Source organism: Mustela erminea, chromosome 20 (assembly GCF_009829155.1).
Source record: "Mustela erminea isolate mMusErm1 chromosome 20, mMusErm1.Pri, whole genome shotgun sequence".
NCBI lineage: Eukaryota > Metazoa > Chordata > Mammalia > Carnivora > Mustelidae > Mustela > Mustela erminea.
This window is the reverse complement of record NC_045633.1, coordinates 35261448-35549805: the sequence shown is the minus strand read 5'-3', so window position 1 is coordinate 35549805 and position 288358 is coordinate 35261448.

Sequence of the window (288358 nt, the reverse complement as noted above, 5' to 3'; positions counted from 1 at the left end):
AGGTGGCGTGGGTCACCTGTGTGAAGAGCTCTGGACAAGGTGGGATCTTGTTCGACTCCCATGTCCGCAGCTGTGAGTTTGGACACATCGCTTTCCCGCTGCCTCTCCGGATCTTCTTGAGTTGATCTTCCTGGGAGATGGGAGCAGAGGCTTCCAGGTGTCCCAGTAACTCTGGGGAAGGGAAAAGGAATCCTAAGGATATTTGCTGGGCCAGGACCAAGGATGCTAATGGTCTGGCAATAGGAAATGAAAGTCTGTCCTGTCCCAAATGCTCATGGCATCCAGGTTAAAAAACAAAAACAAAACAAAACAAAACCCTCGACTGTCTGTCCCTGAGGATCTCCATTCCAGATAAACAAATGCCTCTGTGTTCTCTGTTCAAAGGCTGGAGCAGAGGAGACTTGGGCAGGAGACAGCAGAGAAGCCAACCAGGCTCACAGTGTCCCGGTACAAGTGTCCCCGCGCTGTCTATCAGGCTCCTCCCACCTGTGCCCTCCAGATCTGGTCCCTCACACTGGTCCTGATCTGGCTTCTGCTGGAGGCTCCCAGCGCCAGGCACACCCCACCCAGACTGGCTCCTTCTCTTTCTGGACAAGGACTGTATGGTCCATGGAGCATGAGCTTTCTTTGAAATTCCCTAATTATGTGAATTTTCTAAATGTGGTTCCCATAAGAGTCTGTGCCCCTAGTGGTAAAATGAGGATGACAAGATGTTCGAGTCATACTCAGAGGGGTAAGGGGAGGTCCCTCCCCGTGGCACTTCCACATGGGAACATAAAAGCCTTTCTCCCTTCCCATCATAATGCATCAGGTGTGGAAGTTAAAACTTGAGGACAAAGGGGGTAGGGTTGGACTACCATGCTAAGTCCCTATTATTAGTGGTTGATGCAGGGAGCACCATGGTGAAAAGGGGGCCCTGAGGTCACAGATACAGGCAGGGAAAGAAAACATTAATGTGATGGTTCATGGAACACGTGTTTGCCATTCCCGTGCTAGGGGGTCAATCCTTTCTAACCTCACAAGTGAGGTCCAACCCAAAGCAGGAAGAAAGTCACAGAGCATCCAGCCAATCAAGGATGACAGGGCACCCCTCATCTGGAGAGGGCGAGGGTGAAGGGGTCCCACACAGACAGGGTCATCTGCCTCCAGGACAAGCAAGCTGCCAGCGGGCTACTCAAGTCAAGGTTCTCACTGACAAGACCCTACTTTGTTCTGGTATAAAATGCTGCCTGAGAATGGACACTGGGGCTCACGAGGTCAAGGCTGGAGGCTCTGTGGCCAGGAGCCATCCACCTGGCATTCTAGAACACTCTAGAACATTCTAGAACAGATCCTGCTACCTACAAACCACTCTTCTGCGGCAGGCCAGGGACCCCAATCCTGAGCCCTCTTCAGCTGCCTCTGAATGCCAGACATCTTTTCCCTCCCCACCACGAATCAATTCTGCAAAAAGCCTCCTCCTTCAGGTCACCGCCTGCTCAAGTTCTTGGGCGGTCGCCTCTGGTCTGCGTCACAGTGCCCTAGTTGTGGGGGAGCCTAGGAAAAAAAAAAAAGAAATCCTGGCTTCTGTCTTGGGAGGCCAGGCTCAAAAGTTTGGAAAGATCCTGACATAAGGATGTTCAAGAGATGCCGGGGCAGCCCAGGGTGCACTTCTAGCCCTGGGACTCACGTGGATGTCAGGGGCCAGGTCAGGTGGCTTCCATCTCTTTATTCAGCTGTCCCTGCCCAACGCCATGGCCATTTTAAGCAGACTAGTTTCTGGGGCTCCCCGTCACTTCCCCCTGGCCCCACACGCTTCAGAGGAAGCACAGCCCCAATCTGCTTGACCACTCTCCTCGACGGCAATTCTTACCTTCCAAGGACAGACACCGGCCATCTTCTTAGGCTGAAATGGAGGTGAAAATCACATCTGAGAAAACAAACCCCTTTGAGGTGTGTGATTCATTGATCTGTAACACATTCACCTTGTGGTGCAGCCATTATCCCCAAAGAAGACCCCAGATCACTCACTTGTCACTCTGCCCCCTCCCCCACCTTCACCTGGCCTCCGGTAACCACTAACTAAGCAGCTCTCTGTCTCTGTGGGTTTAGTTACCCGGCACAGCTCTTGTAAATGGAATCACACACTAAGTAACCTTTAGCACTGAGACTCTATCACTTAGCATCCTGCTTTCCAGGCCCATCTGTGTTTCCCATCATGTTTTCCCAGCCATTTGTGTGTTGATACATTGTATCAGCTTGCCCGGGGGCCTTAAAAAAAAAAAAAAAAAAAACTGGGAACATTGGATGGTGGGGAGTCTCCAGCAGCGGAAATGCATTGTTTCACAGCTCTGGAAAGCCGCAAGCCAAATGGGGCGGTTCCTTCCGAGGGTCAGGTGGAGAATCTGACCCAGGCCTCTCTCCCTGCTTTGAGAATGGCCATCCTCTCCCTGGGTCTTCACATCAGCTCCCTCTCTCTGTGTCTCTCTCTGCGTCCAAACCTCCCCTCTTTATAAGGACGCCAGTCACACTGGATTAGCCCCCATCTTAATGACCTCCTTTTAACTTGGTTCCCCTTTTAAAGACCCTGTGTCCAAACATAGTCACATTCTAAGTGCTGGAGGTTAGGACTCAAATAAATGAATTTTGGGAGGACATCATTCAACCCGTGACACATTTTTTCACTGAAGATTAGGGGAAACAAACAGACTCTTCAAAATTCTGTTAGCACAGAGCAGTCTGGTAGATTTGCATCCTTTTGTGGCTTGATCTTGGTTCTTGGTGGTTACCAGAAGTCTTCGTTGTCCCGCGTTTTTGACGTTGGTCTCCTGTCCCTGTCTTGAGGTTCCTTTTCAGATCACAGCAGGGGAACAGAGTTCTCCATGAACGGCTCATTCTTCTGGCTCCTGCGTGCCTCTTGCACACAAAGAAAACACTTTTATATTTCAAGGGTCTTCAGACATCTGCTGGGCCAGCATGCCCACTTAAGCCCCCACCAACCCCAGGACCCTTGCATATGCCCCAACTCTTGACTTTCCCTCCTTTTTTCCAATCTTCAGGGACATATCTACCACCAAGGCATAATGGGGGTTAACAAATATAATTAACTCAACTAATCTTTGATGTGGGTGGCCCTTTCAAGAGAACTGGAGGTCTTTCCCCAGATAAAATGTTCATAAGGAACACGGTAATGCCAGGGATCCTGAGGCCTGGAGGTAGGTGCAGCATCAAGTCCTAACAGCTGGTCCCCCTCTGCCCTGCCCCATGCCAGGATAACGTGATGTGCATGTCTCTTTCTTTTCCTTTCTCTTCTGTGAACACTGGAGTCCAACTGGCTGAATGATAATGGACCTCAGTCCAGTGGAAGAGACCAGGGACCCCTCCTTGTAAGACATGACTTACAGTTAAATCATTAACCCTTGTATATTTTAACTTGCTTACCTAAGATTAGAAATTTGGAACACGACGTAGTTTAAAATCGGTATAGGGTACCAGGTGGTGGGTATTATAGAGGCCACAGATTGCATGGAGCATTGGGTGTGGTGCAAAAATAATGAATACTGTTATGCTGAAAATAAATAAAAAATTAATTAAAAAATTAATAAAAAATAAATTTTAAAAAATCGGTATACGGGCATTTTGCTTTTTGATGTACTCTGATATGAGGGTATCTGAAATGTTTTACCAAAATAAATCTTCAAATCATTCTTTTAAAAAAATGGCGTGTGAGCAGCCAGCCATGTTCCACTCCCTGGCCTCAGTCTACCCATTTCCCGAATGGGGCTAATTCCACCCATCCTACTCATCATACCAGGCATTTAGGGTAACAAATGAGAAATCACGCAAAACATAAAAGGCAATGCAAACAGGAAGGCTTTTATGCTCCCTACTGTTGATTCATTTAGCACTGCAAAAAAAAAAAAGAAAAGAAAAGAAAAAGAAAAAAAGAAAAAAAAAAAGTCCAGTAGAGCTCCACACAGGGGTGGGGCCTCGGAGAATGTTCCCTGAGCTTGCCCAGCCTTTTTTGACCTCATCCAAACAATTTTTCCTGCTTACATGGAAGAAAATCCAACGCTTCGTCGCGTGAATTAACCTCAGATGTTAGCAGTGATTTCTTCATAGCTATAAGCAGGCTGTCCAGGTTATGTCAAAGTACAACTCAGCAAAGGAGGCCAGAAGCCAATCTATCGGAAAAGCAATCTGGATTTATCTGAAAACGAGATTTATCCTCCCAAGAGCAGGGAACAGAGCAGGGGATGGGTGAGAGCTCCCCAATCACTTCTCTCTTAACCTTTGAGCCGGGAGTCTGTGTTACGTCGCTCCAGGTTCAGAGGGGTTGAACCCACTTCCATGCAAAACAGTCATGGTCTCGGGTACAGTAAAACAGACGAATGGGAGGAAGGTGTTCACCGGCGCGGCAGCGGGCAGCTGCCTGCGTTCACGAGACAGGCCAGCCCTGTTTCCACACGCTTCCGTATGCGCCATTAACTCTGCCTCCAACTGAGGTTTTTGCTCGGACGCGAAATAATTGTTCTTCTAACAACATGTGGCAACGGGGATATGCCCGGTATTAATAGTGACACGTCGTAATCCATCCTAATGCGTAAAGTGAGTGATCCCTACGTGTCGTGTGATATCTCAAAGGCGCCACCCCTCCCCATTCCGAAGCCCCACTTAATCTGTGTTCCAAATTAGTGCTCTGATGCTGGAGAGATCATTCACGCTTCTCCGGGCGCGGGCGCCTTGAGCGCTTCCGACCACCCGATCTTCATGCTGATGACACAGGATTGCGAAGGTGCTCGAGTGGTTGCAGGGGAAGCAAACCGCTCTGGCTGTTGTCCCCTTACAACTTCCTCCTGCAAACTTTCCATCTGGTTAGACTGGCGCGTAGCCCACTTGCTGTTTTTCGAAACACGCTTTGCCAGCGGACGGTACTCTGGAGAGCTCATCTGCAGTCTGGTCGAGATTTGGGGAAGCTCTTGGCCCAAGCGTGGATGTTTGAATTCATCTGTGGAGAGTGAATAGTTTCAAGATGTCTTACAGTGTGCAAGGGTGGGGGAGATTCCCACTCCTGCCCTCTGACAACCGTGTGATGCAGATCTGGTCCTAGCCTGAGCGAACAGCAAACACCAGGTTCCAGCCTGGCCTCCAAAGGACCAGTGGCCCCCGTTTCCCAGGCCCTGCGCTCCGATGTTCTGCTCTGGGTGGGACCTAGGAGAATGCATTTGTGGCAAGTTCCCAGGCCACTGCTGTGGGGTGACAAGCTCTCACAGGGATTACTGTTTCTATTTTATGCAGGAAGGGAGGGAAGCCCAACACCCCATGACTAGCCTGATCATCAGCCTCTCCTGCTCCGTGCCCCAGAGGATGTGGCTTCTCCTCTGCTGGTTTTCCTTGGCAGTCCAAAATTTCTCTTCTAGAGGGAGGAAGCAGAAATCAAGCGGGGACTGAGACATCTGCCTCTCTCCCATCCATCTTTAGCACCAAGGCCGAGCAGGTGGGGGCCCCGCCCAACTTTGAGTCTTCGTCTGCTCTGATGATCATCTAAAAACCCCCTCTTGTGTTTTTCTCTGCTTCTCTGGCCGCTGCTGATACGTGAGGCTTTGGCTTCCCTGACATTTTTCCTGCAGATGCATCCTGGCCCACGTACCCTCATTTCCCTCTTCTGGACGTGCTGGTTTTATGCCTGAGCGCAACAGACAGTTTTCTTAGGAAGGTTCTCCCTCTGCTCTCATCAGGACTTTGGGAAATTGTGCATTCAGGGCTCAGGCACCTTGCTGAAACCATTCAACCTCTCCTAAGGGTACCTATGACTTTTCTGAGCCTTGTGATACCCAGTAGAGCCCATGCTATTTCCCTCCTCACCTTGGTTGCCACAAACACACGGTATCCCCTTTGACCTCAGGACTCTCCACATCATCCCACCTACCAAGACTACGCTGTTGGTTGGGGTCTAGCCCAAAAGAGCAGATTCCTCTTGTCTTTTCCAGCCTCTGCGAAGGTCGTGACATATTTTGGCAGGTCTGCCAAAGCCTTTGGGTTTTATCTGAGGGACCTCCCGGTTGATGTCAGCATGGGCTGGATATTTATTTGGTTTCTCCTGCATTTTCACACTGGGCCAACTGGGCCAATTGGGGCATGTCCTACTCGTGCAGGCCTTCCCCTGAGGCCAGTGCCTCTGATCTCCTCTCTGAAGGGCCTCCCCGAATGCTTCCACCCACACAGAGAGAGGTGACCTGGGTGCACAGAGCCACTCCAACTTTCCCAGATAGAGTTAACGTCTTTCTATTTAAAAAATCATGGGAGAAGGGGAGTGCCTGGTGGCTCCGTCAGTTAAGCCTCTGCCTTTGGCTCAGGTCATGATCTCAGGATCCTAAGATCGAACCCAGCATCAGGCTCTGGACTCAGCATGGAATCTGCTTGTCCCTCTGCCCCTGCCCCCACTTGTGCTCTCTGTCTCTCTCTCTGGTCCCCCACCCCCACTCAAAAAGATAAAATCTTTTTTCAAAAGTCACTTGGTGATAAATTTTTAATTCTGAGAAATTAAATATAATAGGTATTCCTCTAGAGCATACCAGGTCATAGAGTTTTCCCTGGTAAGTCTTGTAAGACACCACCTCCCACTGGACACCCTTGAGCCATTTTCCCTTCCAAGACTTGGTTGTCTACCTAACAGTATCTACTCCGTGATGCTCAGAACCACAAGGTTTTAAGTTATCGTTTTTTCCCCCTAATCAAGTGAAGTTGGGTTTTGAAGACTCTTGGAAAGACTGCTGAGACACAGATGTCAGCTCTTAATAGGTCTCTGCTCTTCTGTAGGCCCGTACTGGAATGGTGGGTACCACTGGGGTGGACAGGAGATCAAGCCATCCATACATTCTGGGGCATGCTCTGGTCCACTCTGGCTGCCTCTGAGACACTCTCAGTCCAAATACACATGGTATTGCCCAGGCTGGAACACAGAGACCCCAAGCCTCAAAGAAAACCCAAGTATTGGGCTTCACAAGTCCTTCTTTTGAGTGCCCATGACCTCGGTGTTTGAGATCATTCCCTAAGCCTCTCTGTGCTACAGCTTTGAAGCTCCTTCCCGCCCTGAGAGGTCACATGGCAACACACCTTCTACATCCTCCAGTGATCTCAGAAACCACTCTGCTCCTGACTTCAGATATCCCCACTCTTCAGGCTCCATTTTTGTCACAATCCAGCTGTGTTCCTCTACAAGCCAAAAAAATAGAAGACTCTTGTCTCATCCTTGGAGTAAGCCCAGAGCATCAAGTCACAAAGCTCAACTTGCCCTCTTAAGAAGGAAGGGGAGAGCCTTCTACTCCTTCATCCATCTAGCGCTGGTTGAGGGCATGCGTATTAATGCACCAACCCTGGGACACAGGTCTTTCCCACTACTCCCTTCCAGCATTCCACCTCGGGGAGTCTTTCCCCTCACACCACTCCCCCTCAACCCAAGGCAACCATCTGTGGGGCTAAGGGAGTGATGAAGACCTATTCTTACTGATCCAACCCACACCCAGATTCTTTACCTTCCCCTTAGCACAGCCAAGCAACATTCCAGACCTGCAGTTGATTCCAGTTCCCTTTGGTTGTGGAATTATTTGTATTAACCTCTTATATTTGTGAAAATTAATAAAAGGAAATCACATTTCAAACGGAGTTGGGAGGCCAGCAGGGCAAGCTCCCATGAAATAACCCTCAAGGTCAACCACAGAGCCAACAGGAGAAGACTATTTATTTGCAAGATGAGGCTACTTCACTAGCCCAGCAGGAGGAAGGAAGGGTTTCCTCCTCCCCCAGCAACAGCCTAACCAATGAGAGATTGTCACCACTCGGCCAATGAGAAGCCACTACACTCGGAGGTCCCTGTTTCCTCCAACAGACTGGTTTACAACAGCCTTCCCAATGATCCCCTCTTCTTCCATAAAAAAGTGGACCTCTCCTTTGTTGGATGGACTTGCCTGTGGTTTTTGCCATAGCTTGTTTGTTTCTGATTGCAATTCTTGGCTATTCCCAAATAAACCCGTTTTTGCTGGTAATCTAGCTGAGAGTTTTATTTTTCAGGTTAACCATGCTGTGTGAATATCCATGGAGTCGTGCCCTCTCTGACTCCAGAACTTCCATTCCTTAGGAGGGGATGGGACCAGCTCTTCCTTCATCCGTTGTGCCCTACGCAGGCACACACAGAAGATGTGTAGAAGACAAGTGATAACTATTTTGATTTTCATCTATTATCTGACAATAATCCAAGTTTGTGCCTTTCAAGGTCCTACATAAAATGCCTTCCAGAACAAAGACCGTCCCCTCTGAGGTTGTGCCGCACCTTCCGTGTTCTGAGTCTCTCTTCTTTCCTCCTCCTCAGGTCAACGCTTTAGCACTTTCCTCACCCGCCCCTGAAAGAACCTGAATGAGTGCCTCAGGCCCCCATGGAAGAGTGTCTCACAATTAGAACTCACCAGGGGCGTGGAGAGAAGAGAATTAGAGCAAAAGCTGCAGGTTCTGGGGAGTTACTGTTGAATGGGCACGGAGTTTCCATTTTGCAAGAAGAAAAGACATCTAGAGATGGATGGTGGTCGTTTCCCAACAGTGTGAGTGCACTCGAGACTGTGTGCTTAAAACGGTTAACTTGGTGAATTTTATGTTACGTCTATTTTACCCCCAATAAAATTAATAAATAAGGCCCTGGGAAGATTCCTCAGTGCAACAACCCAGCCCCGCCCCCAGACATGGGGGCTGGGAACAAGAGATGCTCAATCGTGACACGTTTTAATAAAGTATGCTAAATTATATGCTGCTGGCATTAATAGCAATCAGGCTCATAGAACATGGGATCTAATGGCTCATAAATGAGATGCAAGTTCATTTTTCCAGACCCACTATAATAAACTAATTATTTTGGAACTCTCCAATTATGCATTTTTCAAAAAGCCCAATTGCATTAAAAACATGTCGTGTTTTATAGATCTTGTCTGTAGGGAGAGGAGATCTGTCTGCTCCACAGGTGCCCTGAGGAGAGGGACACAGACAGAGAGAGAGAAACAGGGAGTCACAGGCAACGGATGAAGGAGAAGCCAGCTGTCACATAACAAATGTAGTGAAGGAAGACAAAGAGCTGTCCGTTTCCTCATCAATTACAGCCGGCCGCCAACCCACGAGAGAGCAAATTGCCGCAGCCATCAGAGGTGGCTCTGTTAGAATTATGGAGTTTGAGATCTCCACTGATTTATTCAGCGCCTGCGGTACAGAAGGGTGTCTGTTGCTTTGGAATTAAGATTTCCCTGCTCAAAGCCATCCAGAAGCTCAGGGGTATCCTGTCGATGTTAGAAACACTCGAGCTCGGCGTCCCTAGGAAGGAGCAGGCATGTGACTCCCCAGAGGCTGCTGACATGTCCCCAAGGCCCAGGGTGGAGCTCCGGAGAGGGGGCTGACACGCCGTGTACTCCCAGACCATGGAAGGGAGGACCTCTAAGGGATGAAACGTTTGCAAGCATTTTGGAGAGGTTCAGATGCCCCGCTGGTTACCCACGTGGCCAGTTGGGTTTGAATCCCGGCTCTGCTGCCCTGATTCCATGGGACCACCTCCCAAAGTGCTTCACTATTGGGGTGAGAAGTGGGGTGACTTGAGGTTTATTCTTTTTTATTTTAATTTTTTATTTTTTTATTAACTTATAATGTATTATTAACCCCCGGGGGTACAGGTCTGTGAATCGCCAGGTTTACACACTTCACAGCACTCACCATAGCACACACCCTCCCCAGTGTCCATAACCCAAATGCCCTCTCCTTAACCCCTCCCCCTCAGTTTGTTTTGTGAGATTAAGAGTCTCTTGTGGTTTGTCTCCCTCCCGACCCCATCTTGTTTCATTTATTCTTTTCCTACCTCCCAACCACCCCCACTCTGCCTCTCAACTTCCTCATATCAGGGAGATCATATGATAGTTGTCTTTCTCTGATTGACTTATTTCGCTCAGCATAATACCCTCTAGTTCCATCCCCATTGTCACAAATGGCAAGATTTCTTTTCTTTTGATGGCTGCATAGTATTCCATTGTGTATATATACCACATCTTCTTGATCCATTCATCTGTTGATGAACATCTAGGCTCTTTCCATAGTTTGGCTATTGTGGACATTGCTGCTATAAACATTCGGGTGCACATGCCCCTTCAGATCACAACATTTGTATCTTTAGGGTAAATGCCCAGTAGTGCAATTGCTGGGTCGTAGGGTAGCTCTATTTTCAACTTTTTGAGGAACCTCCATGCTGTTTTCCAGAGTGGCTGCACCAGCTTGCATTCCCAGGTTTACCCTTTTTATAAGAAATATTCTATGCTCTTTGTAGAATAACAGAATGACCACTTCACAACCAAAGGATGTGGAAGGTTGATCCCATAGCTTTTGTTTGTTTTCCAAGGAGTAACTGAGCCTCTTCACGTTTAACTGGCAAGCCACCTCCTTTTTCCTCTTGAGGTTTCTCTCCTCCCTAAATTGTCCAGAATGGGAGAATCTGATTTCTGCACTCAGGAGGAATGGGTACCAGAGACTCTGCCTTGTGTCCTTCTCTCCTTGCACATATCCCTGGGTTGGGGCTGGTGGCCCCACGTGGTCCTGATTGGGGGCAGAAGCTGCTATAAAAGTTGTTGAGTAACCATTTCCATTTCACCAGGAAGAAGGTTCTTTCCATGGCCAAGAGCCCTGAATGCGGACACCAAGGGGCACAGAGCCCACTGCTCCCTTCTCCAGTTCCCACGCACCAATGACTCTCAGGACTCATCTTCCTCCTCCCTTGAAACCAGTGCTGGATTCCCTAGTGTTTCTCAGGAAGAAGTCTGGGTCATGGAGTCAAAGGCTATCTTTCTAAAGGAGGATCCTTCAGTGAAGCCAAGGGGCCCACAGAATCTTCTGGAAAACAGGACATCACACTCTAGGGGAGAGAAAAACCCCATGACTTTTGTGTCTGTTGGACTGAGAACATCCGCCCCACCCACAGATCACCAACATTCCGCCAAACATCCTTCTTTGCTTTTTCTCTGTCCCTTGTGTAGAGCGTGTGCCAAAACCGCGTTTCTCCGACTCCAAAATACACATTTTTCTGCTTTCATAAGATGTTAACATTTCTAAAATTCAGATGTGTGTGTTTCATCGATCCATGCGGACGTTCTCTAAAATTATTATCACATCCATATGTTGTTATCATGGGAGGATTTGGGGAATAAATCGAATAAATATTTTGGAACACACGAGTAAACATTTACTTCACCTCACCAAATTGGGACCCTAACAGTCATACATAGTTTGCATACCATTTTTCTTTACTTGTCACTATACCATGAGCATATTTCTTATCATTAAATATTCTTCAAACTCATGATATCAGGACTTTTCCTCAAAACAAACTGTTATATGGATAGGTCTCCCATTTAGTGGCCCACTTGTCTGTTGTTGGACACTGAAATTGATTTTTTTCAGAATCTATGTTATGACTATTCTTATATTTAATTCCCTGCCTGCATCTTCAACTCTCTCCTGTGCCTAAGTTTCTAGAAACATCATTACAGTCAAATAATATGGACATGTTGAAGACTCTGGGAAAGTATTATCAAAATACAGCCCAGAGACCTTCAATTGGTATTCAGGCACACGACATTACCTCTTTCTCCACATCTCTGCTAGCTTTGTGTATTATCATTTTAAAAAATAATTGTGATAATTTAATAGCCTAGAACTTCCTGATTTCTGTTTGCATGTCAGTCATTATAAGGATGTTTGCAGATTTTTTTTAATTTAAATTCAATTAACTAATATATAGTGTATTATGAGTTTCAGGGGTAGAGTTTCATGATTCATCAGTTGCATACCCAGTGCTCATTACATTAGACTGTTTTCTAACCCAATGTAGCTCCTCCTTTGTAAGCTGCTGGGTCTTGGCCTTTGTCCATGGATCTCTTCATATCCCAGCGCTTTTTTTAATACAGGTGCAAATATGGGACACTTGGGTGGCTCGGTTGGTTAAGAGACTGCCTTCGGCTCAGGTCATGATCCCAGGCTCCCAGGATCGAGTCCCGCATCGGGCTCCCAACTCCGTGGGGAGTCTGCTTCTCCCTCTGACCTTCTCCTCACTCACACTCTTTCTCACTGTCTCTCAAATAAATAAATAAAATCTTTTTTTAAAAAAAATGCAGGTGCGAGTATGTACAGAGAATCCCACTTGATGTACCACCAGCATAGATGAGGGTGAGGAATTCTATCTTCCACAGCAGGACGGCCCCTAGCATGCGAAGATTTGGTCCTTGTATCTCCAGCAGCCCCATAAATGTGCAATGAATTAATTAATCACAAGTACTGACACGGATCCTCTGATGCCGTATCTACGGCAAGTGTTCTCCAGTTTATTTGCCTTCAAATATGTTTTACCTGCATGCTCATAGGCTCTTTCTCACCTCCCCTTCTGAGGTTCCTTGTGCTACTTCTACACCATGGACGTCTTGCCCATCCGTGGCTGTGTTCCGTGGTCCGTTTCATTTTCTCTTCACTTTCCCGCTGTTCGCTGTTTTAACGTTTAATTTTCTTTCTCGTGTTCTGAACGGAAGCCAAGCCGCCGGACCGGCCCTGGTGAGGGCTCTTTTGAACCAAACGCTTAGGTAAACAGTCCCCTGCACCAGGAAGGGCACCCAAGGAGGTGGCTTTTATTGAGCTGCGTGTTTTCCTGCATCTGCTGCCAGCTGGACTTGGAGAGAGAATAATTTCTAACAGCAGGCTGAGCTCCCTCTGCCCGGAAGGATGTCATCAACACCAGTCCTCAGTTGCGGTATGGGGCTTCCCGTGAAATCAGTTCGCTTCTCTCCCCGCATCTGAGAAGCAGACCAAACAGGGGCTTTATTTACAAAGGTTAAACATTCCTTTAATTGGATTGCTGGCATTTAAGCCCGGAGCCCCCTCCCCTGCCTCTCAGTCCCTCTCATCCGTACCTGGAGAAGTGCCTAACAGAAATGCCAAGGGAAAATTTCATTTTAATGAAGAAGAGATGAGACGGGTCCCTTTGGAGACTTCCATTACAGCTTGAAGCCACCACGAACTAATGAATTGAGTCACAGAAGGGTCCCCAGCCACCTGGTTGTGGAGCAGGAGAAACGTGAGAACTCTCTAAATGGGGGAGGGCAGGATTTGGAACATACAGGTCCTGCGCCCCACGAAGTGGTTTCGTGTACTGAGAACAAGATTGTTTTCCAATGTACATGCATCATCTTGACCATCTGAAAGCAGTCACAAGGTCTTGTGTAGCTGTAGAGAAAACCTACAAAACACAGAACCAAGGGGCACCTGGGTGGCTCAGTCGGGAGGTGTCTGCCTTACGCTCAGGTCACGATCCCTGGGTCCTGGAATCAAGCCCTGAATTGGGCTCCCTGCTTGATGGAAAGCCAGCTTCTCCCTCTCCCACTCCCCTGGCTTGTGTTCCCTCTCTCCCTGTCATCTCTCTGTTAAATAAATAAATGAAATCTTAAAAAAAAAAAAAAAAAGAGGACCAAATTTCAGTCCATGCTTGGCCTCTGGCTAGCTAGTAACAGGAAGCCTACCACACCCTCAGCAGACCTCAGGTGACTCAGTCTATGCAAGTAAGTCCTATGTTCCCGCCCATCTCTGACACTCTGTCCCCTACGTCTGCCTATCTCAATCATGCTGATGGTTTCCAACGAGGTCAGGGATGATGTAGGCTGAGAAAGGCCACAGGATAAATCCAGAGATGTGCATAGTCACGTATGTCCTCTATGAGACTATCATGTCCACTCAAAAAGTCAAGAGCCTAAATCCCTGTGTCCATCCTAACAGTAAGGGGTATAATTCTTTCACAATGGGATCAGCTGTTGATTCCCTAAGACGAAGGAAGAGGAACAAAGCATAAAGAAACTTTGCTTCAGAAGAAAATTAAAGCAAAACACACAGGGGCACTTGGGTAGCTCAGTCGGTTAGGCAGCTTTTTTTTTTTAAGCATTTTTTTAAAAATTGTATTTAATTTTTTTTTCAGTGTTCCAAAATTCATTGTTTATGCACCACACCCAGTGCTCCATGCAATACATGCCCTCCTTAATACCCACCGCCAGGCTCACCCAATCCCCCACCCCCCTCCCCTCCAAAACCCTCAGTTTGTGTCTCAAAGCCCACAGTCTCTCATGGTTCATCTCCCCCTCCAGTTTCCCCCAACTCACTTCTCCTCTCCATCTCCCCTTGTCCTCCATGTTATTCCTTATGCTCCACAAGTAAGTGAAACCATATGAGAATTGACTCTCTCTGCTTGACTTATTTCACTCAGCATAATCTCCTCCAGTCCCATCCATGTTGATACAAAAGTTGGGTATTTATCCTTTCTGATAGAGTCATGATACTCCATATTTATATATGGACCACATCTTTCTTATGCATTCGTCCATTGAAGGGCATCTTGGCTCTTTCCACAGTTTGGCAACTGTGGCCATTGCCGCTATGAACATTGGGGTACAGATGGCCCTTCTTTTCACTACATCTGTATCTTTGGGGTAAATACACAGGAGTGCAATTGCAGGGTCATAGGGAAGTTCTATTTTTGATTTCTGAAGGAACCTCCACACTGCTTTCCAAAGTGGCTGCACCAACTTGCATTCCCACCAACAGTGTAAGAGGGTTCTCCTTTCTCCACATCCTCTCCAACACTTGCTGTTCACTGTCTTGTTGATTTTGGCCATTCTAACTGGTGGAAGGTGGTATCTCAATGTGGTTTTGATTTGAATCTCCCTAATGGCTGGTGATAATGAATACCTTTTCATGTGTCTGTTAGCCATTTATACGTCTTCTTTGGAGAAGTGTCTGTTCATGTCTTCTGCCCATTTTTTTGATGTGATTATCTGTTTCATGTGTGTTGAGTTTGAGGAGTTCTTTATAGATCTTGGATATCAGCCCTTTGTCTGTTGTGTCATTTGGCAACCAACTCTTGACTTTGGCTCAGGTCATGATCTCAAGGTCATGAGATCGAGCTCAGTCTCGGGCTCCACACTCAGTGGGGAGTATGCTTGGGATTCTCTCTCTCCCTCTCCCTCAAGTCCTTCCTCCCTTACTCTCTTAATTAATTAATTAACCAAACACAGAAAGAATACATGCTTGTTAAGCACTGGTTTGGGTCAGGCATGTACATACACATAAGACTGCCCATATTCTATAGCCGAAGAAACTATAGTCCCCCTCCTTCTTGATGGACTGTATGCTTCATGGAGGCTAGATCTCTCCTGCCATTGAGTTAAAACACACTCCCTTTATCTGTCAGGATCCTGACAGTGACAGAAGGTTAGATCTGCTGGGGTTTTGAAGAGACTTTAATGAAGAGCCTCTATGTAGAGGTGTAGGCAGTGTTAGGACACCAGCTGGGGATGCTGGGGCAACACCACTGGGCCTAAAGAAGCAAGAAGAAGAAGATCATTGTGTGAGGTTAGCTAAGATCTCAAATCAGTCACCAAAGAGAAGCCAGAGACAAGAACAGAGCAGGGTAGAAAAAGGAGGAAGAACGCCTGTGCATCTCACCACCCATGATCCCCTTCCCTGTCGTGTCTTCCATTCACCGGATACAACCAGCAACCCCAGGACCCAGAAGACCCAGTGAGAGATCAGCGTTCCCAGGGGATCAGCATTTGGGGACAGAGCTGAGCAGAGATAGGCAGTGGGAAAACCCAGAGGCAAAGTGAGAACCATCAACACACATCAATCTTTTCACTACATGCCTCAGTTGTAACCCCACCATGTACTCCAGAGGCCACTTAAGAGCAGCAAGGGCAATGCAAGATGGTAGACCAGAACTGACCACCCCAGAACTGGCTTCACTTCTCATTCAAAGAGTCTCAGTTAGACCCAACTATTTTAAGAGTGGTCTCAAAACCTTATTGCTTAGGAGCTCATCAACCATATGTCACAGGGCTGACTTTAAAATATATAAAATCTAACCTAAAAGAACTGCCACATTTATTGCCCATCTGCAGATTTTCTAACATCTTCACTTTGCTCCTCTCCCTGTCCTCCCAGATTTTCAATGGCCTCACAGAAACTTGGCTGGCTGGATCCCATCCCCAAAGGCATGTCATGGACAAACACCATGAAATAGCCTCCTTGTGGCCGGCCATATTTGTGTATCTTTCTACTCTCCCTTCAAGTCAATTGGCCCAAAGTCCACCATTCTACTTTACCTTTCTCCATCACCTCCAGCTCATCACCCCACTCCGTCCTCTTTTCTCAGTATAGATCTTGAATGTTATGGAGAAGGCAATCCAACTCACATCAGGGACTCAGAGCTGTGAAAAATGCAAAAGACCATCTTGTCTAACTGCCCATCTGAAACGTGGGTCTCCCATGCAAGACTCATCTCATGCTTGAGCTCCGGAGTTCTGCACCATGATTTCTCCATTGCAGTTTGTCAGAAGTACCACATGCCATCCCTATATGCCCCAGATAATTAGAATAGCAGGTGTTGGCAAGGTTATAAGGTCCAAGTGTCCAAACATTACGTCTAGACCTGATGCAGAGCCTTCTCCTCCTTGGGGCCCCACTTAAAACTAGCAATCAATTGGGCTACCCAGTGAATGGGTCAGAGCAGCATCCCCAAATGTGTCATAGATAACCTCCAAAAGTCAAAAAGTCCCATTAAGTGTGAATATCCTGGTGAGCAACATAACATGCAACAAGTTACCTCTCCCTTGAAAAAGCATATGGAACAACCACTCCCGGACCACTTGAAACCTAGAAACTTTATGTGGCAGATCCTTGAATTTTCATGGGATTTATCTTCCATCCTCTGGCATGTGGGTGTTGTCCTAAGGCAGTGGTGATAAAATCTTAGGTGATAAAATCACAAACCCAGATGGCCTCATCTACTCCAAGAGTTTTGGATCAAATAGTTCTGAAATGTAGTCTGATAACTGGCTTTTTTAGCAAGTTCCCCAGTGCTGCTGCTGGCCAGGGACCACACTTCTGAGAGTCCGTACACTAACCCATCAAAAGTGCTGTTGATTCTTTGTCACCAGGTCCGTTTAGCCCAATCTCATCAATGCTTGATGTGATGTTCTGTGGTGTGTCAAAGACAATCAAGATTCCTCCCAACGGCTAGGTCAGTGAACAGACGCATCAACAGGGGTCTGAGGTCAAAGCGTGAAGGTTCGCTGTTACCCCCAACATGTGAAGGCAATTGACTTATTTTTACTGACAAGGCTAGAAAAATAAGGCTTTTGTAATTCAGTAGCTGTGTACCAGGTGCAGGGTGGAAGAGAAGGGGAGATATATTGATTTGCTCCAACAAAGCCACTGTATCTGAAATACCCACTTTGATTGGAATTTCCACCTTGTTGTGCTCATGATAAACCCCTGTCAGTCTCCCACATCCACACACCTTCTGCACAGACCAAAGACGAATTAAATGAAGACATGCACCTGTCAAGGGTTTTATGAGGGCAGTCCAGTGTTACAATGTTATATACACTCAGCAATATGTAACATTATCACACCATGCATTCTATAGATGTTATGTAAAGTAACATATACTATACATTATATCAACATACATTATGCATTACATATATATTTGCATATATATTAAATTATATATTACAACGATTATTGGTGTATTTGTGTGTGTGTGTGTATATATATTACCGATGAGAATAGGTTCTTCTGTGCCTGGCTCCTGGCTTCTTTTGGTCAATCTGTTGGTAATATTGATCCAATAGTTACATATCTATATTATATATAGTTATATAGGCAAATATATAATACTATATATAACTATCACATAAAGTTATATATAACCATACATATATACATATATATATACATATATATAATTCATTCATTTTTATTGCTGAATAATATATGAATAAACTACTATTACTATAACTATTTTCCTATAGATGAACTTTTGGGTTATTATAAATTTTGGCTATTGTAAAACTGGGACCATGAATATTCTTGAATTTCATATATATACATATATATATATGTATATATATATATATATGAAGTTGGCAAAATTAAGCTATGGTGATAAAAATTAGAGCAGCGGCCACCTCTGGAATTTGGGGATTGATGGTCAGGAGGCATAAGAATCTCTCCCATAGGTGATAATATGAAATTCATTAAGCTGTATCTTCAGTATTTATGCATGTCATTGTATATAAATCTTACTTGAATTTTTAAAAATATAAACATAAAAAGGATTCAAAATGGGATAAGGACAAGGCCACTACTTTCTTATTTGTGTCATTTGCATGAGTTAGGTGAAGGGTTCCCTCTGGGAAGATGTAAGCCTGTGGGCATAGGGCTTAGCTATGAGTGAACAGGGCCTTTGTGCAAATTAGCAGAAAAGATCTCTTCCTTCAGGTAATGGCTGAGCGTGGCATGGTTTTCAGTTCCTGCTCACTCCCTCAGCCAGATGCCCTTAGGTAGGACATGACCTACACACCTGTATACAGCAGCCCTAGGTAAGAGAGTGGAAACTGCATGTGCCTGGTGACCCATAATTTCTCTCATGAGAGCATCAATGCCAGGGCTCGAATACCTACTCAACTCACAGGGGTCAGCCCGTTGTGTGACCAGAGACCTGGCTGGAGAGGATGAGAACCCCTCTGTCATCCTCTCTTAAAGCCCAATTCGGGTGCCCTGAAGTTATGGATAATATGAGCATAGAGCTAATACGTCGACATCATTTGGCCCCAATTTATAGCAACTAAGAAGAGAAGGATAGACCTTTTGATTGGTCTCTGTCTCTTCTTATCCTAGAATTTATCATTTCTATTTAAAAAGGAAAAAAAAAAAAAGAGTGTTAGTCCACAGTCTAGCTCAACAAGGAGAGGCAGCCCATCACTTGGTACATGCTAATATTTACAACACGTATTTCGACCCACAAAAAAAATCAGATGTTTTGCTTTATTTTATGGGGCCAAAATTCTCTCCTTAACTTGACCCAATGTATTTATCTCACAAATCACACCAAAACCTCCAAAGTGCTACCTCTGGGCCCGGAAAGAGTAGGGTGGACTTTTTAAACATTTGCTGGAGGGACAACACATAATTCGACGTTTTCCCCACATACTATTATAGTGATCTAAAGAGCAGCTCATATTAGCAGAATTACAGTCAACCAATCATTTGCAGAAGATAAAGTGGCCGGTTGGAAAATAGTCAAGCACTTCCATATTATGTGGCCAACCTAATTGCATGTTAACCAAATTGAGTATCTATGTAATTACTCCGTCACATGTTTGCCTCCCACTTTGGGGCTTCCCTTGTAACAGAAGGTAGAACAGGCTTGTTGAACAGTCACTCGGTGACTGTGGTCATATCCAGGCAGCCCACCTAGTGCTTCCAGTGACTGCCTCATCCCTGAAACTTACACCAACTCTTTCCCAGGTGTTACTGATCTTGTTGCTATCGGTAACAAATGAACTGCTTTTGGGTAGGGCACTTCTAAATTTCCCCCTTTACTCCGTGTTTTAGGGGCTCCTCGTTTGACTCCACTGCCTTGGTGTGGGACAGCTGGTTGGGTTGGAGGGATCTGGCTCATGGACTGAGCCTGAATGGGGATGACAAGTTTGGTTCTAGCAAGGGGCATTTAGCATCTGTGCTCCGGGTTGTTCAGAGTGACCAGGAAGGAAAATTCTTCAAGATGGAAACCCTAAACATAAGACAGACATCAAGACAGATGGCCTAGGGTGTTATGGCAGGACAAGTAGACAGTTCATGAATCAGGAGCCTCGTGTCCACTTCCGGCCCACCCACTGTTCAAGCGCCCGCCTTGGGGTCTTCTCACGTGAATTACCCAATTTCCAGGAAAATTAAATCCAATGAATCCACACATTGGCAAGTATCTTGCCTCAGTGGGCCTGAACTTTATCAAGTGGAACCCTCACTGCTTCCTCTTTAAAAAAAATTTTAAAAAGATTTCATTTATTTATTTGACAGAGAGGGAATACAAGCAGGGGGAGTGGGAGAGGGAGAAGCAGGCCTACCCCTGAGGGAGAGCCTGATGCGAGCCCCATCTCAGCCTGGGATTATGACCCGAGCTGAAGGCAGACATTTCAAGAGTGAGCCACCCAGGTGCCTCTCACTACTTCCTTTCTGACAAATTTCAGTGAATCAAACATTTCTCTCTCACACCCAATCTTGAATAGACTCAATTCTTATTTACAAAACATATTCATTTCAAATCTATAATCAACACATGCTCACTTTAGGGGGAAAAAAAAAGGAAAATCAAGGAAAAAAAATAAGCAAAAATTTTAAATCATCCACTACCCCCAATTAGCTACTGTTAATCATTGTGTACAGTTTTGTTTTTTTTTTTCAGGTACTTAAAACCATTTTTATTGATTCCTTCTATGAATATTGTTTTGATACCTTTCAATTCCAAATTAATATATTCTGAATATTTGTTGTCTAGAAGTGTTTCCTAAATCATTATTTAGTTACATTGTCCGTTCATAGAAGTAGAACTTATTTAATCAGTCTGAATTATGGAATATTCATTTGCTTCAATTTTTTTGGAAATATAAATAAAATTAAACTGTATACGCTTATAATAAAGGTTTTTCATATAGCTTTCATTATTTCCTTAAAACAATAATTTAGAAATGGAATTCTAGATCTGTATCTGAGGATATTTTTTAAAGCTTTTTAAATATCCTATCAATGGGGCACCCGGGTGCCTCAGTGGGTTAAAGCCTCTGCCTTCAACTCAGGTCATGATCTCAGGGTCCTGGGATCGAGCCCCACATCGGGCTCTCTGCTCGGCGGGGAGCCTGCTTCCTCCTCTCTCTCTGCCTGCCTCTCTGCCTACTTGTGATCTCTGTCTGTCAAATAAATAAATAAAATCTTTAAAAAAAATAAATATCCTATCAAGTTACCATCTAGAAAGCACTGTGTTGAACTGCCCAGATACATCTAGTCTCACAATGTTAGGGTGTGACCATGTGAATTTTTAAATCTTTGCCAAATCAATAAAAAGAAAATAGCATCTCACTGCTTTATTTTGCAACCCTTTGATTATAAATAATGTTGGGCATTTTTTTCATATGTTGATTTGAGAGCTTTGTTCTCAATTTAAGAATAATTTCATTGCATTATTCTCTATTTTGCTTTATTCTCCTTCTTAATAAACAGTTCTATTCCCCAAGCTGCTATAAACACCTTTTTTTCCCCTTTGTAATAAGTGTTTTATTTTCATATCCTTAATTAAAGAAGAGCCAGAAACAAGACATGAATCAGTGTAGTCCTCACAGGCAAACAGGGCCAACCGTGAGTGGTCTAGCTCCTTGGGAGTCAAGCTGCTAGAAGGCTGGCGGGCTCTGGGAAGGAGCGCTTGCCCACGGACCTTCCCAGGCAATCCCAATTCCTCAACTTCCCCACAACTGCTCTTCCAGAAGCCCCCAGTGACCTCTTAATTGTCAGATCCCAAATCTCCTTCCCTAGCTTCTTAGACCCTCTGCAGAAATTGCTCTCCAATGTTTTCCATCAGCCTTCCTACCCTTGGCTTCTCTGAGGTTGATCACCTCTGTTTTTCCAGACATTGCCTTAATCCTTCCTTCTCCACCTTCTCCCCAACGCCACACTTTACTCCTCCTACCTGTATGCATTTCCTAGAGCTGCTGGGACGAAGTACCATGAGCCAGGTGGCAGTCTCAGTTCTTGGAGGCTATAAGTTCAAAGTCAAGGGGTTGGCATGGCCATGCCCCATCTGATGGCCCTAAGGAAGATTCCTTCCGTGCCTAGTCTAGATTCTGGTGTCTGAGGCATTCCTTAGTATTCACTGCCTTGTAGCTTCATCCCTACAGTCACATGACCACTTGCCCATGTCAAGTCACATGGTACTCCCCATGTGTGTCTCTCTGTGTCCAAATTTTCCCCTTTTCTAATAACATATTGGATTTGAGATAAGTAAGTGCTTATGTAAATACAGTAATTCCTAAAACTCTGGAAGGAGAGAAACTAACCCAAATGCTTGCCAATTTAGAATTTGGGTAAATCCTTGAAAAATAAGAGTCATGTGATATCATTGGTTTTAGTAAAACTGCTGTGTCTTCTGAGTTACATGCGTGTGGCCAATGTGGGGAATAAGTTTTAAGAATGGAATTTTCAACAATAATTCTTTTATAAAATTGGTCATAGAACAGTTTCCAAAATCTTTTTGATAAATTGCAACCAAGTTGAAGAAAGTCTATGAATGGGGCACCTGGGTGGCTCAGTGGGTTAAGCCGCTGCCTTTGGCTCAGGTCATGATCTCAGGGTCCAGGGATCAAGCCCTGCATCCGGCTTTCTGCTCAGCGGGGAGCCTGCTTCCCCCTCTCTCTCTCTCTGCCTCTCTGCCCACTTGTGATCTCTCTCTGTCAAATAAATAAATAAAATTTAAAAAAGAAAAAGAAAAATAAAGTCTATGAAAAATCATGAAAAAGAAATCTTATCTCATAAGGTCCACCGAGCTATGATTGGATGGATTTATCTATAAGGTTTTTTTCTATGAGCTTTAGTGTCAATACTGATGTAAAACTAGAGTTTGGTTTTGTATCTATTAAAACAACTAAGTTTTCCTGAACTATTGGTCTGCTCTTAGTAAGAGATTGTGGGAGGTTTTCCATTACCTTTTGTGCAATCTACTTTGAAAATAAAAATTCTGTGTCTCATCAGAATAATCTCCTATGCTCATGCTGACTTTATCATGTCTTTGAGTATATAAAAAGAACAGTCTTCTCACTTCTAAAAAAGTTTCTTTTTTTTTTTAATTACCATGTTACCTGCTATATATAGTATATTGGAAAACCTTGTATTGTTACTTCGGTGAACTAAGTAGCTATGTATCATTTCACAGTGACCTATGGTTCTATTTAGCAAAGAGCTCAAACCTTTTGGCATTTCCAACAACTTTGCCAAAATCCAATCCTAAATGAAACCTTTTTGCCCTCTGGCTGAGTGTGATATTTCCCAGAGGGTCCCTGGAAAATCTAAAAAGGCTTTCTTCCTGCACCTCATAAAATGAGAAATGTTAAAAATATAATTAGGTTTATTTAATATGTTCAATTGCAGGGCAAACATTGTCAAGTAAGAACTGTTTATCCTTCCCCAGGTTATATTTATATGGGTAAATACTATTAATATAAGCATTTCAGAAATTGTATCAAGTTCCTAAAATTTTGTCAGTGTCCTTGTTCTCTGTTTATCCTGATGGTGCTTTGCCTGGTATTGGACAAAAATAAACATAATACCATTAATTGTGAATCTGGTTATTATTTTAAACCACGGCATGTCACAGAAATAACCAAACTTCCTTGTCAGTTGTGTCATTTTTATCAGGATCTTTAAGCATGGACGTTTTAAGGCTTTTGGCATCCTCAGAGAGTTTCGTGTTTTATTCTGATTATTCTTCAATAACATCTGCAATCAGCTGTAGGTCAGAGTGCGTCACCCTCATCAAAAAGAAAGCCACTCAGAGACCCATGGAAAGGACTGTGAGATACTCTGGGCTCCAGACATTGCTGGGATAACGGAGATTCAATACTACTGGACTGAGTAAGGATTTCCAGAACTCTGGTGGGCCGGCAGAAGTGGTTCACAAAAATGGCTAACCTGCGATCAAGCAGAAAAAGAATGAATTACATGGGATTGAAAGCCCTGATAAAGCTTTCTTCAAGATGAAGATTTCTTTCCTGGCTTTTGGTTGCTTCGTTTTGTTCCTGCAGTGTTCTGTTTTGTGAATAGAAGAAACTCCTTTCCCTCTTCTCAGGAACCATCTAAAATTCACAGACGTAGCTGATTCTTGTTTTGTAAACAGAAATGAAACATTTATCCTTTTCTCCTTGTCCAATCCCTTCAGAACTCTGAAACTCTTATCGTGTGTTCTTATTTTCATGGCAATACAATTATGTATATGAGTTCAATAAGAATCTGTCTTCCTTATAACTGAACATGACTAGAAACATTGGTTTTGTAACCAAGGCTTTGACTGCAATGTGATATTGGAGAAGGATGTGTATAGAATCAGATGAGACCAGACAGTTTAAAAGAACTAAGATTGACTTTGAAAATTCAGCCAATGCTTACAAAGCTCTTCTGGGGAAACTGGCCAAGTACCAAGCTTACAGTGTTCCCAACCTCACAGGTGAGCAAGGAAGGTCACTTCTTGGCCAGCATAGGAAATTTAGGGTATTTTAAGACCTTGACAAAATAAATGAACCCAAATCCATACGTTCTACGGGTGAGGTCTTGGTGGTGAGTTCTTGGCTTGGCCTCCTAACGTCAAGAGGCTTCTACAAGTCTAATCTGAAATTTCTTATGGAAAATCCCAGCAAACCAGACCTTAAAATTTCCTGGTCAATTACCACTCTTGTTGCACTTATGTAAATCATCAGGCCAAATTTAATGAGCCCAGACTAGGGGGTGCGGGGTTAGGAGAGAGTGGTTGGGTTATGGACACTGGGGAGGGTATGTGCTGTGGTGAGTGTTATGAAGTGTGTAAACCTAGTGAGTCACAGACCTGTCCCCCTGGGGCAAGTAATACATTATATGTTAATAAAAATAATTTTTTAAAAAAGAAGGATGACAGTAAAATAAAATTTAGCATTTCAGTGGAAAATCATAGCACATCGTTGTGCGTTCTTAGAATCCGGGTCTCCACTTCTGATGACTGGCCCCTCATGGCAGCAGCAGGTGAGCTGCAAAGGTCCGTTGTCTCTGCCCTCTCCACCATGCAGTGAGAGCTCATTGAAGAAAGTGTCAACCTTAGCCCTTTTCAGAATCTGGACCCATCTTGATCTTGTCCATGTCATTCTCCTCCTATTTCTCTGATCGTTTATTTACCGAGTCCCAGATTCTGGATGTATGCCCTGTTCCCAGGCCAATACTTGTCTCTTGACAGGATGAAAACTTGACATCTTTTGACACACTCCCATACGCACTCAGGGAGGCCTAACCTGCTTCTATGACTTCTCTTATTTATCTATGTATTTTTAAAAAATGTAAAGTCACTGGATTTTTCCAAAAGAGACAGACAGAAAGGATGTGTTTGTGGGCTCATCAGAAACTCACTTCATCTGAGATGACATTTAGCAGAGATGCTGGAGTATGTTCAATTCATTCAGGATGTTGTACGGAATCACCCAGATGACACAGGCTTTTTGGTGAATGTTTTGTTCCCTTCTAAAAATAGATGTTGGCTTTGGAGAAGCCCCGAAGTCCTTGGCTCCAACCCCGCACTTTCTACCTGCCTGCTGCGTTACCTTTAGGCATGGAGGGAAGGAAGGAAAGAAGGAAGGAAAAGAAAAAAAGAAAGAAAAGAGGAAGAGGAAGGAAGAAAGAAAAAAGAGGAAGGAAGAAACCTAAAGCATAATGACTAATTCCTTGTTGCCGTCAATCTTAACCTTTTAGAGATTAAGTGTTTCGTATACGTTCTCAAGGGCCAGAGCTTTTGTAAGCATCATTGGAAAGATTCGAGAAGGTATATATTAATTTTAGGCATAAACAACTTTGGGGGGGTGAAAAAAAGATCTTTCCAATGTTATCATACATTTGTCCACCCCCAGAATTTTGTGACTGGGAAAAATTACCTCTTCTACGTTGTCATGGTACGTGTTATGGAATATTTCTTCTAGTGGATGATACCCCACCCCGTCCTGCATGTTCTCACTCCAGAGAGAATGGAAATGGTGCCCACCCTCAGTTGTAGGAATGGATAATTTCATGCACTGGTTTCAGATTAGGCGGCATACATACACAGGACTCAAGAAACTCCGTGTGGAAGCATGCTGTTCAAAAACCTTGCCTTAGTGACTCCCGTCAGGTTCTAGACTAGATGTTACCCCTGCTACAAGGCTAACAGGGTTGAAATGGGGAGCTGTCTAGGAGCCATGAGCAGACCAGAGGGAGCCAAGATGTAAGGAGACTCAAGGAGTGGTTCACATACTCATCGAGGCATTGGCCAGAGATGGGCAAAGCCAAACAGGTGAGCTCATTTGTTGCCCAATCCTATAACCAGCTAGAAGGAAATGGGCATAATAGTCAAGGCACGATGTCCAAGGGGCTACAGGGACTGGTGGGAAGGAGCCAATTTGGAAAGATCTTAAGTTTTCCGAGAAGACCGAAATGAATTACCCAAATTATTCTTGGTAAAACCAGGCCAACAAGGAACCCAATGGACAGAAAATGCCATCAGGATGGAGCCGCCACTCATCAGAGGTTCACAAGGAGGGATTTCAGTCAACCAAGAAGCTCCCATGCTCTTGTCAAGTGGTATCTTGCAAGCAAAGAAGACTGAGACTCTAACTCAGCCCCAGTGTCTAATGAACAGAGAAGCCAGGGGCTCTAGCTCAGCCTCTTCTTGTCTGGGATTCAAATCCAGCTTCTAGGATATCTCAGAATCTTAAGAATCAAAATCTGAGCCCTGGATTGGGTCAGGAGTCAGACTCATGAATGGATCCCTGATCTGTCAGGGGGTAGTGAAGATGAAGCTCTAAGGTGCACATTGGAGGTCCCAGACAAGAGGTCAGGGGGTCCAATAATGAATCTAATCCTGTCCAAGTCACAGGCACCATAACTGTTAAATAAGAAATTATTCAGGGGTGCCTGAGTGGCTCAGTCGTTGAGTTGAGTGTCATGATCCAGACTCAGGTCATGATCCCAGGGTCCTGGGATCGAGTCCCCCACATCGGGCTCCCTGCCTGGTGGGGAGACTGCTTCTCCCTCTCCCACTCCCCCCCCCCCGCTTGGGTTTCCTCTCTCGCTGTCCTCCTCTGTCAAATAAATAAATAAAATCTTTTTTATTTTTTAAAAGAAATCATTCCAACATTTGTTGAAACAGGATGACTTTATTCAAGACTATGACAATAGTATGGAGAGAACTCTGACCTCGGAGGATTCTTTTCTCTTTTTTCCTTTTTTTTATTTTTTTAATTTTAGATTTTATTTATTTGGGGGCACCTGGGTGGCTCAGTCATTGAGTGTCAACCTTCAGCTCAGGTCATCATCCCAAGGGGCTGGGGTCGAGCCCTACATCAGGCTCCCTGCTCAGTGGGAGGCCTGCTTCTCCCTCTCCTTCTCCCTCTTCTGCTTCTGTTTCCTCTCTCACTCTACCTCTCTCTGTCACATCAATAAAAAAAAATCTTAAAAATATATATTTTATTTATTTATTTGAGAGAAAGAGCTCAGAGGGAGTGGAAGAGGGAGAAACAGACTCTCTGCGGAGCAAGGAGCCCAATGTGAGACTCAATCCCAGGACCCTGAGATCATGACCTGAGCCGAAGGCAGAGGCTCAACCGACTGAGCCACCCAGGCACCCTGACCACAAAGGATTCTAAGCAGTGTTTGGTCCAAGAGAGACTTTATAGCTTCTAAGCAGTGTTTGGTCCAAGAGAGACTTTGTAGTTATAACAAAATACCATAAACTTGGCAGCTTAAAGTAACAGAAATTTATTTCCTCACAGTTCTGGAGGCTGGAATTTTAAAATCAAAGGGTCGGCAGGGACATTTTCCATCCAAAGAATCTAGTGGGAAATGTATTGCTTGCCTCTTCCAGCTTCTGGTGGCTGCCAGCAACCTTGCTTTCTAGACCCTTTTTCGGTCCTCACACACTCCCCTCTGTATGGGTGGTTTGGGATCTCTCTCTGCCTCTCTCTGCTGTGGGCAGTTGTGATGGTCTTTTCTGGTCTTTGCTGGTTTAGGATCCTTCTGGAGAGTCCACAGTTAATCTCTTCATCTCAAGAATCTTAATTCAATTACATCACCAAAGACTCTCTCTTTCAAATAAAGTGATATTCTCAAGTTTCAGAGATTTGATGTGGATTTCCTTTGGGGAGGGGGATGTATTTTTTAGTTCAGTAAGTTGGAAACATACTGGATGACATTAAAATGCAGAAACCTGGAAGAAAGGTTTTTAATCTCCTTTTGTTTCCTATTGTAAAAGAAAGGTTGCTTTGGACCTATTAAACACACAAGGAAGACTTCATTCAGGACTATTGCAATAGGGGAGAGAGGCTGAACTCCACTCTGAAAACAGCAGGGACAGCTGAGGGATTCTAGCCAATAGGCAGGATGGGAGAAAGGATGAAAAGTTACCAACAGAAACTGGGATCGAGTTGGAGGGCGGGGAGGAGAGGGAGAGACTGAACACCATGGGTGGGGAGATGGGGCGCTTAGCTGGGTATCGAGGTTCGTAGAACTCTTGCTAAAATTGTCCTCAGCAGACCAAGAACTGAGCCTAGTCCGGAACAGAGCTCAGAGGAACCTGACCAGTGTTAAGTCAAGGAGGGAGCCCTTAGCCATATAAACCATAATACCAAGTACTATCCAGCTGCACATACAAAGCCTCTCCTTATACCTACAGGTGAGAGTTAATTATCTGAATGGTCTGAGGCACGAGGCTGAACTTTAGGAGAGAATAACAGGGACATGTCTATCATGGGCACTAATTGCTGATTTTGTAGGCACTAAATTCAAGATAGAGACTCCCCCCAGGGAAGAAGGAAGGGGGACAATGTGTTCCAGGAGCTTTTTTTTCATGCTTTAATTTTTCATCTTCATGGTGGAGCCATGAATGCATATTAAGTATTCTCTCTACCTCGTATGTTTGGCATATCTCATCATCTTAAAAACTGGGATAACACAATGTTGTGTAAGGGTGATTGTAAGGGGTAGGCACAAGACGAAGTCAATAAAATAGGCCTGGAAACGGGAAAATACTATGGAGAAGTGATGGTGATCTGTTTGGAGCTGGATGGATACTTCAGAGTTAGTAAACTCTGAAAAGAAAGGACAAGAAGATGTCCCGCCACGTGAATGGCCAGAGTAGGCATGAAACAAAGTACACAAAGAACCCAGAAATAGCAGGAGAAGCTCTCCTTCTTCTTCACAACCTTCTGAAATAGAACTGTATACTTTTAGAGGAAAGGGACCGTGTTTTACGTCTTCATATCCACAGCACCTAGCCCAACGTCCATTAGTCAATATCCGGGGAGTAGAATTGATTGTAGAATTTAGCATGGGGCTAAGTACACAGTAGCTGCTCAAGAAATCGATCCATTGATTCAAAGCAATACCAAACAATGGGAATCTAGGATAGAACCTGAAAACCACAGAGCCAGACACCATAAGACACGGAGGCCATCTTGCCAAATCCCTCCTTTCCCAGATAGAAAACAGGAAGCCCTCTGAGGTGAAGTGGCCCACCTCCAGCTGGAGACCACAGCGGAGGCACAGACGGGCCGAGACTAAGACTACGGATTCACTTCATAGGCTGTTGTCCCCAAACCACCAGCTCTGGTCTCCCTTGACATCATGTGACCAAGACAGAGTCAGTAAACAGTTTTGTCCCAAAGGCTCGCACAGGAAATGCTGACTCCCAGAAGATTCCGTGAACCTGAATTGTCCTTCCCAATGTGAAGGAAGTCAGCAAGGGGACCCTGTTGTCGAGGAGACCTGTTTGGAGCTCCGTGGGAGGGTGCGGGAGGATCTGTTGTCCCTTCTGGGAACATCACAGTATCTTCTCTGGTTCTGGTTCGGTGCCCTTGAGCCTGTCTCTCCCATTCTCGTTGCTCTGTTTTTGTAATACCAAAAAATTACCATGTACCAGATTCCATCAACTGTTTACCAGATTCCTGTAAAAGTATATAACATGGTTAAAGCCATTGTTTTTAAAAAGCTACTTTAAAACATGACATTTATTAGCCTTTATATTAAGATAAACTATAAAGTTATCCCCTAAATAGATGTTCCCCTTTGATTTAGATTCCAGCTTGAATAAACTAGGCAAGGAACATTAAAAGCAGAGCAGCTTTTAGGACCCACGGGGTAATGCTAGAATTTGTGGCACGCTAAACACCAGCAGAGCATATGCGAGCCGGTCCCGGTTAATCACATTTGGGGCCCTGTTAAACCTTTCCAGCCTTGATCCAGTTCCCACTCCAGCCCCGGTGAAGGGAGCACAGCAGATGAAATTGTCATCAGCAGAAGGAACTTTCAGCTGGGGCTGGTGAGGTCCGGTTCGCTGCTCATTAACCACGCTCTTTGCAGACCCTGAAGGACCAGCAAGAACCAAGCCAGAGTGAAGCCCACGATAGGAGACTCAAGAATGCAACAGATGCTCTGGGTTCTGTCTTCCTCCAAACCAGAACTTCACTCCTTCTGAGCAAGGGGCAAGGGTCCTAGTACCTAGAAGGGCAGACAAGCTCTATGGGTCCACAAGTTGGATAAGGAATAACTTGAGTCTTTTATAGGGAACCATGTCATCCTTCTCTGATCTTCCTTAAGTTCAGCTGCCACCATACCACAGAGGTGTGGGAATCTGTGCTGTCTTCTCAGCAGATGAATGGATAAAGAAGATACGGTGTGCACACACACTAACACACACACACACACATTCACACATGGGGACATTACTCAGCCACGAAAAAGAATGACGTCTTGTCATTCGCAACAGCATGGATGGATCTGGAAGGCGTGACGCTGAGTGAAATAAGCCAGTTCGAGAACGACAAATACCGCATGATCTCACTCATACGTGGACTTTAGGAGACAGAGCAAACACGCCAGACGACAAATGCAAAGGCAGACCTAAAATACGGAGAGAAAGCGTGATTGCTGGAGGGAAGGGGACACCAAGAAATGGGGGAAGGGAGCAAGAGTACGTTTACCGTAGTGAGCCCCAAAAAACATACGGAATGGTTGAATGGCTACATTGTTGATCAGAAACTAATATAACGTTGGATGTTAATTATACTTGAATAAAATTTTTAATTAAAGAAATATGTTTTTTACATTTTTTAAAAAGTCTGTAGTACCTTTTTCTTTCAAATTTATTGAGAAGGACATCCATAATATTGACCTTGGTCTCCTTTGGAGAAGCTATCTGAGGTTCCCGATCTCAAAGAGTCTGGGAAAGAATTACTTAATGTTTTTTCCCTTGGAGGAAGGGATCCCTTTGGTCAAGCTGATGTACCTTTAAGGTGTTTGGGTTAATAAAAAAGAGACAAGGGGATGTCTGCAGAAGTGCTGGAGGAAAGATCCATCAGGTATGCTCTCTACTCTGCCCATGAACTAAAAGCTAAGAAAGAAACAGAGCACACGCAGATAAATAGGTAATCTTGGGTAGTGAAAACTTCTAGAGAGAAATACATATGGCGGCATGATGGGCCACAACCGAGGGAGGGTTGACCCTCTTCACGGGGGACGTCGGAGAAAGCCACATTGAGGAAGGAACTCTGGAGTGGAGAATTAAGGCACAACAAGGGAACAGTCATGTAAAAAGTGAAGGTCAGGAGCCCAGGCACAGACAGCCACAGGTTCAGATCTGGACGTGTGGGCGAGTGTGATGGGAACATGCACGGGAGGCCAGGTTTCTGGAGCAAAATAAGCAAGGGCAAGGGTCAGAGGAGCCGGGGCCAGAAGCCTGACCCCTCAGGGCAGGTGCTTCTGAGCTGGGCAGGGCGCAGTGTGCGACTCCCCTGCAAGTGCGGGGAAAAGCCAGGGCACGATTTTAGGCAGAGCGCTGATGTGACTCAGTTTCGGTTCTGAGAGCCTCATTCCCTGTGAACAGGGGGTGGGGCAGGGGCGAGATTCGAGACTGCAAAGCCAATTGGGAGGTCACTGTGTAAAGGATCTCAGACCTGGTGGGGTTCAGGCCAGCGTGATGGCAGCCAAGTGGGAGGTGAGCTGGTGCAGGAGAAACGGGTGAGGGAAGCACAGAATGGGTACGGATGAGGGAAGGAGGGATTGGGGCAGTTTGAGTCACATCTGCTGAGATGGGGTCACCAGGCGAGTCACCCTCAGATGTAGGCATCCGTGGGGTGCAGACAGGGGGCACGTGCGGGTGGGGGGTGGGGGTTTCATTTAGACAGGTTGAGTTTGAGACGTCCTAGGCACGCCGCTGAAATATCAAGCAGGCGGCTGGCTGTCCCTCCGGAGCTGGGGGAGACAACGAGCTTCACTCCCAGCGTCTGCACTCCTGCTCTGCTGGCCTCCCTCAAAGGAAACGGAAAGGTGTCACAGACAGGATCTCAGCCTGGCAACAAAGAGATGGGGATTTGACTCTCCTTTGGGCCAGGGATTTCCTCCCTCTGAAGTCCTCCTGTTTTGGAGATCCAGAAGGTGAATCCCTAACAGGCGCACGACACACATTAGCTTGTTTCTCCTCCTTGGTTCTTACCATGCCCCAACGCCCACCCCTAGTAACGTCCTCCAGTTACTAGCTCAGGTCTGGGGGCTTCCTAGTTCCAAAGAGCTTCTAAACGAGGCTGGCGTTTTGTCCTTAAATAAGGAATCATTTTACCAGATCTTAATGCTCATGGAAACTGCTTTCAAATGCCCCAAAACTTTAGCTTAGAGCCACGTACTGGTTGGAGGAAGTCCCCTGCAGATATCCACACGCTTCTAGGCTTTGAGGCTACAGCTGAGTCCAGAGCCCCTGACCCACCCAAATGGGTGTGTCTCCTGAGAGGTCTGGTCCCTTCCTTACTCTGCCCTGTATTCTTGGCCTGAACCATCTTGCCTTCCTTATTGCTCTTGAGAGACCGCAGGAAGTAGCTAGCCCAGCGCCCTGTCTGTGCTCTCCACCGGATCCCCCTGCCGTGAAACAGAGCCCCATCTACGGCTTCCTTGCACTGAACCATCTGAGGGCTCTGTCCTGCTCGCAAAAATAAACACAGGGTCACCCTGGCATCTTAAGCAATGTGTGATGGCCCCTGGCTTACCTTTCTGAAAGTCTCTTGGTCCCCCTCCTCTATATAGATATCCAATTTTTGTTGTGAAATTCCCAAGCTTTCTGCCCTAGGACCCCCTTGTATTTTTAACTGTTATTGGGGACCCCAAGATGCTTTTGTTTATGTGAGCTGTAACTTTAATTTGACTACATTCTCGACTAAAACCGAGAAATGATGTATGAATCAACTCAGTGACAATGAGTTCCTCGTGTGCTGACGCAAATGATAGATTTTTACAAAACCTGCTCTATTTTTCAACTAGTGCAACCAGTGACATCGGGATTTTTTAAAAGAATTATTTATTTATTTATTTATTTATTTATTTATTTGGGAGAAAGGAAGGTGGGGTCCCCAGCAGAGGGAGAGAGAGAATCCCAAACGTACTCCCAGCTAAGCACGAAACTGAACGCAGGACTCCATCCCAGGGCCCCGACACCATGACCTGAGCTGAAATCAAGAGTCAGATGCTTCCAGTGTCTGGCTGGCTCAGTCAGTTAAGCGTCTGCCTTTAGCTCAGGTCATGATTCCAGGGTCCTGGGATGGAGCCCCAAGTTGGGCTCCCTGCTCCATGGGAGCCTTCTCCCTCTGCTTCTCCCCCTGCTTGTTCTCTCTCTCTCACTGTCAAATAAATATATAAAATTAAAAAAAAAAAGTAAGATGCTCAATGGACTGAGCCACCAGGTCCCCCGATATTGGAATTTTTGCAAATTTCTAGTGTCTGGCTTAATGAAAGACTACAGGAGATCCATATCTGCTTCTTCATTCCAGTGTTATTTTGGTTAAATTACATGTAGAAAACCCAGCCTCCCACAAACATGCAGCTGGAAAAAGAGGGGCCCTCAGAGACCTCCAGGAAGGGTCTTGGAGACCCACAGGGGGCAGTGGACCCACCTTGAGAGCCAGGGTTCCTGGTAAAGCGGGCTCTTCCTGAATTTTCTGAATAACCCCCTGAATTTCCTACTTCCATGCTGGGATCACACCCGGGATTTCTCCTCTTCCTTGTCAACCTGTCAAAAGCTTAGTCCAGACCCAGGCCAGATGTTTTACAACTGACTGAAGAAGCCACAAGACCCACGAGGAGCCAGCAGAGTCATGGCAGGTAGATATGGACACTTGGGACAATGCCCTCGGAGCGTTCCGCTGGAGGGCTGACATTCTCTCTGCAACCCAGCCCGCCAGCTCCCCGTGCCAGCGCAGGTGGTGTGGGCAGCTGTCTCTGAGGGCTTCTAGGAAATTATTTTAGTCTGCTAATTCTGCTTAGGGCTGCCGTAACAAAATGTCACAGATTGGGTCACTTAAAGAACAGATGTTTATTTCCTCATGGTCCTGAAGGCTGGAAATCTGAGGTCAAGGTGTGGGCAGCGTTGTTTTCTTCTGATGCTCATCTCCTTGGTTTGCAGGTGTCGACCTTCTTGCTGTGTCCTCAAATGGCCTTTTCTCTGTGTGTGCACCCCTGGTGTCTCTCCCTCTTCTTATAAGGACAGCAGTCTTATTGGATTAGGTACCCCTCGCTTATGACCTCGTGTAACCTGATTGCGTCTTTAAAAGCCCCATCTCCAAACACAGGCTCCCTGGGGATTAGGGTTTCCGCCTATGAGCTTGGGGCAGGAGACATAATCCAGGCTGCCATCTTTCACCATCGCCCTCCTCTGTGTCTCAAAATTATTTCCAGCCATAATTTAAAAAACTGAATAAGGTCTGGAAAAAAAAAATTCTGAGAATAAAAATTTTCTTTTCGTGAACACTGTCCACCAAAACAGTAGAAAATATAATACATACCACAATATGAAAAGGAGAAAGAGGAATGTAGTGATCTGCCTTCACTATATTAACCTAGTTTTTTATTAATGAGTTGGGGGGAAACCTGTACATTTCCCCCAAAAGAGTCATTTCTCTAAATCCAGAGACTGGCTTGTACCTGGAATGAAGGACTGAAGTAAGAAATTTGGTTTCTTCATCTTTGTAATCACCACAGTACATTCTATTTCAAATCCTTCAATTTAAATAACTGTCTTTTGTTTTAATGCCAGTGTAGTTAATACAATGTAATACTAGCTTCGGGCGTGCACTATAATGATTCAACATTTCTACGCATCACCCAATGCTCATCGTGACAAGGATACAGCTTAATCCCCATCACCTGTTTCAACCATCCCGTGACCCATCTCCTCCCAGGTAACCATCCGTGTGTCCTCTGTAGTTAAGAGTCTATTTCTTGGTTTTCCTCTCTTTCTCTTTTTTTCCCCTGTTGCTCATTGGTTTTGTCTCTTGAATTTCACATATGAGCGGGGTCCTATGGTATTTGTCTTTCTCTGATCTGACTTACTTTCCTTAGCCCGGTACTCGCCAGCTCCAGCCACATGATAGCAAAGGGCAAGATTCTGTTCTTTCTTTATGGCTGACTAATCCATAATTCTTGTTTCAAATAGCTTTTACTTAAATCCTTATACTGAAGTGATTTAAGCAATCCCTGTTGAAATGCAGAAATATGTAATACGGAGGTCTGAACCACTGGAAGCAAGTTTAAATGATTGCCAAGCCCTTGAGAAAGTCCCCCTCAGGAGCGACGTGGACAGGTGAGTTTGCATGTCTTGAGACCAACTGTGACACTGGCCACTCTCTGAAGTGACTTCCATTTGGAGATAATCTTCAAGAGAAGAAACAATAGATACTAATATGCCAGCTTGCAGCTTACTGTATTATGTATTACATTGTTACAGCTTAGACGTTGCTGAAACAATTGGTTCGAACTTAGTCGCTACAAAAGATCTTCAGGGAGGGTCATTTTGTCACTGATACTACTTAGACTTGCTGGTGCATGGCGATACTAAGAAGCTGACCCACTTTTAGTCTGTTTCATCGCTGCTGTTAAATTACCAACTTTTTGCCCATTTTATTACTGTTGTTAAATTCTCTATGGACAATAAGTTTCCTTATTGCTTTCACTCAAGGTGGACATCCCATTGCCCTGCCCTTGGTGCGCCACCGGCTGTAAGCCTCTGTCTGACCCTTAGTTCATCACAAGTGTAAGCAGAGATCCACCTGTCCCCCAAAGGGGCCTCAGTCAGGGGCGCATCTGGGTGCACGTAGGAGGTTGTGGGGTCTGGCAGAATGTAAGTGTCTCTTCATGCGGACTGGCATTGTGGAAGGGGTGCAGAGGGTGTTATCCATTCTTCCTGGCCAGATCCATAGGCTAACGCTTGAGCCCAATGCAGAGGGACTGTGGACAGAAGCTTAAGAGCCTATTCTGCGGGGGACTTGGCCAACCACAAAAAGTTCAATGCTGTTGTTACTGAGGTCCCAGGTGAAGTGTGGAACCCAGGGAGGAGTCTGAGCTCCCCCACGGAGCACAGAACCCCTCGCTGCTCTAGCTCTTCGAGGTGTCTTTGGCAGTGCCCAGAAGCAGCATCCTCTGTGCAGAAAGGCTGTCTCCTAGGGAATGCCAGCATCTGTAGCAACGACAAGATTCCTTCTGTTGAGTTCATGGGTGGAGGACATTCGCACGCGCTCCTTCCAGACTCCCGTGTTAGGTTTTGCTGGGAACCAAGGACACTCAAGAGAGATGCGTGTTTGGCCCCATTTCTGTACTAGGTGTAGTTCTTGGCTTTCGCCAGAGTCAGCTTCAAGTGTTTCCTCCAAAGGCACCTGCTTGATACATGGGACAAGACAGGCAGTGTGTCTTTACAATGGAGGAAGACCACGCCTCGCCCCAGAACACAAACACTTAAGGTCACAGAGCCCCGGTAGAGACAGCAAGGTCTCCAGAGCTGCCCAGACCACCAGGGCCAGCCTCATCCCTCCCCACAATGCCACCCATATGCCCCTTCCACCTCCAGACCCCTCCTTGTCGGGAGAAGGAACTGCCCGCCTTCACTCCTGCTCTGGACGCCCTGCTCCGCTGCCTTTGGGACCACCCTGCCCACACCCCCCAGCTTTGCTGCTGCTCTCACTCTCATTTTGTGTCCAGCTCATTTCCACCCCAACCCTGCCTCTCAACCCTGCTAGAAACCAATAATCCCTCCCCTTCTGATGCACCAAGTCAAGGCTGCCAGCACCCTGAACTTCACTAACTGGGATGACCTAACCAGAAAAGCTCCAGAGAGAAAAGCTTTCTCTAGGAGCTTCCCCAAACTGCCTCTGGGTCCTCTGGCTCCTTTCCTTTGGCTCTGCCCAATTCCTGTAGCAATGCTGAAAAAGCATGGGGGCTCGGAGGGGACAGAGCTGGCATATTCCACTTCCTGAGTAGCCTTCAGCAAGCTGGCAAACCTGTGGGTCCCTTGGTTTCCTCCAGTTTCTAACTCTGATAACCCTCTCCTCCCCACATGTCTGCTAGGAGTCTGGACAAGACCGTGCACGACCAGGGCCCAGGGTGGGGCTGCTGTGCACAGGCCCGGTTCCAAGACACGCGCCCCGTGGGCTCACACTCACTGACAGGGGGCCACGCTGGCCCTAGCTTTCCCTTCTGTCGGCCAGGGCTCCTCTGGGCTCCTACATCAGGCACACACGTGGATCTCGGACTCCTGTCATCATCATTCCCTTATTGGCTCAGGAGACATTGGCTTGGCCCTGGCCAGGTGTCCCAGCATGCATTTGGACACAAGTGTCCCCGCAGTGAGTGACACAGGGTCCTCACTCCCAGAATCCTTACCCTCCGACAGCAGGAGACAGATGTGGAAGTAGAGCAAGGGACTTTAACGGAAGCCCCCGTCCCCCATAGCGTCCCTTCTGGGTCTAACCCCGCTCTGCTCCTCTCCAGTCCCAGGCATGCACCATCACCTCCCAAGTCTCTGTTTACCCCTATTTAAAGTGGGGGTGCTGGGACGCCTGGGTGGCTCAGTTGGTTAAGCAGCTGCCTTTGGCTCAAGTCATGATCCCAGAGTCCTGGGATCGAGTCCCACATCGGGCTCCTTGCTCGACAGGGAGCCTGCTTCTCCCTCTGCCTCTGCCTGCCATTCTGTCTGCCTCTGCTCGCTCTCTCTCCCTCTCTCTCTCTGACAAATAAATAAAATCTTAAAAAATAAAATAAAATAATAAAAAAAAAAATAAAGTGCGGGTGCTCTCAGTTTACAAAATCACGCACGTTCCTACCAGCAGCCCTCAGTGAGGGTTGACTCTAGCTCTAATTTGTTCCGAAGCAAGCCCCGAAGGGTTTCTCAGCTCCAAGCTGATCGGTTAAAATATTCGAAAGAACCGTTTTTTTTTTGTTTTGTTTTTTGTTTTTTTTCCCCTAAAACAAAACAGAACAAAACAAAACACGGGAGCCCCCCTGGAAAGCCCTGTTAGCATTTGCTGGGGTGGCTTGCTGGAGGCTCTCTCAGTGACCCCGGCCTGCTCCCTCCCTCCCTGGCGGTGCTGGGAGGAGGGGCTGTTCCTTTGTAGACCCAGCTCTCCCCAGCCAGGCACTCAGGGCTAAGTGCTTGGAACAAATTGTTCTGTTTGAAGCTGGTGACTCCGCCTAAGCATCCTGACTCTATGAGCTCCCAAAGCTTTCTGCTGGTTCTGGGCAGGGAGCAGGGAGGAGGTTGTAGGAATAAAATCACCTCTAATAGGGGATTACAGATTCCCAGGGCTTCTTAAGCTGGTGGCTTCAAAACACAAAGGAAAGACTGCTGGGTATGTCCACCCCGAGAAGGGGGGAAATGGCCATGTCCCCGCTGAGCAAGGCAAGGAAAGGGACACTTGGTTCTTCTCCAGAAGTGGGAAATTTTAAGGCGGGGAAGAAGGGGTCACTTCCCCGAGTGCCTTCTACATTCTGGGCAGCCAAGCCCTTCCAACTCCCCTCATTTAAAACTCACAGTATCCCAGAAGGCAAGTCTTACGCCCTCTACTTACTATGCGGGTTGTCCCAAGTCCCATCGACAGAAGTGAAGGAACCGGGATTCCAAAGCCAAAGCCTTCATTTTCACCCTAGTTCCCGCTGTCTCCTGATGAAGTCTCGGAAGGAGAAGCTAGGGGGACATCTCATGACGCACTGGGGTCACAGACTGCTGGCTACCCTGGGATAGCCCCTCAAACCCCCCAAGTGGCTGTAGGGGACCTTTCATTTAAGTTGGCAAGGCCACCCACCCAGCACATCCGACCTTGGGGTCATCACCTTTGGTCCCCTCCGTTTACAAAAGGAAGCACCACCTCTGTTGACCAGAAACTGCCCATCACCGCCCCTCCCCCAGCCTACGTGTCACCTCTTCCCTGTGCTTTGAAGTAATCAGATGTATTTATTAATTAGTCATCATTATTGACTTGACATCCTGCTGTCATTTAAATAAACTCCGTGAAATTAATGAGGCCTCTAATAATAGGCCGTCTTCTCGCGCTAATTATTTTTTTGGTGAACAAATTCATTGTTAATATAAATAGCGATATTAATCAGCCCCAAGATCAATATTTGTGCAGACTGTGAGCTCCGGAGCCCACGAGAAAGGACTCTCCAGCACGTGGATGTTGGGAGAAGTCCTGGGACCGGCAGGAGGAGAAGGTCCTGGCCAAGGGAGAGACGGATGATGGGACGGGGTGAGGCCAATGGTCCCCACGTGCAGGAGGGACCGTGTGCAGGACCCGGAGGTGACAGTCACCGTGGCTCTCTCACGTGCTTCTGTGGTCAAAGTAATAATGCGAATTCGGAGACCCTGAAGAGCCTGCATTGTCTTTGCTGTCACCCGTCCCCCACTCCTGCCTATACTGACCCTCCCGTCCCCATGGACCCCACCATCCAGTAAAACCGTCTCAGTGAGCACCTTCTCTCCACATGCTCCCCCCACACTCTGCTCACGGCTGGGCTTGTGTTGACGCTTCCACCATCCCGAGGACGCCGTCCCCATCCAGTCCCAGCCCCTCCAGTCCAGCCTCCACACTGGAGTCCAGACCGTCATTCTCCCACGAAGGCGCTTTCCAGGGGCTCCCACCGCCTAGAGTACAGCCCAAGTTCTAGAAGTTTCTAGAATGCAGGCGCCTTTCATGGAGGTCAAGCTTTCCAAATCGTAATTGGAAACCCTGTCTCACAGGCTCAACATGGTAGGACCTCTGTCTCCACCTAGCATTTCAGCTACTGCCCACTCCCTGGGGGACCCTTCCCACACCCCTGTGCAGAGCCCCTCCTCGGCTCCCTGACTCCTGGCTTCCTGCTTTACGGTTCCATCATACTGATCGTAATTTTCAGTTTCTGTGTCTTCTTAGTCCCCGGACTCAACGTCTTGGGGCATGGCAATTGTCTGATTCACTTCAGCCTCCACAAAGCCCAGTGGCCCATAAATGTTTGATGAAGGAGGAGAGGTGTGAGGTAGGAGAGACTAAGGAATCAGCAGACAGGATCCCAGTTACAAATCGAAAGCTGGGGTGAGGGGCGGGGGGCACGTGATGCTGCCTGCAAGGGTCTCGGAGGCAGTTTACTTTTTTCAGTAAGTGGACTGACTGTAGACCAAGGATGTGGCAAAGAAGAGGTCAAAAGAAACAAAAGTGGACACCCCTGCTTCCAGTTCAGCAAGTGTTATTTTGTTGTTGTTGTTAAAAGATTTTATTTGTTTATTTGAGATAAAGCAAGCACAAGCAGGGGGGAGTGGGAGAGGGAGAGAGAAAAGCAGACCCCCTGACACACACTAAGCAGGGAGCCTGACATGGCACTCCATCCCGGGACCCTGAGACCATGACCTGAGCTGAAGGCAGACTCTCAACGGACTGAGCCACCCAGGCGCCTCCCAGCAAGTAGGATTTGATGCGGCCTTGGGATAGGGCTTGAGGGCATATGGAAAAATCACCAGCTGCCTTTGACTCAAGTTTTCAGGCTCTTCATGAAAGGGAAATCCAAAGGGTAAAACTAAGCAAACCTGAGCTCTGTCCAGAAGGCATATTTCCGGAGGTCCCAATGGGCGAGTAATGGCAATTGTCATTAAGCGAAGGAGAGCCAGGTTCCCTGCAATCCCCCAGGGGAACCTTGCTGAAAGGTTAGCCTCTTCTGTTCTGAGGGATGTTGGGACGCTCGTGGAGGGGGACTGTTTTCTGCTGAGCAAACTATGTGTGCGTGAAATGTCATGTCTCCCAGGAAATGTGTAGGTCTTCCCGTGTACACTGGGAGATTCTAGACTCCAAACACAGAAGAACAGTGGAGATGCTTAAGGTGCCCCCCTAGGATGCACAGAGGAGGGAGATCCCATTGTCCAGCACTGAGCAAGTTCTGAAAAACCACATACACATCAGTACTTCTCAGACATTCAAGGGGAAGGTGCCTGGCCTGCTAACTATGGGGTACTATTCCTTCAACATCCAAAGACAGACTGTTGAGACCTTGCCATGTCGCAGGCACTGAACTGAGGGCTGCCTTGGAAAGCCCTTCCTACTTTGATGAGTTTTTTTAAAAATATTTTATTTATTTATTTGTCAGAGAGAAAGAGAGAGAGAGAGAGAGCACACAAGCAGGGGGAGCAGCAGGCAGAGGGAGAAGCAGGCTCCCCGCTGAGCAGGGAACCTGACATGGGACTCGATCCCAGGACCCTGGGATCATGACCTGAGCCGAGGGCAGGTGCTTAACCGACTGAGCCACCGGGCATCCCCTCTGATGAGTTTCTAAAATGTATCAGTTCTCCTTTGATGAGATCTCAGGAAACATGACCTGAGAAAGAGACAAAAAGAGCTGTTGTGCCAATCTGGAATGTTCTCTCTTGAAGAACTCACGGCCTCTCTTCTCCTTCACAGGAAACAGGCTAATATGAGACCATGGGTTCTTTTCCAGCATACAAAGGGAAGTTGTTTTGTTTTGTTTTGTTTTGTTTTGGGTAAAGCTCATACAAAATGAGCTTTATTTGAGTTAAGAATCCAAAATCCCTCCCCCAAGTTGAGAAAGTCCAGTATGTCAAGGCTTAATGCCCCAGGGAAATAAAATTGCATTAATATTCCAAGATGGCACAGTATTTCCCCAAGTTCCACATCCAGTATTAAAGTAAGCTGTAACATGCAACCAGTGTAATTAGCAAGAGGCACATGATAGACAATAATGGAGTAGATGTTCATCTCCTACTGCAATTGATGACAAAAAAGGACTTTCACAAATAGAGGCGTGAACTCCCCCATTCATCACATGGATCCTTCCTCAGGACCTAGATTGGCAAGTTGCTGTTCTTGCCTGGCATAACACCACACCTTCATTCCCCCGATACCTGATATGAAGTGAAATTTTTTGGTAAGTTGGGAAATACTAAGAAATACCAAGACATGGTATTTCTGGTCCAAGATGATGGTCTTATGTGATGGAGTACACCTTGGGGAGCATGTGTAATGTGTAACATAAATCCTTCGAGTAAAATATCATTGAACCAGAATTCTTAAGGGCGCTATCCATCTTACTTGGGTCATGATGAATCTTCTCAAGACTAGAGTATCTTAAAAATTATGAGGGGTGCGAGACTTGCCACTCATCTCCACCAGCTTCTAACTGGTAGAAAGGAGACACAGAGAGTGGAGAATGAGAAGCAAACAATCAGCTTTCGCAAAGTGACCCATACTGCCAAAATCCAAAGCAAAGTTGAACTGAGACACAGCTGAGATGGGTTAGGGCATCCTATCACCACCTATCTCAGCAGGGTTGGTGAAGGAAAAGTCATATATGGGTGCATCATTGAGGTCACTGCTAGGTTCCTCTGGGGCTCGCCTCAGGACACCTACTGAGGAGTGTGTAGAAGGCCGCTTGGAATTATCCACCCAAGGTCAACCTAGAAGCATGTATCTTTTGGCTTCTAGACTCATTGGTTGGGAGTTGCCTCACCCCTGGTTTGGGCATATATGCTTGATGAGTGAGGTCCTACCAACATCACATATGTCAGAGAAACACCAGACATCAAAATGCAAAACTACCCTGGGCACTTTTGGTAAATTGCCATCAGTTCCAGGTTGAAACCCAGTCAGGAACTTTCCACCGCACCTGTGGCTAAAACTGAGTGAGAGGACAAGAGGGTGTGAATGGAGACACTAGAGGTTTGTGACACACTCCAGAGGGAAACTGTTGAACCCACCAGCTGGGTCCATTTTTGTAGCCCCATCAACACACCAGATTCTAAATGAATAATGAGAAACCATGGAGTCCAGGACTGGAAGGGACAGTGGATGTCTCATGGCTTGGCCCCATCTGAGAGGGAGACGTGATTTGCAACAGGAGCTCATGGGACAGAAACACAGAGGTCACCAAATTCAAAGTGTGCTTTCCAACGTACCTTGTTTCTTGGCTGAGGGAATAAATGTTGAATGGGCAAATGGCTTGCTTGCTGCATACCATTTATTCTAAGCAAACTGCAGACAGCTTTCCTCTACCTAGATGTAACATTTCCAGCAAGGAGATTCAACCTTCGGTTGAACTTCTTTAGAAGATCTAACCTTCTTTAGATCCAAATAATGATTGTAATAGCAAGGGTGTTTGTTTGCAAGGGCTGCCATAACTGAGTGGCTTAAACAGAAATTTATTGTCTCATAGTTCTGGAGGCCAAAAGTCTGAGATCAAGGCATTGTGGCAGGGCCTCACTTACCTCTCCCTCCAGGCTTAGGGAAAGATCTCTTCCAGGCCTCTCTCCGAGTTTCTGGTAGTCTCAGACATTCCACGGCTTGTGTTGACATCATCTTCTGTTCACGTGTCTTTCTTCCTGTGTGTGTGACCTGCTTGAGGATCCCCCCCCGCTTCCATTAGGACCCTGGTTGCATTATTCAGGGGCCCACCCAACTCCAATATAACTTAATCTCCACTAAGTACGTCTTTGATGACCCTGTTTCCAAACTAGGTCACTTTTTTTAGGACTCAACATAGGCTTTGGCATAGGGGAGGAACACAACGCAACCCATAACGAGGAGTGGGTTCACACGCAAGTAATTATTCAACAAGTGTGTAAGGAATTCAAAGGGATGGAAAACATTTCCCCTGCATGGGAAAGGTTCACAATCTACTTGAAGACGCAGATTGGAGTACGTTCAAAAGTACAGAAAGCAGTTGAGTCCTGACCATGTGGATAGCAGCCCTTCATTTTCACCTTTATGATTTCTCTGTGAGGATGATTTTGTAGCCCAGTGCTACAAAGGGGGAAACTGATGCTCAGAGAATCAAGAGGTTCACAGAGTTGGTGGGAGCCTCCAGTTCAAACCCTCATCTGTCAGACCTGAGCCCAGTACCCTTTTCCTTTTGCCCCAGTGATGTTCCATCAGTGTGGAAAAGGAAAATCAAGAGTTATATCCTTAACCTTTACCATTAACATTCAGAAAAAGTCCCAGAGGTGACAGCATCCCATATCGGTTGCTAGGCCACAAAATTCTCCTAAAATGCTAAATCAAGAGACAGAATATGAGGTAAATTAGTCCACCAGGGCTGCCACAAAGAAATTCCACAGACTGGGACGCTTACACTATGGAAAATTATTTTCTCATGCATTTCTCATAATCTGTTTTCTTGGTTTTAAGGACTGGAAATCTGAGCTCAAGATGTCAGCAGGGTTGTTTCCTTCTGAGGCCTCTCTCTCTATAGTGTGCCGGCAGCTGCCTTCTCCCTGTGTCCTCACATGGCCTTCCTCTGTGAGCACACATCCCTGGCATCCCTTTGAGCATCCCAATTTCCTTTTCTTATAAGGACAGCAGCCAGATTGGATTAGAGCCCACTCTAAGGATCTCACTTTAAATGAGTAACCTTTTAAATGCCCTGTCTCCAAATATGGTCAAATTCTGAGGAGCTAAGGGTTAAGACTCCAACATATAAATTTTGAGGGGGCACAATTCAGCCCCAAAATGATGGGGAGTGGCTGGAATTCTCTACCTCATTCAACAAGGTATCAAGCAATTCTAATGGAAAAAGCGCTGGGCTTAGCATCTGCCTTGGGGCTCAGTCACAGTCAAGATGTGAAATAAGTGCTCAGTGCTCCCTGAATCACTAGGCTCCCTTCCTCTCCTGGAAGCCTCCCAAGGTAGAGCTGCCACTCTTCTACAGGCCCTCATCAGGACACAACCTGGGAGTAATCCATCACTCTGGGTTAACCCATAGTCAATGGCATCACATGTAAGAACTAGAGTCTCCTTCTGTTCCTGACATACAATCTCAACCAGACTCATCACTTTGGTCATTCATTCAACATTTACTGAGCACTTACTGTATTCCAGGTCCTGTGGAATAACTGTAGAGGAAAGTTGTACCTAATGCCAGGCACAATTCTAAGAACTTGACATACACAATCTCATGTTATCTTCACAATGGACTTGAAAGGTAGGCACTGTTCTTGTCCCCAGGGTATACTTTAGAAAATAGAGGCACAGAGAGAATAAACAGCTTGCCTAAGTCATGCAATTAGTAAGAGGTTAATAAGTGAAGCGAGGTATAATTGGTCAAGTTCCAAAAGAATTCTAGAAGTTGAGACAATTGGTGTGACTGGTCTTTTATAAGCTTCCTGGACACAGGATGGGGGGGGGGGCAAGCTCCATTTGAAGGCAAAGAGAAGTCAACTCACTTCTCTGAATATGCCTTTCAATATTAGAAAATACCACTCATAATTCTGGTCAGACCTTGGACCTTGGACTCCAGCGAGGTCCTCGGACTCCCAAGAGCCATGATGTCAGAGCTCAGGTTGGGAAACCACCTGCACAGGTGACCTGATGTACCTTTCAAGATTTCAGGTGTTGGAGCCAACGTCTATTTTCTTGGTTCAGAGAGATCTCAAGGGTAGGCTCTCCCTCTCTGGGTTCCCATTAAAACCCCCATTAAAATGGGGAGTTATTGGTTTGCTGATGCACATTCTAGATTTGAGGCAAGAATCTCTCTGGTTAGGAATCCTCATGACTTCTGAAGTCAAATGTGAAGGTTAAGCCCTATTTCTAAAGACAGTTGCTTCATTCTCCTTACTGTTTTCTTCTGGGTTGTGTTTTAGACAAAACATTTTCTTCAGTTAGGTAACTGTAACTGAATCCTATTTCCTTTACCATTAATCTTTTATAAACTGTGAAATTAACAAGCCTCCCCATGACCAGCCTGAGAAACCCTCCATTTCTCACTACCTTTTACTGAAAGTCTTTGCTTGGACATGCTCTGTTGATCGCACTTGAGCAATTTTGATGAATGTTTCTCCCTTGTTCATTACAAGAATGCTAATCTTCTGATATCTCTCTCTGTGTACATTCATTAAAGGACTCCAAGCTCTCCACACTGTGGTGGAGGTGAAATTCAGCCCTGTGTTTGCCGATGGTTCGCTGGTGTCCTCGCACGGCATTATCTGATGATGTGGTATTAAAGAATTAGGTCAAATAATCTGGATAAACCTTCGGGATTAAAGGATCTGTGGTTGTCTCGCTGACCAATATTTTGAAAATCTAGTTATAATCAGGTACCCACAATGTGCTCATTGTTCATTCATTCCACAAATCGTAACGTGCATTTGCTAAGTGCTCGGGAACTCTTCTAGGCACTGAAGGAACAGAGACCTGGCTTTCCAAGAACTGGTGTGGGGGGAGGGAGATAAGGAGCAAAACACACTAATCTCATGGCAGTATCATGGGATAAGTGATGTGGAAGCCGGAGGAGGGAGTGACAAGCTGTGCCCCCAGCCAGAATGGATTTCACAAACAAGAGAACATTTTTGAGCTCACCTTGAAAGATGAGAAGAGAGCTCACTGGGTGCAGTATGGTATGGGTCTAAGAAGTCCTTCCATGTAAAGGAAAGAGCATGAACAAAAAGGAAGAACATGGTGTGCTTAGAGAAGATGTATGCACCTGAAACAGAGTGTGCACGGCCAAAGCTGTGCTAGAGAGGCCCCCAGGGGACCGACTCTGCTTGACATGAATACCAGGGTGAAGACTTGGTCTTGACATGTAGACCAGTAGCTTCACACCATGTTTCATGAAGCCAAAGCCCCTTTAGCCACTTCAAGGAGTAAGGACTTGCCAAGAGAGAAGTAAGTAGAGTCAGAGTTCTTCAACCTGACTTCAGCCAAAGCAGTTTGTCTCCAGTGAGGATGGTGGATGTGGTCATGGGGATCGGAAACAAAGCAGATTGAAGAAGCATTTGCAAAGTAGATGCACAAGTCAAGATTTCCCAGAGAAACAGAACCACCAGGATCTATACATAAAGGATTTTATGATAAGGAATTAAAGGGATTGGTTTCTATAATTATGGAAGCTGAGAGGTTCCAAGATCTGCAGTTGGCTAGTTGGGGACCCAAGAAAGTTGATGTCGTAGTGCCAGTCTGAAAGCTGGCTGACTCAAGATCCAAGAGTTCCCAGTCCCAAGGCAGGAAGAGATCAATGTCTCAGTTCAAGCAGTCAAGCAAGAGGAGTTTCCTCTGACTTGAAAGAGGGTCAGCCTTTGGGTTCTTTGTAGGCCTTGAGTAGATTGGCCGAAGTCCACCCACATCAGGGAAAACAACCTGCTTTATTCAGTCTATGCATGAAATGTTCATCTCATCCAAAAACCTCCTCACAGATGCACCCAGAATAATGTCTGACCAACTATCTGGAAATCCCATGACCCGGTCAAGTTGACACATAAAATTAACCCTCACGGTAGAATTAACGAGACTTGGAATCAAAAGTAAATTTTGGCGATCAGAGATCATGAGTTGACACAACCTGCAATAATACAAAAAATCAGAAAGCTAAAGGGAGCAGCCCTCCCCTCTCACTCTTTTTAGGACCAAGGCTGGTTCCCATAGGTCTTACCAATACCCTCTACAACCCACTTTTGAAGGAAGTTCAGGAAATGTCCTTTTTTTTTTCCCCCCTTCTTTCAAGCAAAAGAACCTGGCCAAAAACCAGCCTGGCTCCACCCACCAAGAGAACCAGAAACCTGCTTAATAAGGTTCCCTCCTCATGTGTTGACTGACACAAACACCTAAGACACCTGTGAGCCCACTCTGGGACTGGAGCCACTGTGTGTGCCCATCAGAGAATCAAAGAGCCTCGTGAAGCCCACTGACTGCCTTGGACTGGGTACCTGAACCCCTTCTCTTCCTGCCAAAGATGTCTGTGGAGTGGGACACCATCTGCCCATCTCCCCGCATGTCAAGCACACCGGCTTGTCTCCTGGCTAAGGTTGTGGTGCCTTTTACTGTGGGACAGTACTCAGTAGGTAAGGACAACTCTCTTGGCAAGTCCTTCAACAAGCATGTTGAATTGAGAAGCTTTTTCAAGTGTGTAGAGGGCTTCCAGTCACTCCCCCTGGTTCACAGTCTCCCCTTTCTGGAATGTCCCCAGAATCTCCAGGGCTCTCAGTGCTCCTATCTCAAAGTGGATCTCTCAAAGTGGATCTCAGCAAGCTTCCCAGCCCCTCAGACCACTGCCATTCTCTGGACACCCTGAGGGTCCATCTTCCAACCCCAAGATGTCTTATTCAGGCCCAGGGCAGAGAGGCAGGCATGTGTGAACTAGCAGCCATGGGGAGGAGGAGGGGGACCCTTTCCAAGAAGAGCATTTGCTCTTCATTCTGGGCTTCTGCCCTGCACAAGAATGTGCAGAGGAAGATAGGCTCTTCATCCCCATGCCTGAATGTTTCTGGGGTTTGCATGACCGGAATCAAAATGCTGCTCTCCCCATCAGTAACTGACACCTCCTTATCTCCCAGTTCTGCACAATTTACTTAGGATGAAATCTGGTGCTCCAAATCCATGCTGCATTGTTTTCTTTCTTTTGTCTCACAGTGAATTTGTTCAGCAAGAAATCACTCTGTAAGATGTGTTGATATCTCTCCCCTGCCCTCTGATTCTAGAGTGGGAGTCTACAGAAGTCCTGGAGGCTGGAGCTTTCCTCTCGGGTCCAAAGGTGGCCACCGCAACAGAGCATCCGCCAGGAACGCTTGAAGGCTTGTCGACCTCCTCCTTCGGGCACCATTCAGTACAAAGAGAATTGCCCCAGGAGTTAGCAAACCCTCAGCCATCGACTCATGTGACAAATATTTATTAAGTGTTAACCGTGTGTCTTGGCACGGTCCACAGTGTTGGGCGTTCATTCCTGAACAAGACAAGTATCCTTCCGGCCATTACGGAACATACATTAAAGTTCCTTTAGGGTCTTCTAGCTGTGTGACCTTGACCAACATACTTGATTTCTCTGAGCCTGATTTCCTCTTCTGGTGCAGAAGGGTAAGGATGCCAGCTTCCTGGAGTGCTGAACTCAGTAATCCATGGGATGATTCAAGAGACAGTGTCTAGGACAGTCTAGGCATTCAAAAGCCATTTCACTGACAAGGAGAGAGTTTCCATTTTGACCTCAAATTTCCGGGAACACCCTCGGGGTTGATGGGAACCGGCTTCTGGCACAATTGAGCTCAAACTGGAGGTTTGTGATCCAGCCCGAAAACATTCAGAGTATAAAAATTCACAAACTATGTCAGAAAAGCAAATATAAACCTCTTTATGTGGTTCCCTGCTTAATTTATTTCCAACTTGGTCTTAAGTGATATTTCTCGCCCATGTATATGAAATGGAAAATATCTAGCTAGAGTTAAAATTCCCGGTGAATGCTTCAGATTCATCAGTGCCCCTGGGAGCTCTGGAAAAGGTTTGTGGTATGCTACTGCCCCCGTGTGTAACAAGCGTGGCTAGCAAGGACCTGGGAACTGAGCAGACGTTTGGATGGAGGGTTTTTGGCTGATATATATATATATATATATATATATATATATATATATATATATGTGTGTGTGTGTGTGTGTGTGTGTGTGTGTGTGTTAAGAACACTTAAGAAAGACAAAATGGACTCTCAAAAAAATCCTCTTTATTCAAGATCAAATAGAATAAAACCCAATTAAGTCAGTGCACCTGTCAGCTGTTTAAGCAACTTCAACGATACATCCTTCTCCATTCCCCCGCCTAGGCTCTTTCCCCCTCCCCCGCCTCCTGACATGCATTGGACACCAGGCTCCATTTACAGGGAATAGATCCACGGACTCCAGAGATAAGAGAAAAATCCTCTGGTAACATGCAGGGCTCACACATGCCCCGAGTAGCAAGCTGGAATGGTGAGTCCTCTGGGATTTGTAGTCTCCCCAGCAGAATCTCTGGGCACAGCTGTTTAGATGGTCTGTGTTCTCTTCTCTGCACACAAGGCACCTCTCACATCCACCTGCCACAAGCCAGCCCAATGGATCTCTGTGCTTTTTATTTCAAGAGACATTTACTGAACAATGGTTTCTAACCCTGCTAGAACCCCCACGATCTTTGGAGCATATCACCTAAACAGAGAAACTGAGGGGCAAACACATAGCGCGTGGGAACTGGATAGAAGGCATCACAGCTACCACAGGGACCACCCCCAGTGCAAGCGGGAAATGCCCCCAGGAAGATGGCGAAGCTGTACCTTCTAAGAGGAAATCAATTGGCCAGGGACGAAGTAGGAAAATGGGCTTGCAGGCAGAACGTGCGTTTTACACGCAGTGTCCAGGTGTGGAAGAGCGTAGCGTGCTGGGGAGACTGAATGTGGTTCAGCCTGATTGGAACGTGGGCAGCACTGGGGCAAATGGGAATGTTACAGGGGTGATCACAGAGCCACGGCATGCCAGACTAAAGACATGGACAAGAAGGATGGACCACGAAGGGTTAACAGAGGAGAGCAGGGAAGTCGGACTCTCCCCAGGGCTACCAGGGACAGGTCAATGGAAGAAGGAGGTCAGGAAGTAGAAGCAGCCCTCCGGAAGCCTGTGACAATTGTCTAGACAAAAACAAGCAGACAAACAAAAACCCCAAGTTTAAATTAAAGACCAGAAGACATGATCAGAGAATTATCACTAAGAAAATCTGTAGGTCTTAGGGATTGCATAGCCAACCCCCACTGTCTTTCCTAATAGTTTTGATTGGCACAAATGAGGGACCAACCCCTTGTTTCACTCTGGTCTTGTCTGGTTCCCAGTCACCAACAAGAACTGTCCCTGGGTTGCCTCGTTCCATTTCTCACGTCCCAGTCCAGGTCACCAAGGCCACCATTGTCTGTCCCTTTGGTCACTTACACACCTGCCAGGAAGATGCTATGGGGAAGACTCCACCAGCTTGGGATCTGCTGAATAGCTCAAAAGAGGGAATTATGATTCTGAGGGTTGTGAAGACTCCAGCATGTCAGCAGCTAGCTTAACCTGGGCTGGGGTCCAGATGCCTTCCTCTTCTCTGGGTTTTATCAGCTGATCAGTCTATTGAACACGGAAGCTTCCTACTTGGAGGGTGTTTATCAGCTTTTACATGGGTTTTTATCAGTTCTGGGTTATCAGATGGGGTGACAGATGAGTTCAACACTCCAGGAAGCTGGCATCATTATCCTTCTGCACCAGAAGAGGAAATCAGGCTCAGAGTGATCAAGTATGTTGGTAAGGTCACACAGCTAAAAGACCTTAAAGGAACTTTAACATATGTTCCATAATGGCCGGAAGGATGCTTGTCTTGTTCAGGAATGAATGCCTAACACTCTGGACAATGCCAAGACACACGGTTAATAATAAATATTTGTCACATGAGTTGATGGCTGAGGTATCAGCTCTGGGGTATCAGATGGGGTGCTCAAAGTCATCATCTACAGAGAGACAAAATGAGGAGGTAGGAAGAGTTAAGTCCTAGTGCTCTGGGCAATCTGGACAAGCCACTTGATCTCTTAGAGCCTGAGTCCTAGCCATCTGTTCAATGGGATGAAAACCAATTTTTTTCCCATGGGACAACTGTGGGGAAATAATGAGGTCATATAAGCAGGAGTACAAAGCACTGAACAGGTAGTTAGGAAGGTTCCCATCTAAGTAGAATTATGTGGCGACCAAGACATAGAGTTTGTACAACCAAGAAAATAGTAGCTTTCAGATATTCAAGTGCATATAGGCACTAAAGAATATTATCCACTGGGCACCTGGGTGGCTCAGTGGGCTAAAGCCTCTGCCTTCGGCTCAGGTCATGATCTCAGGGTCCTGGGATCGAGCCCTACATCAGGGTCTCTGCTCAGCAGGGAGCCTGCTTCCTCCTCTCTCTCTGCCTGCCTCTCTGCCTACTTGTGATTTCTCTTTCTGTCAAATAAATAAATAAAATCTTTTTTAAAAAAAGAATATTATCCACTGAGTATCATAGAGCAATAAAAATCAAGTGATTTTGTTCTCAAAGTTTTGAAAATTTCACTGTCCAAGGGACGAAAAAATTGAGCCATTTACAATTAGTCTCAATAACGTGGATAGATACCATGTGCGTGAGTCTGGCTGAAAGAAGGTGGATATCAGATACATATCTATGGTTCTAATAGGTACGTGTGGTTCCGGTAAGATAAAGCACTAACACAGACCAAAGTAGTCTATGCTCTTGGGCATCAGGAGAGTGGTGACCCTGGGAATAGGGTAAAAACTGAAAGGGCAGGGGTGCCTGGGTGGCTCAGTGGGTTAAGCTTCTGCCTTCAGCTCAGGTCATGATCTCAGGGTCCTGGGATCGAGTCCGTCATCAGGCTCTCTGCTCAGTGGGGAGCCTGCTTCCTCGTCTGTCTCTGCCTGCTGCTCTGCCTACTTGTGATCTCTCTCTCTCTCTCTCTCTCTCTCTCTGTCAAATTAAAAAAAAAACTGAAAGGGCAGATGAAAGGAGTTTATGGCAGATGGGGGTATTGGGACTGTTCCTTCTCTGGTACTAATGAAGTGGGTATGTTCACTTGTGAAAATATATAAAACTATACACTTACATATACTGTGTACATGTATTTACTTCACACATATTGTACTTCAGTAGGGAGGTTTGGGGGTTTCTATGAACATTCTTACCTATGGTAGGGAAAAAAAAAATCTTTGCCTACTATTGCCATCCTAAGTCAACAGCAAGGGTCTCCAAATGATAGTGCTGACATTTTATCACTTTGTCTCTACGAGTATCCCTTTGCCCAACCTCTGATAGCAGAACTCTGTGTGACTTCCTGTTCACTAAAGAGTAAATCAAAGGTAGCAGAAAGGGTACCTGGGTTGCTCAGTTGTTAAGCAACTGCCTTTGGCTCAGGTCAAGATCCCAGGGTCCTGGGATGGAGTCCCGAGTCAGGTTCCCATCTTGTCAGAGAGCCTGCTTCTCCCTCTCCTGCTGCTGCTCCCCCTGACTGCACTCATTCTCTCTCTCTCTCTCTCTCTCTCTCTCTCTCTGCCAAATAAATAAAATCTTCTTAAAAAGGAGCAGTAAAATGTCCATATAAGTAGCAGTCCTCCCAAAAAAGCCATACTTCATTGGAGAGGCCCCAAGTGCTGCTTAGGATGGATCCAACAGATACCCTTCCTTGGGACTGGTGTTTGATTCCAAGGGTCTTAGTGGGAGTTGTTGTAGGCCTCTCTTCTGCATCAAATCTCCTTTGACCCGTACTCAGAGGGATTGTCCCAAGGGATGTTTCTAAAATGTGTTCTTAATGTACGGGTCATGCCCTAAGGGCTCTGGTAGCCCAGTGAGAGGGTCAGCCACATGGCAGGTCTGGGAAGGAAGACAGGATCAGAGATGCAGGAACTGGAGTGGGCTTGGAGAAGGGTCAACCTTGAGCAGGTCCAAGCATCCCAGCTGGAGGAAGAGAGGAACCATGGTATACGGAGAGGTCAAGGCTATAGGCATAAAGTCAGGGCTAAACCTAGAGGCTCAGGGAAAGGGCAAAGCCAAAACCAGGGGAGTCAAGGTCAAAATCAGAAGTCAGGAGGATAGAGGATAGTGGGCAGAAGATGTCGATGCCAGCAGTGGAGGTATGGGCAGTTCAGAATCAAGTCTGAATAGGAGAGCAGGAGACTCACTCTCTTAAGTGATGCCTCATGCGGCAGTGGGTTAATTTAAAAATTAAAAAAAAAAAAAAAAGGAATAGGACATTGAGAGAGCTGGTCACCTAGATTTATAATTCTGAAAATAAGTATCCCAAGCAAATGTTTCCACCAAGTGTTATTTTTTTCCCTCTGTTCCTCTGAACCAAATCAACCCCCAAGTAATTTGGGGGTCACCAATGACAAACCGGGTTTTGTAGGATATGGAGGAGTGGGACCCGTACCGGTCCTCACTGAGAGAAGATCATTCTGAGAAACACTACAAGCATCATGGGACACAAGAAAAGGGTGCCCATTTAGGGGAGGCTTCCAGTAGTCTGGGGAACTTGAACTTATCCATGAACTGGGGACTCCAGTGGTCCTACTCAGATGGGCACAATGCCAGCCCAAGTTTACGAACCTTAGCTGTACCTGGGACCATATACTGCCATTAGCTCTGTAACGTGTTTCAAGAAGCACTTGGATGGCTTCTCAAATACAAGTCACGTATTTCCTGGAAGATGGTATCTCTTGAGTGATTTATTCAAGGGCAATACCTGAATGCAATTAACCATAAAGGCCAGAGACAGGGGACATATTCAGATCACTCACCCAACAGAGCAAACAATGGCCCAATCAGAATGGATGTCCATATCCATGTACATTACATAAATATGTATACATACACAATACATATAAATGCATATATGTATATGTAAGAAGAGAGCAGTGATAGAATTCTAGAACATCAGAGCTGGAAACTATTACAGAGACCTTCTCACCTTTTCACCCAAATCTCCCCGGTCAGGGGCTCTCCTTTTCCCAGAGTTTGCTCTGTCATAAGCATTGGGTTTGCCCAGAAACTCAGCTCACCAGGTTTCCTTCGGTACAACTGGGGGATTTTTGTGTTTTGCCTACAGGCGGCAAGTAATATAATTAGGAAACATAATTATACAGAAGCATCTTGGTTTAAATTCTATTTATTGAAAGCAAGCTGATCTGCATCTCCTTCCAAGGAGAAATCATGGTGCCAGACACGGACACTTATCATATTCCGGTGGGATGGGAAGGCTGGCCTAGCGTTGTGTGCCTGGGACCTAAGGTTCTGCAGAGGACCATCTCCAGAGAGTCCCCAAGGTCCCTGTGCTGGAGCTAGGGGTTGAAAGTCCACGATTCCATGAAAACACTTCCTCTAACAAGATCATCTAATATTAAGCTGGCTGGAAAATCAGAGCGGGAAAAATCACAAGAGGAATAGGGAATGAATTCTGAACTTGGAAAGTTGTCACTACCCCCAGCCTGCCATGAAGACCAGCACCATGAGGGGAGAAGCCACAACGGACAGCACAGCCCAAATTCCCGCCACAGATGAAGCATGAATCCCGCTCTGGCTTCAGATACTGAAAGCGAAAGACACATGGAACAGGATCCTAGGCCTCAAGCCCAGGGACCTGCGTATCTCAGGGTAAGGCTCTGCAGCGGTCCCCAGAGAACAGGCTTGGGGTCATGGTTCCTTGCTGTGAAAGGTCAAGATTCTGCCCTCTGTCTTTGTCTCGTCTGCCTGGCAATGGCCAAGGCTCCAAGCTGGTCTGACCACACACCAAAGATGTTCATGCAAAGCCTCCTGCTGCCCATTCAAAGATGAAGTGGGTTCTGATGCCCTTTGCCCCTGAACCCACCACTTTGTGTAGAACACTGAAGGCCATCAAGATGGCCCACAGTGCAGTCAGGGTAAGAGAACGTGCAACAGTGTCATGGGACAAGGCCAGGCTGGGAAGAAGCTGCAGAGTGCAGGGAGGTTGAGAGAGACCCACAGATCTGACTGGCAGCATCATTACCCCTATGTTTTGGTATTGATTGATGACATGGCGGGAGGGGGGGTCCTATAGCTCGTCAGAGAGGAAACATAGTAACAGAAGAATCCAAAGCATAAAGGTTTGAGAGTAGAAAGTCCTGAATCTGATCATGGCCCTTTGCCCTCCTAACTATATGACCGTAGGCAAATCACTTCCCATCTCCAACCTTCTGCCCCATCAGGTACATTAGACAAAATACCCCCCCATCTCCTGGATCCACCCCTGTCCCCCACCATGATGTTTAAATGAGATCACGGATCCAAAGGACCTAGCACCATTCCTCGAAAATACACTCAACCATTCCTGGGAAAATATACTCAACCAATACTCGCCCTTGACAATCTGATTTGCCCACAGAGAAAGGCCACCTGAGCAAACAACCACTTTTCAGAATTAAAACATTAAAAAGAGTTGCGAAAGGACCAAATGGGACAAACCCCAGACTGAGCCTGGATAAGCTGATTTACCTGGTGATTTGATACTGATTCACACCAAAAAGCTGAAATAATACCCCTTGCCCCAGTCAGACACTAAATGAATACAAAAGTGCTACCCATCACACCTGAGCCAAAGCCAGACTATCCGCACTAATGCCAGATTAACGTTGGCTCTGGTGGCGTTCCTGGAATTCAGGTCAGTGGAGACGCAAACATCATGGCAGCATGGTGAAGCCCCGGGCAGAGCTCTTTGATCCTGAAGCTGCTTCGAGCGCAGGAACCTGATTTTCTCCCATGTGGGAGAAGTGTAAGAATCTCACTCCCTGTCTCGCACCAGCAGGGAACTTCCTAAATAGTTCCTTTCTGAATGCAGCACGCTCTTTCAAAGGACCTTCTCTGAAGCCCAGATTTTGAATGGGCTGGGAGGGTTCCAGGCTTCACTTTCAGAGACCGTATTAGCTCTTGATAATAGCAGGGTTTTTAATGAATAGTCGAGGGCTTTTCTTTGAAGAAGAGGTGGCTGGTGAGTATTTTGTCTCTCTGTATTGCCTTAAACGACACCCACATTTGGGGTGACCTGTATATTTTACCGTAGAAACTGGGAGAGGTGAGCGTAAGAGGGGCCCTGTTGGTAATTCAGGTAGGGGCACCCCCAACACTCACATGATCACCCTATAATTTGGTCATGGTGTATCTTCTGTGGTTATCCGTTCATTTATCTGAGACATGGCAGAGAAGCGTCTACACCCCTCCCCAAACTTTCCTATTGACTACATCCAGCCTTGTTTGAGAGCCATATTTTTAACATCTTGTCTACAAGGACACTCTCTCAAATATTCAATTCCCTTCTCATAGACACACTTTCTTTCTTTCTTATGTTCATAGTACATCCCTTTATGTCATAACCAGATTATGTGGTCACAATGGCAAGCGCAAGTGGTATACACACACGAAACTCTTCTTTTTTTCAAGATTTTACTCATTTATTTGAGTGCAGGGAGGGCAGAAGAAAGGGAAGGAACAGAGGGGGAAGCAGGCTCTGCACTGAGCACAGAGCCAGGCACGGGACTCGATCCCAGGACCCTAGGATCACGAGCTGAGCCAGAGGCAGACGCTCAACCAACTGAACCACCCAGGCGCCCCGAAACGACTCTAGATGGACATTCAACTGTGGAGGGCAGCTTGCAGCTGAGTAGCTACAAGAGGTCATGTTGTGTTTCCCGGGGTGAGAGGCAGTAAGCCGGTGCCTGAGTCCAAGTCCCAGGTTGCCACTTATTAGCTGTACAAACTTGGGCAAGATCTTTAAAAAAAAAAAAAATCCCTGTGCCTCAGTTTCCCCATCTACAAGACAGGGTTACAATAGCATCTACCTCATATCATTGCTGTGAGGAGAAGTAAAGTATCTAGAATGTGTCTGGAATGTAGCGAGTGCGGTCTCTGCTACTATCATTTCGTTGGTCAAGTCGTTGAAGGAGTTTTGCTCTATGTGGCAAAAAATAAATAAAAATTCTGAAAAGTCTATATTGTCTGGGAATATATAGAGAAAGAATACAGGACGCAGCCTTGAATTCAGAGGTAAGTCGTTCTGTCAACAGAGACATCCAAATCCATCACCTCTGGGAAGAGGTTAGAACATCTAGAAATGGCACTTGGATGGGTGACTCCATGAAGAATGTGGGGACTATCTAAAGAAGGGGACTCTAGCTCCAGGGCTCAGCTCACACACTAAGGCAGAGTGACTCTAGAGATCATGCCCTCTTCCAAAATGGTGGCATTTATGGGAGGAAAGCCTCCGGAGCAGCTCTGATAACGGGCAGAGAATTCGGCGGGGATGGGGTAGGGGGATGTCCTATTTAGCAAGGTGGGCAGGTCCCAGCCATACAAGCATTCAGCATAGAAGTCAACAAAACTACCCCAATCCAAAACCCAAGTAACACATTTGAATCCAAGTACACAAGAACAGCTAGGTCTCCGTGCAAGCTGTCCATCACATCTGGCTGTTAGCATTTTTACAGCGGGATGTAAACTGATGTTCAATTACCCACGGAACTTTATCATTAAAACAGAACTTTAAAATATGCATGTAGAATTTTTTTAAAAAAATAGCTTGCACTAACGAAACCAATTCTTAAAAGTCTGAAACAGGGCTTTGCCAGGTTTTCAAAGCCATCTGTTTTCAAAGCCTACCTTCCACCTTGTTTACCACAGTCTGTCTGCTGTTTTAACAACCTCCAGTGGGATTTTACACGCCTCATTATGCAAAATCACTGCTTATGCATTCATTCTGCCACTTGCCTAACTAATCTCAACTCATAACACCTTTCTGAGGAAGATTCCCCAGTCTGGAGTTCTCCTACAGGGCCGGAGATCAAGAACAGTGGTGAAGCAAGACAAAATGTATCCTCCTGTGTATTACTGTTAGGAGACAGGTTTGATCTGAGACCCTATTTGGGTGAAAAGAAAAAAAAAAAACTAATGATTATAACATAAATTTGAATCTCTCTATTCAGAATAAAAACCCAACAGCAACAAGGTGAGGGGTATCTTACAGCGGGTACCAGTTAAAAAGGCAAGTATGATTCACTTCTCATCTACCACTCCCCGCCTATAAATTACCTACTCACCTATTTTTCCCTTCGTCCTCTGCATAGGCTTTGGGGCTGTCATCTCTTGGTTGGAAACAGCCAGGAGCCTAGGTTCAAAGCTAGCTCTTCAGTTTCCCAGCTGGGTGACCGTAGGCGAGACACACAGAATGACCGAGAACCATTCGGCCATTGTCTAAATGGTGAACCAGGAAGATGAGCGCCCGTGGTAGAACCAGTCATGTTAAATGGTCACCAGAGCAAAGCCTGCATTTCCCAGGGATGGGTCAGAGGGTCCACGCACCTTCAGAGGTCTAACCCGGGCTAGGCTCCCACACCAGAGCCACACGGTGTGATGACTACGTGAAGGACGTCGGTTCTCGGTCTAATAGAAGATCTGGAACAGCACCAGCCTTCCGATAGCTTGCATCCTATACTTCACCGACCCTAGATCCCCATCCCTCAGGGGACCACTAAGCGGACTTCCAACCCAACGGTATTGGCCGCTGTCAAACTACATAGAGATGGAACCGCACAGTCTATTTTCTTCATTATGAATCGTGTTGCAATGAACCTTACCATACGGGTCGCCCCAAGCCCTTGCAGATGCGGATTTCCTGGAGGGATGGAACCAGGACTGGAATTGCTGGGTCATAGCATGTACGTAGGTCCATCTCCAGTAGTAAATGACAGTTTTCCGAAGGAATTAAACTAGTTCCCTTCCCAAAAGCGGTGCATGACAATCTAGCCACTCTGCCTCCTCCTGGTCTTAGAATGTGGGTGTCGAGTGGTACCGTATTTTGAGTTTAACTTGCATTTTCCCGGTGACATATGTGGAACACACGGCGTATGCTTACTGGCATTTGGATACACTCTCTTGTGAAGTGCCTCTTTGCCCAACTTTTAAGTGGGGGAGGGGGGGCTCAGTCAATTAAGCGTCTGCCTTCAATTCAGGTCATGATCTCAAGGTTTGGGGATCGACCCCCACATTGAGCTCCTTGCTCATCAGGGAGACTGCTTCTCCCTCTCCTTCTGCCCCCACTCCTGTGCACGCACTCTCTCAAATAAATAAAATCTTTCTAAAAATTGGGGTACAAGTGTCTTTGAATAGATTTATCATTCAATAAATATTCATTGTGTGAGTCTTTGGGGATATATTTATAACATGTGTCTCTCCTCACTCTCTGGTTGGCCTTTTTGCTTCCTTCATTCATGTCTCTTGAGGACCAGAACCTCTTAATTTTAGTGAACCCTAATTCATACATCCTTTTCTTTGTGGCAAGTGTTTTTGGGGACTTACCTCGTTTTTGCCTACCCCAAAGCCACAAAGATGCTCCGTATGACCGTCCATAAGCGATGAGTTTCTCCTCTCTTTATATCTCCTATATTTAACTCTATGATCCAGCTAGAATGGATTTGGAGATGTAGTTCAAGGCAAGGGTCAAGGTTCATTTTTCTGAGACACCTCACGGACCCACTTTTTGACCCACTTTTCAACCCACTTTCTGAAAAGGACCACCTTGTCCAGTCCCTTACGTGGCAATTCATATTTCAACATTCATGGTGGGAAAGCTGATCTTAGCATTCTTTCAAGGGGCAGATTTACTGCTCTAGATCATGGAAAAGTCAGAAGTCCTCAAGTGTGAAGCAAAACCGCCCCTAGATGTAGGCTTCTGGAAAAACTGCCAATATCTTTGAATGTAAGTTTAGGGAATATTGACACTTCATGGCTGAGTTGAGAAATCAGATTATCCACAAAATGAAGCAGCAGCAACACCCAGAAATGGCTGGGCTCAGAGCCCGGCCCTGACTCTTTCTGGATTCTTCTCCAAGGGTCCATAAGAAAATGATGACCACAGCGGTGCCTGGGTTGCTCAGTGGGGTGAAGCCTCTGCCTTCAACTCAGGTCATGATCCCAGGGTCCTGGGATCGAGCCCTACATCGGGCTCTCTGCTCAGCGGGGAGCCTGCTTCTCCCTCTCTCTCTGCCTGCCTCTCTGCCTACTTGTGATCTCAATCTGTCAAATAAATAAATAAAATCCTTAAAAAAAAAAAATGATGACCATAGCACCCATTCCAGCCCCAGGGGGTGCTCAATGGTGAAGCGGGAGAATGCTTTTTTTTACTGCCCCCAGGAACGGTGAGGCAGCCCAGCAAAAAGAGAAGGGCATGTGTCCCAACCCATGAGTCTTGTTTCTCCTGATCATTGGTTATTAGGAGCTCAATGAGACAAGAACTGCTCTTCTTGCCCAGGAAAGAAAACCAAGAGCTGGGCAGGTTGAAGAGTTTACCCAAAGTCACCAGCAACCTGGACACGAGCCAGAGTCAGAGTGGGTCACAGGGAAACCAAGGTCCCAAAGGTGGCCGTGTCTCCAAGCCTTCAGAACAAAGCTCCATTCTTGGAGGAACAACTTTCCTTCCCAAGGCTCACTGGAGAGACTTTAGTAATTAATTACTAGTTGTAAACTGGTAAATTGGAGTTAATTATCTGGACAGATCTAATTGCAGCTCCAACTTTGTTGAAATTAAATAAAATCACCACTTTAAAGTGCACAAAGCCTTTTAAAGGCTCTACTTGAGGGGCATCTGAGCAGAGACTGGGAGTTCGCTGGGACGCTGAGGTCAAAGAATTGGTCTATACCACACCTGTCCTTGGTACCCACCCCTGACTCACCCACCCGCCGAGAAGGAAGGAGCCACTCCTCCTTTCTGCCTCAGTCCGATTCAAGTCCAAAGGGCTGTTACACTCTGGGGGGTTCTTCCCGGCTTCTCCCGTTTCCACCCCCACCGCCAATCTTGTGCTGGGCCATTGGCTCTCACTCCAACAGAGGCTCTTCAGGAGGGCACCTACTTGAACAGCCTCAACAACTGAGGGACACAGAGCTTCTAGGGGGGCACACTGGGTCTGGCTGAGGGCTGGGGGAAGAGCAGGAGTGAGCCGGATGAAGGGTCTAGGATATAAAGTCACGCTACACAGAGGAAAGGAGATGTGCAAAGCAGAAGGCAAAGTCTGGAGCACAGGAGAATCATGGCTCATTCAGTGTGGCTACAGTGAACCAGCTGTGCCTGCCCTGAGGCTGGAGGGTTTGCTTGGGAAGAGGGAGAAACATGTAGACCGTCATGCAGGCTTGAGACCCCAAAGAACGTTCTGACTTTAAGAATGTATTGAAACGGGGCAACATTGGAGGACCTCTCGCTGGAAGAGAAAGGTGTATAGTTGTAGATGCTCTTGGTTGGGAATCAGAACATTTAGTTCTTGTTCCCTGTTGGCCAAAGGCCAGCTGTATGATTTCTCTACTTTCTCATCCCCTCATCTGTAAAATGGGAATGAAGGCTCATCTGACTTCCCTCCCAGGAGAGCACTAGGGAACACTGATACTCTTCCTGGCTGAGTTGAGAGAACCAGACATCTCAGTTGAATGGCAGTACCAAACCCCAAGAACAGTGACTGAGCCTGGAGCCTGGCCCTGATGGTCCCCAGATTCCTCTCTAAGGGCCCATAAGAGAATGGCAGCCATGGCAGCAGCTCCCGGCCTTGGAGCTGTTCAGTGGCAAAGCAGGGGAATGTTTTCCAACAGCATCCAGAAATAGGGTCTCAGAGGAGGTCAGATACATATGCCTGGAATGCCCCCCAACACTTCAACCCAGACGTCTAAGGCTTGGAAAAGCTTGTCCCATCAGGTCCCACCGTCCCTACCACAATTGGGAATTGCCATGGCCATAACCCCCCAGCCCCCCAGCCCAAAGTCCATCCTAGCAAAGTGTGGAGGCCATCACTGGCCTCACCTTCTGTCAAGTGTGGAGTCACCGTGCTGATGGATCTATCCAGATAATGGACAGGATCCAGGCCTACCCAACTTTCTCCCTGCTGCCACTCCCAGTGGGTTGGCCCACACCAGGAAACTGGTCCCTGGGTTCCATTTCTGTTTAAAACTCTGACTTATCACTGAGGCTGTGGCCCACTGAAACTCAGCCCACTTGTCTGGCATCATCTCTATCTGTGCCTGTCCCAACTCTTGAGAAGGAACTCAAACTCGCCATCAAAGGCCAAGCCAATGACATTGTCGATGGAGCCAGATCTGACCTCTGCCCAGGGACCAGAGCCCTGCAAGGGCCAGTCCAGCCTAGGGGCATGTGCCAGACTCAGATGGGCAGTGAGGTAGAGAGGTGGGGGTGTAGGAGAGGAGACCCCAGTATGAGGAACAGGATTCCTTATCCAATTGCTGTGTGACTTTGAGCAAGACACTTAACATGACTGAGCTCCTATTTCTTGACCTTCTAAGACATCTTGGTTCACTTAAAATTCCCTGAACACAATTAATCATTTGGCGCCATTCACTCAAAGAGCACAAAGATGTGGAACAGAGCAGAGAGAATCCCTAGGGTCCAGACTCCCCTCTTATGGCTCGGCAGTAAGGGTATCTTGGAGGGACAGACAGCAGCAGTGACCAGGCAGCCTCAGGGCCGACAAAGTCAGGGAGACACCCTGCTGACGCCTACCTCCCAAAGGTGGTGAGGTCCCCACCATCTGAACACCTCATGTCCAGAATGCCAGGAGTGGGTGGGAAAAACAACCACCACTCTGGTCTGGACCCCAGCATGCCTGGGCTCTGCTCCCCCCACCCCGTCTTTGTGATCTTGTACAACTCTTCCCTTCCACGAATGTCGGTTTCCTTCACTGCAGACATAGGGATCTGAGCTAGATCCAGCTCTCAAATGCTATGAACTGATGCCACAATGAAAAACAAAGAACCACATTCATAATTATAACAGCAAACTTGAAGGGTTTATCCTGTTTCACATGCTGAACATGTTACACACATACCTTATTCAGTCCTACGGGACCCATAGAGGCAGACACCGTGTTTACACCATTCTAGAGATAAGAAAATGCCAAGTCCCCACAGCAATGGGTACAGGTGTCTCTGCTTGAGCCTCACCCACCATCCCACACTGCCCTAGGTCTTGGTTCCAAAAGCTCCTTTCCCTTGAGGCTGTCCCAGTGTGTGGTTTCCCGAGTCCTGGCATCAGCGGAGGGTCTACCCTATTCAAACAACCCCAGCTGGAAGTTCATTGTGGTCTTGAAATGTGATAGGCTTCAGAGAGACCCTTTAGACCAGGAAAAAAACACCCCTGTAAGAACCCTGCTTGTGTTTAGCAAGAAGTCAGAAAGCTGGATTTGCAAGTCCCAAGCAGCCCTTCGGGACTGGGGTAAGAATTGGAGAGAAACAAACCCAGCACTGGAACATAATAAGACCCAGAAGGGGAAGCTTAGCCAAGAGCAAAATCTGCCCCCTTTTGTCTGTGAGCCACTGGGGAGGGCCTGGAGGAGGCCCTGCCTGGCCAGTGGGTCCCTTCCATCCTGCTGACACCGGCCAGGCGCCAGCTAGCCATTGTCCCACACCAGGCACTGTGGAAGCATCAGGCAGGGTCTCTGCTCCCGGGGAGCCAAGGGTCTGCCAGGCGAAGGTTGGACCAGGTAGTTCCGCCCAAAGCACAGGGAGAAAAATCAATGCTGACCAGTGCCGGACACTGGTAACGCCCCCAGAAGGACAAACCATTCCGCCCTCTAAGGTCGGAAAAGCAACAGAGAGAAAGTGATTTTTGAGCCAAGAATAGGATTTCAGGAGGCAAGAAGGGACATTTCAAGCAGAAGAGAAAAGAACGTTGCAGAGGTGTGAAGTAGTGGGCGTTGGGGAAGGGGGTGGCCTGGCTGGCCATGCACGGGAGGGTACAGGACGGGAGGCTGGCCATGCACGGGAGGGTACAGGGCGGGGAGGCTCGGAATACCAGAAAGGAGGCAGCAAGTCACATGCAGGAGTGAGTGCAGACATTCCCTCCACCTCCAAAGGTCAGAAGCAGGAGAGGCATTGAGAACAGCCAACCGGACGGCCCAGAGCAGAGCGGAGTGTGGGCTGGGGCAGCAGGGTCTCCAGGAACAGAGACCCCCGGCCAGGACAGGCGTGGAGAGGAAGCCACAGATCCGAAAGGCAACTCAGAGCTGAGCTGTCTGGTCTGGTTGGTGGAATCAGGTGGGGGACAGAAGAGCTGAACTCAGAGGCTTTTATGCCCCAGTCCTGCACCCAGAGATCCCCCTGTGGGGGACGACACAGAGCCAGCCTGGGGCCGACTCAGGGGTGGGGCGGCTGTTCACTTAGCTTCTCCATAGGCCGCTGGAGGCAGCTCAAACTGGCCGTCGGAGATCTGGCAGCTCTCTGCCCAGCAACCTGGCTCCCTGACCCCAAACCCACCCCACACGGGCACACAGTCACCCCCACACGCTGCACACGTGTACAGCCACACACTCATCCATCCACACATACACGTGTGCACACTCGCACCGTGCACTGGCACATGGGTCTACACTGTTGCACGCCCGCGAGTGCACACACACGCACGTGTGCACACCGTCCGCAGGCTTGCACGCACACATGCATATATGTACACGTGCACGGTCACGCACATAGCCCATGGGCATGCGTGCACACACACACACACACACACACACAGGCCATTAGAGGCAAGCTCCTCGCCGCCTTTTGCCCACCCAGGATGCTTCCCTCACGCTTCCTGCAAAGCCCCCACCCTGCTCGGCTCTGCCCCAAGCTCCCTTCTCCAGGAAGCCCTTCCTGACTACGCCATGCAAAGCCCCGTAGCTGCTGGGGCCTCGTGACGTCTTTGTCCCAGGACCTCTTGCAATGTCATTTTCGACAGCTATAATATGAGCAATGAAGGTGAGTAAGCGGTGAAGGGCCCCACAGGGGAAACTAAATGCTGATGGGGACTGGGGCATCTCTGGGGGAGGAGGTGCTAGTCTCTCCCATTCCCTGGGCTTTGGACACAAAGCTGATGACCAGGCGCTTACAGTAGCCCAAGCCCCAGGCCCTGGGCTCAGGGCTGCACAGCCTGGCAGGAGGGACAGAGACACAGACAGGGATGAGGGTCTGAAGTAGGGCAGGGGGCCCTGGGAGCTTGGGGGCAGGGGAGAGGTGGGAGGAAGTCCTCCAAAAGCAGAGGAAAAGGATGAAATCCCTAGCCCAGCACTTTGGGGTCCTGCCTAGATTCCCAGAACCAGCTGAGAAGCACACTCCAGCCAATGATCTAGGCTCAGCAGGAAGCAGGGCAGCCCCAGGCAGCACGCCCCTGGGGACCGGGGGGAGACCACATTCCCCGCTCAAGTTTGGGATATGGGGGTGGCATGGGGCACCTGAACAGAGAGAGAAGTGTAGGTGCCCTGATGCCCAGGGCTCAGGGGAGAATCCAGTGGCCACCACAGAGGGGGCCACACAGGGTGACCACCTGGGGACTCCACCGGTCGTAGAAGGGGCTTGTGGAGGAGACACAGGCTCTGGGATGAAGCTGGTAGGCCTGGAGGCAGGAGATCTTGCATGCCTTCTACATGACCCAACCCCTGGAATGCATCCATTCTTCCTCTTCTGCCGCTGAGCCCCTGGTGTGCCTGCTCCCCTGCCCCCCAGGCCCAGCCTCTGCCCAGACCACTGACAAGCACCACAAAACCGAGACTGTAGCAGGCTGTTGCAAAGCCAAGAGCAAATTTGAGGGCTTGCATTCTGAGGCATCCTGGATTAAAGACAGGGGGATCTTGTCGCATCCATTCTCCCCAGTGCTGGGGTAACTGGAATCAGCCCAGGTGGACCAGAGCTCCCTGTGAGGGTAGCCGATTCCCACATCCCTGAGCCCCTGCCATTTCCCGGGGACTAATAGGCTGCTCCGGGAGCTCTTCCCTGAGAGACCAATCAGCCCACATTCTAACAGGTCAGGGGTTCCTAGGAAGACAGCCTCCTCTTCTCTTTGTTGCTCAAAGGTGGCTTGTGGTTTACTGGTAATGAGGAATCAGACAGATTCCTTCATCCCAGCTCTGTGCCTTCCTGCCTGTGCAACCTTGGGCAGGCTGCATAATCTCTCTGTACCCGTGTGTCTTCGTCAGCAAAATAGCACTAAACGTAAAAGGTCGTCAGTAAAAAAAGTGATACCGATGTGAGGTGCTCAGGCCTGTGCCCAACACGTGGCAGGCATTCCCAAAAAATTACTCCTCTTCCTTCTTTATTGTGTTCCCACGGCCACTGGCCCAGGGGTGGGGAGGTGTGAAGGAACAAGCCCAGGCTTTCAAGCTGTGTTTCTTCCTGAGTTCAACCCCAGCTCTACCACATGTAAATCACCGTGACTTTCAGAGCCTCAGTTTTGGAAATGGGAAAATGGGAGCAATAATACAGAAACCACCAGGCCAAGGGAAGAAGTCCATGTAAGGGACCTAGCCCTGGACCTGGAGTACAGCAATGTTCAGCCAGGCACACTCTTCCCCTTGCTGGATGGAGATGACAATGGCCATCAGAGTGGGCTCTTCCCACTCTGGTCGGGAACAACAGGATTTCTTTGTTGCAACACCCCAAACAGGTCTTCCCAGGAGCTCTTTCCATCCTGAACTCAGAATAACCCAGAAACCTGTCCCACTTCTGCCATGAGTGTCTTGATCCAAATTCCCCTGCTCCTTTACAGATTTTCCAGCAAAAGTATAACCACAGGCAATGGCCAGTGTTAACAATGCAATGATTAAGATACGAGGCTCCTAATGGACAGCTTTGAAATGCTTCCACTAAAAGGCTGCAGACAAGATTAATCCTTGCAATTTGCCATCTGTGAAATATCTCTACTAGCCTCCGTTTCTGGGCTCCTTCCACCAGATACCATGTGAGGCAGATTGGTTGCAAACATTGCTGCTCTTTGCAATGCGATTTTGCGCGTCTCCTACCAAGAGGTGGGATCTATTCCTCCACCTCTTGAAGGACTTGCTTTGGCCAACAGAATGTGGCAGAAGTGACATGACGCCAGTTACTAAAGCCAGGCATGCCTCTCCTGCTTTTTTTGGGCACCTGCCATGTAAACAAGCCCAAGCTAGCTTGCTGGTGGCATCCAATAACTCCAGCTGCCCACCAGCCACCCGCCAGACATGTCAATGAGGCGATCTGAGACGGCCAGCCCTCAGCCCATTCACCAGTTCAACACAGACACATGAGCCAAGCCAGGCAAGATCAGCCGTGCCTGGTGCAAAGAGCAGAATTCTCATGCGCTGACTTGTGAGCAACAATAAATGCCTTTTTTTTTTTTAAAGCACCTGAGTTTGGGGTACTTTGTTACTAAGCAATAGCTTGCTGATACGCCATGCTAAGTCATTTGATGATCTCCCTTCTTCTTTATTATCATAACTCTGTGAGCTAGGCATTGCTATCCCGATGGTGCAGTAGAGGAAAGTGGGCTTTATGAGGCTTTAGCAAACTTGTAAGAACTGGGTTAGAAATTGGTAGAGCCATGAATAAACCTCTCCTTTGCTTGACTTAATAGGCTATGTTCTTTTAACTAGGGCAACTTCTCTCTTTCCCCCTATGAAGAGTAACAGATGGTTACTTACAAGGAGGACTAGAGAGATCCAAGCGACAGTGATTGGTTTCATGATGGAGCAACTCATACAGAATAGCTAATTTTCCTGGCCCTTGTTAAAAGCTCTCACGGAACTTGGGGGCAGGTGTTTTTTTATCTCTAAGTGTGACTTTCCATCAAGAATCTCGGACCTTTCCAGCATGTCTAAGAGCTAGCTTTGACCCTCTCTTGCTTGTTAATTAGGGTGTTGGAGGGAAAACAAAGAGACCACGTGTCAGGGCAGAAGGAGAGCTTTCAGAAATAAGCGCTCCTTAGGACCACTCGACTGAAAAATTTCATTAATTCATTAATTAAGATATACAGCATGAGGATTCCAGGGAAAACAACAAATACCATCTGTACTGTGTAGGGGCCAAATTTCTCTTGTAGCCTCTAAGACCCAGTAATGAGCACATGCTCTGAATTATTCTCCAAATTAACTGCTTTGTGGGAGAAGCGTGGTATTGGCAATCTAATTACGTGTCAAAGAGTGTTCAGAAAGCTGCATGTGTGAAGCTTAGGAGTGATCGTCTTGGACCAAAGTTGTAGGGAGATGGGTTATATGCAGCCGAACATAAGAGGCCTCCCTCCAAAACTCAGAAGTGTCTTGGGATAGGATGGGCTGCCTCATGAGGTGGTGAGCCCACCGGCACCAGGGGTATGAAAGCCGAGCCTGAGTATGGCTGTGGGAATCGTGAGTTTCTGCGGGAAAGGAGAAGCCGGGCGTTAGATGAAATGCTGACTCTGGCCACGTCCAAGTGTGAGGTTCCATTTCATGATTTCTGAAAGGTGAGCCCTTTACCTGCAGAGGATTGTTTGCTTATCTAGGTCATTAGAATGTAAGTGGGAACACAGTGTCCGAACTTCCTCGGTGGTCAGAGCAGCACACTGGTAGCAGACACTGTAGATGACTTTCTAGCAGGATGGCCAGGTTCAATGAATCATTAAAATTCGAGGCTTTTTCCCACTTGGTTTAAAATTTCCAGCTTGGAGAGCTCAAATTGGGGGCCTCGCAAGGAGGCATTTCAAAAGCAAATTGTGACTGATGAGGTTATTTTGGCCTCCGTTGGACTGGCACTTTGGGTGCCCGTGAGGCATCGGGCGAGAAACCTCTTTTGACACCTTACAAAATGTTTAGATTAATCAAATTTTAAGGCCGGCTCCTGGGTGGGGAGGATGGAGTCTGCAGGAGGGGCTGGAATGTTCGAGCCTATCTGGGCGGATGACAAAGTGGGATACATCTGCTTCTCTAGCAATTACAAACATTGAGTCAGACAAGGGCTGCCTCCGTATGTTTAATTGGTAAAAAGACTCTAATTAGATTTTTAATAGATGACTTCTGACAGCAGAAACAACAAAGATGATTGATTCTCCTCGTGAAATCTTTGGAGGGAAAAAATCCCCTACTTTCAAATTTGTTTAGAAGCCATTGCTCCGAAGCCCCTTCGGTTAACATTTGGGCTCTCGCAAGGCTCTCAAGTGAAGAGTGTGTTTCAAATATTAATGGGGGTCTAAATCTGTGTTCTTTCTCCGCTCAACCTTTTGCGCTCAAAATTCATGAGTGTATATTGATTTAGGCAGGCTTCCCAGGACCCTTGCACCACTGGGCTCTTTTGTTCAATGTTAATATGCCCCAACTTATCAATTATTCACTTGCTAAGTGAAAGCAATATAAATCTAGCATTCTGAGCAAAAAGGAACGGTTCTTTCTGTTCCCTAAAAATACGATGGCAGCAGAAAAGCTGGCGACTTCGCCAAACTAACTGATTTAGTGGGAAACAACGCCTGTGGGTCCTACTGAGTTTTCCTCTCTTCCGTCGGAGGTGCAAGAGAGGTAGAATGAAATTAGCAAACACACCCTCCCCCCCGGAACAAGTTTTCCACGTTATACTTTGAGGAGGAAAAGGAAAGAACAGGAAAAGAAGATTCACATCAGGGATTTCACTAAAGGAAAAATCGGGGGAAATCACCCTAAAATGGAGGTCTCTTTGCTGTATCTTTAACATTGTCCACCTCTGCTCCTTTAACATGACCGTGACCCTGGGTCAGGCTGATGATGGTCATTGCAGCTGTGGTTCATGCAGGAGCCACCTCCGTGCCCACCCCTCCCCACCCGCGCAACTCTACAAGAAAGGTAGTGACACAGTTTGTGGATGAAGAAGTTGAGACGTAAAGAAGAAAACTGGTCACAGAGCCCAGTTAAAAGGAGTAGGAACTTGAATCTAGTTTGATTTACTCAGACTGAGTGTATGTAATTACCTTGATCTGCTACCCCTCAGCTCCATTCAGTCAAGGTCAGGTCAGTCAGGATCACATAGCTAGCTGGGATAAGGACCGGGGTTTACATGCGAGGCTCATGGATTCCAAAACCTCCACTTGACCTGCTTCTACCCTTGATATCCCACTGATATTCTCAGACCCCTCTGAGACTCATTCATGTTCTCAATCAGGAAAGCAACACTTAGTAACAATGAATCAATTCAGTGATGTATCAACTGGATTAGTCATGTTGGTTCCATTCCATAGTTACAAGGATTAAAGCAGGTAACAGTTTGTATATAAGTGACTAACCACGTAATGGACCTTCCATATTAGTTCCATTCCCCTTCTCTGTTGACTCCTTCCCTTTCCCAACCCTGGTAGGACAGAGAACTTCGAGAGGCTGGAATGTGTGCAGCATGACTTAGAACTACAAAGGGTTTCTGGTTAATTAACTCTCAGTTAATCAGATAATTCAATTAACCACAGCACTGCCATTCCCCTGAGCAATTGGTTAATTGAAGTTTTGTTGTATATAAAGCATTACAGAGTGTCATCCAGTAACACTACTTCTAGAAAAAACAGAGGCAAATGAAGATATGATCGTTGAGTCAGCCTCCAACTCAACCATCTCTTCACCCTCCAACCCCTACCTGTCCTGGGACCCTGGTTCAATTCATCTGCTGGACACTATGGCCAACAGCACCAGAGCTCCTGCCCCATTCAAGATGAACGGCAGCGGGGTGTTCATCCCACCAGCGCCCCACCCCCACCATCCTGTGCACACACTGTAGGGCAATGCAGTGGGTAGGGAGGGGAGTCTGATCTTTATTTACTGTATGAATCAGTGTTCTCAGAACAGACCCAGAACCAATAGGATATAGCTATATTGAAAGAGAAGTAGCATAAGCAATTGGCTAATGAGGTCTTAGAGGCTGAGATGTCCCATCTGCTGTCCAAAAGCTGGAGGTCCAGGAAGGCTGGTGGTGTGGTTCTGGTCCAAACCCAAAGGCTTGAGAACCAGGGGAGCCAATGGTAGAAGTCCCAGTCCAAGTTCAAAGGCGTGAGAACCGGGAGCACTACTGTCCAAGGGCAGAAGATAGATGAGGCAGCCAAAGCAGACACCAAATTCACCCTTCCTCTGCCTTTTCTCTTTCATTGAGGCCCTCAGTGAACTAGTTGATGGCCCCCCCACATTGAGTGAGGGTGACTGCTCACCCGGGATACCATACAAATGCGAATCCTCTTGAAACACCCTCACAGACACACCCAGAAACGTTTTACCAGCTACCTGGGCACCCCTTAACCCGGCCAAGGGACACATAGAATTGACCATCACCCTCCCCTCTCCTTCTTCTTCACTCACTATCCAACATGGCTCTTCTACATTTCCTCTCTCCTAAAACTTCCTCTCTTTTAAGGGACCTCTTGGAGAAGGAGAACGCGTCCAACAGAAGCAACCCTACCATTGACTTGCCGTTCACCCGGTCCATCCAGAATAGTCTTGACGTACAACCGTGGTCCTGGCAGAATTAATATTACGGCTCCCCCACTCTCACTGTCCAAGGGTTCAGAGAAAGTTCTCCGTTCCTTAAAGTTGCCTTCTCTACCTGTTCTCAAAACCCTAACCATCCTATCCTATCTTTGTCTGTTCTTCCTCAACTATTTCCTTTTCAACATCTTGAAAAGGACACATTTTCTGAGAACATTTGAGCCTTAGATAAGTCAACAAGGACCTTCCTTTCAAGGACCTCTTTCTTCTTTCAAATATGATCAATTCTGCCACTTTCAAGGCATTAATTAAGACCTACTCATGCCAGGCATGGTAAAAGAGGCTTACATACACATTATTTCATGTGGACTTCCAAAAAAATCACCTTTCTCTTGACTCTTTCCATTTGAGGTTCTTAGCCAATCACCTTCCTTATTCATCAAAAAATACTTCAGACATGTTGTCTATTTCTTCGCCTTTGGCTTCTCTCTACTTCCTAATTTCCAATAACAGCAAGCCTTCCACCCAAACACTGTTGAAATGCTCTTTTCAAGGCAACTGAGGACCCCTTGCAAAATCTAGTCAACCTTACTAGTTCTGAACCTATCAGGCCTCCACAACATTTGACCCTTTGAGCATTTGCTCCTATCTACTTAATCACTAGGAATGTTACTTGAGTTTTCTCATGCTCAAAAGTCCCCAGAAAATGTGTCCTCTCCGAAGAGGAAGGACAATGAGGAAGGATCCAGTAAAGTGGTACATCGGAAAGACTTCAGCCCGTGTGAAGTACATGCAGATGCCCCACACCTGTTACCTACTGACATTGCTAATGGCAGCCATCCCAGGTGAGGCCGCAGGTGCCTGCAGAGGGGTATGTGCAATCCTCATTTCAGAAAGCAGACCAATCACGCTCTCAAAAAGAAAAGTCGAGCTTAAAATGGATCCCTGAAAGATTCTTCAAAACAAAACAAAACAAAACAAAACCCAGCTCTGTGGGAACTTCGAAAGCAAGGAAAAACTGATGAACACAGGGGAAGGGAAGGAAAATTAAAATAAGAGGAAAACAGAGAAGGAGGCAACCCATAAGAGACACTCAGCTCTAGGAAACAGACTGACGGTTGCTGGATGGGAGGTGGGTGGGTGTGTGGGATAACGCGGTGACGGGCATTGAGGAAGACACGGGATATATGAGCCCTTTGTGTTGTATGCAACTGACAAGCCACTGAATTCCACCTCTGAAACTAATAATACAGGTGATGTTAATTAAACTGAACTCTCTAGAAGAAGCAAGCAACGATCTTAGGGAAAAGAGGAGACTCTTCCCAAACGGATCGTGTTGAATTCTCTGCCTTTCCCTTGTAACTACATTACCAAACCAGCTAATGAGGGAAATGCTGTAGCAAAGAGCCTTGACTGGAGGAAGTTTTGGACAATGGCTCTCATAATTGTGTTGTTAATGATTTGGGCAAGAGGAAGCATTCCTGTGACTTTGCCATAAAGCTTTAAAGCACTCAGCGTTTGAAGGAGTGAATGGTGGCATGGCTAAGACATGCATCTATGTTTGCCGAAGCCGCGAAAAGAAGAGATCCAGGATGACGTCGGCGGACTGGACCTAGGAAGGTCTGAAGAGGCTGGAAATAGAAATAAATCATAGGGGGCATCTGGGTGGCTCAGTGGTTTAAAACCTCTACCTTTGGCTCAGGTCGTGATCTCAGGGTCCTGGGATCGAGTCCCGCATCGGGCTCTCTGCTCAGCGGGGAGCCTGCTTCCTCCTCTCTCTCTCTCTGCCTGCCTCTCTGCCTGCTTGTGATCTCTGTCTGTCAAATGAATAAATAAAATCTTTAAAAAAAGAAAGAAAGAAATCATAATGTGATGAAGTTGAGAGGGAATAAATGTTAACTTCTGTATCAGAGTCCAAAACCCAACATCGCAAATATAGATCACACATGCCATGGCACAGAAGCGATGTGTGTGGAAAAGTCCTGGATTGTAGCTTAAAGATCTAGCCGCCCAGAACTGCCAGGACATCTTTACCACCAAGCAAGGAGACTTCACCTGGAATTCACGCAGCAAGGTCATGATGAGGGAGAGGTCCAATGCAGCGGGAGAGGGAATCAGCTGTGCCTGAAGCAGACACAGTCCCCAGTCCTTTAAAGAAGCCAATACGTTTCTTTATTTTTTTTTCTCAAAGTATTATGAGTGGGGTCTCTGAAAAACTTGCCACTGGAAGAGCCCTGATTAAAATAATAGTGAACATTCATTGGCTGTTTATCTGCGCTTCCTCACCTTCTAGCTTTGTTAGCGCAGGCAATCAGGTCTTTCCAGCCTCAGTTCTGCATCTATAAAATGGGAACATACTCATTCCCATACTCATCCCATAATTAATTATGGACACTTAGCAGGTTCAGACAGGACTTGTAATCAGCTTGTGGTCCTGCAGGTTCAGGACCATAAATTAATGCACACTTAGCAGGTTCAGACAGGACTTGTAATCAGCTTGTGGTCCTGCAGGTCGGAAGTCCAGGCACAGCGTGGTCAGACTCTCTGCTCAGTGTTCAACAAATTCAAAATCAAGGGGTCAGGGATTGCATTCTCATCCAGAGCTCAAGGTTCAGTGCCAGGCTCTTGCATGTGGTTGGCAAATCCAGGTCCTTACAACTCTGGGACGGAGGATCCCATGTTCCTCCCAGCTCCCAGCCAAGGGTTGCTCTCAGCCACCAAAGAACCTGCTCAGATTCTTGCCGCAAGGTTCCTCCATCTTCAAACTAGCAAAAGTGCTTTCCTCACACTTCCTCCCCTCCTGCTCCGTATCTCTAAATTCCTCTGCCTCTGACCTCTAGAGCCAGATTTTTTTAAATGTTTAAGAAGCTCATGCAATTAAATCCGTCCCATCCTGATCATCTCCTCTTCTTAAAGCCTACTGTGCCAGATAATGTGTCTCATCATGGGAATGAAATCCATCGCAGTCACAGACCTGGGGATTATGCAAGGTGTCCACACCAGGGATATGCATCTTGGGGGACCCTCTGAGAGCTCTGCCTCCCACCAGGAGTCATAATAACACTTAGTCTGCAAGATTATCATGAGAACTGAGATAAGGCGTGCTGAGCTCTGAGCACAGTGCCAACCGCGTAGCAACCATTCAAGGTCCTCAGTGTCACTTTTCTTGGCAGACGTATGAGTCCAAGATGTCCTGATCCCTGGAATTTTTTTTCAGAGACAACCTTTGTTGGCTCCTCCAGCTGAAATCCACCCTCTCTCCATATCAGAGCTTTCCACCCACCACCCCATTCCGCCGTGTTCCAGTCACAGATGCCCAGGGAGCTCCACGGCATCAAACCCCCACTCTGGAAGCCCATGAGGATGTTTCCCCTGGAATGTCAAGACAGCAATTCCTGCTGGTCTCCCCTGAACTCAGCACAAGGCTCTCTGCGGGGATTTCGTGACTAGATCAGTATGTCCCCCGAATGCCTTCAGAAACACAATGTGGAAACTAGATCTGCCTATATTAATAACACACTACAATCCTGTCCTTCAAAAAAAAAAGCGAGGGGTGGCTTCTGAAAGCAGATAAAGACAATCTAATGGAAAACGTCATGTGCAATCCTAAGTAAGAGCTATAGCGTCAATATTTAGTAACAAAATTTCGTTTTGTTTTATATTCCTCCCCCTAAATTATTTATAGGAAAAACATCAACATGCGTGCCGCTTCCAGCCTGATGAGGTTTTCTTGATAAACCCTGGACTGGGGACTCGGGGATGGTATTTCCATCCTGGATGATATTTCCAGCTTTGCAGCCAACTCTCAGAGTGACCTCAAGCAGCAATCTTGCTCTCTGGACTTCAAGTTCTTCCTCTGTGGGGGAAAGACACAGATCAGTGATCCCTGAGCCTCCTTAAGCCCTAGACTCACACAAAATAATCCTGGAATACTGTCTCCACCCTTCCCTCTCTGGGTAACTTTAGTGCCTACAGCTCACAGCATAGCGTACCATTGTCCTATGACCATGTCTCCCCGAATGTGTGATGCGCCTCCTGGAGGTGTCCCTGGATGCATGATGTCTCTCCAGGTGGACTCTCCAGTGGTCCTGCAGGCCACTGGCTGTTGTACATTTAGTTCATTTCCCTCCTGGATATTCACTATGTGCCAACCCTGGGTCATAGACTGTGCTGGACCCAGAGGATACCGTGAGGGATGAGACCCGGTCTCCTCCCACAAGGACGTCACAGTCCAATAAAAATCTGGCTGTCACATGTGATTGCAGTCTAGTTCAGGACACGAGTTTTAGAGCACAATGCCGGGCACAGGGCTCCAGGACAAGGTGTGGAGGACAGTACAAGGGAGGAGGAGCTGACGCAGCATCTTGAGGGACAGAGAGAAGGTGGCAAGCATACAGGGCAGGGGAGAACATTCCAGGCTGTTGGTGTCTGAAGGTGCGAAGCCCTGGGGGCCATTGAGGGACAGAGCTCGGAGAAGCGGGCAGGGTAGCAGATGACAGAGAGGCGGGCGGCAGCCAGGTCTGGAGGGCTTCGTATAACAAGCCAAAACTCTCAGGTTGGGTCTTGCAGACACCGGGGAGCCCTTTGTAAAGACCTCAGATGGAGGACTCACAAGGGAAGATTGACATTTTTTAGAGAAATTGGTCTGGCAGACAATACCCACTGCATTGCATGACCCCAGACAGCACCTTTCCCATCGTATCCTGGGTCAGTGGGGAGTCAAGGAGCTTTGCAGCTCTGCAGACAGCAGGGACGGGGGTGACCTGGAGGGGACACGACTGAAGCAGAGAGAAGTCAGGGGACGGTGGCCATGGCCTAAGAGAGAAAGAGAAGAAATTCAGAACCGAAGCAGCAATATCACGCTACTCCCTCTACAACCCAAAGCACATGACTCGGTAATCAATGCTCAATTGGAGTAACCAAGTGGCTTAAAAACAAAGCATTAATACCCCCCAGGTTATGCACTCAGCAGAAAAGGCACCAGCTCGATGGTTAGACGTGTAGCTGGTCTCTGCACTGCAGACCCTGTGCCCGGACAAAGGGCCTCTGGGCTGGTTTGGAAGCTCTCACGGGGCCTGCAGCCCAGAGCACGCAGGACTGAAGTCAGATCTCCCTGATCCTGGAATACTCCCTCCTTCCGCTGAGCTCCCAGCCGCGGGAGCCACACACACGACGCTGGGAAGAAGGAAGGGCGCCTGCAGATCCAGCCACGGGAGGGAGCCCCGGCAGGCCGCACGGTGGGGGCCGGCCCTGCCCAAGCACCCTCGCCCGGGTTTGCTGAGCTCCACAAGCCCCGCTCACCCTCAAAGCCCGGGGTTTGGATGGAGGAGGGGCCAGAGTCACAGGCCTGGCCCGACCATAAATCAGAACCAGGTTTCCTTTGAAGTTCATTTACTCCCCAAGGAGGTAAATCAAGAGGAATGGCAGTGCTTGGAAGGATAGTTGACAACATTGCACACACACACACACACACACACACACACACACACACACATTCAATCAGGAAACCAGCCCAGAAAGTCTCATCTTTAAAGATTGCTCCAATAAGCATCATGCCTGTTTCCCATTATGACCCGGCCCTACAAGGTAATTGAAAAGATGCCCATGACACAGATGACGGTAAAGCACCGACCCTTCTCTCCTGGTAATTATATGATCCAATTATGAAGGCCTCTGGGCCAACATCTCAGCTTTGGAAGACCCATTGTTCCCTACTGGAGGGACCCTGGCAAGTACCTCTCCCTACCATTGGGAAGGGAGCCCCTTCTCCTTTCTCTACATTCCCTTTGAATGATCAGAGGCCGACGATTCTCTGCGGCATGTCGGGTGCGGGCATTTTCCAGGTCTGCACGGCCAGTTGTTTTGCCACAGCCTTGCAGAAATGAACCCTTGCAGGGGAAAAACAACACGGGGAGAATCTTGAGGTTCAGATTGTTACCTTCATGTAATCAACATGTGTAATAGAGAAGCTGTCCGGTCCTGGGGTGATTTCTTCCGCACCCACGGATATGTTCGGATCTCCAAAATCTGTGAATGCAAGTGGAGGCCAGGTTTCCATTAACGTCCGAAAAAGAACGATGTGGAGCTCTACCTACCTATGCAGGCTTTCAGAGTCCCTCATGTGTGTCCACCCTGAGTGTTTGGGGGAGACCCGGGGTGTGACCCTGGAGAAGCAGGGAACCCAGGTTTCCACTGAGACGAACCCAGTAAGGAGAAGGAGCACAGCCTCTTTACTGTCACATCTAGGACCCCCTTGGGGACAATCAGACGACCAACAAGCATTTTGATGCAAAAGCAGAACTATTGTCTAATAAGGAGGTAAGAGATAGCGTTTGATTTAAAAAACAAATATGGGAGCACCTAGGCGGCTCAGTCATGAAGCCTCTGCCTTCTGCTCAGGTCACGGTCCCAGGGTCCTGGGTTCGAGCGCTGCATTGGGATCCCTGCTCCGTGGGAAGCCTGATTCTCCCTCTCCCGCTCCCCTTGCCTGTGTTCCCTCTCTCGCTGTGTGTCTCTCTCTCTCTGTGAAATACATAAATAAAATCTTGAATGAATAAATAAATACCAAATATGAGAGGCTGCCCTCTGGGTTCGTCCCATCCTCCAAAGAGAATGTGTGCAAGCAGGCCTCTACGTCGTGAAGGTCAGGTGGCCCACCAGAGGCAATCAAGCTCTTTTGTTTGATAAAGAACCCGAGATGAGCCTCTTCGTGTTCAGGGGAGTCTGAGGAAGGAAAGTGGTTCTCAGGGAGAGAAGATGGCGGACAGGGCGGGTTAAGGTGCCGGGTCCTGCCTGGCGTTGTCTGTCAGTGGCCTAGGAAAACCTGGAGCCTAAATCTGTAAGAGAAATTATTATGGTAAGCAGTATCATGCTTACGCCCAGAAGAGAAGTCAGAACCCGAGAGCCAACCCAATGCCATGCTCACGGACATGGCTCGTGTGGGAGGGCACGCACGCGTCCATCGGGGTTAGAAGGAGGCGGCCCGGTTAGCTCTGTGGCCACCACGTGAGTCAGCATTTCAGCCAGTTGTGCAGCGGGAGTGCGGTTGGACCCAATGTGTCTCCAAAGGGCACATTTCCCCGGTTGATCCTTGCGTCGGGCGCTGAGCCTCAAGCTGTGTGCCCTTAGAATGTTCTAGAATACGCTGGTAAACCCGGCCAGAAGACAGACGCATGAACGTGATCTAACAAGCCTTTTCACTCCATATCCCATCGCTGCTTCCCAGCCAGATCTACTGCTCCCACTCCAATGGCCCCAGCCACACTCCCAGGCAACCCCACGCACCCACGCTGCGCCTCCCTCTGCTCCCAAGGTCCTTTCCCCTCTCCAGGGAGGGATATTCGATTCCTCCTCCAGGACCCCGCTTAGATGCCGCCTCCTCTGTGGCATCTCCCAGACAGACTGGGCGAAGCCAGGGAACACTGGCCAGATGTGCTCATTTACAGGAAAGAAACTGTCGGAAGACTCCGGGGGCAGGACAGCGACGGAGAGGTGTGCCGGCTTAGGCAGGAGAGAAGGAACCAGCACGGAGGTACAGTCATAGGCTCCTTGGAAGAATCCTTTTAAGGACTTTTCTAGAGAGATTGCCCCAAGCACAACACTTTGCTAACTCCCTGTTCCTGGAAGATTCAGCATGATATCAAGGGGTGCCCTCAAATCACGGCGCCCAATGCAGGTCAGTGCTTTCTGAGCCTCCCCTCTCCCCACCTGGATGGAGCAGGCTCTGCCCTGGACCTTCCCACTAAAGGAACGCATCCGCTTCTGGCCCAGCGTGACCCTCCACGGGCCGCCCTTTGCCATCCTGTCACTGTTGGGCGAGAGTCCATCTCACCTTGACCTTTAAGACTGCGTGCATCCTTTCCTTGTACCGTGACTTGCCTTCCAGCTACAGTCTTGTTGTTTTAGGTCAGTTTGGTTCTTTTCTCTCTTCTTTGGCTCAAAATGTATGTACATAGCTTTTTATTATTTCTTTTTTCGTTGTGGAAGAATGCACAAAGCATAAACTCGCCATTTTAATCACCTCAACGTGTACAATTCGGCAGCGCTCAGGACATCGGCAGGATTATGCAACTCTCACTGCTTCTGGTTCCAGAACTTGCTCGTCACCTCAGAAGGAAACCTCGGGCGCATCAAGGCAATAACTCCCCTCCCCCTCTGCCCCCGCCTCAGCTCCTGGCGAACCCTAACTTGCTGTCTCTGTGGATTAGCATTTCGTATTAATGGAATAACAAAATAGGTGAGGCTTTGCGACTGGCTTCTTTCACTTCCCATAACATTTCCAAGGCTCATCCAGGCTGGGGCATGGCTGAGTTCTCTGTTCCTTTTCATGGCGGGGCCGTCTTCCATCGTGTGGCCAGATCACATTTTGTTTATCCGTTCATTCATGGTTGGACTCTTGGGCTGTCTCCCTCTTTCTGGCGAGTGTGGACATCGAGAGGGCCACTCTGAACATCTACGGGCGTTTGTTTGAATGTCTGTTTTCCATTCTTTGAGGCATGTATTTGACAGCAGAATTGCTGGGGCACATGGCAACTTTGTGTTTAATTCATTGAGGAGCCACCAAACTGTTTTTGTGGATAACTGGCGAGTCACGTCTCCCCCACGCCGTCTACTCCCGAGGATGCTCCTTCCGTGCGTTGGCTCGAGGGCAGCAGCTAGAATTTGGAGAACAAACCAAGATTTGTTCTGACTTATTGGAGAATGCCTCAGGCTTCCCCCAGTCTTTCCACCTCTGGGCAGGAGGGACCGGGTCCTGCCGAATCGGCTTGCGGTTCCGGGTTCTCCACGGCAGAGGCCCAGAGAGGGCTGGAGGGCTGCCAGTCACTTGCTGTCACGGGGCAAGCTCAGTGGAACATTCTTGACCCCTTCTGGAATCCGATGTGACCAGAACTCAATCACGTTCTCTCGATCTACCCCCAGAGAAGAAGAGAAAGTGTTCTCTTCCTGCATAGTGGGGACGAGGAAAAGGAATCAGGGTTTGATGAAGATGGTCAGGTTCTTCCAGAAAGGCTGGAGGGCATTCACAGTAGGAGCCGTGGCGTGTTGTGGAGAAGCAGCCGGGGGCCTGGAAGGAAGGTCAGCAGAACGGATGCAGGTGGGTAAGAGGGTTAGACAATGAATGGGAATAGCAGTCACCCCTGGTGACCAGGGGGCAGGAGAGGGGCTCACACCGAGCCCCGGAGCACCCCTTCCAAGACGGGTCCAAGCCCAGAGGGGTTTCACAGGGTTGCAGAGGAGGGAAGAGCCAGAAGCCTCCTCTTAATCCAGTCCTGCCATTTTACCGAAGAGGAAATCGAGGCACCGAGTGAGAAAGGGACTTGACCCCATGAAGGGCCAGGCAATGTTGCTCTTTGGTCAATCATCTTGTGGAGCAGAATTTCATTTCCCCCAGGAGCAAGCTAATAATGTTCCTCGAGAGAGAGAGAGAGAGAGAGAGTCACGTTCAGAGCAGGAGCCACCTCTGCTGGAACAGAGACATACTCCTGACACCTGAGGGACATGCAAGGCCACCAATCACGCTCTGGTCCCTGGAAGCCTGGGCAGCATTTGAAACTCTGGGTCAGTCTGTCCCGGGAGACCATGCCCCTATGTACCCTGCTTCGACTCCTGACTGTTCCCGTTCACTCCAATCCTGGTGACAACCTGTCTCTGAGGCACCACCCCCCCCCCCCACTGCATTCCGGGGCAAAAGGCATCAAGTTCAAGAAAAACGGACATGACAGGTCAAAGCAAAACAAGAGGAATGGAACAACTGCCAAAGCCCCGTGAGTATTTTAAACGGGTTCAGTCATGCAAAATGGTCTTCTTAATAACAAGAGGCCGTAGCGTGTGACTACTCCAGCACGACAAAACCAACTGTCAGGGTCGCGGGGGGGGGGGGGGGGGTGCTGCCAGCACCGACAGAGGCCAGAAGCCCTCGATCCCCGAGAGGGCCTGACTCGCCGATGGCAACTGCCTCCCCTTTCTCATGAGGTGGGAGTTGTAGCTGCTCTGCCTTTTGGCTCTGACAGGAACCTGAATGGGGTGAATTAATGGGACGTTTTCCAAGTCCCCCTGTAATTTTTTTTGATTGCCGTTATAAAACACACCGTCGTAACCTCTCTTGCTTTTGTAATTGCCGGTTCGTGAGATTCCAATCATTCCCTCTTGATGAACGATCACCTTTAAAGGAAGTTTCCCTGGTCATTGTTAGGTTGGATAACAGAAATTATAAACCGCCACAGCCCACTATTACAGGCCATAAAATCCGCGTCACGTAACGTTGCGTGTAATTACATCCTGTCTTACATTGCCCACCTCTCCATTGTCAGCCTGCGCTGTGATGATCTGTTTATACGTCTGTTTCCTCCCCTAGATTCTGGAACGTTCCAGGGCAGGCACCTGCCCTACGAAATTCATCTCTGAGCCCCTCAGCGTCGAGCACAGGTCGGCCCCCAGCCCCCAGACGCTTATTTCTTGAGTAGATGTGTGGCTGGATGGGAATCAGACACAGCACCCGGAACGATTCACTTCTTTCAATCAGAAAACGCTTCCTCCCTCAAACCATTTTTCTATGCATAGTACTGGTTTGTGGGATTCCTTTATCTTATGTTAAAAATCCTGATCTCTGAACAGCAAGACAAAGAGTAGGTCGTATTTCCTTCTTCATACGGTCTCGTGTTTTCCAAATTCTCTCCAATGGGTAGAGAGTTCGTTCCTATCTGGACATACTTAGTGAAGGTAGTGATGGTAGCCTCTAAGTGCTGATTCAACAAATGGGACAGGCGCAGCGAGTGGAGCCTCGTGCAGACCGCCCTGCACGTGGGAGGGGACCCTCCCATAACCAAAGTCACTCGAGTTGCTAACTGCCTGGACCGCCTTGAAACAGACATGCCAGGGCTCCGACCCTGTTTCCTCGTCTCCAGAATTAGAGTGGTCATTCCCAGAACATCTGAAGTTCTCTCCTGATCCCCAGTTTCATACCATAACTAATTTTCTGTAAGGAGTGATCCACATCGGGGTGCCTGGGTGGCTCAGTGGGTGAAGCCTCTGCCTTCTGCTCAGGTCATGATCCCAGGGTCCTGGGATCAAGCCCCGCATCGGGCTCTCTGCTCAGCGGGGAGCCTGCTTCCTCCTCTCTCTCTGCCTGCCTCTCTGCCTACTTGTCATCTCTGTCTGTCAAATAAATAAATAAAATCTTTTTTTAAAAAAAGTGATTCACGTCATTCGTGAAACACAGATAAAATCATCTGAGAATGTCAAAGACAGTGACATTACCTCTAGCCGGGAGCCCAGGACGAGTACCATGCGGGAAAGCGAGCCTAGCTGGATTTGGAAGCGAGGCTGGGATGTTACGGTGCACTGAACACAGCAGAAGGGCTTCGAGGACAAGCTGCAGAAGCAGAGACAGAGGAGGCGTCCTCTGCAAGGGGCAGAAGGGAAAAGTGCATGGAGAGAAGTCTGGGGCATGAGGCTGACAAGGGAGTAACCCGCGAGCGTCGAGTTGACCCTCAAACACCGAACGCGGGTATGAACCACAGGGGCCCGCCTGTACCGAGGTTGTTTACCATACAGCGAAGCTCGTGTCCCTTCCTCGTGGCTTGACAACATGTTCTTCTCTCAAGCTCACTTTATTGAGAGAACGCAGGGTAAAGTACATACAAGGGACAAAATACTGTCCATCAACCGTTTCTATGATGGCTTCCAGTCAACGCTGAGCTATTGGTCCCGAAGTTCTAGGGACTGAGAACTTACACATGGATTTTCTGCTGCACGAGAGGTCCACGCTCCTAACCCCCCACACTGTCAAGGGTCAACAGTTTATGACTGAATCTTTGCCTGAAATAAAGTCATAGCATGGCTGCAATGACTGTGCCTTGGGTCACAGTAGAAGCCACTCAGCTCCCCAAGATGCGGACAGATGTCCCAGCATCCCCGCAAAGGGGGTAAAGTATATTCCCAACGGAAGATAGAAACACACCTGTATTACCATATTTTAACTTAAAACCGTACAAACAGGCATCCCTTCCTTGGAACCTGAGTTCCAAATCGCCATCTTATTTACTAGAAGCACAGCAAGAACTTTAGAGACACTTTCAAGGAACAGGAACCCAGAACCCTTCCCAATTTACACACTCTTCCCCCAAAATTTTACAGTTGCTTTGCCTGCACTCAGTTTGATAGCAGTTTTTTTTTTTTAAAGCAATTTGCTGTTATTAAGTGTTTCCCAGACATTGGACTTAATTTCCATGGCAATGACAACTCTATTACTTTCCTACTCACATTCTATCAGTACTGCAATATTTACCTAATTCTGTAATTGCTATAACAAATATATTTTGCATGAACAGGTTCGGGACAAGCGTAATTGATTCCCGGTAAGCAGGCAATTTCCCCGGCGAGAAGAGCTGTGAGCCTCGGGGGCGCGAGGGTGCTGGGCGGTGGGTGTTGCAGAGAGGAGGAAGAGTGCTGGCTAGCACAGCAAGACGGGTCCGTCGAGGTCAGTTGGGAACACGGTGAGCTGATAAATGGGTAGCACCCGGCTCTGGGAGGGGAGCTGAACTGGGCTGTTTGCAGGTTTCTGTGCTGTCAGTCCTCTCAGGGTAACGTCCCTGAATGTGGAGTTGAGAAGAGGTATGTACAATCAGCCCTCGTGACCTGGAAACACCAGCTCCAGGACACACGGGTGAAGAGCATACCTTTGGCCAAGGCAATGCCACATCTCTTGAAGTGGACCACAAAGCAAGCACACACGCTCCAGAATTTCCAGGGGAATGGCTTTCCCATAGGTTACATTCTTCCCTAGCTCTTGGCGGGCACTCACTTAGGGTGGCTTACTCTGTAGGATGGAGCCCCGAGCTGCTGACCTCCAGTACAGGATAATGACTTTGACAAATCCTAGAGAGGAAATGTCAGCTATCTCCGAGGGACTGACCACATGAGGCTTGGGGGCTGCTGGGACGGGCATGGGGTGGGGGACCCAAGCACCCGGCTCCTGGGCTTGGTGGCAGAGGCTTCATGGCTCCTCTCTTCCTAGGCATTAGACTCCTTCAAGCTCCTATAGCAAGAGGATCATAATCTGGGTGGCTTAAGCAGCAGAATTTTCATGAAATATTTTCACAAAATAGCCTTTCAGCAAAGACTGCGCTGGGTTTCTCCTCTGTTGTGCTTGTGTCTTGCTCTGCTTGCTGTCCCTGTGCTAACACCAGCAACCCACCTTCAGGATGGAAAGCCTCCCGAGTCACCCGCATGGGTCATGGGACCCCAGACTCAGAACAGATCCCCAGGAGGCGGAGGACAGGAGATGCTGTGATGGACCCGTACAGGGACAAGCTGGACCTCATCCTGATGTGCCAAGGTGGGCAGCTGGAGAAGAAGACCTATCTGAGAAGGAAGGGAATGAGGTCTAATAGAGACTAATGGTGGCATTTCCTGCCAATGCATATGTAAAAACTAACCACCCCCTCCCCCCAGAATGGAATAGTTCCTAATAGGAATTAGGCCATGAGGGGGGAACCCTCATAAATGAGATTAGTGCCCTTATAAGGAAGAGCTGAGAACTCCTTCATCCCTCCCACCACATGAGGACACAGAGAGAAGACGGCCGTGCCTGAACCAGGAAGCAGGCTCTGACCAGACACCAAATCCAAGAGCTAGGCGTTCCTGGGACAAAGACTCGCCCAGCTCTGCAACCGCTGCCTGCTCAAGTGGCAAGTAAGCAGATTACAATTCTCCAGTGATACTCAACGTCTCCCAAGTTATACGCAACCTACTACTCCATCAAAGAGCCTGGGTCTCCAATCAAGTGAAACCCCAAACCCACATTTTTCTGAGGAGGAAATTAATGTGTTTACAGATATTCTATGGTGGCTGTCATTCACAGAGCTAAGGACTCCAACGGCACGGGACTTTCTGTTGGTGTTTTACAGCACAAGTGAACAAAGCAGCAATTCCTTTAGTAATCAGTGATTGTTGCAAATCTGGTGAGCATAAATATTATTATGGCAATTATTGTAAAATGTGTGCGCTGAAAAGAAATGGTCATAGATGAGGAGGTAGAGACTGTTGAGGGTATGAGAATTCTTAGAAATCCTTATTGTAAAATGTGTGCGCTGAAAAGAAATGGTCGTAGTTGTGGAGGTAGAGACCGTTGAGGGTATGAGAATTCTTAGAGATCCTAGGGTCTGCTGCCCACCTGCTACTTCTGTGAACACACACCAGGTTGATAACCACCAAGGACTGGATGCTCTCAAGGAACCTTCTCGTGCCTCTTGGCCATGTCTGCAGATTCTGATTCTCTAGAACTTGACCCTCTCTAGCATGTCACCAGCTTCCTTCAGCAGTTAAGTTCCCCCACCCCATTCCCTCCTCAGGAGATCTCCCTGCACAGGAGGGTGGCTGAGCAGGTCTTCGTCCATAAACGGGGTGGCACTTGTCCTACCACAGACCTCTCCCTGGGGAAGCTGGCACTGGCATGACCACAGCCCTGTCTAGTCCTAGGCTCCAAAGCAGATCCTCTTCCCATTCTCAGAGCCCCACTGGGACCCAGACAGCTGAGGCTGGAGCCCCTTTCCAGCCCTGAACCCCTTCCCTTTGGTCTCAGGTTGTCTCATGCTCTTTCATTTCCCTAAAGAGGTCCAGGAAATTAGACTCCTTTGGTCCCTCTGACTCAGATCTCCCTCCTGCACAAAGCATGGGGGTCAGCACCTCCGGATGCCGTGGGAGGTCTAATAGGAGAAGGACCAAGGGGCTCGAGGAACTATGACACTGGGGGAAACAGCACTTACTACTTCCAAAATGTGATGCCACCACACTTTGAGATGCCACTGGGGTGGGAGTGGGTGATAAGACCCGCAAAACATGCTCAAATGGGCCATCAGCCACCTACGAAGGAGAGGGGTCTGGGCGGCCCTCCCCTCCCCCTCTTTCCATCTCAATAGGGAGAGAGCATCAGCCGCAGGACGCAAACCTCAAAGAAACCTCTCACAGGACTCTCCTCCTCAGGCTCCAGACTTCAGAAACCAGCCCAGACACCTTTCTGTTTTGAGAACAATACCAGTTAATCTTCTCAGCAGGGAAAGTGCCGTCTAGTTCCAGCCTGAGAAGAAAGAGACTCTACGCCCCTATAGGAAGAGCTAGAGGAAGAAAGCAGGAGCGCTCATCACAGACCCATGAGGTTCCAAGATGGGGAAGACAGTGGGGATGACGGGGAGCACCTGGCCTAGTGCCTCGGCTGCCTGAGGGCCTGGCCTGGCTCCCCGAAATCCCCGTGATCTCCCGCATTCTGCCTCCCTCCCTCCCTTCATGCTGCCGTAATGAAATACCACCCTGGGAGGCTAATGAAAATCAGACACTGATTTCTCACAGGTCTGGAGACTGTGAGTCTGAGATCAGAGTGACAGCATGGCCAGGGACAGACTTCTCGCTGCGTCCTCACGTGGTGGAAGGGGGAGAGAGGGAGTTCTGTAGGGTCTTTGTTATAAGGGCACTAACCCCATTCATGGGGCTTCCACCGTCATGACCTCATCCCCTTCCAAAGGCTCTGCCTCCGAATGCCATCCCATATGGGGGTTAGGAGTTCAACATGAATTCGGGGGCAAACATTCAGACCATAACCTCCCACCCCTTGTCCCCCCCCAAACCCATGTCCTTCTCACATGCAAGATGCATTCCTTTTATTCCAACAGCCTCAAAAGTCTTAACTCGTCCAGCATCAACTTCGAAGTCCAGAGCCCAAAGTCTCATTAAATATCATCAAGTCGGGTGTCCATGAGACTGCGTTATGATTTCAATCTGAGGCAAATTGCCCTCCTGCCGGGAACCTGTGAAATCAAATGCATTTGATGTTTCCAAGTATAGTCAGTGGAGCAGGCATAAGACTGACCTTGTTGTTCCAAAAGAAATAGGAGAGAAGGAAGGGGTGATAAGTCCCAAGCGAGTCCAGAATCCAAAGTGATCAACAACATTCCTTCATCATTACTTATTTATTTATTTGAGAAAGAGAGTGTGTGTGAGTATGTGAGTGTGTGTGTGTGTGTGTGTGTGTGTGAGCAGGAGGAACAGAAGGAGAGAAATCCCCAAGCAGACTCCCAGCAGAGCATGGAACCCTACTTAGGGCTCCATCTCACAACCCTGAGATCATGACCTGAGTCAAAATCAAGAGTCAGAGGCCCAGCCGACTGAGCCACCCAAGTACCCCATGAGCCTCCTTCTTTTCCTGCAGATGTCTCCTCCCATGTTGGGGGAAGATGGCTCCTTGCCACCAAAGAGTCACATCCTTCTAACCCAGTGGTCCTAAGGGCCAAAGGCATGTCTACCAACTACACCTCCCAGAAAAATCCAAGAAAAAACTCTGACTGGAACAACTAGAATCACATGTTCATACCTGAGCCCAACCCCACGGCCAGGGGAATGGAGGCTTCCAAGGAGCCAGACCCAGTCAGATGCCCCGTCCTCAAGCAAGGAATGAGACCTCAGCTGGTTCTGCAGTTGACAACCCCTCCAGAGCCATTTGGAATTGCGGCATGGGAGGCAGTTTCTGGAAGGAAAGGGAATGCCCCATAACCCTAACCAGCATCTATCTCTGACAAATCCTAACTGCTCTCCCTACCTGTGTCCACCTCCCCCGTCACCACGTCAGCCCCCTACTTTGATACAGGAATCATGTCCGTCTTCTGCACATTCCATCTTTCCCGAGTTTCCATCACGGGCCTGTTAATTAGGCCTGTTCCTGCTTCGGTGCCTCTGGTTCTGTGACACAGGGCTATAGGGAAAAGCAGCTAAAGAGGGCTAATTAAGACTCGGAGTGCTTTCAATAACGTACATGGAAATGAACAAATTAACAGACGATGCCAAAAAGGCAATATTGCCCCAGTGGGGATTCCGCATATGGAGATAACGTTAAGAAGTGCGATAGTCATTGAGAGGAAACTATGAATTATGAGTAGTGTTCAGTCCCATTACCTCTGAGGTGTCAGATTATAGCAGGAAAATGTCATAAGATGTTAGGAGACAAAACAAACTGAGATTCGGAAAGCCCTAGTGGGGGACGCCGAGCGAAGGAAACAATGAAAGGTTGAGTTGGGATGGCTTTGCTTACTGTCAGGGGACAGGTCCCAGTGAAAGTGGCCTCTTCTTGCTGACTAGTCTTTGCAAGTATGTGACACCCTGCTTGGTGGATGAGGACTCCTTTTCTGTCTGCCTGGCTTGGATAAGACTGAGGAACACAGCTCTACATGCTCACGGGGAACCCAGTGGGGTCCAGTAGGGGTTTGTTTAAGACCGTGGATTTCAAAATGGCGTTCCAGGACCATGGGTGTTCATATTGTTTGGAAATTCCTTAGGAAGGCAAATTCTCAAGGCCCGCTCCAAACCTGCTTTGGGGTGGGGACCCAGCTAGGTGATTCTGATTTAGGCTCAAGTTCAAGAAACCCTGATCTCAGAATTAGGAGCCAGGAGAGGGGTGGGGGTGTTGGGGGGGTGGTTCTGATCCAAGCTGTGCCCGTTACAGACCGATCTGATCCCTTTTGATGTTTCCATTGGCAAATCCTTCCCCAGGTTCCCATGAGAATCCTGTGAGATCACTGAAGCATTGAAAACACAAATACGACCCGTTAGCATGATTATTTCAGATACAGATAGTTCAACTAAGCCTGAGAAGCCTGATTTGGAGGTGCCAGGGAGAGACGGTGCAAAAGTAAATAAAGGGTGTGACATGGAACTTGGGTTTCTGGAAAACATTGCAATTTTTACTTCCCAAGCAAAGGGTCTTAAAAAAAGGTTTTCTAGCTCTCAAACCCCTTTCCCTAGACAGCTCTCTGATGAGTTAAGTGTAAAGGTATCAGAAGCAGCTGGTTCCCATTTCCCTTTAAATTCACAGGAGCGTAAAGATGAGAAGCACTGGGGTTAGAGACCAGTGACTCGCCAAAGCCCCTCCACAACCAAAATGGCTTCAGGTGCTCAGCCCCAGGAACATGTGGTTGGATTGTTCATCCAGGCGAAGGCCGCATGCCAAGGGAGCCGACCACAGCAAAAGATGTGGCCATCCTGAGCCTGCCAAGATGGCGGCCCTGGGACTCCTGGAGAAAGGAGAGGCGGGGTCCGGGTGGATGTAAACTATGTGCTCTTCCGCACCTCAGGAGGACTGACTAGTGAGAGGGGAAGTGAATATTTTAAAAAATACATAAAAGGAGAGGAAAAAAGCCCAAGAGTAGATGTGCAGGTTGGTGGCAGAACGCGAGAAGGCATAGGCTGGACCTCACGTTCCTTGGATGTTGATGTGTAACTTTCGAGGAGTCCTAATTGAAACTCTCCCCACAGGATGTTAGAGCCTAAGAGTATTCTGGGACCTCCAAACCCACCATCTCCCTTCCTTTCAGATGAGAGACTGACTCTACAAAGAAAGGTTAGGCTCAGATGCTAGTCCTGGTAGCTCCAAGGATTTGAACTCGGGTTTTGAAGCCTCCTGGCAGAACGATCTGGATAAGTACCCCAAAAGCAAGGGTCTAAGGCATTTTCTGCTTCCTCTTTCTCTAGGGGTCAGCGCTGATATGGGAAGAGTGCAAAGCAATACTTGTGGGCAAATGCCAAGCATCTTGTGAGTCATATGGCCAAGAGCAAAGGATCCTGATTTCACTGTAGTGTCATATTCCAGATCAATATCTCTGAGATTTATTGAGGGCATGTCCAGCGTGGAAGCATAACAGAGGGTCCTGGGGGGAACTTGCACAAACCTTATGGCTCCCTCACTTCATACTCAGATGTTCCGGTTATTAATAAAAGTAGCTTTCAGATGTATTTGGGTGGGGAAACCTGGGAAACCAGAAGAGCCAACGTATTGAGAGGTTTCACTGGCAGCACTAACTCTTAGTTGCCCCGCATCGGTATGTCATCACTTTGGGAAATAAATATTTAGATAAAATTTCAAAGCAAGAAGTGCTTTTCCCTTCCCCGTTAAGACATGACCAGATCTCAGTCTCTCCACACCCCACCCCCTGCCAAACGTCTGCTCACCTTACATTTCCAATATGCTGCTCCTGCTGAGGGGCGGACAGCTTGCAACAGTCCTGCCCTGGAACAAGACCGAGAGCAGGTAAGGAGAGGGGCTGGCATTTCCAAGTCCAAGGGCTGTGCTTGAGATATGGTGACAAGCTACCCAGACCTGCGTGGGATCGCCAGCATGCAAAAAAGATGACCCCAGAGGCCACCTTGGATGAGGAAAGAGATTTGTTTGAACACCCTGCCCCAGAAAGCCCTGTGATTGTCAAGTGATTTACCAAGGCTGAATGTGTGTAAACGAATTTCTGGCTGCCTTTGTTTGAAGGAGGTGATTAGTTTTCCAGACTAATTGCCAGTCTCTGCTCTGTCACACAAACATATACACACATACCGAGTGGTGTCTTAACAAAAGCTTGGCCCATCCATCAGAGCCGAGCCTGTTCTTGGAGGGCTAATTGACCGTGCATAAATTTCCTATTGAAAATTACAGCAAAATTTTTTTAAAATGTATAAGGGAAAAAGATAGTGTTTGAGATGAATAATGAAACCAAAGGATGCTTCTTCAAGGGACGGTAGAGGATGAAAGGCTACTCGTCAGACTTCCAGTCTTTGTGAGACATAAATGCAGAGATACGGATTCAGAAATGTTCCAGACTGGCATTCAAGGCCCTCCCAAATACTGCCCCATTACGGCTTCCCAACATGAGGTGAAGCCTATGATCCAGCCAAACAAGGTGTGTTCTAGTCCTAGAACATACTTCCTTCCTCTCTGCCTTCAAGTACACTGCACCTTGGATTTCCCTGTCGACATTACTTCTGTTTGCTGAAACACACCCAGCTTTTCAATGCGTGAGACTTTCCATCAGCCATCTCCTTCTGGATACAACCCTTTCCTCCTTTATGCTCCTGTAACACCTTGTTTTAATGTCTCTTGGGAGCTTGAATTTTATCTTTCATTGTGGTCAAAGCGTATATCCCCCTCCACATTTGACTCTAACCCACCAGAAGATGGAAACAGTAAATGGTGTCTTATTCTGCATCTTCACGCCCAGTCTTCTCCATGAGGACTCCACAAATGGTCATCTACTTTCTCTAAATGTCTATAGCATTTTCCTATACTTGATTAAATTCAGTTGCGTAAACTGGATCAATGAACCCTGGCTCTTCTAAGTTGCTGGTTCACTCTTTCGCTTACTCAAAAAATTTTCATCAGATGCTGAATCTCTTCCTGGCCCCATGCTCAGCACTGGGAAGTGAATATGATATGTATATTAGTCTTCTAGTGTTGCCGTAACAAAGCAACACAGACTAGGTGGCTTAAGCCATAGAAATGGATAGACTCACAGTTCTGGAGACTGGGTGTCCAAAATCAGTGTGTCTCAGGGTTGGTTCCTTTTGAGAGCCATGAGAGAAGGATCTATCCCACACGTCTCTTATTGGCTTGTAGATGGCCATTCTCTTCTTGAACCTTCACATCTTCCCCATTATGTCTGTGTCTAATTTTCCTCTTATAATGAGGATACCAGCCATGTTGAAATAGAACCCACTGAAACAACCTCATTTTAATTCAATTACCTTTTTAAAGACCCTGATACCAAAAATGGTTACATTCTGGGGTCCTGGGGATTATGACTTGAACATATGAGTCTTTGAGGGGGACACAATTCAGCCTGTAACAGTATGATTATTACCTTGACAGAACTTAGAGTCTGTAGGAGGATAGAGATGAGGAAAGAGGCAGTTACAATGTAGTGTGATCCATGCACAGCAACAGAAGACATAAAGGAGAGTATAAATGGGTAGATGTCTAATCCAGACATGGGGTGGGATGGGGAAATTTACCCAGAGGAAGCAATGTCTGAGCTGAGACCACTGGCCTCTGAAGAAGTTATAGAAAGTAGTTTCAGTTGCTGAGTGGATGTCATGGAAGTTCCCCTGAGTTCAAATCTAGGTGGTGTCCACCCCACCTCTTCATCCCTAAAACAGGAGCAAGAAACACTGGAGGAGGCCAATGCCTGCTCCAAGGACTCTAGCTTTCATGCTCAGAACAATGAGCGGCACTAACATGTTGTAGCAAAGCCTTGCCCACAGTGGAGAATGTTAAGCCGGAAGTGATACAGGCAGATAAAGCCTGCTGCAGTCTTATAGGGAAAAAAAGATGGTGCCATGCATGAGAAACAATGGAGATGAAGAAAACAAGCAGATTTGAGAGATAATTAGGAGCTCAAGGAGACAGAAACTTGGCAATTGATTGGATGTGGACCAAAGGGGGAAGGAACGGTGAGGAAGACACCTTGTTTCTGGCATCCAAGTGGGAAGCACATGGTTGGTTTTTCCATTTCTTGTGAATGCTTTGGAAAAGAATATGGCGAGGTCAGCTTTGAATAGAATGGATATAAGTACATATACAAAAGATCTGTGCTGCTGGTACTTAGGTATGTAGATTCGAAGCTGAGGAGAGAGATCTGGGGCAAGACATGGGAATGATCAATGTACAGATGGTTTGTGGGGTAAGCAAGCAGGAACAGCATGCAGCACTGGACATTAGGACCAGACCCCATTATTTAAGGACACAGCAGCAAAAGAGAAGAACACAAAGAAAGTAATAAGAGAAAATAGCTATTTAGCGTGTATTTTGTGCCAGGTGCTGTTCCAAGTGTTCTGTGTGTTTTAACTAATTAAATTCTCATGACAGTCCTCCAAACTAGAGGCACAGAGAGTCTGTGGAACTTGTACAAAAGCACTCTGCTCGTAAAGGCTAAATCCAGGACCAGAACACAAGCAGGCCTGCTATAAAGCCTGTGCTCTTCACTATGACATTACTGTGGCCATCAACCTAAAACATGCAAAATGGTTATTTCAGGTAAGACGGAGTAGTCAGAACAGTGCCAAGTGCTCCTGAGAACTCTAGAAGGAAAAGATTGAGGAGGGTTCCTTGGATTTAGCAGGAAGCCAGCCCTCAGCGATGTTCCCTACTACAGTTTCCCAAGGCGAATTTATTCAAGAAGAAAGGAACAAGGATGCGTGAGTACAAACAGTTCTCTCAAGAATTTTGGCAATGAAAAGAAAGAAGTATGGGAAATAGAGCAGGAAACTGAAATGGGATCAAAGAAATTGCTTTATGTTTGTTATGGGAGAGACTTGGGCCTGTTTCATTGATGTTGGGAAGTGGAGAAGGAGAGAAGAAGAGAGAAGGTTCTGCATCAGCAAGGTAGGTGGAAGAGATGGCCTCCAGGGTACAGGTAGAGATGTGAATCTTGGCCTGGAAGAGGGACAACCTTTTCAATGAACATGAAGAAGTGAGAAGAAGAAAAGTTCAGATGGAGATGAGATCTAAGCTTGCAGGGTGGGAATTTGAAAACATTTGTGTTGGATTATTTGTATTTCCTCTCTGAAATACCAAGTGAGAACACCTGCTGTGCAGATGCGTGGAGGTGTTGGGTACCAGTGTTTGAAGAATGGCTGAGTGTTTCGTCTTCCTGAAGGGAGAAAACACGGATGATCTGTATTCCTAATGCCTAGCATGATCATGAGACGGAGTGAATGCTCAGTAAGGGTTTGTGAATTGCTTGTTGCCCTCGTTGGGTTGGGATTCCTGAGAATCTCAAGGTAAGATCCTGACAAGAGGAGTTGGATAAGTCTACAATAGTCCATCCTTGTCACAGCCAAGTTTTCCCTAGGAGTAAAATTGATCACGGACAGCTGAAAAGCATAAACCCTACAAGGTGCCCAAAGCATCTCCTTCCAGCAGATATCCAAGGGCAAGATGAGGGAGATGAATCCCTCTCACGGTAACTGGGTAGGAGGTAGCTAGATAAGGGCCACCCAACATAAGGCAGGAGAGCTGGAGTAATTCTTTCAAGGGTGAACAAGAGCTGCTAGCATGCCCAGGATTCATGTCCTCCTACCAAACTGGGGACTTCACTGTGGAAAGTCACGCAAAACCCAGCCAATCCTCTGCAACATTCTTGCTCAAGCATCTAGTTAATTGTTAAAGTATAGTCCCTTAGCATAACCCAATGGAAATGTATACTGTCTTCAAAAATGAAATGCACAACCCCCACAAAATTAATAATACATGGTCTTATGGGGTCCCTCCTCTGTATGGGGTCCACCCAACAAATCACGAGACAGACCCTCAGCCCAACTCTTTCATCAGGAGCAAATCCTAGGTGAAACAGTGTATTACTGATCGTTGCTCCATGCTATTTCCACTTGTTCACAAGTTGGCTAAGAAAATTACAAGATTGGAGCGCAATTCTCACAAACAAAATAAATCCATCGTGTCATGCAACCCGCATTGTGTTTCACGAACCAGAGTATGCAGACTCTACAGAGCTCTAGTATTATCACTGTCTTGCTAGGTGTCAACCACAGCATCACCACTAGAATCCAGTCGGGTGGAATGGAGCCTTGGTAAGAAATGAAGAGCGGTCCTGGGCTCTCTTTTGGACTCAGATACAAATACGTGATTTAGCTTCAGTGACGGTGATACGTGCTCTCTCGACAGAGCAGGAAGGATATACACTTCCTTGCCTATGTAAGTGCATTGCTTTATCACTGCAGACACATGGGCCATCGAGAAACAACGAAAATCAGAAAATTGGCATCTGCAGCACAGCTAATGGGAACTCTACAAAGCAAAATTGATTGGCCTAAAATAACTCTGCCCAACAAGCCAATTCACTTGGTTATCGGAGAATACGATACAGTGTGCAACTCAACCATTCTCGGGTCCCAACCAGAAGACCAGCTTGCACAAAACTGCACAGTTGGCAGAAACCAGTGTTCTTTTGTGGCACAGGAGACTGACACCTGCTCTGAGATGCGCCAGGCCAAGACCATTCTGCAGAACTCTCAGATGTCAGCGATATACTTGTCCAGGCCCTACAACTTACACAAACTTCTTTGAGAGGAAAAATAAATAGATCCACCACCATTCCCAAGCAGTGAGATGGCGGCCCTCAGGATGAGAGCAGACTCAGGCTGCTCCCATAAATAAGCAGGCATTATGCGGTCTTCATGTCCAATATTACTGTAGCATTGTTGGATCTAATTTGATCCATCTAAAAATTCAGGGAAAAAAGTCCATGAACCAAAACTCCCCGTCCCTCCAAATGCACGTTAAGCACACAGACTTAAAATTTTCTTTCTAAGAGATTTATGAGCTCCCTGAAGCTCTTCTATGAACCCCCAGGATCGCTTCACCAGGGGGGGAAGCTATATATGCTTTCTTGTTAAGAAAGCATATAAATTTTGCTTTGATGAACAGATCATATCCACACAGCTCACATTTTGCAGAAAATGCAATCCATGAGAAAAGCAGTCCTAGGTATTAGTCAGCTTTTGCTAGGTTGCTGTAGTAACAAGCAACCCCACAGTGGCTCTTGTATATGTAACACATATTCCTCCTGGCTCTTCTCCTTGTGCTTTGTGAGTCAGCTCTGCCCTGCTCCTGCCTTTTTCCATCCCAGACCCCAGGCTGAGAGCGCAATCCTGCTCTGGACACACTGATCTTATTATAGAGGGAAAAGAATGGTGATTGGACCTTGTAATGCTCTTTAAAGCCTCTGCTTGAATGCAGATACACCCCTTCTGTTCATATCCCATTACCCTTAGTAGGTAACGTGGTCAGGCCTGCTGTTGATGGGGTGGGAGACAGTCTTCTCTCACAGAGCATGGGGACAGGGGGTGCCATGGAATGTAATCCAGTGGGACTGGTCCCAGTAGAGTGGGACAACAGATATGGTGATGCAGTCATCTAGGCTACCATATATGGAGACATGCCGATCTGTCTCACAAGCTCCAGCTTTAATTCAGGGCAAGAAACAGGAAGAAAGCAAATCCTACTTCCTTAACTGACACCCATTCAGGGAAAGGAAAGTTGATGTCATGGCCTTTGGGTCTGAGAATCAATGCCAAGGATGGGAAGAAATTTGACTATTGAAGACACGGTTAGCGAGTGGGTGTCCCAGAGTAAGTGACCTCTTGGCCTGAAAATTTCTTCTTATACTTTATAGTTTGTGGCTGAGATAAAACCAGGTGCTTCCTAGAAAACTGATTTGCTCCTTTCTATTCGGCAACAAGATCACAGAAGTGGTTCAAATTTTCATCCAGCCTCACTCACCGAAAGGCTTAAGACTTAAACCTGTAGCTTCATGGTTCTGGCTGGATTACGTCCTCTCATTTTCTATACGGATTCTTCCTGCTCTCTACAACTTCATGAAAAGTTTTGTTTTAAACATCATTTATTCCAAATAAGTTAAAATAAAAACTATTCATTAGTTATTTATCTAAATGATTTCCTTAGCTCTCAGTATTTTTGAAGTTTTCTTCTAGTTGGAAAGTGAGCATACTTAATACAGAAATTCAGGAAAACAACAGAAAGCAAGAAGAAGAATTATTTATAACATCCCCTCTCCCCTTGCACAAAAAATGACCCCCATAACACTTCAATATATTCCTTCCAATATTATATTTGTATCTACTTACATATTTACATACATATTATATTTGTATCTATTTACATACATATTTATTATTTATTATTTTTACATTTAAATATGCATTTAACAAAGAGACTAAAATCACCTCCATTTCTCTTCCCCCCCCCCCCAATTCTTCAAAAGAGATTGGGGGCCATTATAGTCCTCCAGGATCCAGATATAATTGAATTTTTTCCAAACAGCAGTTTTAAAGCCCACACTGGCTGTTTGTGTGGTTGAGAAATAGCCACTCAGAGCTGAGGTGAAGCTGCTTTTTATGTGCTTTTGTATTATTCATCTTGACATAGTGTTTTATAATATTAAAGTCTCACTTTATGCAGAACACTATAAATAATACTAGCGCACCAAACTGGAAAAACAAACAAACAAACAAACAAAACATGTCATGTAGAATTGCCCAAGTTCAAAGCTGGTGGGCCAGAAAGAGTGTGACTGTGTGCACCTGTTGCTTGGAGGTCATGGGCCGGAAAACAGTGACATGCCCCGCCCCCGCTCCCACCAGTCTGTAGGGCTGGGTACCCTGCCACTCTTTGTGTGCATGGGAACTTCTGGTAGTCTTGGCCTGAATGGCTCTCATACTATTATCCCAACATTTAGTAGTGTTGTGATTTAAAATGCCTTTTATATCCTGTCACAACATCACTCAAGCATTCATAAGTCAGCATACAAGTACCACGCAAAAATACACATCCCAGAATCAATAACTCAGCAGGGGAAGTTAAAGGTAATAAAGCAGCATGGGGCGTTCAGCTGTTGATTTAGGAGACGCTCAGCCGACATGCAGACACATGCGAACCACAAGACGGGGACAGCAGTGCGGCAACCCCCCTCATGCTGTTTGTAAAAACCAAACATCGTACAGCGCCCAGATGTTCATCAACAGTGGGCTGGTAACTAAATAATGGAGTGTTCCCACAAGGGAGCGCTGTGCAGCAACAGGGCAGAAGGACCCCAGCTGTGTGCATCTGCACAAGCGAAGAAACAAAAATACACAGTGGAAAAAAGACAGTCTCTTCAATAAATAGTGCTGGGGAAATTGGACAACTATGTGTAGAAGAATGAAATTCAACTGTTCTCTTACACCATACACAAAGATAAACTTGAAATGGATAAAAGACCTCAAGTGAGGCAAGAATCCTTCAGAATCCTAGAGGAGAAGATAGGCAGTAACCTCTTCGACATCGGCAACTTCTTTCAAGATATGCCTCCAAAGGCAAAGGAAACAAAAGCGAAAAAGAACTTTTGGGACTTCATCAAGATCAAAGCTTCTGCACAGCAAAGGAAACAGTCAACAAAACAAAAAGGCAACCCACAGAATGGGAGAAGATATTCGCCAATGACACTACAGACAAAAGGCTGGTATCCAGGATCTATAAAAAAAAAACTCCTCAAACTCAACACACACAAAACAGATAATCAATGTCAAAAAAATGGGCAGAAGACATGAACAGACACTTCTCCAAAGAAGACATACAAATGGCTAACATACACATGAAAAAATGTTCATCATCACTAGCCATCAGGGAGATTCAAATCAAAACCACATTGAGATACCACTTACACCAGTTAGAATGGCCAAAATTAACAAGACAGGAAACAACGAGTGTTGAAGAGAGTGTGGAGAAAGGGGAACCCTCTTACACTGTTGGTGGGAATGCAAGTTGTTGGTGCAGCCACTTTGGAAAACAGTGTGGAGATTTTTTCAGAAATTAAAAATAGAGCTTCCCTATGACCCTGCAATTGCACTACTGGGTATTTACGCCAAAGATACAGATGTAGTGAAAAGAAGGGCCATCTGTACCCCAATGTTCACAGCAGCAATGGCCACAATTGCCAAACTGTGGAAAGAACCAAGATGCCCTTCAACAGACAAATGGATAAAGAAGATATGGTCCATATATACAATGGTGTATTACGCTTCCATCAGAAAGGATGAATACCCAACTTTTGTATCAGCATGGATGGGACTGGAGGAGATTATGCTGAGTGAAATGAGTCAAGCAGAGAGAGTCAATTATCATATGGTTTCACTTACTTGTGGAGCATAAGGAATAACATGGAGGACATGGGGAGATGGAGAGGAGAAGGGAGTTGGGGAAAGTGGAGGGGGAGACGAACCATGGGAGATTGTGGACTCTGAGAAACAATCTGAGGGTTTTGGAGGGGAGGGGAGTGGGGGTTTGGGTGAGCCTGGGTGGTGGGTATTATGGAGGGCACATATTGCATGGAACACTGGGTGTGGTGCATAAACAATGAATTCTGGAGCACTGTAAAGAAATTTAAAAAATAAAAATTTTTTTAAATCTGTTGTAAAATTAAAAAAATATATATTCTACAACTTCCCTTATGTAAAGTTCAAGAAAAGGGACAAGATCAAACCAGAGCGCTTGGGGATACATGTTTTGGTGGTGAAAATATCCAGAAAAGCAAGCGATTCCTAATTTTAAAAAAAAAAATCAGGGTGGTGTTTCTGTGAGGGTAGAGGGTGTGGTGGTTCCAGGATGGGTACAAAAGTTCTGGTTACCCTGGTGTCTACCTTGGGAGGAACATTAAGTTGTATAACTTTGCGCATCGTGTTGCGCCTGTGTTATAGCCTACCATGTAGAAGGTTCTGGAAACCAGCATGGCAGAGTTATATCCCCATTTGCCAATGTACTTCCTCCCTGTGAATATCCTTCTCTCACTCTGACCCTGGGGGGCATCTTCCACAGCCCACTGTAAAGCTAGAATATAGATTCAAGGTGCAGAGGAAGGAGATGGATTTTAAGACCAGTTTCTCCCCTGCCAGAGACTAGATAAATTTGGAGCTGGGGTGAAGGTGGGGAAGAAGTATCTGGGAATAGGGTTGACCTGCAAGAAGGGTCATCCTTAGCAGAGGTCTGAGAGGCAGAATAGAAGGATCCAGACAGCACTGAAGAGCGGTCTTCACTACACACACAACTCACACACAAACCCAGCACCCACACAAGACATCCTACTGACAATGGTCCAGGTTTTTGTAGGAAGACCTAGCACACTCCCCTCAACCGAAGGGCAGATACCTATAAACCCCAAACGGAGATAGGGACAAAAGGGAGATTGTCTAAGGTGGACTCAAATGGAAATAGTGGGAAAGTCCCCATCAAAAGGAGTCATGGAGAACCACCTACCTCACTGTTACACTTAGCTCCATGAGCGTCAAAAATGGTACCACTCTGTACCAGTGGTATTAGCCCAGCATCCCCACCTCATTGTTTTTATGGACATGGTTTGAAACTTTTGACCTAGCTTATTTGTAACACTGTCTCCTTCCCAGGGCACCTGGGTGGCTCCGACGGTTAAGCTGGTTAAGCTGCCAACTCTTGGCTCTTGATCTCAGCTCAAGTCATGATCTCAAGGTCGTGAGATCAAGTCTTGGGTTGGGCTCTGGGCTCAAGGTAAAGTCTGCTCCTCCCCCTCTTCCTTGCTCCTCCCCCTGCTTATGCCCACACTCTCCCTCTCTGAAATAAATAAATAGATCTTGGAAAAACAAAACAAAACAAAAAAAATTGTCTCTTTCCAAAACTAATGATGGTATTTGCATTCTGCTTTCAAAATATATTTACAACAGTTATTGACACTTCGTTCTGTATTTAAATGACTTTTGGGCTGGCTGTCATTTTCCTGGTGCCCACTTTGGTAATTTGTGGATTCTTGATCATCATACATGCTCTGTACGGCTGGCACACATCTTTGGTAGCTTTCTGACCATATGCTGGTGGGTGGTGGTATCCTTGAGTCATTGCCCATCTGGGGATGCCTCCCTCATGACTTCACACATGAGCGTAATTGCAACCATGACTCCTCTTTCCATCACAACTATGTCATGATTTGCCCTTGTTGTCTCCTATTTAATGCTGCAAACGTCAGCTTAACTTTTTATTCTTTTGTGGTCAGCTCACTCTTTCCTGAGAATGCACTGGTGATTATTTGCCCTCGAAGTCCAAGAATCTCACCAGATTGTTTCTAAGTGTTAGGATGCTTTCATTCTTTCTGCCTGGGGCTTCGTGGTGTTTTGATCTGCCGATAAGGTGTTTCTCCAGCTCAGAAATGTTTTATCCTGTTTCTTCTTTGGATGCCGCTTCTATTCCTGTGCTCTGATCTCTCTCATGGTGACATGGGTTTTCAGAATGTGGAGACCCCACTGTCTGTCCCCCGAGCTGTCCTCACCTCGGTGAGCTATATATTTTCCTCTGCACATTTTTGTCAGAGGGAAATCCCAGCTGCCCAACACAACAGAAGGGGAGAGGTGTTCTTGGCACGACACAAGGGGAGAGGTGCTACTTTCTGCCCCAAGGACAGACTGTTAGAATATGAGCAATTCATGAATCAGCATGGTTAGGCAGATGGTTAGAGACCCCTGAGGAGCCCCTCTTCTAGAATTCTTGCACAGGCATTCTACTTCTGGCATCTGACCTCCAAAGCACAGTCCAGAAAAAAATCAGAAGCTTGTTCTCTGCTGGAAAATATCATCCAGATGCCCCATTTCTGATGCTGGCAATTACTCCTAGCTCCTTGGTAGGGGGCGTCAAGATCAGGAAGGCCCTGACTACTTACTCGTTGCCCATCCAAGCGAGTGATGCCTACAACGGCTCCTCCAAATCCTGCAAACAAGAAAAGAGTGTAAAAGTCAGTTTGAGCTGGATTTTAGGATTGATCTCCAAATCATGGGGATTAGAATCATTCCAGGGAATTGAAATCATGTTTATCACTCCAAAAACTGGAGAGGTTTAGGGGCAAATACCTTCTTAATTTTGATCATTTTCCAAGATACCCTACAATTAGTTGTCTCTTATCTATCTCTGTCCCCTGGTTGCCAAGTTCCAGTCATTAGGAAGCTCTATCACCCAAAGCCTTTAGCATAGCAAATGCTGGGCTTCAGATGTGGCAGCATTGGTTGTAAGTTTCTGAAGTATCAGTGATTTTTTAACTGTCCTCTTTATGCATAAAAGCATCTCATATCCTCTCTGGGAAGGGATATGGTACAAATTATACAGATCTCTGCAACATAAATGCCTTCATTTCATGAGCTTGTCAATACACGTGTCTTCACATTAATGTCAGCACTTAAACTTTAGTACTTAAATCTTGATAGAGTTAAGTTCTCACCGACTCATGTGGAAAAGCCAGTCTCTGGATGAATCAGGCAGGAGTTTTAGCCTGTGTTCTCCCTAAAGGCAGAGCCTGAGGCAAGGGTTTATGTGCAGATATTTTATCTTAGGTAGTAATTCCAAGGAATAGGAGTATAATCCAGAGGGAGTGAAATTGAGGGGATGACTGGGATTCTAAACTGGCTAATAGCTGCAAGAGACTGGAACTTTGACCTCTAGAGCTCAGTCACGTAGAACGCATCTCAGAACCATTGTTCCAGGATGTAAAAGGGTAGCATATTTTTTTAAGATTTATTTATTTATTTTAGAGAGACAGAGACACAGAGAGAGAGAGAGCAGAAATGGGAAGGGCAGAGTGACAGAGAGGGAGAGTCCCAAGCAGACTCTATGCTGAGCACAGAGCCCGATGCGGGACTCGATCCCATAACCCAGAGATCATGACTTGAGCCAAAATCAAAAAGTCAGACACTTAAACAACTGTGCCACCCAGGCACCTCAAGGGTAGCATTTATATGCCAGCTCCTATGCACCACTCAAGTGTAGTCCCATGGGTGTTGGTTCCCTCACACTTCGAGGATTACCCAGGTGCACATTTTAGAATGGCTACGTGACTCCTCTGGGCTTCCCGAGAGAGGAGCTTTGGGGAAGAAGGCAAAAGATGCCTGGTACAGCCAAGGAGAGGTGCTGCCAAGTTACACCTGCAGACAGATAGTTCCCATGGCAACAGCCAGACTAAAATGCAGGCAGAGAGGGTGTGAATTAAAGCACAAGACAGGTCCTCCTCCCTGGGCATCTGCAAGGCGTGGGTCCTCCTTGGGGTCCTTTCAGGGTTTATTCTTGCACCTAGCAGAGACTGAGCTATGTAGCCACTGGCCACAGAGAGGACCCACCCCCCTGTATGTTGGAAAGGAGGTAGAGATGAAAGAGATAGAAAGAGAGATAGAGGGCCACCTGGGTGGCTCATTCGGTTGGGCGTTGGGCTCTCGGTTTCAGCTGGGGCTGCAATCTCAGGGTTATGGGGTCTCACCCCATGTCAAGCTGTGACCTTGGCACTGAGTCCCCTTGGTATTCTCTCCCTCTTCTTCTCCCTCCCCTACTGTTCCTCCCCCTACACATGTGTGTATGTGCGCTCTCTCTCTCATTAGAGAATTAACTCATTAAAAGATAGAGATGGAGAGAGGTAATCTAGTTAATAAAATGAGATGAAGGGAACATTTTCAAAATAAATATAAATTTCGTAAAAATCTAAAAGTACTCTTCTGGGCACTTTTACACTTACAAGCTCTTCTAATGCTTCCTGAAAACATGGGAAGTCGGTATCATCCCCATTCTACAGATTAGGAAGGCAAATTTCAGAGAAATGATGCCCTCAGGATTGACCACTGGTGAACAGCCAAGCTAAGGCTCAGATTCAAGAACATCCAGTACTAAACCAGCTGCATCATATAGTGCTCCAAATGTTCAGTATTTTGGATTTTAACGTTCATCCAATCTATCAACTTCATTATTTTAACCAACAAATGGGCTTGAGTATGTGTGTGTGTGTGTGTGTGTTTGGTTGGTTGTATTTTAACTTTTGTGAAGGCTTCAGGCTTTCCTTCCATTGAGTGGGTGATGGATGCTACCTTGCCAAGATGCAAATGAATATTTAAGCATGGGAGGGGTGGCTAAGCTGCTACAAGCTAAGCCCATTCTTGCCAAAAACAGGAATTGGCATACAATGTGAGTATAAAAATGTAATGCCAAGGTGGGTTCAAAACGAAACTTCAACTGCCAAACCGAATGGGAAAAAATTATGACTAGGAAGGAAAGCCAAGCTGACTCCACGGAGAACCACTTGGTTTCCTCCCCAGATGATAGGTCCCAGTGGCTTGGGTTCTATTTCCTACCTAGGGGCAGGGAACACCTGTTCAGGCTTGAGAGAAGTGGGGAATGAAAACCAAAGCCTGTGCATAAAGTCCAGAGGTTCAGGAAACTGGGAAATAGATGAATTCCATCTACCTTCCTAGGAAGGCTATCGGGAGTCGAATGTCTGTCGAAGATTTTGGCAAGCCTTTGGGAAGATCGCGGAAAGAAAATATCCAAATCTCAGACAAGTTCCTCATAACACTGTGAAATTAAATTATATTATTTGTGGGCACCTGGGTGGCTCAGTGGGTTAAAGCCTCTGCCTTCGGCTCAGGTCATGATCTCAGGGTCCTGGGATCGAGTCCCGCATCGGGCTCTCTGCTCAGCAGGGAGCCTGCTTCCCCCTCTCTCTCTCTGCCTGCCTCTCTGCCTGCTTGTGATCTCTGTCTGTCAAATAGACAAATAAAATCTTTAAAAAAAAATAAGTTTAAAAAAAATTATATTATTTGAGAAATAGAGGAACAACAAGCCGAATGTTTTTTTTTTTCCAGCATAACAGTATTCATTATTTTTGCACCACACCCCATGCTCCATGCAATCCATGCCCTCTATAATACCCACCACCTGGTACCCCAACCTCCCACCCCCCGTCCCTTCAAAACCCTCAGATTGTTTTTCAGAGTCCATAGTCTCTCATGGTTCACCTCCCCTTCCAATTTCCCCCACCTCCCTTCTCCACTCTAAGTCCCCATGTCCTCCATGCTATTTGTTATGCTCCACAAATAAGTGAAAAGCCGAATGTTTAATGGACAAACTCTTGCCAGTCAGGGGACCCCCTGAATGGCACCAACAGAAAAAAAAAAAAAAATATATATATATATATATATATATATATATATATATATATATATATATATATATTTGGGACGCCTGGGTGGCTCAGTGGGTTATATATATGGGACGCCTGGGTGGCTCAGTGGGTTAAGCCACTGCCTTCGGCTCAGGTCATGATCCCAGGATCCTGGGATCAAGTCCCACATCGGGCTCCTTGCTATGTGGGGAGCCTTCTCTCTCTGCCTCTGCCTGCCACTTTGCCTGCTTGTTCTCTCTCTCTCTTTCTCTCTGACAAATAAATAAATAAAATCTTTAAAATACGTGTGTGTGTGTGTGTGTGTGTGTAATATATATAATCTCTCCAGGAGGAAAATTTGCAACCCACAGCGCAAAGACTTCCTACAGAAATAAGTCGTCCCTGATTGATATAAACTAACAATACGGAATTGCCAAAACAGGAAAAAAATGAACCACCCTGAAGATGAGTCAGGAGATCTGTCTTTAGGGAAATCTAGCTCCCAGGAACGGCGTAGAATGAAAGAAGAAAGAGGATGTGGAATCAGTAAACTTAAAATGACAGAAGAGTTCATAGTTTCAAAACAAAGTACGATGAAGAACAGATTAGTATGAAAAACAAAAAGAGGCAAATTTGGAAAGGAGCAAATAGAACTTCTAGAAAACTCATAAATAGTTAAATCTTGGTGGATATAGTTCAGTAGAATTGGGGGGGGAACCATAGTGATAGTTGGTGAGCTGGAAATTAGATTTGAAGAAATCACCAGAAATGCACTAAAAAACAGAGGGATGGAAAACCTGAAAGGTAGATTAAGAAACACAGAGGATGACATACAAGAATTAACAATGAACAAACATGGCTTCAGAGTTCCACAAGACAAGAATCAGGGGTTGGGGAGAGACAATACTCCAAGAATTGGCTATTGAAAACTTTCTAGCACTAATGTGAGTTTTTAGCTTGAAGTCCAACATCCAGATAGACTTTTCAAAAGAGAAAAACCTGTACAAAATCAGAAAAAAAGGAAAACTATCTAAGTCCGGTTAAGAAACCATACAGTCTTCTCATTGACAATAGCAGATATAAGAAGACCATAGAGTCATTGTTTAAAAGGCTGATGGAAAACAATGGTTAGCGTAGGATTCTATGTCTAGATGAGCTATTTTTAAGAATGAAAGGAATAAAACTCTAAAAGTGTGAAAACTAAGAAGGAAGGGTGTAGAAAAACATTTGCAGATAAGGTCAGAGAAATACATTCATTCATATACCTTCTTCAAAAGAACTCTTGAAAATGTACATTAGTAAAAATGAATTTGACCCCAGAAGGAAGATACAGGGTCCAAGAATCAATCAATAATTAACAACCCCCCCAAAAAGGGTAGACATGTCAATATCTAATAAACATTTATACAATAAAATAACAGTACAATTTTAATTGGGGAATGAGTTAAAGCAACATGGACCTAAAACACTTAATAATAATTCAATAGAAATTAGGAGGAGGGAGATTGGAGCTAAAACATTCTAAAACCTGTGTGCTTTTCAGAAGAAAATTAAAATAATTACTAACTTGAAACTTCATCAAACATGCATGTTGACTTGTTTCACTCAGCATAATCTCTTACAGTCCCGTCCATGTTGCTACAAAAGTTGGGGATTCATCCTTTCTGATGGAGGCATCATACTCCATAGTGTATATGGACCACATCTTCCTTATCCATTCATCCGTTGAAGGGCATCTTGGTTCTTTCCACAGTTTGGCGACCATGGCCATTGCTTCTATAAACATTGGGGTACAGATGGCCCTTCTTTTCACTACATCTGTATCTTTGGGGTAAATACCCAGTAGTGCAATTGCAGGGTCATAGGGAAGCTCTATTTTTAATTTCTTGAGGAATCTCCACACTGTTCTCCAAAGAGATTATGCTGAGTGAAATAAGTCAAGCAGAGAGAGTCAATTATCATATGGTTTCACTTATTTGTAGAGCATAACAAATAGCATGAAGGACAAGGGGAGATGAAGAGGAGAAGGGAGTTGGGGGAAATTGGAAGGGAAGGTGAACCATGAGAGACTATGGACTCTGAAAAACAACCTGAGGGTTTTGAAGGGGCGGGGGGTTGGAGGTTGGGGGAACCAGGTGGTGGGTATTAGGGAGGGCATGTATTGCATGGAGCACTGGGTGTGGTGTAAAAACAATGAATACTGTTACGCTGAAAAGAAATTTTTAAAAATGCAAGGTGAACCATGAGAGACTATGGACTCTGAAAAACAATCTGAGGGGTTTGAAGTGGTGGGGGGGGGGTGGGAGGTTGGGGGAACCAGGTGGTGGGTATTAGAGAGGGCACAGATTGCATGGAGCACTGGGTGTGGTGCAAAAATAATGAATACTGTTATGCTGAAAATAAATAAAAAATAATTTTTTAGGGGAACCTGGGTGGCTCAGTGGGTTAAAGCCTCTGCCTTCAGCTCAGGTCATGATCCCAGGGTCCTGGGATCGAGCCCCACATCGGGCTCTCTGCTCAGCGGGGAGCCTGCTTCCTCCTCTCTCTCTCTCTCTCTCTCTCTCTCTCTCTGCCTGCCTCTCTGCCTACTTGTGATCTCTGTCTGTCAAATAAATAAATAAAACCTTTAAAAAAAATAATAATTTTTTTAAAAAATGCATGTTGAAAAGTTTTGGAGTAAATCCTTACAGATCAGGAAAAAAGTACAATTTCCAAAGCAGGAGCAGGGGAAGAGGTGCCTCATGTATATTAATAGACATAATAATATCGAACTGAGGTGAGAGACAAGAGGATAAGTTCCTCAGCCAGCAGCTAGGATGTGATCGGGCAGCTTGCAAGTATGTGTGGAGAGAAGAGGAAAGAGATGCCAAGAGGGATGCCTGGGCTCTGGGGCTCTGAAGCAGGAAGCAGTTGGGCAAAGGAATGGTGTCCTGCCCTGCTCTGGAAACCGAGGAGGAGGAATCAGTGAGGTAGGAAACTAGGAGGGTTGCTTCTCCCTGGAATCAAGAGAGGCAGTGACCCAGTGTGGAACATACTCCCAACAGATCCCGATGAGCACAATGAGAACTGACCACTAGATCTAGTAACACAGATCAGATGTTCATCCAAAATACTGAACTATGTTTTAAGAAGTATTATATGGATATTAAGAAGAGCACTTGCTCTAATGAGCACTGGGTGTGACACACATCTCATGAATTGTTGAACACGACATCAAAAACTAATGATGTACTATATGTTGGCTAACTGAACATAATAAAAAAAAAAGAAGGATTTATCCAGACACACATAAAACATCAATGTGTGAATGGGCAACTAGAAAGCTCACAAGCACAGCCCTGCATGGAAGGGACCCTGGTATAGGACACAGTCTGCCTTATGAAGAAAGGGAGGAAACTAGAAGTAGTGGCAGGAACTGTAAGCAGATCCCAAAATTTTAAGTCCTTCCTGTGGCTTATATTGAAAAACAGCTTTCCATTTCACAGATGTTCATTTTTATGTAAATATGCAGCCTACTTTCTAGATTCTACTCTTTGAAGAGAGTTTCTGTAATAGACGCAAGTAAGTGGTCAACCAAAATCGTGGATGTTTTCCAGGGGTTCTAAGTAAGTCCGTATGCTATTAGAAAATTTGTTTGCCATCCAAACCAAGTCTGTGCTGCAAAGCTTCTAATATGCATGTGTTCCACATTACTCTAAGATGTAGAGGTCTAAAGCAATGACGCTTATTTGGCTCATAACTCTGTAACCAAGCAGGACTAATGGAATAGCTTGTCTCTGCCCCACTGAGTGTCAGCCAGTGGCTGGAAGACAAGGGGTTGGAGTCAACGGAAGGTTCATTCATTCATGTCAAGTGGATGAGATAGCCATTGACTAAGACTTCAGCAGAGGCTTTGGGCTGAAACATTTACATACAGCCTCCCCTTGTTGCATGGGCTTCCTCGTAACATGGTGGCTGGGTCCAATGACCAGAATCTCAGGAGATCCAGGTCCATATTTCCTTTTCTGGCCTAGTTTTTCAAGTCCCATAACATCCTTTCCCTACATTGTATTGATCAAGGCAATCACAAAGTTCAAAGGACCAGAAATATTGCAATGTCCATTTTTAGAAAATACAGCATGAACAGAAATACAGAGTACAGTCATACAACCCTCCCCAACTTAAGAGTTTTGTGAAAAGTCACCTGTGAATGTGTGTGTGTGTGTGTGTCCTCAGTGCTGTCCTGAGTTAACCATGGTTTCCTATTGCTGTGATGTTTTCTGTTTAATTTTAAATTAAAATTTTACAGCTAGTCCATAATTATCAATTTAGTTTCTATAGGTTATTTACCCCACCTACATTAATCATGCTTTTTTATATCAATGTTTTAGTATGTGGTTTTATAATAATTAGAAATTAAGGTTTATAATAATTAGAATTTTTTAATAATTAGAAATTCTAAATTAATTAGAAATAAGTATAAAGTAAATGTATAAGCTCATCCTGAAACTTATTTATTAAGCTCTTTGTATAATTATCAGAATGAATTATTTTCTTATTTGAAAGTGGGAATGGGAAGGAGTTAGGACAACAGTATCCCTCCTGCCCAAGGAGTGAACAAGGCCCCCTGAACTACTGTGAAGTTGTATAACTCATTCATTCATCCACTCATTTAGTCATTCAAGACAGCCACGTGTTGAAGTAGGTGAAAGAGACAGGGGGACAAAGGATGACCTCAAGGTTTCAGGCTTGGGCAGCTGAGTGAACAGTGGTGCTTTTCCTAAGATAGGAAGACAGCAGGAGGGGCAGGAATTAATGTCTCCAGGACTCTGACTTCATGTGTATAATGGGAATTACCTATGGGTCCCACCGATCCTCTTGGCAGGGTCTTAGTCTGCACTGAAGAAGTGCTAACACTTATAATTTAGATGAATCTATCTCTCTACACTGGCCTTATGTTATCAACAGCGAAGGGACTCGCTTCACCAATCAGCGGTATGACCAGGGAACCATAAAGAAGCATGGAGAACACCACAGATTCCTCACTGAATCCAACAAGAATAAAAAATTAAAAAAAAACACACATATACATGACAGCGTGTACTACTGCTAGATTCCGTGAATAAGACTTGCGATCTGACTTCATTTTGCAGTAGTAAGAATGGGCTACACTAATTCAACCTCTTGTCCACCAATTCAACAGAAGGATCAAATATTATAAAACAGAGAAAGAAAGGGAAGGGTTGATGGCTTGACAGCTTGATAGCTCTGGACCTGGGTCCTTAGGCTAAAGTGTATTGACTTGACTTAAACCTGTAAAAGAAACCATGAAGAAAAGAGTTCAAATTCCTATACGAACATGTGCATTCCTGACCACCACCTTCCGCCTGCTTATCTTAGGACCCCACTCCAACAATTCTATTAATTCCATAAAATTCATTGATTCTCCCATTTTTTTTTGTTGTTGTTATCCATCACCTTTCTCAAGGCCATGTTTTGCTTTTTGCACAGTTTAGGTTCTGGATGTACCTTGTTCTAACGGCCCCTTTACATATACCTCCTCACTGCAAGATACTCAACTGGCTGACCCATCCCTCATTGAAGCCAACCACTCACCACCCTGTGTCCCCACTCAGGAAGTTGAACTCCACTGGAAGAGAAACCCCACAATCATGCTAACTGGTCTCCCTTTAAATCTGTGCCCACAGCTCTCAAACCAGTGCTCAAAATGGCCAAGAACCATGCCCTATACCCTAATAATCTCACTTTCTCACTTTCTCAGATGCTATCCCAACTTCTCTATTGTCAAACCTCCAAGACGTCTCCCCTCCAGCTGGGCTGACAGCATCATGTGGTGCTTCTTTGAGAAAACAGGAATGATCAGAGGAGAATGATTTCCCTCTCCCGTTATCAAATTCAGCTGTCTCCTGGCATTCATGCCCAAATACTCTGTCTTTTATCCAGTTACAGGGTATGAGTTGTCCCTGTGTCTGTCAAAGCCACTTGAGCTCTGCGTTCTCTCCACTTTCACCTGTCCAGGGTCTTTATTACTATAATTATCCCCTATCTTTCTATAACTTCAATGGATTCTTCCATTCCTAATCAAAGAAATGTGTCCTGTTATCTTCCATTTTAAAGGGACCCTATCCAGATGCCACCTTGCCCTCTCATTCTTAGAGGACTCATTCCCAGCTCCCCTTTGTGGTTAAATTGATCAAAAAATTTTCTAAACATACAGGATCTTCTTCCTCATCTCTCATTCTCCCTTAAGTCCATGAAAAGAATCTTCATGTAACTTGGTCCCAACCCAGTTTTTAGGTGAAGAAACTGAGACCCATTCATACTTCCCTCTGTAGGAGTCCCACACCTCCTCCACAGTCAAGTCAAGACCAGAACTCTTATCTCTGAACTTCCATTCCTTCCAGAATGTTCTCCGTCCCCCCCACACACACCTTCGACTCACAAGTTAGCCTATTGACTTTACTTCAGTCCAACTGACCTCCGAAGAGCTGTCCAGCTCACATTTCCCTGAAACAGACCCAGGAAAGTGAGTCACTCATGTCTTCTGCTCTCCCTCTCTCCATGCCCAAGTGCCCATGCCCATCACCTCTGCAAGGACTAAACAGGGATCTGCGCACTTGAGAGAGGCAGAAGTGTGAGTCTGCCAATCACATTATCTTCAATATCCCTTGTTTCCCCAAACTCAAATTGAGTAAATCATATCAGCAATTTAACTCTTAATCAAGAGGCCCTTGAGTCTGACTTCGGAGACTTACTTTTATGGCTCCTCATGTGTCAGGTATGAAAATGAAGAATGTCTTACTTGCTCCACAGTGATGCTCACGTGCAGTAAATCACAGAGGCTTGGCAGGGAAATGAGACTATATTTCAGGAAGCCAAATGCGAAGGGAGGGATGTGGCGTAGCCAAGGCAGGGATGGAGGAGGGAGCAGGAGGCAAAGCCCAGAAGCTCGAGTGTTGGGGACGCACGTATTCTGGAATCCAGGCTGACACTAAGCACGGAGGAGGTGCTCCACTCTAGTTCTTGCACAGTCCCAGCCCTCAAGAAATGGAAACAGCGCTCACAAACCTACTGAAGAAGAGAGGCTTCAATTCCACAAACCAGAGGATGGAATCCACCCCATTCCTCCCGGCTCCGTCTTCTAGGTCTCTATTTACCCTGCTGCTCTTCATACACTTGCGATTACCTTGCCCAGTGAAGCACCTGTTCCAGATGTCCCTGAAGATGATGTCCTCTGACACTTCCATGCTTTGCCCTCTTCGTCCCTCTGCTTTCAGCTTCCAGTCCTAGTTGGCATTAACAACCCCTGGCCTCATTTTATTTTCATTGCCAGGATAAGTAACCTTCTTTCTGGTAATTGGCTTCATGCCCAACCCTGAAAGCCCTTCTGATCTTCTTGATCAACCCCCCAAAAATCCTCTGTCTTTTCTAGTTCTTCTGGCCTTCCGTGACTTTGTCAGAATTGGTGAGGAGTGGGAGGGAGAGAGGAGTTCTTACAGAAGAGGGGATCCAGGCAGCTTAGTCTTACAGAACAGCAAACGTTTTCTGTTAAGGACCAGGTAGTCATTATTTCAGGCTTTGTGAGCCACGTCATCTCTGTCTCAGCTGCTCGACTCTGTCACTGTAGCACCAAGGCAGCCATAGACAATCTGTAAATGAACGGGCATGGCTATGTTCCAATAAAACTTTATTTATCAAATTAGATTTGTTCCACAGACCCGAGTTCACTCACCCCTGATGTAAGTGCTTACTTAATACATTACCCAGCCCAGAGTAGAAAACTATTATCTGTCTGTATCTTTCTGCCTCTGTAGCCCCGTCTTTACCCAAATGACAGTATCGGCATGTAATCCTGAGACACGTGTCCTGAAGGCTCAAGTGACTATTGATTTCCATCCTCCCTGGATCACATGCTCACTAGAAACTTCCATGCAAAGTGACCACATGGAAACCACACACAGCTGATCCGTGTGAAATTTAATAAAAGTCATTAAAAAAAGATACAGCTGAGTATTTCATACAGATAGACCAAGAGCGCCAAAAATTTAAAAATTGGAAAAATTTAACTTTCATTCAGGAAGAGTTCATAATACAAAGGTAAAAAGGTAGAACAGTTAAAATACAAGAGGCATAGTGGGCAGGAGGATATTGATCATCTCATGGTGACAGAGACAGGGAAGAAATAAAGGAGAGCCCTTCTCTAACAGGGCGCTCAGAAAAGACCAGCAGGTACCAGATCTGGCCCCGAGCCCTCCGGCCAAGCAGATCTTGTGGAACAATGCTGAAAAGAGGTGGAGCCCGGAGGAAGATACAGTCACAACTGCGTGGATTTTCCAGTGTGGTTCAGGTGAGTCCCCAGGACACTTGAGTGACCTGCAAGACAAAAGACCCAGGAAGGTGTGGCCACTCTCTGCTCCGTTTTGTCAGAACCTTCTCCATCATGGGACTCAGCTCACCGAACTACAGTTGTCCTCTACACACCCAGTCTCAGTACACATGTCTCTGATCCTTGAATCCTCAAGGGTCTTCTGGCCTTAGGACCCTGCTCTACCTGAAAATGTCCAACGAGGCTCAACAGCTACCTTTTTCTTCTGTTTTCAGACTCTCACAAAGATACTACCTCCGAAAAACCTTCACTGTCTATCTACCTCCAGGAGCCTCCAACCTGTTCCTGATTTATTTTCATCAAATTACTCACTTCCAGCTAATATTTTCCTGTCATTTTGTCAGTTGCTTGACTGATTTGCTTCTCTAATTAGAAATAGAACTCTTAGAAGAGCAGAGATGACCTAAGCTTCATTTACGGGCACCTAGCACTGTGTTTGGCACTTTGCAGACGCTCAATAAATATTTGTTGAATGAAAGGGCAGCGAAGTGTGTCAAGTCAAGGACCATATTTCAACCACTTCAAGAAAGGAAGAAGGAGAAAGAACAAAAGGAAAGACGGAAACTACTAGAACATTTCCGTTTATGTCTCATTAGTCAGACTGTGTCATATCTCCACACTTAACTGCTAAGGAAGCTGAGAAATTGTGCCTGATCTGGAACAATGCCATTCTGAACAGTTGGGGTTCATTATCAGTAGTCAACATCTAAAAAATTCATGACTGGCCATTAGTCTGAATGTCAGTAGCAGTGGAAAGAAAAGAATGTAGGGCCGTAGAGGCTTGAGAAGGAAAAGGGAATGGAGAGAAAGCCTGTCTCTCCTAGACTCTGCACTCATTCTCAGCATCTCAAAAGCTCCCAGTCCCTTCGTCATGGCCCTTTACTCCAGTACCCAACCCTGGTCCTGACCAGCCTCCTACTACCCACTGTAACCACACAATCCCTTGCTATCTGTGCTGCAGACAACCCCTCTAAGATTTCTGGACATAGTTGCCTTCCCAATACTGCTGCCATTATCATCCCTGGGACCTCAGGAGTGGGAACGTGGCCTCTTCCACTTTGCCACCTCCTCCGGTCCCAGGGAGAGGCTCTTGCCATATTTCCTATAGTACATACTTTCTCCCTCAAATCTCAGGTCTGTGATTGAAGGTGGGACCATCCAGTCCCTTCAAAGGAAGCTCAACCTCCATCCACAGGAGAATGGTCAGACCCCAAGACTCTGCGAAGACAAATACACCACAGTGCTGGGTCAATTGAGTTCCCAAAGTCTGGGTCATTCATTCCAAGTGTGGGGAGCAACAGGAAGCTCCATCTTCTTCCTTTTCAAGTTATTTTCAAAGGTTACTTCAAGTTATTTCAAAGGGCTCAGAAAGTCTAAGGGCTCCTCCGGTCTTGCCCAGTTTATCCCCTTATCCCATGCTCCCTGATCTCAGTTTTCAGACCCCATCCACTTGCCCAATATATTTTAGTCCAGATCCCCATGACTTCAATGGTTTCGAACCTCTGACCCTACCAAAAGTTTTCACTCTGCCCTGTGACAGCCAGGACACAGATATACTTGTGATCTGTAAATGTTTAATGTGCAGCTTCTGTGAACAAGATGATTCAAAATGAAGGTAAAGAATCAACCAAAAGTATTGTGTATGAGGGAAAATGTGAGTCACCAAAGAGGAAGAGAGGGAAGGGACGGTTAGTAAATGTAGCATCTCCTGGGTTCCAGGCAGCAACTGCCTGTAAGTCTAAAGTTCCAACTCACCAAGAGACAACAGGGAGGCAAAAGTAGACATAGCACTCTGTCTTCCAGCAACCACACTGCTGACTGCAGGGCTCACCCTAAAAGACTGCCAGAATTCCCTGTTGCTGAAGCAAAACTGAGTTTATTAACCTATTGCAATCAGAGATAACATCACCTTGACAGAGCCTCAGAAGCAAGCAAAAGGAAGAAATTAGAGGCAGATATTTATAAGGTTTGGGGGCCTCGTTCAAGTGACTCGAGGTGGGTATTTCAACACAGGGATCTGACTGGCACTGTGCAAAATTCATGCTGTCACCGAGTGATGGACACAGCAAAGTGAGGGTCTTGAAGCAAGTCTGGATAAGTATACAGTTATTTGATCATTGAGCTGTTGCCCAGATGAGCAAACTACTGCCCAAAGAAATTGATTCTGAGAAACTTCCTGCAGTGAAGTTATTTATTGGTTTACGTCTTATCTTTCTGGGTAGGAGTTTCCTGGAACCATTTAATAAAGTCCTCTGGACACACAGGTGGACTCAGTTCTCGGTCCTGATAGTTCAGTTCTGTGTATACAGGTAATCTCCATCCTCAACAAGGAACCAGAGCACAGTCCTGCCCCCATGATGGCTAGGAATCCACATGTGTCCTAGGAACATAGGTCTGGTTGTTATCACCTTTATGTTCACCAGGCTTTGAACAAACTGAGCCTATAGACTTATAGACAATACAGTGAAGTTTTCTCAAGAAAAACCATCTTCCATTTGGCTAAGATGTAGATCCTGCATCCTGAAGACAAGTGAATGCCCTTGAGCACCTTGCAACACCCCCAGCCTTGATCCAGGACATGCAGAATATTTCCATAAACACATGAAAGGCAGCCTGTGTTAAGTTCTTTAAAGATACATACCTTCAGACACCATTGTGAAGAGAAGGCTGGTAATCCTGTGCCACAGAACTCTTGTAGGCACTAAGACTTGGCGCTAAAGTAGGTGGAGCCTTGGGATTTCCATTCACTGTTTCCTTTTGGTGGCCTCTGGTCCCAGCTACTAAAAGGAAATGCCTGAATATAAAATCTTAACCATGAATGTGTTTGGAAAACCTCCAGATAAGTATGAATAGTTTCTTAAGAGTCAATAAGATAATAAATCATAACTCTGCCGCTTATCTTTACATTGGCTCTCATTGGTCTCTTTACATTGGTCTTGTTATAACTTCCTCGTGCCTTATTCTCCCTCTGAAAGGTCAACAGATGGAAGCAGGATGAGTGGAGAAGGAAGACCAGACCTATCTAAGCCTGCATTGAGGGCAAGCTAAGGTGCTCTTGACACCTCAAACTCTGAATGCATTTTTCTTCCAAAAATATGACTGATGATAGTGTTGGGACTAATAATAATTGTTGGAATAATTGGGGAAATTCAAGTCTAGAATATGAATTAATACTTATTTTCTTTGGTGTGATAATGGTACTGTGGTTATGCAAGAGGATGCAATTATTCCTAGGAAATATGTGCTGATACCGACTAAGTTGCATGATGTCTACAACTTCATATCTCACTTTCAGCAAAGCAAATGAGTAGAAATGTTTTATACATAAATATGAAGCAAATGCAATAAAATAATACCAATTATTGAGTCTAGATAAAGAATATAGCTTATAAGTGGTTACTGAACTATTTTTCTAATGCTTGTAAATTTAAGATGTTTCATATACAAAGTGGGAAACAATAACAATCATAGGCATTGCCGCTGGAAGAAGGGGTTGTGCCATGAGTGGGTCTTACTTCCTCCTACCAAGACATTGGACATAAGATGAAACACTAAGAGCTAAGCTATGAAGTTATCCAGAGTAAATCAGAGAAGAGCCTTGCAAAATCACATTATTTTTTAAAGATTTTATTTTTAAGTCATCTCCACTCCCAAAATGAGCTTGAACTCACAATTCTGAGATCAAGCGTCACGTGCTCCACTGACTGAGCCAACCCAGTGCCCTACAAAATCATATTAGAAGAAATTGGCTCCCAGCCCCAAGTAAGACTGGACTGAAGATCTTAACAAATCTAAATAAAGAATAGGGTCATTTATGGCAGTGTAGAAAAGGAAAAAAAAAAAACAGAAAAACAAGTGCTGGCATTGGCCATCCAAGCTCTGTCCAGAGGATAGGACACCTTGTCAAATGGGCTTTGAATGTGACAGTCCCACTGGCAAGGAAGTCCCCTATTACAGACATGGATTCAGCAAGCTGACAGGCCCTGAGGCCATTAAACTTTCAAAATCACATAATTAAAAACCCCTTTGCTTATATTCCATGCTCAATAGGAAGCCTCCTGATTATTATGTGGCTTCCCATAGAGCTTGCCTCCAGGGAAAGAATGCTGCAGGAGGTCTTAAGCATCCATCCCTCAACGGTTACATTTCTCATGATAAATTTTAAAATTGGCATGCTGATTTTACACATCAGGCTGTGCTATCTGAATAAGTCCTTTCCTGAGAGATGGATCCACAAATGATGTGCAAATAAATTACATTTCTGAACCTATGAGACTGAAAATAGATTTCTTTTATTAAAGTCTAATTGACACACCATATTATGTTAGTTTCATGGATACAACATAGTGATTCAACATTTGTATACATTGCAAACTGATCACCACAATAAGTCTAGTTACCATCTGTCACCATATCTACTGTGAGGCTGTTATGCAGAAGATGAGAGGTTTAAAGTTTGCCAGACAAGCAAAAGCTAACTGAGTTCATCACCATTAAACTGGCTTTACAAAAAATATAAAAGGACTTCTTCAAGAAAAAAACAAATGGCATTAATTAATGATAAGAAAACATGGCCATCAGGGAGATTCAAATCAAAACCACATTGAGATACCACCTTACACCAGTTAGAATGGCCAAAATCAACAAGACAGTAAACAACATGTGTTGAAGAGGATGTGGAGAAAGGGGAACCCTCTTACACTATTGGTAGGAATGCAAGTTGGTGCAGCCAACTTAGAAAACGGTGTGGAGATTCCTTCAGAAATTAAAAATAGAGCTTCCCTATGACCCTGCAATTGCACTACTGGATATTTACCCCAAAGATACAGATGTAGTGAAAAGAAGGGCCATCTGTACCCCAATGTTCACAGCAGCAGTGGCTACAGTCACCAAACTGTGGAAAGAACCAAGATGCCCTTCAACTGACAAATGGATAAGGAAGATGTGGTCTATACACACTATGGAGTATTATGCCTCCATCAGAAAGGATGAATACCCAACTTTTTTAACAACATGGATGGGAGTGGAAGAGATTATGCTGAGTGAAATAAGTCAAGCAGAGAGAGTCAATCATCATATGGCTTCGCTTTTTTTTTTTGTGGCACATAAGGAATAACACAGAGGACAATGGGGAGATAGAGAGGTGAAGTGAATTGGGGGAAACTGGAGGGAGAGGTGAACCATGAGAGACTGTGAACTCTGAAGAACTAACTGAGGGATTTGAAGGGGAGCGGGGTAAGAGGTTGGGTAAGCCTGGTGGTGGGTATTGTGGAGGGCACGTATTGCATAGAGCACTGGGTGTGGTGCATAAACAAGGAATTCAGGAACACTGAAAAGAAATTCAAAAATAAATAAAATTTTTTTTAAATAAAAAAATTATCTAGGGGAGAAAGAAGTTGTAATTGGATGTGCATATAAATAAAACAATGTTGGGAATGAAAAAAAATGGAAGTAAAAATCTCACTCTAAAATTTAAATACACAGTAAAAAGAGTGGATTAATCACTTACAAAGCTAGTTTGAAAGCCTAAAGACAAAAGTAGTAAAATAGGTTGGGGTACCAGGTGGTGGGTATTATAGAGGGCACGGATTGCATGGAGCACGGGGTGTGGTGCAAAAATAATGAATACTGTTATGCTGGAAATAAAAATAAATTAAAAAAAAAGTAGTAAAATTAACTAAAACTATAGTAATTAGGTTTTTTTTAAGATTTTATTTATTTATTTGACAGACAGAGATCACAAGTAGGCAGAGAGGCAGGCAGAGAGAGAGGAGGAAGCAGACTCTTTGAGGAGCAGAGCGCCCGATATGGGGCCCAATCCCAGGACCCTGGGACCATGACCTGAACTGAAGGCAGAGGTTTTAATCCACTGAGCCATCCAGGTGCTCAGTAATTAGTTTTATATGTAGAATAAAAAGATGTCAAATGTGACATCAAAAGCAGAAAAAAGGCAGTAAAAAGGTAGAGTTTTGGAATGTATTCAAATTTAAGTTGTTATGAACTTAAAACGGACAATTACATACACAGGGTGTTATATGTAAACTTCATAGTAAGCACAAAGCAACAACTTACAGTAAGTAAATACATAGAAGAAAATGAGAAAAAAATCTAGATATAGCACTAAAAAAAGTTACAAACCACAAGGAAAGAGAGCAAGAGAAGAAGGAAGGAACCGAGAAGAACTACAAAAAAGAGCCAGAGAACAATTAACAAAGTGGCCATAATTATATACCTGTCAATAATTACTTTAAATGTAAATGCACTAAATTCTCCAATCAAAAGCCATAGAGTGGCTGAATGACTTGAAAAACCAGACTCCTCTGTATGCTGCCTACAAAAGACTTTAGAAGTAAGGACACATGTGGACTGAAAGTAAACAGATGGAAAGAGATATTTCATGCAAATAGAAACAAAAAGAAAGTTGGAATAGTTATACAAATGAAACGGACTTAAAAATAAATACTATAATAAAAGACAAAAACATAATGATAAGGAGGGTCAATCCATCAAGAAAATATAACATTTGTAAACACCCAATATAGGAGCACCTAAATAAATAAAAGAAACATTAACAGTTCAAAGGGGAAAATCAACAGCAATACAATAAAAGTAGGAGACCTTAACACCCCACTGCCATCAATGGACAGATCATCCAGATAAAAGTCAACAAGGAAACACCAGTATTAAATGGCACATTAGACCAGATGGACCAGAGATACACAGAACATTCCATCCAAAAGCAGCAGATCGAGGGCACAGGAAACCTTCTCTAGAACAGATGCCACATTAGACCACAAAAGTAGTCTCAATAAATTCAAAAAGACTGAAATCACAACTTCTCTAACCACAATGGTATGAAACTAGAAATGGATTATGAGAAGAAAACTGGAAAAACCACACAATGTGGAGATTATACAACATGATACTGAACAACCAATGGGTTATCAAAGAAATCAAAGGAGAAATTTAAAAAGGAAACTAGAGACGAAATGAGAACAGAAATACTAAAATCTGTCTGATGCAGCAAAAGAGGTTATAAGAGAGAGGTTCTCTCTCTCTCTCTCTCTGTCTCAAATAAATTAAAAAATATCTTTTTCAAGGGACACCTGGGTGGCTCAGTTGGTTAAGCAGCTGCCTTCAGCTCAGGTCATGATCCCAGCATCCTAGGATCGAGTCCCACATTGGGCTCCTTGCTCGGCAGCGAGCCTGCTTCTTCCTCTGCCTCTGCCTGCCATTCTGTCTGCCTGTGCTCACTCTCTCCCTCTCTCTCTGATAAATAAATAAAATCTTTAAAAATATATATCTTTTTCAAAAATAATAAAACATCTACAGCATTTATGATAAAGTCTGCCTTTGTTCATTGTGGGTAGTAGGTGCATTGCTGTTAGCTGTTAAATTGTTTTCTATATTTTCTTAATCTACAGTCTTAGCAAATTTAGTTCATTTAGCAAAAACGGGGCATATGAAAGGAAACAGAATGGGCTGCAGGGATGACAAGTCAAGATGGCCTGATGAACTGTTATTTCATCCCAGACAGCTCCCTTAACTCGTGTTTTGTGTTAGAAAGGGGGCTCCAATAAATTATTCAGGATAAAGCAACTCTGCTTTCCAAAAAGGGCTGCACGTTGGATCCAGTCTCCTACATAATCATACATAGCCTCCCTCCTGCAGAAGGCATTGCATCCAGCATGTTGGTGCATGGACCAGCCCTGGGACAAAAACCTATTTAAATGCAATCAATATTCACAAGTTAAGAAGACAAGGGATGCACAAGGCAGAAACAGCTAGGTACAGTTTTCACATACAAGTTGACACAGAGCTAAGGATTCACCCCAAATCTACGAGTGTGGGGTAAAATGTGCCTTTCAAGGACCTGGACTTCTCACCAAGCCCAAATCCCCTGTTCACCCACATCATCCCACCTTCCCCCTACCCCCACACATGTACCCTCTCTCCCATGCTCCCCAAGAGGCAACAGGCCAGGAAAAAACATTTACTGGGGACAAGAAGATGTGGTCCATTCACATAGGTCCAGAGGGGAAAGAGCCTGTCAGTGTTGAAACCAAACAAAAAATCTTTTTTTTTTTTTAAATCAATGCTCAGAGTGATTTCTCTTTCCCTGCAAAGAGCCAGCAGTCAAAGTCTCTATGGCATTTCCAAACCCCCAGAATCTTAGGTACGGTTGACATGATGTGGAGTAAACCCCGTGACATCTCCAGCAGTGGCTTAGGATTTAAGAATTCTAACCCCGGCTTTGCTGCTGACCACGGAGGCCCCTAATCTGGGGCACCTCTCTGGGACTCTGTCTTTCTATCCATAAAATGGGATGATAATGCGCACCTTACCTTCTCTAGCGTGGTTTGAGAATCTTTCAGTCAATGTGTATATTGGAAAGACTTAAAAAAGATGAGGCAAATATAGTGCAATAAGATTTTTTAAATAAGAAAGAAATGTCAACTAAACACGGTCTTCTTGTTTCAAAAGTCTGGAGAGTTGAAGCAAAAACAAAGACACAAACTATTTCCTCAAAAAGAAAGCCCTATTTTTAAAATATAAGCCATCTGACTCTCCATGCCCTAGATCTATGACCAAATGCTTTGATCACGGAAGAGATTAGGGTGACTTGGGACGTTTAAGGCTTGCCCAAAAACCAATAGGACCATCTTGAGCCAGGTTTTTGACAGGTTGTGACCTTTCTTGGATAACTAAAAAAAATCCGAGCTGCCACAACTACGAACAAAATTGAAACACAATGCCCATTTTTAAATAAAATTAATTAATAAATATAACTGATCAATAAATTAAATTAATAAATAGAATTGCCAAAACATGTAACTGGCTGAGCAAAATAAGTCAGTCAGAAAAACAATCTGAGGGTTTTGAAGGGGTGGGGGTTGGGAGGTTGGGGTACCAGGTGGTGGGTATTAGAGAAGGCACGGATTGCATGGAGCACTGGGTGTGGTGCAAAAACAATGAATACTGTTATGCTGAAAAGAAATAAAAAATTTAAAAAAAATTTTTAAAAACTGATCATAAAAAAAAGCTGATCATAAAAAAAAAATAAGTCAGTCAGAGAAAAACAAATACCATATGATCTCACTCATACATTGGGTTTAAGAAACAAAATACATGAACATAGGGGAAGGGAGGAAAACTAAAATAAGATAAAAACAGAAAGCGAGAGATAAACCGTAAGAGACTCTTAACTCCAGGAAACACCTAAGTTTCTGAGGGTTGCTGGAGGGGAGGTGGGTGGAAGGATGGGTAACTGGGTGATGGGCATGAGGAGGGCACGGGATGGAAGGAGCACTAGGTGTTCCCTGCAACTGTGAATCAGTGACCTCTACCTCTGAAACTAAATAATACAGTATTTATAGGTTTCCTAAATTGAATTTAAATAACATTTGTTTCAAATGCAAGAGGTAAGATGAGTTTCAAGACAGACACACAACAAAAGGAAGCCATGTGACTATGGGCGAGAAGACTGCAGGGATGTGGGTACAAGTCAGGGACCATCCAGAGCCACCAGAAGCTGGAAGAGGCCAAGAAGGATTCTTCCCCAGAGCCTGTGAAGGGAGCATGGCACTGCTGGTGCCTTGACTTGAGGCTTCTCACCTCCAGAACTGTGACAGAAGAAACTCTGGTTTCACCTCATTAATGGATCTTTGTTGTAGCAGCTACTAGAAACTAATACACTCTCCTTTCATTCACCAGGCTTTAAGCCTTCTCTGGGCTCATGAGTAAGGCCCACCCAGCTCTGAGATCTCTTGGCCTGGCCCACAGGTCAGAGACAGCTGTCTGGACACTCACTGTCTATGGACCCAACTCTGTCCCTGCGCCTGTGGCTGCCTCCAGACAGGTCACACCTGGGAGATGAGGAAAGCGAACACATGGAGTGGGTGAAGCCTGCATGTCAGACTTCTACAGTCAGACCTTCTGTGGAAGGGAGTGTTGGCTCTGGCTGGCTGGTCTCAAGCAAATGGGGCTGAAGGTCCTGGCCACTGCCCAAAGTGAGAGAACCATTCTCTCCATACGTGCTGACCATGCGTGGGCACCACCCATCTCTCCTGGAGCAAGCCCAGAGTCTTACTAATTCCACAGATACGGAAACTGAGGTAAGAAATATTACCTCTAGGGGTTTGTTTATTTACTTATCATTTCATATCCACCCTTCTTCTTGATAGTCTAAAACTGTCTTAAAAGAATGGAAAAGGGATGCCTGGGTGACTCAGTGGGTTAAGCCTCTGCCTTCAGCTTAGGTCATGGTCTCAGGGTCCTGGGATTGAGCCCCACATTGGGCTCTCTGCTCAGCAGGGAGCCTGCTTCCTCCTCTCTCTCTTCCTGCCTCTCTGCCTTCTTGGGATCTCTGTCTGTCAAATAAATAAATTTTTTTTAAAAAGAATGGAAAAAATAAGGGTGCTGAGCTGGCTCAGTCCGTAGAGCATGCAACTTTTGATCTTAGGGTCATGAGTTCAAGACGCACCTTGGGCATAGAGCTTACTTTAAAAAATAATAATAATAAGAGAATAGAAAAATAATGCCAAGGAGGGGGGAGTGGAGGAAAGTCACAAAAGAGGCAGACAGTAGGTATGAGATTGAAAACATCAAAACAGCTGCCACACTCACAGGGATCAGCCAGTGAGTGTCATAAGTGATGTAAACAGGGAAGCCTAAGCCGTTAGCAGTGCCAGGGACATGAAAAAGACAAATACTCAGGAAAAGGGTAATTTTCTTTACATTCACGTGGAGGGGACCCAGTCTTGTGTAATGGAGACATCCTCAGGAACGTCTCCACAGTGGCCACCACAAGGAGCGCCATGGGCACTTTCCTCTCCTGGCGGTCCATACAGGCCCTCGGGATCTCCTCCCTCCCAGAAGAACAGACAGAGAAGATAGTCCTGTGGCCTTGGCTCAATTTCCTCCAAGGAAATTGCCAGATCAAGATTTCATTGATTAGAGTGAGAGCCCTGCCTGCTACCCCAGAAACTATCTGATGACTCCACACACAAGACAGCTAAGTCCAATGTCACTGCCTAACAGGTGCAGATGGGAACCGCAGAGATCCCTGGTCTCCTAACCAGCCACGCTCTCTGAGCCTCCCTACCTTTGGTCCATCCTCTGTGGCCCTCTTTTACAACCATTGGATGGCTTCCTGTCCAAGCCCAAAGTCCTTTATAGCCTGACTTCAGCCTCTTATCTCCCATGACCCTCTGCATCTCATCGCTTACATCAGCCACACAGAACTGATCTCCACCAGACATGCCTTGCTCTTAGGTCTCATGGCCTTTGCACAGGCTGTTGCTTCTGCCTCCAAGTCCCTTTGGCCAACCTCAACCCTTCTCTTTGGCCAACCTCAACCAACTCCACACAGCATGTTCTGTGCTTCCTCCCCTTTGGGTCCCCACTGCTCATCATTCATGCTTTGACACCACACTCACCACAATATGTTATAAACTCATTGTTTGTCGAGGATAAGAGTAGGTCCCATGTTTCCAGTTTCCGTAGGGAAACCTGGCACCAGACCCAGCACACATCCAGTCAACACATACTTTTGGGTGAACTAGAATTTGAAGAGCATATTGCCACATACAAACGCCTCCCCCGCTCAGCTTCTAATGGGGCTGCAGATGGCCCTAGCTTACTGTCCTGGTCCTGAGACAGTCACTTTCAGATCGCGGTGCCATTTGGAGGAGCCAAACAATTCCATGGATCAATAAACGCTGGGTCTACTTTATCTTGCTCTGTGTTTGCGACTCAGCTAATCAATGTAGGGGATTCAAACACAAGATCTCGCTTCAAAAGATTTGCATTCTAGGACTCACTTATGCAAAACAGTGACAGCAAGGTACTTGGCAAATCACTTGAGTTAAAAAAAGGTAGGAGCAGCGCTTTGAAAATTTCGAGTTCGGATACATCAGTGGTCGTGAAATCAGTGAGCACCATTTGCGAGTCATGACTAAAATTTAGAAGTAAAATGGAATGGGGTGTGAGCAGACAAAACAGATCAGGTAATACAGCATTGCAAATAGCCTAGATTACACAATACCTGACCAAGAGCACCAGAGGTGGTAAGAGTTAAGTGTTACATGAGTGTTTTGAGTCACAGTATATATAGTAAGTGTTTCAACTAAGGGTCATGGTCAAAACATTGGAAGGCCACCATCTTAGGACCTGGAGGTCAACAGGAAATCAGGCAAAGCTGGCCAAACTGCTTGATATCAGAAACTTGCTCCCACACGGAATGGAGAAGAAAGGAAAAAAGAGCAAAATAGCGAGTGATGTACAACCAGAGGTTAGAAAAAGTTCCCTGGTGATGAGTTGTCAAAAGACATTTTGGAATGAAATGCCTCATGTTTAATTAGAGGCTGTCTTGCAGAAGAGTGCCTGGGTGGCTCAGTCGGTTAAGTGCCTGCCTTTGGTTCAGGTCATGATCCCAGTGTCCTGGGATCAAGATCCAGGTTGGGCTCCCTGCTCAACGGGGACCTATTCTCCCTCTCTCTCTGCCCCTCCCCCTGCTTATGCTCTCTCTTCCTCTCTCTCTCTCACAAATAAATAAAATCTTTAAAAATAAAACAAGAAAGTCTTCTGAAGTCTACTAACACATACTCAGCCCTTCCTTCATCAAAATACACCCATCAACCCATTCTGCAAATAGCAGGTGATCTCTGTTTAAACCTTAATATTGATTCAGGCTAATTAGATGCAGAACAGAGAGAGCAAGACAGCCGATAAGATGGCCCAATCCTTACTTCAAGGCAGAGAAGCTCACAGCCAAAGGAGAACATAACAATGCAAATTCCCAGAGGGAATGTTAGCAAGGACATCATAGAGCCACATGGAACAAATGGGAATCTGGGCTTCTTCTCTAGGCCTCAATGGCCTGGAGACCCCAGTCAACAACCAAGTAAGTCTTCTGTGAACGTTCACACTGTCTGGTGGTAAAGAGTGCCGTCAGATTACCAGGAGGGAGTGCTCGCTTCGGCAGCACATATACTAAAAAAAAAAGATTACCAGGAGGGAGAGATAAAGAAAGTGTTGCTCAATCCAGCCAGATGTCCCTCTGAAGCCATCCAGAAGCTGCCATGTACATCTGCAGAAATGGAGGAGACCCTCTTCCTGCAGCTTCTGTCTCCCCATCAGAGCTCTGAGGCCACTCAGAACAGGTCCGGTATTATATCCCTTCCAAATCCCAAGTGCACACTCTCCATGCCCTGCCTTTGGGCATCTCTTCTGACCTAACAGCCACAAATTCCCCAAGCTTTCCTTGGAGGACAGGGCTGTTGTTTCTCCTCCCCAGATGGTCACCTCGACCAAACACACATTACCTCACCCGTGCCTCCTCTGCATCGCTCTAGTCGTGGGTGATGGTGCCAGCATCCAGAAAGCTCCGCCATGGTTTTAGATGCTAAATTTGTATTAAGGCAGCCTGAGTTCCCAGGAATAACTGTGGTTGTTGGCAATCGCCGAGTTTGTCTAATTAAGCTTGGAGGAAGTAAGAAATGTATGCATATGTTGTCCAGCTGCCCCATGGCTTGCAAAGCACGAGTTCTTCTTCCTAATCCAATATAAAGAGTCTGTGTTTCCTCGACAGATCCTGACAACAGAAAAATGTGATTTCCTGCAGCTTATTCATGTAACAAAGTTCCACCGCAACAAAACAATTCAATGTTCCTGCGGTTATAATAGTGTTGTTGCTATGTTCACCCAATAACCAGTCTCGTGGTGAACTTTCTCCTTGGTCTGCATTTTCGAAATCGTGATATTGATTGCCGTTCAGCTTTGTGCAACAGGAAAGGGAATGGGGTGTGAGTGTGGCTGCCTGGGCTCCGTGCCTGGCTCCATCATTAACCAGCTCTGTGAACTTTGCCAGTGATTTCCCCTTGACCTTTTTCTCTCAGTGCTGCAGTTTCATTCACTCTGAGGGGAGGACAGTAAAAGAAATCATTAGTGGTTGTGAGGGTCCCAGAGCCATGGTACTCAGGACAGTATGAGCGTCCCATAAGCAGAGCGGCCAGTGAAACTACTGCCCAAATTGGGATGATATGGCAACTGAAGGAGAACACCATTAACAGTTCTGTGGAGACAGAGTATCAACAGAGACCTACAGTCTACCCATCAACATGCATCCGCCATGATGACCTTCATTTCTCGGTCTACTAAAGATTGATAATGATATCTGTGTCTTAGGATTATCAAGAGGGTTAAACGAAAATCTACATTAAGTGCCTGGCACAGGGCAGTCAATCAATAAACAGCAACTAAATATTATTTTTTTGGCTACCAGCCCGAAAATTCATTTCCTTCCTCATGTGCCCCTGCTGACATCCTGAGCCCCAGTGGCTTGATATCCAAGTATAAACAGTTAATAACCAAGGAGAAGGGAACAGCCGTGCAGCGAGAGTCAATCTGACTCCTTTCTTGGCTCCAGCAGATGAATATAAATGATTTGAAAATTAAAAAGCCATTAGGCTATTAAAAATAGCTTCTAAGAACAATCCCTCAATAAATTATTTTCATGCTTAAAAACTCAACTGGAAAGAATATAAATGGTAATACAGGCCATCTGAAAAGTCAATAACCAGATATAATGGTCAATTTCTCTAATATTATTGTCTAATTAAGCAATTTTACTTTAGTCAAGATTGCATTTCACTGAGTCACTGTAGTCTAAAAGTGATGTAGAACCGATTTCTCTCAAGCCAAGGAGAAAGGAAATAAAACTTGAGGACAAGGAGGCACAGCTTCTGAGTTACGTTCTGTGCCCAACCGGCCGTCTTTCCAAAGGACAATGCGAGAGCGAAAAGGGAGTCTGCCACATGGGCCAGGTGCTCAGCTGGAGACTTGGACACCTAGGTCCAGCAGGTAGCAGCCCACTGTTGGCAATGGAAGATGCTGTCTTCATGGCCTCTCGCCTACAGAATCAAGAGGTTCTGAGTGGTCTCTCTCTTCAGTGAGACCCAGGAGACCAAGCACTGCAGCTTCAACTTTGCTATCTCTTGGATTGGTCACTCTAGAAGAAGCCAGCTGCCATGTCGTGAGGACAGGCAAGCAGCCCCACCAGAGGTGCATGTGGCTGGAAACCAAGGCCTCTGTGCAACAGACAGCACGGAGGTGAGTGAGGTCTCCTGTTAAGAGCCAGTTAAGCCTTTGGATGACCTGGGCAGATGGAACTGGCCCCACCCCCACTCTCCAAGCCCACCTCCCACAGCAGCAGATGCTGGCATCTGTCTCCTCACAAGGGGTCTTGAGTTCATCCCCATTCAAGCCCTGGTTCTCTTTCACGGGGTCTACTTCCAACTCGTCTCCCTACCTCCACTTTTACGCCCCCCCGCCAGCTGTTTTCCACACAGCAGCCAGAAGGAATTTTTTAGAACAGCGGCTCTATCAGAGTTCTGTCCAAAGCTTTCTCAGTCCACGACAGTCTCATTGACTCACTAAGTTTTTTGACAGCATCCCTAGTCCAAAAGGAATACCTGAGAGTTCTGCTTGGTTAAGGCCAAATAAAATATTTATGTCCTAAGAAGGTAGGAGTTATCTGAGAGATAATTTGATTCGAAACATAATTTGAATATTTGAAACATAATTTGAAAGAAAAATTTATATTTTTATATCCTTGTTAAATAACCACAGTCACTGCCTAGTGGTATGTACGCCCCTGCTGGGCACTGCACAACTCCGCAGACCTTAGGATCAAATTAGACCTTGCCATCTTCATTTCCTGTTTCGTGTTGATTTGGGCTTTTCATCCCAGCAACTACCAACCCTGATGATAGGGTTACATGGGGTCCCCTGGGTTTAATCATGCTACCCAATTCTATAGTGAATAGCATTTACATAATCATACTATTGTAAATGCTGCCTGTGGATTCTCAAGGTTTGGTTTGGTTTGGTTTTAATCAGCCTTTGGTCAAAGCCTAAAAGATTTTTGTATGATTTCAGAAGAGAATGTAAGTGTTCCACACCCCCAAATGCTGAAGTGATGTGGTAGGGGGGGGGAGCACAGGGCAAGGCAGCAGAACCATCCCTATATGGATGGATCAAAAATTCTCGCAGAGTATTTGATTCAGGCTGGTGGTGGAAACCAACAGAAGTATTAAAAGCTGAAAATCAGCTCGGTCTGCATTTTAGCCTAAAAATGGAGATGGGTAAGTAACATTTTCAAAACTCAAAATTTTCAAAAATTTTCAAAACCTTACTTCAAAAAAAGTGAGATTTTCACTTTTGGTTTCCGCACACTCTTCCTTTTCATATCTGTCCAAAAAAAACCTTTTAACCACATGAGCGTTACTTTTGTAAGGAAAACAAAATACTGTCTTTCCATTCAGTTAGGGTTTTAATACGTCCCTTTCTGCAAGTCTGCCTTTGTCCATCCTCCCTTCTGACAAACCAGCTTAGAGTGACTTTTTTTTTTAAGGTTTTATTTATTTATTTGAGAGAGAGAAAGAGAGCCCAAGCAGGGAGAGTGGCAGAGGGAGAAGCAGACTCCCTGCCAAGCAGAGAGCCCAAGGCAGGGCTCCATCCCAGGACTCCAGGATCATGACCCGAACCAAAGGCAGAGGCTTTTTTTTTTTTTAAGATTTTATTTATTTAGTTGACACAGAGATCACAAGTAGGCAGAGAAGCAGGCAGAGAGAGAGAAAGAAGCAGGCTCCCTGCTGAGCAGAGAGCCCGATGCGGGGCTCGATCCCAGGACCCTGAGATCATGACCCGAGCCAAAGGCAGTGACTTAACCCACTGAGCCACCCAGGTGCCCCCAAAGGCAGAGGCTTAACCCACTGAGCCACTCAGGCGCCCCTAGTGTGACTTTTTACTTCTGTGTCAGGCACAGTGTTCTACCGCAAGATTTCACTAAGGACAAGCATATTGCCTGTCCTTTCCAAGTGCATTTCTCCTATAGTTCCTGCATCCTACACTCTGTAGATATGGTGTCCCACCAACCCCCTCCATCCAACCCTGTAGCTCCTAGAAAACAGACTAGGTCCTAAGTCTTATGTTTATGTACGTCCTGTCTCTGTGCACAGGTTAGGGCCACCCACAAAAGACACTCTATAAATAGTGGTTTCCTGAGCCCCAAGTCCATTTAGCTACAAAAATGAGAGTCTGAGTATTAGCCTCGAGAGAATGAGGCATTAACTTGTCTTCTTCACTGGACTGGATTCTCCTTGAGGGCAGCGCTTGACTTTTATACATTCCCAAGTTATTAGAGACTGAGAGATGCCGACAGACAAAACTACCCAGTACCTAAGTGGAATGGACGAATGGGTGAATGAGTGAGGTCAGCAGGCCGGAGGGAGAGTCGTCTAGAATCAAAAGTCTAGCTCCTGGGGCCGCCTGGGTGGCTCAGTGGTTTAAAGCCTCTGCCTTTGGCTCGGGTCATGATCCCAGGGTCCTGGGATCAAGCCCCACATCAGGGTCTCTGCTCCATGGGGAGCCTCCTCCTCTCTCTCTGCCTGCCTCTCTGCCTACTTGTGATCTCTGTCTGTCAAATAAATAAATAAAATCTTAAACAAAAAAGTCTAGCTCCTGCAGAAATGATGGTAATAGGCTTCCTCTGAATTCTATTTTTCATTAACCTTTGAAATTAAACACTTAACTATTTTGTCTGTACCTACAGATCCATATGTTCAAAACCTACAGTATTTGAAAGAGATGTTTGCTAGAGACCTTCGTACCTTTATCAAAAGTCCTCGTACAGTTCTGCGTTGGTCTCGAGAAGAAGAAAGTTCTAAATTTCCTTTCTTTTTTTGTTTTGTTTTGACTTGCCTTAGTAATAACACCCATAATTGCAGGAGCAACCAGGATCTCTCTCCTACTCTCTCTCTCTCATGCATACACAAGAGCGCGTACATGAACACACACACACACACACACACACACACACACACACACGAGACATCTATCTTTCAGCCTCTTGAATCCCATTGAAAACCCTGAGGATCTTTGAGGCTGTATGAAAGATTCCCTTTATGTGACACATCTTTAAGATCTTCTCCGAGATGGCCCCAAACCCTTGAAATGCTTCAGGATGAAAGCTATGACACGTGCCGAGTGGAGCCCTGTCTACCTCTCAGAGGCTTTTGACTCCCCGAGGAGTATTCACGTTGAATTGGGAGCTAAGAAAACCTCCAATTACTGGTAAATGCTATTAGGAAATGACAATGAAAATATACCAGTAGCTATTACTATATTCCCAAACAGATCCCCACAGCATTCTGATCTAGAGATGCCACAAGAGGAAGCTGTGTGAGATGGGCAGGGGCAAAACAGAAGTGACACAGGGGCTCCTTAAAGGAGCTAAAGATCAGGTGGGATGCCACGCAGGTTCAAGGTCAGATAGGATACCCCAGAGGTTCAAGGTCAGATAGGATACCACAGAGGTTCAAGGTCAGATAGGATACCCCAGAGGTTCAAGGTCAGATAGGATACCACAGAGGTTCAAGGTCAGGTAGGATGCCTCACAAAAACACTTATTCTTTCTCTCCTCCATTCCAGGCCCAGTTCTTCTGCCAAAGGGCTGGCCCTGCAGACCAACCATGGCTCTGCCCCCCACCAGATGTTTGGCTGCAAACCCACAGAGGTAGACGTTTCCTATAAGCCTCTGTAGGAGCTCCCCTTTGTTGGGAGCTGGATTTGCCTGGCCTCCTCATCACCAGGGCTTCAGAAAGCCAGTTAGTGACTTCTCAGGTCTGGCAACTCCCCTCCTAGATCTAAAGTCTAATTCCCCTACTATATCCCTTATTCCAAATATATCTAGTTCTGCTTCCCAGACTGAATGCTGGCCAGTAAAGAGAGATGAGATAACATTCAAAGTCCACTAACCTAGGAAGTAGTAGAGTGAGAAGCCAGGCAGGTGTGAAGTCAGTGGTTAGCACTGAAGGTGGGACCAGAAGTGGTGAACTCATCTAGCCCAAGGGGCTGGTCCCAAGGGAGCTCTTGGGGCTTCAGGCGTGGTGACCAATCAATGACAAGCTTCAGATCCTGGTGTGTCCCATCCAGTGCTGGCGGCTATCGTCCAGAGCCAGTGGGTGAGACCCTCAGTCTTAGATGATCATCCTGTCCACCAGGAGACCCCCATCCATGTCCAGGTAATAAGATACATCCTTCCTCTCACTTCCTTTCCAGGAAAAAGACAGATCAGCTGTCAGAATCCAGCAAGCAGCCACCAGAAGCCACCACCTCCATTTGGAAGTAGAAAAAGGGGCACAGGAGCTCGACTTTAGGAAAAGGACACATGCAAACACCAGGCCTGCTTTCTAAGCCCCAGGCCGGAGCCAGCTGTGGCCATTCGTGAGCTGATTGCCTCAAGGAAGCTTGTGTCAGGAACCCTTGGGAGGAAGCCTCAGTGACAGCTTCTAGAAGGACGTGCCTGGAGAAAGGTGGTGGGGGAGGTACAGACACCCTATGATTCCCCAAAAGGAGCCTCCTGAGCGGGATGGCACCACAGCTGAGAGCTTGGAACCCAGAGACAGAACAGGGGGAACCAAGATACTCTTTGCTCATGGTATCAAAACCCCCACGCACAAGCAGGGAAGGGCTCTAAGTTTGCTGTAGACACCATCCTGTGTTCAATGTCGGACCATAACGTCTCCAGTAGGAGAGCCTAAGCTAGCTGCCTGGTTTTGCAGATGAAACCCTTAAATGCTCATTTGCTTCCTCCTGAGCCATACCCACCCAGAAAGCAGCCCCCTCTCCCTGTCCTGCCTCCACTCCACACCCAGGATCAACCCCCCTAGTTGATGAGAAGAGCACAGACCATGATGGCTGGCTTAAAATCCCAGGGAGACCATTTCCTCTTGACCATGGTTTCCTCCTCCATAAGACGGGGATAAAAACAATTATCCATCCCCAAGCTGACCTGAAGAGTTCAGTGACTTCATAGTGAGAATACACAGAGCCCACTGTAAGGGCTCCATTAATGCCGCCTCTTATGAAAAACTTACTATTTTCCAGACAAGTCTCCAACAAATCCTTGAGCCCATCGAGGCATCGTGTCTCCAGCCACTGCATTGGACTCCATTATGGGTGGAAATGTGTCCCCCCACCAAAAACAAGATATGTTGAAATCGTAACGACCAGGACCTCAGAAGATGACCTTTTTAAGAAAGAAGGTCTTTACAAAGACAACCTGAGGATTTCTGGCAAACACCAGGAGGCAGGAGAACAAGGAAGGATTCTCCCCCGAGACTTCAGAGAGAGCAGGGCCCTGGCAACACCCCGATTTGGGGCTTTCAGCCTCCAGAACTGTAAAACAATACATTGCTGTTGTTGTTTTTTTTTTAAGATTTTATTTATTTATTTGACAGAGAGAGATCACAAGCAGGCAGAGAGGCAGGCAGAGAGAGAGGAGGAAGCAGGCTCCCGGCTGAGCAGAGAGCCCAATGCAGGGCTTGATCCCAGGACCCTGGGATCACGACCTGAGCTGAAGGCAGCGGCTTAACCCACTGAGCCACCCAGGCGCCCCAACATTGCTGTTGTTTTAAGCTGTCCAATTTTTGGTCCTCTGTTGGGCAGCCCTCGGGTCTCAACCCTTGGCCAGAGCTGCCTGGGCTCCAGATCCGTGAGAGGCCCATGTCCCACTTGTCATAGGGATGAGGAAGCAAAAGAAATCAATCAGCCAAGAGAACAAGAAGGAAGACATAGACACTTCCCAAAAAGCAAGACATAGAGAAAGCCAATTCCGATCGTTATTTCATTCTTAATTTGGTCTTTCCTTGACGGCCGACTAAGCTCCTTCTCTGAACTCTGAGAGCACCCTTGTCCCTACAGTGGATTTTCTTTTAGGTCTTCATCTAGCTCAGGTGGGTGCTTCGTAGCTGCCACCAACCAAAGGGACCTTAAAAACACAACAGCCACAGCCCGGCATCGTGATTGGCCACTTCCAAGACATGGTGGACAGAGTGCGAGTACCAAGAATGTGCAACAGACAGGGGGTCCCTCCCCATGAGAGCAGAGGGAGGCTTTCCAGAGAGGTGACCATTCCCTTGGACTTCACAGGATATCAAAGATGTAACACACACAGAGGAAGTGTTTCCACAGGATTAACACTGAGCTGGTTGATACGGGGAAGGTGCTCGTCATTCTTGAGCTGAAAAACAATCAGAGTAGAAATAAAACCATTGCCTAGTTGCCATGTTAAACGTAGCCAGGCATTGAGGAGCTATCTTGCATCCTCCGCTTTTCAGAAGGCAGCCCCCAAGTTCTCTGCCAACGGAGACAGCGTCTATCGATCCCAAAGCAAATTGACTCCCCTGCCTGCGTATCACAATTCACAGGCAGACACTGAACGATGTTACCTTCCAATCCCAAGACCAGCATTCAAGCTGCACAAATATTTGCTTTGTTCCTCGGCACTCCACCAATTAAGCCAAAGCAGAGAGGAAAATCACATTTTGGCAGGCAGAATGAACAAGACACTGCAGTCAGTGGGCAGGCACACCAAGGGATGGAGGGCATCCAGGAGACAGGTCTCCTGGTTGAACAATAGATTCTTCCTTCTACCACCAGGATAGCACAATGCAGGGTGTTTCTTTAAAGTCAACATGTCTTGTGATCCAATGGACACTTGACGCAAGTTCCCCTCTCCCATAAAGAAGCAACCTCTTCTTTTCCTGGCAGAATCTCCGTAACCCCTTGTGCCCTGCTCTCAACGTCTCCCTCTGTCTTGTATCCTCTGCTTCCCGTTCCTCCTTCCCTACGACTCTGTTCTGTTTCTCTCTCGGTCCATCTTAGCTGGGGGTCTGGTGGGAACAGAGCCTCCTGTCAAAAGAGAGGAAAAGGAAACAAGACAGGCATTGTCCATCTGCTGGTGACGTCCGGGGAAGGAAAAAGGAAGCCGAGATGCATGTGGTTTAATTTTTTCCTAGGTTCATCTTGCTGCTGACGGTCCCCTTGGCCCCCGGCCAGTGTGCTGTGTCCTTGCTGGGCTGAGCCAGGTCTAATGGGGCAATTAAGAGTGCACCCCAGAGCAGGGCTCCTCAGGCAGTCTGGCAGCCCTCATTAACGTCAAACTGCAGGAAAATGATCCAGTCCCCTCCGTGTGCACCGCCATGCTGGAGGAAAGGGAAGGAGGAACCATTCGGGAGCAAAATCACAGCTCCAGGCAGTCGAGAGAACCATCAAAGATTTCTGCCTCCGCAGAGTCGCTGACATCTGCTCTGTGCTAGGCCCGAGAGCCGTGGAGATGAGCCAGACGCGGGCAAGGCCTCGGGGAAGCTCTGAGTCTGGAAATAGCCTCGCAGACGGGGCCCTCCCTCTTGGGGACGCATGGAGGGGGTGGGGTGGGCAGAACACATCATGCCGCCACGGAGCTGGGCCGGAAGGTGCACGGATGGAGTGCTGGGACAAAGCAAGAGACACGGAGCTCGTCCCCTGGCCCGGGAGCCTGAACCAGACTAGCCTGGGAGAGAAAGAAGCCAGACCTGTGTCCCTATGCCTTGTCCCTGGGTGTTACATTGTTTCTGACCATGAATGTTTATGTGCAAAGAAGATATAATGTAACCATTATATCTTAGAAATGTAACCATTTCTAATTACACGGGTCAGGGGCACTGAGTACATTCACACTGTCCTGCCTCCTGTCCCCACCATCTGTTTCTAGAACTTTCTCTTTTCCCCCAGCTGAAACTCATATCCACTGAACTCTGACTCCCCTTCTCCCCCCCTACCACGACCCTCACCCGCCCCACCAGCCCTTGGCGGTCAGCCTTGTCTTCTCCGTGTCCGTGAACGTGACTCTTCTGGGCACCTCCCAGAAGTAGAATCACTCGGTATTTGTCTTTCCGTGAGTGCCTTATTCCCACTTAACATAAATGAACTCACGGTTCATCTACATTGTCACAGAATATGGAATTTCCTTCTTTTTCAAGATGGACTAACATCTGTAAATATGTTTATGCCATGAGCGTGGGACCTCTGCAATTCCAGTAAGTGGAAGTAAATAAAATGGCCGTGGTGGGTATTGAGGAGGCCACTACTGCATGGGGCACTGGGGGTGGTGTGTAAGCAATCCATCTTGGAACACTGAAAAAATAAAATAAAATATGAAAAAAATAGGCATGAACACTGCAAAAAATGAAAACTGTTTTGAAAAGAGCCTTTTGTTCCCCATACTGGAAAATCCAGCCCAAACGGACTGAGGCAGAGGGGGCTGTTTCATGGGCTCACTGATGGAGGCATCCAGGCCAGGGCCGGCCTCAGGCATGGCCGGATGCTAGCGCTCAGCCCTGTTATCGAAATCTGGCCTGGCAGTGCCCAAGCGCTGTGCCGGGTCCTGGGAATAGCAGAGAAATTACCAAGCATTATTCCAGACCTAATAGGACTTGCCATCTCTCCCAACAGCTGTGCCCAGGGCAGACCTCTCCGATCAACCTTTGCACTATAGATTCTGACCTTGGCTGGACCTTTGGGTCTGTCTTCACACGGGGCTCCAGAAAAGTACCACTTACGAACTGGAATTGGTTCATGAGATAACGCTACCCACCATTATTACCCCAGAGCACAGTGAGGATAACTATGGCCAACCTTATTCTCGGCTCATTGCATCTACTGGGGGTTGAGCCCACTAACTCACTTAATCCCCAGAATAACCCCGTGAGGTAGGGACTCGGTCACTACCCCCATTTTACAGGTGGTGAAACAGAGGCACAGAGAGATTGAGTGAGCTATCCAAGGATCCGAGCAGATTGCTGAATCCAGACCCCAACCCAGGCTGTTTGCTGACCTTATGGTGGTGTCCCCTGGGAAGCCAGCTAGCCCCCGCCCTCCCCACTGAATCCTCATCCTGCCTTCAAACCGCCACAGAAACACGGAACACAAGGACTGGATTCTGGAGGGAATGACAGTGTTTTCTAAAGCGCTTTAGCTTTTTATCCAAACTCAAAAAGAGGAACTAAAACGAATTAAATTATGATTGGACAATATGGGGTTTTGAGTTGTAATTGTTGTAATTAATTTACCATCAATATCATGCAAGGAGTTAAAAATAATGGATTGAAAATGGTTGAAAACCCATCGAAAATGTAAAATGTACAAGTGAAATGCTTGTCGTACATATAAAGTACTTAACCAAATATGACCCACTCTAATAAATCTCTCTCTTACTCATTACGGCTGCATACGCTACAGTTCACAGTCAGGCTTATCGGAGGAGCATAAGAGCTGGTACAATGCCCCTTTCATCCCCCTCAAGACCCCCTTTTGACATCAGAATAAATTTCACAACAGCACATTCTTTGAAAACCTCTGTTTCTCACATTCAGTTGCTCGTCTTCATGGGAGGGCTCAGTTCGGGGCCCACTGCAATGGAATCAGAGCACGGCAGGCTCTAGAAGCGTCCGCTGGGGTAGCTATGTGGGGAGCTGATGCACTCACAAGCATGTTTCTGGCATCGGGCAGAGCTGGGTTCAAATCTCCACGGGGCCACCCATGGCTGGGAGTCTTTTAGCCTCTCTAAACCTTGGTTTGTTCATTTTTTTTTCTTTTTTAATGACTAAGCAAATTACCTTCTCGAAGGATTATGGTAAAAATTTAGAGAGAATTCCAAGCAAAGCAGGAGCCCAGTTCTCAGCAGCTGGGGAAGCACTAGGATCTGTTTTTGAAAAGTCTGAGGTTTGTCATCTACAGGGACGCATATACTGAAACAAAATGCAAAATCTTCACGCGGGTTTTGAACAAGTCCGGGCCCTCTCCCCTCCCCTCCCCAACAGCCACTATGTAAGTGCTAGCATATGGACAGGGACAGCTACATTAACACCAGAGGACTGGCACCGGACCACCATTACCACACAGTATTTGCTGGCATCCTTCTGGGTGCCAGGAACTATCCTGGGACCCACATAAACTATGAATAAGATAGTTGCTTGTCTGCAGAGACCTCAAGGCGCAGCTTGGATGGGTAACTACCACGTGAAGGGCGTCTAGGTGGCTGTTGTCTTCTCGGAAACCCCGAGCCTCTTCCATCCCTCAGAGGTCCCTGCCTCACACCTCCTCAGTGATGTCCCAGGTCCAACATTCTAGTCCCGTCAGACCAGGCAGACAGCTGGAGGGAGGCAGCCAAGGTCAGAGAGCAAAGCGGGTCTTCCGGGAAGGCACGGAGCAGGCGGGGAAGTAGAGAACATGCCGGAACGCTCGGGGCTGGGTGGATGAGACCCTGTGCAAACTAAAATCAGCGTCTTATGGGAAGAGGCAAGTAATTTAGAGCTGGAAGAGAAAGCCCTGCCTGATTCCCGGGCGCTCCCAACACAAGGCTGACGGCAGCCAAACTAGCTGCAGGCCCCACCTGCTGGTACGTAGGCTAGAGTTCAATACCAACTGCTAAATCCCTGAAATGGAGGTCACAGCAGGAGATACTCTCCGCTGCCAAGGACCCAAAATAATCCTACCCTCCCCAGATCGGAACTGCAGACGGAGAAGCCCAGATCTGGGCTCTTTCATTTAAAAGGGAGGGGGAGAGAGAGAGAGAGAGAGAAAGAAGAAAGGAAGGAACATTCAGGGCCATTCCCGGAGCCCGTGAGGACCACACGTCCAGTGAGCTGAGTGAAGAACAGTGTTGGAGAGTGACAGCCACTGCTTTTTTCTTTTCCATTTTACCACCAGTCAGGGAGAGTCTGCTTTACTCTGAATAAATCCGCATTAAGAGAGAGAGATGTCTAGACACATCTAATCCAGAAAATCCCTCTTTCTGGAAGGAAATCACTCTCTACAGGCAGGGGATATAAAAGGCAGTTATAAGGTGACATTAAAAAGCATGAATTTGGGCATCAGGCAGATCTATACTCAAAACCCAAGCATGGGTCTTAGGAACTACCTTGGTTCTGAGCAAGTCGGAATGTCCCTGCCTCAGTTTTTCTTATGGCGAACAGGGATAATCACACGGACCTCACGGGGTTGTTGTTCGGAATACAATTTTATTCAGTATTCACCGAGACCCTTCCAGTTGCCAGGAACTGTGCTGGGACCCACAACAAAGCAACGATAAGACGAGGCTCTTGCCTTGGGAGAGCCGTGTTCCAGCTTAGGATGGATGACGTCCAAGAGCCATCATTGGGCATGTCTGTCATATGCCCTGGAGGCTATGCAGTGGAGTCCATGAACACCGGGCAAAACCAACAGGGTGGAAGGCAGAAGTTGTAAGGGAAGAGTCCACGCAGGAAAGCGTTGAGCTAGTCTCAACAGATGAGTCTGAGCCTTCTGGTAGACCAGATGCCACTGGCATTCCAGAAAAAAGCATCTGTAAGGACAGAGCCAAGTGGCAAGACTTGAGATGGCAAGGGCAGTGGGAGGAGGGCAGCAGAAGGGGAAGGGTGGGTGCAGACCCAGCTGTGGAGAGCCACATATGCTCAACTAAGGAGTCTGCTGTCTTTCCCCATTGTGATGCTTGGAGCTCTATCTTGCCTTACTCAAAAAGCCTTTGATGGAGCCGAGTGTAAACCTTTTACCAAAGTCATCGAAGAGTGATATTGGAGCAACACAATTCTTCATGAAATCTGTGAGACTGTCTGCAATTAATAAGTGTTCAATACACCCTGGTTTCCATCTGTGTCCTGAGATAAGAATCCTTCCATTTTCTGAGTATATACCTCATGCTGTAACACCTCGACGTCATCTGCAGAGGTCAAGGGCAGAGAAAGGGGTCATGTCAAAGATAATCGTGGGCTTTGAGCTTGAATGGAGCCATCCTCAACGGCAGAGGAAGGGAGAACCAAACAGACCAAAGAACCTCCTGCACAAGGAGGCCCTGAAATGCTGTAGTTTCCAGAAGACAGAAGGGCTTCTCTCTCTTATGTGACTGTCTGGGAAGAGCAGGCAGGATCAGTTCCTTGAAGTCAGAAGGGACCCAGGTCTTTATCTTCCTTCTCGGCTTCATGAAGTTGCTGCATTTTCACACCTGCATTTAGCCACTAGACAGGAAATTGGGGACGTCCAGGGCAAATTGTGTCAGGGTGGGCGTTCTCCCGCTCACATCCGATTGGCCGGGACTTAGGTACGTGATGTATACCGAGTTTGAGGTGTTATCCGGCTGTCCAAGCAACAGCCAGAAATGCAGGACTTGAGTTCAGGAAGGTCTTCCCACAAAATGCCATGTTGGTTCATAAAAGCAGTGTCGCCAAATAATAGTAAGACAGCTCCAGTTTAGAATCACCGTTCGGCTGCTTGTGACTGCAAGACCTTCGGTAAGGCACATACTTAGCCCCCCTGAAACTATCTTCTCCTCCAAGAAAATAACTTATAATGATGACGGAAATAAAATATGCAAAACACCTGACATGATAAGTCTAATGGGCACGGTCGTCCCTGCCTTGTGAACAGAGGTGGTTGAGCTGAAGTTTCCACAGGAGTTCACTGACCTGTGCTCACTGAAAGGGTTTGGGGGTTCACTAGAGTCTTTCCATTGGGAGAAACTTCCCTGAATCTGGAGGTTGCTGTAGGAGGTCAAGATCACAGGAAGACAGACGTCACAGAAAGCCAAGTAAGACACTCCGTGTTTCAACCAGCATCCCTGGGCACCAGCATGGTCCTGGACCCACACTCGGCTCAGGAAATAGCATGGCGGGAGGGCAAAGAGCCAGCTTTCGAGGTGGAAAGTATGGGTTTGCTTCCAATTCTGCCCTCCTGTGGTTGAGTGGCCTCGGGAGAGACCCTGGATCCCTCTGAACTTCAGTTTCTTTACTAACAAATGACAGTAATGACACCGCTGTGGAGGGTAAGATTAGTGCCCTCCAATGAAGAGACCACAGTCCTCTTTCCCACTTTCCCCCAACCCCCATGTGAGGACACAGCAAGAAGGTGGCCATCTGCTAGCCAGGAAAAGAGCCCTCAGCAAGGACCAAGTCTTCCGGCCCCTTGCCCTTGAACTCATAGCCTCCAGAACTATCAGAAATAAATGTCTGTTGTTGAAGCCCCCCCCCCCCCAGGTTATGGTACCTTGCCTTAGCAGCCCAGTCTAAGTCACGTACCTGCTTGGGCTACCAGACAGGTTCCAGAGAAGGTAAGGTGCCTAAGCCAGAGCCGGCACACAGCACAATCATCATTTTTATCACACAACCCCTGCCCTCAAGGAGCTTATGACCGGTCAAGTAGAGGGAACGGATCCATAACACAGCGTTTGGGGTGTAACATGAGCATGCCCAAGTACTTTGGCTGCCCTGGGGCTCTTAGAAATAAGGAGCTCTTCCCCTGGGAAGAAAGCTGAACTCACACCTAGAGACACAGACATCGTACATTCTTCTGCGGCACCAAGAGCTCCCCAAGACTGATCCTGGAAACAGTGGGGAGATTGGGGTGGATGGGGCAGGGGGTGAGTGGGGGGGCAGGCAGGCGGTGGAGCTGGGAAATGCATCTTGAACCACATCTCTGGCAACTAGCTGAGTACAGCTCCTGGCAAACACAGCAGGCATGGAAACGCATGCTGCCTCCTGAGTTGTGGTACACATTGGCATCCTTCTGGGTACACAAGCTGTCCCCACTGCTGATGCCAGGAAACACTGCGGCGGCAATGTCATACGGAGATGTGTTTGCCCCTCCCCCCTCCACGCCTGGCAGAAAGTTAACTGTGCTTTATTTCACTTCGGGTCCATATGCCGCCTCAATTTCTGATCAGAGGTATTACAAATTACAGTATGTCTTCACAGAACATTAAAGAAGGCTCCTTTCTCTCTCTCTCTGTGTCAACACATTAGTTTCAATTGTTGGAGAGAATGTGCTAGATGGCGTCCTCTGCGTTCGCAGGTGATTTCTTTTCTGCGTTCCCCGGTGACAGGACCCCTCCCCTACCTCACGCCCCGACATCATTGAATCTGCCCTGGGGGCAGGCAGATTGTTTTGCAATCAAAGTGTGCGATTTAACAATTGGAAGAGAGATTAATTAAGGAAGAAAGGCTTTTCTCCCTTTCTTTCTTGTGAGTTCAAAAGCTCCTTTAATAAGAGGAATCCACAGACATCAAAATAAAGGAATGGAAAGTGGGCCCCACGGGGACACCTCCCCGTCCCTCCACCGCACGTCCCCCGGGTCTCTGCACTCCACTCAGAGTCCCTGGGATGTGGGCGTCTGTCCCCACGCACTGCCCCCAACAGATGCCTTCGGAGAAATCAGTCAGGTTCCCCTGCAGGACCCGAGATGGACAGAAGGAAATTTAAAGGGGATTTTTATAAATTTCATCAATACCAGCACAAAACAGAAGCAGGACAGCTTTATTGATTTAAACATTAGAATAACATGTGCTTTCTTTGCATTTTCCCAGAAGTGATAATGTTGCTTATTTTTAATCTAGATTGAAATCTCTGAGAGTTTCCACAAGCCCCTTGTGGTGATTACCAAAGATTAGTAATAACATGTCTAATTAGTGTAGAAAGACATAAAAATCAATGGCAGTGTGAAATGTTATCCTGACTGACAGCGCTCGGAGGAGAGCCCGCGCGTGTCCCCCAGGACCCGCAGCCCCTGGCGGACCCCCTGCTCAGCCCCAGGCCCAGGGGCGGGCTTCCCCCCATCCCCAAGGAGGCGGGGTGGGGGGCGCTTCGTAGAGGCTTTCTGAGTTCCCAGATATCCTTTCTTTGAGCTTCTGATGTCTTTGTTGGAGGAAATAATAAGAAAGAGAAGGTGATTGCCTGGTATGTGAGCCAGATTCTCAGCTCTGCATTTTAGGGCAATTCAACTCTCTATACCAAGCACTCCAGGGAGCAAACTCTCTATACCCAGCCCTTGGTGGCCAAGAAGCCCTGACCCGCGGGGGACGGGGGGTGCTATGGGTGCTGTAGCCCCACGTGCTCTCCTCACAAACCTGGCACTCAGGAGGCCATTCTCATAATGTTTGTTTGGTTTCATCCCGGCAGGAGGTGAGGGTTCCCTGTCCATCCCACACAAGACAGCCGTGTCTCCACCCACTGTCTAGCTCATCCTTTGAGGCCGTCTCTCCCCTACCCTGATGGGTCTGGAAGGATGCAGAGAAAATGGAGGAAGGGCTCTGACAAGCCCAGGCACAGAGGTAGAGCCATCAAAGTAAAGGAACAAGACAGTGAGGGATCCATGACCCCTTCCACCTCACCCCATCTCCCTTCAACCCACCTCTCTCCCAGGATCACCAAAGACCAACCCAATGGGCGGTGTCCAGTCTTTATTGGGTTGCCTCGTGTTTTTGCATTTGACCCCGTGGGCTATGCTCTTCTAGAAACATCTTCATTCTTGATTTCTGTGGCTCCATGAGCCCTTGGATTCCAATGAATTCTCTGTCTCCTAGTCGGGGTCTTTCTCTATTGATAAAGCCTACGGCTCCATTCAGAGTGCCCAGCATGCTCCACGGTCTCACTTTGGATGGTGACCTGCAGATGCCCTGACTTTCCCTCCATCTTTATCCTGATAAGCCCCCAGTCTCTCTCACCAGCCCATGCTTCCCCGACTCGTGTCCTGACTCACATGTCCAATGCTCTGCCTCACATTTCGTCCAGGATGTCCCACCAACAGGCACCACCCACTCCAAGGGTCCGGAACCAAACTCACTTCTCCCACCAAATAAGCCCCCAGCTAAGGCTTCCCGCAGGGACCAACAGCGCTATCAAACCACTGTCCAGTCAGATCCCGCCCGAGCCCTGTGTCTCCCCAGCACCGTTCCCTCCAGCTCCCTCCAAGGTGTCTGCCAAATGCTCGTCTCTCCAGCCCCATAGGACCTTGGTCCAGGACCTCTTTGTTATTGGCCAAACCCCAGCAAGAGCCTCCTGCACGTCTCACTGTCCAACCACTGTCCCCTCCCCGGAAGCCCCCACACTGCTGAGGAGATGGCCCCAAAACACGAATGCAACAGCGTTATCCTTCCTGCCATGGTGCTCTGAGGCTCCCCGTTCTCTTTGAGATAAGGTAAAATCTCCTCCACTTAGTACAGAAGGTTCTAGACCCGCGAGCTGTTGCAACTGTTTCCCTCCCAACATCACCATACCAGCCGGATGGAACCAGCCACCTCCTGTGTTGCCACTACGACGTGAAGCTGAGTCATTAATGCATCATTTTTGAAAACGGACAGCCGACCACATGCCAGCCACTGGGAACACTGATGGACACGGCAGACGAGTCCTTGCCCTCCCAGAGCTCACAGGCCAGCGCAGAGATGCAGATGAAGGAAAGGTGACAACACGTCACGAGACAAACCACAAAGGAGGTGCGGGGAGCCGGGGGTGGACACACAGAGTCAGCCTTGGGGTCTGCTGAGCTACGTGTCCTCCCCCCCACCACCCACACCAGCCACTCTCTTGTCTTCGAGGTCTCAAGGGCTCCCTTCCGTGGCTGACTCGGTCCAAGACCTCTTCCTCCCGTGGGCCCATGGCATCCTATCCCTATAAGCCCTCGTCCCCCCTCAGTTGGCTTTACAGCCTCTGTGTCTAGCTTTGCAATCAAAACTGTGTCTTTCTATATTAGAAATCCCAAGAACCCGGCACGGAGTCCAGCAAGACAGGCACTTCGTATCTCCTTGTCAAGGAAAGCAATTAAATCAAGAGTCCCAGAGTTCCGTTTTTTCTCTTGTCAAATGACAGAGGGGACAGAAAATCACCCCGTGTTTGCTAGCTCCTCCCGAGAAGGATTAGGGGCAGATGCCTCGGAAGAACCTAGCAAGGATCCTTTGGAGACTTCTGCCCTAATAGTCTCCCCCTGGAGTATAAGAGAGGACGAGGAGCCCCCCTGCCTGCAGCGCTTTGAAGGGGAAGGTCCACAGAGAGCAGGTAGAGGGTCCCGGAGCTGTGGGGAGCTGGCACCAATCCCAAACCCCCAACCAGCCTTCCCGGGATGAGATGGGCTGCAGGTGGGGGCACGGGGATGCCAGCTGAAAGGGCTGAGCTTTCGTGGACAACCTCAGGGGACCGAGCCCAGAGTGCCTTCAGCCAAACTGGGGGTGGGGGAGGGGGACGGGGGGTGAGGCTCCTTCTCAGAAATTCCCAGAAGTCCCTGCCAAGATTTGGACCGACAGACCCAGCCTGGCTGATCATGCAGGACAGAGTGCCAACAGCGACACCATGTGTCCACAAGCGACAACAGCAGGCTCTGGATGGCTCCTGACGTAGCTGGGCACAGAAACCAACCCTGCTTGGGAGGGTGACGCTCCATGGCAAGATGGGGACAAGCCTCCAGAGAGAGCTACTAACTGCCTGGAAATAGGGTGTGCTGGCTTTTATGCAATCGTTTGGGAAAATAAGACCTAAGTTTTCATTTGCTCTTAACGACAGGGGAAGCATTCGGGCTGGTTAGCAAAGGGTAGGGGTATGAAGCCAGGGAGGTAGCCGAGGCCAGCGGGCAAGGGGCAGTGCACGTCCTGGGCATTGTTCACTTATTTTGGAACCTTGAACTCTGCCAACCCTAAATGTTAACATCTTACGCGAGCACAATGCAATGATCTAAGTTACACAAGTGCAGGATGATCCTATGAATTAATCCACAGACCTCATTCAAACTTCTCCGAGTGTTTGGTTAATGTCCTCACCCCGATCCAGGATCCTCTCCAGGACCCCACAGTGCATTTAGTTGTTATGTCTCCTCGCGTCTTCTCCAGGCTCAGGTTGGTCCTGGCTTCGTCTTTGACGACTTTGACGTTTGTGGAGAGTACTGGCCACTTATTTTGTAAGGTGTTACCAAGCTGGGATTTTTCTGAGGTTCACCTCCCGTCTACGCTCAGCAGGAAAAGCACAGAAGCTAAACTGTGCCCTTCTCAGTACCTCGGATCAGCCCCTGACGTCGCGTTGTGTCTCAGTTGCTAATGATGTTAACTCTGGTCCCTGGACAAAGTGGGACCAGCTCTTGTCTCTACCATAGAGTTACTCTTTGTCCCTTTGTAATTAGTTAAGTGTCTTGGAGGGAACTATTTCGTGTGAATACCCAGTCTCTCGGCGTACGTCTGCCTGTTCGTTGGACCATCCTTTCGTGACTTTTGCCTGAAAGAGTGATCACTACCGTGTCCCATCCTTCTGTCTACATTCAGTAACTAGAATTCTCACTAGAAGGAAACCCTTTCCCTGCTCTTCAGTTAATTTAATATTTACTACCATAGGCCAGCGTGGACTCCAAGACAGTGGTTTTATTCCATGGATTACAATCCACTGCCGTCACTATTTGGTTGCTCGACCTCAGATTTGGTCACCGGGAGCTCCGTCAAGTGGGTTCCAACGTCCTTCAGACATGGTCCTATCATTTTTTCCAAGCAATGTCTTACCTGTCGGCACCAAGACATTCCAGGCTCGTCGTGCACTTTCTCCACCCCAGCCCCGGAGCCAGCCACACACTAATGCCTTCACATCCACGAAGGCTGCCATTCGACGACACAGTATCTGATGATTTGTTTGCTCAATATTATGGACTGTTGCGTAAAAGAGAATTTGAGACATCTAACCATTGGTTTGACAAAAACCACTTAAACCACACGCCGAGCCCCGTGCTGGTGTTGAAGACTGAGATTAACCAAGCCTCGGTCTCCCCTGCAAGAGCTCAGGGGCAAATGGGAAGCCAGCAGAGTCGGGGAAGAGCGCGCTGCCGACCAGGAGGCACAGAAGAAGATGGACGTCACATCCCGGGGGAGATCCAAGACATCTATCTGCAAGCAGACTCAGAGCAGAGTGCGGAGCCCGACATGGGACTCCATCTCACAACCCCGAGATCATGATCTGAGCGGAAACCAAGAGTCGGACACAGCCAACTGAGCCACCCGGGTGCCCCAGAATTTGATTAGTTAACAACTCCAACCTCCCCCATACCGAGGGTTATGGGGTGGAGCTTAGGGCAGATTCTTGAAGACTGCTACTTTGGAGGAAGCTGTGATTCGTCCCAACTCTCACCTGGCCTCCAGGGGGATGGGACAGTCTCCTAAACCAAGCCGAGTGTCACCGACGTCAAGAATGGGAAATTAAGAAAGGGTTTAGAGGCAGCTGTTGATGTACCGAGAAGCCCAGATCCTGAAAGCTCAGAGTGGGAGGGAGCCACGTGACGTCAACAGAAGCCCCCCAAAGTACTTGACACGTATTCCCTAAATTAGAAGACATAAAGAGCCGGTGGCTTTGTCCTCCGTGAGAAATACAAAGCATGAGAGGAACGAGCTGGGTGCTAAGAGACAGACCCTAGCAGAGGTGGTGGCATTTGGGACCTTCCTCTCCTGGGGTGTCGGGACAGAGCATACATGTGTCTCCCACAGATGACGGTGTAGACCCTGTCCGATGGGGCCATGGAGAGGCACCATGGACCTCAGCAGAGAGAAGCTAGGGATGCCCCCAGAAGGGTAAGAACCAGCAAGAGAACAAGCAACAGGTCCCGGGACAAAACATCACGTACATCAAGGGAACCACCAGTGAGAGGTCCTCAGAACAGGGCGAGGGTCTCTGAAGAAGCAAAACTCAACAAAAGTAACCCCAAGAGAAAGAGCCCCTTCCGTCCCCTCAAGGGAAGAGATGGGACATCATGGTCTCCGGGGTGTCCCGTTTCCCTGACCTCCTCTCCTTCCCCGGACCCCAAGCCTGCCGGGGTCAGAGCAGGCAGTAGAACCATCGGGAGACGTAGAAGAAGCAGCAAGAAGACGGGAAACAGAGGGGCTCCACGCAGCCCTGCTCCTGCATCTCCTGCCTGCACGGGCTGGACATGGGCTTGTGGGACTTGATACCATCGGTCAGGGGGTGACTCTTAGCTATCACACGGGGCTGGGATGACTTTCTAACTCCTGCTGACCTTGAAAGCCTTTCTTCTCTACCATGCTTGGCCCAGCAGTCGCCAGTGGTATGCAAAGGGGTAGCACCACGGAGCAGACAACAGGGCTCAGGTCATGATCTCAGGGTCATGGGATCAAGCCCCTCTTCAGGCTCTACGTTCAGCGGGGAGTCTGCTTGTCCTTCTCTCTCTGTCTCTCAGATAAATAAATAAAATCCTTGAGAAAAAGAGAAGAGGAAGCTGAGGAGGAGGAAGGGATAGGCACACGGGCTGTGGACTGGCACTCCAGACAAGACCTCTCACCTGTGTGGTCTTCTGCAATCTGTGCCTCGACACAGAAACGTGGCCGGATGCCAGACAAAGTGGGCTCGTCTCAGTGGATGCTTGCACACCAGGAATCATTTGTTGCTTGGCTGATAGGGAGTGAAGAACAAAAGCCCCAGAACCCCTGGATTCAATCAGCTTTTCTTTGCTTTATTTTTTTTTTTTTCATTGGGCGCACTTTTCACCACCTGGCAATATTTCTCTTTTTAAGCCAGGATTTCTGCTTTTAAAAGCTTTATAAAAGGCTCAGCTCAGGCTCTGTGCTCCTGGCAGGCGGACTATTCCCAGGGCCCACGGTGCCCAGCAGCCTTTCCCTGGCTGACGTCACCCCACGCGGAGGAGGTGCTGTCGCCTGCCCCCCCCAAAGGCATTCTTCCCTGTGATCCAAGCCAGCAAAAGGCTCCTGGAGAGCAGATGTTTCTGCTTAAGGCTGATAGGAACGGCAGGGACCATTTTTCTTCCCGCCGGTTCTCAAGTGCAAGAGGCAGCTGTTTGCCAGGAACACAGACCCGGATCCTAATGAGATTCGTGGCTGAGCCGGGCCTTGGAGAGGGAGGCCTGACCGATACCAGGACGGAGTTATTAACGAACCTGGGGGAAAGCTGGCCACGGGCCCGTTTGAGATATCTGGAGGAGACATGTCTCATTGTCTAGGACATAGTTTGAGACTTTAAAAAGCATCCTCAATGGGAATTGCTGATTTAGTCTGATTTCTACCAGGGATTCTTACTCAGCTTAAAGAAAGGGCTGCCAAGAGGAGAGGCAAGATGACAGAGGAGTGGCGGACGGAAATGACATGAGGTCCCAGGAGTTTGGCTAGTTATGAAACCATCCCGAACACCTACTCAACAGATCAAAGTGAAGAAAAGCAGAATTTGTGTTTTCCAGAAACAGAAATTCGACCACTCTCCAGAAGGTAGGACCAGCCATATACAGGAAGACAGATCATGGGGCGGGGGAAGGGGTCAGCAGCCGGGCAGCTGCGGAGCCGCAGAGCACAAAATTGGAACATATAGAAATCTACTCTGTGGAGGGATGTCGCTGCAGAGGCTAAGCAGGGGTGGGAACCTCACGGGGACAGTGTGGTCTCAGGTCCCACGGGGTCACAAAAGGATCAGGGGTGTCAGAGTGCGGCAGAGTCCTCAGGTAATCAGAGCGGGGAAGCTGGCATCAGAGACAGAACCGAGGAGGGGCTCTCAGCTTGGGGTTATCTTAAACCGTGATCTGAACCACAGTTGGGCCACTGCTGTCTGAGCAGGGACCCCACAGGTGACAGATCTGGGGAAACTCACCTTCCTTCTCTGGGAGGAGCAACACAGAAGTGCAGGGCAGAAATCTGCTGGGTTTGGAGACTCCAAATGGTACCATGCCAGAGACAGAGATGCTTAGTCACAGGCCAGTGAGTTTGGGGCAAGGCAGAGACCAGGGATACGGGAGGGACTGAGGACTCTTCTCCAAGGGTGCGCTGAGGAGGGGAACCCCGAGCTCTCGGCTCCTCTGGGCCAGATATAAGGAGGCGCCATCTTCATTCTCAGCCTCCAAATCTCTACAGAAAACATTCAGGAAACAAAAGCTCCTGAGAGCGAACCAGACCAGATGACTTAGGCCGGCCCCTGGCAAGGCCGGTGCAATTCCACCTCCGGCAAAGACACTTGAGAATCTCGGCAACGGCCCCTCCCCCAGAGGATCAGCAAGAACATTCGGCCAAGACCAAGCTCACAGATCAGTGAGAACTGCGGAAGTCCAGAGGAGGGGAAAGCAAAGAATGGAAGTCATGGCTTTCTCTGCATGATCCTTTAGTCTTGCAAAGTAAATTTTTTTTTATTTTATTTTTTTCTTATTCTATTTTTTTAACTTTTCCTCTTTCCTCTTTTAATGTTGTTTAACTAGTTTATCTTTTTTTAATTTTTTTAAAGATTTTATTTATTTATTTCACAGACAGAGATCACAAATAGGCAGAGAGGCAGACAGAGAGAAAGAGAGAGGAGGAAGCAGGCTCTCTGCGGAGCAGACAGCCCGAGGTGGGGCTCGATCCCAGGACACTGGGATCATGACCTGAGCTAAAGGCAGAGGCTTTAACCCACTGAGCCACCCAGGCCCCCCTTAACTAGTTTATCTTAACAATAACTTTCTAAAAAAATCTTTTTAAACCTTCATTGTTATAATCATATTTTATCCCCTGTGTGTGTGTGTGTGTGTGTATTTCTTTCTTTAAAATTTTGGGAGCTACTTTCTTCTAAGAGACCAAAATACACCCAAAATCAAGTGTGTGGCTCAGTTCTATTCACCAGTTTAACATATATATATATTTTAAATTTCTTTTCTTTGTCCTTTCTACTCCCCCTGGTTTTGAATCTCTTCTGATTTGCTTAGCATATATTTTCCTGGGGTCTTTGCCACCCTTTAAGTATTTTATTCTCTCATTTATATATTCTTACATGGATAAAATAACACAGCAGAAAAACTCACCACAAAAAGACGAACAAGAGGCAGTACTGACGGTGAGAGAGCTAATCAATACAGACATTGGTAATATGTCAGAACTAGAGTTCAGAATGATGATTCTCAAAATGGCAGCTGGGTTCAAAAAAGGCATGGAAGATATTAGAGAATCCCTTTCTGGAGAATAAGAGCACTAAAATCTAACCAAGTTGAAATTTTTTTTAAAAAGCTATTAATGAGGTGCAATAAAAAATGGAGGCTCTTACTGCTAGGATAAATAAGGCAGAAGAGAGAATTAGTGATATAGAAGACCAAATGATGGAGAATAAAGAAGCTGAGCAAAAGAGAGACAAACAACCACTGGACGATGAGGGGAGAATTCAAGAGATAAGTGATACCATCAGACAAAACAGTATCAGAATAATTGGGGTCCCAGAAGAAGAAAGGGAGAGGAGAAGGTATATTGGAGCAAATTATAGCAGAGAAATTCCCTAATATGGCAAAGGGAACAAGCATCAAAATCCAGGAGGCACAGAGAACTCCCCTCAAAGTCAGTAAAAATTGGTCCACACCCCATCATCTAATAGTAAAAATTACAAGTCATGGTGAGAGAAAATCCTGAAAGCAGGCCAGGACAATAAGTCTGTAACATACAATGGTAGAAATATTAGATTAGCAGCAGACTTATCCACAGAGACCTGAGGCCAGAAAGGACTGGCATGATATATTCAAAGCACTAAATGAAAAAATATGCACCCAAGAATACTATATCCAGCTAGTGTCATTGAAAACAGAAGGAGAGATAAAGCTTCCAGGACAAACAAAAACTAAAAGAATTTGCAAACACCAAACCAGCCGTACAGGAAATATTGAAAGGGGTCCTCAAAGCAAAGAGAGAGCCTAAAAGTAACAGACAAGAAAGGAAGAAAGACAATATACAATAACAGTCACCTTACAGGCAGTACAATGGTACTATCTTTCGATAGTTACCCTGAATGTAAATGGGCTAAATGCCCCAATCAAAAGGCACAGGGTATCAGAATGAATAAAAAAAACAAAACCCGTCAATATGTTATCTGCAAGAAACTCATTTTGGACCCAAAGACACTTCCAGAGTTAAAGTGAGGGGGTGGAAAACAATTTACCATGCTAATGGACATCAAAAGAAAGCTGGGGTGGAATCCTTATATCAGATAAATTAGACTTTAAGCCAAAGACTGTCATAAGAGATGAGGAAGGACACTGTATCATACTCAAAGGGTGTGTCCAACAAGAAGATCTAACAATTTTAAATATCTCTGCCCCTCACATGGGAGCAGCCAACAATATATAAACCAATTAATAACAAAATCAAAGAAACACACCAACAATAATACAATAATAGTAGGGGACTTTAAACTTCCTCACTGAAATGGACAGATCATCCAAGCAAAAGATCAACAAGAAATAAAGGCCTTAAATTACACACTGGAGCAGATGGACACCACTATATCACAGATATATTCAGAACATTCCATCCCAAAGCAACAGAATACACATTCTTCTCTAGTGTACATAGAACACTCTCCAGAATAGATCACATCCTGGGTCACAAATCAGGTCTCAACTGGTACCAAAAGATTGGGGTCATTCCCTGCATATTTTCAGACCATGATGCTCTAAAGCTAGAACTCAATCACAAGAGGAAATTTGGGAAGAACACAAATACATGGAGGCTAAAGAGCATCCTACTAAAGAATGAATGGGTCAACCAGGAAATTAAAAAAGAATAGAAAAAATTCATGGAAACAAATGAAAATGAAAACACAACTGTTCAAAATCTGTGGGACACAGCAAAGGAAGTCCTTAGGGGAAAGTATATAATGATACAAGCCTTTCTTGAGAAACAAGAAAGGTCTCAAGTATACAACCTAACCCTACACCTAAAGGAGCTGGAGAAAGAACAGCAAAGAAAGCCTAAACCCAGCAGGAGAAGAGAAATAATAAAGATCAGAGCAGAAATCAATGAAATAGAAACCAAAAGAACCATAGAACAAATCAATGAAACTAGGAGCTTGTTCTCTGAAAGAATTAATAAGATTGATAAACCTCTGGCCAGACTTATCAAAAAGAAAAGCGAAAGGACCAAATAAATAAAATCATGAATGAAAGGGGAGAGATCACAACAAACACCAAAGAAATACAAACAATTATAAGAACATATTATGAGCTACTATATGCCAACAAATTTGACAATCTGGAATAAATGGATGCATTCCTAAAGACACATAAACTACTAAAACTGAACCAGGAAGAAATAGAAAACCTGAACAGACACATAATCAGTAAGGAGATTGAAGCTGTCATCAAAAATCTCCCAACAAACAAGAGCCCGGGGCCAGACAGCTTCCCAGGGGAATTCTCCAAACATTTAAAGAAGAATTAATACCTATTCTCCTGAAAATGTTCCAAAAAATAGAAATGGAAGGAAAACTTCCAAACTCATTTTACGAGGCCAGCATTACCTTGATCCCAAAACCAGACAAAGACCCCACCAAAAAGGAGAATGACAGACCACTATCCTTGATGAACACAGATGTGAAAATTCTCACCAAAATACTAGCTAATAGGATCCAACAGTACATTAAAAGGATTATTCACCATGACCAAGTGGGATTTATTCCTGGGTTGCAAGGTTGGTTCAACATCTAAAAATCAATCAGTGTGATAAAATACACTAATAAAAGAAAGAATAAGAACCATATGATACTCTCCATAGATACTGAAAAAGCATTTGATAAAGCACAGCATCCTTTCTTGATCAAAGCTTTTCAAAGTTTAGGGATAGAGGGTACATACCTCAATATTATCAAAGCCATCTATGAAAAACTCAGGGCATATATCATTCTCACTGGGGGAAAACTGAGAGCTTTTCCCCTAAGGGCAGGAACACGGCAGGGATGTCCACTATCACTAGAAGTCCTAGCCTCAGCAATCAGAAAACAAAAAGAAAAAAAGGCATCCAAATTGGCAACGAAGAAGTCAAACTCTCACTCTTTGCAGATGGCATGATACTTCATGTGGAAAACCCAAAAGACTCCACTCCAAAACTACTAGAACTCATACAAGAATTCAGTAAAGTGTCAGGATATAAAATCAATGCACAGAAATCAGTTGCATTTCTATACAACAAAAACAAGATAGAAGAAATAGAAATTAAGGAGTTGATCCCATTTACAATTGCACCCAAAACCATAACATACCTAGGAATAAAACTATCCAAAAAGGCAAAGAATCTATACTCAGGAAACTATGAAGTACTCATGAAAGGAATTGAGGAAGACACAAAGAAATGAAAAAACATTCCAGCTCATGGGCTGAAAGAACAAATATTGTGAAAATGTCTGTGCATCCTAAAGCAATCTACACATTTAATGCAATCCCTATAAAAATGCCATCAATGTTTTCAAATAAATGGAACAAATAATCCTAAAATTTATATGGAGCCAGAAAAGACCCTGAATAGCCAGAGGAATATTGAAAATGAAAACCAAAGTTGGTGGTGTCACAATTCCAGACTTCAAGCTCCATTACAAAGCTGTAATCATCAAGACAGTATGGTACTGGCACAAAAACAGACACATAGATCAATGGAACAGAATAGAGAGCCCAGAAACAGACCCTCAACTCTATGGCCAACTAATCTTCTACAAAGCAGGAAAAAATGTCCAATGGAAAAAAGACAGTCTCTTTAACAAATGGTTTTGGGAAAATTGGACAGCCACATGCAGAAGAATGAAACTGGACCATTTCCTTTCAAAATGGATGAAAGACCTCAATGTGAGAAAGGAATCCATCAAAATTCTTGAGGAGAACACAGGCAGCAACCTCTTCGACCTCAGCCGCAGCAACTTCTTCCTAGAAACATCGTCAAAGGCAAGGGAATCAAGGGCAAAAAGGAACTATTGGGATTTCATCAAGATCAAAAGCTTTTGCACAGCAAAGGAAACAGTCAACAAAATCAAAAGACAACTGACAGAATGGGAGAAGATATTTGCAAACGACGTATCAGATAAAGGGCTAGTATCCAAAATCTATAAAGAACTTAGCAAACTCAACACCCAAAGAACAAATAATCTAATCAAGAAATGGGCAGAATACATGAACAGACATTTCTGCAAAGAAGACATCCAGATGGCCAACAGACACATGAAAAAGTGCTCCACATCACTCGGCATCAGGGAAATACAAATCAAAACCACAGTGAGATATCACCTCACACCAGTCAGAATGGCTAAAATGAACCAGTCAGGAAACAACAGATGTTGGCAAGGATGCGGAGAAAGGGGAACCCTCCTACACTGTTGGTGGGAATGCAAGCTGGTGCAGCCACTCTGGAAAACAGCATGGAAGTTCCTCAAAAAATTGAAAAGTAGGACCCAGCAATCACAGTACTGGGTATTTACCCTAAAGATACAATGTAGTGATCCGGGCACATGCACCCAAATGTTTATAGCAGCAATGTCCACAATAGTCACCCTATGGAAAGAACCTAGATGTCCATCAACAGTGGAAAGGGCAAAGAAGATGTGGTATATATATACAATGGAATACTATGCAGCCATCAAGAGAAACGAAATCTTGCCATTTGCGATGACATGGATGGAACTAGAGGGTATTATGCTGAGCGTAATAAGTCAATCAGAAAAAGACAATTATCTTATGATCTCCCTGATATGAGGAATCTGAGAGGCAGAGTGGGAGGTTTGGGGGGTAGGGAAGGAAAAAATGAAACAAGATGGGATTGGGAGGGAGACAAACCATAAGAGACTCTTGATCTCACAAAGCAAACTGAGGGTTGCTGGGGGAAGGGGGGTGTGGACAGGGTGGTTGGGTTATGGACATTGGGGAGGGTATGTGATATGGTGAGTGCTGTGAAGTGTGTAAGCCTGACGATTCACAGACCTATACCCTTGGGGCAAATCATACATTATATGTTAATAAAAATAATTAATAAAAAAGAAATTTTCTCAGCCTCTCATTTTTAGCCCAGAGCCCATGACCCAAAGCCCATGGAGCACAAGACACAGTGCAAACTGCACATTGCATTCCCAGAGCGCTAACCTAAGGTCCGTTGTGAAGCTGGGCAGACAGGCGTGTGTGCCCACAGGACAGTGTGACTGTCACCTGAGCTCATGACCCCACCCACGGGTTGCCACCTGCCGATTGTTATAACTTTGGGGAGGCCAGCCATCTTACACCTCCATCTACAAGAACGCCTTTTCTGACGAAGTGTTTCCCATACTTGGTCTATGCACGGAATCAGCCCTGGCTTTACAGAAACCCAGGGATATGCAGATAACCAAAGGCAACTTGGCTAATTCGGATTCAAGTCCTTGCAAGTTTCTGCTGTGATCTCAGCGGCAGGAGACCAACGCTTAAGAACAAGTTTCTCATGCGGCTTTGGAGTGGAAGACTTAAAATTGAGAAAATTCAAGGCATTGGCTTTAATTTTTCTACAAATTGGAAAACGGCTGCAATTATTCTTTAAATAGACAGTGATAGAAACAAACCTTTCATTTTGCCACGAAAACCCCACAGACTTAGAATAAAATCCATCTGGGGGAAAAAAAGACGTTAATTTAAAATTCACTGTAAAATAGAAGAGCTTAATAGTAGAACCTCTCTTATGTGCACGTTTTGTTAAGGGAGAGAGAATATAACCACAGAAAATAAAGGGCCCTGCACTTATTGAATGATTAATATGGATCAGGAACTCTCATACATAGCCCATCTCATCCACACCACCATTGAAAGAGGACGATATTTTATGCAAGGTTTGCCGATGTAACACTGAGGTTCAGACAGGTTAACTAATTTGCTGAAGAGGATACATAGTAAAGAGTTAAGTTCAGGGTATTTTTTTAATTATATTTTTGTTTCTACATATGCTTATATGAGGGATAGTTAGAGACGAAAACACTGATGTTCACAGAGAGGTTATCCCAATATATACTACCTGCATTCCTCTGCATACGTGTCGGAGCCCACACACCCATACCCACATTTAAAACGGGGTCACGTCGTACACACGATTGTAGGTCTGTTTTCTCGTTGCACGGGTTCTAATCCTGACTCCCTGACTTCTGCACTGTTTTTCCTTGTCCCATAATCCTCTGCTGCATTGCTCTACAAAATTAGAGTTAGCCATTCCTCCACTGGATAATCAGATTGTTTCTCATTTCTTTCTATTATAAACATTGTTGCAATAAATACCCTTGCAAAGAAATCTGTACCTGTACCCACGGCAGTTCTTCAGGGTAAATTCCTGTCACCGGAATTTTTCGAGGTCAAAAAATAAGCACAGTTTTAAGGTTTTTATATTTATTATTCAATTACACCCCAAAAAGGATGCCCCAGGTTAAATCAGTGTATGCCATGCCCTCTTTCCTCAACTTCAAGACTAGCACTGTCTTTTTCCAAAATGCCGATTTTTTGGGTGGCTCAATGGGTTAAAGCCTCTGCCTTCATCTCGGGGTCCTGGGATCGAGCCCCGCATCGGGCTCTCTGCTCGGCAGGGAGCCTGCTTCCTCCTCTCCCTCTGCCTGCCTCTCTGCCTACTTGTGATCTCTCTCTATCAAATAAATAAATAAAATCTTTTAAAAAAAAAGAAGAAGAAGAAGAAATAGATCAAGTTCCCTATAAGCCCTCCCCAGGGAAAAACAGTACCCTTTTCCTGAAGGCTGCAGTTTTGAAGTCTGCGGTGCTGGGCTCCATATTCACCACTGCTGACCCAGCCATGCTGAGATCCAGGCTCCTACTCTGAGGACCTCCAGGTTATTCCATGTAGTTCATTCTCCAGATTTCTTCTCCCATCCTAAATACCCTCTTTGATGAAGATGGGGCATCATATGAACCAATTCTGGTGCTGACAAGGGAGGCTTCAGGAAAGCTTATTTGAAAAGTCTGTCTCGGCTGGAATGCCCCTTTGACTCTTTGCTACTTCTCCTTGTTCCTGCCTGGAACATGGATGTAGTTGCAGGTCCTGCAGCAGCCCTCTTGTGATTATGAGGAGTAAGATTCAGTGCAGGGGCACCTGTGTGGCTCAGTCGGTTAAGCATCTGATTCTTGATTTCAGCTCAAGTCATGATCTCGGGATTGTGAGATCTCTGAGTCAGACTCTGCTCTAGACATGGGTAGAGATTGCTTAAGAATCTCTCTCTCCCTCTCCGTCTGCCATTCCTCCATCCCACCCCCTCCCCCACTTGAGTGCAAAAGCCTGCAAAGAATAATGGAGCAGAGGAATGAGACCTTGGGTCCCTAACATCATCACTGAGCCAACCATAGCATCCCTGGACCACCCACCCCAGACTTCTGGGTGAGAGATACCCATCCGTATTTATCTAATCTATCGATAATACAATTTCTGTTATATATGTCTCCAAACCCATTCCTAATGTGATCTTCATGCTGGATTTTCACTCTAGGAACACGACTGGTTTCTGGGTGGGTCTTCCCACCTCTCAGAGCAGACTGGGGTCTGGCCTAACTTTTATGTATTAAGATCAAATGTCCATGAAATAAGATTAACCGTTAACTATTTTAAAGGGTATAATCCAGCATCATTGAATACATTCAGTGTTGTAAGATCGCCATTTTTTGGTCTGGTTTTTTTTTTCTTTTCTTTTTTTTTTTTTTTTTTAAAGATTAGGAAAACCAGGGACCCAATGGATATGCCCTTTTTTATTTTTTAAGATTATTTATTTATTTATTTGACAGACACAGAATACAAGTAAGCAGAGAGGCAGGCAGAGAAAGAGGAGGAAGCAGGCTCCCAGCTGAGCAGAGAGCCCAATGTGGGGCTCGATCCCAGGATCTGGGATCATGACCTGAGCCGAAGGCAGGGGCTTTAACCCACTGAGCCACCCAGGTGCCCCTTTTGGTCTGGTTTTAAGGCATTCTTGTCACCCCGAAAAGAAACTCCACACCCAACATTAGTCACTCCTCATCCCTCCCCCCGCCCCGAGCCCACCCTGCGCCGGCCATGCCCTCCTGGCCTCTCCTCGTTTGCTTTCTGCCTCTATAGATGTGCCTCCTCTGGACAATTTCATATAAATAAAATCACATAATATGTGTCCCTTTGTGTCTGGCTCCTTTTGCTTAACATCATCACATTTTCAAGGTTCACCCGTGTTTTAATGTGTGTTGGTCCCCGATTCCCTTCAATGGGTGGATAATACGCCGTTGCACGGTGAACCACACTGCCTCCCCGTTCACCAGCTGGTGGACATTTAGGCTGTTTGCCCCCTTTGGCTATGGGGAGAAATGCTGCTATCCACATATTTTGGTCTGAAGGTCTGTTTTCAGTTATTTTAGGATGTAGGTAGGAGCGGCATTGTCGAGTCACGTGGTAATTCTACGTCTAACTTTGTGAGGAAAGCTCCCCTGACTTGGAAGCTCTTTTTTCTTATAAAATCCCCGAGGATACTCCTGAACGCCAAACCGGGGACTTGAGCACCACAGTCCAGGGACTGGTCTGCCCAAGGGCTGAGCACACTGTCTGGTCAGAGATGTTCCCTCTGCCATGCTCCCTGCACAGGTAGCCGAGCCAGGACTGCAGCCTCAAGCCCGGGGTGACCACAGGCCACTGTCATGACTGGTGGTCCCGTTCCTCGAGAACACAGCGTCCTCTAGACTAGACTGTTGACCCCGCCCTGGACGCGGGAGAGAGAGCATTCAGGCATGAGAGGGAAAAACCAGAGGAGGATGAGTGAGCGCGTTAGCTCTGCCAGGGAAGCGAGCTCTGATGGAGGTGTGAGGGGTGAGAGTGAGAACCGAGGGGGGGCCAAGAGAGATGAAAGATGAGGTTCCAGGGGAAAGCCGAGAGGAACAGCTGGAGTCCCACGCGCTCTGAGCTGGACCCAGAGGCGGAGGCAAGGGCGGGGCAGAGATGAAAACTGTGTGTCACGTGCTGGACAGATTCCCCAAATGCAGGGACACCTTCGAGGGTCTGCAACTCCTGAGAGTGGGGTGGGCTGCTCGAGGCACTGTCTCCCTCAGGACACCTGCCTTTGTCATGTCCCCAAGGGGGTCTGGACCTGAAACAACGCTTCAGTCCTCCGCCCGCCGGCACCCAGCCCTTCCTAAATTGTGCAGGAGACTCTCAAAAAGGTCCAAATCCCAGTCCATCTTTGCCACGAAAGGTGCGGAAAAAAAGCAGTCATACGTCCGTGCTCCGAGCAGATACACCGTCATATTCTCATATTACAGGTACACGAGTTGCAGGCATAGATCTTGGCTTTATGTGATTTATAACCGCTAGGAAAGTGTGGGCATTTAGAAAAGGTTACACACATTTCTGTATTCACTCCAAGTGGTGGAAAATGAAAAACCCCAAGTTGCGTCGTCTCTTTGTTTCCAAGGAGACTAGCGGCTTTGTGTCACCGCGTTCTGTTAGTCTTTAAGTAAGAGAAACAGACGCGCGCTTCCCCCGCCCCCACAGAGAAACAAAGCACATTATTCATCAAGAAGAGAGCGCGGTCTCCAACGCACGGACTAACAGAATCGCGGAACAAGAAGGGCCCTGGGAAGCCACCCGATCCAATCAGCGCATTTTGTGAGGAGGGAATCCGGCCCCCACGCGAAGTCCGGTGACGGCTCAAGGTCATGGGCACTAGGTTGGCGTTGAGCGAGGACAAGGGTTTGGGTCTTGCACCATCTTGCCACCTCCCTTTTCGCTGCTCACGATGGGAGTCCAAACGAAGACAGGGAGTGATTCTTGCCCACCAGTACACCAGAGACTGCCTCGGGCTCGGGTTTCTGTTCACGACTAATCCACCAAGATGGTTTGAAAGCCCCATCCACGGAGTTCACGTTCCAAATCTTGTCTTCCCATTGGAACCCGGATTTTCCTCATCCCAGGGTGGTCACCTGTCTTATTCAGCGGTGTCTGGCCATGCGTGCTCGTGAGAATGGGGGTCCGGCCACTCTGAGGAGTCTGAGACTCAAGGCGGATGGGTTAAGGCTTCCATAAAAATGGTACAAATGAAAGCTACTCTTCCGAAGGAGCTGATGTTGTGCTCGGCCCATTACACACTGCCCATCTGGGGCAACCGAGGCACAGGGAGAGAGAAACACTTGTCCTCAGCTATGTAGTTAATAATCGCAAGCTAGGGGGTGCCTGGGTGGCTCAGTGGGTTAAGCATCTGCCTTCAGCTCAGGTTGTGATCCCAGGATCCTGGGATCGAGCCCCGAATTGGGCTCTAGCCCCATCTAATGCACAGCCCTTCCTCTGCATGTGTCTACAGAGACAAGTGTCGTGTTCACACGCCATGTAGATTTCACAGTGAAGGAGCAGCGATTGGGTAGAGCATCTCAAATGAACGGTTTGGGACATAGCCCCTCCATATGCTGATGGTAATTGGCCAGATACCTTGCCTGGGGCTTTGTAAATACTGGGAGAGGTTGCCCACGCAATCCCTGGCAATTCCTGGTTCCATTCACAGAGCTCTGAAGTACGAAGGAGAAATGTTCTTACAACTTCTTTTCATTCCTTCTCCCTCTGGAAGGGCAGGTGGTCACCGTCCTTGCCTTTTCGACCGCATCACTCCCTTCTTCCTCCCCACTGTATTCCTGGCCTGGTGACGTGCTCCCATCTCTCTGAAAACATAAATAACCTTGTCCTCGCTTTAAGTAGTATGTCCCACCAGGGTAGCTCGAGCTCTTCTGTCCAGAGATGCTGTCTGAGGTCCAAACTGACTCCGTGCAGACCTTCAATGAGGGCTGACATCTGTGGGTACCCGGAGTCTTGGAAAGGCCCCAGAAGTTTCCAAGGTGTTACAAGGTTGGTAAGGAGCCTGACCCCAGCATCTGTGCTCTTCAACCACTTGGCCTCCTGGGGGTGGGTTCCCTGTGCCCCCTCGACCTCAGACAACCAATTACACTTATAAATGGTTTTGTGCCTGTCACTCCTTCCATTGGAGGTCAAGAACCTCTTAACCACCGTTGAATTTTCAATATTTGCTATGGGTATGGGTATAGGTGAGTGACTATTCTCTAAGAGAAATGGAAGAGAAGTTGGCCATGCCGAAGACATCCAGAGCTGAAGGTGGAAAATCCCAGCCATAGGGACTTACAGCCTGGATTCAAGTGGACACAAGATCCCAGAAGGAGGAGGAGGAGGAGGAGGAGATGAAGAAGAAATTCAGAAGAATGAAACAGGAAGACCCCTGTCTTTCTGATGACGTCATTCAGCCCATTAGCTCTGGGAGCTAAGGTTTACGGCCGCGGGACCCAACCCTGCTGTCTCACTGGGAACCTGTGAGTTTCCTGGGAGGTTAGGATGGAGCCATAGGTCCGGGGCATGAAGACAGAGGCAGCCAAGAGCCTTTGGAAGCGTAGGACGTGACGGGGCTCATGAGAAATGGGGCTCTGTCCTCTTTATTCTACACACTTCTTTCCCAGAAAGGTCGCGTCTTGCAGAGTCTCCGAATATGCCTTTCGGAAGCTAAGATCTGTCTAATCACGTGCTCCTTTCTGCAGAAAATGTCATCACTAAAGGCAGGAACATCAACGCAATACAGTTTTGATGAAACAAGGTTGGAAGCAGAGAGTCGATGCCAAATCAATCCTTCCGGGAACCCGACGTCGTGGCCGAGTGTTTTGCAAATGAGCGAAGCGGCAGGAGAGTTCAGACCACCTCCACGGAGACCCTCCGCCCTCGCTTCACCACTGGGGCGGCCGTGGCTCTGAGATGACACCGTCCGCCGGGAGCACCGGGTGCGACCCCTTCCAGGCAGCAACAGGCTTTCAGGACTGAGAGAGGAGGAAAATCATCGCAGCCCAGGGCCCCATGGCAGCAAATGTCTCCTTCTCCTTTTCCCTCTCCGTCACCCCCGGTTCTTCTAACGTCAGGACTCCTAAGGAATGAAGACCCAGGGAAGACGAGGCACTCAGTTCTTCCCTCGGCTCGGCTGGGTCCCGAGGTCACAAAAGACAGCCAAGTTGTCCCCTAGAGTTGGGAGACAGATAGGATCCCAGAAGTTGCAGTGCCATCGAATAAGCGTTGTTACAACCGTTTTTACATCGGGCTGCGGGAACACAAGAGAGTAAGCGACTGACTCTGCCTTGGGGAAAGCAGGGAAGGCTCCCTGGAGGAGGTGGCATCTGAGCAGCATCCTGCTGTGGACAAAGGCAAGAAAGGGTGTCCTAAGAAGGCCAAACAATAAGGCAAAAGCACAGAGACATAACAGCATGAGCTCTACCCAAGGAGACACACATGGTTCTCATGCGCCTGGATCATGGAGAGAAGAAAAATGATAGATAGAGGTGTTTTTTAAGATTGATTGATTTATTTTAGAGATAGACAGGGTGAGCATGAACAGGGGAGGGGTAGAGGGAGAGAATCTCTAGCAGACTTCCTGCTGAGCACAGGGCTCCATCTCATGACCCTAAGATCTTGACCTTAGCCGAAATCAGGAGTCAGACGCTTAACCAATGGAGATACCCAGGTGCCCCTGCATATAGATTTTTAAGGGGTGGACATGTCATGTGGTCCAGCGACCTGGTTGGTCATATAGGGAGTCACCAACTTTGCCTACATGTTAGACTAACAATGAACCTGATTTTTTTTATTATTATTTATTAACATATAATGTATTATTAGCCCCAGGGGTACAGGTCTGTGAATCATCAGACTTAAACACATTTCACAGCACTCACCATAGCACATACCCTCCCCAGTGTACATAACCCAACCCCCCTCCCCCAGCAACCATCAGTTTGTTTCCTAAGATTAAGAGTCTCTTATGGTTTGTCTCCCTCCCGATCCCATCTTGTTTCACTTTTTCCCTCCCTACCCCATACAACCCCCCATACTGCCTCTCAAATTCCTCATATGAGAGATATCATATGATAGTTCTCTTTCTCTGATTGACTTATTTCGCTCAGCATAATACCCTCTAGTTCCATCCACATCATCGCAAATGGCAAGATTTCATTTTTGATGGCTGCATAGTATTCCATTGTGTATATATACCACATCTTCTTTATCCATTCATCTGTGGATGGACATCTAGGCTCTTTCCATAGTTTGGCTATTGTGGACACTGCCGCTTAAACATTCGGGTACACGTGCCTCTTTAGATCACTGCATTTGTATCTTTAGGGTAAATACCCAGTAGTGTGATTGCTGGGTCATTTAAGGTAGCTCTACTTTCAACTTTTTGTCCTCAAAAAGTTGAGGACAAAAAAAACTTCCTCAAAAAAACCTCCATGCTGTTTTCCAGAGTGGCGACACCAGCTTGCATTCCCCACAGGGTAGGAGGGTTCCCCTTTCTCCGCATCCTCACCAGCATCTGTTGTTTCCTGACTTGTTAATTTTAGTCATTCTGACTGGTGTGAGGTGGTATCTCACTGCGGTTGTGATTTGTATTTCCCTGATGCCGAGTGATGTGGAGCACTTTTTCATGTGTCTGTTGGTCATCTGGATGTCTTCTTTGCGGAAATGTCTGTTCATGTCCTCTGTCCGTTTCATGAACTTGATTCTTATTGGAATCACACTGTTAGAGATTCTTAGCATCTTGAGGGCTGAGTCTTTTGAGAACCGATGCATTTTAGGTCAGACCCAATGACCCTGAGTTGTCGGCTATTAACTTGGGGTCCATGTGGCAGGAACACAGGTAGCCTATACAGGTGACATCAGTAATGATGTGTCTATTGTTGGACATGAACGTCATCTTCCCAGATGTAAGCCACAGGATTATGAGTGGTTTCTAGTACATTCTTACACTTGTCTCTATTTGCCAAGAAGTTCTGCAATGAACATACGTTCTTTCTGCAATCAGAAAAAGTACGTGTTTGTCAGGAGGGGGGATGTCTTCTCAGTACTTTAGTCACTCAAAGGCTTTGGTTGTGGCTCACGGCAGACCTGCCCTAATAGGGATTTAACATAACAGGAATGAGCCTTGGGAACTGGTCCCCGCTAGGTGGGAAGAAGAGCCAAAGTCAAGCTTTTGTGTATTTACCTTCACTTGGACCATCGAGACCTTACCATTGAAGACCCATTCTTCAGCTGCTAGCTCATGGCCTTCGGAACTAAGATGCCCCTGCCAGCTCGTCAAATAAAAAGAACGCATGGTTCTTTAAGAGAGTCAAAGTCCATGGGCTGTGACGTCAGTGTGCTTGCCAGAAGGGGATGCCCTTAGTAGCTCTCGGAAACATACAAATTCCTGCCTGGGTATTGACGCTCTGCAAGTAGTCAGCGATGTGCACAGGGGTTCAGCATAGGTCATCCCAACATGGTGCCTGGTGACCGTTTCCTTTCCGCCAGGAAAGGAAAAGACTGGAAATTTGCCTAACATAGCTAAATGCCTACTGATAAAGGATCAGTTAAACAATTGTGCATAGATATCCTTATATTTATATATGTAGTATAGTTATAGTCTACTCAAGTCTATATATATACACATAAATATATATTATATAATAATATATAATTATATGTACTATGTAATGTAATAATATATAATAATACATATATGTATATTTTATATAATAATGTACTAATGTGTTGTATATAATAATGTAATAATATGTTGTATATAATAATGTAATAGTATATATAATTATAGATACTATGTAATGTAATAATATAGAATAATACATACATATGTATATTTTATACAATAATGGAATAATATCTTGTATATAATAATGTAATAATATATTGCATATAATCACATAATATATATAATGTACATACATGCCTATGATGTAATAAAGGCCAGTTGCAAACACTGTGAATTTGTTTTCAAGAATGCCTGTGTGTGTACGTGCTCGGGTGCTCAGACACGGGAATCGCCCTGCCGCCTTCATTCCCGGGTGCTGGAATTACAAGGGATCTCCAGGTCCTTCCTCATTTTTCTGCAGTCCCAAAATTTCTGCCATAGATGCATGCTTCTATCATCAGAAAAATCACAAAATGTGCTCGAAAGAGCCCTGTTCAGGCTACTTCAAAAAATGTCAACAGATATTAAATTAACCCTTTCTGTGCACCCACCGTGGACTAGGCACCGTGCTGTGTGCAGGGGACACAGAGCAGAGGCGAATGTGTCTGAAGACTTTGAGCCCAGAGACCAGGGTGGAGACAAAGCTAGATAAATACAACGTAAGACGATGAAGAATTTGCTTAGGACAATAAATAACAGGTCTGCCGAAATGCAGGGGAGAAGCATTCACTCCCCGCACTGGGGAAGGTGAGCAAAGGGGATATTTGTGCTGGGCTCTGACGAGAGAAGAGGAGTTCATGAGGAAGCCAGGGTCAAAGCATCGAGGGCAAGAGGAGAAGAGCAGGGCAGGATCCGTATTAGGGAACACGGAGGGATGCAACAAGGGGAAATCTTGGATGGCCCCTAACAATTCTGGATTCCATCCCATAACAAACAAGGAGCCCCTAGCAGATCTGCAGAAAGATTATTTCAGGGATCATACTGAGGACAGCCGGAAGCAACGCAGGGGAGAAAAGCTTACTAAGTTAGTCAAATCGTTGTTTAACGGTTAGCTGTCTTTGGTAATTTTTTCCCTTTAGGATGGCGACATTGGGTCATGTCCTTTCCTTCCACTTCCCCCTTTTTATATGCACCCCCTTGTTGCTAAGTTCATTTCATAATTTAAAATCGTGGGGGTGGGAAATGATTTTATAGTGAACCAAATTGTTTCAGACATCATCTCTTCTTGGGACTGAGAGTATCAATCAGGTTGGAGGACACCTGGGTGACTCAGTTAGCTAAGCCTCTGCCTCTGGTCCAGGTCACGATCCCAGGGTGCTGGGATCGAGTCCCGCATCAGGCTCCCTGCTCATCAAGGAGTCTGCTTCATTCTCTCTCTCTCTCTCTCTACCCCTCAAAAAACTAAACAAAATTAATAAAGAAAAATCAGGTTGGAAATACCCCAGCAAGACGTCCCCATCCACCAGAACATTAAAAACATATTCCTGGAGGAAATGCTGGCTTCCTCTCAGTCTGTTTCCAGGTGTCCTGCCACAAAGGTGCGGACACCCTTGGCGTCCAGATCTGGAGCCTCTTTTTTTCCACCTCCCATGAGCATTTCCCCGTGTTGTCATCTGTTCTCCGATGCTCTCTTTCGAACGGTTCCTTAATGGCCCAGGACCAGATGCTCTGGAGAGACGTAACCATCCCCCCCACGGTCGGACTTGAACCTTGCCTCGGCTCTGCTGAAATAAAGCTTCCGTGAACCTCTATCTGTGTCCGCTTACTGCCTTGGAATCCGTTACTAGAAATGAGAATCTGTGCTAAGGGTGAAGAGAATCCATCCCCCAGGAGGGAGAGAACAGGAACATTTTTCAGACTCTTGGTACATGTTGCCAAATTGCTTTTGTGCGTGGGGTGATTGAATTCACACTCCAAGAGGAATACGGTTTTTAGCTGTTGCTCTTTTTCATGGCAACTGGCCTGGATTTGGGTTCTGTAGCTGTCCGCCGGCGACCAGGCCTCCATCATGTCTGACCCCCCTCTCGGTTTTTTTGACAAAGGGAGAGGTTTCATAGCTACCCTGTTGTTTTCTGCACACAATGACTAGTAAATTTGGAATTAAGAGTCTGTGCTATTATGGTGAGCTATGGCTCTTGAAAACAGCATTTAGGGCACCTGGGTGGCTCAGTGGGTTAAGCAACTGCCTTCAGCTCAGGTCATGATCCTGGAGTCCCGGGATCGAGTCCCGTATAGGGCTCTCTGCTGCACAGGGAGTCTGCTTCTCCCTCTGACCCTCTCCACCTCATGCTCTCTCTCTCGCACACCAATAAATAAAATCTTTAAGGAAAAAAAAAAAGAAAGAAAAAAAGAGCATTTATATTCGCAGCCCCTTGTTGGCTCCATTTTGTTTTTCAAGGTGAAGTTACGTGTGACACACACGCAGGCAACATTTCCCCCACGCACAAATCTCATTTGCTGCCAGATTTCAAATGCAATCCTTACAGAGCGGCCCCTGCCGTCTGAGCCAACACGACGCCCTCACCCAGAAGTCTGGTCACTGTTATCTATAATTTATGAATCCCACCCAGAACCCGGGCAGAGAGAAAATGAACACAGGCTCTAAGCGTCGGCGGTAATGAAATCGCTTCTCGGGCTCGTGGCACGGCGAGGAGATGCTCATGTTCGTCTCTCGATCTCTCCCCAAATCTGTTACCGCAGTGACTGACGCCCCAATTACAATTTCCATCCCTCGCTCGCTCTCCCGTTATCCAATAAATGCCACAGCCTTTCGCGGCGCTATGTGCTTCATTTCCAATTCCGAGGTAAACGGGGACGAACAGGCCATTGCATGGAGGCATTTAAATCATTTGATTTGGTCCTGAGCAAAAAAAAGAAAAATGTGTCGGAGATGGAGACATACACATCAAGGCCAGGGTCTCCGGAAATCACAGGGATTGGGAGAAGCCGCCGGAACCAGCCCTCCCTCTCTCTGATGCCGAGCGGTTTCCGCGGGGGCCTCTCTGTGTCCCAGAGTGACTTCGCCATCCAAAAAAGACATGTGTCCCAGTGTCAGAGGGACATCCTCATTTATTTCAATTGTGTGCTGGTACCCATCAGCCTCTTTCAATCTCCATTAGCAGGTTGGAAATTTATTTAGAAAGCCGACAGGCACTATTTGGGGGGATTAATGACCACTGATTTATGAATATTGAGCAGCATTTCAATAATCAGAGGCAGACTACTCACTGGTGGCCATAGCCAGCACTCCTCACCATTACAGTCTACGGCAATCACTCAAAGCCAGTTAAATGATGCTGATTTATGACCTTAACCTTCAGGGTCCACTCCATTTGCTCTCTCGGTGTGTAAATTCTAAAAATGCAATTCCCTCCACCTCCGGAGAGCCAATTTAAGTCAACATTATGCATGAACCGAGAATGCGGGAATTCTCGGATCTCTTATTCCACTCATTAAATTTGCACCGAACATCTTGCAATTAAAATTTCATATACATTTCTCCCTATGATTGACAATTGGCCTTGATGAAATGAGTTCAAATTTGGTCTCTCCAAAGACTCAGAGGGAGAGCGATGGGTCTGGACATTGTTTCGAGAGAGGTGATGACGAGGCCCTCGGACTTTGATTAGCATTTTGAACAGACTCGTCGGTGAATGGCTGCTTGTACCACACAGCGAAGCCGGGCCTAGGATGAGAAGCAGACCCAATCTGCTTGGAAAACGCAAGCAAAAAGGAAACAAGAGACTCTTGGGCCCGTAGAGAAAGGAGAAGCCTTCCAGGGCTTGTAGGTCAACGCTTCCACATTCCACACAGAGATCCTGGTCTCCAGAGGGTAAGATGCCCCAGCAAGGCAGCGACCTCGGTGCTTCTCGTCCAAGGACCTCCCTTGCCATGGGACCATGGGACCAAATTCTGGCCGATGGAAAATTAAAGAAAGTGGAGACCGCCGCCTCCAGGCTGTCCCATAAAATCCCTCCACCCTACTGCATGGGCAGTGAGGAAGAAACGTATTGAGTTAAGCCACCAAAGTTCAGGAGTTGCTTTGGCAGTAACACTTCTTTAACACATCCAGAGGGAATGTGGGATCCGTAAGCCTAGCCCTGACAAAGATACCCAAGGGCACATAGTCGGTCACTGAAGGAACAAAATCAGGGGTCCAGGCCTCCAGGTAGAGGGTTCGGTGCCCTTTCTGCTTCATTCAAAGTGCCTTGGGGTTTCGACTGAGAATTAGAATTTAGAATATACACATCTTAGGAGATGTTAGGATGGGTCTGGAGCTAGGATTTGGGAAAGTGCCTCCCCTCCCCGCTTGGCTCTCTTTTTGTTGTTGTTGCTGTGGTTGGGGAATGGGCGCCTGTTTTCCTGCAGGCAAAGGCATTTGCCCAGTACGAGGGGGACAGTCCTATCCAGGGCTCCCGGGCACCGTACAAGGGCATTAGAGGGCCTGGCATTATTGTTCCCATTTTACGGAAGAGAAGGCTGAGGCTGAGTAAAGCAGCTCACCCAAGACTCACAGCTGGCCGGAGGGAGAGCTGAGCCTGACCCGCTTGGGTCCAACACCGTCTTCTGATAAATAAGCAATTAAGTGATCATTGCTAACTGTGTCATTCCTGACCCTGAGACAGAAGAAAGGCACCGCAGCACCCCTGAGGCTGTCGGCAAGAGCTCTGTCTCTGTCTTTCCCTGGGATGAGAGAAACCAGAAGCGAACCCGGTACCCCTGTGAGCGGCTTCAGGCAGAAGTAGGTGTAAGCTGTCCAGGCTTCTAAGGAGATTCTTCAACAACCTTTGTCCGAGTGCCATAATCTTTCCTGTCTGAAGTTCTTTGTGGTCTCCAAGGAGACGAAAGGGTGTGTGTCGTGCGTGCGTGTGCACGTGTGGGTGTGTAAGCAGCAGAAAGAGACAGAGAGAGCCCTGGACTGATCAACAGAGACAGAAGGCACCTCCATTTTCAAGGTATCCTTTGAGAGCAATCCTTAAAACTGCAACACGCCTCCTTCAGCGGGGGTGCGTGTACGGAGCTCTGAGCTCCCAATATTGGAGCATCTTGGGAACAACTACAAGTGGTCTCCCCAGCATGGGGTTCCCCCTCCAATCCCCACAGCATCCCTTATGCTTGTTCCCACCCTGCTCAGCTCTAGCCCAGCATACCGTGTCCCTCTGCATACGCGGATCGGGAAGGGAGCCCGACTAGAAGCGTGTTCCCAACGGGCAGGATGTAGTTCTGCTTTGCAGATGCACAACCGGTAACTGTGGGCTGAAAAGTTCCCATTCCGGAAGGGAAATCCAGCATGCCGACGGGTAGGTTGGGATGGGCAACGTCCCCACACTCCCCCGGCCCCGTGGAAGAAGCAGCGACGGTGCACACGGGTAGACCAGACAGACCCCGGTACACCCGTGTTCACAGCAGCCTTATTCACAAGAGCCGCCGTGTGCCGTCAGCGAACGGATGGACGAAATGGGCGCTGTCCGTACGATGGCCTATGACTCAGCCGTTAAGGACAGTCTGACACCAGGTACAACACAGATGACTCTTGAGGACATCGTGCTTGGTGAAGGAAGCCAGACACAAGAGAACGAATATTGTACGACTCCCCTTACATGACCTCTCTAGAAGAGGCCAATTCAGAGAGATAGAAGGTAGATTCGACCCGACCAAGGGCTCAGGGCGGGGAGGAATGAAGAGTTACTGCTTTGATGCCGCGGAGTTTCTGTTGGGGGTGATGAAAATTGTTGAGCCTGGAGAGGGCTGACGTCCGTGCGACCCTGTGGGTGTATTTACTGCCACTGAATCGTACGGTCGATACGGGTTAAGAGGGCAAATTTTATGTTTTGTGTATTTTGCCACAGTAAGAAAAAAAAATTCAAAAAGAGATTCAGGGATTGAGAAATACACTGGCAATTGTAGAGTCTGAGAATTTAAAAAAAAAAAAAAAAAAAAAAGCAAAGCACCGTGAAACAGAGTCGAGTCTAGAACACCAGAGAGGGCTTCTAGGAGGAGGTGATAATCGAATGTGCTGTCAAAGGCAGAGCTGTGTGCAAATAAGACAGGGAAGGTCATTCCAGGAGCAGAAAGAACACGAGAAGAGTTTGCTTCCTCCAAGGCTTGGTAATGAGATAGAAGCAACCTTATGAACCCTGCACAGCACTCACACCCACTCCAAGGGCTCCCCATCCCGCAGGAACTCCGTCTTCATTCCTGCCTCCACTCAGAATCCGAAGACTCCGTTCCCTCTCCCGCTTCTTCCTCCTCCTCCTCCGTGAAGCCCCCGTTCCTGGCCCCGCCAGGACCAGCTCCCCCGTCCTGATCACTGCTGTACTCCCGAGCCATTCCACACATTCTAAGAACTTTATCACACACCGCTTTGTATTATTTCCTAATTCCGGGTCCCCCAAGCCACTCTGTAGTTTCCTGATCCCCTGAAACCCTCCGTGAACACGTTTCCATGGTCCGATAATGCAGGGAAATGCGGCCGACGATCTCTCCCTCACAATGCACGCGAGCTTTTCAAAGACGGAGAAACCCAGTCACGTTTAACTTTGCTTGGTCCGCGTGCTCTGCGAAGTTATTTGTCCGCACGATTCTCTCGTCTCTGAACGCTGGTTAATATCTCGCTGTACCTGTGCTCCTCGGGACCTCGTGAGGGAAATTCTGCCCCCAGAGAGATTCACGAACCAAAACCTTGTCTTTCCCAAGAAGAATGGAGGCTCGTGGAGGGTAGGATTTCCTTTGCAATTTCTGTCCGCCCATCCCCAACCAGTGCCCAGCTCAGCACCTCCTGGTGCATCCTGAAGGATGCTGTTGCCTTGACGACCAGCGCTGAGTTGCTATTTCCGGACTTCCTCCCCATCTTGGGAGCCCCAGGAAAGCAGCAAACGCCATAAGGCATTAGTCTGCGTGTACAGCGTTTTCGGCAAAGTGGCGTTAATAATGCTCAACGCCTCTCATCAGCCGCGGCTCCCCAAGACAGGCAGGACGAGATGCTCCCGGTGACATATCACCCAAGCCGCCAGCTCCAGGCCCTCTGCTCGCGGCAGCACTCGGCTCTCTTTTATTTTCCCAGCTAATTTGGAAGGTGGGAAGCGGTGCTGCATTGTTTGTGCCTCATTCCTGGAGGTCATACGACCCCCCTCTGGTGAGAACCTCCATCTGTTTTGTCTCCGCCAAGAGCTCCCCTGGGCTCATGGAGCACTTTACGGGGATGGGGGACCCCAGGGTGTTCTTTGTGCCTCTAATTATGAGGAGAGCAAGACTGCCACCTGGTTCCAGGGAAGGAGGCACAGACAAGGCTTCCTCCGTCTTCAGCTACGTGCCCGGGGGCAGCTCTCCCGGTCCGGATCCTCTGCTGTTTCCCTCCATCCCACAGTGAGCCCAGGGCTCTGCCTGGCGTGGAGAGCAGCCTGGAGCTCTTTCCTGGTGACCTCAGTCCGCCACCAAACCTCGAAAAAACAGACTCATCCTGAGTGAGGGAGGTATCCACGGCCAGGCGGCTGGAAACGGCTCGCTGCACTGTGACAGACAAGCAGCGTTTACGATGGACTTTTGTCATGGGTTATGATTCTCTCTCCCATGACCTTCCTGGTGTCCCCACACCCCAAGTGCCACGGACCTGTGGCTTCGTAACAAATTGTCCCAAGACTTAGTAGGCTTCAATCATTGTCATTCACTTGGCTCAAAAGTTTTCAACTCGGGCAGGGCTCCGAGGGGCGGCTCATCTCTGCTCCCCGTGGCATCAATCGGGGCACCTTGCTGGGACCAGAGGCCCCAAGTCCAAGATGGTGCACTCACGGACAGACATGCTGCTGGGGGCTCAGCTGGGGCTTTCATCGGAGATCCTTGCTTCCTTTCCTCGTGGGCTTTCTTCGCCACTTAGGATTCCTCCTGCCATGATGGCTCAGGGTGGCTCCAACAATTCCAGAAACAAGGAGTAAAGCTGCCAGTCTCTTAAGATCAGGGCCTGGAGAGGGGGACGGCCGTCCTTCCGCCATATGCTATGTGGCCAGGCAATGATGGAGAGTTCCCAGATATGAAGGGAGGTGCCATAGTCCCATCTCTCAATGGTAAGAATTTCAAAGAATAGGGGGTCGTTTTTGTGCACCCCTGAAATAAGATGCCAGCAAAGCTTATCAAAACCCTGCTCTTTGGGGGATGAATTGAGCAATCCTGCCTTAGCCTAAGAACCCCAAGTCACCCTACCCAGGGACCCTAATAAAGGCCTAGGTCCTGGTCCTGTCTCTCTCTCTCTCTGTCTGGTCCCTGCCTTGAACTCCCCATATTGTGGTCCCTCAAGGCACATCCTGTACCTCCTCCAGGACCTAGGGGAAAGAGAATGTTCTATTTAATTCCCCCTGACCTTTTGTTGGACCGAGCTCAACCATCCAGCACCCGGGGGCCCTCCTTAACAAGCGTGACTTTAGCAAAGGCACAACACAGTCTCAGAAGGAAGGAAAGACCATCATCTAGGAAGAACCCACGTGGGTCAGTCAGCATGGCTGGGTCTTTTAAAACATCCTCTGGTTCCTGTGTCTTTCTCCCTCGTGTTACGGATGAGGAGACTGAGTTCTGAAACAGGAAGAAATTTCCCAGCTATGGGTGGAGTCAGGATTCGAACCCAGATCTGTGTTGTTTCCAAAGCTCTGCTCATCCCGCTTTGTCCGGGAGATGCGTATGTAAGTCCTGCCTGAGCCAGGGCCTCTTTTGGTGTACGTTGGGTCCTCCCGACACACACAGAGCCCCTGAGAGCCCCTCTGAGAGGTGGTTGGTCCACACTGCAGGTGTCAGGGTCACTCCATAGCCTACCCCCTACGTTCACCCTTGCCGTTGGCTCTTCTGAGATGCTAGCTGCTGATCTCCCCTGGGGACGGTAGGACCACATCCTGGAATCCAGCAGACCTGGAGCAGGAACTCCCTGCCCTCAAATTCCACCTCTCCCTAGGGCACCAGTCTTGGCTCAGCTTCTGCTTCAGAACACCCCCCCCCACTTGGCACTCAAGCTCTACTCCACCAGCTAGAGCCCTGCCCTGACCTCCAGGCTTCCTAGAGACCCTGAGACCCTCCCAACTCTCCCCAGCGTGCTTTTCTGGGTGGGATCCCCGATGCGTGCTTCCCGCCCGTACCCTCAGCACCTGGCTGGGGCCCCTCCACAGATGCTCAAGATGCCCATAAACCCCATGACCATGCCTGGAGACCTGGAATGCCACCTGCTGCTTGAAACCACCCACCACGGAGACTCACAGAGAGCCCTCAGCCATCCGCAGGATCTCTGCACCCGTCGCCACCACACTTGCACTCCCGTGACCACACTTCTGCTGCTCTTGCCTGTGTGTGCGATCTTTTGCCTCTTCTGCAGAGTCTGGCTAACGCTCCCAGTCCCCAGCCGATCAATATGACCACCCATCCTCGTGTCAGGGATGCCTCGAGGGACGGAAAATGGCAGGGAAAGGGGATGGAAAATGCCGTCAGAACTGTGGGAGCATTTCTCAGCAGGACGACGCACCATCCTGAGCCCCTACCGCACTGGAGAACCATCAGATTTCCAACAGGCACCTCATCCCATGCTTGTTGTTCCTCTCTTGGGTTTGGGCCCTCTCCTTATTTGTGACTCCTCCTATTTGGTTGACAAGAACCCCTGGGTCTCTTACATCTGACACCCGCCCCACCCCTCCATGGTACGTCCTCCTGAACTAGCCCCTTCGGAGCCAAAACTGTTAGAGGGATTCTCTACACTCAGGGCTTCTGGTTCTCAGCCTTCTCATACCTCCTCAAGCCGCTCAGGCTGACCTCCCTCCGCATCCCTGAAACTCTTGTCAAGTCACAATGGCTGCTCGCTGCTAAGTTGGGTGGACGGTCCTCCATTCATCTGGTCTTTCTAGAATTCCCAGGCAGTGAAGAGCCTCCCTCTGGCTCGAAAGCCCTCCTCCTTTGGCCGCTAGGACACGACACCCCACCTTGCTTCTGCTTCTCCCCTTTCATTCCTCTTCCCTGGCCCCCCAATGCCTTGTCCGCAGTGCCACTGCCCAACCCCCTTCTCTTCCCACTCTCACACCCTCCCTTAACCGAACCCCCAGTGCTAACAGCTTGTCCCCCACACTCCCACCACACTCCCAAACCCAAATGGCCATACCCCAGGGACACTTAGAGTCAACACGCTTCCCGCTGAATTCAACCTCTTTCCCCAAACCCACGTCTCTGGGGTTTGTCCCACAATCCCTCCAGCTGCCCAAGCCAGACACGTCCCCCACACCCACGTCCCTCCAGACACCGCGTCCAGCCAACGTGACCTCCTTTCTCAGAAATCCGACCTCCAGACTCTGTCTTCACGGTCCTAGCCTTTGTTCTAAGCATTGCTGTCTTGGGGGCCAGATTTCTGGAAAACCTACAGATTTCTGTAAAGAAAACCCACCATGGCCAGGGATCTCTTCTAATTTTTTTTTTTTTAAATCTGAGTCTAGTTGACCTACAATGTCGCATTAGTTCCAGGGACACAACCTAACAATTCAACAGCTCTGCACAGTCTGGTATGTTCCGGTATGATCACCCTGTACCCAGCTTAAATTCATGACTGGCTCCAGGATAGGCTTTGGGCGAAATGGCAATGACCTCCATGACCCAGATCCTGAGCTTCTCTCCAGCCTCACCTTTGTGCCCCAGGCTCGCCCCACCCCTCCCGCTGGGCCCCCAGCCACCGCCCCCGACAGGCTCATTATGCTCCACGGGTCCACCTTCTTCCCTCCTGCTTTGGCTTTTCTCAGAAAGGTCCTCTCTGTCCCCACTCTGCTCCCACTCGTTTTCTCAGATTTGTGACAAAAAGACAGTCACTCGGACAGGAAGCCTTCCCTGGCCGGCGCCCAGGCCGGCCGTCTGCATTTCCTCTGCCCCGGCTGGGCCCTGCTGAGTTGCCACCTGTTCGGGATACAGCCCTCCAAGGAGACAGATTCCTGCGGGCAGAGACAGCCCCGGGCCCAGCAGCACACTCGGGGGCGTTCAGTGAGGGTCTGGAGGAAGCGTGGGGAGAAGCGGCACACGGCACCGGGAATCACAGACACGCTCTGTAGTCCAGTGGGGGGCTTGCCACGGGCCCGGGCAGCGGGCAGATGTCGCTAGTGTCTCTTCCCATTCCAACAACCTAGTGTCGGCTCTCCGCTGCTTTCCTTCTGTCTGTCGTTTTTCCCGGATGCCCCTGTGGCAAGGAAGGGTTGAGGGGGGAGGTTGCAGCAGAAACTGTTGAGCGTCCCTTTCCCCTGGGGACGTCGGCCACAGAAGGCTCCTGTCACTCTCAGTTTGGGTCTGTTGGCTCTAGTTCAGCAGATCTGGGGGGCAGGGGCCCCGAAGGACAGCCAGGGGCGGATCACTCATCTTCCTTCCTGGGAGATGAGCACTTCTCTCTTTCAATTAATCTCACTCTCTACCCACCCCCCTTCCCACCACGAATGGGAACCGCACATTCCTGTCCAGTCTGTCACTGGCCCTGTTGGAGGCAGGTTGCCTGTATGTATGACATAATACGTAATACATATGAGCATCCTTGAACAGACGCCAGGACACCCCCGAGTCACTTGTCTTCACAGGATTCCCGAGAAGCAGGGATCCGGAGACCCGTGTACAAGTGAGCTGGATTTCTGGGCAGTTGTGCCCCTTGTCCAAGTCATGGGGTTCCTGGGTGGGCGGGGCGGAAGCCCAACTGAGTTTGTTTCTGGAGCCCCACATGGTTCTGTTCGCCCCCTAAGGTATCCCTCGTGTCCCCAAACCAACTCAGCCTGAGTACGGTGAAGTCACTTTGATCGTGAAGACAAATGACTACCACTCTTCATTTCCGCTGGCTCACTTGCGGTCCCGCACCTAACGCTCTAACGGTCTTCCCAAAAGAATCCCGAGGGTCCGCAGGGGGCTAGGGTGCTAGAAGATCACGACCAGTAAGTATCCAAATACATCAGATGCTGCCATGCCCAACGGTTTAAACGTGACGCAGTAACACTGTAATCCAGAGCGGACCCTGGGCAGCCCTCCAGGTCAGGGACGATGGAGGGACTCGGACGGGCATCTGAACTCCAACTCGGGTGTCCCTGGTACAAATCACAGCTCACGGGGTTTGAGTTTCCTCCCCCGAGCAATGTTGGGTGTGGACACAGTAACAACACCTCCTCGTGGGACAGGAGCAGGGACTGGAAGTCAAGTTGGCAAAAGATTAAACAGTCCCTTGAGCATGGAACCTCCCAAGTAAATGAGAACTCTCGGTTTCCTAAATTACTATCACCTTCCTTGTTTCTATCAAAGGACAGGAAAGCAGGAGGAGGGGTGAGGGTTATTTTTCCAATATATGAAGTAACCAGTCCCGGTGTGGTAATGAGTTGACGATAAAGCCATCACCAAAATACCCTGCGTGGACTACCCTTTGCCCCTGGACCCTCCTCGTCTTCAGAGAGGACCCCCAGACCCCAGAGCACCCCAGAGTCCCAGCCCACCTCTGCCTGCGTTTTCTCTCTAGCACAACCAATAACCATCACGTGCACTGATGTTTCTTCCTTTCCTTTGCAACCTCCTGCCACTTGCCCTACCTTGCTCATACCGCCCCCCCCATGCCAGCAGCGCCCCCATTCTCCACGTATCTCATTCACCCAAGGAACACGAAAACTGATGACTCTCACAGGACCCCGATACAGACTGCATCAGAATCTCGTGGCATGGACTCCAGATCTGGCCTTCACAAGTTCCCTATGGTCTCCCGAGCCTCCCCCACCTAAACTGTGGAAGTCACTTCTCTAAACCCTGCCCATGGTTCAAAAAAAACAGCTTAAAAGCCTCCTCCTTCAGGAAGCCCTCCCTGATTGCTACAGTGGACTCTCCCTTATCTACATCAGAGAATAAGTCGTCTTCATTTCCACTGGAACTCTGTGTCATGATTGATTATTCACATCTGTCATTAAAGGAGGACTGAGTGACTAATGTCTCTCAGCCCACACTCTTGTCATTTCTGGATTACGTGATTGCTTTGGCCCCTTGAAGCCTGGTTCAAAACTGGGGAAGAGGGATGTGAACTGGGGGTGGGGTGGGTGTAAGAGAGACAGAGACAGAGAAGGAGGCTACAAGTTTGTGTCCCCTATGGGAGCAGGGCATGACTCTTGCCACAAATGAACCTTCCGTGCCGTCAACGGTCACCCTATTACTGTAGAAATTTCTCCCTGTCTTACAAACGTCTGGGCCTTTTGAACCCTCCCCTAGAATACAAAAATCCCTCACAGGCGTCGTAATCTGACCTTCTCTCCGTTGATGCCCGTAATAACCAGGTAAGGGAGGGGCTCAACTCATTAGCATATAAACATAAGATGGATTTCGTTGTTTCTCATTCCGGCTACGACCGTTGCTGTCCAGCCACCCCCCCCCCGTTCCTCCCGGGCTGGAGGTCACTCTTTTTGACCAGCACGGAATTCGATTTCACAATTTCCGATTCAGCTCCGTTTCCTAAAAGAACGCTGTTCCCTAGTAAAGGGTTCCCATTCGTTCTACGATGTCATCTCTGTATCTGGGATACCTTCTTCTCTTTCTCTCCCCTCCTGGGGCCAGCTGAGGCCGGACACACAGGAGGCCTGGGGTGGGAGGGGCTCTGTTCTCTCAGATGGACCATCACCAGCCTCTTGGGTCTGGGGTTCGAGTCTCAGCAGGTGGCAGCGGGGAAGAATTGGCATCCCCGCGATAGCTTAGATGCTGATGTCCACTTGAGTGTGGGGGAGCGCACCGCCAGTGAGCCAACCCGCAGAACTGCCTCTGGCCTCCCCACCCTACCTCCAGGGTTCCCTTCTCCCCACTTCTCCTGCCGCACTGCCCCAGGCGGCTCTACCAGCCAGCCGCTGGACGCACCGAGCCACCTCCCAGCCTCCAGCATGGCGGGAAATACTCCAGGCAACCCGACCACATAGGAAACCATAGTGAGGGCCAGAAGATTTCACCACATATTCCCTTGGGGAGGGAGTGCTTCTTCCCACAGACTCCCAGTCCCCCACCAGCCTGGGCGACTCCCACGCAGCTTCTTCTGTGGCTGGAGGCTGGAGGGGGCGGTGAAGCTGGTTCTGCAGAGCGGGGAACTCCCGGCGACCCCAGGGAACCCGAGAGGGCTCCATGGCCGACGGGACCCTTGGACTCAGAATTTGGGATACTAACAAAGCACTGTTTGTTCTCATCTGTGGTCTTGATGGGAAATTTCTAGAAATAGGAATCATCCCTCCTTGCAAAACCTATGGGGGGGAATGATGGGAAGGAGTGCTTGGGGGGGGAGCCAAGGGACAAGGACAGCATCTCAGGGGAGGCTGGCGGTGGTGGTCGAGCCAAGGGGACCGCAGCCTGGGCCCAGATATCTGGGGGTCTCTAACGTGAGCTCGCGTCTGCGCAGAGGACTGTGGGCATGTCGTCCTCCTCGAGTTAGCTGCCTTGGACTTGCCTCTCGGTGACGCTGATACAGCTGGGGTGCGGGGGGAGAAAGGCAGCCTGAAACCTGAGCCTGAGGACCTTCTGGTTGCACTCGCCCCACGGATCCTCAGTGCTCTGGGCTGCTTTGTTCCCCCCAAAATCCCTATGTGGAAGCCCAAACCCTCAGAACCTCAGAATGTGACCGATTTGGAGGTAAGACCTTTAAAGATGTGGTTAAGTTGAGTGAGGTCAGCAAGGTGGGTGTCGTTCAGAGAAGAGGGAATTCGGACACACAAAGGGACACCGGGGATGCCTGTGCACGGAGGGAAGGCCCCGTGAGGACACGGCGGACAGAGGTCTCGGGAGACACCAGCCCTGCTCACACCTCGACCTTGAACTTCCTGAGAAATAAGTGTCTGTTGCTTAAGCCCTCCTCCGTGGTCCTTTGTTACGGCGGCCTGAGCTAACGAAGACCTACGGGTCGGGGCGGTGTTTCCCGTTCCTGGAACCTGTGAGCAGGAAAACCCTAAGCCAGCCTCGGGGAAAGTTGGGGAGGGCCCAGAGAGTGGAAAACAGCCCCGAGGAAGGTTACGGTCGCCGGTCCAGGGGCCACCTTGCCACGTGGGGGTGGGTTGGGAAGACAAAGGTTCTCCTGGGGGCAAACTGCCCTGCCCCACTTCACCCCACCCCGCCCAGGACGGACCCTGGGTCTCGTGGCCAGTGCGCCCGTCCGTGTGTCCACTAGAAGAACTCCGTTCTCTGCAACGAACACGTCACCAGCTTGGAGTGGCAAAGGCAGAAGGAAGACGAACCTCCGCCTTCATCGTCCTGAGAAAGTCCTCAAGAGCAAACACAGACAGCACTCCTCTGAGGGGTATGTTGTGTTGTGTTGTGTTGTGTTGTGTTGTGAAATGTGATCTGATGGTCGGGCACGGCAGGGGACGGTAAGGGGTGGGAGGGGCAGGATGGGATAGTGTGATTGATATGATATGATATGATATGATATGATATGATATGATACGGGATGATATGGGATGTACTGATGCGATGGGATGGGATAGTGTGACATGGTATGGGATGATATGGGATGGGAGGGGATGGGAGGGGATAGGACGGGATAGGATGATATGGTATGGGATGGGGTAATATGATATGGGATGGGAGGGGATAGTATGATTGATATGATATGATATGGGATGGGATGTATTGAGATGAGATGGGATGATGTGGGATAGGACGGGATAGGATTATATCGTATGAGATGGGATGATATGGGATGGGATGGGATGATATGGGGTGATATGATATGGGATGGGAGGGATAGGATGGGATAGGATGATTGATATGATATGATATGGGATAGGATGGGATGGGATGGGATGATATGGGTAGGACAGGACAGGATGATATGGGATGGTATGGGATGATATGGGTTGGGAGGAGATAGGATGGGATGGGATGATGTGGGATAGGACGGGATAGAATTATATGGGATGGTATGGGGTGATATGATATGGGATGGGAGGGGACAGGATGGGATAGTATAATTGATATGATATGATATGGGTATGGGATGGGATGGGATGATGTGGACAGGACAGGACAGGATGATATGGTACAGTATGGGATGATATGATACGGGATGGGAGGGGAAGGGAAGGGATGAGATGGGATGTATCGATATGGGATGGGATTGTAGAGTATGGGGTGATATGATATGGGATGGGATGGGATGTATAGACATGGGATGGGATGGGATGGGATGATGTGGGATAGGACGGGATAGAATTATATGGGGTGATATGATATGGGATGGGAGGGGACAGGATGGATAGTATGATTGATATGATATGCTATGGGACAGGATGGGATGGGATGGGATGTATTGATATGGGATGGGATAGGATAGGATGATATGGGATGGTATGGGGTGATATGATATGGGGTGATATGGGATAGGATGACTGATATGATATGATATGATATGATATGATATGATATGGGATGGTATGGGATGGGATGATATGGGATAGGACAGGATAGGATGATATGGTATGGGATGGGATGATATGATATGGGATGGGATGTATTGATGAGATGGGATGGGATAGTGTGACATGGTATGGGATGATATGGGATGGGAGGGGATATGATGGGATAGTGTGATTGATATGATATGATATGATATGGGATGGGATGGGATGGGATGAGATGGGATGTATTGATATGGGATGAGATGGGATAGTATGATTGATACGATATGATATGATATGATCCGGGTTGATATGGGATGCGATGGGACAGTAAAGTATAATATTTGTCACAAGAATCCCATGTCCCAGTTTCTCTGAACATCGCTCCGTTCCCCCATGGTGCAGAGAGAGGTCGCTCTAATCAAGATAAATGAGCAAAAAAACAGATACATTTTCTTGACTCCCACAATGTTCCTGAGATAACCAGGTCAGACACTACAAAATACCCACGAATACGCATTTGAAGAAAGGCACAAGGTACATAAGAGGAAAACAATGCGTGCTTATTAAAATACATAAAACAAAAATTCTGAACGAATGGGAAAATATAGGCTCAACGTTCCCAAAATTTAATATATAATTTTAATGCTATTCCGTGTGGCATTCTGACGAGCGGTTTTTGTCTCTGTGAGCATTGGGGGCTTGGGAACAGTATAAACCTCTTAAAGAATAATCAGTCCATTTAGTTTCGATCACGCATGGATAAATCAGTGGGAAAGGGTAGAGAAGCCCGAATCAGATGCCTTTGTGTTATAAATTCATTTATGACAAGGACGGCCGTTTAATTCAGAGGCAAGTGAATGGATTATTTATAAAATGTGCTGGGAAACTCATTATCAGTCTGGAGAAAAAAGTGAAAACAGTCTATATTATCTCTCGTACCCAAATAAAAACAAGAGGAATAAAAGGCACCACGCAAGGCATGTCGTCAAAGATACGGTCAGCGCGACGTGTCGAGTCAAGAGACTCGTAAGCCACCCGAGAAAGGTGTTGTACAGACAGATGCTGGTTGAAGGACAAAGCTCTGCGAGATAAACGGCTCTTGGTTGTAAACAAAAACCACCCCCCTCTAAAAATGGAGTCGACCACAGAGTCACAGATAATTCACATGCGTGCAAACCCACAGGGCTGAAAAACGTGTGAAAAGATGTGCACCTTCTCTGCTAGTCGGAGAGACGCAAATTCAAGCCGCCACGAGGCATCATTTTACACTCATCAGAGGGGAAAACGCTAGAAAGAGTGATAGCATCCATCGCCAGCCGGGAAGGCGTCTCCTCCGACGGGAGCGTGTCTCTGCCTTTGCAGAAAGCCCTCTGGGAGCATTTCTCACCAAATTAAAAATCAGATCTCTCATGGCTAAGATGCCCCACTCTGAGACGTGCCCCAGAAGCAAAAGCAACAATGCGTTGGCTGCAGCCTTCTTCTCCGGGCAAAGCTCTGGAAACAGAACAAGGGATCACGAAGAGGAGAGTCGCTCCAGATATGATGAGCCCCCCCCCACACCGTGCAGCAGAATGCAGCCATTAAGAGGAGAAAGTCAGAGACCGACATGACTCCGACAAGCTCCCCTCAGCTCTTTTCCGAGGTCACCCGCTCCGGGAACAGCACTGCTTGTGTTCTCAAAGAGAACTGACCTGGGACACCACTGACCGCTGAAGAGCTAAAATTCCGTTCACCTCCCAAGGACAAGTTTCATCCCCTAGAGGTCAATATTGCTCCCATTTAAGAAAAAAAAAAAAAAATGCAAGCTTAGTAGGATTCCCACAAGGTCCTCTAGAGTAAAAGAGCGATGCAGATTGAGACAGACACGTCAGAGAAGGCACCTGGGTCAGTAGCACGGGGGCGTTGGGGGGGATAGTGGTGGAGGCAGACGTGGGGGGGGGGGAAGAAGCTTCTGGGGAGGAAGAAAAGTAAGATAAACAGAACAGGCAAGGCGGGAAAAGGTTTCTAAGCCTATAAACGGATCGCCTTTGTGTACTGTGCAAAATGTTGTGCCTATGGGAATACACGAATAAAGACTGTAGGGGAAAAATTATCGCTGCTTTAAAGACTGTAAGGGCAGGGCTCCTGGGTGGCTCGGTTGGTTAAGCCTCCAAATCTTGATTTCAGCTCAGGTCCTGGTCTAAAGGTCGTGAGATCCAGCCCCGTGTGGGGGCTCCAAGCTGGGCCCAAGATTCTCTCTCTCCTGGGGCGCCGGGGTGGCTAAGTGAGTTAAGTGTCTGCCTTCGGCTCAGGTCACGAACTCGGGGTCCTGGGATCGAGCCCCACGAGGGGTTCCCTGTTCAGCCCGGAGTCGGCTTGTCCCTCTCCCTCTAGCCCTCCCCTCTCTCGTGCTCTCTCTCGCTCTCTCTCAAATAGATTAAAAAGAGAGAGAGAGAAATTCTGTCTTTCCCCTCACCCCTCCCTGCAAGCTCACTTAGCAGTCTGATCATTGCTTTGGAGAAATCCCACATGTCGCTGGCCTGCAGTGGGCTACGATCCGGCTCTATCCCTGTCTGTTTCCCCCCAAATAAGCTGATTCCTTCAGGACCTCATGCCTCTGTGGGTACTGTTTCCTGTGCCACGGATGCTCCTTTCGGTTGAACTGTGTTCCCTAAAAACTCATATGTTGAAATCCTAACCCCCAAGTAATCCAGAAAGTGACTGGGTTTGGGAGTAAGGTCTTGACAGGAGCGATCGGGTTAAAATGAGGTCGGTGGGGAGAGCTGTAAGCCCATATGACCGGTGTCCTCACAAAACGGGGAGGCTTGAACACAGAGACAGACAGGGACTGAAGGAAGACACGGTAGAAGCACCAGAAGAGCATCATGTGGAGATGTGCATTACGCTGTCAGAAGCTCAGAGAGACTCCTGGAGCTAATCCTTCTCCAGGGATCTTCAGAGGGTACAAGACACTGAAGAATGCCTGATCTCCGACGTCTAACCTCCAAAATGACGAAAAACCAAAATTTCTGTGGCTTCGGCCAGCCTGCGTCCCTGCGTCCTGACGGTCCTAGGAAATGAATACATTTTCCTTCTCATCTGGCTCGCCAACTCCTCAGCATCCCACAAGATCTATGGCAAATTTTGCATCCTCCGCAGAGGTTTCCCAAATGAATCAGCCCTCTCCTCGCCTGCGTCCCAGTAATATTTCGTGCACGCCCCTCCTATAATACTTACGAACCTGACTGAAATTATGTAATAATTGGAATTACATTTAAAATGCAATTCTCTGCTAGACCTTGACCCGTCCCCCCTCCGAAGACACAGGCCATTTGCATTCCCTGCAGCGCAGGGCAGTACTGAGTGCGAAGCCAGCGGGTCACTGATACTTGGCACACAGTGGGCAAAGTCTACACCACGGCTTCCCCCTCCGTCACCTCCAAGCAGGGAGAGACAGAGGCGAACGGGAGAGGCTCCTGGAACCGTAATTCTCTCTTGGCAAGTCTCTTCCATTCTAACAAAATCGACTTCATAATGAAAATGTCCTTAATGGGGGCAATATGGCCAGAAGTCATTAGCTCCCTAATTGAAATCTAGAACTTGAGAAGTCATTAACGGGAGGGCCGGAGCGTCCTTCCCAGCGAGAGCACAGGGGCGACCCAGCCGGTGGAGGGACCCCGGGCAGGTGTCGTGTGAGCAGAGCGCGCCCGTGCGCACGGTGAGTTCCCCTTAATCACCGAGGAGATGCCAACAACCAGGGCCGGCAGGTGCCACTTCGCTCTGTAAGAAGGAGCATTTTTTTTTTTTTTTAACGAGCAGAGATGTTCATCACCATTTCACACTCGCGTGCTTGGAGGAAGGCGGGTGCCGGGATTTTGGAATCGGTGGGCGTGGAGCACCCCCAAGAATCTGGGGGTCCTGGCATCCTTCCATCAGCTCGAAGGTGCTGGAGTTCACTCGACCCCGACTGCGGGGTTTTCTCGGGCTCCTTGCTGGCTGCCTCCCCTTGCGCTCGCGGCCGCCTCCCCTCCCTGCCTAAGGAAGCGGCTGCTCGGTGGGGGACCAGTTATAACATATTGCACGACAGCAGATGGCATCTATATTTAGAGACCCCTCAGAGGAAGGATTAATGCCATTTAGAACACACCACAGGCCAAGAAAACGAGAGTAGAGTGTTCCAAATGAATCCTTAAAAAACCTCCATTTGTCCCGTTACCCGCTGAGTTGTAACCTCCCCCTCCACACACACAAATTCATAGGATCTATGTGTTGAAATCTTCACCCTCGGGACCTCGGAATGCAACTGTATTTGGGTCTAGGGTCTTTCAAGAGGTGATTAAGTTAAAAGGAGGTCATTGGGGTAGACCCTAATCCAATGGGACAGGTGTCCTGACGCGACGAGGAAATCAGGTCTCGGACACACACAGAGGACACAGGGAGAAGACAGCTCTCTGCATGCAAAAAGAGAGAGAGAGGGTGAGAGAGAGAGCTCAGAAGAGACCAACCTGCCCACACCTCGATCGGGGACATCCAGCCTCCAGAACCAGGAGAAAATAAACTTCTGTTGTTTAAACCGCGCGGGCTGCTGCTTCGTTTTGGCAGCCGAAGCTGACTAATGTCAGAGGACACAGCACCATCTCCTTAGCTTGGCAAGCTGGCTCTGCCCACCCTCTTGGGGCCCTTCTGCACGTGACCCTTCACCCTGTAACCCCAAACACACCATGATCTTTCGTGCCACAGGGCCTTAGCACGTGACCTTCGCTTCACCCTCCTCTTGAAAAATCCAGCTCACCTTCCAGACGCAATTGAAATGCCCCCTCCCCAGAGAGGACCGACCCAAAGGTCCCACCCCCACTCACAAGAGAATTGGCAGCTTCCGTTTCGCATTCTTTTTTACGCTCCCTTCATGCCCGCAGGTTGGCCCAAGCTCCCTGGGGAGCCAAGCCGTGTCTTTCTCAACTTTGAACTCCCGCTCATCATCATCGCCGGGTCGAGGGGACTCCGCGGTTAAAGCCACTTTGTTTGAAGGAGTCATGGCAAGAGGAAGAGGGACCAGCAAGTGGTCAGCCAGCCTTTGCCCCCTGAAACAGCCCCATGGATGTAGCAAACCCAAACAGGACAGAGGCCACATATAAGCCGAATTAGGAACTGTTGTGTTCTGTTCCTTCTTTTCTGGCACTCACTTGCCACCACTTGCCCTGTGACACTGACCTCTCTCTCCCTCTGAAACCGGACGAGCTCATTCCTCGTTCTGAAAACAATCTAAGTGTCCCTGATTCTACAGCCTTGGACAAAATAAAAGAAAAAGGACCTTCTGCCCTTCCACTCCCACATTTATTCGTGCATTAATGTACGGAGCACGGATAACCTGCCAGTTGGAAGTTTTCTGGAAAAGCAACATTTGCGTAGGATCTTGCAGCAGGAGACTTAGAAGTGGAGAAACACGCACGCACATTTCCATAGAAATTAAATTTTCCAACTTCAAAGAATCCTTCCAACTCTCAACAATGTTACGCTTTTCCATTCCAGGCACCGAGCGGTGCGTCCTTTAAGCCTGAGTTGGTGGGAGGAAGGGGGGAATGAGGCGGTTTCCCGGGTGGGAACACAGCCGACAAAGGTCAGAGGTGGGTAAGCAAAAGGCACAACAGAAGCACGAGAGTCACGTTCTGGAAGAACGCGGGCCGTGGGGAAGAGGACACAACGGGGTAGTGGACGCACTTTGGAAGAGCTTGGAAATTAACCTTCTGGGCAGTCCCGGAAGGTTTCTGACCTACAGTGCGGGATAAACAGATTTGTGTGTTGGGAGGGGGGAAAAAAAAAAAAAACCTGCTGGAAGATGCTTGGAAAGGGGGTGGAGAGCCTGGTTTTGGAGGCAGCAACCAGTTAGGAGGCCAAGGAAAGGGCCCAGGAGACCCGTGATGGGTCCTGCGGCAGATCCCGGGCTGGGCGGCAGGGGGCGTCCTGGGTTCACTACCAAGGTCTGGGTCTGGGGGATGCGGTGGGGCAGGCCGGCCCCAGCAGGACGGCGGATCATTTCATTAGATCCCAAATCCCCAGTAGAAATGAAAGAGCTTTCAATTCAATCATCAGTGGGAACGCATCTCTTCCTACCAGCCGCAATCCTCTGCCCAAACCCCATCGCGCGCACACAGACGCCTGCAGAACCTCGGTCTTTCGGTGGGAAGCCGGACTTAGGTAGCCTGTTATTTAGTTTAGAGAAGATCTACGGGATTTAAATCGGAGGCTTCGGACAGATTGCATTTGAAATGGAAAGGAGGTGAAGTAGCCGGACGTATCATCAATTTAGGACGATAGCCGGCGCCTTCGGTGGCTACCGTGGCCTGTTTTATTCCAGTTACTTAAAAGACCACACGCCCAGTAAGTCTCCATGTCTCAGTCTGGGCCTCTGACAGGAAGCCGCAGGATCGTCTGCAGACTTCTCTATGTTTCATTAAGACCCAGGCCTTCTTCTTCCCGGTGAATGAAGACAAGGCGTCAGAATAGCAATGGGAGCCTCATGCCCTTCCTCTCTTCCCCACAGAATCCACTTGGGAAACAGGCTAGTTTACTGGATTGGGACGGGAGAGCGTGGGCCTAGGAGTTCTCAGATTAGCTAGTACACAAGAGTTCCAGGAGACGGCCCTGCCCTGCCTAAGAAAAGGAAAACGGAGAGTCTATGAGTCTAGGAAAGCCAAGAACAGCTCGTAATGTCCTGTAAAGTCAGCAAGAGCATCCTGTAAACTGTGAAATCATTTGCAATTATGAATACTTCTGCTACATCTATTATTATAATAATATTCATTCAAGGAGGGGCGCCTGGGTGGCTCGGTGGGTTAAGCCTCTGCCTTCGGCTCAAGTCATGATCTCAGGGTCCTGGGATCGAGCCCCGCATCAGGCTCTCTGCTCGGCAGGGAGCCTGCTTCCTCCTCTCTCTCTCTCTCTGCCTGCTTCTCTGCCTACTTGTGATCTCTGTCTGTCAAATAAATAAATAAAATCTTATTAAAAAAATAATAACATTCATCAGGAAGGCACCCCTCAGAATGATGGGATCCTCATTTTACCCAGAAGTGGGAGAAAAACAAATCAACATCACCATCTAAACACCCACTTCTGGCAGGACACGAATTTTAGGCCTCCCCCTGCGTTCAACGTTAGCCTCTGAGCTGTCCATTCAGACCACATGGGGTTAGAATCCTCGTTCAAACAGTTAGAGACCGTGCAGTACTGGGCTGGGGAAGTAACCTTTCTGAGATCTGTGTCCCTCGTTTGCAAATCAAAATAATGACGTCACTTACATCCTCACCCAGTTGTTCTGAGATAAATGTTTAAAAAAAAAAAAACACGTTTTTGGTAAAATGTTGACTACAGCCCACAGTAAGGGCCCAATAAGTGATAGCAGTTCATGTAGTCACTGTTTCCTTTTATTGGATTTGCACAAAAAAGCAACTCGTAATCTCACCCTCGTCTCTAAAAAAAGCGAGAGCTGGTCCTGCTCTCAGGTCTGAGTGTTTAAAAATATTTCAAAGGAAAGGCAGACGGGTTGGAGGGGGCGGGAGGCCCGAGGTATCTGGGGAGGGAAGACATCACAGATGGCCCATCAGGAACTTCACAGAGTGCCACATCTAGAGATATCCGCCAGCTCAACCAGGGATGACTCTTCTGTGGGGACCAGATGCTACTAATTGGCGAGGAATCCTGTGGCTGCCACCCAAAGAAGGGAACGAATTCTTTGCCACCACATGGCTCTTTTTTTCCCTTCCAAGTGCAATGTGTTAACTCTTTCAAACAGTCCTACCAGCTTCGCTCTCCAAAAGTCCATGTCCATGTGTAGGAGATTCTTAAGCAAGGTACTAGACCATTGATTTCATTGATTCCGATTCTCTGCTCAACAAGCAACGCTCTCTCCTGCATGGTCTTTGGGGGAACCATTGAGGGCACCCCCTGGATGGGAATTCAGCTTAGTGTTCCAGTGTGGGACCTAGAAGGTCAATGCTTCTGCCCTGCACCTGTTCCTCTCCGTAAACCATCGCTTGCCATGTCTCTCTCTCCCTTCCAAATTATCACCTCTTTCAAAGATAAGGATTGGTCTTTGTGCCCTCTCTGGGGGGGATTCCCAGAGCCTATCAAAGGCCTGCCATGGAAAGAGCTTTGCTCAAGAAGTAGATAAATATGACCAAGGACCCCATTACCTTTTTAGCTTTCCCATGGCCTCCATTCCCATACCTCAAATTAACACCACCTGCTCCCATCTCATCAAATTATTTTCCATCTCTTGAATCTATCATGCACTCCCACACATGCATGCTTTCCTACACATTTGTCTTTCTGTCAAGAATCCCCCTGTGGGATGGGCCAAGCCCCATAAAAGAAGAATATCACAGAACAGAGGTCATCAAAACTACAGCTGATGACTCCCGTCCACTTCCAGTGTTTGTCGATGACGCTTTAGTGAAATACGTCCACGCCCGTCTGTTGACATATTGTCTGTGGATGCTTCTGTGCTCTGACGGCAGAGCTGAGTGGTTACCCTAGAGAGCACATGGTCTGTCGAGCCTCAGAGAGTCACTCTCTGGCCCTTGTGCAGGGTAAGTTGCTGACCTTCATTCCAGAGGCAAAAGCACATAGCACCAGACGCCAGCGTGAACTCTGCCTCTGCGCATCCGTGGATAGCTGTGGTTATTTCCTCTCTAAAAAAGAGATAATAAATTTGATGAGATGATTAAATAGTATGTGAGAAAGGGTATTCAGCAAATGGTATATGTTCAATAAATATTTCCCTCTCTCTACCTCTCTCTTTCTCTCTCTCTTCTTTCTACTGTGTATCAGTGAGCTCAGGCTGTGTAACAAAATACCACAGCCTTGGTGGCTTAAGCAGCTCTAGAGTCTGGAAGCTTATTTTCTCACAGCTCTAGAGTCTGGAAAACCAAAATCAAGGTGCCTTTATCCGCCATTTGCCAACAGTCTCCTTCTCACTGTGGTCTCACATCACCTTTCCTCTGTGTACATATGGAGAGAGAGCCCTCTGGCTTCTCCTTCCCTTCTTATAAAGATGCCAGTCCTATAGGATTAGTCCCACCCTCGTGACCTCATTTAGTCTTCATTACCTTCTTAAAGACCTGTCTCTGCATACAGTCTTGCCAGGGGGTAGCACTTTACCCTGTGAATTGAGGGGTGAGGAGCACACAATTCAATCCATTACAATCCCACTCGATTCACTTTCCTTCTTCTCTAAACTTCTTGGAAATCCACCAGGGATAGGTTCTATTACTGGTCCCATTCTTCACCTCTCCTTCTTTGCCTTTGCTGGGGGCTTTTACAAGTTCCCTCACTAAAATGGCAGAATGTATTCCCTACCCTTTGACCTTGGGCTCAACCATGTGACTCGCATTGGCCAACAGAATGAGGTAGAAGCGGTAAGGTCCCAGCTCCAAGCTTAGATCATAGATGAACTCACAGATTTCCACTTGCTTTCCCGAGCCTTTGTCATCACCATGAAAAGCACATTCCCCAGCCCAGTCTACCAGTCCTAGTAAAGCAGAGACTTCACTTAACTCCATCCAGCCTGACCAGCCAGTCTCCAGCCAACCCAGGAAGTGTGACTGAGCCCAGCCAAGATCAGCAGAGCCAGTGAGCCAAGCTTAGTCTGTGCCAACCAACCCCCAGCTGACCCACTCATTTATGACCCACAGATCTCTGATCTTTAAAAAGAGACTTTGGGTTGTCTGTTCACAACAGTTTTGTATTATTAGCTAATTGATACTCCACCGTTCATTCTTCAAGATCCAACTACAAGACCACCTTGTCCAGGTTCAAACTCTAGCTTCCCATTTACTAGCTATATTCTCTGGGGCAGGTGGATTAGCCCCTGCTTCTTTTCTCTCTACGATGAAGAAAACAGCATGACTCCCTAGCTATTGTGAGATTAAGGTGCAACTATCTAGGTAAGTTGATGCATAGGTAAGACACTGCATACCTATTGGCTTCCTTCCCCCTTCCTTCCTACTACAGGAAGCTTTCCAAGATGTGCTGGGATAGAAGCAGTCACTTCTCACCCGAAGTTTGTCACCTTCTGTGCACATTACTTGTCACCTGGTCTGCTCCCCTCACTAGCTAGTGCAGAGGTTCTCCAACAGCAGTAGCCACGAGAATCACCTGGAGACAATTTCAGACACACCAGGGAAGAGTCTCCACTTCTGTCCTGCTATACGTTTATGTTCAGGAAAGTATACAGAAACTCCCCATCTTTATATATACTCTCCCCTGGTTAAGAAGCAATGAGCAGGAGACCTGGGGAAGCAGGAACTGTATCTCGGGATCCCTGAAATCTCTGCATTCCCCCGTCTGGCCTAACACAGCAAAGATGTTCAGTATGTGTGTTTTGAGTGAATGAACGTTCCTAAATGCTCATTGAAGAGCTGGCATTAAGCCTGGTTTTCCCAGCACAGAAGCGGAGGTCCAGTCTTGAGATTAGAAAGGTACCTCCTAATTTCAAATTGAGTGCTTTTCCCAGAACAAATGGGCTGACTTCAGAGAAGATAGGAAACCTCCCATTACCAGAGTTGTCATTTCTTGAATGCATTGCCCTTGCCCAACTCAGGGTCCTCAACCCCTCAGTGGAAGTGCGGACTATGGGGATAAAGAGCCCTGCATTTGAGTCCAGGAAAAGGAGGTCATGGGCAATCTTACCCAAAGATTGCTATGGGCCTTCATAGGGCTGGAGGGCATAAGACAGAGTGGACCTTCTTTATGAACAACAGAGTGTTTGTAACAGTGGACATTCAGGGTGATTTAAACTGGAAACTCCATTCCTCAAAAAAGTGAAAATAGAAATACCATATGATCCCATAATTCCACTACTGCATATTTACGCAAAGACAATGAAAAAAACACTAACTCGAGAAGTTAATTGTACTCCTATGTTTACTGCAGCATTATTTACAATAGCCAAGATACGGAAGCAGCCCACGTGGTCCATCAACAGACGGATGGATAAAGAAGACATAGAATATTACATAACCATCAGAAATGAGATCTTGCCATTTGCAACATCATGGATGGACCTACAGGGCATAATGCTAAGTGAAAAAAGTCAGACAAAGACAAATACCACATGATTTTACTTATATGTAGAATCTGAAAGACCAAAAGAAATGAATAAACAAGCAAAGGGAGAATCAGACCTGTACCTAAAGAGGACAACACGATGGTTGCCAGAGGGGAGGCGGGAGAGGGATGGGCAAAAAGGGATAAAATAGAGAAGGAGGTACAGGCTTCTAGATATAGAAGGACTAAGTAAAAGGGATGAAAGGCACAGCGTAGGGAATATAGTTGATGGTACTGTAATAGCATCGTATGGTGGCAGACGGTAGCTACACCTACGGTGAGCATAGCATAACATATGGAATTGTTGACTTACTACATTGTACACCTGAAATTAATACAACATTGTGTGTCGATTATACTCGAATGTTTTAAAAATCAAGTAAATAACTAAATAAGAACTCCACTCTCGCTTGAACTCATAAGTTCACTAGCGAAAAGAGAACCTAAAAATCAAGCTTCTGGTTTGCTTCCCCATATTCAACCAAGACTTATGACATCCACAAGCAAGAGGTAACTTACATTGGAATCAAACAGCATACACACAATTAAGTAAGTCTTAATTATAAACTTAACAGTAGTTTATGGGGACAGCAAATGCTATATCTCTTTTTCCATCTTGGCAGAACTTGTTGGCACTCTCCAAATATCCATGCCCTGCCATCCATTTCCTGGCCCCAGCATGTGGGTGGAGCCATGTGACCATTTCTGGCCAATGAGAAATGAGGAAGAGTGATATAAGTGACATAAGCCCTGTCCAGGCTTGGAACTTGAAAACACTGCATGGTATGCTCCACCTGTCCCTGGGACCAAGGAGATCATGCATTCCAGATGGCAGGGCTTCAAGTTGGAAGAAATCTAGATCCCCAAGTGGGCAGCAAGATGCCCTGGAGAACTGTGAGACCCCCATCAGGCTGTGTCAAGAACAGAAATAAATTTATTCGACTTGCATCACTGAGGTTTCCAGGCGTACTTGTTACTGCAGCATAACGTAGCCTTTCCTGTGTAAGACATCTCCCAGTGGCAGTACAAACGGACCCAGAGGTTCATCTAAATCCCATCTGTCATCTAAGTTCTCCATCCCAGAATGTGGTATTGGCAAGTCATGGAGATGGGCATATGGGTCACACAAAAAGTTGGCAACCCCACAAGAGAGAAAAGATAAGCAAATATCAATAATAGAAAATGAAATGCCTGCCCTGAGGGAGAGACAAAGGTACTCTTGGCAGCCTTCTGGCAGTGGTATGCACTAGAAAGACTGGGAAATCCAACCACTATGAAATACCTAAAAAAAAAAAAAAAAATGCTGGATCGAAAAAGAAAAATGTCCTCTTAAAGACATAGCCTAGTAGTCTAGACAGTAAAAAAATCCCTCAAAGCCCATCTCCCCCTCAAAAAAAAAAAAAAAAAGGAATCAAAAGAAAGGAAATAGGGGCAGGAATGTAGTAGAATCTTGAATCCAGGAGCTTCCCTAGGTAGCTTTGAATTCCCACCTCTCTACTCCCCAGGATTTTGCACTTCTGATCCATACCATGCAGGGAAATGGGGACAGACAACCTGGGGTCCACATGAGGTCAGGAATAAGATCAGACATTCTTGTACAATGCCAGGCTCTCTGGGGGTCTCACATTCAGTAAGCCAAGAACTAGAAAGAAAACTTTCCCCTTGTAAGAGGAGATGAGGAGGTAAATGTCCTGCTAAACCTTCCTTAGAAGGAAGAAAGTAGGGATTATTTCAGAATCTGTCCTGAGAAATCCCAACTACAACAAATGTGCACTCACAGGGGTTTGGGAACTGAATTTATACTATTTGATTTTTTTAAAGCACAATTTGAGAATATAAAGTGGTCCTGAGGTAGCAGTGCCGCCAAGCAACCGGCAAGTGTCCCCAAGCAAACAGAGGCAGAGGTACATTCTCTGAACATGCCCTCAAAGAACTATCACGGGAATGAATGTCATTAATATGAGTTTACAACCAAGAATCACAAAACTTGGGGGGAAAAAAATATGACAGTCAACAGCACCAACAACAACAACAATAGAAATCCAGCCACAAGTGAGTGCTTTGCTACCCAGGCAGAATGTTGGGCAGGGATACCACATACATGGCAATCCCAGAGGACTATGGGGAGATCCAGTCCAAGAGCCAAGCAGGAGAGTTGAAAGGGCAGTGCCACACAGAAATTGGCCAGAGGTCTAGAGTGGTGTCCCTGTCATGAAAGAAAATCCAAAAATAGTTAAAGGATCCCAGCAGGATCTGGAGGAGTGAGTCCAACAAATCAAAGGAGGCAGCTTCCTCACGTGCACGGAGCTGGTCAGAGAGCTAGGCACCTGCTCTCAACCACTGTCGTGGGTCTAGTCTACAGTGGTGTGGGCTTCTCTTACTGGCACTGGTCTGTCCCATCCTCCCTAGTGTCAACAAAAAATAGATGGGATAAAGAAATGCAGCTCACCAGCAATGTTAACAAACCCAGCGTCCTGGTTCAGCCTGCCTTAACCAAGCACCATGGATTGGGGGACTCTAAACACCACAATTGTATTTTTCACAGCTCTGGAGGCTAGATGTCCAAGATCACGATGCCAGTATGGCCATGTCCTGGAGAAATCTCTCTTCCAGGTTGCAGGCTGTCCACTTCTTGTTGTATCCTCGCCTGGTGAAATGAGGGAGAGTGGTCTCTGGGGTCCCTTTCTTAAGGGCACTCATCACACTCATGAGGACTCCATGCTCATGACCTACCAGCCCCCCCCCACAAAGTCTCCATCTTCAATTACCCTCACTTTGTGAATGGGGATTCTAACATCTGAATTTGGGGCAGCTGCAGACATTCTGTCCATAATACTGTTTCATTTGACTTTGGGTAGACCATAATAAACTCGAGGCTGTGAAAGAAGTGAAGTCAGTGAATGATGGAACCAAATTAGCCAAACTCTTTCAGAATGAAAAGGCAGAGAGAGAGACAAAGACATATGAGCTCAGAAGTGGCTAAGATCCAGAGTAAATAGTGAGCTCCACAAAATTACCCCTTTCTGTTTCAATCTTTTATACTTTAATCATCTCCAGCCATGGACACGGTTCTTACCGTGAAGACAAGGGCTCGGAATGAAAACAAGGATAATGAAGGTGAAATACTATTATATTTAATACTATAATATCATTAATGCAACTCCAGTCAGAGATCAAGGACTTCTCAAATTAATTATTTCTTGTTCCAACACACACCATGAAATGGGCTTTCTAAATCAGAATGACACATCCCAACCTTTCCTTTATTAAGATAATTCTATTTTATTTCTTGGATCTTTGCAGCCTAGGCAAATTTTATAAATATTTAAGAGAGAAATTAGGCGGGAAAATGCTGAAGAATCCATGACTAGCAACCCATTGACTGAGACAGAGACGCACTGGGAAATGACTGTAGACTCTTCCTACTTGGCAGTACACAAATCCCCTGCAAAATCTAGACAGTCTTGTCCCTTTGGGGGAAGATTAGCAGTACACTGTGAGCCTGTATGCCCTTCCAGATTTGCATTTTCCATTTTACAGCCAGAGTGAGGAGGGAAAGTCATTGCTTGAAACACACCCATTAAAGCTGAATTGAGTCTTTATGGTCAGCAGTAAAAGGTAGGCAAAATATTGATAACTTGCCTATTAATGGTCTCTCCTAGGTAGGTCTTTAATTGATTGAATGACTGGTCATCTGCAGAAACCACTTTCACCCTTTAGTCTGGTCTCCAAAGAAATCTTAAGCGTGCACAAAGACCTTGATTCTTGGAGATGTTGGAGTTGCTGGTTACTTGTACACACAGAGTGACTTGAGTGGCGCGACAGAGGGTCACATTCCTTATGAGCAGACAACCGCCTTCGCGGTGGGCAAAGACTTTTTATGAGCACATTTGCTGATTTCCGGGAAGGCACCATCAACCTCTCCACACCAAGGTATTTCTGCTCTTGGTGCGGTTGGACAGCTTCTTCAAGGGAAATGCTTTCTGCAAAATGCCTGCCCGACTGATGCTTCACAGTTGGCTAATTGCCAGGATAATCGGTTCTAACCATTTACCTTCTGAAAGCACCGCTCTTGACTTGATCATTTAATTCTCAAAACGCCTTCAACTGACGGGAAAGGATGCTATTTTACTTGCAAAGCTGATTGCAAATTATTTTCTGATTGCAGATTTATTTTGTTTGTGACAAACTGTTTCCCGCTAATTGCTAAAATAATCTTGTAGGAACTTGCATCTGAACACCTAATCTATTAACCCACTGTAGTTTCTCCCTAATCCCTGTTTTCATCCTTTTATTTATTTTAAACACCTATTTACAGGATCATTAATCCTCATCAATATTGTCTGGAATCCGTGAGCAACTACCAGGGCTCTTTCTGCAAAGACAGCCCTATAGTAAAGGAGACTCCATGTTCAACAATCTGTCCTGCTCACCAGCCTTTCCTTCCCTGGGATGAGAGAGGAAAATAAAGCCCTCTCAGCCCGATCCACGATGCGTCATGGAAACCAGAGACATGAATCTCGTCGGTTGACAGAGAAGTATCTGTTCATTGACTTCTGGGCAGCCAGAAAATTAAAAGTTGCCAGATTCTTCTTTTGGATTGTCCCAGGTAGACAGAGCAGCAAGATACTACGTCAATGATGCCCATATCTGAATAGCTTTCTTTTAAGATATTTTGACCTAATACTGAGCAGGAGGAAGGTAAACACAAAGTCATGAGGCCAAAAAACACTAGTGACAGAAGTGACTGGGCACAGCTCACTTATTATATGAATGAGTAAACTGAGTCATGGGGCAGTTGAACAATTTGACCCAAGATACTGTGTTAATCGGGATTGGTTACGGGGAGCCCGCTGTAGCCAAGTTCTTTGGGTGTAGCTTCCATCTTCAAGATTTTTTTTTCTTGGCTATTTTGCATTTGAGATGGAAGGAACATAAATGTTCATTTTTCCAGGGTTCTGTGCACAATTACAGAGGATAATTCATTTTTTCCTAAACACCACGGGTGACAGATTTATTTCTTTCGACAGTGCTTAAGGTTAAAGCACATCGCATCAGAACCCAAAGACCTATCTTGGAGACCATCCCGTATGGAGGTGTCTTGACAAATGTCTGTCCAAGCCGAGGACCAGAGATCCTGCTCAACACTCTCTGCACCCCCACCCCGTCCCACCAAAGTCCAGCAGAGAGAAAGAACTTGGGGTTTTGGCTGAATAAATGAGCACATGACAGTTCCTCTGGGCTTTGTTAAGATGCAATAATTCTCAAGAAAGGACTTTTATCTAACTCTTAATTTTCCCCAGCTCTGCTTGGCTAAAGTTCATGTCAAGTTGACCTTAATTCATTTACCTTCTTGGATGTGCTTCAAACTCAGCTATATTAACTCTTCCTTCCTGGTGGGCTCCCGTGCTCATTGAAAACCCCTTTTCTGGATCTGGCAGGGAATTGCCTATAATTATCCTTAATGTACTCCTGGAGCAAAGATATGCGTGTTAAGAGCCAAAATAGAAGGTTAACTACAAACTGCACAGTAATGCAATTACCTCCCAATTATCCCTTTCAACGCTTAGGGAATGAATAGGAGACATTAAGCTCAATTCTGCGGTAGAATCTCTGGTTATTGGAGGTGGGGTGGGAGTGGGGAGATGCAGAGTGGGGAGAGAAATAAGTAAGGCTGCTCTGGATAATGGATGCCAGGGAATACTGGTGATGCCTCCCTGGAACCATTCCTGTTGGGATTGGATTTCTTTCCAATTCTTCTGGTTGCTGTACCCTGCAGAAGGTGCATTGGGTTAGCAGAACATCCCGTCTTGTATGATCAAGACTCAACTCACAACGGGGCTCATGAATGGCTCAGTTGGTTAGGAGTCTGCCTTCCACTCAAGTCATAATCTCAGCGTCCTGGGATCGAGCCCCAAGTTGGGCTGTCTGCTCAGCAGGAATTCTGCTTCTCCTTTATCTTCTCCCTTTGCCCCTCTCCCATCTCATGAGCACTCATCCTCTCTCTCTCTCTCTCTCTAGCTTAGCCGAGGTACCTACTGTCAACCAGAGTACCTACATGTGGTCTTTCTATTCAGCTTGGGCTAATCACAGCCTAAGACCAAGGTTCCAAGAACAAATGTCCCAAAGATAGTAACAGTCCAAATGTCCCAGGCAAGAGCTACAAGGCTCCTGATCACCTAGCTCCAGAAATCCTAGAACATCGCTTCTCCATACTCTGTTGATCAAATGAGTCACTAAGGCTAGCCCAGATTCAAGGCTCCCGTTCTTGATGTGAGAACCACCACATACTGACAGGAGGGAAAGAATTGATGGTGGCCATCTTCAGGGGCCATCTACCCCATTAGTGAGGATCTCAACTTTGTGTCTTCTGAAAATCTGATTTCTTCCTTCTTCAGGGCTATCACTGGGGGGGGGGGGGGGGGGGGACATGTCAATGCAGGATAGAGGGAAAAGTCCAAAGGTTCATTGCTAGGATCTTCCTCCTAAGCTAACTTTTCTCAAATTAATTCTGACCCTATATTAGATGGAATTAGGTTCATCTATGAGTCAGGGGTTTGGATTCTAAAGGATTCTAAGGGGATCCACTAGGACTCTCTGGATAAATCCATCCCCTTCTGAGTAACCACACACTTGACATTCCCATCAAGATGCTGGTCCTGTCCCTGGAGATGCTCCCTCTTCTTTGAGCATCTCTGTTTTTTCCGCATCCCAATCCAAGATGTTTTGGTGAAACTTTATCATCTGTAATTTCTATTAAGAAAATAATAGGCATTTTGTGTTCCCAGTCATGAAATTAAACTGTAATATTTAATGTGCCCTTTCAAATATTCCTTCTCTCTCAGATATTCTCATTAATCTGGCCACTCCTCCCAACACACATAATGTCCCGATCGACAGTCATTCCTTTGGGCCAGATAGAGCCACAGACTTCACGCAGACTGCCAGCTCGGATCAGAAGTGGTTTTCTGGAGAACTGTGTCCGGGCTCCCAGGGATGTCTAAGACTCATGTGTAATGCCCAGTTTCTCCTCCTGGGAGTCTGTACATTGAACTCCCAGTAAGGGGTCTGGCCTATAATATTCTACTTCCCACTGTCAGCTTCTCCCCTGGCCATGGATCAGCCCACGTTGACCAAGTACCATTGCCATCGTGCGTCAGACTTGTGACCACCACCTTTGGGGGTCAGTCCCACCACCAAGCCCATTTCCCAGCCTCCATCTTGCCTGATACCCCACTTTTTTCCTCTCCGTTTCCTCCTGAGAGTCGAGGTCCTGGCACACCCTGCGACTCAATACCCCAGAGTGATAGCATCCAAGGGCTGGGTTCTATGGAAATGACGATGAAAAAAATAGAAATCCTGAAATAAAGAGTTATCGGCATGGTGGAAACCTCTCCAGTCCCGACAGCCCAGGGAAGGTTGACAACGGGAAGGGAGCAGGATGATCACGCCAAGAGGCCAGCAGCTGACAGACGGGAAGGGAAGACGGACTGGATCCACACCAGAATCCTGGAGAAATCCTATTTCACGGTGGTGAGACGTGGCTGGCTTTGAAGAAAAGAATCAAGGACACCCAATGGGAACAAGGCTAGGTGCCCAAAATGCCATCTCACTGGACGTGGGACATGTGACCGGAGGACACTCAGCCTCGACAAAGGGTCTGGGGTCGGGACGGGCACTGCAGGCAGAAGAGAAACGGACTCAGCCAGGACCTGGCTGGGAAGAAGGGGAGAGGAGCTTATTCCAAGCAGGCTCGGTCTGACTTAGGAGAGCCGAGACAGCCAGCAGCCACTTCAGATGGAAAGCTGCCCGAGCTCCCTCGAGTGCTTTTCCAAATGCAGCCCTGGGAAACCGTGGCTGCGGCTGTAACAAAGCTAGCCGTGCCCCCCAGATAAGCCTTTTGTAAGGCCGGCTGCTCCATTTTGTTTCACATAATTTATTGCTCGGTACGTATCGATAATACGATTGTCAGCCCGGCAGACATTTTCCATTTTAATAGTTCACATGAGATACATTATTGATTCTACACAACTAAATAAAAAACCCGTTTGTCAGGGGAGCCCGGGATGGCTTTTAATGGACACGGCCAAACACCTGCTACTAGTTAGGGAAGAAAAATAACCATCCTGCCACAAGGACGTTTGCAAGCTGCCTCGAAACGCTCTGTTTTAGGGATTAGCAGGGCTCTCGGAAAACAGGGGGTGCCTTCGCCAAACGTCCAAAGGCCGGCTTTCTCTCCAGTGGTGGGGAAGGCTGCCATTAGTGACGCATCCACTACGTGCCAAGCATTTCTACTTTCTGCACTTCATCCCATGTGGTCCTCACGGCGATCTTCAAGGTACCTATTGGTGACTTTGCATAGAAGGTTCTGGCAGATGAGGCATGTAATACACCAGCAAACGGAACGAGATGCCTGTTCCTCACTTAGAAAGTCTGATGGTAGATGTTTCCTGGGTTGGCATCGCTGCTCCCTGATTTCAGACTCAACTTCTCCCGCAGGGCCACAAGACAGCTGCCAAGCAAGTAACCAACAACGTCGTCTGCCACTTTCCGATGAGGGAGACCCTGATGGCTTCAGGGACACAGCCTGTATCTGGTGACTAAGGAGGAGCGAAGAAGCCAGGATCTTTGTCTGCTTGGTTTCGAGACGAGTTCTGCTGCCATGGACACCGCCATCACTTTATCAAAGGCACCGTGGTATGCGCTGGGCTGTGTCCCCCACCGTGGACATCCGTATGCTGGCGTCCTAACTCCCAGAGCCTCAAATGAGGATGCATTCGAAGATAGGGTCTCTGAAGAGGTAATTAAGTTAGAATACGGTAATTAAGATGGGTCCTAATGCAATCTGACCGATGCCCTTCCAAGAAGAGATCAGGACACAGACGCGCCCAGAGGGACGGCCCTGGGAGGACACAGGGAGAAGGCGGCCATCCACATGCCAAGGAGGGCAGCCTCAGAAGAAACCAACCCTGTGGACACCATGACCTTGAACTTGTAGCCTCCAGAACTGTGAGAAAATGAATTTCCGTTTATCTGCTGAGTCTCTCCTTTCTCTAGGAATTTCCGCCTTCCAGTGAGTGGGTGTGTTTCCCTCCGTCACTAGTCCACATTTCACAGTGTTACTGAGCTGTAAAAGACACCCAAGAAGGTGCACATATTTAAACCATACGGTTGATAGGTTGGTGGGTTTCAACATGCACGGAGTCACTCGTGAAACCATCACCCCATTCAACAAAATGAACGTGTCATCCCCCCGAAAGTCTCTTTGTGCCCCTTGGGAGTCCCTCTTCCCTGCTTCTGCCCCCCACCACCGGCCACCACTGACCTGCTCTCCGTCCCTGTAGAGTTGTTTGTGTCTTCAAGAGTCTTCCATAAATGGGATCGCGTGGTAAGCGTCCACCTTTGTCTGACTCCTTTTACGCAACATAATTATTTTAGGATTTTAGGATTTTAGGATTCAGTCATGCCAAGTGTCTCAATAGTCCGTTCCTTGTTCGCGGGTCGTGTTCCACTAATATAAATATGCCACAATGCATTTACCCATTCACCCGTTGAAGACACTTGCGTTATTTCCAGTGGCCACCTCTTTAAAATACTATGCACGCGCAAGGAAGAATACTTTCTTCCCTCTCCGGGGACCCTCTAGACATGGACTGGCTCGGTCACATCGTGGATGTGCGTTTAACTTGTGAAGAAACTGGCACACTCTTTTCCGAAGTGGGGGTCCTACCAGCTGGGGATAACAACCCGTTCTGATTTATCATCAGCCCAATCAGTCTTATCATTTTAACCATTCTAATGGGTGTGCAAGGGTATCTCATTTTGTTGGGGGGGGGGGTTAAAGATTCTATTTGCTTATTGGACAGAAAGCAAGAGACAATGTGAGAGGGAACACAAGCAGGGGGAGTGGGAGAGGGAGAAGCAGGCTTCCCGCTGAGCAGGGAGCCCCATGCGGGGTTCAATCCCAGGACCCTGGGACCATGACCTGTGCCAAAGTTAGATGCTTAATGACTGAGGCACCACCCCTTGTTGTGATTTTAATTTGCATTTTTAATGATGAATAATGTGGCCCATCCTTTTTATGTGCTTCTCACCATCCACACATCTTCTTTGTGGAAATGTCCACTCTGGACACAAATCTTGTAGCAAATATATTTCCTCCAGGTGATGGCTTATCTTTTAATTCTCTCTCCTTGTTGTAACTGAAGCAGAGTTGACACATAATGTTACCTTTGTTTCAGGTGCGCAACATAGCAATTCGCGACATCTTCTTCTTCGCTCAGTTTTTGGGAAAGACCAGACGTTTCTCGTTTCAATTAAGTTCAATTTAGCAAATTTTTTTCTCTTAAAAATGATACTTAGAGTATTGTCTCTGAGAACACTCAGCGGAACCCAAGTCAAACATGAAACAAATCATGTTTGACTCCCTCCACCATCATTTACTATCTTACAAGCCTCTGAGCATCCTCCCAGAATCCGGGCATGAGGGTTCGTCTTGTAAACTGAGATGGGGCCCATCGTTGGGGGGATCCCACGTTCTCGTCTGTGATGGGTGTTCTTCACCCAAGGACATGGGCAGCATCGGAAGCAGACAACCAGGGGCGCCCGGGTGGCTCAGAGGGTTAAAGCCTCTGCTTTCGGCTCAGGTCATGATCCCAGGGTCCTGGGATCGAGCCCCACATCGGGCTCTCTGCTCAGCGGGGAGCCTGCTTCCCCCTCTCTCTCTGCCTGCAACTCTGCCTACTTGTGATCTCTGTCTGTGTGTTAAATATATAAAAATCAAAAAGAAAAAAGGAAATGAGCAGACAACCAGTAAGGCTGAGCCAGGAAAAGCTGTCAGAGAAAATAGCCGCTTTTCTCCCCCACGACTGGAGAGGGTCTGGCTGAGTGGGATTCACCTTGCCTCTCCTGCATCCTTTTCTGGAATCTCTCATCCTTCCCTCTTACGGCTCCTTCTTTGGGGAAAAGCAGCATGAGTGTATGAAAACTAGAGTTACCAGAAGAATAGAATTCTGTATGTGTCTGCGCATTTGTATGCATTAATATCAATTTTAACGACAGCCGGGATAAGATCTATAGGACAATTCTAACAATATCTGCGGAACACCACCCAGGGCCAAGTAAATTACATCCTTCATCTGGCCTCAAACTCATGCTTTCTTCTGATGCTTTCATGCCTTCGTATTTTGCTTTTAGACCTTCGATCCGTTTGGAACTCATCCTGGTGGAGATATGAGGCATGGACCGAGGTTTGCTTTTCCTCCAGATGGTTACTCAACCCAATTCATGAATCAGATTATTTCCCTCTTGCTGATTTCAAATCCCTCCTTTACCGTTTACGAAATTGCATTCATATCTTTAGATCTGCTTCTGAACTTTCTATTCGTTTCCATGGATCTGCGTGACCAAACGCCTTACTGTTTTTATTACAGAAGCTTTATGATGTGTTTTAATATCTGCCAAGTGTCCCGCACACACTTTTTTATTTCAGAAGTTTTGGGTACAATCGTTATTATTTAAATTCCCATTCAAATTACAGCATCATCTTCTCTTGCTCCAAATCGGAAATCGTGTAAAAATGCAATAGATTTCCATACCCTACCCCAGCCCGAACAAATTGGAGGCTTCACGGAAGGAGTCTGGGAGTCTGTGTTTTTAACAAGAGCTCCAGACTCCAGTCAGCCGCCCAGCAGGTGGGAACCACAGCTTGGAAAAGCGGATGCTCAGAACGGCCAAGGGGCATTGCAACTCAGCAGGTGACGGCCTGACAGGTACACAGTCCGTCTGATCATGGCACGATCTCCGGGAACCTGCCCAAGGCCTGGCAATCGTGATACTCCATGCATCTGTGCTGGATATATTAATAGACAGAAGAATGAACACAGACAGAACTGACACCTCTCGTGGAAAGGGCTCCTGGAGGGCTTGTAGGGAAACCCCTACCAGCCCAGACACCACGACAGAGAGACCGACCAAGCAGAGAGGAGCAGAAGAAGAGATGCCTTCCAGGAGGGCACCAGCAGAGTCAGGAGAGGGGAGGCCACGAGGGCAGAGAAGAAGGCAAGTGAATGACCCACAAGCCCAGAGATAACTCTCATACCTGTGGTCTTGCGTTTGTCCAGCGGATGGAGGCAGACCCCACAGCTTGAGGCTCGGGTGGAGGGAGTGAAGGAAAGGTTCGAGTTGCTGTGCTAAGTGAGCAGTTCTTGCGAGCGGGCAATTAACCATGGTCAGGACTGGCCTGCGGGGCGGGGGGGGGGGGGGGGGGGTCATCCCTCCAGAGACAAGATGCATTTGCCCCAACAGTACCCCCAAGAGTCAGAGGCTGCTTGAGGCTGCTGGTTTGAGGCCAGATACTCGAAAGAAGGGAATCCATCTATCTTGTGCTCTCTTGCCCCCACCTGCCTGGGCCCATAAAGAAAATAAAATTCCTGCCCAACTTCTGAGCTGCCCCAAAGCAGGCTCTATTCGAGGGAACCTCGGCCCTCCTGCCTCGCCCTTTCTTAGCTCCTCCTCTTTGAAAGTTCTGATCATCTGAAAGCACATTTTCCTGGGGAAGGAGCCAATGTGGACACCGAGGCAGGAGAGACCCAGAGCCTAGAGACACTTCGGGCAGCAGAAAAGGGACAGTTTGGACCAATGGAGGCATGAAGGTGACCTTCGAACTGCCCGTCTTGCAGGAATGTGCTAATGTTGCTTTTACTCATTGTTACAGCTGAGCAGGTAGGCGCTTGGCCAGAGTCACCGAAACGTGTGTACATGGAAAGTGTACATGCTACAGAAACCTCTCCGAGCCTCTCTGGCAAAGGCAAGCTTCTTGTGCCTCATAAAATTTCACACCACACAGAAGAAACCAGTGGCCGCTGCACGTCTTCATGGGGACCGGGGTTGGGCTGGGAAGCTCAAGCCACCATCTGGGAGCTCGCCAAATTGTCTTCTGCTTTAGGGAAACTTTGGGGGCTTAGCAGTCGGTGTTTTAACAAGGCCTCCAGGAGATGGTGACACGCTCTCCAATTTGAGAGCCTCTGGTCTGCACAGCAAAATAGAACCTTGTCCTAAATGTCCCTTTAAGGCTTCAGGAAAAAAAAAAAATCCTTATGCTGAGTGTGAGGAAGACCCAAGACAGACAGTCCAACCAGATCCGCCATGTGTGGGTCGTGCAGGTCACCACCAGCAAGGGCCACGCTGCCCTGTGCACACCCTTACCCACCACAGCCCAGTGTGGGGCTGGAAGCTACACAGCCCTGCCACAGGAGTGTTATTACTGTGCAAGTGAGAAACGGAGGCATAGAGTTCCTGCAGCTCGTGCCGGCCCATCAGAACATCCGCGAGGCCTTTCTGAGCTTGACCTACAGACACAGATGGTTCTACTCAAGCCCTATGGTCAGATAGACAAAAGGCCAAGTCACCATGGGCCACCAACACGCACTCTTCGCTGGAGGCTGGTTCGACCTTCCCGCTTCCTGACCAGCCAGCAGCATCAGGATAGCTGAGCTGTGTCTCGGGAGCAGGAGATTCACCCGCCGGCCTTCATTCTGTACGTTTGCAGGTGGAGGAAATTAAAGGAAAAGGACCAGAGGCTGCTGGGAAAGAGAAGAGGTGCACATTTCGTAGTTTATCCAGACACGCTACGAGCTAACGTGCTCGCGTGGGCACTGAGCCTCCCACACTCTCTCCCGGTGTTCTCACAACAGCTAACAACCCTGCCGGGCTTCATTATGCCCATTGTACAGATAAAGCGACTGAGGCATAGCAAGGTTGAAGGATTTGTCCAAAGTCGCACAAATAGAACACATTGAAATCAAAATTTGAGCTGCGGTGTTCTGACAGCAAAGCCTGCTTACAACTCTCACGGCCCCCTTTAAAAAAAAAGAAGAAGAAGAATTTATGTATACAGTTGACCCTCAAACAACACAGGTTTGAACTGTGGGTTACGCTTGCATGTGGATCTTTTTTGATAACACAGAGCAGTATTTTCTCTTCGTTATGATTTTCTTAAAGATACTTTCTTTTCCCTAGTATAATTTATTATAAGGATACAGTCTCTAACACACATAATATGCAAAACAGGTTTATGTTATCAGGACGTCTTCTGGTCTTCAGTAGGCTGTAAGTAAAGTTTGGGGGGACCCAACGTTAGATGTGGATTTCCAACTGTGCAGGGGGTCAGCGCCTCTAACCCCTGTGTGTTCAAGAAACAATCGTGTGGATTGGAGTGAGTGCATATGTATGTGGGGAGGGGTTTATGGATCACAGTTCTTCGCAAATAGCCTTTTTGGTTGCCTCTTGATAATCCTGGGGTAGGCATTCCTCAAGGAAGAGCAAGGAAGCAATAAGGGAGACATTGCTACCCCTAATTAGGAACGCAAATGCACAGGTTCAGACCAGTAGACCAGATGACTAGAGCGGGGGTCTGGGCCTATTGGGAAGAGACAGTAAGCAGCCCTTACCTACAAAGAATGCACAGCACAGAGATGAGCCCCAGCAAAGGAGGACACCCACCTCCTTTATTAAGTCATTTAAAGTATAATTACATTCAGCAAGTAACTGGAGAAGAAAGTGCTGCCCTCCACGCAATTCTGGGCTCTTGACAGTGATGAAATGTGCAACCTGTGAACAATTATTTAAATATTCAGCACTTTGCATGCATGACTGGATCCGCACTGTAATCAGAATCATAGGAACATAGAATTTTGGAAGGGAACATAGCTTAGAGGCCATATAATTCAATCCCAACGGAGGTCCAGAGAGGTCCCTTTATTTGCCTAAGGTCTCTGGGATAGGAACCCAAGCCCTCCACCCCCGGTCCCTGGTTTTGGATCATTTTCTTTTAAGATTTTATTTATTTATTTGACAGACAGAGATCACAACTAGGCAGAGAGGTAGGCAGAGAGAGAGGGGGAAGCAGGCTCCCTGCTGAGCAGAGAACCCGATGCGGGACTCACTCCCAGGACCCTGAGATCATGACCTGAGCCGAAGGCAGAGGCTTAACCCATGGAGCCACCCAGACGCCCCCATATCATTGTAAAGAACAGGACTAGAGGAGCCAAAACCTTGCTGCTGAATCATTGCTTGATCTGACGCAACCGTGTTATGATTGAACGCAAACACAGGTGTGCCATACAGATGTCCGAGTCTGTATGCTGCTTCGATTCTGTTCACAAGGGTTAATAAAATACCCCAAGAATGGAATCCTATAAAGGGAGTCCTGTGACACAGACCGATGGAAATCAGAACACTTAATCTTTACAAAACCTTAGCCACCTGGAACATGTGACAAAATATAAACAGCCTTTACGCCTCTTTATTTCACAAAAACCTGTCTTCCCATCTGAATAAATCACTCCTTCTCATTTCTGTGGGTTTCTATTCTTACAACTTCATGTGTATTTGCTCGGGTGCTAGTTGACACTCGGCCGATACGACCATGACAAAGAAGAGAAGGAGAGCTGACCATGTCTCAGAGTTTCTTGGCTCAACAACACACACAATTGTCCTGGGGGTAGGGGTTTTTTATATACATATATATATATATATATATATACACACACATATAATTTTTTTTCAGAAATAGACATGTCAACTTGTTAAGGAAGTTAATCAAGACAAGACGGCTGATCTATTTCAGCTGATGTGTGTCCATTCTCCCTTAAAAACTGTCACAAAGACTTTTAAAAATAACAATACACCACATTGTCGAGGCTGTGGTCACATAGACGTGCCCACGTATTGTCAACAGAAGCATACGGTGGTCCACCCGCAACGGCCGTACTGTCGTTGAAGTGCCATTAACCAAGGAGGGCTCGCTGGAAGAGGTGAGTTTTCAGCCAAGTCAAAGAAGGTTATGGGCCAAGTAAGGCTTCAGCCAAGTCAAAGAAGGTTACGGGCTTGGAGGAGAAGAGAAGGGAAAAGGGTCAAAACAGAGAGAGGCAGAAGCCGAAGAGAGATTGCTGGCTTCCCCCGACTCACCCCCCTTCTTCCATCCCCAAAGCCACTAGGGCAGCAGCTTCAAATCCCTCTCTAACTCTGCCTCTCCGCCCCTTCCTCCCTCTTCCTTCTTTTAAGGACTGCCATGATCGCATTGGGCCCACCTGTAAAATCCAAAATAATCTCCCCACCTCAAGATCCTCAATATGATTAATAACATCTACAAAGTCCCTCTGCCAAGTAAGGGAACATTCACAGGTCTGGGGCATTAGGACTGGGGGTGTCTTCAGGGACCATTTCTCTGCCCCCTCCCCATCTTAACCTACCATGCCTCTATTTCTCCATCTGTGACATGGGTTTGATTATACAGTATCCACTTCATAGGGTTGTTGGGAGGATTAAATTAAACTTAGTATTTCTCAGGTGCCCAGAACGGGGCTGGCACCCGGTAAAAACTCAGAAGTGTGTTTTCCATTTCTATCTGTCCATCTGAACACATTGGTAGAATTAACTCCTTCACCCCTGGACTCTTGGGATAGTGGTTTTCAAATTTTCTTGACCGTGACTCATGATAAAAATACACTTTGCAGGGGCGCCTGGGTGGCTCAGTGGGTTAAGCCACTGCCTTCGGCTCAGGTCATGATCTCAGGATCCTGGGATCGAGTCCCGCATCGGGATCTCTGCTCAGCAGGGAGCCTGCTTCCCTCTCTCTCTCTGCCTGCCTCTCTGTCTACTGTGAACTCTCTCTGTCAAATAAATAAATAAAATCTTTAAAAAAAAAAATACACTTTGCAGGCACCTGGGCGGCTCAGTGGGTTAAAGCCTCTGCCTTCAGCTCAGGTCATGATCCCAGGGTCCTGAGATCGAGCCGCACATCGGGCTCTCTGCTCAGCAGGGAGCCTGCTTCCTCTTTTCTCTCTCTGCCTGCCTCTTTGCCTACTTGTGATCTCTGTCCGTCAAATAATGAAATAAAATCTTTTTTTAAAAAAAATACACTTTGCATCATGACCCAGTACACCCGAAGATTTCTATTATTTACACAACTAAAATTAGTATTTCACAAGCAGTAGTAACCCCACAATGTGTAATGGATTCTGATATATTCTGTTCTGTTTTTGTGTAGTGAAATAAGCCAATGGGAGACTGGTTAAGACGTGCCCCCCGACATCCAAACTCAGCATCTTTTCTTTCTTTCCACCTGGTGCAGTGAACACCAATGAACAACAGCAGAAGCTGTTGCAAGATGGCAGACATCTTGCTGTTTCTTTGGGAGGCCCTGCTCTTCCCAGTTAACGTTGGACAAACAGAAAGGAGAGAAGTGGAAAATCAGGGCCATCACTTTCATGGCACACTTCTGCCCTCATCGGCCAGCCTCCAGAATCTTGTGATCTTTGAGTGGCTTGAAGGAAGCTGACAAGCTTTAATTTGTCAACCTTCTTGTGTGAACGCTGGAGAGCACCTAATTGCCCTGTCCTCCTTATTCACGCCGTGTGACTGTGGTGAGTTGCCGCTGGCTCATCACATCGACAAGGTTTCTGTGACAGCTTCTCTTGTCCACGCATAACCAAATCTGGAGAGGCTGTCATTCGATTTGACAAAGTGACAGGACAGCACTGTCAATCTCCCAGATGGGTGAGGGAACACAGTGACTGACAAAATCTAAGGGTCACTACAAATCTGATCGTGACTGTGTCCAGAGGCTGACAGCTGATGAAGCATTCCTCCGACGGTTCAAAGCCTATACATCTCTCACCTCAACTGGCCTGAGAAATATGTAAAGGTGACTGACTTGTGTATGTGTTTCATTTGGGATGTGACAGGCCCTGCCAAGGCTTTTAAAGCTTCTTCCGGCAGCCACTGGTGATGTGACCAGTGTGGTCACCCTTCCACTTTGCTGTGGATCCCTAGGTCACTTGACAAGATTGTGAGCTTCCCCGATTCCCAGGCATCTGGGATGTGATATCTGAGGGGGCCTTAAACACCCAACTCCACTCCACAAAGGTATATAACACCCAAGGACACTCAAGAGTAGACACCCGGTGGGGGGTGAGGAGAGCAGATAGGACTGATACTAACCACGGGCATGGGTCTCACTTAGAGTTAGATTATGTCAACATACATACAACGTAACAAGTACAGTCACCCATTCTCGACCCTGGCTGCACACTAGAAGCTTCTGGGAGCTTTTAGGAAGTATCCCATGTCTGGGCCCACCTTCCAGATTCTGATTTTGTTGATCTGGGGCAGAGTCTGGCATGCAATGCATTCCATATTTTTTTAATAGCTCCAAAGGACTAAATGGTTGGGTTGGGGTTAAGAAACCCCTTGAGCTTAACTGCCTGGGTTCAAATCCAGGTGCTACCAGTTACTAACTGTGTAACCTTGGGCAAGTTATTGAATTTTCCTGGGGCTTGTTTTCCTCATCTATTAAATAAAAAAAATGGGAGTGATGATAATAATACTTAGTTCCTAGGGTTCCAAAGTTTAACTGAATTGTTAGATATAAGGCCCTTGCTCCACTGCCAGAAAGAACTCTCTCTCTCTCGTGATAAATAAATGTTAACTACTCCCAGTATTTAAAGATTTCTTATACTTAAAAAAGGCTCAAAAGGAAGAACTGACCAAATTATACGATATTGAGTTCCTCTTCATGGTCTTTTCTCTAATATGGAATGTGAGAGAGAAGAAAGAATAACACGGAGGTGCTTGGCCCGAGCAACGGAAAGAATGCTGTGTTCTGTTTCATTTTGCTTTTTTCAATCCTTGTAACATTCCCATTAAACAGATGAAAAAACTGAGGCTCTGAGAGGTTGAATAACTGGCACAAGATCAGAAGGCCTTGGAGAAGAGCCAACCTAAGAGTCTGACTCTGATATGTTTACCTCTGAAGTCTACATTTTCTTCCTGCTCGCTCACACTGAGTTCCCAAGTGGATGTGAGTCTGGTCTTAAAAATGATGCCTGTGGGGGCACCTGGGTGGCTCAGTGGGTTAAAGCCTCTGCCTTCGGCTCAGGTCATGATCTCAGGGTCCTGGGATCGAGCCCCGCATCTGGCTCTCTGCTCCACAAGGAGCCTGCTTCCTCCTCTCTCTCTCTGCCTACCTGCAATCTCTCTCTGTCAAATAAATAAATAAAATCTTTTAAAGAAAATGATGCATATAGATGAGAGGCCACGAAAGAAAGAACACTCCAGTTGGATAGGACTCATGGATATGAGAGTGACTCAGGGTCCTTCATGCCCTAACCGTCTATGATTTTGAGATGAAGAGAGTACTCCAGCAGCACAACAGGAAGATTGGCCGAGCTAGAGCCAAGGGCCCTCAAGCAGAGAGGCGTGTGCGCCCAGCCAGAGAACACACCAGTGAAGGGCCCCATCGTTTCAGACCTGGGAATCCGCACGGTATATTGCAGGGAGATGAATGTGTAGCTCTGTTGAAAATCCTGATTAAATTCTGTTTAAATGTGTGGTATTAAAGCTTGCAAACTGTGAAAAATCTCAACGTGAGAAATTTGATAGCGCGGATGGTCCATTTCCTTACACAAAGAGATTGCAAGAAAAAAAAAACACACACACACAAAAAAAAGAGGGACAACAGTGAAGATTAAAACGCCAAACGTGATGGTGGGTTTTGACAGAACCCTGATTCAAACAAGGGTAACACACGTGCACTCGTACATGTGCACACGTGCACGAACATGCAAGACATACTCATGGAAATGGGGATGCTGACTGGATATTTGAGGAACCAGTGAATCCTTCCTTTGAGTACATTACAGACTAGCGAGCACAAAGAACGAGGTAGGTCATATATCTGAATTTTGTAAGACAAGGGTAAGGAGTGATCAAAGGTCCATAGAGAAAATCCATAAAATGGCAAGAGGGTGCTGAGGAAGGAGTGTAGCGTTAGAACAAGGAAGAGGGAAGCTTCCATTGGTAGAGCAGCATCTGAACAGAAACGGAGCCAGACCCTTCCCTGATGCCTTTTCTAACGGGCAGTTTTCAAACTATGCTTGGCTGAATCCAGGGGTTCCTACCCAGGGCCATGTCGGTGGCAGAGTTACAAGATGAATGTGGGACTCCTTTAACTAGAATAACTCAGCTCTTTGAGTCTCCCAGGGAGGTCTCGGTTGGAGAACATGCAAAACCGAAAAGAACCTTGAACAACCCTGATCTGTTTGTTTCCTGGTTACACCCACCCCCAGCAAGCTGCCCTTAGCTCTTTCCCATAATCCTGTGGACAGCAAAGGGCTTTACTAAGAGTGGAAGGAAGCCCCCTATTTTTGCAAACTGAGAGCACTGGCACCAGCCAGCCATAGTTCCTCTGAAATCCCTGATTCAAGTCACACACAGCACGCTAAGCTAGCAGTACACGATCTACTTCACCTTATTAAAAAGGACACAGGAGGGTGCCTGGGTGGCTCAGTTGGTTAAATGACTGCCATGGGCTCAGGGCCTGATCCTGGAGTCCCAGGATCGAGTCCCACATCAGGCTCCCTGCTCGGAAAGGAGTCTGCTTCTCCCTCTAACCCTCCGCCTCTCTCATGCTGTCTCTCTCTCAAATAATAATAATAATGATAATAGATATTTTAAAAAAACAAACAAACACCGGAGCAGACAGATTTTATTGCAATAAATCTCCTCATTAACAAGAAGTCGTAGATCGGCATGGTAAAGCTGGTGATTATCTACTGTTTCTGCTATTTATTGGGCCAATGAGAAGGACATAGGTCAAAATCAAGAGCTGAATCCAGATGTGTGGGTCCCAGAATGAAGGTCCTGGAATCAGCTCCGGGCAGAATGCACCTGCTAAGGAAATTGGGATTTGGGGAAACACGGGAAGGTGCTAACGGGTTCGACCTCTGTAGCAAGGATCTGGTAAGGCAAGTGGGGGGGGGGGGGGGTGCAGAGGGCTCCACCCCGGCACCGCCGCCACGGGGGGTCTACCCACGTGCTCCAGCCGGACACCACCGCCGCGGGGGGTCCACCCACGTGCTCTACCCAGACACCGCCGCCGCGGGGGTCCACCCACGTGCTCTACCCCGACACCGCCGCCGCAGGGGGTCTACCCAAGTGCTCTACCCAGATGCCACCACCACCACGGGGGGTCTACCCACGTGCTCCAGCCCGGCACCGCCGCCGCGGGGGGTCCACCCACGTGCTCTACCCCGACACCGCCGCCGCGGGGGGTCCACCCACGTGCTCTACCCCGACACCGCCGCCGCGGGGGGTCCACCCACGTGCTCTACCCCGACACCGCCACCGCGGGGGGTCCACCCACGTGCTCTACCCAGACACCGCCGCCGCGGGGGGTCCACCCACGTGCTCCACCCCAACACCGACACCGTGCTTAAGCCACCCGCCAGAAACCAAGCCGGCGAGCCCCCTCTCCAGGGTGAAGCTCCTTCCTGAGCCGGCCAGAGCTCCTCTGCTCCCCCCTCCCCACCCCACGGCCTTCCCCCTGCCCTTCCTGTGTCCTCTAGAGCAGCCCCCTCGCAACCCTCATTCCCAGAGGCTTCTCCAAAATCGAATTAGCCGTGGTCAGCTGTATCTGCGGAAAAGCTAAGTATAATGTGCCTCCTTGTAGAGATCCGCATCCTCTCTGCTCCACACACAGGACCCCCTGCGTTGCCGCCCCCGTCCCCCTGGCTCTTCTGGAAAGTGCCCATCCCCCGTCTTTGCCTTTCCGGTAGCTCCTCAGGGAGCAGCCATTTTGTTCAATGGCGGGGACGGGGGGGGGGGGAGCACTCTTAGCTGCAGCTGATTGGTCCAAGAGTAATCATCTGACCTAAGCTTGGCCAATCACGAGTCCTTTCCCAGGCTCCACCTGCTAGCCACGTCTGATTGGTCAGCATGGGTAATTGATTCAAATTAAGCCGGTATGATTACCTGGGAGTTTGGGAAGGGAATTGAGATGTCAGAGCTTTGCTGGTGCTTGAAACTGTGAGCTGTCAAGCTCTGAAGTCTGCCATCGCTCCCATTCCCACCAGGACGGCTCCAGAGTGGGAGGCCAGAAGGCTCAGAAGTGAGGGGTGGGGATTTGGATCCTCAATCGGATGCTCAGGAAAGAGCAGAGAAGGGAGACAGAGTCTGGGGAGGCTTCAGGTGTGCATGCTGTCTCTTAAATAAATAAATAAATAAATAAATAAATAGGTAGATAGATAAGTAGGTAGATAAATAAATAAAATCTTTTAAAAAAGAAAAAAGAAGATACACTGAAACACACACAGGGGGCAGAAAGTGGGTCTATAAAAAAATCGCATAATATGCCCATGAGAACTTTGCCCTAAGTGTGCAAAAGGAGAAGTTTCCCTGGGCAATCCGTTGATTGCAGGAAACAGAAGAAATGTTCAGAATGTGTCCATTTTGTGTTCTTAATTTTAAATAATTAAGAAGCTTCGTAAATCGGTTTTATTTTCTTTTTTGGTTAAATATCTTGTTAGAATTCCAGTATCGTTAGCATATGGTGTTCTGTTAGTTTCAGGTGTACAATAGATTCCGTACATTACTCCACGCTCATTGTGACACGTGCACTCTTTCCAATGGTGAAAAATCAGAAAAGTGGGCGTCGAGGAAGAAGGGGCTGGCAGAGATAGGAAGAACGCAAGAAGGCTAAAAACAGTAACGGAATTAAAGTGCACACTGGAGGGGCGCCTGGGTGGCTCAGTGGGTTAAAGCCTCTGCCTTTGGCTCAGGTCATGATCTCAGGGTCCTGGGATCCAGCCCCGAGTTGGGCTCTCTCTCAGCAGGGAGCCTGCCCCCCCACCCTCTCTGCCTGCCTCTCTGCCTACTTGTGATCCCTGTCTGTCAAAAAAATAAATAAAATCTTTTTAAAAAATAAAAAATATAATGCACACTGGAAGCACTGAAAAAGCAAAATTTAACGTGGCAAAAATTGATTGGTGGTGGACAAGGTTAACCAGGTAAACTCAGTAGGATTGAGAGAGATGGGAAGCATAGAAAGATCAATTTAATAAGTGAGGAGATAATACACATATGGGCTAGAAATCCAATAGCTAATCCCTAGATTAGCGGTTTTCCTAAGGGAGGAAGCGGAGTACGTGGAAGAAAAGAAAAATCAGTGATTTCAGAGAAGGCCGTTTTCTTTTGCTAGGAAAAAAAAAAACATCTGGGCATGCAAACCAAAAGGACTCCTGTGTTAAGTAAAGTTATGAAAAGAGACAAAAACACATGTTCGTGGCATTTTTCAATATCGAGGTTGGAGGGACATGCCACTAAGCTAAGCAAAAAAGTAAAATACAGGTTCTTAAAGAGAACCAAAATGCAGCGGCCATCAGATTCCATCATTGCAAACAGAGAAAAAAACCAAAGCAATGTCTGTGGAGTGCTAGAGGGGAATTCTGTGATCCAGGAATTTTTTTGTCTAGCCACCCCCCCAATGCTGTTCATGTGTCAAGACAAAGGTAAGACAGTCTGAGGTAACACTACAGAAAGCTCTGTTACTGACACACTTCTCCCAAACCCTTTAACCAAAGTTATAATCCCTAACCTGGCAGATGAATCAAAAGTAAGGACTCGGGGTGCTTGGCTGGTTTGGTTGGTACAGCGTGTGACTCTTGATCTCAGGGTCGTGAGTTTAAGCCCCATGTCAGGCACAGAGCCTACTTATAAAAAACAAACGAACAAAAAAAAAAAAAAAAAACAAGGACTCGAGACCTGAAAAGTTCTCGAGTGAATGAAGAACAGTGACCATTAACCAGGGTTTGTCTAAATAATTGAGAGAAATATGTAATTAAATGAATGTCCAAGTCTACAGGGATTCCTAAAAATATATATTATTAAAATTGTCAATATTAATAAGCACATGCATCCCACCATGTACCTCAGATGATACTGATATGGTCTAAAAATTGAGCAGGAACAGCTAAACCCATCGGAAATTCTTCATTTCAGAAAGAAGAGTCAAAGGTCTTGTATTATCATTGCATTTAAGAAGTATAGGAAATGTACAAAGATGTTTTTTAAAATTGTACAATTAACCACTTATTAAGAGTGAATATTGGCTGTATACTATCGACTATCCCAAAAGAAAAGAGCCAAAAAAACATGGCCCATAAGACAAAATAATGGAATATGAATGACCAAATGCTTGAAATAATAAGATAAAAGTGAAACCAAACGTATTAGTTACAATGAGTGAAAGTGGTTTCAATTCTCCAATAAAAAGCTTCAACTCTCCAATAAAAAAAAGTACAAATCCAGTTTAACTAGCATCAAACCAAACATTTCCCAGGGCTTAAGAATATGGCATCGACAAGTTTCCTGTATACCTTTTCTTTCCAGATTATGTTACAGTCCAGAACATATATTTCTAAATTGTATCCATTTGTGTTATTTTCTATTTACAGATTCTTATATGTCAAAGGTACAGATGCATATATAAAATATTTATGATGGGTATCTTTGAAAGGAAAAGACCATTCAAACTCCCAAATAACCACTAGCAGATGGAAAAAATATATAAGTTCCCCATATGTATTAATATACACTTCATAAATATTTAGACGCCAAAAATGGAATGGGGCAGCTCATCTGCAATGTCCATATGTAGAATGTATTTTAAATACCCTGTCAATTTCTAGTCAAGCCATCTTTGTGGCTGCAGACCTTTTGGCTAACCTCCAACCCTTGAACTCCCTTTCCAAGGGCCACACACCTCGAAGGCAGGTGATTCCACATTGCAGGTTTGCAACATCACGTCACTGTAGGTGACCAACATCCAGAGGGCTCTTCCGCCTGAAATCTGGAAATTGGGAGGAATATGGCAAAGCAGCGATTCTACCCATTCATGCCTTGGGGTAAAACAATCAAGCGACTTAGTGGGGGAAGAGAGTCAGAGCAAGATCTCTTCTCCAAATTTTGGTTGAGCTGTCCTTTGTTGGGCTGCCAGCTGCCAGGCTCCCAGTGTGCAAACCTACCACATAACTCTTAAACTACGGGTTAGTCCTTCTGCACGAATCTATTACAATCAGAGCTTCCCTGAAAAGAAAAACTATATTGTTTAGCTTGAACTCCCTAAAGAAAAATCAAAGATTCATAAATATTTCAGATGGAGGCTGAAAAAAAAAAAAAAGGAAGAAAGAATTAAAAGGACAAATGGTTCCTGTCCTTGGAACCCTGTGTCATCAGTGGGGCTCCTGGCATGTGCAAGTGAGAAAATGCAGACAAAACACCAGGCGGTGTGCAAACACACTTGTCAAACTCACTGAGCCAGGGGGAAAAAAAAAGGAAAAAAAAAAAAAAAAAAAGCTGTTCCTGCAGTTTATCTGCCCCAAGTGGATTAGATACTAGCAGAGATGCGGAGATTTTGTTGAGTTTACAATTTTCATTGTTAAATCTGAAAAAAAGGAGAAACCTGGGGGACATAAAATGAGAGAGGAAAAGGGAATGTCAGAGCTGGAAAGGAGCTGGGAGGTTTAGCCCAATTCCTCCTCTGACAGAAGAGGCTAAGACCAAGTAAGTAATTGAGCTCACCCGAAGTCCTTAAAAAAAAAAAAAGGCCACATGGATTTGATTAATAACACTGGGAAAGGAATGGGGAACTAACTCATGGTCATCTTTCCCCAACTACCTTGTGGACCCCAGTGGGCAGGGATAGACATGGGGCATCTCTCCCCATTTAGGCAGGACTCAGTGGAAGCGATTCATTTCTGCTCCACAATTCCTGGGGTGCAACTGGTAAACCTCAATTACTGGACCTTTACTCACCTGTCGGGGATCCGAGGGCTGCCTGTCAGCTAGAACCTCAGCTGGAACCGTTGGCTGGGGCCCATACACGTGGTCTCTCCTCATGGCCTAGGCTTCCTGGCTGTCTGGCAGCCGGGCTCCAAGGATGGAAGTCCCAACAGGACCAGGTGGAAACCAGACTGCTTTAGGACATCACTTCAGAAGCCACATAGTGCCCCCTTTCTTCCATAGCTACTGAGGACCCAGATTCCCTTAGAGGGGATCCAGACTTCGCCTCTCAGTGAGAAGCTGTTACGTTGTTGAGTTGTCGAGAGAATGGGAGATGCTGTTGGTGCCAATTTGGAAAATACATTCTGCTGCAACCTGACACCAGGATCTTCAACGGAGGGTTGGGTGGGGAGAGAGATCTGTACTTTTTAAGACAACTTTGGGGTTGCAGGGCAAGGAGGATTGAGGGGGGTGTTGAAGAAGCATAGTCAAATGTTGTCATTCGTATTTGGAAAACACAAAAATGCTTTCCCAACACGGACCTCAGAAAGTGAAGCTTAATAAGATCTTCTTGATGGGTAGGAATATAGAGACGACACCGTGGCTCCCCAGGAACGATATGGGGATGGGAAATCTCAAACTTTTACGATTCAGCAGAAGGGAACACACGGGTTTAAGAAGTTTGAAATTGACCAGCTGAAGATTTTTGTCTTGTGATCAAGGTTGAGTCTTCCCAGAAGGCTGGTATGTTTAGCCTGACTCATCAAATACTCTTCATTAAAAAGAAATAAGTTTGTTGTATCCTTTTATTTAAAAAAAAAAAAAAAAGGTTTAAGGAAGAGTGATCAAACACACCAAGGCCCTAAAGTTATGGATGGGGGAGATACTGCTGAACAGAAAAGGTGGGAAAATACTAATAAATAAAAACAAACCTCCCACAATTTTCCCCAGGGCCAGCTCAGCTTATAAGGACTGTGGTCCTAGTTTGGCTTGTGCTTTCACTTCTTGGGCAGTGTTCACAGTGACAGAGACTGCCAAGCTGGAGGGGTCTTTGTGTCATCATGTCCCTTTCAGCAACAGACCTTCCTAACGGATCAACATGCTCTTCCTGCTGATTCCAGACAGACTCAGGATCCTTCTCAACCATTCTCCTGGCCGCCAACACCCAGGACATCTGAGCTAATGTAGGGTTCTCAACCTTCAGCTTTAGGACTCCTCTGCAGTCTTTAAACAATTAAGGTCCCTGTGATGGGCAGAAAAATGGTGGGACCATTAGCCAGAGGGCCGAGCCACAAACCACAGAGAATTCTTTCCTAGCCTGGAGACCTAACAGAGTTTGCCCACCTGGGTTTCAAAATTGTTGAGGCTGTGTGATTCCTTTGTTGCCTTCCATTTAACTGTTATCCTACGCCTGTCCCACCATTGCACATTCGAAGCAAGTAACTTGTTTTCTCGTGCACACAGAGAGAGGAGTTGTGTCCCAGGAGGGATGGATCACACTCAGGGTCTCGCCCATACCTGACTTAGATGGTTACGATGACAAGATTTGGAACTTTGGAGCAGATAAGATTTAGATGAAATTTTTAAGAATTTGGATTGTTGCTCTAACGGGTTAAGACTTCGGAGCACCTTGGTATGAGGTGAATGTGTTTTGCATGTGGCACAGAAGTGAATCTTTGGGGTCAGATGGTGGGCAGAATAATGACCTCTCAAAGATGTCCACACCCTCACCCCTGAACTCATAAATACGTTACTTTACTTTGCAAAGAGAATTTGCAAATGTGATTAAGGGGAAGGACCTTTAAATGGTGAGATGACCCATGTGCGTCTAATCTAATCACACGAATCACTAAAACTGGAGAACCTGGGGTGCCCGGGTGGCTCAGTCAGTTAGGTGTCTGCCTTCAGCTCAGGTCACGATACCCAGGTCCTGGGATCGAGCCCCATGCTGGGCTCCACACTTTGCAGGGAGTCTGTTTCTCCCTCTGCCTCTGCCCCTCCCCCTGGCTGTGCGCTCTCTCTCTCTCAAATAAATAAATAAAATATTCTAAAAAAAATAAAATAAAATAAAAGTGGAGAACTCTTCCTAACTGGGCTCAGAGAGGAAGATATAACTATATAGCTTTTACTGACAATTGTCTATATCCTTCTGGGATACTATGCCAAAATGCAACAAGCAGTAGCTTCTAAAAGGTTGGATACAATGTGCAATCTGTACCATATAAATGAACTCTTCATCCTCTGTTACTTTGAAACTCGTTGATCGATCTTGCACCTCAGCCGAATGGGACCGGAACACAAGTTCCAGAACACGAGTTTGTGACATCATGCTGGGAAAGAGGGTAGGTCGCTGAGTTGGGCGGGTCTTGCAAATGTCGACACGCTTCATTATATAAAGTCAAAAATCATATTAGTTAGTCTTACCACGGACCTCATCAGGAAATCTAACCTGTAATATTGGAAAGCTGTCAAGTTCACTGGGGCAGGGTAAGCTTCCCCAAATTCTAATAGTCGCTCAAAAGCTTGAACTATGGGGCGCCTGGGTGGCTCAGTGGGTTAAAGCCTCTGCCTTCAGCTCAGGTCATGATCTCAGGGTGCTGGGGTCGAGCCCCGCATCGGGTTCTCTGCTCAGCGGGGAGCCTGCTTTCTCTTCTCTCCCTGCCTGCCTCTCTGCCTACTTGGGATCTCTGTCTGTCAAATAAATAAATAAAATCTTTAAAAAAAAAAAAAGCTTGAACTGTATCATTGGTAACAAATATGGTGACGCGTTTTCCTTGAAGTGACAGGCTCACTTTGTTCATTTTCAGGAGAAATGTGTCATGGCTTCTTTGCCAGTTGTCCTCTGAAGTAAAAATGGTACTCCATTAAAAAAAAAAAAAAAAAAAAAAGCAGCTAGTTCAGCTTACAACAGGAATGAGCACACAGGCCTTTTTCCCAAGGCAGCCACCCCACTTGGTATGCCTGCTTCCGGCTGGGTCACCCAGAATAATAGAAAGAAATGTCCAGGGTCAAGATTGAATAAAATCAATAATTATTACTGCTTCATCAAAGACATTCTTTTTTTCTTGCGTGGGGTAGGGAGGAGGGAGAGAGAGTTGTAGAGAGAGATGTTCAAGCAGATTCCCCACTGAGTGTGGAGTCCAACGCAGGATTCAACCTCACAACCCTGAGATCATGACCCGAGCCAAAATCAAGAGTTGGAAGCTTGGCCAGCGGAGCCACCCAGGTGCCCCCATCAAGGACATTCTTAAGTGACACTGGCTTTTTTTTTTTTTAAGATTTTTTATTTATTTATTTGACAGAGAGAGATCACAAGTAGGCAGAGAGGCAGGCAGAGAGAGAGAGAGGAAGAAGCAGGCTCCCCGCTGAGCAGAGAGCCCGATGCAGGACTCGATCCCAGGACTCTGAGATCATGACCTGAGCCGAAGGCAGCGGCTTCACCCACTGAGCCACCCAGGCGCCCCTTTTTTTTTTTTTTTTTTTTTGACTGCTCATGCTTGCTGGTAAAGAATGCAATGAGATTAGCATGGTTTAATGCCTCTACTAAGGCACCAAGGGCTTGGTACCTTCCGTGCAAATGGCAAATCAATATTGGTAATAATGTTGTGAAAATAATCTTGTTCTCGCGGACATCTTTAAAGTGTCTCGGGTGCCGTCGGGGTTCCGGGGACCAATCTTTGAGAACCTCTGATTCAGCGCACCGTTTTCATCGTGCAAAAGAAACCGAGACCCAGTGGGGGGCCAAGAGACTTTTCTCACTGCGTGTCACCGGTTGGGTCTCCCAAGAAGGAGACTCTGAGATGGAATTTAGTGTGGAGGACATTTTTAAGGGGGGGGGAGGGGGCGCCTCTCTTCCACACCTGTGAAGGGCAAAGAGTCGCTGGGGAGAATGCCAGCCGCGACCAGACCCACCGACAGCCTCAGGCGGCCTGAAGCCGGCATGACCTTCCAGAACTTGTCTGGATTGGACAGGGACGGCTTGACCCTTGTATTCCCATATGCAGCCATCCCGGAGCGTGCATCCCAGAGGGCGTGACTGTCAGCCGAGGAGGCTCTCCACAACAGGGCAGTCCCTGAAGGAACCTCGACGGCCTCATCCGTAAGTTGCTTCCCGGGGTGGTTTAAGGTGAAATGAGCGATCGCAGGAACGTCCAACACGGGGTTCATTGTCTGTGCATTCTGGCTCCCCCACGGTCACACAATGGGGCTTTGACCCAGCCGGACGTCAGACCCAGGTCCCCCGCCTGCCCGACACGTTGCCCGTGCGCGGTGTCCTGACTAAGGAGACGGGGAGAAAGCTCTGTGTCCTCCAGGCAGGCTCCCTCTTCGAGACTTCTTGCCGAAAATTGTCTTCGCTCTGAAAATATTCCTCCCTTGAAACCAACAGCCTATGTCTCATGAATGGACCTGTAGACGCAGAGGCTTAAGGATTTCATTTGACTCCACTTCAAAGCCATCTCCTGCTTCCAAGGTGTCCCCAGGTTCCCTGGGACCCGGATAAATACTCCATTTGCTTACACAAAGGCCTCGGAGAATGACTCATTACTCGACACAATAGATGATTTAATCCGCAGGTCATGGTTAAGTGACTTCACAGGCCGGCTGTGTAATCTCCCAGGACCCCCGAATCAGAAGACAGGCAGAGGGCGACTCCGCACTGCACCCGACAGGGCCCTGATGCTCCAGCAAAGGTGGCCCCATCCAGTCCTTGCTTCCCTCCGGGCCAGCTCTAAATCCATCTTGCAACAGCTCAGCCTTGTAAGATGCTCCCAGGGGGCCGTCGCCTTCCAGCGCCTTCTGCATTTCTCTGCAGTCCCCTGCACTGAAAGCAAACTCCTGCCCCTTTCTCCAGGCTGCCTGTCACCCTCTAACCTCTAATACATACAATATGTTCCAAAGAAACTGGCATCTCTGCCCCTGTGCTGGGACCCCCATCACTGCTGACGGGGCTCCCCCACATTGAAATCGTCCCTACTTCCCAACAACCTTTTCAGTGCAGATCCGTTCCTCGAGACCCCGTTCAAGTCGCCTCCTCCAACAAGCTCCTCCTGACCGTCCAGCCTTGTCATCTGGACTCTCTCTCGTCAGATCATAGGCACCCTGCCACTCGGGACTTAGTGGCACACTGTCCAGGAGGGTTGTCTTTGTCTCGTGTCGTACTCAGCCCGGAGATATTCACTGAGGACTTCCCGTCTCCCAGAGCTGTACAGGAAGGCAAAGGCAAGCCACCCAGCAGCTCTATCCCGGAGGGACTGACCTTGAAGCCCGCACCCCACAGCCAGGCTCCAAAATGGGCTGTCACTCCCTTCAGAGAGACGCCCTCACCCCTGCCCTAGGGAAGCAACTCCAAAAGGTGGCCATCTCCAGTACATGTGGATGAACTCACAGCTGAACACAGAGGTAAATAAGAAATACAATGTGTGCCAGGAATGCTGCTGAGCATAATAAATGAACACTCTTTGGGCACCTGGGTGGCTCAGTGGGTTAAGCCGCTGCCCTCGGCTCATGTCATGATCTCGGGGTCCTGGGATCGAGCCCCGCATCGGGCTCTCTGCTCAGCAGGAAGCCTGCTTCCCTTCCTCTCTCTCTGTCTGCCTCTCTGCCTACTTGTGATCTCTCTGTCTGTCAAATAAATAAATAAAATCTTTTAATAAATAAATAAATGAATGCCCTTTATTTTCTTAACTCTCTAGAGTAGGAACACTTATTATCCCCATCTTATAGGTAAAGAAACTGAGCCTTGAGGAGGAAATGATGAACCCGAGACCACACAACCAATGAACAGAAAAGCCAAAACTTGAGCTGAGATGGGTCTTATTCCAGAAACCCAGCTCTCAAAATTATATTATTATTAATATTATTATTTATTATGACTAATTATTATTAATAATATCTCGTTATTATTATACCTAGAATATCCGTTGTTGTTTCCCAGTGTAATAGACAGAGGAACTGTCCCTCTGGGGGATTATTTCACTAATTCCCCCAAAGCCCAATGAGAAAAGGCTCTTAGGCCCATTTTACAGATGAGAAATTCAGGCTTAGAGGTGAACTCGTCAAGGTCTCACCGCTAAGTAGACTCAGACTCCAGGCACTGCAAGGCTAGAGACAAATTCATATCAAGGACACTTTCACCTCAGCCATCCAGACATCAGATGCACACAAAGCTATCTTCTCTAGAAGACCCAGGGTCAGCTCACGACCAAGGGCAGAATCTGAACTGGCTACCAGCCTTGCCCACACACACACACGTTCTGTGTGCACAGGAAATGACTGTCTTACTCAGATGAGAGTCTGTGTCTGTGGCTGGCAGGCCACCTAGCCACAAAGCCTCAGACGCACGCAGAGGATGGTGCCCACCAAGCCTGGGCCATGGGCTCCATGTGTCCCGCGTCCCCCACCGGTAATGCCCAATGTGGAGGTGGTGGGAGGCGGGGCCTTTGGGAGGTGGTTCAGTCACGAGGGTGGAGCCCTCCTGAATGGGATTAGTGCCCTTATAAAAGGGATCCTGCATATTTCTGACAATCACCAACATAAGGAAGCAAACCCAAGTGGTACGGGACAGTAGCAATCTCCCAGAGAGGGAGGGGGACACAGGAGGGTTACCATTTCGGTATTTAAATCTAGGGGGTTTTGTGTACTGTCACTTAATAAACTCCGCCGTGCTGCCCACCACTCTCATCTGTCTTACCTCTTCATTCTTCAAAGCGGCGTGACCAAGAACCGCAAGCCCTAAGGGATAAAAATCCTGGTACACTTGGGTTTGCATCCGTATCTTGGGGATTCGTAACCATTATCAGCTCTGTCCCAGGCTGCCTGGAGGATTCCTTCAGTGTCCTCTGGGATCCAGGGCACCGACACGGATCCAGTCCCTTCCACCCAAGACAGCTCCTCCTGGCTGCCCTCTCTCCGCTCACCCGCTTACCTTCGGACTGAATTTCCCTCTAGAAAGAGCGTTCTTGGGCTCAGCCTTCCCCTCCCCCCATCTCTGGGGTAGGCTCTGAGGATCTCATCCGGACATAATCAATGTGCGAAGTGGAAGCAGAGACTAATGCTCTGTTACCATTTTCCTGCGTACCTCATTTATCCTAATGGAGAGCTAATACGATATTTAAAAAGCTAATATTGTCATATGCATCTCAATTAGCTTGCCGCAGCCCCACTCGAGCAGAAGCAGTGGGCTGGGTGAGAGCCGGCTGCGGGGTCCGTGCCAAGGGACGGGGCCCCGCAGACATCCCAGGTAGGGAGCTGGGGCAAGAGGGAAGCCCAGATGGGGCCCGAGGTCCTGACGAGAGCTACCGGAGAACGTTCCCACGTAAGGACATCCCAGGCGTCATTACATTCCCAACGTGGCCTCAAGGTCCTTCCACTCCTTCCGAGAAATGCATTTTCCAGCAAATCATTCCACAGCCCGTAGTTCTCAAAATTGCACTTGTGTACCAGGAACATTCCAAGCAGGGCGTCGAAGGCAACGACGCACACTCGGGGTCTGTGGTGGGTTCTCGGGGAGTTTCTGGGTTTGCATTAGGAAGGTGCGAAAGAGGCAGATTGCTCTGGGAAGGGGGTCCTGGGGGAGTCTTTCTCTCCTCTTTAAAGGTACACACATATCGTTGCCTTTTTCCTCCCATAATCACTAACCCCAGGTAAAGCTTCATTACTTAAAAAAAAAAAAACAAAAACTAGATCATCCTAACAACAGCCCATAATTACTTTGCAAATGCTTCTGCGGAGTAATTGTGCCATTAGTCCGAGTGACTTCCACATCCAAGATGCCTCTCCTCCCTTGGTGCCATCCGTTTGAATTAGGGGATGAGGAGAAGCTCCTGGAAGCCTGAAGGATAGGGACCCAGGCTATACGCAGGGAGTGGAGACACGCTCTTCTTAGCGCGTCTCCTCTCAAACCAGCCATGCCTGCCAACGACACCTCCCCCGCGGGAAGGCAGGACACTAAGTCAGTTTCCAAGAAAAAGAGATTAACCATCAGCCTCAGCAGAACGTGTATTTAGGCAGCTGCCTCTGAGAACTTCTGGCCACGCTAGATGGAGAAAAGGGGACTCGGAGCCATCTAGTCTTAACCTTCCAGGTTGCTATGACAGGCTGGAGCCAAGGGAAGGTCGCCCCCCAACCCCAGCTAATATATCCAGTGGGAAAACCTTTTGCGTTTCCTGTAAATCAGGATAAGAAAGCAAAGAGGCACAGGCCACCTCGGCCTGAGTGCCTGCTCGGGTCAGCTCCTGTTACCGGCGGCTCCTGTCGCTGTGCACTGGTCCCCTGTGCTCTAGTCATTGCTCCCCTTTTGCAGATGAGAAACTGAGGCTCCAAAACATAAAGTCATCAGCCCATGCCACACAGCTGGGAAGCTGCAGCATCGAGATCCACACACAGGTCTGTCCGACCCCAGACCCGGTGTTCTTCCCTCCGCGGCACTCTGCGTGTCATCGGGCCTCAAGGACACGGCTGGTCCTGAGAGCAGGGTGTCTGTCCCTTGCTGTCCGCCCAACATCAAGCGGGAAGGAACTTTGCCCCCACTGAGTTTTGGTGTTTTCATCTGTGAAATGGGACTGATGAGGCTCTTGGAAGAAAGAAACGGCTCAGGGTGAGGATGAGGGTGAGTGGGACGCCCCATGGTGGGAAAGGGCAGGAAATCTTGAGGGTTAGCATTTGAGTTTGCAGATCTGAAGTCAAACCAGGGAGATCAACCCCGAGACTTTGGCTGTCTCAGAGCGGGCCATGTCAGCTTTGTCCTAACCACCGTCAGTCACCATCATGATGGGCACCGCAGGAAATGCTCATGATGGGCACCGCAGGAAATGCTCACAGAGAGCAGACCCTGGGGAAGGTGTTCGTATCCATTTAAAATTGTTTCTGGCGGATAACGCCGGTCAAAGACACCTGAAGTAACGGTGATGTGACAAGACTGAGATTTCCTTTTTCTCTTATAAAATAAGTCAGAAGGAAGGCAGTCCACGGCCATTGTGGAAACTCCCCCAAAAATCATTAACGGCCAGCCTTCTCCAGTGTTTCTGGCCAGCATCCTTAGCGGCTTTTATCCATCAAGCTCATCCCCATGGTCAGAAATAGCTGCGGGAGCTCCAGCCATCACGTCCATGTTTCAGACAGGAAGCGTGAGGACATAGGGTTGGGGGAGAGGCAATAGGCCCTTGAAAGAGCTTTTCCAAATCCTCACTCGATGATTTCTGTGTTGATCTCATTAGCTCCCCGCCAACCCCACTGCAAAGAAGATGGAGAAGTACAGTAGTTAGCCAAGTGAGAACTGCCTTTAAAACTATAAGGTTCTCAAAAATATATTTTTTCTTATATATATATATATATATATATATATATATAAGGTTCTCATGGTAATGAGACTCACCAGGAGAATCACTTTGTAATGTATAAAAATATCCGATCACTACGATATACACCTGAAATTAATAGGATACTTTATATCAATTATGCCTCCATTATATATATATATGTATATATTGGGTTCTGTTACTAAGGAAGAAGAGATTGCACAGTGGACAGGCAAGTTGCAATCACTATCCTGGCCCTTCACACACATTATTCCGTTTAAACACTCACAGTAACCCCCAATTTGTAGGTGAAGCTCAGAAGGCCTCAGGTCCCTCTCCTGGCATGGTACATGGAGTCAGGGAGCTGGATCCCAAAGGCAGGGGCCTCACCACGGAGCTCTCTGGCACCGGCGTGGCAGCACGGGCAGGGCAGGAAAGGAGACTGCACAGTGATGGGGTCTGGAGGCACACGGAGGGGCGGTGGGGGGCGGGCATCTGACCGTGTGCACTGGTGCCGGTCCTCGTGGAGGGGTGTGGGGACAGCTGGTGGAGAAGGACAGGCACAACGTCCCGCATGCCTTCCGTGCGGAGGAAGCTGCCTGAGCTCGGCAGCCTGCAGTCCCAGAGGAGTCCCCCAGGAGCTGCCCCCCCAGAAGAGACCAACCACAAGGGTCTGTCTGCTTCTCTGCTCTGTCCCTGGTGCCTTGCGGGGCACTCGGTAGTATCAGTAGATCGTGAATGAACAAACAAAAAACTGAATTTATAAGATGCTTTGCAGCCTGCTGTCTTCTCCTGCCGCCTTCTTCGGATTATGGGAGGGAAGGAAGGAAGGAAGGAAGGAAAGATGCCCCGGCTGGCTCAGTTGACGGAGCCTGTGACTCTTGGGGTCATGAGTTCAAGTCCCACTTTCGGGCTCTACTGAATTTACTTTAAAAAGGAAGGGAGGGGGCGCCTGGGTGGCTCAGAAGGTTACGCGTCTGCCTTCCGTTCAGGTCATGATCTCCAGGTCCTGGGGTCAAGCCCCATGTTAGGCTCCCAGCTCAGCAGGGAATCTGCTTCTCCCTCTACCTCTGCCTCTCCCCGTGCTGTGCTCTCTCGACTTCTGTCTCTCTCTCTCTCTCTCTCTCTGAAAATGCATAAATAAAATTTTTTTTAAAAGGAGGGGGGAGAGAAAGGAGTGAGAACTCTATTCAAAGATAGACCATTCCAGACTCAAATTCTGGTGGTTCCGGAGCACAGACCCCAAGATTTCTGATAAAATGTAGAGGCACACAGCACATCTCCCGCCTCTGAATGACCAGTGACGCGTTTCATACATTTCGGTTACTGTGCAAAACTGCGCGGTGCAGTCCGTATTTTTTATTGATCTGCAATTGTAAACGTATCTCATCAATACAAGTAAGATAAGGAATCTGCATGCTGGCTCTCAGGCGGGAGCTTCCTGACGACTGCGTGACTTGTTCTGGTTGGTTGCCCTCCCAGATTCAAGCAGGTGGGTAAGAGGTCCTCAACCACCAGCAGGAAAGAGACCCAAGTCTCCCCAAACCCTTGACCCTGGTTCTAGATATTCTGAGGGGGGCAGGAAGGATGACTTTGGAGGTTTTGGAGGGGGAGGGAGATGGCAGGTCACATGTGGGACAGAGGGCACCTGAGGGGTCTCAGCAGGAAGCAACGAAGCTTCCAAGAAGGGCGGGGGAGGGGCCCCAACACCCCTGCTGCCCTCTGCAGCCCCTGAGGAGCCCCTAGAGCATAGCACCCCTGGAGCTGCCCATGTGCCATGTTTTTGGTTTTCCTCCTCACCCGCACCTTTAGCCCAACTCTGGGATTAAAGACGCCTGCGAATCAGAAATTCATTCCTAGTCTGGATCCAGGAATCTCCCGGGGAGATTCTGATGCCCCAGCTTGGTCTGAGGGGCCCCAGAATGCGCATTTTCAACAAGGAGATGGTGATTTGGATGCAATGAGAAAACCCACCTTACCCTCTCGGGGCAGCTCAGGATGACTTGTGGGTTTTGCTTTTCCGTCTCTGCACAAGACCTATAAGACCCAGCTCCGGCGGGAGAGGGGGGCCTGGCGCCAGCAGCCGGTGAGCCCCGAGGAGGCGGCCGCCCCGTAGAGGTGCGGATGAATCAGGATGCGCGGCAGGGTGGCCTCGCAGGAGATGGAACTTGGCCTGTGCCCAGAAGGAGGGACACCTGCAAGAGTCCTGAAGTCAAGGGTGGGTCTGATGGGTCCTGGGTCACCCCGCACCGTCCGTTCCCACGTCCGGGTGCTCTTGCGTCGGGTCCGGCTCTGCCCTGTGTTCTCCTGACGGCTCTGCATCCCCGCCCAGGCCCACCCAGACTGGCCACCCTGCTCGGCTGGAGCATGGGAGCCCAGCCGCAGAAGCACCCCCAGCCCCACAGACTGTGGCTCTTGGGGTTACTGCCCCTGCCGACGCTCGTTTAGCTCCCGGTCCGCTCTGGAAGGTCCCCAGAGCCATCAGGCTGCAGCCCCGTCCTCAACACCACACAGAGACCGCACACAAGCCCGGCGGGCTGAGGGAGCTCGGATGGACTCTCCAGCCTCCCGTCCCCGCACCCGGTCCCCTCTGTGAGCCCCCGTGGCTCCAGGGCTGGACTCTCTTCCAGGACCGCCCACGGGGCTCGGCAGGCTTGGATTATAACGGACACAGCAAACCAGGAGGACTTGGTGCGTTCCGATGGGGAAGGATCCTCCGTCACCCCCAACCCCACTCACCCCGCAGGCCCCAGCCTCTCCTCTTACCTGATCCCATTCGTCACCATCTAGAGGGACAGCAGAGTCCATTCCACAGGGACGCACCCTCCCTTCCGCCCCTACCTCCCCGGCGTCCCCTCGTCCCCATGACGCGTCCCCATGGATCCCTCTGAGCCAGCACCCCATCCTCCCCTCTAGTCTCCGAGGAAGGGGAGGGGCGGCCACCTCCCCCGTCAAAGCTCATCCTGTTCCGGGGCTCTGCGCTTCCAGCTCCTCACCCTCCGGCCCAGCCTCCCTCCACACCACTCTGAGAGCCCCCACGTCCGAGGGGGCTGGGATGCTGGTTAAAATGCAGATTCCCAGTTCAGCAGCAGATCTGCTGAACTAGCCTCTACAGGGAGAGCCCAGGAAGCTGACTTTCCACGAGCACCCTGGTGAAACCTCACCATCCTGCCCCCCATACACACACTCTCGGCCCTGCGATGGGCAGAGGGGTCAAAGCTGACGATCTCCGCCTCGTCACCCCCTCCCCTACCTCCCCCCCGACCAAGGAGAGCCCTTAGCCTCTGTTAAAAGACCCGGCAGCCCCTCGCTTCCTAAACCCACACTGCGTGTCTTGCCCCCATGCCTTTGCACTGCCTTCCTTCGATGCCAAAGTAGTCTTCCCACTCGCGTACCCCAACCACGTGACCGTATGCCTTGTCACGTATGAACATCCTGCCCTGAACGAGCCGTGCGCATAGACCCCTGCACCATGGTCTACTCCTGTGCCTGGCTCCTGACTCTCTTCCTGGTGCCTGGGGCGGGCAGTCCTCAGCCTGCCCCCGACCGCCAGCACCTTCCCAAAACTTAAACCGACTCACCCCCGGGGTCCCTCCCTCCTTCCCCGGCGTGTGCCTCCCACCTCCATTTCTGCTCCAAGCTGCCCAGAGGACGCCTGATATTCCTGGCCACGGGGGCCTCTCGTGGAGCAGCTCCGAACACGGCAGCTGGCTTCAACAGAGCCACTGAAAAGAACCAGAGAGGGTAGGGACAGGGCAGAAAGAAACCACAGCCGTTCTGCAACGGTCTGAGCCTGCTAGGGCTGCCATTACAAATGCCCTACCCTGGAGGTGAAAGCAGCAGAAATATATGGTTTCTGTGCTGCAGTCTGCAAGTCCAGGATCGAGGTGTGGGCAGAGCTGGTCCCCTCTTAGGGCGGTGCAGGCACTCTGTTCCACTGGCCTCCCCACTGGCTTCTGGCAGACTGCTAGCAAGCTTTCATGCTCTACAGCTCCTTGACCCATCGCCCCATCTCTGCCTTCAGCCCACCTGGGGGTCGCCCTGCATGCATGTCTGTCTCAGTGTCCATAGTTCCCCTTTGGATGAGGACACCAGTCATACTGGATCAATCCCCCCAATGGCCTGACCTTAACTGGACCTCGTGCACAAAGACCCTCTTTCCATATGAGGTCATGACATTCTGTGGAACCAGGGTTTAGACTTCAGCCTAAGTTTTGGGATACGAGAGGGGCAGGGAGAGACAGTCCAACCCGTAACAGTAACCTAATCTGGACAGTGGCATCCCAATGTTTGGCCATGGTCTGTTTAGCAGAAGTGAGTCACGCGGTCCAGGCCACGTCCAAGGAGAGGGGATCCCACGAGGGCATGGATGTCAGAAGACACGGATCACTGAAGCCGTTTTAGAAGCCGGCCTCCGCCCCCGTGGCCGGTAACGTCACCTGAACGGGCAGTCTGCCCTGCGTCATTGTGCTGTAATCCTCTGCCAATGTCTTTCTCTCCCTGCCCCTGCCTGTGGGTCTCCTGGAAGCAGGGACCACATCAGCTCCACCACCAGAACATTCCTAACACCTCCTACTAGACGGGAGAGGTACCCGGTCAATATTTATTGACTGAATGAATAAACACGGGCATGAATGAGAAGCAGATCATGTTTCTCTTTGTCGAAGGGAGCAATTACTTCTTAACTCTGTATCGGGAGTGCATCACAATGGGCCATTGCCATTATGTGTGGGATTAAATGGATTCTCCTCCAGCTCGCCCAGTCTTACGTATTGATCAGAAAACTAAATACTTGTTGGTTTAAGAGGACCAAAGCAGCATCGCCTGCGTACAAAGACTTTGTGGGACAAGTCGGAGGCCTGATGCATAAATTTCCCTGCCATTTAATGAGACCGATGAGGTACATCTGTTTCAATCACTTTGATCAGAACTAAAAACAACCTCAAACATTCCGTCTCACGCAGCATCTACCTGACAGGTAGGCAGGAAGCGATTACAGTGTCTCGCGCATCCTTGGAAGCCTTAACGAGAGCCAGCATGACTGGTAGCCTTCGATGCAGCATCTCAGAGGGCACGGGGGAAGGAGTGGATCAGAGCAAACAGACCCCACGGAGAAGCCGTGAGGCTCTTGACCAGGAGGAGGAATGAGGGCCAAGGCCAGAGACCCTCCACTGGGACCTCCTCCGACCACAAGCCAGGTTCTCAGAATGGGAATTGGGCGACTGGGTCTCCTCCTGACACACAGGAAACCCGGTGATTAATGCAAGAGAGTCAGTGAGTCAGAAAAAAAGAATTATCGACAGCGCACACGTGGGAAGCGTCTAGTGTTATTCTGGGATGAATCGGACCGGGACTCGAGAGGTGGGTGCTGGATCCGGCCCCTGTCCCTGGCTGGTTCTACGATCTGGAGAGATCTGCCTGAGCCTCAGGCTCTCTGATGGTGACACGGGGACGATGGTCCTCACAGAGTAAAGCGTTGAGGACATCGGCGCGTTGCAGTGTCTGTGAAGGAGCCCAGCACAGCGCCCGGCTCGCAGGTGGTTCTCAGAACACGCTGGGTCGGTCAGCCGCCTTCCTGCGTCCGTCGGGCCGAGCCTCTGTTGGGAACATAGTTCGATGGTGATTTCTAAACGATGATTTTTTTTTTTTTTTGGCTGAAGGACAAGGGAGAGATCAGCATCTCTGTTCTGCAGAGCTGGGTCTTAGCCTTGCTGCTGGGGTTTCTTGAGCTGTGTCCTTTTGGCGTGTGTGTGTGTGTGTGTGTGTGTGTGTGTTTGTGAACACTCATATCTGCACACACACACGTGCGTGCTCAGTTCCCGGAACTCCAGAATTACCTGTGCTGTCAAAGACTTTGGTGAATGGGCGCCTGGGTGGCTCAGTGGGTTAAGCCTCTGCCTGCAGCTCAGGTCATGGTCCCAGCGTCCTGGGATTGAGCTCGGCATCAGGCTCTCTGCTCAACAGGGAGCCTGCTTCCCCCGCTCTCTTTACCTGCCTCTCTGCCTACTTGTGATCTCTGTCTATCAAATAAATAAATAAAATCTTAAAAAAAAAAAAAGACTTCGGTAAAGTACTTACAAAAGCAGGGCAATTGATGGCCAACTTCAAGGGGTTCGATTCAGTCCCCTGGCTGGACAATCATCTGTCTTATCCACTGTTCATGAAGGATATAGCTCAACGTGGTAGAACACGGACCGTTTCCAAAGGGGGCCCAGGTTCAAACCTCCCTCTGTCGCTGTCCTGGTGGGACCGATCCCCTCTGTCTTAGTTTCCCCGTCTGCAAACTAGAGCTAGTAAGAGGCGCATCCTATAGGGTCTTCGTGAGGATTCAGTGAATTAGGTTTCCGCAGACTCACAGCCCATAGGAGGCCTCCTGGTCCTCCCGCAGCCGTGGGCTGCTTTGCTTGGATGACTCCGAGGCGGGGCACCGTCTGTCCCTTCAATGTGCCTTCCAGAGAGAGCAATTTCATCTCGCGCCCAGCGTGCAGCCGGTGCGGGTTTGGAAGATGAAAATGGATCAGGAGAAAATGCAAAGAATTGCACCTGCTATAACAGAGTCCATGAAGAAGGGGAAAGCCCAGTCTTTTTTTTTTTTTAAGAAGATTTATTTATTAGAGAGAAAGAGAGCGTGAGTGGGGGGAGAGGCAGAGGGAGAGAATCTCAAGGACACCCCACTGAGCCAGGCTCGATCTCATGACTCACGAGATCATGACCTGACCCGAAATTGCCAGCTGGATGCTTAACCGGTGGAGGCACCTGGGTGCCTCTGTGTTAACCCTTAGTAGACAGATGCTGTCTAAGTATTTGGAAAGGAGGAAGCTGTTGGAAACCGATCCCCTCTGTCTTTTGGCTGGGACTTCAGGTGTTGTCAAGCTGAGCAGGGATGAACAGCTTATGGAGAGGAGGACAGAGCTGTCCCCAACAGCCCACTGGAAGCCCAACCACACGCCGGCTTCCCCTTCATGCCCAGCAGGATGCCCACTGGGCCCCAAGTCCCGGCGCGGCTGTGTCCTTCTGGCCACCCCTCATGTAAAACTCTCTGCAAATGTCCCCTTCCTCCTCTTGTCAAAAATCCACCCCTTGCGTGACTGGGAAGCTGTCAGCGTGATCTATAACCCCCAGGCAGGTCTGGAATATGAGCTAAATTGCCTGAGTCACTAGCAATGATAGAGTCATTCTGTAGGAAATTGGAAATCAATTCTTGTCATCACTGTACAGAGCTCCTTTATCAAGAGTTCCAGCTCGCCGTGTAATGTAACCAAGAAGTACCTGAAGGCTGATAGGGCAGCAATGAGAAAAAGCGCCGTGTGTGTGTGTGTGTGTGTGTGTGTGTGTATGCGCGCACATGTGTGTGTTTATCCAAAAACTTACCAGCACCCAAGGATAGCCCCAAGACCCTCTGGCTGGTGGAAAAACCATGACATCCAGCAGCTGGAGATGTTGTAACCTAGACGAGAAAACACTACAGTCACTTGAAAATGAGGTGCTCTTCCTGGACTGTATTGTGGGTCCCCACTTCCACAGTAGACCTCTCTGCCTGCCTTGTGTTGGTGTCAAGAATAAGATCACAATATTCCCTCTTGAAAGAGCCCTGGGACACCCCCATGGAACTCCCAGGCACGTTGTCCCAGCAGACCACGCAGAAGGTTCCGGGTTGTTTTTTATTTTCCGTAGGCCTTGTTTGATTGATTTGTATTCTGAGAAGCGACAAGGTTCGAAAGGTTATCCCAAAGATCTGGGTTCAGGCTCTGACTTTGACTTCTACATATGCTCCCATAGAGGATAGATCGAAGACTGTTGGATTTCTCTGGATTTCCTTCTCTTCCACTGTCCATAAAGTATAGAAAGTAGCACACACATGAGGGCTGTGATGAGGGGACCCCTGGGTGGCTCAGTGGGTTAAGCCTCTGCCTTCAGCTCAGGTCATGATCCCAGGGTCCTGGGATCAAGTCCCGAATCGGGCTCCTTCCGCAGCAGGGAGCCTGCTTCTCTCTCTGCCTGCCTCTCTGCCTACTTGTGTTCTCTCTCTCTCTCTCGCTCACTCTGACAAATAAATAAATAAAATCTTTTTTAAAAAATAAAAATAAATAAGAATATAAAAGAGCTGTGATGACTCCTGGGTATTTACCCCAAGGATACAGATGTCGTGAAAAGAAGGGCCATCTGTACCCCAATGTTTATAGCAGCAATGGCCACGGTTGCCAAACTATGGAAAGAACCAGGATGCCTTTCAACGGACGAATGGATAAGGAAGATGTGGTCCATATACACTAATGAGTATGATGCCTCCATCAGAAAGGATGAACACCCAACTTTTGTAGCAACATGGACGGGACTGGAAGAGATTATGCTGAGTGAAATAAGTCAAGCAGAGAGAGTCAATTATCATATGGTTTCACTTATTTGTGGAGCATAACAAATAGCATGGAGGACATGGGGAGTTAGAGAGGAGAAGGGAGTTGGGGGAAATTGGAAGGGGAGGTGAATCATGAGAGACTATGGACTCTGAAAAACAATCTGAGGGGTTTGAAGTGGCGGGGTGGGGTGGGAGGTTGGGGTACCAGGTGGTGGGTATTATAGAGGGCACGGATTGCATGGAGCACTGGGTGTGGTGAAAAAATAATGAATACTGTTATGCTGAAAATAAATAAATTGGAAAAAAAAAGAGCTGTGATGAGTAAAGCAAATAAGTGTGCATGCGGAGAAATGATGTGTAAATTTACAAGGCTAGGGAATGACGAGTTCTACGGTTGGTGTAGGCCACTATCCTTCAGGCCAATGCACAAACGAAGCCCCGAAGAAGTGAAGTGACTTGCCCAAAACCGGCTCATGTTGAAAACTAAGAGGAGTAACTAACGTTGATTTTAGGTTCTGAAACACTGATCCAGGTCAAACAGAGGGAGCGGGGCGGGGCCTGGACAAAATGGGTGGAGGAGAACGGGAGATACAAGCTTCCATTCTAGAATGAGTAAGTCACGGGGTGGAAGGTGCAGCATGAGGAACACAGTCCATGACAGCCTAGTAGGGTTGTGGGGTGACGCGTGCCATCTCCATTTGTGTGAGCGTAGCATAACCTAGAAAGTCGTCAAATCGCTACGTTGTACGCCTGAAACCAATGTAACAATGTGTGTCAACAGTACTTCAACTAAAAAAAAACAATAAAATAAAATAAAAATGCTTACCCATCCGTAATGGATTTTGGAACAAGGACCCAAGAAGTGTTCTCCCTCTTCTAAGGAAGCCATTTGCAGAATGTTAGGTAAGGCCTCACGAATCGGGGATCGGAGACCTTGGTGTTCTTTCCCACTGGGACTCATTCCTGGTTTGCAGAGACCGCTGGGTACCCCAGACCTCACCCTTCTTAATGCTTCTGGTAAGTTCCTCCATGAAAATCTTTCTAGAGAATTCTGAAACATTACCTGCTCACACTATCAAATTCCCCTCAACGATCACCAACAGGAACACACGTGTTCGAAGAGGGGAGTCAGATGGCTGTTCCTCCACTGTCCTGATCAATGACTCAAGCTCCTTCAGCTTGGTTTGAGGGACCGCCTTCTCCAGGAAGCCTCCCTTATTGTGTCAACCCTCAAGGAGCTCTCCAAATCATTACCTTGCCTACACTGTTTGACACCTATTTCTTACCTTTTCCCCCATTCTTTCAATATCTTTTTCACCACTTTCGATATCTAAGTCCTGCCAGTCTGACTGCAGATCCCTTCAGGGAGAAGGTCACACCTCTATCCTTGAGTTTCCCTGTGCTACGCTGTGGATTACGGCCATCAAGAGATGCCCAAGAAATACTGGAGGAGGAGGAGGAGGATGGTAACGCAGTGTTTCAGTTCCTCATTAAACACAAATACGGTCTCGTGGAGACACCAGGGCTAAAAGTCTCAAGTTCGGCAGATGTCGTGACATGATTGTGGTAGGTCATATAGGTACATGGTTCTGCCTGAAGCTGGGATCTCAGCAACACAGCTCAGAGAGAGAAGAATTAAATCGATCCTCTGTAGGCCCAAGCAACCCTGGGAGGGTTAACCAGGGCCCAGTAGACAAGGTCCAGGGTTGCCAACGGTAGACTAAAATGTGGTTCCAGAGTGCACGGACGTCCAAGGGAACCTGTCCGGGGGCAGGACCTTGCTAAGGGAGACCAGGCAGAAGTGATGCTCAAAGTCAGAAGGCAAGGGCACCTGGGTGGCTCAGTCAGTTAGACGGCCAACACTTGGTTTGGCTCAGGTCATGATCTCCGCGTCATGAGATGGAGTCCCACGTCTGTCTCCAGCTCTGCACAGAGTCTGCTTGTCTTTGTCCCTCCCCTCTGCCCCTCTCCCCTCCACTACCTCACCCATGCGCGCTCTCTCTCTCTCTCTAAAATAAATAAATAAAATCTTTAAAAAAAAAAAAAAAAAAAAAAGGTCAGAAGACAGCATCTCCCCCATGGGCCACACACTGCCCATAGCCCAGATCCATGAGGGGAGCCCAGGGCGGAGGCCTGGGGTAATTAAGAGTCTGGCTCCATTTTTGATGTTAGACGCTGACAGCTTCCAAATTCTACCAGTCCTCCTCCCCCTTCTGCCCCACACCTGGGCAATGTGATAAGAAAGCCCAGGTGCTCCTTACTTTAGCAGAGATGGGAAGATGAAACCTCATGTGCATGGGAGCTCACCTTGGTCCCACCCCCTGGCCACCTGGTATGGACTAAATTGAGTCCCTCCCAAAACTCATATGTTAAAGCCCTAATGCCCAGTGTGATGGTATTTTGAGGTTGGGTCTTTGGGATGTGATTAGGTCATGAAGGTGGAGCCCCTAGAAATGAGATTCATGACCATACAAAGGAGACCCCAGGGAGCTCCCTGACCCGTTCCACCATGGGAGGACACAAGGAGATGATTCTCTGTGATCCAGGAAGCAGGGTCTCCCCAGACACCATATCTGCCAGCACCTTGACCTTGGACTTCCCAGATTCCAGAATTGTGAGAAATAAATGTCTATTTGGGGCATGGTGTTCTGCTATAGAATCCCAAACTGACCAACACAGGGCCTTTGGGAGGTGGTCAGGTCACGAAGGTGGAACCCCCATGATGGGATTCATGCCCCTATAGAAAGAAGACTCAGAGAGCTCATTCTGTCTCTCCACCATAGGAGGACACAGCAAGGAGGTGGACCACCCACAAGCTAAGAGAGCCTTCATGAGAAATCGACCGTGCTGGCACCCTGATCTTGGACTTCCCAGCCTCTAGACTGTGAGAAGAAATTTCTGTTGCTTAAACCACCTGGTGTATGGTGTCCTATACCAAGCTATGGCCACCCAAACTGACTAGGACACCATCATAAAACCCCAAGCCAGTCTTCCCCCCCAACCATTGCCAGACCAGAGAATGGGCTCCCATTCCGCTGTCCCCAGATGCCTCATTATGTCAGCAGTAAGTCCTTTTCTATTCTCTCAGTGCACCTATGGAATCATCGGTCTCACCATCTGAGCCATACTTGGGGAGTGGAGGGGTCCACCCCACCTTTGTGGAGTGACTACAACAGAGGGAAAGCCCCAGGGGTGACCCCTGACCACACCAGCTGGGACTCGGAGCCAGAGAACTGGAATTCGAGGCAGTGGTTCTAGCTGAACTGATGGGGAGCAAAAGAGAGGGAGTACCATGTGACACTCTAGGCTCCCACAAGAACAATGCCAGACCCCACCCTCTGGTGCTCTGGGGTTGATTCAAGCAACCACAGTGCTGGGCATACCCGTAGGGGCATGCACGCGGCCGCGCAGAAGGGACCAAGGAAACCAGGAGCTGAGTCAGCACAGCACGTTAACGTCGAGAGATTCTCCCCCTAGGGAAAACCTTGGCTCTGCTTCGGTCCTGCCCACGAGTAAACGTTGGAGCAACGCAGTCAAGAAACGGAGCAGAGCTGTTGACCGGCTTCCCCTAACTATCCCCAGCCCTGTGTTTCTTGCCCCCCTCTGTTTTAGAGGCAAGAAAACTGGAACAGCCAATCTGGAGTCTCCGTGTCAGGTCGGAGTGACCCTGTGACATCATTTCGGACAAGGAGATAGAAACTGAAATTCTCTAGGGAAGCCCGCTCGTGATAGACCTGAATTAGTTCTGGATTGCTGCGTGAGGTCCTGATGATATGGGGAAATAAACTGTAGGCTTGGTTAAGCCACCATAGTTGATTTTCTCTTACTCACAGACAAACTTGAGTAAAACAACTGGTACAGGAGCAAACTTAGAGGAGAAACCCACTGACGGCTAAGCATCGCATCTGACAGACCTGAACCTGTGCCCCATCTCTGACTTCTTACACGACTTACCCAGGACTTGGGCAAGCTCTTAGCTCTCTACCCCTTAGTTCCTTCCTCGGAAAAATAAATCTAGGGGCGCCTGGGTGGCTCGGTCATTAAGACTCTGACTTCGGCTCAGACCATGATCCCAGGATCCTGAGATCGAGCCCCGCATCGGGCTCCCTGCTCAGCCGGGAGTCTGCTTCTCCCTCTCCCACTCCCCCTGCTTGTGTGCCCTCTCTCACTGTGTCTCCTCCTCTGACAAATAAATAAATAAAATATTTTTTAAATAAATAAACAAAAATATTTTTTAAAAAAAGAAAAAGAAATCTGATAAAAATACCCACTTCAAAGAGTAGATGTCAGAGTTAAATATAAACTTAAATGCAAAGCACATGGGCCCAGGGCTTTGTATGCAATCAAGTCCTCAGTAAATGTGGGTCACTCCAGTGGAAGTGGGTGTTTCAATGAGGTCCCTGTTTCGTCTTCCTGGGAGGGACGATCAGGCATGAACTAACTATACCTTTTCTCTCTTTCACTCTTCAACCATTTAGGGGCTGACATCATGTGTTGCCGTGATTTCCATGTTCAGAGGCCCATGGGTCACGTAAACGAGTCTCCAAAGATTCGTTTCAAGAGAGACTGGAGTGGTCAGCTATTGCTTCTTCCTTAAAACGAAGACCAGAGACAGGTCTTTAAAAGGGCATTCAGTGTGTCCCAGGAAGAGTGTTGGGATCAAACCCCTGTGTTCGTAGAGATGCTGGGCTGGGCCCATTTTCCATTTAGGAAACAGAGAAGGGAATCTATGGGGTAAAATATCAGAGAATCAGGGGTGCCTGGGTGGCTCAGTGGGTTAAGCCTCTGCCTTCGGCTCAGGTCATGATCTCAGGGTCCTGGGATCGAGCCTGGCATCGGGTTCTCTGCTCGGCGGAGAGCCTGCTTCCTCCTCTCTCTCTGCCTGCCTCTCTGCCTGCTTGTGATCTCTCTGTCTGTCAAATAAATAAATAAAATCTTTAAAAAATAAAATAAAATATCGGAGAATCAGAGAATCCTTTGCCCGAACTTTCTCGATGAATCTTTCTAATGGGTTACTGAGGCTTTCCTTCTGTAACGAGCATTGAGTTTTAAATGCAAATCCGTTGGAGGCAGAGGATACATTTGGAGTTTAGATGACCGGCATCAGGGTGTTTTCAGAAAGCCGCGGCAGAAGAGAGAAGATGTGAGTACAGAACGAGGAAGCCAAGAGCCCGATAACACACTTGGCAATGTTCACAATTTTGCCAGGAGCCGGTCCCCCATATCGGTCTCGTGGTCATCCCCAAATAATGCATTCCGTCCCCAGAGGGCTTTCCAGGCCTGAGTCTCACCCCTACCTTCTCTCCCAGAGATTACCAGCCATCCGGGTTCCAAAAGAGCCACCGTCTCCCACCAGGAAAAGTGCCCAGTCGCCTCCAAAACACGCGACACCTCCCTACCTCCCACCTCAGAACGACCACAGTGAAGCTTGCTCACAGATGCGCTGTGGCCTGTGGACGCCACATCCAAGGCCACCCACAGCTGGCTGCATGATGAGGTCCACTGAGACCGTCTGGCTCTATCAGGCAGGAATGGATCAGAGTATTTGTTCAACATTCGTGGACTCTCCGGCAAACCTCGGCCAGCGGCCTCTGAGCTCTGACCCGTGAGACAAGGGAGGGAGTGAAACACAGAAAAACAGAAATCCTCTCCGTCTAAAGTAAGAATGTGGGTGAATACACAGATTCACACAGAAACACACACACAACTTAAATAGACATCCTCTGACATTTTCTTTTTTATTTTTAAAGATTTTATTGATTTATTTGACAGACAGCAAGAGAGGGAACCCAAGCAGGGGGAGTGGGAGAGGGACAGGGAGAGGGAGAAGCAGGCTTCCCGCTGAGCAGGGAGCCCAATTCGGGGCTCGATCCCCGGACGCTGGAATCATGACCCGAGCTGAAGGCAGAGGCTTAACGACTGAGCCACGCAGGCGCCCCCCACCACACACACTTGACATTTTCAACAGCACTATGAAACCGCCCAGACCGATACCACGATCCGAATTAATAGGTGATCAGACTGAAGGACCCCACGTTTAAACCACTTGGCCAACCCACTGGTAAACACAGGTCCAGACGCTCAGGTTGTCCACTTTCTGTCTGTCTGCGGAACAGCCCTAGATAACAGCCCGGGGCTCCACAGAGAGGACCATAAGGCCACCTGGCCCCTCAGCAACCACAAGGAGGTTTTAAAAAAAAAAAAAAAAATTATTGTATTTTTTTTTTAAGGGCAGAGATGTTTTCAATACGTCCTGCCTCTGTAAGCCTTCTCCTCTGGATGAAAAAGAATCAGGTTGGCGAGCCTGTCCCGCAGATGGCCGCGGCTAAATGCCTAACAGCTTCGGTCTCGTGTTTGATGGTAAGCAAGGAAGAAAAACAAAGAAATCTTTAAGCTGGGAGGAGGCCCGCCTGGCTTTTTGTACCGATATTCAAGATGTGTGCGAAGCCGCCTCTCCATAATTTTTAGTGTATTGTTCACCAGGATCTTTGAAGTTTCTCTTATGGAGAAAACATTTTCTTAAGTTACCGGCTTTTTAAAAAAAAAAAAAAAAAAGCACAATATGGGACCCTTATGATCTTAACGCTCACAGCTCATAAATACTTGTGCAGAAGGGGTAGCCAGGTCCGTGAGGACTTTTCCCTGGTCTCCTGTAGAAATAAAAGCCCCTTGTCATGTGGCCCAGCTACCACGGCCTCTTTGTCCATGGGAGCAGGGAAGGCTCACTGCCTGCCGGGCCTCCAGGGCTGTCCCCGGAGGGAAGAACGGGACAGGAAAGCAGGGGCTGGGGTCGAAGCCACTTTCCCAGCAGCTGTAAGGCCCAGATTTGTCTGAGATTCACGGGAGCACACGGAATCCCCCCCTCACCGATTCTCCCATTCCCCTCCCTTTTGAAACACTGTCTTTGTTTTTTTTTTTTTTTTAAGATTTTATTTATTTATTTGCAGGATTGAGAGAGAGAAACCCTGCACAAGCAAGGGGAGCAACAGGGGAAGGAAGAAGCAGGCTCCCCGCAAAGCAGGGAGCGCCATGCCGCACTCCATCCCGGGACCCCGCGATGGTGACCGGAGCTGAAGGCAGACACTTAACCGCCTGAGCCACCCGGGCACCCTTGAAATACTGTCTTACACCCAATTATCCAAATTACTTCGTATAGGTGCCACTTGTGACCGAGCTCTCCCTTTCCAGGAAACTTCCCACTTCTCTGTGACCCGCCTTGTCAACCGAAAACCCTCGGAGCCCAGACCTCAGGGCTGTCACTTGCCCCCTTGCAGAACTGACCCCCCGGAGCGACCTCGTGCGCGTCCCTGGTCCAGGTCTCACCTGGCCTCTCTCTTACATCACACCCTGCCCCTCAGTCTCCAGCCCCCTTTTTGTGCCGGGACCTCTACGGGTTTCTTCCACTACTGTGTTTACGAAAATGGCGCCTCTGGCCGGGAGACCTGAGTTCCAGTCCTCCCTCGGCCACTTCAGGGCAGCTCACGCCTTTGGCACAAGGTGATGTTCGAGAACAGAGACCAAGAGGGTGGCCCGTGTGTAGAGGAAGCAATTTCACACCGTGTCTGGCAAAGACGCCAAGTGCTAAGTGTATGCCCGTTTGTTTGCCGTTCCTTTAGGTAAAGGTGCTTAAATGCATGCAATATACGTATTTTTAAGTTTCACCAGAGGGGCGCCCGGGGGGCTCAGTGGGTTAAGCCTCTGCCTTCGACCCAGGTCATGATCTCAAGGGTCCTGGGATCGAGCCCCGCCTCAGGCTCCCTGCTCAGTAAGGAATCTGCTTCTCCCTCTCCCTCTGACCCCATGCTCATGCTCGCTCTCTCTCTCTCTCTCTCTCTCTTTCTATCTCAAATAAATAAATAAAATCTTTAAAAAAAAAAAAAAAAAGATTCCCAAGCCTCCCTTTCCCTACAAGCAGCCTGCCCTGACTCACTTGACGTCTCTCCTACACCTTTTTCTTTTCTTCCCAAGGAAGCTGCCACATCAGGTGTTGGCTGTGCTGGCCAGCCAGTCCTTCCCTAGACAAATCTTTACCCTCTTGTTTTGTATCCCCCATGGGTGCGAATCATCCCGGCCCTAAATCAGGGCAGTTTGGCTGCAGAGCACGTGGGAGTGATGGCTGATCAGAGGAGAGAAAGAGGAACAGGAGGGTAGGAGGGGTATTGGGTTCAGGAACGTCATCACAGAGGCTGGTCCCAGGGATGGCACAGCCCAGAAGCTCGGACCAAAAAGATCCTCATGACGTCCTGCCTTGTCCCCTGTGGGGACACGTCATCTCACAGGCTGGCAGGACCTACGGATAATCAGCGCTTGGGAAAATGAATAAATGAATGAACAAAGAAATGGACTGCCGAAACCTGGACCGTTCAGCTCAGAATAGCCCCTTGCTACTTCTGAGCCATACAGAGATCTGGTCAACCAACCAGGTAGTCCCCAGGGACCTTGGCATGGGAAGGCCAGGTTCCTTCAGTGAACATCTCTTGGATAATGTTGGCTTGGAGATGTTCTGATTGGGGACAGTGGAGTCTCGGGAGGGCTGTAGAATGAAAGGAAGAGCCACCAAGGACAGCTCAAGGAGAAGCCAGGAAGCCAGGAGGTTACGACACACGCCTCTGTGCCACCAGAAGCCGGAAGCCAGGTGATCGGCTCTGTGGGGTGAGGCGAGCTCAGACCCCATGTTGTGGGTGGGTATTGCATCCAGATGTTGGATTATGCAGTTAGGAGGTTGAAGAGGGAGCTGATGTTCAAAAAGCACAGACAGCAGCCTAAGGCCGGGCCATTTGGTTGGGCGGCAAGATGCCTTCAATTCACTGTGTAAACCAGGTTAGCAGATGGTAGTAGGGTAGAGGGGTTTTTAACGCTTTTGTCCGGTAAGAGAACATATCCTACTTGTAAAGAAACACTCAGACGGGTCAGATCCCAGCCCCATCTTCAGGAATTTGCATAAGTAGATGCCTCCCTGCCCCTGGCTGCAGCCATTGGTGGGTGGAGGGCCACAGGACCTGAGTCGAACCAATGGGAATCATCCTTGGGACTTGTGGGTCCCAAGTTGTGCCGTTGTGGGTCCGGGCGGTTGCTCTCTTTTCCTGACGATTCCCCAGCTTTAAGGACTATGTAACTCCATAGCTATCAGATACTGCCACATAGGGAGAGCCTGCCTGAGAATGAAACCCACCTGGAGAAAAAGAACTGGGAAACAAAAAAGAGAGAGACTTTTGGTGATGCATGGACTAAAACCCTGGATCCAGCCATACCTGAAGACCATATTCCTCTCCCTCAAACTTCCCTGGGACTCAAGCCAGCACCGTGCTTTTTTTTCTTTTCATTTCAGTTGCTGTAACTTAAAACTAAAATCATTCTGACTTCTACACCTGGCTCAGGGCCAGGTTGACGTTCACTCTTCAAGGGTCTCGTCCTCATTTTTGGGTGCTACGCAGGATTGCGGCAGACAGGGTGCGCACACGGGAGACACCACCACACAGAAGGGTCAGCCCCGGGGAGGTGGGGTTGGGGAGCTCATGGCACCTCCCAGTTTGCACCCCGTTGGCACGATGAAAAAGCTCCAGAATTCAGCATCGGGCGCCCTGTATCCGAGTCCCCATCCTTCCACGAACCCGCTGTGTGGCCCGGATTGGTCATTGCGTCACCCCAGACCTTCCTCTCCTCATCTAAAAAATGATAACAATAACATCTCCCTCGTAGGCTTTTTGTGAAGTTTTAATGAGATCGGAAATATAAAGGACTTGATCCTGTGTCTGGCTCACAGCGGGAGTTTGATGAATGGCAGCACTTTTATGTCACCGTGGTGTATCTGTCCGCGCGTGTTCAGCACCGGGAACGGAGCTCCATAGATTATTGAAATACGTACGTAAGGTCCTCAGAATTGCATTGCCACCAGTGATTTCAATCGTCTTCCATTCTCTTCCTTTTTTTTCTTTTTTAACCAGAGCTGCTAAATTGCCCAGCAACCAAATCTCCCACCGGGATAGGAAAAGAGGAGAAAAATCCCAGTGCTGTGGCCTCTGGGTGAGGACTGCCAGACCCAGGGATCACATCCAGAGCTACCTCCTGTTTGGGGCTGAAGAATTAAGCATGAAGAGCCCTGCCTCATCCCTGTGGCTTGTTCTCTGCAAGTGACACCCTCAAAGTCCATGTCCTGGCCACTCTCCTACCCCAACTCGGGCACCGAGGCAATGTGGAGAGAAGCACCCTCCTGGGTCCTAATGCTGGGTGCACAGTCAACTGTGCTTGGCTGGGCCTCAGTTTCCCCATCTGTAAACAGGGAGGACAAATCCTATCATCTCTAAGGTCCCTTCCAACGAGGCGCCTTTGAGTTTATCCAGGGCAGCCTTCATGCAGGACCCCTCTATTTGGTTCAAAACACGGTTCCCACCTTAACCTCTCACAAGATATCCCTTGATGGACTCCAGCTTGCACACCATCAGGGGTAAGTTTGAATCAAATCTAACTTGACGTGGCGTAGCTTTTGGTCCCACCGGAGCCAGCACGCAGGGATGTTCAGAGATGAGATACGATCAGCTGGCATGGTTCCCAGAGGGCCGTCCTGAAACCCACAGCATCAGCACCACCTGGGAACCCGTTAGAGATGCAAATCCTCAGGCTCCAATCCAGACCTCCTCGGGGTGGAGCCCAGCATCGGGAATTCGGATACACACTACCGTGTAGACTAGAGCTATGCTGTAGCCGCTAAGAGTGTGTGGCTATTCACATTCACATTAGTGGAAAACTAAATAAAACCTGCAAGTCAATTCCTCAGTCCCACCAGCAACACATCAGGTGCTCGGCGGCCGCCCGTGGCTGGTGGCTGCCATATTGGAGGGTGCAGAAATAGAAGGTTTCCATCACCGCGGAAGGTTCCGCTGGGCACCGCCGGTCTAGCAAGTCTTGCTGCCCAGAGTGGCATCCACAGAACCAGCAGCACTGGCCCTAATGGGCGTTTGTTGGACTCTCCAGCCCACACCAGATCGGCGGGATCAGAACCTACAGCCTCACAAGACCCCTAAGGGGTTACAGTGTATCGTAAAGCCTGAGAAGCCCCAGGTTGAATTATTCAGAACAATTGGTGTGAGTCCCTTATCACTGCCACCATAGACTGGAACAGCACGGAGCCCACCCGCATTAGGACGGGACCAGTCACCGTCACCAGGAACCCAACACTGGCATGACTGTTATGTCCCAACCACACAGCGGCTTCCACATGGCTCAACATGCTGATCGACGTGAGTCACAGACATCGCAGCCTCCATCCGTGACAACCATGTTGTTCTGATGTTAAAAACGAGGTCATGGCTAAGGACAATAGGTCATCCCAGTTGCCAGAAGTTACATGATGGCTCTCTGTATCACAGGGTCCTCCCAACAGTTACCCCACAACTGGGGGGGGGGTCCAAACTGGACTTGAGAAGGGGGTGTCTCTAGGAACCCATTCTAGGAGAAGCAGAAACCCTTCAGCCACGAAGCTCTCGCGGCGGCAGGAGGGTTTGCTAAGTGTGCCTGTGGTGTCTGATTCCCGCCGAGGCTGAAATTCACAGCCAGCGTCACGCTTCTGTGTTGCCATGGAAAGTCTCCTTACCAACATCCCCCAGGCCCAGACTGAGACGTCGCTGCTCATCTCAGAGAACCGGAGCTTACCCCCTTGTCACGGAGACTCGCTGAGAGGCTGTGGTCCCCTCACCAGGACAGCCTGGGCATGCCCACATCCGGCTCTGATGGGAACATCCACGGACAAGACCATCTTGATGTTGCCACGCCTGGAGATTATTAAGTGGTCCAAGAGAGGTCCCTGAAAGGGGTGCAAATGGCCCAAATCAATGGTTGCAGTGATGTCTTCATGGCAATGTTGTGGTTTGTGGCTTTTCCCTGTTTCCGTGGCGTCTTGGTTACACCCTCAAAGACAGCCCATGGTGACGATAACCAATTAAACGTTGGAGTTGTGAATCTTTGCAAGGCAGCTGCTGGCACATTGGAGGGCTGGGTGGGCGGCTTTCAGAGGGTCCCAGAACAGGCTGATGTTCCTGAGGCCACTCGGTCTCAAACCAGTCATGCTGGACCAGAAACCCCAGGCTGAAGTTTCCCCTACCACTCACGAGACCTCAGGCAGATCTTAGAGCTTCCGTTCCTGTTTTGCTGATGTATGGAGAAGACCAAAGGCTTCCCCTAAACCAGATCTATGTCTTCAGCTCTAGCCTGGCTGACACCAAAGCCAACATCAAGAAAGGCACTTTGGAAGAAGGCACAGTGGGCAGAGAGTCAAGAGCAGAGTCCCAGTGCCCGCTTGACTGCCCACGAGGTCTCACCTCACCTACGAAAGGGAAGGGGTAATAGATGCCCCATTACTAGGGCTGTGTATTGAATCACCCCAGAACAGAGCAGTATGAAACCCTCATTTGTTGTGTTCTTGGACTCTGGGTCACTTATCAGGAAAGAGCATAACGGGATGCCTGATCTCTGGCCCGTGGTGTCTGAGACCTCAGCCGGCAGGTCGGAGCTGGAACAGAGGGGCTCCTCCCACGGCTCTCTTCCTGTGCGACCTCTGCTGTATGGACGCTCCAGCGTAACTGGATTCCTCATGCGTCAGCTCAGGGCTCCCAAGACAGGAATCAAGACGCTCTGGGGAGTTTGCCCTTGGGGAGTTTTCCCGCCTTGGATGACCCCTTGTTAGGAGTCACCCTGTATCACCTTCTCGGCATCCAGGGATCCGGCAATCTACAAAGGCTGTCCAGCTTCAAGGGGAGGGAACACAGACCCCACCTCTAGAGGGAAGACTGTCAATGTCACATCACAAGAACGTGGTGGGTGGGTACATACCAGGGTGGCCATCTTGGGGAAATACAATCCACCCCAGAAAGTCCCTTCCTTAAAGAGGAATTGCAAGGGGGCACCTGGGTGCCTCAGCCAGTTCACTGTTGGACTCTTGACTTTGGCTCAGGTCATGATCTCAAGGTCATGAGATCCAGCCCGGCGTGGGGCTCGGTGCTGAGTGTGGCATCTGCTCGAGATTGTCTCTGTCCCTCTCCCTTTGCTCCCCGCCCCAACAAACGTGCACATGCAACCTCTCTCTCTTTTTAAAAAAAAAAAAAAAAAGGAAATACAAAGACTGAACGCCACGATGGCTGTATAGTCACTGGGGAAAGTGCTAAGCTTGTGCCCAATTTCCCAGACACCGACCGAGCACTTTCTTTGTCCTGAACACCACGGGATGCTCTCAAGTATCCCCAGCCAGTTGGGAGATGGGGTGTGTCCCCTTGCTGGTTCTAATTCAAGGGGTGGGGTGGGGGGTGACAGAGACAAGAAAAGGCGTAAATGAGGAGCTCCGAGAAGCAGGAGGGAGCGACGGGGAGGCCCAAAGGACAGACAGGGACAAAAAAGACCTGGGCCAAAGCCCTTTGGGAGCCATCGAGGGCTCACATTGTGGTGGTAGCGGGAACAAAAGCAAAAACGCCGGAGAAATGAGAAGACCCTTGCAAACGGTCTTTTCTTCTTCTTTCTCTTGAAGAGCCGCTCCCTACTCCTCCCCAAATGAAAGATCCACTCATTCCCTCAGTCCGTCATCTATCTGAGGACAGTTTATGAGTCTCATCCACGCCAGCCATTCTGGAAAGCTGTGAGATGAGCAAAACAGCCCGGGCCCTCCAGGGCAGCTGAAATCACACTTTAAATAACTGATCCAACCAGGCACAGAAGGAGGAAAGCAGGCAACACCACCAGCACCACCACCAGCACCACCACCAGCGTCCCCACGCCCTGCCGTTCCGGAAGCCGGCTCTGGAAGGCCAGCTCCCACCCGCTGGGGCTGCCGATCTGCCCGCCCTGGAAAGCGCTGGGTAAGCAGAGCCCAGGGAGGGACGCCAGCACCCCCTCCCCCACTCCGGCCGCCGCTTGGCTTGGGCAGGGCAGTCATTCCTTTCTGACCCCACCACCGGCCCCCGCCGCCCTCCGGGGCCGGCCTCCGGCGTGAGGATGCCCACGTCTGCCTCCAGTCCCTGCCCCCCCACCACGCGGGGGTTAACATTTTCTAACATTCCCTGCAGGGTTTGAAGTGCAGCTGTTAGTGCCATTTGGAAATTGCTTTGTCAAGCGGCTCAGCTGCCTCTTAGGAACGACCACAGTGCCATCCTCTGGTCAAAGCCCGACTCCAGTCACTGCAAGGTTCCAAGGCTGCTTTATACAGTGACTTCTGGGGGGCTGGTGGGGAGGGGTGTCGGGGGAGGGAGACAACTTCAGAAAAACAGCCCCACTTCTGAGGGGACCTCGCCACTGCTACCCTCCCGTAGCCGGGAAGGGGAATTCAGGAAATTGAGAGCCAGTTGCCTGGAAACTTGGATCCTTTAAGAGAGAATACAAAATGTTCAAGCAAGGCATTAAACCCTGAGGCCACCTTTGGGGAAAGAGGAGCCCCCTTGGGCTGGAGCCTCCCTCCTGGGACGGGGATTCACTGGCTGGGGAGCAGTACTCCGGAGGGGCAAAACCGAGCATGGCCAGGGGTCGGGATTTGAACTCAACAGTTTGTATCCAAGCCTCCTGCCAGTGGGAGAAAAAAAAAAAGAAGGGAAAAAAAATCCACAGATGTTTACCTCTAAACGTAATGCGTGTTTGTTGGAATCCGAATTTTATTATTGGGCTGGAACGTGAGACTTATGAATTTCTACATTCATGTTTGTCTTTCTAGACTCTCTCTTTTGTTCACTTAATGCGTATTTTATAACACCGGCACTGATGTCGGAGCTAAGAATCCCAGACAGACAAAAATTCCTTCCTTCGTGGAGTTTGCTTTCTGGTAGGAGGAGACTGACTCCATAAAATACATAAGAAGCGCGGACGATGCTAAAGAAAACTACTATACCAAAGAAAGATAATAAAGAGGGATGGATGGATGGGAGACAGGAATGGGGCAAACACACAGAGATGAGCAAAAATTAAAGGAATCACCTCAGACCTGAGAGATGGAGAAAGAGTTCTCAGTCCCTGGCTCTCCAGACCTGTTCCAATGCAGGGCCCCTGTCTTGCACAACTCCGGAGGTCACCATGCGCATCACAGTCCATGCAACTGGTGCCTCTGGAGTTGCACAGTGCACAGCTTGTTCAACTGAACATGGCAGTCTTGTCCCTGGCTCTATTTTACTTCCGTAGCCAGATGTCGATGGCACTGTCTGCTATATCTTCATTATAATCCTTTACTTGACCTCGTACAACAAGTTTCTGGTTATTTTCCAAAGACTTTTGCCAAAAACAAAGGCTCAGGTGGCAAAGACTACTATGTTGCCCCCACACACACACTTGATGGACTATAACTCTAAGACCATCAGTATCTCTGTGTTATACATTCATAAGGAGCTTTATTCTTCTAGGGACACTAGACCTATCTGTCTGAGGACCTGTTATGTCCATAACTTGGACAAGTTATGTGTTATTGTTGGGGGAACTAACTGTCTTCTTCTTTGATGGCATTCACGATCATGGCTTTTTCTGTATGTTTGTAGTGTTCACGCTTTCTAGACCTGCGAAAGACAGCACCCTTAGACTCTCTACTAGACAACTGGGAAACTAGTTGGATATGGGGCTGAGCTGCCCCTGGGGCCAGGGATTTTCATTCAGTGCTGAGTAGCTAGTGGGTCCCATACCTGGGATTATCGAAATCCTGCATAAACTGCCCATCCCTTTAAGCCAGACCCATCTGCAAACATCTCAACCTCTTTTCTCTGGTGCCTGAAATCTCTGCTGGGAGAGATGTAAAAGAAAATCTACCGCCACACAGTGACCTCCAGTGAACCTCTAAGCAGAGAGAGCCCCCCCCCCACCCCGTTAGTCAGGGATATTTGAAAATCATTTCCCTCTGCCCATCTTCTTCCTTCTCCAGCTGCCTAGAGTCTGGGACCCCCCCCACATTTAAATCTCCCATTTACCCATGTGGCAGGTCCTAAAAGGAATGCTTTAACAGTGACCTTAGATTCATTCCCGTTTTCACGTACCATCTACATTTCGAATAACGTATATTCCCCCAAAGAAATTCCTCCATTAAGTCTAAGCACATTGGAAAGCTCACTGTTTGCACGCTCGTTGGTTTCCTGACTATCTAGAGCATCTTCCTCCTCTCCAGGCTGCCACGAACACACCAAGTAATTTAACGCTGTTTTTAATAAATGGAAAGATCAGAGCGCAATTCGAATGCTGCGGCATTAGGCATCTGTGTGATGGAGGTAACATTTTCCGCAACAAGATACATCTCTCTTTGCTATGCTCATTATGAAAACCAGAAATTGAGTTGTATGTTGCTGGAATCAAACGGCAGCAAAGATATTGTGGATTCTAAAAACAAAAGAAATGGTGCCTGCTCTCTGAGACAGCGCAAGTGTTACCTGGCATCCAGGTTCTGTGAAGTCTCCAGCAGCGGTTCACAGAGTGGTCCCAGACCAGCCACAGCAGCGTGCCCTACGAACCTGTGGAAAGTGAACATTCTCCAACCCCACTCCGCCCCTACAGCAACAGCGGGATCTGTGTTTCCGCCAGCCCTCCGAGAGAGGCCGGTGGGTGTTGACGTTCAAGAACCAAAGGGTTCTAGATATTGGAACTCTAATAAGTGGCAGTAAGCTCTTGCTTAAGGAAGGCACATCAAAGTTGGGATTTTTAGGGGCGCCTGTGTGGCTCAGTGGGTTAAAGCCTCTGCCTTCAGCTCAGGTCATGATCCCAGGGTCCTGGGATCGAGCCCCACATCTGGCTCTCTGCTCGCCGGGGAGCCAGCTTCCTCCTCTCTCTCTGTCTGCTTCTCTGCCTATTTGTGATCTCTGTCTGTCAAATAAATAAATTTTTTTTAAAAGTTGGGATTTTAAAAAATAGAGTCACCGTTTCTAAAGAGAAGTGGACGTCCCCAAGCAGGGGCACCTGATAAGCAGGAAAATCCTACACCATGTTGGGTTCTGGAAGGGTCTTTTTTTTTTTTTTAAGATTTTATTTATTTATTTGACAGATCAAGAGATCACAAGTAGACAGAGAGGCAGGCAGAGAGAGAGAGGGAAGCAGACTCCCTGCTGAGCAGGGACCCTGATACGGGGCTCGATCTCAGGACCCTGGGATCATGACTGGAGCCGAAGGCAGAAGGTTAACCCACTGAGCCACCCAGACGCCCCTTGGAAGGGTCTTTTATTTAAAAAACATTGATGAAGTCCCTGCAGTGGGCCAGGAAGTGGGGATTGGGGCCAGGTAAGCAGCAGGCCCTGCCTACCAGGGTGTCCTGTTTTGTAGGAGAGAGCCAGAGAACCCCGGGAATAGTTAGATGTCCTAAGTGGTAACTCAGAGATGTGGGCTGACTGTGGAAACAAACAAGGAGGGGGGGCCTCACCCTGGCTGGGGCAATCAAAGAGGGAGGAAACTCTTGAACTCAGCCTTGAAAGAGCAGAAGGAGCTGCTAAGGAAACCATGACAATTAGCTGTTGAACAAGAGCTACATGGGGAAAAGGATCTGAGGGGTCCGAGGGGTCCCAGGGGCCCTAGGAAGTCTGTAGTGAGTTTGGTTGCTTTAAAACCATGTTCTAGGGCCAGTGGAGGAAGTGTGTCAGGGAGCCCAGAATCACATCCCAGAACCAGTGTTCAGACAGGCTAGAGTCCTTCTGCCCAGGAAAGATTTTAAAGAATCACCGGCTCATCAGACTCTTACACTTTCTTTCATAATATCCCGGCTAGTCTCAGGCCAGCCCCTAGCAGCTGTGCATTCAGAAGGCCAGATGTGTGCTGAGCCAAGCCCCTCCCAGGGGGAGAAAGAAGCACTACCGTGAGGGCAAGAATGAAAATCAGGGACAAGAGGCCTGACATCCTATGCCGGTCTGGAAGCGTTCCTAGCACACCCACCGGATGGCCATGCAGCTCCACCTTCTGGCTGAGACATTCGGGGTAGGTTATGTAATCTCTTCTCTTCCACTTTCTTTGTCTGTAAAACAGGCACAGTAAGTTCTAATTTATTGGGTCATTATGAAGATTAAAATATTTATAGTAGAGTAATAAGACAGCACCTGCAAAGAGTAAACATTATACATACATTGGCTATTATCACCAGCATCACCAGCATCACCATCATATTCTTCAACAACAAGAGCATTCCCATCACCACCATCATCATCACCACCATCACTACCATCATCATCACCATCATCACCACCCCCATCACCACCACCAACACGACCACCAACACCACCATCACCACCACCATCATCACCACCATCACAACCACCATCATCACTGCCATCATCACCAATGCCATCATCATCCAATCTGCTTAATCCCAGAGCTTGATGATTGGAACTGGGAACGCCAGGCTGACATCATGACCGTAGCTGATCCCGATGAGCTGACAGATAGAAGAAATATATTTTCTTCACCTCAATCCAATCCCATTCCTCCTTGAAAGTTTGCTCCCTACAACATCTCTACAAAGTGGTTGCCAGTCTATGTTTGAACTCCTCCTCTGGTGGAGAGCAGACTACCTTCTCAGGAAGCTCATCCAACTGCCAGATCCAGCAATTTGACTCTACAGCTTTAATATTTTGACAATTCCAAGAACATCCATGCTATTCTATTGTGGAGTTACTTCTAGTGGTTAGAATAAATTGGAAAATAGGCCATCTCCATCTTTTTTATGTCAAGACAAATTTCTTGGTACTCTTCCTACTGAGAGGAGGAGTCTAATCCTCTCCCCTTGGATCCACATTTAGTGACTTTCTTGATCAGTAAATATAGCAGAAGTGGCTTCTGCACAGGTCTCTTCAAACACCCTTGGAACCATCACCTTGTGAAAAAGCACAAGAAGTCCCCCAGAGATGCCTAGGTGAAGAGGAACTGAGGCCCCAACCAACAGCAGCAGCCCAACTCCAGTTGGCAGCCAGCACCAGCTTGCCAGCCCATGTGAGTGCACCATCTTGGAAGTGAATCGTCCAGCTGGTCCACCCAGTCCATCCACCCAGCTGACGTAGTTGTCTCCATCAAGTCCTGCTCACATTTCAAATTCATGAGCAAAGTAAATAATTATCACTGTTTGAAACATCTACACTTGGAGGTGATGTGTTAATCTGCAATAAATAACCAAAATATCCTAAAATCACTGAAACATCTTATCCCTTATCTGAGAAGCACCCTTAAGCCCCTCCAAAACAAAGCATGGAAGGGAACCACTAACAGCCAATCTGAGTTGGCGCTGGAAATTCAGTATAATCCTGGTGTTGGTTAGAAGATTCTTCTTTGTGTTGGAGGCACAACCTTGCTCTCCTTGACTTTATTCAGCCATTCCACAAACACTTATAAGCACCCACCACATACCAGGTCCCCACGCTGGGGACTGTGGAAGACAAAAATGAACCAACCATCATCTCAAGGAGTTTATGCTCTAATGGAGGAGATCTGAACCCACCCACACAAGCTGACATGTTAAACTAGAAAGAGAAGTGTTATGAAATTCTAAGAGAACTCAGAGAAGGGAGAGCTCTGTTCTCCCTACTGGGTGAGAATGAAGTGACTCCAGGGGGATAAAAAGGCGGGTTTCCCAAATGGAGAAGAGGAGGAAGGTGATGGCGTAGAGGGAATGGGCAACCACCAAAGAAAGGAACTGGCACATTTAGGGATTGGTTAGAAGGCTGAGAGTGGAAGGAACAAAGGGCTAGAAGCAAAGCATGGAGAGACAAGGCTATGAAATTAAGGTGGGGTCAGATCAGGAAAGGCTTTGTAAACTCAGAGTCTGGATTTTACCTTGAACACCATAAAGACCTAAGGAGGGGATTTGGGCAAGGGCATAGTAGAAGCAGATTTGCAATTCCAAAAGAACAATCTGTCTGTAGTCCTAGAGTCAAACCGAAAGGAGGGCAAGCTAGGAATCTTTTTAATAGCCTGGTCAGGAGATGAGGGGGGTCCTGAAACAGGGCAATGGAGCTGCAGAAGACATTTATTCAGAAAACTTACAAGTTCTAGTTGGAGATCCATTGAGTAGGGCAGAAAATTAGTCAAGGGTGGTTCCAGATTTCCGGCTGGGGAGGTGCCATCCAACCAACCAATAAAGACAGCAGGCAAAGACATGAAGTTGGCCAGACAGAAATCCCCTTTGGTCCTTTTGGGACAGCTCTGACCTGGCCCCTGGGACATCCAAAACCCTGACTCCATTTCAACCATTCAAACACAGCCATGACATCTCAAGCTTCCTGTAGGTGTATTGGCTCAGGCCTCCTTGTTCCCGTGGTCTTGTTTCTTCGTTCCCAATAGGATCAGAACACATATCTGACTAATGGGGAGCGTCTGTTCTCCTAGCCCCACGCCAAGAAAAGACAGACCCTGTTAAGGTTTTTAATATCTTTCTAAACGTCTCTTTTAAAGATTACAACATCAACATATGGTGTTGAAAATACTTGAACATACATAAAAGTACAAAGAATCATACAGAAATCACCCATAATCCCACTCCTCCAAGAGATTATTACTATTGGGGGATATTCTCTTTCAATGTTTTTTCCATTCATACGTATTTGCTTTATCTGATTAATATTGTAGTATGAGCATTTTCCTGGGTCTCTCGTATTTCCTGGTAAACATGCCTTTTAAATGATTGGACAGAGTCCAACAGGGATGGACCTAAATTAAGTTAATCCCTATAATTGGACATTTGAGCTGTTTTCATCATGTGCGTGTGTGTTATGTTCTGTATTTTGTTTTTATTTTTGCTGTTATAAAAACCTTATGTCAAGCATGTTTGTGGGTAAATCTTGGGTGTTCTTTTCTAATTACTTCTCTAAGACAAATTACTGGAATGGTCCAAGAATTAAAAAGATTTGAGCGTGTTGAAGTTTTGTCGGTCCTTATGACAAAGTTCCTCCTGTAATATCAAAGGCTGGTTTTGTGTGGTTCCCTTGCTTTCTGGCCTTCCCCAGTCAACTGTGGGGGGAAACACGTGGTCACACTTTTTGGAACCTGAAGTTTCTGGAAAACATTTGCTGACTCTTTCTTGGTGGAAATTTAAAACGCTTTCCTCCCTCCCCACCCCTCCTGGGATAGACCTACCCTATGATTTACAACCGGCCTGAGCCGGCTCACATACCACAACACTGTCATCGCAAGCTGTCCACCAAATGGAACAAAACTCCAAGGTCATCCAGCCTCTGCGCAAACACCAGGGAACAGTGGCCGTCTTTTCTGCTTCCAAAGGAACATACTGATTTAATAACACCCGAGAATGCTTTTGTGAAGTCCTTCTGCTCCCCAGAACTTTCCTGTGAGGGCCGGGAACTGGCCAGCTTATTCTCTGGGCCTGTCTTTCCTGAAATGTAATGACCAGCTAGCCAAGTCCCTAACTACCTCCACTGATAGGCTCCCAAGCCTGTGCAAAGGCCCTGGGGCATGCTAATAGACTGGTGTCCAGGGAGTAAGAACCATTGCCCTGACCCAGACTTGGACACTCCAACCAAGGATGAGAGCTTCATGGATGAGCTTCAGCTGGCTGTGTGCAAACCAGCCCCTCTCGACCTTCCTGCAAGATGCGTGGAGCATCTCCTTGAAACCAGACTCATTGCTTAGTAGGGGCAATAGGATGATTTTAATCTCAGGCAAGTGTGGATCACTGTAGAACAGTCAAGTAAAGACCAAGAGAGGAGTGCTCTTCTCCAGGCACGATCAGAATCCACATCAGGGGCTCAGCCAGCAGGGGGAGGGCTTGGCATGGGGAGCTGGACAGGACCATCCACTTTTTTAAAGAGGTAAGCCCAGAAGGCTGGCTGGTAGACAATGGCACGACCAAGTGGAAACAGACGATGCACTAGTTGCAGAGGGAGCGGGGGAGGGGGTGGCCACATGGTTGCATTCAGGACAAGAGGCCAAAGACAAGGGGAATGCCTTCATCTCAGACTTCAGTCAGAGCTGGACCGATACACCAGTGTTTGATTTTCAGAAGATCTCTCAGTGCATCGAGAAGACATGCAGAAGGCGAGACCTTGAAGCCATAGGCTTTTGTAAGGGAGCTACGATTGTCAACAAAAGATGCCCACGGCCATACTGGAGAAGGATGAGGGGACGAAAGGAGAGGGAACTCAGGAGACAGAACGTGATCAATGTGGGACACTCGGCTGGGGACGGCTAATGGACCATGACCTAAAAGCACCTGCTATCAAGGGAGTCTGCAGATCAGGCTAAAGGACATGTGTACGGGGCTTAGAACAGTGTCAGCCTGCGTCAAACTCATTAAAGGTTAGGTCTTAAAGTCAGCAGGATTCAAACAATATCATTTTTAGAAGTCTGCAGGTCAAGGCCAAACACAGAGTCAGGAGTCAATGCGTAGATAGCAGGTCAAGGCACAGGAAAGGACAAGGGTGCCTGAGGCAAGCGTGTGCGGACACAGGGGGATGGGGTGGAAATGCGGGGGGCACTGATGCTAACCAGCTGCCTGGGAGGCATTCGTGGAAAAGCTCAAGTGGAACCAGGAGAGAATGCATCACAAAAATAGGAAGAGCATCTTGGGAAGGAGAATTACCCAGTGGGGCTGATCAGCCAAATAAGACAAAGAGGGATTGGGGTCCATTGGATTTAGCCACAAGGAGGTCACAGGGCAGGATGTCTCCCATGGTGAAGGCGAAATTGCAGTGAATGGAGAGAACTAGAACTTGTGCACATGAGAGATGCTGGTCTCCGCATTGTACATCAGGGAGTCAAAGAGGCATAACCTAAGTGCCTGACCATAGGGGATTAAGTACGTCATGGAACACCTCTACTGTGCTACTCTTCATGGCAATATCTAATAATCATTATAAAACTTCACCCTCGTGCAGCAGAGTTATGAAGTAGAGGTGGGTTAACGGCGAATAGAAGAAGCCAAAAGACACAGATGTCAAAGTAACGCAGAATACATTTTTTTAAGGACCTGTGATGACGCAAAGAAAAAAACAAGAATGCAGAAAATGACAACTTCATGCTGTAGCGTGAGAGATTTGTGGAGACCAGAGAGTTTGAGAAGAACAACAAAGATAACTCAGGGACTAGCAAATATAATGGAAAACAAGCAAGCGTAGAACATGGTCCAAAGCATTATGTGGAATGGAGCTTTAGGACTGTATCAAGGGTGATGGGAAAACCTAGTAAAGGCAAACTCTCACAAGGATGCTATACTATAAATGTGTGCAATTCTGCCCTTGCCAGAAAGTTCCATGAGGACTGGGAGCCTCACTCCCCTGTTCCCTTTGGGATTCCCAGTGCCTAGCACACTGCCTTGCGGACCTAAAGAAGATGATGAGGAAACACAGAAGATTATTATGACGATATTAAGTGAAAAAAAGCAAAATACATAAATGTAGCATCGAAATTAGAATTGTGACCATTTAAACATGTACACAGGGAGAGAAACGACGTAAAAATTTTAAGAGCGTGTTAGGGTCCGCGATTGTGAATGTGGACCTTTTTTCTTTTATGTCCCTAATTTTCCATCCTGGGTTTATCTAACTTTTGTAGCGTGAAAACGAATGCCACAGACCAAGCTTTGGAAGGGAGTTAATGGCTGGTAATCTCCCTTATCTTCTGTGTGACTTTATTTTTAAAATTAGCTTCTCATCTGACGTGGCTCCCCTTGGAGAGTTGATAAAGATAGTCTGGGAGATGAGATTCAAGGAAATTGGTATATGATACCATGCTGTGCCCTCCAGTCTTCGAATGCATGTTTTCAAAACACGTGATGTCCGTTGGTCACTAAACCCTCAAAATCACTGAGCGAGGTGTGTATCGTTCCCATTATTGGGCTGAGAAAACTGAAATCCAAGAGGTAAAGTGTATTGTCCAAAGGCACACAACCATTTCATGGCAAAGTCGGCACCAAGAGCTATTTTCTGACACCAAGACTAGCGTTCCTCTCCCACAACACATTCATCCCCAGGCAGGACCAAGCTCCAGGGCTGTCCCCAAGACCTGAGGCTCCAACTCAGTGTTGTTGGCCACATAGCCCAGATCTCATGGCAGTGACTGCAGAGCCCAAGAGGGGCCAAAGTGAGAAAAACACTTCCAGAATAAGGAGGCTGAGAATCTAAGGGAGAAGGGTTGGGGGGCCATCAACTTCACAGCAAGACAGGGTCCCATCCAGTGTGTGGCTCCTACACTGCCCCTGCTGTCCCCTCTGTACATTCTTGGATGGCTCCTTCCACAATAACCACTCCTCTTTATTGCCCGCATAGGGTCCTGACTGCACCATGCTAGACACTGCTTCTCCCATCCTCACCTGGATGGAATGATTCATGTTGAGGCCTTATTGCATGAAAATGGCTCCAAGGCCCTATTTCCCATGTTTGCATTATGCATGGGGACTCCAGAAGACACCATGTTTGCCTGGATCCCCACAAAAGCAGAGCCTGAGGCAAGGAGTTGGATGCAGGGAGCTTACTGGGGAGGTGATCACAAGAAGCAAGAAAAAGGCAGTGGGCAGAGGGAGGAGAGGAGGAAGGACAAACTGATAAAGGACGAGTTAGCAAGGTCACCATTACGTAGAAGATAACAGTTAACATGTGCTCTGCTGTCCCTTAGAGAAGTCAGAGATGAAACAGCCAAATCACACTTTCCCACACAGCGGAAAACAGTACGCACTATCCAGACTGACTCTGTCCAGACATTGGACCTCTGAGAAACATCCAAAATGCCTTCAAATTGTCCTTCAGAAGGACAGGGCCTGGGATGTTTATCCCCAAGGCCCCAACCCCATTGACCCTATAACATTAACTAATCAAGAGAATGACATCCCATTATTTTTGCCATATAATATGGGTTAGGAGCAAGTCACAGGCTTCACCTGCACTCTAGGGAGGAAATTATGCAAGGCCATGGCCCACTGGAGACCACCTTAGGATGTGTCTGCTACAGGCCTGCCTTTCTCAACCGGGCCATACAATACAATCACCTGGGAAGTGTTCTCTCAAACCCAGCCTGGGCCATACTCCAGAGACCCTGATTTAATGGTGCTGGCATGTGTCTGGGCATCCACATTTCTAAAAGTTCCCAGGCGATTCTAGTGTGCAGCCAGGCTTGAGAGCTACAGGCAGGGGATATGGCGGAGGAAATAGAGTTCCCAGAAGAAAGCGGTCTTAGCCGAAGGGATGAGTCTCAGCCAAAACAAAGCAAAGTCTCAGGTCCAGAGCAATCTCCATTTTTCATTCCCAGCAAAACTAGCCACTCACTGCCAACTTCTTGCACAAAGTTCATGTTTCTGCCTTCAGAGCTGGCTAGGGCGCCTGCCCCCTCACTTTGGGCACACTCAGTCCTGTCCCACCCATACCTTTCCATGGCTACCCAACCCTCCGCCTCCATACTCTCCTCTTGTACCATTATTCTCATTCCCATCATATTCCCACTTTTTCCCTTTCACTTCCTACACCAGAAGCAGCAGAGATCAGAGAATGAGAACCACCAGGAGGGACACAGGGATCTCACCTTGTGCACCCGTGGGAGCTGGTCACGTGGACCATGAGAGGATGCTGTTTCCATGTCTGGTGCAGAAGCCTGAAGTCCACAGGGCAGGTGGTCGGGAAGGGAAAATGACTATAAAGTAAGGAAGAGTAAAGACCATCCTGTGACCCGTGAGGATGGGCAAGAACACACACTGGCCTTCTATCCCCTTCAGTCTCCACCTTCAATGGTGGGGCTGATCTACAGGAGAAGCTGCTCTTTCTCACACCCCTGGCCCAGGAGTCAGAGAAGCCAGAGCCAATTAGGTGAGCCTGAGACCAGTCCACAGGAGCTGCAACAGGGCCTCAGGCCTGCTCCAAGCTGCTGGCTGAGCAAAAAATGTGGCCACTCTTCCACGTGCACCTCCCACATATCATGTGGATGTCCCTTGTGGCCCAGGCTATCCTGGGACTAAGCTGGGAAAGGAATCCAGGAAATAAAGCTCCAAATTAGCTAAGTCAACATGGCCCAAATCTACCATACTTCCCTCCACTTTCTTCTTCTCCCCATCCCTTCTCCTCTCATTTGTCTTTTTTCCCTGCAATATGGAGGGCAGGGAATCATTTCTCTACGTGAATCTAGATATTCGATAACTACCTATGGGCGTTCACCATTGTCCTAGTCCTATTGGCCAGTGGAAGCTATCTGCTATCAGGAGCAGGGGACAACCCCCAACCACCTTCAACTCCTCACCCATCCTGGAGGTGCTACAGGGGCGCACATTGATCTAGCCCTGTTGGCTACCTCCCTGGGCCTCCCTGGGCCCTCCGGTCTGGATTAGGACCCCTCACCACCTCTCATTCCATCTTGGCCAATGTAGAATAGAGTTTTCTTTTTTTTTTTTTTTTTTTTTTTAAAGATTTTATTTATTTATTTGACAGAGAGAGAGATCACCAGCAGGCAGAGAGGCAGGCAGAGAGAGAGGAGGAGTTTTCTTGGGTCCTACAAAACTGGGAAATTGTCCCCAACCTGGGGCTGGAGGATATTTGCTGCTACTGTGGGTTGTTTTTTTTTTTTTTATGTTCATACTTTTTAGCTGATACCCACAGCAACCTGGTGTCCACTGCTCTCAGCAACACTCACCTCTGAGAAAAGTAGAAATTATATACCCAGTGGGCACCAGGTCTTAAACAGATACAAGTTTCGTAAGTTACAAAGGAGGAAATTGAGACATTGGAGAGTCACATGACTTGTCCAAGATCATGGCGGGCAGGAAACAACAGATCCCACGTTTCCAATGGAAGTGTCCTGACTTCAGGCTGGCGATCTTTCTCCTCTGCAATGCTACTCTGTGAAATAAAGACTCGGAAAGTGATGCGGTTCGGTCCCCAGAGAGCAGGCCACGGGAGGCAGCCCCACTCCAGATCTAGAGCAGACGTTGCTTTGAAGTGAGGGTAACACCTCGGAAGGAAAATCTGGCTGCTCAGAAGAGATCATTCGGAATGTGGGGCCCTGTTGTCAAATCCACTGGCCTCTTAGCTCAAGCAGTTACCACATGCCCCGGCGGCCCCGAGAGAGCTCCAAGATGAAACACAGCTGGCTGCCATACTTCCCCGGCACAGCTGAAAATGGTGTGCAGGACCCTGTCTGGAGCAGATCAGTCTCACCGGAGTGAAAAACAGCAGATGTCAGGGTTCGCCGGCGGCCCCGGGAAACCTGAGCCCTGCTGCCCTCAGCTCTGCCCTCACAAATCATCCTTGTGCAAATCACTCACTTATGCAAGGCAGTCTCCTGGCTCCCAGCTTCCCTCCAGCCCCGGAGGCTCCATCCATGGCTGCCAAACGGGTTCGCAAGTTGGAAAGGAACCCCAGCATCTCCTCAGGGCCTCCGGGAGGGTTCCTGCCTCCACGTCAAAGACTCATACACTCCTAGGACAAGCCAAGCTCGTCTGGACCCTCAGGGGGCCCCTGGTCCAACCGCACGAGCCCACAGATGAGGAGACTGAGGCCCGGGCTCAGCCAGTCGGCTCTAAGACTTTGCCCGTGACCCTCACCGAAGCCCATCCAGAAAAAGCTCAGAGCTCGGTGAGGTTCGTGCCTCCTTTTTTTTTTTTTTTTTTTAAGTTTTTATTTATTTATTTGAGAGAGAGAGAGAGAGAATGAGAGAGAGGGCATGAGGGGGAGAGGTCAGAGGGAGAAGCAGGCTCCCGGCTGAGCAGGGAGCCCGATGTGAGACTCGATCCCGGGACTCCAGGATCATGACCCGAGCCGCACGCAGTTGCCTAACCAACTGAGCCACCCAGGCGCCCCGGTTTGTGCCTCCTTTAAATCTCTTCTGTAAGGGCCAGGGATGAGTGGGTAAAGAGGATGGACGGGTGGACAGATGGACAGACGGAAAAGGGGAGAGAGAGACAGGGAGAGATGGACAGACGAAAGGCAAGGAGAGGAAACGCCCCTTCTTACCTTTGACCCACGGGAGGAATAGCAACACCCAAGTAGCCTCCACTGCGGCTCTTTCATCTTGTCCCCCAGGCCCAAAGGCGTTACGGGGCCCGGGCTGACCTATCCCCCGGGGGTCGCCTCCCTGAACTGCCAGGCCCAGGACCCTCCCCACTACAGCCCATGCCTAGGGATTCCGTGCCAAAGGCCCACACCAGCGAGAGTTCACCTTGTCCTTGGACTCTGCCAGGGCTTGCTTCGCAAACGGACCAGGCCTCCCTCACTGACCTCCCAGACAAATGATGCCAACGTGACCGTGTCGGCTGAGGCCAGGCCCCTCGGAACTTCCGCCCCTACCCACCCACCTTTCGCTGCCCCCCCTCCCGGCTCATCAAAAGGTGCCCCCCAGCCGTGCACATCAGAGCGGCAGCCTGGCCTCGGGGGCAGACCCATGGAATCCAGGAAGCTGGAGAATTTTCAGGGAATCATGTGGTCCTCACCTATCCCCGGGGGCTCTGATACCCGGGGCTGGCTGGGAAGATGGCATGAGATTAAGGGCTTAGTGGAGAGCCGAGCACACACAAAAGGGCTTGACTAACGGAAGAAGCTTCTAGGAGATCACCCAGCAGGAAACCCATCAGAGCAGATCCCAGGCAGCTGTGAGGATTATGGGCTGTACCTCCCAAGCGTGTGGCCCCTGCAACCCAAAACCACATCTGGTGCGTCCCAAGCCCTCCCAGACGGATGGGCTGTGGGCTGCATCCTAGTCTTCTCCAGCACACACCTGCTGAGGAAAGGAAGACCTCTGGCTTTGATTTCTTTGCAGCACAATGGCCAACTTTGCGAAGCCCGTGGGGTACAGCTTTTTCCCTAAGGGAGCACAGTTTCGGTCTCGTGTCCAAACCCCTGCAAATCATTACGTACTCCCCGCACCGCACGCCCTGGGACGGTTAGGCACAGTTCCAACAGCAGAACGTGGAGCAGGAGCGGGGGGGGGGGGGTCTGATGTGGACCGCCGAGCCTCTGCCCCGGCGTCTGGGGGAGATGGGGAGGGGGCGCTCCATCAGAGCTGCGCCGGAGCGGGCGGGGAGCTTGTGTCCAAGATTCACGATTCCATCTTTAACCTGGAGCTGTAAGGAGTTGGGGGTTGGCGGGTTCCTGGGTTCTCCTCGCGATGCTAAGAAGAACTAAGGATACCCACAGCCATACTAGAACTCAGGATAGAACTAAGAACTAAGGATACCCACAGCCATACTAGGTGTGGGTTCTCCTCGAGATGCTAAGAAGAACTAAGACATGAATGACAGACAATTTCTTTCTAGGTATCTATTAAGCACCTACTGCCCGCCGGGCCCCATGGGACCCAAGAGGGGTCCATGGTCTACACACCATACAGTTACAGACACACGCAGATCATTCCTCTCTGGCCCATGCTGAGAAAGGGGGTCCAGGAAGGAAAGGATTGAGTAATCCTTCGGAGTCACCTGGGCCAACATGACCCCAGGTAACCCACCAGACACACAGGCACGTCTCGTCTGGATCCTTTGCGGCATCCTTTCCTTGGGCTGCCTGAGCACCAGGACCAGCACTCTCCCAAAGCAGGCACGCCTCTGGGGACCAGGTGGGCTCCCTAGAGTCCCCCCCTCTCCCTCGGGCTCGCTGTCTGATGCGTAAGCGTTCCCAAGAGACCGCGGCACGGCTCCTCCCGGGACATGCCTATTTCTGCCTCTGCGTTTTGCACATCTGTGCTCTGCCTCACACCGCTGAGTGGGAGGTTGTCCTCCCTCAGGAAGCAGAGCTCTGCTTTCCCACGTTTGTGCTTGGCCTCGGGACCCCCACGGTGTCCGTGCCGACCTCCACTCCCCTGGGTTCCAACAACGTGGGATCCCTTGGAGACCGCTTCTCAAAGCTGCACTCTTTCTGTCTGGTCCACCTGTCTTCAAGGAGAGAGCTCAGAAAGACGCCACCCAGACCTCAGGAGGGATGCCCCTGATGGCACCTGCCCTAGACCCCCTCCAGGTACCCTAGCCAATCACCACTGGGGCCGCTCTGCCTCGTGGTCAGTCCCGGGCTCACCCTACCTGTCGCGTCCCTCTGATGCCCTCACCTCTGTGGTCTCTTAGCATCCTAACCTTCCGTGGCTCACCTCTTACAGAGAAACCCTTGACCCGTTCCCCTGCCGGCCGCAGAGACAGAGACTCTCCTCCTTTCTCCTGCTCCTTCCACAAGAGCTGGCGGCTGATACTCCATGGACGATGGACCCTCAGACGCGAACATACCGTGGGATCACGGACGCTTACCCGGCCTGCTACCTACCCGCCCGCCCCGGGGCTACAGCGGGTCCGTTTCAGGCAGGTCTAGTCTGCAGGGGGGTTGTAGGAGGAACAGAAACAAGGTCAGAGAGAAGAATGCCAGGGGGAAAAACGGGGACGAGGCTTGGGCAGGATCACGGGGGCCTCAGAGGGACCGGGGCCTCTGTGGTTGCTTCAGGCTCTGGTACCAGCTCCCCATGACGGATATGGTCCCTGCAGGGGACATGGTCTGCATGGCTTCTTGCCACCATCCTGGTTCAGAGGTCAGTCCTGCAGCTGTCGGATCTACTCAGCCGCCAAGGGATCAGCTGAGCACAGACTCCGAAAGGGTTCCCCTCCTGGGAGCCAGGAGAACCACAGCCTTGGTCCAAAACAAAACCAGAACAGCCTGCCCAGGCCCCCAGAATCTCGTCACAGGTTCTGGCTGTGAAGTCTGTTCCACAAAACCCCGGGTGAGCTGGTAGGAGTGCGGTCCACAGAGACCTGCCCCAGCCAAACCCCTGCGTCCACAGGGACCCGCACCCAGGCCGGCGTAATTCATGTGTCTCAGTCGGAGGAACGTTCCCCTCCAGCCTCAGAAGATCTCTCTGTGTGCCTTACGAAATGCGTTCCTTTCCCATTGCACGTCTAATACACATCCACCGTGTATTAGTGGGGAAAAAAAATCCAAAAATTAACAAAAAAGACAGCATCAGCAGGGTCTCCGGAAGCTGGGTTCTGGGCTCTTCTAGTTGGCTGTCCACCCACGGCGTCACGGCCTATGACGAGGCCCCCTGGTCCTTCTCACCCACCCCCCTCCCTTCTTTTCCTGTGCACCTGCCACTTCTTCTGGTCATCTCTGTCACCGCAGAGAGGTGTCTGCAGCCTGCCCGGGAGGAACCAGAGGGCTGTCCCCAGGGCCTGCCCAAACCCACCCGCGGCTGGCCCAAGGGCCCCAACCTCAGGGCCAGCATTGAATAGTTTTGCGTACCCTCCCCCTCCAGAATACAACGTGGGGCAGTTGGTGTTGTCCGGAAGCGTCTCTAGACCACGCAGTGTGGCCTGGCCTGGCCGGCCAGTGTTCGCTGAACTGGGAGTTTCGCCACAGAAGCCCTGCTGTGCCTCTCCTGCGGGGACGGGCAGGAGAGATCTAGGGCAACTTGGCGGGGGCGCCTGGGTGGCTCAGTCGGTGAAGCATCCGACTCCTGATTTTGGCTCAGGTCGGGTACTCGAGATCGTGAGATCGAGACCAGGGTCGGGCTTGGGCTCAGTGTAGAACCTGCTTGAGATTCTCTCTCTCTCTCTCTCTCTTTCCCTCTGCCCCCTCAGCCTGCTCCCTGTCTCTCTCCCCCTCTGTCTCTCTCTCAAATAAATCAATCTCTCCGAGCACCAGCCTCCATCCACCGAGACTCCTTCCCATAGACCTGCCCAGCGCCGTCCTGCTCTCCACGCGCAAAAGGTCCTCGTCGGCACCTCCCCAGTCCCCAGCTTCTCCTCCCGCTCCCGCCACCTCGACCAAGGGCACGTTCACCGCCTCATCACCGGCCACCTGGGAAACCTTGAGGTCTGAAACTGCCCCCCGAGTCCGCCTTCTGTCTGCCCCTCCACCTCTGGCCGAACGGCGCCTGTAACCCAGTGCCCCCGACACCTCTCTGGCGCCGTCTGCTTGCCCCTCCTGGCTCTGGGTCTTCCCCAGCCCAGCCACACCACTGCCAACCGCTCTCTCCACCCTCCAGGGCATGCAGGTGACCCCATGTGGCTTTTGAGGCTAGGTCACAATGGGCCACAGAGCTCTTGCCTGGCTCCCTGAGGACATGCATCTCAGGGCAAGGGGCAAACCCAGCTGCCTTGGCAGCTCCCCATTGAAGGTACCACATGGGGACGGACAGATGCCCGTGGAGGAAGCCCAGGTGTCCTCACTCTCCTGCTGCCCCGGACCCATCATCTGCCCCGCTCGTTTTCCACCAGCTCCTGCCTCTCCCGGATTTCTGATGCTCTGTCCCCGGACCCCTCGGCTGTCCAGCTGGACCCCACGTCTCCTCTGGCTTCTACTTCATCACCGCCTGTCACTCGGGGCTCCCTGCCATCTGGCCACAGGGAGCGGGGACAGCGTGAGGGAGCTGGGGACATGTCTGGACGCCGCCACCTGGATCCAGGTGACAAAGGCAGGGATGCTGGGAACAGAGAGCAGGAGAGGGAAACCACTGACTACTGATGGGGATGGGGCACCCGCGGGAGAGGAACCCAGCAGGACCGCCAGGCGTGTTTTCTCAGATATTAGCGCCATTTTTCAAGAGGACACAGGAGGACATCCAGGCTGGAGGGGTGCAGATAGAGCATCTCTGACACCTCCCTCTGGCTTCTCCAGCCTCCATTCCACCTGTCCCCTGCCCCCCGGACCCCCGCCTTCCAGCCACCCATTCTAGGGACCAGCCCAGCCAACAGCCATGCCCCTATGAGGGTGCGCTGCCCAGGGATTCATGTGCACCTGTTCCATTCAGAGAGTCACAGAGACCCATGAGGCTCCCAGCCCCTCCCCCCTCCCAGTTTTCAGGGGTGGGAACATGGGTAGCAGAGCAGGGGTGTGGGACCCAGGCAGCAGATGCCATCCAGGCTCTTCCACTCATAGCTCACCCCACGAGAGGCCAGCTTGGGGTCTACGTTTTAACCTGGAAGCCCCAGGACAGGCAGAGGATGATGCAGGGCAGGGGCTCTCAGCCTGGAGGGTGCATGACCATCCCCTGGAGGGCCCCTTCACACAGGTCGCTGGGTCCCACCCCGCAGAGTCCCGGCCTCCTGAAGTCTGCCCTGGAGCCCGAGAATCTGCACTTCTAGCAAATTCCAGCCGCGGCTGCCGGCACTCGAAGGACGAGGGAGAGAAAGCCTGGTTGCAGCGGAGGGTGCGGAGGGAGGCGTTCCCTGCTCATTCCAGGGAGCAGGGACTCCGTATCTGTCCTCACTCTCCCCGTATGCACCAGCCAGCCCCCCGCCCGGGGCGGGACACAGAGCGAGTCTTCAGTGAACACTCATCGACTTGACAACCGTCCATGGGAAAATAAAGGCCCCAAAGCCCAGGACCAGACTCCTTTCTCCTGGCGGGCGGAAGGCGGCTTGGAGGCAGAGGGCCAGGACCGCCACCCAGCACCACGCGCCAGCGCCGGTCGCCGGGCTTCAGCTGGAAGACCGGAAGGCGTCCGCCGGCCACCCCTTCTCCGTCCCCTCCCCCGAGCCGGGAGCGGCCTCATTGCCATGCAGCTCACGCAGCTGCAGGGCTCGCTTCTGGATCACTGAGAAATGGGTCCGATTTGAAAATGTCAGGAGCTCGTTAGCAATTCCAATGGCCGCAGCAGTAATTACGCCTTTTCATGTTCCGGCGTGTTACCCCGCATCAGAACTGACACAAACGCCTGGTTTTATAATATCACGGCCTGGAAATAAATGTCCAAAATGATATGAAAATGTACTAGGAAGAGATTAATAACTGTTCTTCCAGGAAGAAAGATAGCCCTTTTCAACCAGTATATTATATATTTTTTCCTCTTAAAAAAGCCTCTCTGATAGCATCTCTCCTTGAGGGGAACTGAATTATATTATCACTCACAGGCAGTAATCAGTTCTGTCAGCTGCAAAGATGAGCGGCTGGCAGGAGGGGGTTGCAGGAGGCTTTGGAGAGAGGCGGTTTCAAGGGGCAGGCCCTGGAAGGGACACCCCCACCCCACCCCACACCATCGCCAGCCCAGAGCTTTTCTGCCCAGAATCGACAGAACCTGGATCTGCTGGTTTAGATTTATGAGCCCTGTATTAGCAAGGAGGGAGGTTGGACGGGGGCGAAGGGGCGTCTGTCTCCTCAGTTCCAGCAAGGACTGGCGCTCTTAAGGCTCAGTCCATGATCAGGAGCTAGGAGATGCGTGCCCAGAGAGGGGCCCAAATTAGCAACCACTTTCAGAGCCCCCAAAATGCCTGGAAGGTCTCATAGTCCAGCTGGGGTTGACGAAAGAGGGCCTACCCCATGCCAGCAGCCGGCTGGACCTTCATAGGCATTACCTCGCCGAATGATCTCCATGGCCCCAGGAGGTTGGCATAACTGTCCCCACCTTATTGGTAAGGAAACTGAGGCACGATGAGGTAGGAGTCACTTTCCCAAGGCCACGCAGGGAAAAGAGGTGTGGGGTCTGGAATCTGAGCTGCTCCTTTGGGCTGCAAAGGCCCCTCCCTCTCTCCAAAGACTCAGGATTGCTTCCAAGGCAGCAAACACTGAAGGCCACGCAGGGGCCCAGACGGGAAGCAGATGTCTGAGCCGGAGGCAGCAGACTTCAAGGAGGCATCACAGCCAGTGCTGGGCTGGAGGAAAGATCAAGATTAAAAGGAAGTGGCCGTGGGTAGGAGATGGTGTGTGTGGTTGGGAAAGGACCATGCAAGGGATCCTTCTGGTATGGTATGGCTCTGACTCTTGACGGCAGGGACGGATACTGGAACTTACACGTGGTAAAATTCCATAGAAGGAAACACACATACACATAAATGTGTGTAAAGCTGGGAATAACGGAATAAGGTCAAGCTCAAGGTCAAGGTCCTGGTGATGACACTGTACTCTAGCTTGCAAGACGTCACCATTGGGATGAATGTGGAAAAGGGTATACCAGATGTCCAAATGACTTCCTACACTTGTATGTGCACCTCTAATGATCTCTGAAGAAAACAACTCATCTTTTAAAAAATTAAATGGGGGAGGGGAGCGCCTCGGTGGCTCAGTGAGTTAAGCCTCTGCTTTTGGCTCAGGTCATGATCTCAGGGTCCTGGGATCAAACCCCAAATCGGGCTCCACATTCAGCAGGGAGTCTGCTTGAAGATTTCTCTCCCTCCCCCGCCCACCTCAAGCTCGCTCTCTCGCTCTCTCTTTCTCTCTCTAAAATAAATAAAGGAATCTTTTTTAAAAAAATTAAATGGGGGAAGCATTCCAAGCAAGGGGCGTGCCATGACCAAAGGGGCACGGGCCAGAGGTTGAGTATGGACTTAGTCCAGGTTCTGAACTGTTGTCTGATGAAAACAGAAACCTCACATAGTAATAGGTGACGTGATTGATGGTTCTCAATGGCAGGGACCATGCCTTCTTCTTCTTGTGAACCTTCCAGCTCCTGGTACAAAGTCTGATAGGTTTCGTGCTTGTTTGCAGCCCACCTCCTGGCGTATATTGGTGCCAAGCTTGCCATTGGCCATTGGCTTGGCAGATGGTTTGACATTATGGGAAAGTCAAGATTTAGTCACACAAACCTGGATTTGATTCTTGCCTCTGTTCCTTAACCTTGTTGGCCTTCAGGTAAAATATCTAACCTGTTCGTGACTTTACTTGTTCATCTGCAAAATGGAACTGGTCGTCGGTACCTCCATGGATTTGGAGGACTCGGGGAGAAAACATCTCTAAAGTAGGACGCCCGGCACATGGCAAATGGCCGCCGTCGGTAGTACCACTTGGTGATTCACCTGGATAAAGGTGGGGGACAGTGAAAGGAGCTTCTCACAGGTTACAGGAGAAGGGGGCCTGGCTCACTTGAGAAGAAGTCATCTGACGTTTGTGTGGAAGAGAAGGGAAGGGTCAATCCCGTGTGGTACAGTCATTTGTTGGGATTTGTCTGGAGCCCACCAGAGGCCGTCAAGACAGAACATTGAGAACTCAATTTGCAAGTCTACCTCAACCTCTTAAGATAGACAGTAATAAAAGATCTGAGGCCAGAAGTTAGACCATCAAATGGAAGAGGGGAAAGAACGGGGCCCAACCCCTGCCCAGAACAGCACGAGCTCAGCCTGGTTTAAGGTCCAGAAATAGAGCTCGGAGCATCATGAGGACCAATGTCAAATGCCAGCCCCGCCCCCAGGGAACTTATTCTAAGGACCCCGGATCTCATAACACCCTTGGCTTTTTTAGTCTCTCTGCATCACCAGGCACCCATCGAGGAAAGGAACTCCAATGTTCCTTCCCTTTTCCCAGCCCTGGCTCTGTATTCATTTCTTAGAAACACACATAAACACACACACACATACACATACCACACGTATGCATGTAATCACCCACACACCCACACACCTATACACACATGCATACGCACATACGCATATACACAGACTCCATCCTGGGCCCAGAATCCTTGCTCACACCCCATTTCCAGCCTTAACTTGTCCCACGAACTAGTCATTCAATACCACCCGCCCAGCCTGACCTTAGCCCACCTCCTTTATATACAGATGACCCGACCCTTGAACAATGCAGGGGCTAAGGGTACCAACCCTCCTGCACAGTTGTAAATCCACGTAAATCTCTTAACACCCCGAAACTTAACTAATAGTTTACAGTTGACTAGACACCTTGCCAATAACAGTCATTAAACACACATTTGTACATTGTATGTATTACATACCATATTTTTACAATAAAGCTAGAGAGAAGAAAGTGTTAAGAAAATCGCAAGAAAGAAAAATACAGTCACAGTACTGCCCAGTATTTATCCCAAGAATCTATGTATAAGCAGACCTATGAAGTTCAAAGCCATGAACACAAGGGTCCACTGTCTTCATCTGTGACCCCTCTATGTTGCCTCTGCCTGCCCTCGATAAACACTGTCCAAGTCATCCTGATTCCAGACCTTGCTACCGAGGCACCTAAACACCGCAGGTGCCCCCGCTGGCCCCACTACCAAAGAGTTCCTGAAAAGAAGGAATAGGATTGACAGAGACTGGGCAGGAGATCCTGGACAGCTTGAAACCCCACCTGCAAAACGTGATGGAGAGCAGAGTAGGGAAGGTGGCCATCATTACATATTTAAGTAATTATTAACTGCAGGACCCTGGCCCAAGGGAGCCAAGACGAGCCAAGGCAGACCTGGGTGGTGCCCTGTGTCCTGTCTTCCCGCTGTGTGACCTCACAGGGGAGGCCTCCCAGCATCTCCCAGAAGTGGTGCCTTCCTCCATCCCAGACCTGGGAAGAGGTGTAAGGCCCCAGGGGGGCATTAATGGGACTCCCAGGTGTCTGGCCACATCCTCCCTGCAGAACGGGGGCACCAGAGTGAGAGGTGGGAAGTGACGCTGAACAGAGCATCATTTCTAAAGCAAACCGGCAATCTTCAAAAGATGGGAATCAGCAAGATTAATGAGGCCGATTATTGCCAGCTGCTTAAAGGAACTTGAAGACTTTCGATGTCAGTACATTTATGATGACAGAGTAATTAGAGCTAATTAAGAAAAAATGAAGCTGAGAAGAGCGCAGTTGGCTCGTGCTGGCTGAGTGTCAAGGTGTCTCAGACCCTCTCTGGGGTCCCCTGCTGCTGCCGGCCCCCTCTGGCCCCTAGAAATTCAGGATCAATTCAGCAAGGATGGAGCCATGGACGAGGTACCCCAAGATTAATAGGACGCAGCGGGGATGAGAGGCCCACTTTCATCCAAAGTCAAAGCTATTTTGTCCAGATGAGAACCAGTCACCTTCCAAAGAGTTTCTCTTTCAACCAGGTAGATGGGGGTCGTGCAAAGTTAGTAAGAGAAAGAGCTCTTGGTCAGATGTGTCCTGCGAGGATTGACTAAAAATGCCGCATTTCGCTGCCCAGAAGCATCCCAAGGCATAAGCAGATACAACATGTAGCAATGGGCTGCGGTCACGGGACAAGCAGCATTTCTAACGGATGGACGACTTGCCCGGAATCAGCAACACTCCTTCACTACAGCTAACATTTCCAAGCAGAGGCACAGACCTGCACAGAGGCCAGCCAGGACCAAGGAGAGTTCTAGAAGAGAAGAGGGAACTGCTCTACCCCGAAATTTAAGATGCAGGAAAGCAGATGGATAGACAGCTCGGGGCGGCTCACGAGCCTTGGTTCATCTGGCTGTTCTCCCCAGGCTTGTTCGAGAAAGCTTCCCTGGGCCTGAGCCACAGGCTAACCCAGGGAACACGGGCACGGGAAGGTGCGGAGAGGCCTGCAGAGCTCCCAGACTGCCCCGCCCACCACTGGTGTCCTGATCGCTGAAACTTGCCAACCAAGAATCAAACTCTTTACCCCACCAAGGGAACCCCCAGCCTAAAATGTAAATTTCCCCAGGCATGGGGGAAGAGAAACAAAATTCTAACTCAAAAGTAAATGGCTGTTACCCCCCATTCAACCAGCAGAAACCCCACCCTGGGTCCTGCCATCGGACGCTGCTCTCATCTTCCCCACCACCGCAGGACCGGGGCAGGCCAGGGGCAGGGCATGGTTCTACTGGGCTGAAACCGGGGCCGACTTTTTCATCGCAATCGAAATAAACACAAAGAATCCATTCCAAAGGTCATGTTGGAAAGACCCGCCACCCCACCACATGGAAGTAATATGCACCTCTGAACCTCTTAGTTATGGTCTGCCTTTGTGCTCCAAGCTCTTGAAGGCGGGAGTAGAGTGAACAGTCAACTCGAGCTCATAAACATAAAAGTCAGATTCGTCTTCAACGGGCTGGGAAAACCAAAACACATGTGCTGAGGCCACTGCTTGCCCTCCCCAGCTGCTTCCACAGGCGGGTCCCTCTGCCCCCATGGCCCAACTCGCTCGTCTGGAAAACAGCAGGGTGGCACCCCATGTCTTTGAAGTTCTAGTCACCTACATGAGCCTGACATTCTGCACTCATCTCCGATTCTTAAGTATGTTAGCTTAAGGGGGAGGAAAAAACACAGGAGGGGGGAAAAAAACAACGCCCCTGCAAGAATCAATGGCTATATGTCTTGGCTAAAAAGAATGATGCGTTCTGGAAAACGAACTACACCCTTGATATGGCCATTAAATCAAGCAGCATCCTGAAAGCACATGCTCAGGGCCCGGGAGACATGTGAGTCCAATTAAAATATTTAAGCTCGTTTTCTTTCTTCAGAGAATTGCAAAGTCTAACTATACACACATGTCTGGTATTTGCCGAGGCTGTGTGATGAGGTTTTTGCATGAGTTGTTTTGCGTTTAAATGCAACAGGATCAATACCAGGTGTGGGTCGTATAATCTAAAAAAAAAAAAAATGGAAAAAAAATCTGGTGCGCTGTTCCTTCTTTATGGTTTTTGTCCCTTCCTTTTATTTCTTTAGCCATTCCAAGCATACAAAGCTTGTTCTATGGTGTCCGTCAGCCTGTGCTCTGTTACCTCGAGCATTCTTATTCTCACAATCAGAGTTAGAGATCTGTGGTAGGTATCAAGGTGATGCTCTATCTCCATACCAGGACAGACAACCAGGAATGCTGCTGGGTGAGGGCCTGCTGGACTCTCTAGAAGAAATCATGAAGAGGAACAGGCATGAGGAGGAGACTCCCATCATATATTGAGGATAAAAATTGTCCTTCTATTTCTGAAGCGTGTCCTGAGGAAAAAAAAAGCAAAATAATGCATATTTCTGTTCTGGATCTTCGGCCAGCTAACAAGTTCATCAGTAGCGGGAGTATAGTTGTGAAGGGACAGTCTGAGCTGTAGTACAAGAAGACCCAAAACACAATGCCTAACCAAGTCAGAATCGTATTTATTTCTCACATAACAATCCAGGAAAGTCATACCAAAATCAGAAGGCTCTGCCAACCTTAACATGCAGCTTCCTAATCTGGGTCCAAAGTGGCTGCTCCAGCTCCTGCCATCACATCTGCCTCTTAACCACTGGGGTGGGAAAAGGAACAAGGCAAGTTGCATGCTCATTTCTCGTACAATTACATGATGAAGGACTGCTCACGATCCACCAACATCTGTTGCCCTTTCTTCGGGGATACTACATTTGCCAGTCTCTTTGCAGTTGGTTATGGCCATGGGACAAAATTGTCTCTGATACAATGTAAACAGAAGTGGAAGATTAGGCAAGAGGATCTTACAGGCCACTGAGTGAATGACAGGCCTTCATTCTGTGCCATTTCACTGGCTGAAGCTCAGTCACATGACCCTACCTTCCTGCAAGGGAGGCTGGGAAGTGTCGTCTACTTGTGTCCTCTGCCCCAGGTTCCCTCTGCCTCCATGACTCAAACATCCCTGTGTGATGGGCCTGGGGCCAATGCTGATAACAGTATCCTCTGGAGGATATTTTCTCTCCAGATGAAGCCAGGAAAGTGATCTTGGAAGGGATCCAGGGCTTTCTGAGTCACTACCCGCAGGGGACACAGACCCAGCACCCTTCAGGAGACTGTGAACCTGGGCTCATCATGCCAAAGGCCCGGAAGAGGAGGGGGTCAGAGGAGAGGTGTATTTTTTTTAAGTTTTTTTTAATTTATTTACTTGACAGACAGACATCACAAGCAGGCAGAGAGGCAGGCAGAGAGAGAGAGGAGGAAGCAGGCTCCCTGTGGAGCAGAGAGCCCGATGCGGGGCTCTATCCCAGGACCCTGAGATCATGACCTGAGCCGAAGGCAGAGGCTTTAACCCACTGAGCCACCAAGGCGCCCCAGAGGCCAGGTGTATTTACAGCACCAGGATGGTAGGGGTGAGGGTCGTGAAGGAAACCGGCCGATGCCTAAAACAACCCCTTCCCCAGAACCCCAGCCCACACAAACCAGACACACCACAGCCTCCCCTGCCAGGCCCTGGGGCGACTGTGGCCCGGTTCCAAGGAGACTGCTGAGCTTCTGGGTACATAAAGAACCATCTCCCTGATTCAGAGAAGTGTGGGAGAGCCCCTTGGGCACTGTTAGTAACAGATGAGCTGTAATCGTCCTCCGGGAAGCCCAGAGGAAAAGGTTGAAATGGGACGGCTCATCGGTCATTTTGTTCCCAAGCAGGAGAGCACAGATTTTGGAGACAGAGTTCCAAACTCAGCTCCACAACTTCTTATATGCGTGACCTTGGGCAAACCAATTACCTTCATCAGGGCTTCGTTTCCTTGCCTGTAAAGTGGGAGTAAGAGACCCCACTGGCTCCCAGAAACACTTGGAACACCCCACATCTCAGGCATAGGGGCTTTGTGGCATGGGACACTTCCGTTTCCTTCCGGAAAGGCGGGACCTTAAGACATCACCAACGTTCACCATGGTTCCCAAAGCCTTGGATGTGTTGCTCTAGAACATCATTTATCCTTATTAGGCTGAGGAAGGAAGTGGACGTATAAAGTGTTTTGCATAACTCCTTTATCTTGCTCTTTAGCTTGAAAAATTGTGCACACTTGCTACTTTGTTATTTTCTTGTTAGAGAATAGACGGTCTTTTTCCTCAGGTCCTGAAGGAGCGAGGAAAGCTGTGATTGGCTGCAGCGCCTGCCAGTCATCTCAGAACTAAAGGCCCTCCCCCAGGAAGGCTAGGTCAGACCCCCAGATCTTGCCCAACTACAGAATTTTCTTTGTTTTCATGGCCCTTCCACTATTCAGACTTTGGGGGGTAGGGAGTGGGGTGATTCATCCAATACAAGACTGATCAACCAGGGAGAATTTATCACATTTCATCATATTGAGTAGAAAAGAAAAGGGACCCTCTTTAAAATCCCTTTGGTAGGGGCGCCTGGGTGGCTCAGTGGATTAAGCCGCTGCCTTCGGCTCAGGTCATGATCTCAGTGTCCTGGGATCGAGCCCCGCATCGGGCTCTTTGCTCAGCGGGAGCCTGCTTCTCTCTCTCTCTCTCTCTCTCTGCCTGACTCTCCACCGACTTGTGATCTCTCTGTCAAATAAATAAATAAAAATCTTTAAAAAAAAAAAATCCCTTTGGTGTCATGTGTATGTCTTAGATTGGCATCGTTTGCTCACTGGGTTATAAAAAGAACCAAGACACTAAGTAGAGCCTGACAAAGTGATAGGGCTTCCCTGATCTCTGGCCAGAATGTCCCCAAAGGCACCCTAGCAGTGGTCATAAGATCTGGATGATGTGTGGTCCACAAGAAGTGCCCTGAAGTGATGTTGATGTCAAGTACTTGAGGGATGATAACAAATGTGTCGTTTAGTCAGTACCCGTTGATTGCTGGTCCCTGCCCATAAGACGTCACAGTCCAGGTACCCCAGTGGGCAGGGACCATGGGAAGAGATCAGAGAATGTTCCCCAGGAACATTCCCATACCTAGCTCCTGAGGAGGTATGGGGACCAGAGGGGCAGAAGAATTCCAGGGAAAGCCCTCCAGGTGGACCCAGACACCACTAGAGCACTTGGAGGAAGGCAGGTGTTTCCAAAGAGCTGGAGCAGAGGGTATGAGCGGAAGTGACAAGTGGGGATGGGTCTGAGATGAGGTCCCCAAGCAATAAAAGAGAAAGAAGGGGAGATTTTCAAGAAAATTAAAGGATAGGAGTATTGGTAAAGGAAGAGTTGAGATAGAAGGAAGGAAGGACGGACGGAAGGAGACAAAGTAGTAGAACTGGAGATGTTTTCTTAGAAGCAACACTGGAAGAGGCCAAGCCACTTGCCTCCAAGCTGAGGTGAGGTGAGGGCAAAGAGAGCCCTGGGTGGGTCCTGTTCTGTTCCACTGGGCTCAGAGTACAGCAGCAAACTTGGCCACCAGCAATAAAGCCATCAGTTCTCACAAATAAAAGAAGCCTGGAGTGTGCTAGATTGTGTGCAGTTCTCAGCCATGTCATCAGAAACACAGCCTCCTTCCACGCCCCTGCTTTGCCAGCCACAGGATGTTGGCTTTCTGTCCTTGAACTTATCACTCATGGTCACAAAAGGGCTGCTGAAGCGCTACACAACCACATTCCAACTTTGAATGTCTGCCAAACGCAAGTGACGTGGTTGACTCCCTTGTTATAGAAGCTCTGAATAAAATAGCCTCTGCCAGTCCTTCCTTACGGTTTTGGAGGCTGGGAGTCTGAGATCACACGATGAGAAGACAAACATTGAGCCCCGCTACCTGAGCGCCAGCCCTGTCTCTCTACGGCTTTACCTGCTGTGGGACCTGTAGCCAGTGCCTTAACTAGATGGTGCTCTATTTCCCCGTGTGCCAAACGGTAGTGACCACCTCCTAGGGTTGTCATCAAATCAAATAAATGAGCCAGTACCATCCAGAGGAGAGCCCCTGGCATAGAGGAAGTCCTATATAAATATTATTTCTTATTATTAGTCCCAGCTATGTCCTGTCGGGGTTTACTTTTCCAAGCTGAAATTGCTCTCAGTGATCCTAAGGAGAAAACAAATAAGGACAATAAAACAATGGCAACAAACGCCATCAGACATTGCCACCATGTGTTGGCCCCAAGAAGCATCAGCGAGAGGCGCCAAGTATTTCTGCTGCTTGAATCTTCGAATTCCTGCTTCTCCTGTCACCTTGCTTGAATCTCAACACAGGCCGAGGTCTCAAAATGGTCTCTGTTTTTAAGAGGCCATTTTCTATAGCATGGAGGACAAGGGGAGATGGAGAGGAGAAGGGAGTTGGGGGAAATTGGAAGGGGAGGTGAACCATGAGAGACTGTGGACTCTGAAAAACAATCTGAGGGTTTTGAAGGGGCGGGGGGGGGGTGGGAGGTTGGGGGATCCAGGTGGTGGGTATTGGAGAGGGCACAGATTGTATGGAGCACTAGGTGTGGTGCAAAAATAATGAATACTGTTACGCTGAAAAAATAAAAAAATTTTAAAAAAACAGAGGCCATTTTCTGGCAGGTCCCAGCTAGAAAAATGGAAACTGGTAGATACAATTAAAATTTAAATCTGCCACCTGGTCACAGTAAATATTGGTGCCAGTGATGATCTTAGGGTCGGCGTTAATTATTTGGAAGAGGATGGCATGGTGGACAAGTCAGAGCATGGCTTGAGGATGACATCCAAAGGCCTGTGGTCCCTGGTCCCGGTCTGGCCAGCCCTCAGCTGTCCAGACCAAGACCAGGGAGAGGGACACATTCTGAAGACAATGTCATTCTTCTCTCTCTCTCTCTCTCTCTTTTTTTTTTTTTTAAAGAGGAAGAATGCACATGTGAGCAGGGGGAGGGGCAGAGGGAGAGAGGGAGAGTGTCAAGTCAACTCCCCACTGAAAGCAGAGCCCGATGCAGGGCTCGATCCCAGGACCCTGAGATCATGACCTGAGCTGGAACAAAAGTCAGACGCTCAACTGACTGAGCCACCCAGGCGCCAGGCTCAACTGACTGAGCCACCCAGCCAGCCCCCAAGACAATGTGCTTCTTGCTGTAGATATGGGACAGGCCTCTGAGTGCAGCCAGATCTCTCAAGACGTCCTATTGTGTTCACCAGCTGACGGCGATACCTGACGTGCCACCTTCGTGGGTCATGAGCCCTAGTTCAAACCAGGGTGAGGCAAACCATGCATGCCCGGGTGCGTTCCTAGAGCAAAGACCGTTCTCCCCCACAGAGTTACCCTGTCGGGGGCACTTACCATTTCCGTGTCACGGCAGCAAAGTGGCATCTTCTGAGCTGCGCACACAGTAGGCACGTAGGAGAGATCTGGGGTCCAGGCTGGAAGAAGAGCAGAACGCAAACAAAAGGCCTCCACCCCCCATCCCCCTCCAACCACGCCCGCTAGCGCCAATAAGCTTCCCACGTCTTACAGCTTCAGAAAGAGAAATCTTTAACCCAATTATGTCAAACCCCACTGGATGCATTTGATCCGGGAAAAATATCATCTCTGGCAATCGTAAAGAATATTAAGGTATTAGCAGTAGTCATTTTAGAATTGCATCGGAAGGGGAGCCGGAAATAATTGCACATCAGTTGCTCAAAAATCAGCAGTAAAAGAAATTTACATTAGTGTATAAATTACCCTCTCAGCAATATAAATTAGGATTTTATACCTCCTAATGACAACAGTCCAGGCTCTGGCTGTGCTAAGTAGAGATTTCTTGGAGGAACGGGGGGGAGGGGGGCATGTGCTCTGAATCCAGCAGGCACCTGGGCCCCAGTGCTGAGCTGGGGAGCAGAAGTGATTTGAATCTGACTGTCACCCGCCTGGAAGCTGGCCCTGCTGGAAGATTCTCCAACTCAGTGGAGTACTGGGGAGGCACACAAACCGGGCACAGGCTCTCTGCAGAGAACAAAAGTAATTTGCCTCCGTTGCCCCCGCACATGCAGCCCTCCCCACCCCTCCCTTAGAAACAGAAGGCTCCGGATTTACTTGGAAAGCTGTGCTATCAACACTTTTGTTACACACATTAGGTGGCTTGAGCTGCTGTTCTGCAAGCTTGGTGCTTTGTGGCTGGGCAGCCTGCAGGGTTTGGAATTCTAGACCATCTTTGCTGGAAGGACCAGCAGAAAACACCTGGAAATGCCTTAGAGTCGGGAGGCCAAGGCCTAGGGCAGAAAGAGGGAATAGAGGCAATGGGGAGGGAGAGTGGCGGAGGGAGGGCTCTTCCTATGGCAAAGGACAGAAGTCAAAGGCAATTTCACTTCACAGAGCAGGTGGCTAGAACATGAGTGCTCACTCTGGCTTCAGAGAGAGAGGTTTCCTGAGCTACAACAATGGAGCCAGAACTCTATCTATCCACCTACCTCCTTGGTTATGTACCCGTCCATCTATCCATCCATCCATCTATCCACCTATCAATATAGTCATCCAACTCTCCATCTACGTATTAATCTATCTATCCATCTATCTGTCCATCTCTCCACCCATCTATCTGTTCATCTATCTCTATCCATCCAACCATCCATCCATCCATCCACCCATCCAACCATCCATCCATCCAATCATCCATCCATCCACCCAACCATCCATCCATCCAACCAACCAACCATCCAACCATCCATCCATCCGTCCATCCATCTATCCATTCTTCCATCCATCCATCCATCCGTCCATCCATCCATCCATCTGTCCATCCATCCATCCATCCACCCATCCAACCATCCATCCATCCATCCAACCATCCATCCATCCACCCAACCATCCATCCATCCATCCAACCAACCATCCATCCATCCATCCATCCATCCATCTATCTCTATCCATCCAACCATCCATCCATCCATCCACCCATCCAACCATCCATCCATCCAATCATCCATCCATCCACCCAACCATCCATCCATCCAACCAACCAACCATCCAACCATCCATCCATCCGTCCATCCATCCATCCATCCGTCCATCCATCCATCCATCCACCCATCCAACCATCCATCCATCCATCCAACCATCCATCCATCCACCCAACCATCCATCCATCCAACCAACCATCCATCCATCCATCCATCCATCCATCCATCCTTCTATCTAACCATCCATCCATCTACCCATCTGTCTATTCATCTATCTACCAATCTATCAACCCACCTATCCATCTTTCAGACCTGCATGTCTTGATGCATTGCCTTCTTTCTCTCCTAGTATTTAGACTAACTTTTTCCATTCAGCCAAGTAAGGTGATTGCCAAACAAAAGAAAAACAAAACAAAAATGCAAATAATCCACTGTTTCTTCTCAGTCTGAAGGAAGGACTCTGACTGGCTCTTCATGGTGACATGCCTACCCTCTGGGCCAATCACTTTTCAGAGAGGACGGAATATTACCACGGGCTAAGCTTGGGTGACATGCTGGCCACTGTTGTTGCATGGGCCACAAAATACATCCCCGGGCTCAGATGGTCTGTGCATCCATGATAGGAAACAGCTTCCCCAGCAATCCCCATGCACAGCCAACATTTAAGGTTCTGAGCTAAGGCTCTGGAGTCTCCTGTTTGAACTGCAAATGGAGTGAAGGCACAGAGTGAGAAGTCAGCGCCACATCACACAAGCTGGTGCTGCAAACATCTCTGGAGATCCGTGCTGTGTCAGGTGGTTTCCGGGGGATCTCCAGTACTAATGCATTAAAGTGAACCCTAGCATCACAGACTCCCAGCCTCTCCCAGGAAGAGGAACCTCGGTGGGAAACTCGGTTCCAGCAGCTGTGAGACCAGGGCAAGGAGCCAACAGAGGTCATGCTCAGGTCTTAGCTGAGGTGGGACTAGAACCTACATCTCTAGACTCCCTTGCCAGTGTTTTTCTAGCCACAGAAGAGAGAGGGCAGCAAAGTGGCAACCTCTGACCACTATCCTCCCCTCATTCCTTTCCCAGCTTTAGCCTGAGTCTTCCCTGCCCGCTTGTCTGTGGGGCCCAGGGAACCTGACTGGGGAGTGGGAATGCCCCCAATTCAGGGAATCAGGGCCAGTAATAACCTGGAGCCATGCCTGCCTGATTCTGTTGTGTTGGGTTCTTGTGTCTCCAACTGGATGGGAAACCCTTTGAGAAGCTCAGGATGACCATGAGATTGTGGGGAAATGTGCCCCTACTTCCTACCTCCCCCAGAGGCCAAGTCCCGCCCTGTGTCCCCCACTGACTGGTTGATTAATTAATGTGGAGACCAGGTCTCCATGAGGATGTCTTCCGATGATAAAAAATTTTTTTTAAATCCCTGGAGAATGAAATGTTATGTGTCACTTGTCAACAAAGCCCAGCACTTTTCAGTGAAATAAGCATCTGATTCTGGAAAAACTTAATTAAAGCTGCTGTTGGCACTCAAGTGATTTACACCATCATTCCCAGCCTGCGCCTGGTGATTCCCTAGGGAGACACCAATTATCTCCTGGGGATGTTGTGAAATTCTCAAAATACTCCTTTAAACAACATGAATCTTTAATTCATTTTAACTTAGCCAAAAAAAAAAAAATGAAGAAGAAGAAGAAGGAGGAGGAAGGAAGGAAGCAAGGAAGCAAGGAAATAAGGGAGCGAGAAGAAAACCAAATTATGTAGTACTTGTTCCAGGAAAAGCTACAAAGTTTGGAACAAAGAGGAACTAGAAGAAATGAGGGGAAGAGGAGTTCTCTCTTGCAAACAGGGCCACAAGGCATCAATTCAAACTCTAGTTGAAGACCCACTGTCTGCTGGTCACTGGGAAAAATTCTAGACTCACTCTTTTCCCCTTTGACTTGAAAGGCAGTGAGCTTTGCGCACAGAAGAGGTCAGGCTCTTGGTTTCTTGGTGCCTGGTCACGAAGCCTGGATTTAGCAACCCACAAACCCAAGAATTGGCAAATGCCCACAGGAGGAAATTGGCTGTAAATCTTTAGTTCACCTGCCATCTCTACCACCCAGAGACCCAACCTCCCTGTTTCTGGTTGTTTCCATTGTTCTCTTGCCTTTAAACAGATAGTTCTGTGTTTTTCCACATAACAGTCAAGGCCTCTGAGCCAACGTCACTGAAGATCTCCTGCCACAGATCTCAGCACGGACCTCAGAAAGCTCCAGCGACCATTGCTCCTCCCCTGACATCCCTGGAGCCTGGAATCACTGGAGGCCAGAACAATCCTTTCCCACAGCTGCCCACTGTGATCTCTAAGAGGACAGGGACTTTTCAGCTCCTCCTTCATGTCACCACAGACACAGGTCCCGCAGTACACAAGGAGCTCAAGAAATGCTAGATGGGTGGATAACAGGATGAATGGTTGGGCAGATGGATAGATAGCTACATGGATGGACAGATGATGGATGATGACTGGATGGGTAGATGGATGGGTTTATGGATGGATGACTGGATGGAATGATGACCAGATGGATGGTTGGATGGATGGACGGATGGATGGTTGGATAGATGGATGGATGGATGGATGGATGGATGGATGGATGGATGGATGGATGGTCAGATGGATGGATGGTCAGATGGATGGATGGATAGATGGATGGATGGATGGTCAAATGGATGGATGGATAGATGGATGGATGGATGGATGGATGGATGGATGGATGGTTGGATGGATGGGTGGATGGATGGATGGATGGATGGTCAAATGGATGGATGGATGGATGGATGGATGGATGGACGGATGGGTGGACAGACGGATGGATGGATGGATGGATGGATGAATGGATGGATGGATGGATGGATGGATGAATGAAAAGATGGATGGATGGATGGATGGATAGATGGATGGATGGATGGATGGATGGTTGGATGGATGGATGGATGGATGGTTGGATGGATGGATGGATGGATGGGCAGATGGATGGTTGAATTAGTGAGAAAGCGATCACATAATTGACAGAATGGATAAAATATCTTCTTCCTGACAATTGTCTTTGGGTTTCCTGCCCTCTTTCCGCCTGACTTCCTAAGGAATAAAACTTCTCATCCCAGATAAAAGGAAATTGAGGCTTCAAGGAATAGTTATATGTTATTTGGATTGAAGGACTAAGTGGGAGAGAGGGGACCCAAATTTGCAAACCATATCATGAGACCTATGCTATCCTTGAGGGTGCTAAAAAGTCCTGAGTCTAACACTCCCCAGCTGTGAACTCCATCAGAGACCTAGTGGCTGCCACCAAGATCCTTAAAGAAGCAGTCCTGGGTCCCAGAAGCAGGAGTGTCAAAGCCATGACTTACTCAGAATCCTAGGCCAGCCCAAAACTAGGGCTTTCTCATCCACCAAAACAACTTGAAGAGCCAAGAACACTCTGTTCCCTGCTTGAAGATACATTCTAGGACATGTCTCCAGTCCCTATGGCTCAGTCGGCCCTGTGGGGTTACAGATGTGAATCCAGGAAAATTTATGTATGGTTTCTCTTTTTAAAACTCCAGTCACCCTTGAAAGGAAAAGATAAGTAGTAGTAGATACAGAGATGAAGAATTCCTGACTCAACTCAAAATTATATAGCCCCACTTTCCACTGGCTGTATGACCTTTGAACATCACAAAACCGTGCCCCAGTTTCCCTGACGTACAAAATGAGACCATTTTACTGATTAAATGGAACCATGTCCAGAAAGCCCCACAGAGAACCACCTACACATAGTAGATCTCCAACAGTGGCTTCAGTGACAGCATAGTTCCCGGTGGGGACAATCAAGCCTGAACCCCAATCACCATGATCACGGAAATAACGTGGACTGTGAGTGTGGTATAATGAAAGTGACCTTGGTTCTCAGTTCCTAGTCACAAACCTTCAAAACTCAGAATTTCTTGAATGGTTAGAGTGTCTCTTATTATTCATAACAAGTCCCTTTCAACTCCTGGTGGAGGGGCCCCTGGACAGCTTCCGGATGGAGAGTGAGAGGACACAAAGCCAAAAACCAATTAGATTAAAGACCTGGAACTTTCAGCCCCAACCCTGACCTCTACGGAGTTGGGAGGGGTTGGAGATGGAGTTTAATCAGGCGGCCAGCGATTTAACCAATCGTGCCTATGGAATAAAACCCCAGATAAGAACTCTGAAACAATATGGCTGAACCAGGTGACTGAGGGCATCCACGTGATGGGAAGATGGCTTGCTCCAAGAGGGCTCAGGGGCTCTACCCCCTCCCATACCTTGCTTCATGCAGCTTTACCACTTGGCTGTTCTGAGCTTTATCTTCCCTAATAAAAGTGTAATCCTAAATATAGTACTTCCCTGCATTCTGAGAGTTGTTCCAGCAAATTATTAAACTTGATGGCGGGGAGGGGGTCACAAGAGCCCATGAATCTGTAGTCAGCCAGGCTGAAGAGTGGGTGGCTTGAGGGTACCATAGACCTCTGGAGGGGAGGCAGGCTTGTGGGCTGAGCCCTTCACTTATGGGGTCTATAGGGTAGTGTGTCAGAACTGAGATGAATTGTAGGACACCCAGTTGGTGTGGGAGAGTTGAGGTCAGAGCCAAATTATATGGATGGGGAGCAGACAAGTAGCTTGAGGGCTTGAGGACAGGCCCCGAGATGGGACGAGGGCAGGAGAGCTCCGAGGTAACGATGCTGAAAGTCTCCTCACCCCTCCCGTTCCCTGGGCTCTTGCTCGCCAACATCCCTGACCCCCCACCTACCCACCCATCTACCTTCACTGAGTCCCAGGAAACAGAAAGATGTCTATGAAGAGGAGACGTGACCAGGGGCCAGGACTGATGGGCTGATGGGAGAGGGAGAACCTCAGACCCCATTTGTCCATCCCCAGGTGAGGACAAGCCCCGCTGCCTCGTTCTCCTGGAGCTGCAGCCCAGCGATGCCTGGGAGAAGGGAGTGGGGCTCAGACGGATGTGGAGAGCCAAGACGGGGAAGACAGATGCCGCAGGAGGGAAATCTCACGCTCTCGGCGACGTGACAGCTCTCAGACGGATCTATTCCAGGGAGGGTCTGTTCCATGACATATTCCCCCCCAGAGTAAAACTCCCTTTAAGTGTTAATAGCAGAATCCATAAGAAAAAAAGGTTCCTGTGAACACAGCATAATCCTGAGGGGCCGCTTTCCTTCTTGCTGTGTAGTTACGACCCTCCAAGGAAGGATGTCTTCCCATCAATTGCTTGTTTCCAGAGAGCAGAGGGCCAGAGTTTGACAGAACAGGACAAAGAGCTTTCAGCCAGCAGGCAGCAGGAAAACGATGCCAGGGGAGCAGGGGGCGGAGGCCAGTAGCCAACATGGTGCACCGAGAAGTGGGTCTGGGGGCACCTGCTTTTGAAACCCCCTCGTCGACCGGTTGTGACCTTAAGCAAGCAAGCCCTTCTCTTGGTCTCTCCGGTGGCCAACTGGAGGTACTGTTACCCACGCCTTCAGTTGTTAGAGCAGAAAATAAAATGATGCATAGATCATCTCCGGCCCAAAAGAGACGCTCAGTCATGCATGTTGACGGCATGGGGCATGCAGCTCAGGGCTGTTCCAACCGCCTCCCACGTCAGAAACATCGGGAAGCACGGAAGATACAGATGTCTGAGCGCCGGGATCACAGATGCAGAGACGGGGCCAGAGGATCTGCATTTCTAGAGGGCTCGGCGAGAAAGCCCTGAGCCTGCTGGGGAGTCGGTGGGCAGCCTTGGGACACTGCTGCTAAGAGATGCCAGACTGGGAGAGCCAGAAGGACGCAGAAGGAGCGGGAAGGTGCATCTCTCCGTATTGTTATTTCTCTTGGTGTTCTAGAACTATCACGACGTCCTTCCCAAGCTGGCTACCCTCCCTGTCTCCATTCTCAAAATGCTTCCATCCTGCAAAGTTCACTGACTTTGCAAATGACTAGGCTGGTTCTCACACTGGAGACCAGATCAGCACGGGCTGGAGAGGAGAGGGGAGGGGGGCTTGTAAAAACACAGAACACTCCAGGGTTGGGGGGGCCACCCCCAGAGTGGCTGCTGCAGCAGGATTTGCCCAGAGGGTCCCCGTGCAGTGGGTCCAGATACAGCGCTGTTCTGGGTTGAACATCTCTTCCTCGTGCAAAATCTGTTTGGGTTGAAATGCAAATGTTTGGGAGGAGTGTAGCACCCCCAAATCCATTCTCTGCTCCTTCCCAGCTGGCTCTTCTTCTGGGTGGCGGGGGGTACAGTTACCTGAATAGTATATCTAAGATGCATCTTGTATCAGCCAGCTCTGGGGAATAGTTTGGAAAAATCCCATAACAGAAGCAGGGGAGGCGGGGGTGCGTGTCTCCCGCTTCTGCTCTGCTTCACAGACATGTCTCTGGAGTCACTCCCCCCCACAGTCCAGGAACCCCATCCTCTCCTTGCCCCTCAGACCTAGAGATGGGAAGAGCTTCCTAGAGGATGCCAGACCCCAAGTGTCTCCAATCCTTTGCGCGGTTTGTTTTGCTCTGCCTACTGCTCGGGAGTGGTCCCCAC